This window comes from Hippopotamus amphibius, chromosome 2 (genome assembly GCF_030028045.1).
Source record: "Hippopotamus amphibius kiboko isolate mHipAmp2 chromosome 2, mHipAmp2.hap2, whole genome shotgun sequence".
Classification (NCBI taxonomy): domain Eukaryota; kingdom Metazoa; phylum Chordata; class Mammalia; order Artiodactyla; family Hippopotamidae; genus Hippopotamus; species Hippopotamus amphibius.
The window spans coordinates 14,408,304-14,611,154 of record NC_080187.1 but is presented as its reverse complement, the minus strand read 5'-3'; the positions used below and the strand labels follow the sequence as shown (position 1 = coordinate 14,611,154).

Sequence of the window (202,851 nt, the reverse complement as noted above, 5' to 3'; positions counted from 1 at the left end):
AACATTAAAGAAGAATATTTTATGTGGATCAAATTATCATCGACTAAAAAGAAGAGACAGTCAAAAACCTCTATGCACTTAAAAACATAGCTTTGAGATACATATAGCAAAAACTGTAAGAAACACAAGGAGACATCTTAACTAACAATTTCATATTGAAAATAAGTGTAATTAACTTAAAAATTTAGATAAAGAACAACAACATAAACTTAAAATAGAAGTAAGAGATTAATGGACTATATAGGGAAAAAGCAATAAAATAGAAAACAATTATAGATGTGATCAACAAAACTAAAAATTGTTTCTTTGAAAAGACAAACAGGGAAAACTCTGGAGAGTTTGATCAAGAAGAGAAGACACAAATTAACAACAATATAGGGAAATATTTTTGTAACCTTGGGATAAGGAAAGCTTTTCTAATCAAGACACCAACCCTAGAAGCTCTAGGCAGATTTGACTACCTAATTATTAAATATTCCTGAGGCCATAAACAAAGGTTAAAAGACCAATGGATTGGGAGAAAATGCTTGCAACATATTTATCATAGTTTATTATGTGTGTTTGCATAATGTGTGTATATATGTTGTATTTGCAACTTATATAACAGACAGGGATTGATTTCCATGATGTATAATGATGCCTATAAAATGATAAGCAAAAGATAGATAAGCCAAAACACAAATTGACAAATATATAAAAGGTTAATTTGTAGGAAGAATATTGCTAGCCAATAAACATATGTAAATATATGGAATGACTGTCAATTTACATGAAATCAATTTGCTAAATAAAATGAGATATCACTTTTGCCTCAACAGATTGACAAAAATTATAGGTGGATAATATTCCATTTTGGCAAGGGGACTGAGGAATGGGCTTTAAACACAGTTGGTGGGAGTGGAAACCAGTACCATTTCCTCAGGGGGCAATTTTTAAGTATATGCCAAATTTGTAGATGTGCCTACTCTTTGACTCAGTGTCCTACCTATGACAGTGACATCTATCTTACAGGGAAAAAAGACACATATACACAGAGATGCAAAATGATGTTTTTCTTTGCAAGACTGTTCCTAATACTGAAAATCTGCAAAAAACATAAACACCCATTGTAGTTGGTTGAATAGTGGCCCCCAGAAGATATGTCCAAATCCTAATTCCTGGTACCTGTGATTGTGACCTAATTTGGGAATAGGGTCTTTGTAGATATAATTTAGTTAAGGATCAGAAGTGAGATTGTCCTGGATTAGGGTGAGCCCTAAATCCTTTTAAGTCACCATTACTACATACAAGGTAGAAAGTGTCCTTATAAGAGAAAGAGAAAAAGACACAGAAACACAGGGGAGATAGTCACATGAAGACAGAGGTGGAGATTGGAGTGATGCATCTACAAGCCAAGGAACACCAAGGAATACCAGGAGCCAAAAGAAGTTCAAAGAGCCAAGAAAGTATTCTTTCCTGAATGCTTTGGAGGGAGTGTGACCCTGCTGACACCTTGATTATGGACTTCTAGCATCCAGAACTGTGAGAGAATAAATTTCTGTTGTTTTAAGCCATGAAGTTTGTAGTAATTTGTTATGGCAGCCCTAGAAAACTAATACATTCTTTAATGTGTGAGTGGTTAAATAAATTGAGGCATATCAATACTATCAAATACTGGATAATCATTAAAAAGAATGAGGCAGCTTTCTCTGAACTAATGCGGAAGTAAGTTTGTGATATTTTGCTAACATTTTTTAAAAGCACATTGCAGAAGTATACGCACCACATTTATGTAACATGATCCCATCTAGAAATCTGTTCACAGTAGTTAACACTCTCGGGTAGGGTTAGTGTAAGATAGTTGACAGGTTGTTGTTTCTTTGTTTTTGTTTTTGTTTTTCAGGTTGTAATAAATATAACTAAATTTATTAAAGTCAAATGTTCAAGGAATTGCTAATTTACATATGCTACCTTTTTAATTGCATATTTTCTTGCATTTGCTTTTGTTTTTTTTTTTTTAAGCTCTTTATTGGAATATAATTGCTTTATACTTTTGTACCAGCTTTTGAGGTACACCAAAGCGAATCAGCTATATTTATACATATATCCCCATATCCCCTCCCTCCCATGACTCCCTCCCACCCTCCCTGTCCTGGCCCTCTAAGGCACCACCCATCATCGAGTTGATCTCCCTTTGTTATACAGCAACTTCCCACTAACTCTCTATTTTACAGTTGGTAGTGTACATATGTCTATGCTACTCTCTCACTTCATCCCAGCTTCCCCTTCGCCCCCCCGACGTCCCAACCCCGTGTCCTCCAGTCCATTCTCTACATCTGCATCCTTATTCTTGCTCTGTCACTGGGTTCATCAGTACCATTTTTTTTTTTTTTAGATTCCGTATATATGAGTTAGCACACAGTATTTGTTTTTCTCTTTCTGGCTTACTTCACTCTGTATGACAGACTCTAGGTCTATCCACTTCATTACATATAGCTCCATTTCATTCCTTTTTATGGCTGAGTAATATTCCATTGTATATATATGCCACATCTTCTTTATCCATTCATTTGTTGATGGGCATTTCGGTTGCTTCCATGTCCTGGCTATTGTAAATAGTGCTGCAATAAACATTATGGTACATGTTTCTTTTTGGATTATGGTTTTCTCTGGGTATATGCCCAGTAGTGGGATTACTGGATCATATGGTAGTTCTACTTTTAGTTTTTTAAGGAACCTCCAAACTGTTTTCCATAGTGGCTGTACCAACTTACATTCCCACCAACAGTGCAGGAGAGTTCCCTTTTCTCCACACCCTCTCCAACATTTGTTGTTTCTAGATTTTGTGATGATGGCCATTCTGACAGGTGTGAGGTGATACCTCATTGTGGCTTTGACTTGCATTTCTCTAGTGATTAGTGACGTTGAGCCTCTTTTCATGTGTTTGTTGGCCATCTGTATGTCTTCTTTGGAGAAAAGTCTATTTAGGTCTTCGGCCCATTTGTGGATTGGGTTATTTGCTTTTTTGGTATTAAGCTGCATGAGCTGCTTGTATATTTTGTGTCTATTGCTTCATTGGCAAGTATTTTCTCCCATTCTAAGGGTTGCCTTCTTGTCTTGTTTATGGTTTCTTTCGCTGTGCAAAATCTTTTAAGTCTCATTAGGTCCCGTTTGTTTATTCTTGATTTTATTTCCATGATTCTAGGAGGTGGGTCAAAAAGGATCTTGCTTTGATGTATGTCATAGAGTGTTCTGCCTATGTTTTCCTCCAGGAGTTTTATAGTGTCTGGCCTTACATTTAGATCTTTAATCCATTTTGAGTTTATTTTTGTGTATGGTGTTAGGAAGTGTTCTAATTTCATTCTTTTACATGTAGCTGTCCAATTTTCCCAGCACCACTTATTGAAGAGGCTGTCTTTTTTCCATTGTATATTCTTGCCTGCTTTCTCAAAGATAAGGTGCCCATATGTGTTTGGGCTTACCTCTGAGTTTTCTATTCTATTCCATTGATCTTCCTTTCTATTTTTGTGCCAGTACCGTACTGTCTTGATCACTGTGGCCTTGTAGTATAGTTTGAAGTCAGCAAGCCTGATTCCACCAACTCCATCTTTCCTTCTCAAGATTGCTTTGGCTATTTGGGGTCTCTTGCATTTCCATACAAATCATAAGATTTCTTGCTCTAGTTCTGTGAAAAATGCCGTTGGTAATTTGATAGGGATTGCGTTGAATCTGTAAATTGCTTTGGGTAGGACAGTCATTTTCACTATGTTGAGTCTTCCAATCCAGGCACATGGTATGTCCCTCCACCTGTTTGTGTCATCTTTGATTTCTTTCATCAGTGTCTTATAGTTTTCTGCATACAGGTCTTTTGCCTCCTTAGGCAGGTTTATTCCTAGGTATTTTATTCTTTTTGTTGCAATGGTGAATGGAAGAGTTTCCTTAATTTCTCTTTCTGCTCTTTCGTTGTTAGTGTATAGGAATGCAAGAGATTTCTGTGCATTAATTTTGTATCCTGCTACTTTACTAAACTCATCAATTAGCGCTAGCAGTTTTCTGGTAGAGTCTTTAGGGTTTTCTATGTATAATGTCATGTCATCTGCAAAGAGTGACAATTTTACTTCTTCTTTTCCAATTTGGATTCTTTTTATTTCTTTTTCTTCTCTGATTGCTGTGGCTAAAACTTCCAAAACCATGTTGAATAATAATGGTGAGAGTGGACACCCTTGTCTTGTTCCTGTTCTTAGAGGGAATTCTTTCAGTTTTTCCCCATTTAGAATGATGTTGGCTTTTGGTTTTTCATATATGGCTTTTATTATGTTGAGGTAATTTCCTTCTGTGCCCATTTTCTAGAGAGCTTTTATCATAAATGGATGTTGAACTTTGTCAAAAGCTTTTTCTGCATCTATTGAGATTATCATATGGTTTTTATCCTTCAATTTGTTGATATGATGTATCACATTGATTGATTTGCATATATTGAAGACTCCTTGCATCCCAGGGATAAACCCCACTTGATTATAGTGTATGATCTTTATAATGTGCTGTTGGATTCTGTTAGCTAGTATTTTGTTGAGGATTCTTGCATCTATATTCATCAGTGATATTGGCCTGTAATTTTCTTTTTTTGTGACATCTTTGCCTGGTTTTGGTATCAGGGTGATGGTGGCCTCGTAGAATGAGTTTGGGAGTGTTCCTCCTTTTGCAATATTTTGGAAGAGTTTGAGAAGGATAGGTGTCAGCTCTTCTCTAAATGCTTGATAGAATTTGCCCGTGAATCCATCTGGCCCTGGGCTTTTGTTTGTTGGGAGATTTTTAATCACTGCCTCAATTTCCGTATTTGTGATTGGTCTGTTCATAGTTTCTATTTCTTCCTGGTTCATTCTTGGAAGGTTGTATTTTTCTAAGAATTTATCCATTTCTTCCAGGTTATCCAATTTATTGGCATATAGTTGCTTGTCGTAGTCTCTCATAATCTTTTGTATTTCTGCAGTGTCAGTTGTTACTTCTCCTTTTTCATTTCTAATTCTGTTGATTTGCATCTTCTCCCTCTTTTTCCTGATGAGTCTGGCTAATGCTTTATCAATTTGGTTTATCTTCTCAAAGAACCAGCTTCTAGTTTCATTGATCTTTGCTATTGTTTCCTTCATTTCTTTTTCATTTGTTTCTGATCTGATCTTTATGATTTCTTTCCTTCTGCTCACTTTGGGGTTTTTTTGTTCTTCTTTCTCTGATTGTTTTAGGTGTAAGGTTAGGTTGTTTATTCAATATTTTTCTTGTTTCTTGAGGTAGGACTGTATTGCTATAAACTTAGAACTGCTTTTGCTGTGTCCCATAGGTTTTGGTTTGTTGTGTTTTCATTGTCATTTGTTTCTAGATTTTTTTGATTTCCTCTTTGATTTCTTTAGCGATTTCTTGGTTGTTTAATAGCATATTGTTTAGCTTCCATGTGTTTGTACTTTTTATAGCTTTTTTCCTGTCATTGATATCTAGTCTCATGGTGTTGTGGTCAGAGAAGAAGATGCTTGATATGATTTCAATTTTCTTGAATTTGCTGAGGTTTGATTTGTGACCCAAGATGTGATCTATCCTGGAAAATGTTCCGTGTGCACTTGAGAAGAAAGTGTATTCTGTAGTTTTTGGATGGAATATCCTATAAATATCAATTAAGTCAAGAGGGTCTAATGTGTCATTTAAAGCTTGTGTGTCCTTATTTATTTTCTGTTTGGATGATCTGTCCATTGAAGTAAGTGGGGTGTGAAAGTCTCCTACTATTATTGTGTTCCTGTAGATTTCCCCTTTTATGGCTGTTAGCATTTGCCTTATGTATTGAGGTGCTCCTATGTTGGGGGCATAGATATTTACCATTGTGATATGTTCTTCTTGGATGGATCCCTTGATCATTATGTAGTGTGCTTCCTTGTCTCTTTTAATAGTCTTTACTTTAAAGTCTAATTTGTCTGATATGAGTATTGCTACTCCAGCTTTCTTTTGACTTCCAATTCCATGGAATATCTCTTTCTATCCCTTTACTTTCAGTCTATACGTGTCCCTTGGTTTGAAGTGGGTTTCTTGTAGGCAGCATATAGAAGGGTCTTGTGTTTGTATCCATTCAGGCAGTCTGTGTTTTTTGGTTGGAGCATTTAATCCATTTACATTTAAGGTGATTATTGACATGTGTGTTTCTATTACCATTGTCTTAATTGTTTTGGGTTTGTTTTTGTAGGTGTTTTCCTTCTCTTCTGTTTCCGATTTAGAAAAGTTCCTTTAGCACTTGTTGAAAGGCTGGTTTGGTGACTGAATTCTCTTAACTTTTGCTTGTCTGGAAAGCTTTCGATTTCTCTGTCAAATCTGAATGAGATTCTTGCTGGGTAGAATATTTTTGGCTGTAGGTTTTTCTCTTTCAGGACTTTCAGTATATCCTGCCATTCCCTTCTGGCCTGCAGAGTTTCTGTAGAGAGGTCAGCTGTTATCCTTATGGGTTTTCCTTTATATGTTATTTGTTGCTTTTCTCTTGCTGCTTTTAATATTTTTTCTTTGTGTTTAATTGTTGTTAGTTTGATTAATATGTGCCTTGTTGTATTTCTCCTCAGGTTTATTCTGTATGGGATTCTCTGTGCTTCTTGGACTTGATTAATTATTTCCTTTCCCATGTTGGGGAAGTTTTCCACTATAACCTCTTCAAATATTTTCTCAGACCCTTTCTTTTTTTCTTCTTCTTCTGGGATGCCTATGATTTGAATGTTGGTGCACTTAATGTTATCACTGAGGTCTCTGAGACTGTCTTCCATTCTTTTTATTCTTTTTTCTTTTTCCTGCTCTGTGGCAGTTATTTCCCCCATTCTATCTTCCAACTCACTTATTCGTTCTTCTGCCTCAGTCATTCTGCTGGTTATAGCATCTGGAGTATTTTTAATTTCAGTTATTTTGTTGTCCATTACTGTTTGTTTTTCTGAGTTCTTATGAACTGTTTCTTGTACTTTCTCTATTTTGTTATCGAGATTTTGTATCATTTTTACTATCATTCCTCTGAATTCTTTTTCAGGCATTTTTCCTATTTCCTCTTCATTTATTTGGTCTTGTCGGGGTTTTTCCCGCTCCTTTGCCTGCATGGTGTTTCTTTGTTTCCTCATGGTAGTCCAAATATTTGAATAATTAATCAAGTCCAAGAAGCACAGAGAATCCCATACAGAATAAACCTGAGGAGAAATACAACAAGGCACATATTAATCAAACTAACAACAATTAAACACAAAGAAAAAATATTAAAAGCAGCAAGAGAAAAGCAACAAATAACATATAAAGGAAAACCCATAAGGATAACAGCTGACCTCTCTACAGAAACTCTGCAGGCCAGAAGGGAATGGCAGGATATACTGAAAGTCCTGAAAGAGAAAAACCTACAGCCAAAAATATTCTACCCAGCAAGAATCTCATTCAGATTTGACAGAGAAATCGAAAGCTTTCCAGACAAGCAAAAGTTAAGAGAATTCAGTCACCAAACCAGCCTTTCAACAAGTGCTAAAGGAACTTTTCTAAATCGGAAACAGAAGAGAAGGAAAACACCTACAAAAACAAACCCAAAACAATTAAGACAATGGTAATAGAAACACACATGTCAATAATCACCTTAAATGTAAATGGATTAAATGCTCCAACCAAAAAACACAGACTGCCTGAATGGATACAAACACAAGACCCTTCTATATGCTGCCTACAAGAAACCCACTTCAAACCAAGGGACACGTATAGACTGAAAGTAAAGGGATAGAAAGAGATATTCCATGGAATTGGAAGTCAAAAGAAAGCTGGAGTAGCAATACTCATATCAGACAAATTAGACTTTAAAGTAAAGACTATTAAAAGAGACAAGGAAGCACACTACATAATGATCAAGGGATCCATCCAAGAAGAACATATCACAATGGTAAATATCTATGCCCCCAACATAGGAGCACCTCAATACATAAGGCAAATGCTAACAGCCATAAAAGGGGAAATCTACAGGAACACAATAATAGTAGGAGACTTTCACACCCCACTTACTTCAATGGACAGATCATCCAAACAGAAAATAAATAAGGACACACAAGCTTTAAATGACACATTAGACCCTCTTGACTTAATTGATATTTATAGGATATTCCATCCAAAAACTACAGAATACACTTTCTTCTCAAGTGCACACGGAACATTTTCCAGGATAGATCACATCTTGGGTCACAAATCAAACCTCAGCAAATTCAAGAAAATTGAAATCATATCAAGCATCTTCTTCTCTGACCACAACACCATGAGACTAGATATCAATGACAGGAAAAAAGCTATAAAAAGTACAAACACATGGAAGCTAAACAATATGCTATTAAACAACCAAGAAATCGCTAAAGAAATCAAAGAGGAAATCAAAAAAATCTAGAAACAAATGACAATGAAAACACAACAAACCAAAACCTATGGGACACAGCAAAAGCAGTTCTAAGTTTATAGCAATACAGTCCTACCTCAAGAAACAAGAAAAATATTGAATAAACAACCTAACCTTACACCTAAAACAATCAGAGAAAGAAGAACAAAAAAACCCCAAAGTGAGCAGAAGGAAAGAAATCATAAAGATCAGATCAGAAACAAATGAAAAAGAAATGAAGGAAACAATAGCAAAGATCAATGAAACTAGAAGCTGGTTCTTTGAGAAGATAAACCAAATTGATAAAGCATTAGCCAGACTCATCAGGAAAAAGAGGGAGAAGATGCAAATCAACAGAATTAGAAATGAAAAAGGAGAAGTAACAACTGACACTGCAGAAATACAAAAGATTATGAGAGACTACGACAAGCAACTATATGCCAATAAATTGGATAACCTGGAAGAAATGGATAAATTCTTAGAAAAATACAACCTTCCAAGAATGAACCAGGAAGAAATAGAAACTATGAACAGACCAATCACAAATACGGAAATTGAGGCAGTGATTAAAAATCTCCCAACAAACAAAAGCCCAGGGCCAGATGGATTCACGGGCAAATTCTATCAAGCATTTAGAGAAGAGCTGACACCTATCCTTCTCAAACTCTTCCAAAATATTGCAAAAGGAGGAACACTCCCAAACTCATTCTACGAGGCCACCATCACCCTGATACCAAAACCAGGCAAAGATGTCACAAAAAAAGAAAATTACAGGCCAATATCACTGATGAATATAGATGCAAGAATCCTCAACAAAATACTAGCTAACAGAATCCAACAGCACATTATAAAGATCATACACTATAATCAAGTGGGGTTTATCCCTGGGATGCAAGGAGTCTTCAATATATGCAAATCAATCAATGTGATACATCATATCAACAAATTGAAGGATAAAAACCATATGATAATCTCAATAGATGCAGAAAAAGCTTTTGACAAAGTTCAACATCCATTTATGATAAAAGCTCTCTAGAAAATGGGCACAGAAGGAAATTACCTCAACATAATAAAAGCCATATATGAAAAACCAAAAGCCAACATCATTCTAAATGGGGAAAAACTGAAAGAATTCCCTCTAAGAACAGGAACAAGACAAGGGTGTCCACTCTCACCATTATTATTCAACATGGTTTTGGAAGTTTTAGCCACAGCAATCAGAGAAGAAAAAGAAATAAAAAGAATCCAAATTGGAAAAGAAGAAGTAAAATTGTCACTCTTTGCAGATGACATGACATTATACATAGAAAACCCTAAAGACTCTACCAGAAAACTGCTAGCGCTAATTGATGAGTTTAGTAAAGTAGCAGGATACAAAATTAATGCACAGAAATCTCTTGCATTCCTATACACTAACAACGAAAGAGCAGAAAGAGAAATTAAGGAAACTCTTCCATTCACCATTGCAACAAAAAGAATAAAATACCTAGGAATAAACCTGCCTAAGGAGGCAAAAGACCTGTATGCAGAAAACTATAAGACACTGATGAAAGAAATCAAAGATGACACAAACAGGTGGAGGGACATACCATGTGCCTGGATTGGAAGACTCAACATAGTGAAAATGACTGTCCTACCCAAAGCAATTTACAGATTCAACGCAATCCCTATCAAATTACCAACGGCATTTTTCACAGAACTAGAGCAAGAAATCTTATGATTTGTATGGAAATGCAAGAGACCCCAAATAGCCAAAGCAATCTTGAGAAGGAAAGATGGAGTTGGTGGAATCAGGCTTGCTGACTTCAAACTATACTACAAGGCCACAGTGATCAAGACAGTACGGTACTGGCACAAAAATAGAAAGGAAGATCAATGGAATAGAATAGAAAACTCAGAGGTAAGCCCAAACACATATGGGCACCTTATCTTTGAGAAAGCAGGCAAGAATATACAATGGAAAAAAGACAGCCTCTTCAATAAGTGGTGCTGGGAAAATTGGACAGCTACATGTAAAAGAATGAAATTAGAACACTTCCTAACACCATACACAAAAATAAACTCAAAATGGATTAAAGATCTAAATGTAAGGCCAGACACTATAAAACTCCTGGAGGAAAACATAGGCAGAACACTCTATGACATACATCAAAGCAAGATCCTTTTTGACCCACCTCCTAGAATCATGGAAATAAAATCAAGAATAAACAAACGGGACCTAATGAGACTTAAAAGATTTTGCACAGCGAAAGAAACCATAAACAAGACAAGAAGGCAACCCTTAGAATGGGAGAAAATACTTGCCAATGAAGCAATAGACACAAAATATACAAGCAGCTCATGCAGCTTAATACCAAAAAAGCAAATAACCCAATCCACAAATGGGCCGAAGACCTAAATAGACTTTTCTCCAAAGAAGACATACAGATGGCCAACAAACACATGAAAAGAGGCTCAACGTCACTAATCACTAGAGAAATGCAAGTCAAAGCCACAATGAGGTATCACCTCACACCTGTCAGAATGGCCATCATCACAAAATCTAGAAACAACAAATGTTGGAGAGGGTGTGGAGAAAAGGGAACTCTCCTGCACTGTTGGTGGGAATGTAAGTTGGTACAGCCACTATGGAAAACAGTTTGGAGGTTCCTTAAAAAACTAAAAGTAGAACTACCATATGATCCAGTAATCCCACTACTGGGCATATACCCAGAGAAAACCATAATCCAAAAAGAAACATGTACCATAATGTTTATTGCAGCACTATTTACAATAGCCAGGACATGGAAGCAACCGAAATGCCCATCAACAAATGAATGGATAAAGAAGATGTGGCATATATATACAATGGAATATTACTCAGCCATAAAAAGGAATGAAATGGAGCTATATGTAATGAAGTGGATAGACCTAGAGTCTGTCATACAGAGTGAAGTAAGCCAGAAAGAGAAAAACAAATACTGTGTGCTAACTCATATATACGGAATCTAAAAAAAAAAAAAATGGTACTGATGAACCCAGTGACAGAGCAAGAATAAGGATGCAGATGTAGAGAATGGACTGGAGGACACGGGGTTGGGACGTCGGGGGGCGAAGGGGAAGCTGGGATGAAGTGAGAGAGTAGCATAGACATATGTACACTACCAACTGTAAAATAGAGAGTTAGTGGGAAGTTGCTGTATAACAAAGGGAGATCAACTCGATGATGGGTGGTGCCTTAGAGGGCCAGGACAGGGAGGGTGGGAGGGAGTCATGGGAGGGAGGGGATATGGGGATATATGTATAAATATAGCTGATTCGCTTTGGTGTACCTCAAAAGCTGGTACAAAAGTATAAAGCAATTATATTCCAATAAAGAGCTTAAAAAAAAGTTATTTAAACTAGGAAGAAAAATTTCTAATTATAAGAGGTAGTGAAAAAAAAAAGAGGTAATGTATCTTAAACACATTGTGGTAATCATTTCACAATATACACACAATTCAAATTATTATGTTGTACATCTGAAATGTATACAATGTTATATGTTAATTATATTTCAATAAAACTGGATAAAAATTATAATAAAAGATTTTTTAAATAATAAAAAATGTAAGTCATTGACTTTTTAAAGTACAAAGTTAAACTAAAATTGCAATATTTTTCTTAGTTATTCTCTGCCTTAACTTGCATGATCTTCATGGTAGTATAGTTAGAATTCAGAGGAAACCAAAGAAAATAGGCTAAAATGTAGTCAGTAAAGTTAAACAACATTTTAATAAATTGTATTCATCACTATTTCCCACAAAAACCACGTGAAACTGAACTAACGGAAATTCTTTTCTATATACGCTTATTGGGATTCCTTCTACTTCTAATAGTTCTTGTTGGCTATGCTTTGTGGCAAAATAAAGATTAACATTTTGTTTCTTCAAACTATACTATTGTCTTCATACAAGATTTTAAATATTGTGCATGGCCAGTGATGTATGCACAAAATGAATATCACAGAATCATTTAGCCAAATATTTTCATTTTACAAATTAGCTCTTAGAGAATAAAAAGTGATCTGCAGCTGCTACACAGTGAGTTAGTGGCAAAGCTGGGATTAGTGGCATCCATACTAGTATAACTGCCACTGCCCGCTCTGCTTTTTAGAGCTGAACTGAAGGAGTTAATACTTCATTTTTTCTACATTAAACCAGGTTTAGAAGTGCTTCTTCCCATGGCTGCATAAACTCTATCTGGCTCCCTCTTACTGCACTGCACATGGGGTAGGAGTTTTGACATGTACCTTGCTTTCCCAGCAGTCTAGGAATGTAAGAATTCTCCTTCCGCAGTTTAGTTGCCAGGTTGCAACACTCAGTGAAAGCTCTGACACAATTCGGGCCGATGGTAATGCTTGCAGCTCTCTCCTCACAGGTCCTCTCTTCCTGCAGATGGGCTCCATCACAACAGCACTTCCGGATCAAGGGATGTTTGAATGTAGATGCTGAGATGATAATACAACTGCTCTTAGCCAAGTATAGATTCAAAGTCTCAGGTCTGGAATCAGAAGCTCTGGTCCAACTTCCTGATGCCCTTGCCCCACCCCATCTAGTACCAGTGGTGGACCAGCCAGTGCTGGAACAGCTCCCGGCATGGGAAATTGCTTTCTCCCCAGACAGCCTGTTCCATAACAGAGAGCTCTAATGGCTGGAAAACTCTTCCTGACATCTTCTAAACCAAAATCTAACTCCTGTTACTGATACCCTTATTGGTACTCAGAGTTAATCCTCTTATGAAGAAAAAGCCACATAATCACCAGTTCCTTGAATACTTGAAGACAGTCATCATGACCACCTAAGTCTTACCCTTTCTCTCATAAACATCCCCAGGGCTTTTTAAATTAGACTGTGTTTCCATGGGATATGATTGGTTTCAAAATCTTCGAACATTCACTGTCAATTTGGACTTGGTCAAGACAGTCATGCCACAGTCAACATGAAGCCTAAGTGGTGAGTAGAATAACCTTTTGGCCAACCCCATACCTGCTAAAATGGGGGGACACTTTGTTGTTGTTACTACTGTTTTTATGGTACAGTATCTGTAACTCCAACAATTAACATTATTGATAGTGTACCTGAAATTTAAACGGTATATAAAATTTATTTTTTTCAGACCCATCTTCCAAATAATCTGGATAGGTCTTGAATATTAATACACCAAAGAAAAGAAGTAGTGCGCAGTAGAGCACAGTGGTCGCCATTGCAGTGGGATCTACTATCAGTCTGATCTGGGTTTAAATTCTGCCTGTGCCACATACTGCCCCATGACATTGGGCATATTAATTATGATTAACTTCTCTATGCCTTGATGTCTTCATCTGGAAAATGGGACTATTGAGAATACCTACTGCATGTGATTGGGATGAGTGTTCCATGAGAAAATCTGATTATAAGTCTTAAAAACATCTGGCACATAGTAAGTGCCAATTAATGTTAGCTATTATTATTTCATCCTAAAGTCCATCAGACCTAGCTTTTGTGAAAATTTAGTGGAAGCCATGCATTTAATTGGGTACCGGCTACTCTGAAAGAAAGTAAAATCTATGAGACAATTACAAACTGACTCTAACTATAGACAATGGCCATGATGGTAACCTATTGCCTTTAGGTCAAGACTATGCTAAATAAATACGGGTTAATTTACCCAGTTTGCTTTACCCCTATGAAAAGTAAAAGCTGGAAGTGCCCACAGATCTTTTTCACCCACTGTACATTAACTAGCTAGAATGAAAAAATGTAGCAGATCCTGGATTATTCCATTATAACTCTGAAAACAACATGAAACTTTGAATCACCTAGATTTTCTATTTCCTCTTTCAAGTTTCTTCTTGATCTGCGAATTTTCTTAAATAATCCATCTGTTAAAAATCAGAGAGAACATCCCTCAGAACAAATGCTTCCATCAAATTACCTAAATTATCAATTCAGAGAATTAGACTGAGCACATTTTATCAGAGATCATGTTCCAGTTCCCACAGCAATTCTGATCTATATATTCCTTCAGTACAGGGTGTGCATGAGCAGAGTGAGCACAGTTCTTGGTAGCAGTCATTATTTGCTCTTTGCAGAAGCATTACCTCAAGAATTTCAAGTACAAGACAAAAAGCAATGAACGCATACATTTTTAAGGTGGTTTTGTTCAGCTCTTTAAAACATAATTTAATAAGTGCCTCCTCTCTTCCAGTTAGGCAACACAAGGACTGGTAAAACCCAGTCCCTATCTACAGAAAGACATACAAATGGCCAACAGTTATATGAAGAAACATTCCAAGTCACTAATTATCAAATCAAAACCACAATGAGATATCACCTAATACCTGTCCAAATGGCTCTTACCAAAAAAAAGAAAAAAAGAAAAAAAGGACAAGTGTTGGAGAGGATGTGGAGAAAAAGGAACACTTGTACACTATTGGTGGGAATGCAAAATGGTGCAGCCATTTGAAAAACAGTATGGAAGTTCCTCAGAAAATTAAAAATAGAATGACCACATGACCCAGTAATCCTACTTCTGGGTAATTATCTAAAAAAAAATGAAATCTGGGTCTCAAAGAGATATTAGTACTCGTGTTCATTGTAGCACTATTCAAAATAGCCAAGATGTATAAGCAAACTAAATGTCCATTAACAGATAAATGAATAAAGAAAATGCACATAAATGTATATACACATATACATATATAGTATCACATTATGTGTGTATATATACATACAAATTTCCTTTATTATATATAATACATCTAATAGATAGATAGATAGATAGATACACAATGAAATTCTATTCACCTTAAAAGAGAGAGAAAATTCTGCATTATGCAACCACATGTATGAACCTTAAGGATATTATGCTAAGTGACATAAGCCAGACAGAAAAAGACAAATAGTGTGATTCCTCTTACATGAGGTATCTAAACAATAAATTTCATAGAATCAAAGAGTGAAATGGTAGCTGCCAGGTGCTAGGGGTGGGGAAAATAGGGAGTTACTAATCAATGGGCATAAAGTTTCAGTTAAGCACGATGAATAAACTCTAGAGATCTGCTATACAACATTGTGTCAACAGTCAACAATAATGTATTGTATACTTAAAAGTCTATTATTAGGGTAAATCTCATGAATCTTATGTTAAATGTTCTTAGCACAGTAAAATTTTTAAATTTTAATTTAAAAAAATCATGCTGTAGGAGCAGTGAGGATTTAGTGGGTCCAGGAAAAGCAGTGTATTTTTACAACAAGAATATTCAGGTTAGTTGATTGAAAACAATTACTTACCATCTTGTTGAGAGTCATCTGTATTTACATTGGTGAGGACAGTGAGTCCTGCTAAGTAGAACACTTCAGCATTATTCCTCCCACCACCTGCTCCACAGCCTTGGCCACTTTTATCTAAAGACTGAAGTACCTGTTCAGAAAGAAAACCATTCCCCCCCAAAGCAATATTCAGTGGCTGTTATGGGGAATAACTGACTAGTGGATATTGTTAGTTTCAAGTGATTCACTTATTGTTAGTTTCCAATTCTCCAGTTTTCCCAAACCTTTCTTGATTTCCCTAGTTTTCACCTAATAAGTCTAATCAAAATTCACCCAAGAGCTAAGTTTTAAGCATATAACATAGACACGGAAATTCTTAGAAAACAATTTACGCTCTCCTTTCTTGAAGCTTTGTACAATGAATTAACTAATAAAATATACTTTGAGTGTTGAATAAATAAATGAATAAGTAAATTAAATACTCATTACCCCTCATGGTCCTTACCAGCTCTAGTTTCTAAATTCTGAATCAGATGAGACCCTGTGTTCTATTGTTCCACCCAAGATAGAGCAGAGCACAGAATACGTAAAGATGCTCAAAGGATTATTTTTGATGAGGAGGGTTGACTCCTCATCAAAGTTTGTGACCATGACCTGTGGCACCCAAAAAAGTTATTATGGGTTATTGAGGGGTGGGAGGGGGAAAGGGCAGAAGAGGGAAGGGAGATAGCTATTCATGGCTGCAGTTTTCATGGGTAGCCATATAGTTGCCAAACCATGCCCCTATTTTCTGCTGCCCTCTCTATCATCTTTCCAATGAATTAATACACTCAACTCACAGGAACCCCAGTATTTTCAGTCATATACCTTCCCTGGAGTGAGCAAGAAATTTAAATTTAATTTTATGCATTAGCCTAAAAGTCACCCTTTCTCAAAGTCAATAAGGTTATTGCTTATTTCAACGAATGGCTTAATAAACAAGATGGTGTCATCAGTCCCTGAAAGGAAGATAGTTTTGAATTGGCTGTGCCTGAAAGTTTGTTTCCGAATGTAGATTGAATTATGTTTTAATTGATTCCCAGACAAAACGTCATTTTAGCATTTCATTGAGGCTATTCCCCAAGATGTGTTCATATAATGCAAAATAATTAGAGAGTAATTTAACTGGATAGTTACCCTTTATATACCTAAAAAGATAACTAAAAAGGGTAACTCAGACCAACCAAGTTCACTTGATTCTGCTCTGTGCTGAGATTCCACTCAGGCCTTAAGTCACGTAATATCTCTTAGTTTTCCTCATCAATAACGTGGGAACTCCACCAGTAAATGCTTTATGCATTTTAAATATCTTTATTATTGATATGTGTCTCATAGGATTGTTGTGAATACTCAATAAGATAATAGATTTAAAGGTCTTACAATAATATTCAGCAATTAGTAAGTTCAATAAAATGTCAGCTGTTAGTGTTATTATCCTTAGACCTAGCTTAGAACATAGACATTGGTGTAATTGAATCTTTTTCCTGTATTCTTCTTTCCTTTATTCTTCTCCCATTCCTAACCCATAGAACTCCGAGAGAACCATGATGGCCATTTGGCCCCAAGCTGTGCCAAGCATCAGTAACCACAGAATTTACCCTACTTAACTCTTTCCATGGGATTTTTGCTTCCTTCTTGGATTCCATAGGCAGCTCTTCTCACTGATGACAATGCTACCCATGATTCTGACTGTGTTTCCATAATAAGAGATACAGTTTCGCCTGGAGAATGTACATCTTTATTTGGAGACAGATGGATCTAAAATTAATTGAAAAAGAAAGTATCCTAGTGTGAGATTAAACAGTCATTCAAGAGGAACTCGGGCTGGGGAGAGTATTTGTGCCTCACCTGGAGCTGGTTGCCACACTTTTCTTCAATATTTAGGCAGACCGAGTCAGACACTAATTCTGCTGTCTGCTCCCCTGTGACAATGTAATAGACCAGGAGACGAGCTGTAGGAACCATGTGCTGAGTCACAGAAAGGTTTAAAAGTTGGTAAGATGAACCTGGGAGTTTCTTCTCTGTGCCAAACTGTACAATTCTGCCCTTAGATGAAATCTAAAAATACACAGCAACAATTATGCATCAGACTGGGCCTAACGCTGGGCTAGTAATTAGGAAGGTGACAAAGAAGAAGAGAATTAAGGTTCATCAAGCATCTTCTATATGTTAGGCACATATACTTGAACATACTCAGTCCTCACAATTGTATATTGTGGTTTTATTAACCCCACTTAGTAGTTATAGACATTGAAGCCTCATAGCTGTAAACTGTCCCATTAGTTTAAAAGGTACCTCTCTCAGAATCAATAAGGTCATTGCTTATTCCAACAAATGGCTTAGTAAACAAGATGTTATCAGTCACTGAAAGAAAGATAGTCTGGAATTGTTTGTATTCAGAGGTTTGCTTCTAAACATGGATTTATCAAGGAAGGAACCCTGACCTTGTTGACTCAAAGCCCATGCCTTTTCCAATATATCATGATGCCATCGTGCTAGTCTGTATTTTGAACAGCTATGAAAAAATGCCTGGAATCGCTATATCCGTTCTTGAGCACAGGACTTAAATTCTTCCCTTTGTAAATAAGGTATGTCCTTTTTTTTTTTTAACAAATTTATTTTATTTTTGGCTGCGTTGTGTCTTTGTTGCTGTGCGCGGGCTTCCTCTAGTTGCCGCTAGCGGGGGCTACTCTTCATTGCGGTGCTTGGGCTTCTCATTGCAGTGGCTTCCCTTGTTGCAGAGCATCGGCTCTAGGCATGCGGACTTCAGCAGTTGTGGCTTGTGGGCTCTAGAGCACAGGCTCAGTAGTTGTGGCACACAGGCTTAGTTGCTCAGCAGCACGTGGGATCTTCTCAGACCAGGGATTGAACCCATGTCTCCTGCATTGGCAGGCGGATTCTCAACCACTGTGCCACCAGAGAAGTATCTAAGGAATGTCCTTAAGGAATGTTGACAAGGCCTAGCAGTCCAATGCTTGGTAATACTCTGGTTGGCCATAAAATATTGCTGAGGTCACTGACTAGTCTGGGGACTGAGTGGAGGCTCTGATCAAACCCTTGGTATTGTGCCATGGGAGGAATATCTGTCTAGGAGTCAGAAGACCTCGAATGAAATCCTAAACCTACTACAACTACTTGTGAACACAGTGGTCACTCAGCCTCTCTGGTCTGTTCCATTGCCTGCTGAGCTCAAACACATGTTATGAGGCTCTGTTGAGAGGATGTTTGTGAATGTGCTTTATGGACTATAAAGTGCTATGTAAGTTCATCCATTCATTTACTAAATATTCCTTGGGTACTGCTTTGTGTCAGGTAAGGAATCATTTAAAGGATTATTTGCATAAGTAAAGAAAATGTTGCAAGTAGGGGACTAGATGCAAGTAAGATATTGAACTTACCAAGTAATTGTAGTGTGTAATCTTGTCAACATGTGGACTTTTAGGGGTAACAGTTATGCTCAGATGTTCTCCCACAAGCAAACTCTTGTAACTGTCTGTCCAGCTAAGGGAAAGGAAACTTTGGCTGCGTGATGAGTAGGCTACTGCTTGATAGTCATTGCTGCCCTGATAATCTTCTGGAAGGTCTGGGTCATCAGTTCTGACCTAAGGAAGATAATGTCAAAAAAATGTAAAACCTGACACTTAACTTTGCATTACTGATAATGATGGTGGTGGTGGTAATTATTAGCGCTTTTCTAGTATTTGCTTAGTGCCAGGTCTGGTTCTATGAAAATATCTTATGAAAGAGCAAATTAGCATTCCACTGCCTTAACATCATGATAAGCTATGTTATCAAGTGACTACAGAAAGGCTATTGATTTTAAAAAATAATAAAATTAACTATGAAAATCTAGGTTAATTGTGGAAGAGTCCAGCGAAGTAAAAAAGAGAAAAGATCCTAGATCTAGGGTTGGCCTCCTTTCTTAAGTGACATGTCAACTTATTGACACATTTCCTTCTGCCATAGGCTAGTGGGAACTAGGAATTTGAGGAGAGGGAAAATGTGGGGAGGAATGTGGCAACTGTTCTTAAGAGTTAATAGAAATGTTGGTTGCAAGCAGAAATAGTGGTGAGTAATATCACTACTTCTTAGGAAAGGCACAGGGAGAAGAATCTAGGAGAGTAAATATCTGTTCCTGATAGTAAAGTACAGGGTCATAGGGAACTCATATATATATGTGTCATGATGTACCAGTTCTTGAACAAGAGGCTGGAACCATCTATGTTTTCCTTCAAGTGGAAGAATTGGATATTACATGTTGGTGGAGGTAATAGGAAAACAAAGGAACAAAAGAACAAAGAAAACACGGTTCATGCTAGGAGAGAAAAGGGAGACTATGACACTTGGCCCTTGTATAGGTTTGGAAAGAGATATATGCATTTAGCCAGTCAATATTTTATGCTCCCTATATGTGCCAGCGACTATGCTAGTTGCTGGGGACACAAAGGTAAACAAGATAGACACAGCTCTTGCCCTCAAGAAACTTGAAATCCATGAGACTTTAATGGGGTAAGGGATTCCTCCCCGCTTGGCAGAGGGTAGTTAGAGAAGGCTCCTTGGAGGATGTGATTTAATAGCTGACCCCCAAATACACAGGAGTTACAGAATCAAAGACCTGGGGAAGAAGAGTCTGAGGTGGGTTAAAAGGCCTTGTGGCAACAGAGAGCAGAATATTAGGGAGCTGCAAACTGTTCGGTGTAGCTGGGGTTTGAGGTGTGATAGAAAGACTGGTGAGCAATGAGTCTGAGAAGATGTGTGAGGAGGAGAAATAGAATGTAGGCTATTCTTTAGTGGAGTTAGCATGTGAATTGTGAATTGAAGGAGAAACGATAATAGCTGGAAATAATGGACAAGAGAAGACTCTGTGTGTATGCTTATATTCCACTGGCAATTCTTATTCTAAATTTTCCAGATTTGAATAGCACTGTTTAGCATAAGAAGAAAATATTATTTCCAAAATACAAAATTGACAAACACATACCCTTTATGTGATGTTCAGTATATTAAGTTGTATTTCTTGTCCCCACAATCAAAAGTTTCAGAGAAATTCACTAGAGTTACACATAAAATCTCCCTCACCTTTCTTGCATATTAGCTTTCACACAGACTGAGAGGCTATTAGAAAATACAACAAATGAGAATTTGGCTCACGTGAAACTCCAGCGCTGTCACATCAGAGGGAATATTAACCACAAATGAAGCTACTCCATCATTATAACTTGTTGTACTTTTTCTTGGACTCAGATCTCTCTTCTCCTGAGTTTTATCAACTGTTTTTGCCTTCAAGGTTACTGCAATCCCTCCTACGAAATGGGCAAGGGCATTCCTCACCTGAACCTATTGGACCAAATTCATTTCAATAGTTATTGTTGATTCCTTTAACATAGGAAACCTCTAGAATAAATGCCAAGCAAAAACTTGGTAGGATTTAATTCAGTAGTCAAATGTGGTTCTTTTAAGGTGGCACTTTAACCACTCCAGGCATATATGATATGAATTACATTCAATTCAATGTATAGCTATTGTACGTTTAAGAAGAGCAGGGCACTGTGCTTGTATGTAAGCCATGGACTGGGTGATCTAGATCCAGTCTAGATCCAGGCCTGGTGATTGACTTGTCCTATTCCTCACCCCCTCAGTTTATTCACCATCTAAGTGTCTACACTAAAGGTCTCACAGGAGCAAGACCTATCTTTTCCTCTGTCCTTCCACAGACTAAAAATTCCCCATATTAGATTTTATAATCATCTAACCTTTATGGAATATGGAATCCCAGGTTTCAGGAAAAGAGAAGTAGCAACCAAATCCAGTGTATACGGAGAGAGGACATATTTGACATCAGTTACTTTGGTTTCTTGGAAGAGTCTGCCTAATGGAATAACAGGTTGGTCAATTTGAGCATCTGACAAGTACAATGTAGTGCATTAATCTGTACAGGATCCCACTCTCTCCTTCTGTATTTCTTTATTTGGATAAAGACAAGCCATTCATCCATTCCTCAGTCATTTCACACGTAATTATTAATCCAAATTTGGATTATTGCTATGGTTACTCTGAAAGAGACTGGCCACTCCATGAACCAGTAAAGTGCAATCTGCAGGAGGTTGGTAAGATGCCCATTCATCAGTTTCAACTATAGTGTCCTATTCCAGACTATTTATCAGATCATTTATCCCCCCACCTTTTTTTCAAATAACTGAACAGAGCTTCATGCCCTCAAGGAGTCAATAATCCTGTGAGAAGAGCCACTCACTTGTGAAATAGCTGGTTATCATTTCCAAGGCAAATTCAAAATTTTACCAGGTAGCATGGTAGAACATATGTGTTAAATATTTAATAATATGTAAGCAAACAATCAAATGACTCAGGGATGCTTTCATAGTGTGAATAATTTTAGCACATCATTTGTTTGTTGCAAGCAAAATTGTCAGGTACCAGCATTATCTGTTCTTTTTGATAACATAAAAGGCTATCCTTTGCATGTAGGAGTAAGGAGTCAGCACTACAGAAAGATGCTTTCATGAGCATTTCCCCTGAAGGGAGCTGGTGGACAGTACTTTGGTGGAGCATATCTGGCAACTGTATTTGCCCAACATTGCACCAATAATAAGCTGCAGATTTCTATCGGATCTTTGGAATAAGACAGGGCCGTGAGAAATGAATTTATAGATTATTTTGGAACTCACCTGTACTTTCTTGGACTTCCACAAAAATATTAAGATACTTGTTATTTAAATCTTTTAGACTTCTATACGACAGTTTTTCAATTGCCTTTAACGTATTAAAATTGATTTGTGCAACTCCATCAATCAGCTGTTTTTTGAAAGGAGAACAAAAAGGTAGAAGATATAGTATTAGAGAAGAATTCACTGAGACAGAAAAACAAACCTGTTTTCATCAGCCTGCAAAATCTTCACTTGATATTGCAGTTACAGTTAGTGGTGATACAATGCATAAGCTTGATTCTATGAAGTATATTTTTTTTCAGATATTTATTGGAGTATAATTGCTTTACAATTTGTGTTAGTTTCTGCTGTACAACAAAGTGAATCAGCAATATGTATACATATATCCCCATCTCCCCTCCCTCTTGAGACTCACTCCTACCCTCCCGATCCCACCCCTCTAGGTCATTACCAAGCATCAAGTTGATCTCCCTAAGCTATGCAGCAGCTTCCCACTGGCCATCCATTTTACATTTGGTAGTGTATATACATCAATGCTACTCTCTCACTTTGTCCCAGCCATGGGTATACTTTAATTGATTAATATTTAGGTCATTTCTTTTAAGCTTGAAGCCTTAGCTCATGGAGAAATAACTCTGGGTGGGGCTGAAAATCTCTGACTCAAAATCATGTCTCATCCTGTTCAGAAACTGAGGCTATAATTTGGGTACCACTATCTATCCTTTTTTAAAATTTATTTATTTATTTTATTTATTTATTGGTTGGTTGGTTGCATTGGATCTTTGTTGCTGCACGTGGGCTTTCGCTAGTTACTGAGAGTGGGGGGCGGCCTACTCTTCGTTGCAGTGCCGGGCTTCTCATTGTGGTGGCTTCTCCTGTTGCTGAGCATGAGCACGGGCTCTAGATGTGCGGACTTCAGTAGTTGTGGCACATGGGCTCAATAGTTGTGGCTTGCGGGCTCTAGAGTGCAGGCTCAGTACTTGCGGCACACAGGCTTAGTTGCTCCATGGCATGTGGGATCTTCCAAGACCAGGGATTGAACCCATGTCCCCTGCATTGGCAGGCGGATTCTTAACCACTGCACTACCAGGGAAGTCCCCCACTATCTACCTGATGAAGTCTTATCTCAAGTCCAGGAAAGCATATCCATAAAGGGATAAAACTGCCCCTGGGAGCAGATTTTTGCAAACTCAAGCCTCAAAATTGAAGACAAATATCACTGTAACTTTTCTGCTTTCAACAGAGGAACTTTCCAAAGTCCAGAGTATTATTGGTTTTGTTTTGTTCTGTTTAGTTCTATGAACTCTTAGGGGTGAGAGTCCATTTTTAATCTCTGTACTGTGGTGAATTGCCCCCTAATTCTCCATTTCTATGAAGGTAGCTTGATTTCTTCTTACCTTTGTTTTCTGCGTTGCTTCAAGCATCATTTCTTTTCTACTGTCATTTAAATTTTCTCTTATCCCAAAAGAGACAGAAACTTTAGCTTCAGTTACATTCTTATTATAAGAATACCTGTTTAAAAAGAATACAATTACCCCCTTTTTTGAGAAAGCAATTATTGTAATGAGATATAAATAAAAATATAACCATGTAAAATTTGCTTTTTACTTTGAAACAGTGTTCACATCCAGGATTGCATTTCCTCCTTACAGTCAGTCTGCAGATGCAGAGGTAAGGTAGGTATTTTTATTCCTATGACAAAAAAGGAAATTGAATCCCAGGGAGATTAAAAAAACTAACTCAAACTTCCCACGGTTTTTAAATTCATGGTGAGTTAGTGGAGAAATGAACTTAGCACCCAGGTCTCTTATTTGTGAGGGGCCACACTTCTTCTATGACTGTAGCATGGTATATCTCTCCAATGCTCCTTTTAGCAAAAGGGGCAATATCACATCCTCCTCACATGTACTGGAGGTAAGTTATTTTCAATTTAGCCTCATATTTTCCTTTTGAGTCAAAGAAAAACATGAACTTTCCTTGTTTAAATATTAAACAGGCAAGCCAGTGTTCCCGTTAGCTTGTCTGCCAAGTGTGATTTCTGGGCCTGTTCAGTCAATTCTGCAATTGCTTTTGATAATTAAGTTGTATGATTAATTAATACTAACAAATAAGAAGTGAACGCTTTCATATCATATTTTTAATACCTAAACAGTTGTAGTCGCCTGAGCAGGATGACTCCAATCTTCAGGATTCTTTGCTTATAAGATAGTAAAACAACAGTAAGACTGGAATCAGCAAATACACTTCAGGCAAATCTCCTTGAACCCACTTCCCACAGCTATGGCAGATACTATTAATCACAGTATTTTTTACATTGAGCCTCAGAGTCTTTCTCAACATAGGACCCCAGGTAAGCACTACCAATAAGTCATTTTTCACTCTTGAATGGAACCTGTTCGCCATTAGGGGCTAGATGAATCTGAAAATAATGACTTTCTTACCTAGCTTTTATAGTAATCTTGAAGTCCTCAAAGTTTTTATGGCTAATGAAGAAATTTTCTGGTTCTACTAAGATAAAGAAGTGCGGTTCCACCAAATGTAAACCTAAGAAAAAAAAATTATGCAGTTTATAACTGTAACTATCTTTCAAGCAAGAAACTTTTTAGTACAATGAGCTAGAGCAACATCAGTAACAGATACCCTTCCCCCTCATCATGAGGATCATCAGTATCCCTGGGAAGCCTCTGTATCCTCCAATAAGGGATCAATCTCATCTCTCTGCTCCAGCACTCGTGTCCTTATTAAAGCATGTGTGTTACTGTCACATTATGAACTCCATAAGGATAAGTCCTGATCTTGTTTATCTGTGTAAAGACTTTCATATAGTGTTTGATAAATATTTATTAAATTGAAGATTTCTTGCTTCTTTAGCATCTTGTGTTTAGCAATTCTCTTCCATTCACTGTCCAAAATATGAGCAGAAGTCTCCGACTCTCATATAGAAGAGACGTCTTCTAGTTATTAGCTGTAGAAAACAGCTTTCTTAAAAACATGAGAATTAGAACAAAGGGAAGTTTTAGACTTTTCATCTCTTTGAAACTATAATTCACAAATAATACTTTTGACTGCTTACAGGGCTATGTCTTTTCCTTACGCCTGTCTAAGAAGTGATTCTAGGTTTCACAGCCCTATTTATTGATTTCATGCACTGCTCTGCAGGCTGATTACCCAATGGGAGAAGGCTGACCTTCAGGGGGAAGACAGACTTGGCTCCACGGTGACCAGGGCAGGTGGTGCGGGGCTGAGTATACAAAGGCAAAGTGAGTGTTTCACTGTTCTGGCTGCTTCTCTCTGTGTCTGAGAAAAATGCCCTCCAGTATACTGGCGAAAAGACAGAGCAAGGCCTTTGTTACTATGACCAGCATCCTGGGGTGTTAATAAGCAACTCCAAAGTTGAATTGCATTGCTTCAGAGGGTATTGTGTTGCTGTGGTTTTAGCATGTTAAGTGTTTCAAATTTTTACATAGGCTTGCTCTTCCCTTTTCATTATAAACACTTCTCTGCCTCCCATCAATCCGATGGGCAGAAAACATGGTTTAAAGAGCTTTAACATAAGAACATACAAATTAATATTCCAGTAGGCGCCTATGAGAAGTAAACAGAAGGAACTATTTATAAGTTAACTATTAGTACAATTAATATGAATAGTTCCAAAATAAGTATATTTTGTAATTTTCCAAACACATTATCAATTTTTAGGGCTTATGGGAAGGAGCACCGGCTTGGGGTTCAGGGGGAGGGTTCTGCATTCTCATTCTCAGCCTGGACAAAGAGGATGTGAGAACCTACACCAGTCCCCCCCTTTCTCTGGGTCTGACTCTTTTTACCTGGACTCGTCTTTAGATGAGGGGCTCAGACTAGATGATCCCTAAGAGAGGCAGAGAACCATGGATCTTGCAAGGACATTATCTAATCCTAGCTTCTTATAGGACTTGACCTTTGCAGAACTATGATGAGGAAACAAGACCCAGAGCCTTCAGTGACTGAATTGAGGTGAGCCAAACCAAGAATCCCAGGTCTTTGGCCTTCTGTCCCCCAGTCCACCTCTGTCCCCACTCCTCACTGCCCCTTCTTTATTTCTTAATGAGTTTTTAGTCCACAAAGTTATTAAGGACAATTTTTTTAAAATATACATTGGAAATCTCAGTAATTTATGGGACATTACCATGGCTTTTAAGCTCAAAATATGCAGTTCCTGTTGTTGTGAAGTCCTCTTTGTATTTAGCTTTAATTGTCCATAAACCATACCTGTGAACACAACACATTTAAAATTTTAGATATCATCAAATAATATATCTGTAACTCACCCAGTGATTGTAGCTAATATTCAAATAAGCACTAATATGACCCAGGCACTATTCTAAGTGCTTTACATGTGTTAACTCATTCAATTCTCGCAAAATTACTAGAGAATAAGCTTATGTTATTATCATCATTTTATTATCAGAAAAAATGAGGCCCAGAGAGGTAAAGTAACTTGCCCAGGAACACACAGCTAATAGGTGGTGGAGACAGGATTTAAACTTGGTCATTCTGGTTCCAAAGTCCTTGACCACAACTCCATGCTTAGATGACCCTGACAGCAGCTTCAGATTTTATCTAATTAATATACCATATTTGAAAGACGTTTTAAAATTATAAACAAAAATATTCATCTTAAGAAGAGTTGTTATAAATACACTGAAATTTATTTTCATGTTATTAATTCATTTTCTAGTATATAATATTACATACTGAGCTAGAAAATATTTTTCATTTAACAGCATTGATTATGCAGTTGATGAAGCAATCTTGAGGTTTAATCATATTAAGAGATACACTATATAGTATACCAGAAAATCAAGATGTCACTTCTAGGACCATTTTATCAGGTTAAATTTATCAAAATACTACAAATATATAGTTTTGGAAATTTTACAGCTCAAGGCCAGTTTTTGAGGGGCAGTGTGGTAGAAGGAAAGAGCAAGGATGAGTCTGGTCATCAGTGAGATCTGGGTTCCCATTTCAGCTCTACCTTTTATAAATTTACTTATTTATTTATTTATTTATTTATTTATTTATTTATTTATTTATTGTCTGCATTGGGTCTTCATTGCTGCACACAGGCTTTCTCTAGCTGCAGTGAGCGGGGGCTGCTCTTCATTGTGGTGCGCGGGTTCCTCATTGCCGCGGCTTCTCTTGTTGCGGAGCATGGGCTCTACGTGCGTGAGCTTCAGTAGTTGCAGCACGTGGGCTCAATAGTTGTGGCTCACGGACTCTAAAGCGCAGTCTCAATAGTTGTGGAACGCGCACTTAGTTGCTCCACGGCATGTGGGATCTTCCCAGAGCAGGCATCAAACCCGTGTCCCCTGCATTGGTAGGCAGATTTTTAACCACTGAGCCACCTAGGAAGTCCCTCTACCTTTTAAAGGCTGTATGGTTGAACAAGCTTATGCATTTCTCTGAGCCTTAATTTTTTTATCTTGAAAATGGGAACAATATAGGACCTAGCAGAGTGCTTGGCACATAGCAGGAGATCCATAAATGTCACTTCCCTACTGCTTTGAGGTGTTACATTTCCAAGGCATTATGCAATATAAGAGCCTCAAATCATATCTCAAAATATCTTCCAAGCTCTAGGAATAAATGTCAGAGAAAATTCCAAAGCCTCTATGGAATATTAAACACTGCTAGTGGACACCTTCCATTTGCACATCATTTTTTCTCTCTCCTCTATTGTACTCTCAGCATTTTAGGAGCATGGTCTGTCTCCCACAGTGTCTGCTACCTGGGCTTTGCTGTGGAAGGTGCTCACTAAGTTGAATAAACAGTCTAGCATGGTGCTCACAGCCAGCAGAATTATATCGGGTCCCCCATCTCAATGCAGAAGAGCCCCAGCAGGTGACACCTTCCTTTAGGTAGGAAAGACATTCACTGGGCATGAGAAGATTAGCCGGAACCAAACTTTCGTTACATCAGCACCTTTCAGTCACATGTTGATGACTCCATCAGACTGCTCAATAACCCCAGTTACCTCCACTGCTTTTAAGAAAAACAACTGTACCAACAAATCATTTAAAATACTTAGGATTAGATGGAATCTCGAAGTCAGGAAAATTGATAATTCCGGTAAAATTTTTTCTTCCTATCATGGCAGCTTCTGACCCTTCTGGATCCTTTGAATGAAAAAAAAAGCAAGTTTCATTTGTTAAAAATAATCTATAAGTACAGAAGTCACACTTAAGCATAATATGTAATTGATAGTTCTTATAGGAATATTCCCTATGTTTTAAGAAACTTCGTTGAAACTAAACACATATGATGTTGATGTGGATTTGAGGTGATAGCTGTCAACTGGTCAGGCTTGTTAACAAAGACTAATTTCTAAGGCACAAAGGCACATTTTCAATAGACATAAGTAGTATGGTAAATATTTAGAATATGTTAAATAAACTCCCAACAGGCTCTTCTCCACCTTACTTCTTCCTGAACAGGACCTCCAGGATAATCTTCCTCAAACACTGTTTACATGACGTCATGCCATGCCCAAAAGACATCCTTGGCTCCCTATGTTTCAAAATCAAACCTGAATACCTTGGGACTTGCCACAGCAATGGCCTCTGATCTGTTCAATGTCTTCTCTCCATGGGGAACTCTAACAAGGGAATAATGGGGTCTGTGGGGCTATTCACCTCTATGACAGGTTCACCTAAACCTGCCATCCCCCCAAGAACTCCCCCAATGTCAAATAATCCATCAAAGCTGGTAGTTATTCTCCCAGAAATGTTTCTAGGCCAGGCTGCTGCTGCCAAGTCACTGTCCTGGTCATCTCCATGCCTCACTTCTTCCTGGCTCCAGACCTCTGCTCCTTCTGCATTTCACCCAAGATATGGTCCAGCTTCTCTCTATCAAACCATCTCCATGGTTTCCTTTAAGACCTAGTTCAGGATCTGCCCTCCTCCTTTCATGATTCCCTCCAGAGGAATTTAATAGTCATCTCCAGCGCTGCCTTCCCTTCGAGCTGATCTGCTATTGGTCCTACATCATCCCCTACTTGGCTTACTGTACTATGTGTGCTTGTTTGCCTTTCTGAGTTCAAATGCTTATGAGGGACACATACCATAATCCCCCAAATAAATAGAGAGGCCAAGTGTGGAAGCTCTAGAGAAAGACACCCCAGGGTTTGAATCCTGATTCAGCTAATAATTACCAGTATGATCTCAGTGGTTACTTAGTTTCTCTAACCCTCTGTATTTTCATCTATAAAAAGGAGATAATAGTTAAATTGATCCTATAAGTTGTCATGATGATATAATGCATGACAGGCACTTCTCACTGATACCACAATTATACTTCTACAACCCTCACCACACCTATCCATGCTTCACAAAGAGCTAGAGGATATGAACTAATATGACCCACTTTAGAGATGGACCCACCAAAAGGTGTTCTTTAAATGGGGCCATCAAAATATATTTCAACTAACATTAAATTTACACACAAAAAATGTTAGAATAACAGAAGTATAAAATTACCAGATTGTATCCACAATAGATGCTAAATAAATACTTGCTGCTATTTAGTAATGAATAATTTAATGCCACACTTGACTAGTATTATAACAATGAAAACTCTTTATTCATATAATAAAAATGCCATGGTTAAATTTTGATTTAAATTAGTTGTATACTCACTATAAAAGTTAAGGTAACTTCTCTTTGCAATGGCATCAGGTTTTCATCCAATGAGTAAACTCTAACTTTTACTGTAAAGAGAAAATTGTCATTATTAGAAACTCTGTTGAACTCTAAATGATCTGACCACATTATTAATAACCCTATAATATGAGGGCCATGAAATTAAAAGAAAAGAAAGCCCAAAACATTAAATCCAAGTTTAAAGGGAAAGATGAATTAGAATGTTGAACATGAACTTTAAAGTAGAAAAAAATATCCTTTTCACAAAAAATTTCCTGAATGGGGTTCTTTTAAATGTTTTTCTTTATGCATTTAAAATATGATTCAACTTATTAAGAAGTATTTTTACACAACCGTTTGTATTTTTAAACCACTGATAGATAAGAAAGACTAGTATCTGAATTTATTATGGAGTAGAGGAGGAAGAACACACGCAGTAAGTTGTGTCAACAGAACCCAGTGAAGCATTCTCTAATAGAAGGAAGATGCAGCCAAAAATCTGCGTGTCTCAGGGTATAATTAAGTACTGGAGTGCATAGAAGGGTGGAAACTTCACAGGCACCACCACTCTCCTTATACACACAGTCATCTTCTGATAAGGTGGCCAAGAAACAGTTCTGTCTAAGGCCAGGTTAATGTGTACTGGCAGGGAATTTGATCTGTTGCTAAAATTATGGCTGTGATCTCCATCTTATCTTATTAGATGAGGCTTATCTAATTTAGCGTCATCACCGTCATCTTCAACGGTCATGTGCAAAGTGCAGCTGCATCCAGTACACCCCATTAGCTCAATCTTCCTCCCCACTCTTGAGACTTGTAAGATGGAATTTCCTGAAAGAAGACAAATCATTTCCAACTGGAAACATAAGGAAGCAGACATAGCTAGGTGAACTTTGCAATTTAGTTCACAATTTTCAATGGTAATATGAAATTGAAATGTTTTTTATAAAAGGAGATGATATTGAGAATTAAAAATTAGATTTTTTAAAGTTAAAATTCAGCCTGTGTTAAGTTGTATAATACATCACTTCAAGGTTTTTTTTAAAACCATTTTGAAAGGAGCCTTGGCATCATTCTAAGAAAGGTCTTTCTACCTCCAAATTATACTCATATTTTGCTGATTCTTTGTTTTTATAATTTACAATTTAACCTTCAGTTTGTCAGATCTTTACTTACGTGTATGGTATAAAGTTGGGAATTAATTTCATTTTCCACCCCAAAATAAGCCACTTGTCCCAATACCATTAATCAGGCCATCCCACTTTTCCCCCAGAAATTACAATTCCCTCTTTATTGTACCTGACTGATCTGAATTGTAAATAGATTTGTCTGTCTGAATGAAGAGAAATCCATTGTCATAGCGTAGTGGAATTTTTGTTGCTTTTGAAAAATGAGCAGATACAACTTCTAAATATACATGTGAAACTGCATTTGGTCCTCCAGATAAATCCTTTGGTTGTATCTGTTTAAAAAAATTAATGGGTGAATATTGTATAATTAAGATATTAAAATAATATTAATACATCAACAAATGAATGGATACAGAAGATGTGGCATATATATACAATGGAATATTACTCAGCTATAAAAAGGGATGAGATGGAGCTATATGTAATGAGGTGGATAGAACTACAATCTGTCATACAGAGTGAAGTAAGTCAGAAAGAGAAAGACAAATATTGTATGCTAACTCACATATACGGAATCTAAAAATGGTACTGATGAACTCAGTGACAAGAACAGGGAAGCAAATACAGGGAATGGACTGGAGAACTCGAGGTATGGGAGGGGGCGGGGGGTGAAGGGGAAACTGAGAAGAAGCGGGAGAGTAGTACAGACATATATATACTACCAACTGTAAAATAGTCAGTGGGAAGTTGTTGTATAACAAAGGGAGTCCAACTCGAGGATGGAAGATGCCTTAGAGGACTGGGGCAGGGAGGGTGGGGGGGAATCGAGGGGGGGGCGTCAAGGAAGGGAGGGAATATGGGGATATGTGTATAAAAACAGTTGATTGAACCTGGTGTACCCCCCAAAAAAATAAAATAAAATAAAAAAAAAAAAAACAAAAAACAAAAAAAAAAAAACAAAAAAAAAAAACAAAATTAAAATAATATTAATATAATTAACTTATATTAATTATGATATATGATTATATTAATTAATTATATATTATTAAATAACTATATCTTAATGTAAATATATTAATATAATAAAAGCATTTGTCTTTTAGGTATCTATGAAAATGATTTGAATAATTGTTTACATGCAACAAATATAAAAATTTTGTAAAATAAAATAGTAAATATGTTTTTTTCAGGAACACCTCTGTCTTTTCTTCTTATCAAATTTAGTTTGAAACAATTACTTTTAAAAGTTGATCCAGAGCATATGTCTATTAAAGATGACAATCACTGAAAAAATTCAATTTTAAATAGATAAAATAACCAAAAGTCATTAAGACAGATAAAAAGCTCAAAAGCTTACCAGCAGTGGGGCATGGAATAATGGGGATCATTCAGATGTCAGGTGGAGAATGGAGTAAATGACTTCTCACGGTAGTATAAAATATCTCAAATTTATTTATGTCTGGACTTACGCTGAAAGTCAAAATCTTTCTTTTGCTAATGTTTTTCATGTCTGTTGGTCGTTATATAATTAGTATGTAGCCCTCTTCAAATATATTGCATATGCTCAGTACATTTTATAATAATAGAGTTTGTGGACACATCTCTCATTTTTCCTGGCCATTTTTCACAAATTTGTTTGAAAGAAAATTTGTTTGATTCAAATCCAAACGGAAAGTACCAAAAGCCTATGATAGATACACATTTTAGAGAAAAATTTAATTTTTTGAGAGAGCCATGGCATTAGAATGTTGAATATAGTCTAGGAAAACAAGTGTTCAAAATGTTCTCCATTCACTTCTCTGAATTTTTTAAATCAAGAGTCAAACCTATTTTTATGTTTCTCTCTATGTATTAATATTTTTGTTCCTCCTAGTAAATAAAATTTAAGTATCTAAATTGTCTCTTTCTAGTATTTATCATGTTAATTCTGAAACAGGTACATGTGTTCGTTAATTTAGTTTTCAACTCATGTCACCAAATCTTTTTACCTTAAAAACCTTTATCTGCTTCATTCAAAAATTTATATTTCCTGACATTGTCCCCAAATCAGAAACGGATTCTCTACCAAACATTTCCCACTTACTTACATGTTTAAACATATGCCACTTATCTTTCACCAACTAGTGAACTCAATAGTGTGATGTATCACATTTTTATCCACATATGTTAAAAAGTATCAATGCACCATCTACATGCATGTTTTACAAAGAAGCATTGGCATATAAAAGAAACTGCAAGATGAATACGTACAGTTAAGTTTGCAGAGCTTTGGAATTTATTTTCTGGAGATAAATTAACCCAATCAGAAGAATACGTAAAACTTTTGTCAGGATAACTTTTAATAGCAATGGTCACTGGAAATGATTCTGTGTAACCATGAACTTGAATTACTACATTTTCAGAGGCTCCAACATAGAATACTTTAGGTGCTGAGACAACATATCTGTTGAAACAGTGAAATTATAGAGTCAATTTTTAATACAACACAATTTTTTAATGTTTTTCACTTAGTTCAAATTAGCAATTTTTCTTACATTTAAAAATACATGTTTTATTTCTCAAAAATTTATTATCTATGATAAAGCCAGGATAGTGTCCTGAAAAGCATCCTAAGGATGAAATTTCAAAGAGACAGACTGAAATGATTTTGATCAATTGCAGCCAGGGCAATGTTTAATAGAATCCTTTATAAGAAGTGCAAATAGGTTCTGTCTTTTGAATTTTTAATCAAAATTCCAGTCGGTAAATTACTCTTCCCCACGGCAGTGGTAACAGCCTGGGAAAATACAGAGTATTAGGATACAAGTCAAGAGAGCTCACAAAGTACTCATATTAAAAAACAGGGAAATGGCATTAGACAAGTGAGAAAAGAAGAAATTCACTTGGAGTTTTCAGAACTAGAAAGTTAATTTCATGTGGCATTGAATGAATTCTGCTTTCTATAAAACTACAACCAAAATATGTTGCAAATGAAAATGGGATCCTTCACTTACATTTGCTCCTGTCCCCAACTTCTTCCCAAGTAGAAAAAAATACACGCTATGCTTAAAATGTCCATGGCTGGGTTCGGACTAAACTGTTGATACAATCTTTCTTGAAACTGCCCTTCTTTTTTGTGAACTCAGCTTGAATAATTTGGTTAAATAAGTCTTCAGGTTAATTATTAACGTCAGATAGTGGGATCACTGAGAAGGAAACTTAAGAATTTAAATGATAACCTTTTAATGTCTACAGATAATTTTGGAATTCAAAGCAAAGAAACTTGATTTTGGTGACTAAAGCAGAAAAGACACCCAAATGGGAGTCTCTAGGAAAATTTTTCAAAGCTGGACACAGATACAAAATATTTGGAGACTGCTCAGGTCTTGAATATTTTCCAGGTATAGTAGATGCAGCTGATGCCTTGACCAGATCCCCTTTTCTGGGCCAGGTATACCCATCCTACAGATGCTGTGAGAGTTGGCTGCTAAAGTTTCCTAATTGCTCCCTTCTCCAGGTAATTCACCTCAGCCACAGGAGACAGCTTGCTCATAAGTGCCAGCTATACCCTCTCCCTGGGATTGGTCCATAGTCAATAATTCACTGATTCTGGGGGTACAGCAGACTAGCTCTCTTGTCTTAAGGTAGGAAAACCTTGTGGTACCATTCAAGCTACAGAGCCCCTCATGGGATCAGGTTGAGGTTAGACCTTGATTGAAAACACATCTGTGCTTATCTTCTTCTCTCCTACCCTGTCCTGCTTCCCTCACTGCTTACAAGAGTCTCTCAAGAAAAGTCTCACAATAAACCACTTGCATGAGAGTATCTCCCAGTCTCAGGCTCTGCTTCTAGGAAGCCATTCTAAACTTAAGGAGCATAAGAGGGGACTATCATCCTGGATTCTCTGTAGAATGTCTCAGATACAGAAATGGTTCTGAGGCTTCCTTGGAATGAGTCTGGTTTGAATTGTGCCCCTGAGGCCTATACTGATCCACTTTAGAGCAGATCTGAAATCCCAAGGCAGACTCCCAAATGCTGAGGTATTCCCAGGAACTCTGGGATTAGAAATGACCCATCAATGACCAGGACATGGACAAGGAAACTATAAAGCCATTGTTGTCTTAGTTTCCTCAAGTCTGCATTCAATCACAGGCACAGACCCATCCTGAACTACAAGTCTCTAGGTAGATTCAGGATGGCTTGTGGTTAGGATGATGGGTTGTATAATTGCCTCTTCACTTGTCTGTTTTCCCCTCTAAACAACAGTTCCACAAGGATGGTTACTGGGTCTAACATACACAATGCGGATACACACGAACTTATCACAGCACCTAAAAGACACTTAGACATTTAACAAACTGTTGCTAAATGAATGAATAAATGAATGCATCATCCGGTGGGCCAAAGAAGATGATGTTGAAAGGTAGGTTGAGGGCCAGATTATATATGGCCTTGAATGCCATGCTAAGGAGTCTAAAAGGGAAATTATGGACATTTTGACCTTTCTGCTCTGAGCCTGAGGATGATGCCATCTATTCATAACATACTAGTATTCTTTATTCCATGAAAAGAATATACAGGAAGTACATGCTATGCAAAGAATTAAGAAAATTGTTCTCTACGGTAAAATGCAAGCAGAAATTGTTGAAAGTCTGAGATGTCAAACATTCATTCGCAACAGCAACTTTAAAAGATGATCTACCATAAAAGCATTAGATTTTGATAGTGTTTGTTAAGCAGGAGTCTCATAACTGCAAAGCTAGATTTCATCATTTTCTTGGGACTAATGGAATTGTATGAGTTGTGAATGAACATTCTCATGGAAGTGATGTTGCTGACATATATGCTGTTGCAAGACCTTCTTCTGAACTGGGGCCCGTAGGCTTATATTTAAACCACGGTCTGAGTTCTGAACCCTATCAAGCAGGAGCAATGATGGGAAAATTACTAAGCAAAAATGTGCTAAAAAGGATAATTTAATGTAAAAGGATCTTTAGATTGCAGCTGGTGCAACTGATAAGCCTGGCATCAATTCAGTCCAGAACATTTTCACATCAAGAGTGTCAGGAACACTCTCATCTCTGGTGAGAGTGATTGTAGCCGTGTTTAATTTTGGGCCAATTGTCTTAATAACTGAAGCCATCTGAAGGGAAAAACATTTTATTTCAAGGTCATATTTAACATGCCAACTCTTCTCACACAAGCTTCAAAATTTTGGCCACAAGAAGACAATTTGTGTTTCTTGTTTTGAACCCAGTCCCATGCATGGACTTAAATTACCACTAAGAAGGAACAAACACAGTGACAAAGAGTTGGAGCCAAAAGAGTGTCTGGTCAAATTTCACACTATTAGCAGTACTATGTAACTTAAACAGGCCACAGACATTTGACATTCCCTAATAGTGAAACTTTTAGAGATTTCCCTCCTCCCTCTGCCTTGTGACAAATGGGAGCAAAAAATTGTACAACTGAGGTTATTTCAAGGTTCCTCAACCATAGCACTACTGACATTTGGGGCTGAATAATGTTTTGGGTGGTTGCCCTGTGCACTGTAGGCTACTTAGCAGCATGCCTGGCCTCCACCCATTAGGTGTCAGTAGAACCTCCCAGTCATGAAAACAAAATGTCCCTGACATTGCCAATGTCCCCTGGGGGGAGGGGGGTGGCGGGCAGGGCAAAATGGTCCTTGGTTAAGAATCAGTGGATTGCTGTACGGTTTAGCATTTAAAGGGAGAATGAGGAAAGTACTTACTTGTGTTCCTATCAAAGATGCAGAATTCAGCAGGCTCTTTGCTTGAGCTATTTCACTATTTTTTAAGTTACCATCGCAAACTGTAATTTCCTCAGTTTCCCTCATAAGGAAGAAAGTCATTACCTCAAACACCATCTCTTTAATGATGACTCCCAAATTTATATCTCCAATGGGAACCTCTCCCTCTAAATGTTGGCATACTCCAGGGTTCAAACCTTCTTTCTATCTTTTTCTACATACACTTACTCATAGACAATCTCATCTAATTGTATGAATTTGAATACAATCTCTATACACCAACACACCTAAATTTCATTCCCTGGAGCTCTCTCCTAACTGCCTTACTCAAAACTTCCACTTGAATATCTAATTAGCATCTTAAACTTAATACATCCCAAACTAAACTTCTAAAGCTCTCCTCCCCCATAACAGAGCAAACATCAAAGAAATGTCAGACATCTGAAAAAAGCCTCTAACGTAAAAGGACCAAATATTCAGGGAAGAAAAAAACTTGGAGGAAATGTAAAAATGAAGAAGACTACTCCCCTTTCCCACAAAACAAATAAACAAAATGTAATATTCTTGTAAAGATATATTGCATCCATGAAGCAAGAAAAGGATACCATTAAAAGGAACATTCAGAGAACAAAACGAGCTCTTGGATATTAAAAACATGACAGTATAAATAAAAAACTTTGGAAGATAAACTAGAGTAAATCTTCAAAAAATTAAAGCAAAAAGACAAAGGGATGGTAAGTAGGAGAAACAAGGATAAGATGATTAGAGGACAAGGCCAGGAGGTCTAGCAGTTGAATAATGGGAGATCCAGAAAGAGAGAACAGAGAAGAATGGAGGAACTTTCATCAATGAAATAAGAAAAATTTTCAGAACTGAAGGATGTGAGTTGTTAGATTGGAAGAATCTTCCAAGTGCCAAGCAGAAAGATGAAAATATATTGATACCAAGGCACATCATTTGAAACTTTTGAGACACTAAGGACCAAAAAAATAGATCCTACTATCTTCCAGAGAAAGAGAGAAGAAGAGAGGTGACATATATAGGAGTAGGAGTTGAAAGGATTAGGAGTTTGAATGGAGAATGGTTTGGGCTTTTCAACAGCTATATGAGAAGTAAGAAGACAATGAAGTTATATTTTTAAAGTTCTAAAAGAAAATTATTTCTAATGTAGAATTCCATATTCAACCAAACAATCCATCAACTGTAAGAGTAGAATAAAGACATTTTCAAAAATGCAAAATTAAAAAAATTTTTTTTCCTCCTATATACCCCATGTCAATGTGCCACCAGAGAATGTGCTCTACCAGAATAAGAGAATAAACCAAGAAAATAAAGATACCAGATACCCGTAATAGGAGACCCAGTGCAAGAGGGAGGCTAAAGGATTTCTCAATGGGATAATGAAGGGAAAATCCTTGATGACACCTGGGCACAAGATTTACAGGAAAATCCAAACACTTGGAGCAGTTGAGACTCAAGGGACCCAGATTCATGCTGCTCTTATATCATCTTTCCAACTTGAAGTCAGAATGCCCACATGAGCCTGACCTAGATTCTTATTTGTATTTGGCTTTTTGTAATCATGTTCTGATGAAATTCTGGCTCTTTGTTCCTGATGTGCACTACCTCCTACCAGACACCCAACTGCAGTGATTTCTATGCTTACTCACCACATGACCGTGTACACTGACACCTTCAGAAGCGGCTCTTGTACACTCTCAGTAGATAAAAGCAGGTTGTGATCCAGAAACTACTCACCTATCTCCTCCAGGGATCCTAACAATGGCAATCTTGGCCCTTCCTTAAGTAGCTAGGTTTAGCTTTCTACTCAGTTGTTCAAAACTAAACACTATATTAATTAAGGATAAATATATACTTGGAAAACTATAGAGAAAAGCAAGGAAATTATTAAAATAAAAGTCAGAATTAATAATATAAAAGTCATTCTCCTTTGGGAAAGAGGGTGGGAAATGGTATAGGGGATGGGTACACTGGAGGAACATATAGGGCATCTGTTTCTTAACCTGGGTGGTAGATATGCATGTATTCATTATGTTATTATTCCTTAATCTATAGTATATATTTTATAGCCTCTCCTGTATATATGATAAATGAAATAATAAATAAATACCATGTAAAAGAAAATTAAATAATGCATTTCAAGAGTGATGAGGACTTTTTACAGAAAAATCAAATCTAAATGGAAAGTAAACAATATACTCTACAAATATTTACTTGCTCTCCTTTCTTCCATCAGCTTCTTTAATAAACTTAAATTATATAAGGTAATAATTGTAACAAAGCACTGGTGTGTTTGCAACACATATGCAGGTAGTAAGTATAACAATAATAGCACAAAAAAGGGGAAAGAGGAAATAAAGCTATTTCCATGGGTGACATTTCTATGTTTCACTGGAATTAGTATAAATATGGATAAGTTAAGGTGTATATGGTAAGCCATAGAGCAACCATTATAATAAGTTTTTAAAAAAGGGTTAATTAGGGCTTCCCTGATGGCACAGTGGTTAAGAATCTGCCTGCCAATGCAGGGGACAAGAGTTCAATCCCTCGTCTGGGAAGATCTCACATGCCGTGGAGCAACTAAGCCAGTGAGCCACAACTATTGAGCCTATGTGCCACAACTACTGAAGCCCATGCACCTAGAGCCTGTGCTCTGCAACAAGAGAAGCCACCACAATGAGAAGCCTGCACACTGCAATGAAGAGTAGCCCCTGCTCTCTGCAACCAGAGAAAGCCCACGCAGCAACAAATACCCAATGCAGCCAATAAATAAAAATAAATAAATAAAAAATTTAAAAAAAGAGTTAATTAAAATGCTAACACTAGAAAATATTCAAAGTAAAAGAAAGCTGAAGGAGGAATAGAGAAAAAAAAATACATGAAACATATAAAAACCAAAAAATAAAATGGCAACTATAAATTGAGGTATATCAATTATAACATTAAATGTGTTATAAATTGTACAATCAAAAGCTAGAGACAGGCTGGATTAAAAAAAAAAACAAGTTCCAACTACATGCTATCTACAGGATATACACTTTTGGTTCAAAGATAAAAATAGGTTGAAAGTAAAAGAATGGGAAAATATATGCATATATCATGCAAACAGCAACTACAAGAAAACTGGATTGGCTATACTATGTCAGACAAAACAGACTGAAATTAAAAAATGTTACTAGAGATAAAGAGGGATTTTTACATATATACTAATATAAGGGTCAATCCATCAGGAAGATATAATAATTATAAACATACATATACCTACCACCAGAGACCCAAAATATGTGAAGCAAAAATGGACAACTGAAGGGAGAAACAGAAAATTCAACAATAATAGTTTCAAATATGGCTAGAACAGCTATGCAGAAGATCAACAAGGAAACAGAAGACTAGAACAACACCATAAATCAACTAGACCTAGTGGACATCTGTAGAAAACTCTACCCAATGAGAGCAGAATACATATTTTTCTCAAGTGCAAATGAAACATTCTCTAGAATAGATCATATGCTAGGCTATAAAACAAGCCTCAATTAGTTTAAATGGATTGAAATCACACATTTCTCTGATCACAATGCAGCAAAATTAAACATTAATGACAAAAGAAATTTGGGGAATTTCCAAATCTGTGGAAATTTAACAATACATTCCTAAGTAACCAATGGGTCAAAGAAGAAATCACAGGGAAATTAGCAAATAGTTTTAGATGACTGACAATGAAAACACAACATATCAAAACATATGGAATACAGCTAAAGCAGCACTTAGCAGAAAATTTTTTGCTATAAATACCTGCATTTACAGATCTCAGATCAGCAACCTAATCTCCACTTTAAGACAGTGAGAAGAGCAAACTAAGTACAAAGCAAGCAGAAGGAAATAAATAATAACGATTACAGTAGAAATTCATGAACTAAAGACAAGAAAAACAACAGAGAAAATCAACCTAACCAAAAGTTGGTTCTTTGAAAAGATCAACAAAATTAACAAAGCTTTAGTTAAGCCCTTTATGAAAAGAGAGAGGACTCAAATTGCTAAAATCACAAATGAAAGAGGAGACACTACTTCCAATATTCTATAAGTGGAAAGGATTATAGGGGAATGGTAAGGGACCATTTCCTAAAGATTCACTTTGGTCTCTCTCACTTTACGCTTTCAAGGTACCAGATGGAACCTAAGTGTCACCTTAAGTGAAAACCACCAAAGACCTAATTACTAAGGAGGTCTTCAGAAATCATTATAGGAGAGAGAGGAATTCAAGCTCCTGCATTGAGCTACATGGAGCTGGGAAGATGATTCTGATAATAGCTCATTGTCTGCCATTCTGACTTTCCTTGGGCTCAGTTTCAGTAGACATATGCTTGAGTCCAAGGAAACCCTAATAACAGCCTGGCTAAAAATGCTTAAAACTCCATGGGGGCATTGAGAGACAAGACCTCAGTAGTATGGTTTTGATTGGGTTCAGTGGTTATTAGCATTAATGACAAGAGAGTCAATTATATTTTGTAAAACTGGAAAAGGAAAAAAACAAAACAAGCAATGACAAGGGCCAGGATCTCCTGGTTCAGGAGACTCCTCCCTCAGTACAACAAAAGCACCCTGGCCATCAGGCACTTACACCCTCAGCATATACCTCATGTACTTTGGCAAAAGAATGGTGTCTTTGGTGGTCAAAGCAGTGTGGCAACCATGGAGACGGGCTGCTCAGGTTTCCCTTGATTAAAGAACTTGCCATCAGTTGCAAGGGGCATATTAGCTGACAGCCTCCAGCTGTTAATGCCTTCAAGCCCTACCTTAGCTTTCAAGCTGAGGCCATGGTCTTTCTAAGAAGCCCTCATCCAACTAAACACTAGAGCCTGACCATTTCTATGGAAGAAAGTAACTTTATATTTTAGGACTGAAAAATAATGCAAACTGTAAATTGAAGGAGTTTAGCTAGGTGATATAACAGAACCAGAGATTCTCTACAGTTCTTACATTCCATAAATATGCTGAAAAGAATCTGGGAAAGTTTTATACAGACTATAAATACTTTGGTTTGTGACACTGTTATTCCTGGGGATTCACGTGATCTTAGCTTTTTAGTTCATGAATTACTCAAGGTCTTAGTGGCCCTGTCTCTGATTACTAAATTCCAGCTTTGTACTATCTTGTTATTTTCCAAGAAATTATTCTGATAAATAAGAGGAAATTCCATTAATATTAAATGATATTACGAAGCTTCAAGGTTGAAGGATTTCTACTGGGTACCATATGAAATATAAGACATATTTCCTGTCAGGAAGCTGCATGACAACTTAGTCTGATTCTCCTCTGAAGCAAATTTGCAAAATGATTAAACTGGATTGTGAAACATGATGCAAGTTAAAACAAACAGAACGGCTTTGCTATCATTTGGAGAAAAAGAACTAGGGATAGCTAGGTCACTCTGCTATGGTTACTATTTACATTGTAAATGCAACTCAGAAGAGTAACAACTTCATATTATCAGATAAATACAAATTAGTGTGGAATCAAAGAGTTGCCCTCACTTCTTTCCTGTCCTCACTCCTGCTTTGGGGAGAAAGGTTTCTTAGCATGCTAAGAGAGGCAGTTAATATTCAAATTAGCTAAAGAAAGGTCTCACCTTTGACAGCTCTAAGACCTGAGGTCTATCCAAGGCCTTCATCATGCTGGACACCAGCAGAGGGTCTGGATGAAGGAGGAAAACTGGCCAAGAAGGGACTGGCGAGTACCCCCCCACGGTTAACTGGATAGGGACTGAGAGACTACTCAAGGGAAAAATAAGTGTTTCGCACCATCCTCTGGATTTTGTGTATATTTTTGACAGTTACGTATCAGATTGATAATGAACTACACCAGAATACCATGGGTTGATAATGGCTCCCACGTGAATATGATTACAGACTTTGAGGGGCATAGCAGTGAGGTGACACAATAAATCCAATCCTCTGTTGGAAAAGAGAAAAAGAAATGAGTGTCAAAACAAAAAACAGAAAATAATAGAACTGAAATTCAGCAATGTATACATTCCAAACTAATAAATATCATCTGAACTTAGATTTTTTTTAAAAAAAAAGATACATCTTCCTCTCAATTTAAAATGGGGGAGCTTTGGGGGCTTCCCTGGTGGTGCAGTGGTTAAAAATCTGCCTGCCAATGCAGGGGACACGGGTTGGGGAAGATCCCACATGCTGTGGAGCAACTGAGCCCATGCACCACAACTACTGAGCCCACGCACTGCAACTGTTGAAGCCACGTGTGCCTAGTGCCTGTGCTCCACAACAAGAGAAGCCACAGCAATAAGAAATCTGCACACTGAAATGAAGAGTAGCCCCTCCCAACTACAGAAAGCCCACGTGCAGCAACGAAGACCCAATGCAGACAATAAATAAAAGTAAATACATAACTTAATTTTAAAAAATAAAATAAAATGTGGAGCTTTTAATGAATTTTGACTTTTCTACTACTCCAAGGGCCTCCTTCTGTGTTGCATAAATAGTGGGGAAGGGGGAAGCCATCATTCACATAAATGTGAATGTGAATGGCGCCCCCTATTGGAAGCCACCTGAACTTCCTATTTCTGAATCCATCTCTGCCTTTAGGAAGAATTACAGGTGCCTAATATGGTTTATAATAAGGTCCTTCTTTCTGCTTTAGCTTTCACACTGCAGATTGTTGGCTGCATCCTGATTTACTTAACGTCCAGCTCCCTGCCAAGCTCTTTTTCCCCTCTCCTCCTGGGGTTTGCAGAAGTTGTTCCCTTTGCCAAGCAAATTCTTTCCCACTCCCATACTCCTTGAACTAAGTTCTTTGCTTCTTCCAGGACTTAGGATGAGGTGTCACTTCTTCTGGGAGACCTTTGCCTAATGTTAAAATAACTAAAATATATTGAGAACATATTATAGGGCATGTGAGAACTTAGAACTGTTATTTCACATGCATTAACTTTTATAATTATCAGGATAACTGGGGGAAGTAGGTAGGATTATCCCAGTTCATAGATGAGGAAACAGGCACAGATAGAGGAAATTCCTAAAATAGTGTTACACAGATGGGCCATGAACTCTCTGATCAAGGAACTGACTGTGAGACAACGGTAAGAACAAGGAACTGGAGGTCATAATGAAGTGAACTGTGCTAGGACGGGGGTCTTTCCAGCAAGCAAGCTGTTAAGATTGGAGAATTACGGCAAAGGGGAGGTAGTGCCTGCCTTAGCGATTTCTGGAGCTGGTGCGACCTCTGATGGTGACACTGTCCAGGGTACCAGCTTGGAAACGGGAGGCTGGCGTGGAGGAACTGGTATCTTCAGAGACAACGTTTTTTAAAAGAATTCACTGTATTTCCCTGGCATCCAGCACAGTGTGTGCTAAACTCTCTTAAACTGTCTGTTGAATATATGTGGTGAAATGCAGCCCTTTCAGGCAAGCCCCAACCGAAGTTTCTTCAACTGCTCCTTCCGTTGGCCTCCCTGTCACAACCAGAAGCCTCTTCCCTGCCAGGACGCCCAAGCTGCTCTCACTCCCTTAACCTCGGGTGCAGATGGAGCCCAACTGCATTCCCTCAGCGGTTCAGTCACGTCTGGCCTGCCTGGCCCCTGAAGAAGAGAATTCGCCTCAGAAATGGGCCGTGCGAGGGAGGAGCGTGCTGAGAGGCACTCTAGTTCAAGCCCACACGCCCAGCATTGGAAGTGCGGGAGCCTGGCGACAAGCGCTACATCGGTCCCTCAGGTTATCTTGAGGCCCAGCCCACACGGAGCGTGCCGAGGCCTGGGCGCGAAGCGTCTGCCGCTTCGCCTCAGAGAAAAGAGCTGGCCGCTTGCCAGCCGCCGCAGGAAATCTCGCCTCGCGCGAGCTCCCGCGAGCCTTCGCGCGCCCGCGGCCCTGGCCCTCTAATAGGCGGGACGCCCAGCCCCGGTTTCCGGCCCCGGGGAGGGCGTGGCCGCGTCAGGCCCCACCCACGTCGCGCGCAATGCCCCCTCGGCAACCGGCACAACACAACAAAATGGCCGCCGTGGCGCTGGGCGCGTGAGGGGGACGACCGGCTCCTCTCCGCCCGGCCTCGTCCCGGGGCTCGCTCGGCCCGGCTCCTTCGTGGTGAGTGGCCCTGGTCGAGGCCGTCTCCGGCGTCCGGAAGGAGCGGTGGGGGTGAGCGGAGGAGGCGGGGAGGCCTGGACCGAGCGTGGGATGGAGTCGGGGCGGGGGCGTGTGCCTGAGAATTGGGATTGGATGGGAAGGAGGGGAGGGCCCGGAACGGGCGTGGGGAGGAGGAGGATGGAGGGAGGTTTGGATGAGAAGTGAGGAGGTCGGGGCGGGGGTGCGGCGCGGAGAAGGGTGCGGCGCGGAGAAAGGTGCGGTCCAGTCACCCAGCGAAGGAGGGAGGAGGTGTGCCGGGTGTCTGCGGGCCATGACAGGGGCACAGGATGCTTTGGGTATCCTGATCGGGCGGAATACAGTACACGGAGAAAAATGAGAGCTAGGATATTGGGAAGAAATATTTGGGGGGGGGGGGAGAGCAAATACTTCGTTGTATAATGGTTAAGGGGCAGGTGCATTTTGAAGTCAGAACTTGGCTTCAGGCCTTGATTCTGCCACCTGTGCTACTTACCGGCTCCGAGATTTGGGCGTGGTCCTTAACCTTCCTGAGCAAATATTTTCTCGTTTGTGAAAATAATCGCTAATTACTTTTGAGTGTACACTATGTGCCAGATTCAGTTCTAAGTCCTTTAGTCCTTTGCATTAACTGATTTAGAATTTAAAATAACTCGTAGGAGGTTTTTATCCCCATTTTAAAATCGATGTAATTGTGGATCAGAGAGGTTAATCTGCCTTATGTCACACAGAAAGTGGAAAATTAGCATTTGAACTCAGGCTGCTTAGTTCCAGAGTCCAAGCTCTTAATTGTTAATGATACCTGGTCACTTATAAATGAGGTTAATAATTCTGATCTTACAAACCATCTGTGAGAATTTAAACTTGGTAGTGTCTTTAGAGTGCTTAGCACAGTCCTTTCTTCACTCATTCAACAAATATTTATTGTGCACCAAACAATAGAGTCCCTACTGTAGCGTAAACTCTAGAAGGAGGAACAAGCAATAATCAAATCGTTTCGCAAATAATCATTTAATTCTAATGGTAAGATGTTGTAAAGGATGCTATTTGGTGCAGAGACCTAATCCTGTTGTGTGTCTTGCGTGTAGAAACCCTGCCTTCTCAGCCCTGTATTCTTAGAGCCTAGTACAGTTTTTGGTGTATAAAAGTTGAATAAAATTGAATGACTGAATAAATAAAATAATGGAAAGGGATGGGGATCTTGGTTTTTTGGGTACCTAAGTAGAATGGAGAGAGATGTGAGAGGAGAGTTCAGGATGTTAATAGCATGCAGAGAGACACAGATGTCAGGGTGTTGGAAGGAAGAGGCAAGTAGATAGGCAGTTGGGTTGAGATGAAGAGGAATGGGTGGAGGTTTGAGTATTTTGTTTGAGGAGGGGATAGTTAGAAGTCAGAGTATTGGATTGGATTTGGATGTTAGAATATTTGCTGTGATGAGCAGTTTGGGAAATGAAGATGGATATAGAAGTGTTGAGGCAGGGTACTGGAAAGAACTATAGGGAAATGGAGGAGAATTTGTGGGAGAATTGGAACAGAATTTGTGGGAGAACTTGGCAATCAGATTGGGAGGAAGGATGGGTGGTAAAGGTTGACGAGCACAGGATGGGAGAATTGCCATTGGAAGGGAATAAGAGTCAGGATGTTTGAAAGGACTAGTTAGAGAGTAAGAGTTTAGATGGGTCAGAGGATATGGGATGAAGTTGAGTTGTACGTGAAGTACTGAGATGTGATTAAAGGGCTGAGGGATATGGAGGTCAAGAAATGGGGATGCATATTTGCATATTGGAGTGGCTGGGAAGAGAGATGAAAGTTTTGGGGATTATTGAAGTCTGCCTCATTTGGAAAAGATCAGAGAAGAAGATAGAAAGTTAGGAATGTTAGAAAAGGCTGGATAGAGGTAGAGGTGGAGGTGGAAGTCTCTACTAAGCTGTGATGGAGGGGATTGTTAGATAAAGGCAAGTATCTGAGTCTGAGAATGACAGGATGCCTGGTCATATGTTCTAATGATCACATCATTCCAATGGCTTTCTATTACTCTGCAGACTACCTTCTGGGCCTTCAAAATGTGTCTCCAGCTCTGGACTTGTTTTGCTTGTTTTGTTTTTTCTTTATCCTGCCCCTTCACACAGTCTGGTCCTACCTCTCAGCTCTGTCTTCTCTTTTCTATTGCTTGGTCTTTGTTTATATGATTGCAAACTACAGCCTAGGTCAAACAACATGCCTATCTCTCTTAAAATTGCGGTTCAAGGTTTTACTACCACCAGGTGGTAGTCTCTGAAATGATGCTGGTCTTTCTCAAGCACAGTAAATCCCTAAGCCCATTTCACTGTTAACTATTCTATGAGATCATATGTCCAGGCTTTACAGGAGCTATGGCAATCCATGAGAGGATCTGGGAATGCACTGTGACTTTGGAACCATCATTTAATCTTTCAGGTTACAATTCATTAAAAGGAAGGAATTGATTTCAATTTCTGGAATCCATTCTCATATATTTCTTTAACTCTATAAGTGAGTAAGGCAGAGTTTTTCTAATCAGGTGAGGTAACAAAGGACTTCATGATATTCTAGTGAGACCCAAAGACTCTTGGTCATTAGGATGTTCTGAGAGGAATTCAGGATGGTTCAGTATTTTAAGAATTTAGAGATAAGACTAAGGTGCAGGGTACAAAATAATTGCGTTGCATAAAAATATAGGATGTGTGTTTTTTAAACCAAGAAACTAAAAAGATATGTAAATCATATCTCTAGCATGTAGCACACTATCATTCTTTTTTTCTATCATTCTAATTTTATAATTTTCTGTCATGCTGTGGGATAGAGAAAGACATAATGAAGTGGGAACTGGGCCCTGTACCTCTCCTCTTTTGTTTTTTAAATCTCTTGCTTTTATGAAAACTATATTTAATTCAGGAATGAATAAAATTGTACTGTTAAAGCACATGCCTCTTAGCTCTTCTCAAGCTTGGGTATATTATTATTTAGAAACTTAACACAGAATGAGGAGTATTACTAAGAGACTTTTTGCCTTGGCAGAATGGTGAGACAAAAACTGTTTATCACATTCTGAAATTAGGACCAAAAACTTTGTGGCTATGGCATAAATAGCAGTTATGTGAGCTGGGGGGAAGCTTTTCTGAGCTATGTGATTTGACATGAGAAAAATGAGAGAGAAAGTGAAGACATAGATTTGCAGTTTAAAGTGACCTAGGCTATTGGAACAAGGCACTTGGCCGTGTTGAACTGTATACCTGTGAAATAATAATCCCTTTTTAAAAATTTTAACAGCTTTTTGTTACCTTCAAGCTAGTCACCTTAAGAAGCTAGATCATGAGTTCAGTGATGCTATTGTTGCATTAAATGTTCTGTTTTTACTTCAGGAATAGTTTTTATAGTCTATGTCACCCATTAATCAGGGTCATTTAGAGGCACTTGTTTATGATCTTTTTCGTGTAAGGCACTATCCTACCCCCTGCGAAGTGAATCGAATATGATCTGGCCTCCAGAAAACTCAGTCAGCAGTATGACTTGGTAATGAAGTCATGGGCTTTGGAATCAGGTCAGGATTCAAGTGTTGGCTTAACCAGTTAGTTATGGGACTTTGAACAAATTATTTAACCTCTTAATCTTTAAAATGGGAGATAACACCTATTTCTTCGAGTTGTTGTGTTTAATCCTTCTAATGTGATGATACATGTAAGAGCTTATCACAGTATTTGGCACATGGTAAAGTTAATAATCAAACTGGGAAAATAAAAACAAAGTATAGTTGAAGTGATGGATCTAGTTTTCTTGTGAGACTTATAAATTAATTCTGAAAGCGGGACCCAAAGAGGAATTCCAGAAATGTTTTGGGCAAGATCAGCATTCCTAGAATGACTACATAGTAATTGAAAGGTATTAACATCTATTAAATGTTGATTAATTGATTCGATATATTAATGGCAGCTCTCCTTTACATATGTTGTATGAGTTCCAACCGTTTAAAAAACAAGTTTCTTTAAAATCCCAGCCTGTGTAATAATGCTGATGTATATACCTAGGAAGGTGTATTTATTATATAGGAAGATGTTCACACATCTAAGCATTATAATATCTCTTTCTAATACCAATTTATATGGTATTAAGAAGTTTTCTTAGACTTCCCTGGCAGTCCAGTGGTTAAGACTCGGCGCTTCCATTGCAGGGGGTGTGGGTTCGATCCCTGGTCAGCGAACTAAGATCCACATGCTGGATGGCTTAGCCAAAAAAATTTTTTTTTAATTAAAATAAGATTTTTTTAAAGCTGTCATTTATTATTATTGTTATTTCTCTCTGTCTCTCTCTTTTTTGGCCATGCCTTGCACAGCATCTTAGTTCCCCAACTAGGGACCAGACCCATGTCCCCTGCACTGGAAGTGCAGAGTCTTAACCACTGGACCACAGGGAATTCCCTGGCATTAAGATTTGAGCTATCCAAAAACTTTGGATTGCAAGCTACTTTTCTAAAAAATAATTTGTGTTTTGTCTTCACATTTTAAGTAGTGAGAATAGGGGAGATTATGACTATTGAACAAAAATAGAGTCATTGTTATTGCAGCCTTGTACAAGATCTATACATCTTATAAGATTTTTTGGTCTAAAAGTTTGCCAAATTTATAATTTTTGCAATGTACTTATAAGAGCATTTGTATATCATGAACATCTTTTTTGCATAAACCTGTCTGGAAAGTTAGGACTCTTAGCATTGAGGACTAATACTGCTCATGAAAATATCCTTTTGTTGAAGTACTAAATAGCATTTTATTGGTTCCATGTTCTTTATGAATAATTCATTCAATAAATAGCAATCATCTGGTATCTTCTAGGCTCTGTTCTAGGCCTGGAATACATCAATGAACAATATCCCTACTTTCATGAATTTATATTCTACTAGATTAATTTTGTGATTGGACTTACAAATTAATTTGAGAGGAGATCTGATTCTCATCATTACTCCAGCTAGCATTGTGTCTGACCAGGTCATTTACCAATCTGGGCCTTAATTTTCTTACATAAAAAGTAAAGGAATTTGGTCAAATGATTTTTGACAAGGGTACCAAGATCATTCAATGGGGAAAGGGGAGTCCTTTCAAAAATCGTGCTGGGAAAACTGGATATCTACATGCAAAAGAATGAATTTGGACCTTTAACTAATACCAAATGCAAAAATTAACTCAAAATGGATCAAAGATCTAAATATAAGGGCTAAAATTATAAATCTCTTAGAAGAAAACGTAGGGCAACAGCTTCATGGCATTGGATTTGGCAATGATTTCTTGGATATGACACCAAAGGCACAGGCAACAAAAGAAAAAATAGACAAATTAGACTTCTTAAAAAAATTTAAATGAGCATCAAAAGACGATATCACAGAGGAAAAAGGAAACCACAGAATGGGAGAAAGTTTTGCAAATCATATATCTGAATAGGGTTAATATCCAGATTGTATAGCAAGAACTCCTGAAAAGATTAAAAAAAAAAAAAAGAAGGGGGGGGCAAGACTGAGGACAAGCATTTGCAGCAGAAGAAATTAGATGTAGAGGCCTGTGTGGCTAGAGCCACAGAGTTGAGGGAACCAGTGACAGATGTGAGGCTAGAGACAGGACTATATCATGGGGGACCTCATAGGTCATGGTAAATATTTCATTTGTTACAGACAGATAGATTAAACTTTGTAAATAGATCAGTCTGCCTACAATGTAGTGATGGAGGAGGAAGGCAAGAGAGCTTGTAGACAGATCAGTTAGAAGCTATTATAGTAGTTTGATAAGGGCGTGGATTAGAGTAGATGAGAGTGGAGACGGAAAGAAGTAGACTAATTTGAGAGATATTTAGGGGTAGCATTGACAAAACTTGGTGATTGATTGGTTATAGGAAAAAGGGAATGACTCTGAGGTCTCTGGCTTATTCCCAAGAGCATTGTTCATAGGGAACACTGGAGGAGGAACAGGGTGGGAGGAAAATGGGGGAGGAGTGAGAGAATAATAAATTCAGTTCGGACATGTTGATTCAGGATGCTAATAAGATATCAGGTAGGCAGTGGGGAATAGGTGTCTGGAACTCAGAGAAAGATTGGACTGAAAATATAAATATCAGTATACAGGTGATATTGGGAACCATGGGTGTGCATTAGATTGTCTAAATTAAAATTACAGAGAGACCAGAAGAGACCTGAGGAGCTCTGACATTTAAAGATTGAATAGGAGAGCCTTGGCCAGCAAAGGAGGCCAAGGGCTGGCCAGGGAGACAGGAGGATACCAGGAGAGTGTGGTGTCCCAGAAGCCAAAGGAAGAAACTTTTAGGAAGGAGAGACTACTTGTCAGTATGAAATACTGCTGGTTGCCAAATATTTCCAGCTTCCTGGATTCTAGGACCCCTTGTGGGTAGAAGAGCCATTGTGACCAGTTTGGTCCAATAAACTGAGAACCATAATGACAGGTAAGGCTTCTGGCTGGAGTATGTGTCAGTACAAGACCCTCTGGAGGTCTCTTTTCCCTCTGATAAGGTAATCAGCAATGTCTGAAATAATTTCTGCTCCCATCAGCTTGGAGTAGTTTGGGTTTTAGCATCTATAACTTCTGAGTTTATAACTTTGTAGTTTTGAAAATTCTAGAAATAGATTAATAGTTTTGATAATTCTAAAAATTAACCTTGTTAAATATACTGGAAGCTTTTACAGGTTTTGATGGATACCTAGCTTTATTCTTGCAATGAAGAAAGGTCCTCAACAAAAAATTTCCAAAGCAAAGGTGCCACCATCATCTCACTCTCCTAGTCCATCATCTCTTACGTCCAATATGAGATCTAGGTCACTTTCACCTTTAAGTGGATCTGAGACTCTGCCTTTTCATTCTGGGAGACAGTGGTGTGAGCAGGTCGAGATTATAGGTGAAAACACTATGCTTTTGGACTACCAAGACCATCAAGGTATTGCTTTTAATCTAAGAATTTCACTAAATACTCTTAAGTACAGATGGAAAATATTGAACTTATATTTTTGGCCCAAATGTAACATATATATCCTACTGCTAACTTGACCCATTGTTTTTATTGACAGAAATTGTGTAAGGACAGAGGAGGATGGAGGCTTCTGGGTGAGGGTGAAGATGTGTGAAACGGTTAGGAGAAGGGAGTTTCCAGAAAGAGGAAGCATTATTTCCTGTGGTGGGAGAGTGCCTTAAAGCTCATATGCCAAATTTACCATCATCCTTGCTTGGGGGGAGGGCATGGCTGTTCACTTCGGAATGAAGTGCCTTAATTCATTATAAAAATGTTATCCACTGCTGGGCTTTTCCAGTCTGCTTATTGGCAAGTTGCTAATCTATGAATGAACTGATTTCCACATAAGGGACATATATATGTTCCACCAAGGTTTTCATTTTTTTCTTAAAAGCATTCTGTTAGTCTAGAAATCTATTTTAAAAAATAGATTCTTTTTGCAGGGGGCGGGGTGGGTTGGGGTGGGATGAATTGGGAGATTGGGGTTGCCATATATGCATTACTAATAAGAAAAAAAATCAAATTGTACACTTTAAATATATGCAGTTTATTGTATATCAATTATATCTAATAAAAGTTCTTAAAAAAACAGAACAAAAACAAATAGATTCTTCTTTTTAAGGAATTTTCTTAATGTGGTTAAACGTGAAAGAAAACTTTTCGTGATTTTTTCACTAAGTCATGAAATCATGGTCGTCAAAATCTGTTGACCTGAACACTGCTTATTAATAAACATTATTAGCATTGAGTTTAGACTATACCCTTGCTGCTGGTTGGTACGTTGTTATTTCTAATTTGATTAACATTTTAGAATACTTTCTTCCCTAGAATGGCCCAAATTTTTAAAATTATTTTGAACCAAAATAAATGTAATATTAACTTATTATAAGTAATCATAGGGGAACTTTGGCCCACAGTCTGGATCTAAACCCAGAATTAATTTGATTCATAAAGAAAGAACCAAGAGGCAATTTTCTTTTTATGGATGCTTTTGTAGAATTTAACATGGCTTTTTTAAAAATAATTTTTTATTGGAATATAGTTGATTTACAATGTTGTGTTAGTTTCACATGCACAGCAAAGTTAAACATATACATATATCCACTCTTTTTTAGATTCTTTTCCCATATAGATCATTACAGAGTATAGTTCCCTGTGCTATACTAAGCATGGCTTTAGCAAGCTTTGACTGCAATATCCAGGAGGCTCTTAAGATAGGTTAGTTAGTTAGTACTTAAGTTAGTATTTTATCTCTATAAAATATATTGTGATCCTCAGTATTTAAAAGAGCAACTAATTTGAGTTTCCTACCTAAAAAAAATAGGAAAAGAAGATTTTTAAGAATTTCAGTGTTTTTGAACTTTGGAATTTTAAAAAACAAACAACTAAATAATGCCAATATAGTAAAAAAATGAAACTAACATTAAAATATTGCTAAAAATATCAGTGCTGCATATAATTAAAAGTATAAGTTTTAAATTCATCTTCCTAGGTCCAAGCACATTTCTAGCTGCAAGATCTTGAACAAATTATAATTTTTTTTATGAAGGGGAACAGTAATTTCTATCCCAAATGTTTGTTGTACAAATTAAATTTTTAAAATGTAAAGCATTTAGCACAAAGCTTGCACACAGTTGATATTTGTAGAGTATAACTGTTATTGTCATTATTATGAAATTCTACATAAAGTAAAATATTATTATTAAAACATTGCAATTAGAACTAGCTGACTATTTTTACATTTGCATGGCTTTAAATTTTTTGTTGTTATATAACATTGACAATTTGTTTTTCAAAGTATTCATGTCTTCCCCTACTGATAATGATCTATTTGTGTAATTTCAGAAGCTGATTCACATGAAGGAGTTCGATATATTACAGAGGCCCTTGTTAAAAAACTTGCTAAACAGGACAATTTGGCCTTGGTAAAATCTCTGAACCTTTCACTTTCTAAAGATGGTGGCAAGAAATTTAAGGTAAGTTACCAACATTTCTGATTACAGACATCGTTTTTAATTTTTATGTGCTTTAAAATTTAAAAAAAAAGCTTATATTAGATTTACAGTACCATCTCACTCTAATGTCGCCAGATTTGTTGCAGATCTTTTATCGTTTCTAGTGAAAATTCTCCATCAGAAGTATGACATCTTCAAATTCATAAGCTCCTATTACTCTTTATGTTACTGATTCTCTCTAGAAGGGGTCAGCAAACTACAGCCTGTAGACCAAATTGGGACTACTACCTATTTTTGTTAATAAAGTTGTATTGGAGCACAGCTACACTCATTTGTTTACATATTATCTGTGGTTGTTTCTGCACTACAGTAGCAGAGAGAAGTGATTGTCAAAGAGACTATATGCCTCACAAAGCCAAAAATATTTACTGTTTGGCCTTTTACAAAAAAAGTTTGCCGATCCCTGCTCTAGACTGTTTACTACTTTATTCATAAACTATACAACATGAGCACATTGTAATAGACAATTAATTTTTTAATTGGAAAAAAGTAAACTTACATGCCTACTGCATTAGTCACAAAAATTAATTCCAGAAGATTGAAAATCTTAATGAAAACGGAACAATGGGTATTCTCATATGGTCTTAGTCGGTGTTATAGCATTTTAGGAAAACAGTTTAATAGTATTTATCAAAATTTCAAATGTGCTTATTTGATCCAGCAATTGAGTTTATCCTTACCGAGTTTATCCTCACCAAAACAACAGTTCTACTCCTTGAAATCTGTTAATACTTGCACACGTATCCAAAAGTTTCTGAATAGTCATGCTTATTAAGCATTATTAAAGTAGAAAAATTGGAAATAACCAAATGTGTATCAATAGGGGATTGCTTAAAAAAATTATGGTGTAATATACCGTGAATACTGTCAAGTTTCTTAAAAAACAGCAACAAAAACAAAAAAAACCCCTGAACTCTATGTATTAATGCGGGAAAATATTCCAGTATATTTAATGGAAAAAACAAATCATAAAATATTTTGTATAGCAAGGTCTCAAAATATTTTTTAAAAATTCTGTTTTTCTATATATGTATATATAGATGTAAATGAATAGAAAGGCCTAGATGTATATACACCAGTCTCTTAACAATGGTTAATTACCTCTGACCAGTGAGATTTTTTATGGGGGCCTGGAGACCTGATGAAGAGAGCTTTTTATGTTTTGTTTGAAATTTTTATTAGAATATATTTATGTCTTGTGTAATTAAAAGGGAAAAAAGGAGACATCCTGGAGTTTAAAGGTTGTGAAAATGAAATATCAAGTTAGTAAATCTTTACTGTGTGGTTATTATATGCGAGGCATTATGTTAGGCTGTGGGAGTAGATACAGAAGTGAATAAGCTTAATTTCTGATCTCTGGGAAGTTAGAGCTTAGTGTGAAGAATGCCTGGGATTAAGAGGAGAAATAGTGAGGGGGAATCAGAGAGAGAGGGAGAGAGTGAGCACATGGGAGACACAGACCCAGTGAAGAAGTCCTAAGGGGCTGTTCGAACAGAAGACCCAAGCGTATGTTGAATGGGGGCCAAAGAAGGGAGAACTTCAGGCAGGAAAGGATGTGCTATAAAATGTCACAGAGTCATCAAATAGGATGAAAACTTGGAAGAAATTATTTGATTTGGCAGTTAAAAAAGCTCTTCCTTCTATTTCTCAAACCCACCAGGTTCATTCTTTTAGGGTCTTCACATTTTTTTTCTCTGCCTGGTATTCTCTGTCCTCAGATGTTCATACAACTGGCTTATGATTAGCATCTCAACTCAGTGCACTTCCTCTCTCTGTGAGGCCTTCTCTTACCAACCCAGTTGCAATTAGTGACCTTCTCCTGTCACTCCCTCTCATTTTTTCACTCAGTAGATATTTATTTAGCACCCACCATGTGCCAGGCACTATTACTGTAGTAGTGAACACAGCAGAGAGAATCTGCCCTCTGGGTGCCTTGCATTCTGTCACATCATGTTATCTTTATTTTCTTGTTTGTATGCTTCAGTGCCTGAAATTGTTCTGTTTATCAGCTTTCCCTGTGAATGAAATCAAGAACCTTGTTGTCCTTATTCACCACTGTTTTTCCGTATTTCCACTACCTAGAATAGCTCCTGCCATGTAATCAGTCCATGTTTGATAAATATTTATTGGAATGGATGAATGAATGGTGATCTTGGAGAGAACATTTTGAATACATAGTAAGGGTGGAAGATACATTGCCTTGCCAATGGAATAATAGCGAATGGAAGGCAGCAGAGTGAGCAGATGTACACAATGTTTATGAGAACATGGTGGAAAATAAGGTTGATAAAGTGAAACCTTGATAGGAAGCAAGTTGGGTGTGAGGTAATTTGTATTGTATGGAGGAGAGAGAGCATGTTGAACGTAGGCTCCTGCAACAGCGAGATTGTCTGGCTCACTGGTATGTCACCATTGCCTGGTGTCATATCTGCATGTAAGAAGCGGGAAGTGAATATCTGTTGAAAAGTGACTGTCTTTAAACTTGAGGGGAAGATCCAGGAGAGAGAAGGAGATTGAAGACACGGGAACACAACGAGAGGAGATGGGTAAGGTTATGTAAGAGCATGAGTACCTAGTTGAACCTTGAAGAAAAGCGGGGAGAAAGGGAGAGGCATAGAAAAGTCAAGATGGAGGAAAGGATCGATGGGGAAATTCTCATTGGATAGTCTTCAGTTTCTTAGAACACAGGAAGTGTCGTCTGCTGAGGGGCAAGGAGAGTTTGGAGACGTGGGGAGAATGGCCACTCCTGGCCAAGGAAAGCCACACTGGGGGTTTTCTGGGAGAGCAGTGAGGGCTTAGTCTCTGGTGACTGATCAGAACAGCCCCTGATGCACATGCTTACATGTCATGCTTATGTCGAGGCATCTGTTGTATAAAAATATTTATTCATTTGTTTCCAATTAGTATATCGAAAATTTGGAAAAATGTGTTAAACTTGAAACACTGAATCTCAGCCATAATCTAATAGGGAAGATTGAGAAGGTGGACAAGCTGCTAAAATTACGTGAACTCAACCTATCATATAACAAGATCTGGTAAGTAAATACTTCTGGGTGGCACTGCAGGGTTGTCATCTTTGTTAAAGAGGTAGATTAATGCTGCCCATGTTACTATAAGAATCCTTTGAAAGAGCAGGCACTTTGATCATTATTCATTTGTAGTCTAGCCCTTCACGTATGATAACTGTCATACTTTGGCATTACTAAAGTACAGAATAATATCTGTCATTATCAAAGGAGATACACTTTTGAGTACCAAATTTTATCTTAATTCCATTTTTGACAGGAAGTTTTCCCAGATATAGTCTATGATTAACTGCCTTATTACATTAAGAAGGTGGCATGAAGCAGAGTGTTTTAACCTTGCCATTTTGATCCTAAAGATATTTCAGCCTGTTTTGAGCCTGTGTATTTATCCTGATCTTCTTTGCTCATTGCTTTAATAAATACACACTCAGTCTTGTTTCCACTTCATAATACGTACTACTCTGAGAAATGAACATAATAAAACTGACAGTGGCTAAGAATGCACATGGAAAACTTGTTATAGGAAAATGATACAGTTATCAAATCTTGAAAATCTTTATATCTATGTACTTTCCCTCCACATAAGACTTGGTATATATGATGGCCAGAGGACAAAACAACTAACAGTAGCGGAACCTCTAATATGCAAAAATGAAATGGGAAAAAAAAGTGATTAATGAATCAGATCTTTAATGTAAAGTTTGTATTAAAAAAAATTGATCCTGGTGAAAATAATTTCAACAAAATAAAACTGAAAATAAAAGAAGCTTGGAAATATTTGCCCAGTATAGATAATTGACCAAGGAATTAAATTGGAATCAACTTGGGAAAATATTTCATCAATAAAAATTCATCAATACGGGTAATAAATGTTTTATTTATTTAAATATTCTGATTAAAGTGTTTTTGTTCATAAATACAGTATCATTCTGGGGGTCCACCAGCTCAAAATGGCAGTCATATCCTGCTGGCATAGCTCATCTTTTGGTGATGACTCAGGGTAATTAAGGACGTCTTGTCTTGTGCAGGGCTGAAGCACATAGCACAGTGTGTGCTGTTGAACTTTCCAGCTCTCCGCTTTCTGTCCACTAGTAGTCTTCACAGTGGTTAGTGAGAATGCCACAGACAGACTCTTCTGTGTGTGGGACCCTAGAGTCTGATAGGAAGATTGGTAGGATTCCTGGGCACAGACAGTAATGAAGAGTTCACCAGAGCTGTTCTGGTAAACTTGTTTTTAGCCACTATTTTTAAATTCTCATTTATAAATTATAATTATGAAAAGTAACTCCACATAAAACCAAGCTTGTTTATTTTTAAAATACAATGGAGGGACACTATCATTGTACTTACTAAGTGTGATTTTACCCTTTGGTTTCCAGCAAAATTGAAGGCATAGAAAATATGCATAATCTGCAAAAGCTAAACCTTGCAGGAAATGAAATTGAACATATTCCAGTATGGTTAGGGAAGAAGTTAAAATGTTTGCGAGTCCTCAATCTGAAACGCAACAAGATATCATCGGTAAGTTATTCAAAGTAGCAAGAATATTTAAAAATTTTTCGGACTTGTTGAAGCAAAAATATTAAAATCTAAGTTTTTTTTTAAATGGGACTTCTTCTAATGTCCTTGGTCCTTTGACCAAACATCAAATTCAGACGTAACGCAGTATTCTGTATGGTAATTAAATATTGGCAGTACTGGTTTTGCGTGGTTCCATGGTAACTAAAAGTTGACCTCTTAGCCTTTTCCCATCTTTCATTTCATTTGAGCCTAAAAATACTCTTGTTAAGGAGACAGTGCAGGGATTATTTTTAAATTCTGTGAGTGAGGTACCATTGTTTTATTCCCATTTTCAAGTAGTCTCAGAGAGGTTAACTCTCTTACCCAAAGTCATTCAACTTGTGCCAGAATCCATGTCACTGAATGCCTAGAGCAGAGTTCTTTTCTTTCAAACTTATGAATTAATCTGAATTAATCTTGATTATAGTGTTAGGTGTTCCAGGATGTGTTAATCACTAGCTTTTTATAGTAGGGCAACTTTGTTATCATGGTTCACATAAGCTGATAATGATGTGTATTTTTCTCTGGAGTATATTGTATGATTTCCTTGTGATATTTATACAGATATTCAATAAGCATTGCAATGTAAAAGTATTAATTTATTTAAATCTGTATTAAAATTGGCACAATCCTGCCCTAATTTAAAGAACTTAAATCTTAGAATAGAAAATAAAAGATGTGACTTCCAATATGGGTCTAGACTTGCCTTCTGTGACCTTTAGAGAATCTTTCATCTCTCTAAAACTCACTGTTTAAATTGGAGAAAACAGTCTCTACCCTGCCTTCTTTACAGAAGTGATATGGGACTCAGATGAAATGATAAATGTGAAAATACTTTAAAAACTTTAAGGAATAAAGCCTTAGAGTTATTTAGTATTTTATGCTTTCACCAGTAGGAGCCAGTAATAATAACATTTGTTTAATGCTGTGCAATGTTTATACTCTCTTATTTCTTTTTTATAAAGATCTGGTAAAGTGACTCTACCGTTTCACTGCGACAGCCCAAGAGCCTCAGAGCCCAAGCCCCAGGCCATGTTACGCAGCATCACCTTGGAGCTCTTGGAACTTATGAGATGATGGGAGGAGATAGCCGTGAATCTATTTAAAATTTGTCACACATGTTCCTAAAGTAGTTGACCACTAGATAGTACTGTTTACAGGAAAATTATTCGATGAATATTTATTATTCTTTCAAATTTTGTAAGACTTTCTCATCCCAGTTCATATTTGACGTTGGCTTCAGTAAGAGTGCACACCCACCTGGGAGAGATTTATTTATACTAGCTAGCAGTAGTAGTGTTTCTCAGCTTTTTAAAATCCCTCTTTGGATAAATGTAAAAATCTCACTTCAGAACCATGAGTGTCTCCACGTATCCTTATTTCTTTTAATTATCAATTATAACTGTTACCTGAAGATTTACCAGACTCCTTTTTTATAGCCATTTATATTTTTTATTTGTTCAATCAGCATAATGAAAAGATAATAGGATTAGAGTTATGCAGTCTTGAATTCAAATCTTATTTCATTCACATATAACCTCTGAGCTTTGAGCAAGTCACCTAAATTCTTTGAACCTCAGTTTCATCATCTATAAAATTAAGATGAGGGCTTCCTAGGTGGCGCAGTGGTTAAGAATCCGCCTGACAATGCAGAGGTCACGGGTTCGATCCCAGCTCCAGGAAGATCCCACATGCCACGGAGCAACTAAGCCCGTGTGCCAAAAAAAAAAAAAAAAAAAAAAAAAAAATTAAGATGATTCTTATATCATAGGTTTTTGTGAGGAGTCACAGTGAAATGGTATATGAAAAATGCCTAATATTGCCCTTGATACATTATAGATTCTCATATACTCCTTTCTGTTCCTCCCTTTAAACCACTACTTTTGGTTAATGGGTTTCATGAATAGGTTCCTTGCCATGTTAATAGCAATTTCCTTTATTACTTCCCTTAGGTATGCTTATGATTTTTAAATTCAGGTATACCAATAATAATGTTACATATCTTTTCAGCTCCAAGACGTAAGCAAATTGAAACCACTTCAAGATTTGACTTCTCTGATCCTAGCTGAAAATCCACTTGTGACCCTTCCTCATTACCTCCAGTTCACCATTTTTCACCTCCGTTCACTGGAAAGTTTGGAAGGTCAGCCAGTAACCACTCAGGACAGACAGGAAGCTTTTGAGAGATTCAGTTTAGGTGAGGTGACATATTTTTAAAAAATAACTTTGGGTGGGAGAGGAATTTATTTTCAGAAATTATCCAGAAAAAATATATTTACTATGAACTTTATAATGCTACTAAAATTTTCATAGAAAGTGGCACCATAAGTCATTAGGCATGTGCTGTGAGCCAGGTGTACATCACCAGATGTAATGGTGAGTAAAACATAAGGAACTGGCCTTCATGCAGCTTGTGTTTTAGTGGAAGAAGACAGACAAAAAACAAGTATACCCAGATAAAGTAACAGAGGAGAACCCCCTTTTTGGAAAGTGGTATAAAGGAATAGCTCTCTGAGGAAGTGACATATTAACTGAAGGCAAAGGCAGGATTGGATTAGTCATGTGAAGAAAGGCATGAGGGAGAGGGAGCAGCTTGTACTTTGAAATTGGGAAGACCCTAGTGAGTTAAGAGACAGAAAGATTAGTGTGACTGGAGGGTAGCTCAGGTACAAGTTTGGAGAGATGGGGAGGGGCGGCGAGATGTCACAGGGCCCTGGGGTTTGGATTTTATTCCAAGTGCAGCAGAAAGCCACTGACAACTTGTAAGCAGGGTTTTATATATTAAGAAGATTATTTTTGATGCAGGATGGAGAATGATTCGAAGCAGGGCAAAATGGAGATAAAGAGACATGTTAGAAGGCTATTGCCTTAGAAATGCTAGTGGCCTGTATTTAGGTGGTAGATGTGGGATAGACAGATCAGCTTTGGGAGTAGAATCAGCAGCACTTTCTAATGGATTGGATAATCCCCAAGCTTCTGGCTTGAGTAAATGACTGGATGGTAATACTGTTTTGAAAAATGGGAGAACTCAGAATGCTGAGTTGGAATGTCTGTAAGACAACCAAGAGGAGAATCAGAAATATGAGTCTGGAGTTCAAGAGATTGGTCCTAGAGATATGTCATCAGCATAAAAATGATATTTAATTCCACCAGAATCAACTAGCTCACTCAGGGGTTTGGAAGAGCAAGAAGAGGAGCCAGTGAAGAAAACTGAGAAAGATAAGCCAGTAAAGTAGGAGAAGACCAAGAAATAGTGGTTTGCAGAAGCCAAGAAGATTTCAAAAGAGGAAGTGGTTGGCTATGCTGAGTGTCGCTGAGACATGAAGAAGAAAGATGAGCACAGAGAAGTGCTTTAGATTGGCAACATGATGATGAGCTTGACAAGAGCAGTGAAGGAGTGGCTGGGATAGATGCTAGATTATAGATTGAAGACTGAGTGGGTGGGAGACATTTGGGTAAAGATTTGAGATTGCCTCCCACAGTTTCCTCCCATAGTACCTAATAAATGAATTTTTTAAAAAAGTTTTTAAAAACTTCACCAGTAGCTTCCAAACCAGGAAATGGGCAGAAGCAAGTGCAATAAATCTCAAAGCTAGTAATCAAAGAAACAAAATATTCAAGAGCGTAGTGGAGAGACAAATTTTGGCTTAGTTCTTTTGGTCCTTGAGAAGACAAGGAGATGAGATCAGAAAAAAGGGGAAAGATTGTCTCTTGAGAAGAGGGATGGGACACTTTGTCCATCAGAAGGGAGAGAAGATGTATGTAGGTATGGGTGGTTTTGTTGCTTTGGTGGTAGGAAAATGAGAAAGTTCCTAGTGGTGAGATCTGTTTTCTCAATAAAATGAGAGCATCGGCTGAGAAAGAAAATAGAAGGAGTACAACATTGTAAAGCAACTATACTCCAACAAAAATTAATTTTAAAAAAGATTGGAAAAAAAAGAAAATAGAAGGAGTATGGGAGGTTTGAAGGGAGGAGGAAGGTATGAAATAGCCAAACACAATAATGTTAGGGTATGAGCCTTTTTGTTCAACCATTTGAAATTGATGTTAGTCCATTTTGACTTATAAAAAGAGCAATTTCGTATGGTTTGATTCAATACTTGGAAAATGTGGTAGATTTTTATTAATTTTGGATCCCCCTAACTCAACATTTGTTACCCAGAAGTTGATGTTTTGGAATCCTTAAAAAATACAAATAATGCAAAGTGAAATCATTATATACATATACTGTTGGGGGAAATGTTTAAAGTACTTATGACTCATTCACAACTTTGAATGTTAATTAAGAGCTTTTAGTGATGCTGAGCTCTTGGGATCCAGTGGTAATACAGATAGATGCAGTTTCTGCTTTTGCAAAACTTAAGTGGGGAAGGCAGACAGCTAAGCTATTTGATCACATTTTCCGACTCCCTCTTTGATGAGGACTGCGGCAGAGGTGCAGAGTGTCATCATAGCATCCCTGAGAAGCGTCTAACCCGGGGAGGGTAGAGTCAGGGCAGGCTTCTCAGAATGTTTTTTAAAACAAGACCTGAAGGATGAAAAAATAAGCCAGTAGGAGAGAGAGGAAGACAGTTCCAGGGAGAAGATGTGAATAAAAGCCTGCAGGTGAGAATAGGCATCACAGATCTGAAGAAGAGGAATCATTTCAGAAATGGGTGCTTGAAATGTGACTGGAAAGGGAGTTTGGGACCAAATTGTGAAAAGCCTTGTCAGTTCTCTATGTAAGCTTTTTGGATCCTATCCCAAGCATCATAGGAAGCCTTTGAAGGATTTTTAAGATAACATAGTATTTTATTTTGCAAACATCCTTGCAGCATACTTCAAAGTGTAATTACTAATATCAAATAAAGTATTGCATTTTTTTTTCTAGGAGACCTGGAAAAAAACATCCTTTATCAACACACTAATTGAATTAAATACTTTTGGAATTAAAGTGTTATCTTTTAATGTTATCCAAATGATAATACCTTCTTACCTCTTAATATAAATCACTTTCTAGCTCAAAATTGTCTTTTTTCCAAAACCATCGTGAATAATTTTAAAAGTAGAATTGTATTTATACTATTCTAAGATTTCTTTTGCTATTATTCGAGTAGTCATCTTACCTTTCTTCAAATAGAAAATATAATGATCAATAAACTCTTCAATTTGAACTGGCAGAAGAGGTAGAAAGACTGGAAAGAGACCTGGAAAAGAAGATGATGGAAACTGAAGAGCTTAAAAGCAAACAAACAAGATTCCTCGAGGAAATTAAAAATCAAGATAAATTGAACAAATCATTAAAAGAGGAGGCCATGTTACAAAAACAGAGCTGTGAGGAGCTAGAGAGTAACCTAAACACGAAAAGTGAGCTGGTAAGTCCGTATCTAACATTGCCTTGACTATATTCTCTTAAAATAGAAAATTCTTTGTTCTTAGGTCTGAATACACAACTTCCTGACCATAAAATGGGGAAGATGTGGTTTAACAGAAATACGTGCAACAGGTTTGACAGGTTGTAGTTGACTGTGCGCTGTACGGTATGGCTGCCCTAAAGGTGCGTGCTATCTTGAGCCACATTATGTGAAAGTATGATACCCAGCACAAAGGAGGAGAATGAAGCCCGACACCATGAGGAATTGGTCAGACTGCCCTTAGATGTCTCTATTTTTTTTTAAACAACAGCACTGTTGTTAAGACTGTATATTGGCAAAAACTTTTAGAAAGCAATTTGGCAAAATTATCCAAATTGATAGGGACATACCCTATGTCCTATATATTGGAAATATTGTATATAATATTTATATTATTTATTATATTAATATTTATTTATTATTATGTAATAGGTTTAGTATAATAATAATATATATTTCTAATATATTCTGTAGAAATGGTAGCAAGAATATATAAAGAGATTATATATGTACATACACGCATATATGTATATAAATACACATATATATACAAGGAGATTTACTACATTATTGTTTATATTAGCAGAATATTGCTAATAACTAAAATGTCCCTCAGTGAATATCCATGTGGTAGAATAATAGTGTTTCTATCAGAGTAAGGTAGAGCTGTATATCCTCATATGGAAAAACGTCTAACGCATATTGCTGTCTAACACATATGCAAGCTGTAAAACAGTATATCAATCTAGTCCTATATATAAAGGCAGTATATAATAGTATAAGTATATGTAAGTCAACTGGTGGAATGTATACCAAATTCTTGACAGCATTTATTTTGGAGGAGTGAAATTATAGAGCACTTTCAAATTGCCATATGTGCATATCTGTAATGTTTAAATTTTAAATAATTTGGCTTTACGGTTGAAACAGGTAGAAAAGATATTTTAAAAGAGAAAGATTTAGGCAGACTAGATAGCATATCTTCAGAAGGTACCTGACCCAGAGACTTCAAAGGTCTTGAGACCATGTCTGAGGAGTGGCCAAAGCAACAGGGGTGTCCAGGCTGAAGAAGAGGAGACCCAGCGAGCTATGACGATTGCCTTCAGATAGTCAAAGAGCTGTTTCATGGAAGACAGACTGAAGTTATTGATGGAGGTCCCAAAAGGTGAAATTAAGAAATGGCAAACAGAATTATAGGAAAACAGTTTTTTATTTAGTAATGAAGAAGAGATCTGTATAACAGCTGTCTTGAGATAGAATGTAATGACTCTGGAATGTGTTTGCTGTCACTGAAACAGGCCACATGCTCAGGGTTTAGGGGAAAGATTAAAAAAAAATTAGTCAGGGAGATGGATTAAATTACCTTAAAAGCTCTTTTCAACCTAGATAATTTGACTCTAAAATTATTAGACATTTTCCTTGAAGGAAAAAATAGCTATTGGTACTCTCTCTTTTTTTTTTTTTTTCTTTTGACAATTCTTTTTCTCATCTGTGCATAACTTAGAGAATTGTATTTCTCACATTATTAATAGAATCCTTGATACAGTGTTTTTGTTTTCTTTTTTTTTTGCATCCCCTTTTCAAAATTGGCATTCTGGCTTAATTCCTTGATTTGTTGACAAAGAATTCTGCCTAAGAACTTACATTTTGAAGCAAGAAAACAAAAGCATTCCCTCCTCTGTGTAGAGAGGGAAGTTGTTACTTGAAATCCAAATACTACTTAATTACCTCTTTCTTGAACTGTTCTTTGTCAGGGGGACATGATAGAAGACAGGCCAGCTTTCCTATCTTTGTTAGTCGAACATTCAGAGCATTTGTGGCTTCCTTCATGTGCCTCTTATTTGAAGGTAGTTTTCAAATATGTCTGCTATATTCTGAAGGCATATTATATATGATGTTAATAATCCAATGATTATTAATCGTCTTATAATATACATAGATCTATTGCACTCCATTCCATAATAGAGTGGATTGATGAGTAATTAAATCATTGAAGACATATTACAATCAATTTCATTTTAGCAGTGAACTCTTTGTGCCATCACTTAACATCTGTATTTAAAATACAAAAATAAAACAGTACTTAAAAGAAAAACAGTACTTACTATGGTATCACTTGATGTTTGTGAACGTTTAATAAATTTTCCTGAGTTATTGATCTTTTTTGTAGTATAGAATTCATCTTGCATTACTAAGACAAAAGAACATGATGATTTTCATATGCCAACTCCCTGGTGCACATTGTCAACCCATTGAAAATCTTGGCAACATATTGTATTTTATATTTGTGTGCTACCCCCAAATTATGGGTTATTATAGTTGCCTAGTTTTCTCAAATTATAGTTTGTTTGCTTATAATGTTGATATGTTTGTGCTGTAAATAAATGTTTTGTCAATGGTTTTTGCTGGGTTTTTTTTTTTTCTGTAACTATTTTTGGTTAGGAGACAGACTCTGCTCTTCTTTGAGTCATTATGTTACTTTTATCATTAACTATTAAAACCACTTTTATATACAAAGTTACTATATGATTATTATAACAAATGCAGACAACACAAATGTATACAGTAGAAAATGAAGGCTTCACCCTTCCCCTGCCCTGTGTCTTGGAGAGTAATGTATCCTTTTTGTTTTCTATGCTTATACAATATATATGTCACTACATAATATATATGTAATTGCATATATATAATCTTTGAATGTTTTGTAATTAAAAAAAATCTTACTATGTATTTTTTAAAATTCTGCATTTTATTTTTTTACAGAAGAGTCTATCATTGGACAGCACTCCAAGTTAAAAAAATACATACACATGTGCATGTGTTCACACATACACACACACACACGAATTCTTTTTTATTCTTTTCAAAGTCTGTACTATGTTCCATTATATGGGTTTTCCATAATTTATTTAACCTACTCTTATTGATGAATATTTAGGTTGCTTCCACTTTTTTGTTATTAGAAACAATACTATAGAGAAAATCCATATATATATATATACACACACACCTTATGCATTCATACTAGTAATTCCTTAGCATAATCACTATAAGTTTTAAATTTTTAAACTTTGATAAATATTAATGTTACCCCTCAGAAAGCTTATAACTGCTTCACACTTCTATAGCAGTGGGTGAAAGAGCCCAGTCCCCCACTTGATAGTATTATTTTGAACTTGTAAATAGGATAGAAAAAAATGGAATTGCATTGCTTTAATTTCTCATTTCTTTAGGTATTGGACAGCTGAGTACTGCATATGTATTTATTAGCTATTTTGTATTTCTTTGTTAAATTCATATTGTTTTTGCCTGTTCTTTTATTATTCCAAAGGACTATTTTATGTTAAAAAAAAAAATTCTGTCTTAGTCTAAGAGCCTACATTTGAAAACCATTTCCATTATCTTATGCAGAATATCTGGTAATAATATCATCTAATATATCATTAGATATATATTATGTCATGATATATATTATATATCATCTAATATCATTATAGTTGTATAATGTTTTCTAGTTTCATAAAGTAATTCCTCATGTAGTAAGTCAATTAACTTATAAATGAAACATAGTAACATTAAAGGAAAGCTTCTGGTGGCCATTTAACCTGCAATAGCCCCCCTCTCCTGCCACCAACAAACATTAACTTTAATATTAATACTACTCACTGTCTTTTTGCAAGTTATTTCACTCCTGTTCTTGTTTTCCTCATTTTTAAAATGAGGATGATTTACCTGTTCTGCCAGCCCCACAGAGTTGTGAGGACTAAGTGAGGTTATGAATGTCAAAATGACTTGAAATGAATCAAGCTAAGTAATCGAAGGTGGTAAATACGAAACTCAGAATGATGATAAAATGTGTCCATGTAGGAATAATGCAGGTATTAATAACCATATCTTCCTAAGGTAAGTTGTCAGTAAAGAGCAGCTTATGTTGTTACAGCCTCACTCTCCAGAATTCTCCAGATGATGGTATCTGTTCACTTCTTTCTCCTTTTAGCCCTTGTCTTGGTTTCTTGCAGACCCTTTTCTGCCGATTCTTTATTCTTCCTTAAAGGTAGTTTGTTCAGGGCTGAATTGTATACTATATTTTTCATGGTTTGCATGAAAACTTGTATTAATATGCTTATGTACATTTTAAGTTTTGAAACTGGCTTGCCTTTTGAGAAATGTGCTTGTGTGTGTATGTATAACTTTTAATTTATTTATTTATTTATTTATTTATTTTTTTGGGGGGGGTACACCAGGTTCAATCATCTGTTTTTATACACATATCCCCGTATTCCCTCCCTTCCTTGACTCCCCCCCCTCGAGTCCCCCCCACCCTCCCTGCCCCAGTCCTCTAAGGCATCTTCCATCCTCGAGTTGGACTCCCTTTGTTATGTATAACTTTTTTAATGAGTGTTTACATAGGAAAGTGAATTTGAATGTGGGGGAAAGAATTTGTATCATTTTTCCTGTTGGTAAATATGTTAACTGCAGTCAGCTCTTGATTATCTACAGCTAATACTGTATCTAGCTTACTTTCCAAGGCCTTTGACTCCCAATTTGCTCTTTTATGCATTTCTTCAATGGACATTTATTGAATGCTTACTATATGCTAAGCCTACTGCTGTAAAAGACAGTATTTATTATTAAAGTTAAACTTTGAACAACACAGGGGTTAATCCACATATAACTTACAGTGGGCCCTCAGTATCCTTAGTTCCTCAGCATCTGTGGGTTCAACCAACCACTGACTGTCTGGTACTACAGTATTTACTATTGAAAAATATATGTAAATGGACCTGCTCAGTTCAGAGCCACACTGTTCAAGGGTCGACTGTATTTTGCCTGCAGAGACCAGTCCATATATCCTCCATGGTGCAATCACATTTGCCTTTGTTTGTCCCCACTGCTACTGATCTTTGAGGAGAGAAGCCCAAGGTTAGTTGACATTGTTAGTTGTAAATTGCTCTTTTGAGACTTGGGGACTTGTGAGCGTTAGTAAAAGCATCAGTGTGATAATGGGCTTGACAGCCTGCAGCAGGACATCGAAAGCAGTGTAGTGTAATAGAGTATTGGATTTGAAATCAGGAAACTTGAAATTGAACTCTGCCTCTTCTGCTACCGGCTATGCAATTGGGCAAGTTATTTAACCTCTCCGTACAGCTTTTGTCATCTCATAGGGTAATTGTGAAGATTCAGTGGGATAGCACGTCAAGTGCTTAGCACAGTGTCTGGCATACAGTGAGTCAGAAATCTCTGTTATCCAGGTTGGCCTTACTTCCACTTGGATGGATAATCAGGAGGTGACTGAAAGCTAAATCATGCACGACTTTGATTTCACGGGCCTTGTAAAATATTCATGTTTGTTTATGTTTTCTTCTTTTCAGCTTGCATTTTTATATTAATGGAATTTTTCTGCATGCATGTTTTTTGTCTGGTATCTACTATCAGACTCCTGGGGGAATGAAAAAGCAGAAATCACTTAGTGGACCTTTGAAATGAACTCAAAGATTGGTTTAGCAGAAAGGGGGCTGGTACTGGTAGTTAATAAAATATTTAACTGCTGCCACTCATCTAATTATGTAACTTTTGACAAGTCAGTTCACCAATCTGGGACTCAGTTTCTTATTTATAAACTCAGAGGGTTAGATTAGACAATTTGTTTTCTTCTAGCTCCTAAAATTTCTAAGAATAACTGAAAAGTTGTAATTACAGTAGGATTACTGTATTAAAAATTTAGTATCCCATATTTGGATCTGATTGAGCTTATTTATCCACATTCTTTATCCTCTATTACAAAGAATAATGTTCTGAACACTTAAAACTGAGATGCCATTAGCCAAACTACTACAGCAACATCGGTACGACAATTAAAACCAATTTCCTAATTTCATCCTTCTAATTTGCTAGTAATAAAGGTCAATTATTTCTGTCCATGATTTGAAGCTATCATGAGTCAGTTAAATAAATTAGTACCAATTATTGGGAAATCAGGAAGCAGGTACTTAGCAGACTAGTTAATTAAAAGCAGTTCATACAGAGTTATTTTCATGTTTGGATAAAGCAAATTTAAATGATTTTTAAAACTTTATTCATTGTACCTTGAAATAACATAAACTTCAAAGGTCTTTTATGTGATCTCTTATGAAATGATAATTTTGTATTCCATACTTTGTAATACTTTAGAATTAAGATAAAGTGCTCTTAATGTTGTTCTATTTGCTGTGGGATTTTTAAAAAGTCTAATTATCAGTTATGGCTAGAACTTGCCACACCACTGTACCTTTATACTAACTTACTGAATCTGTGTGTTGTTTCATATCAAATTGGGCCAATAGCTAAGACAGAAGACCATGGAACTAACACGAGCATGTCAGAAACAGTATGAACTGGAACAGGAATTGGCTTTTTATAAAATTGATGCTAAATTTGAGCCACTAAATTACTATCCATCAGAGGTGAGTTATTTTGATTTTGCAGTAATCCAAAGTTAAAGCCAGCATAGAATGGGGCAGGGGAGGTCAGGGTGGTGGAGATGTTCACAGGATTTTATCAATAACCACTCCATATTCTTGTTAAAAGGATATCAGCAGAATAAATGTATTTTGGTTGAATCTGTGAATTATTTGGCTCAGTGAGGTAGAGCAGTGTCCAAAAGAGGTTAAAAGCCCCAAGAGGATATTTGCCCACATCCGTATTTATAACCATAAGCAGCGCTTCTAATCCTCAGTTACCTCACTCAAGAGTGCGGTTGGTCCGCTTCCTTAAATCCACACTTCCAGGAAAAGTGCACTGCCTGCTTCAGTGACCATGGAATAGATACCTCCCTACAGTGTTTGTTCAGTAATCACTGAGTTCGCTACTAGTCAACCATTATTTGTATAAATACCATAAATGCCACTGCAGCAGGGAACCGTTTAGCTTCCAGGATCCAGTGATTCCAATCAATATCATATATTATTTAGTATAAATTCAATAGTTAAAATTTATTAGACTGAGAAACACGTACTGTAGGTACTTCCTTAATCAGTCAGTCCAGCTCACTCTTCAGAGATAGGAGGAGGAGTCCTTTTGAGAGTATCTTTTGCTGTAGTTCTTTTTTAGTATATTAAGAATAAGATAAAAGAATTTTATATATATATATAAACTTCTGTGTATGTAGGATTACTATTTAGGCAATTCTGTGATATATTCTTCACTAATAAAATGAGTAATGTCACTTGACTGCATAGTAGTTACTTATTAAATCATAAGATCTATTTATTTTGTTTTTAGTATGTTGACATTGATAAAGCCCCAGATGAAAGCCCTTACATTGGCAAATCCAGATACAAGAGAAATATGTTCGCCACCGAGAGTTACATTACTGATAATGCCCAGCCAGTAGAGATCAAGAGGTTGGATCCAGATGAAGGGGAACAACTTAGAAATGAACATGTGACCTTGAGAGCCCCCACACCACTGGACACGCAACTGGCAGACAAAGATGACAAAATAAGTGCAGGTTAAAAAAGTTACTTTAAATTCTTTAAAAATATAAAAAGATTGAATATATAAGCAAATTTTATTTTTTAATTCTTCTAGTTAAACATGCTGAAGTTATTTATTATACTGTTTACATGAGACATCTAAAACAAAAGTAATGAGTCATTGAGCGGATTCCTTGTTAATGGTGCCTGTTATGATGAAGAATGGGGGCTTTTGACTGTTATTTGATGGCAGCATACCCAGGGGATCCAAGAAGGCTTAAATCTTGTCCTGCCAATGGGTGCTTCTCACCATGGGACTTACATATTCAAAAGCATAATTAGTAATAATTGAAGCAAGTAAAGTTATTGATTCTTCTACGTGTCGCCAAAACCTAAAGCAGCGCTTTGGATAAGCTGGATCAGTGCACTCTCCTTAGGCTTGGGCCTGAGGCTGGCCTCTGACTCTTCCTAACCTGTCCCACATTCCACCTCCTCAACTACACCCCCCCACCACCCCCAAATCATCTAATTCAAGGAATGTTACCACTTCCTGGCAAGTCACAAAGAGGAAGAAATCAGTCCAAGCGGACACTTGGAGACCTTCCAAATGGCAAACTTTGAACACACTTCCCCACTTAGTTGAGTGCATATGGAGGAAGGAGAAAGCAGACCTGAGTTCATTCATCTCACTAGTAATCGTGGCCCGTTGTAGGGATCTCAAGCAATGAGATTAGTAGCCCATCTTCTCTTGGTCGGCAGCAAAATGGAAACCATGGAAGGCCAATAGAGGTTGACTTGGAGAGGAGAGAAAAGAGACAGAGTTGTCTGTGTCTGCATATACTATATGCAAGGCTCTGGACAGGGAAAGCAAAACTGAATCAGATATATGTACAGACTAGCTTCAAGGGACTCATAGTTTTATGGCAGGCAGGGAGGGAGAGAAAAATCAGAAATTTGAGATGGAAAGTCCTTGATTTGGGATTACCTGCAGCTGGGAGAGACTGTACAGTAGTGAATTTCTTGATATTGAGTCCCATCATAAAGCATTTGCCTCTAACACAGGTTTTTGTTTAATACTCTAAACCTAATTATAACTTAGTGACATGTAAGTGCATATTTCCAATTAAAATCCTTATTCTCTCAAGAGAGTTCTTTAATGTTGCGAGTATCAAGTAAAGCACCTTTTATGTTAAGAATTTTACACATAAATAGATAAATTATAGCTCTATAGCATATTGTAAAACTATTCTAAGAGGTTAATAGAGAGAAAAACCATCATAGGAAATTACTGTTTTTTTATTCCTGTGTTGTATAATCTTAATTGGGGAGAGGAAGTTACTGCTAAGAAAAAGGTAGAATTTGAGAATTCAAGATTTTTCTTGTGTGTGTCTGTGTGCATGGTTTTTAAATTTGCAGCACAAGCTCGACTATCAGTACTGCATGATGAAATAGAAAAGGCAGAACAACAGATTTTAAGAGCTACTGAAGAATTTAAACAACTGGAAGAAGCTATACAACTTAAAAAAGTAAGTAAAAGTAAAGCTGCATTGCTAAGCAGAAATGCCAGAAATGAAATGTATTTCCCTCTTCATAACTGCATAAAACAATCTTTGAATCAGTGCCTAAGTAATTACAGAATAACAAATTTCAGAGTCAGATATGGTTCTAGCATTTTCCAACTTCATTTCCTTCCATTCAGGATGACATCCTATTAGTATTTTATAGAGTGTGGAGATAAACATTACTTAATGATTTATGTAAAAAGGTATATTCCATCTACTCTGTTATGAAAGTGTCTAACTTACCCAGGGAAGCTGCTTCCTAATATATCTCTTCTAATTTAATTAAACACTCACCACCTTTAAGATCCTGGGACCTAGATTAAGAGCCAGAAAACATCTCTGTGATGAACATTATTAAACACAAGCAGCAAAAATATAAATGATATAAGATATGGTATACAAAAAGATAATGTCATGAAGAAGTAAGCAGCTCAAACCCATGATGTAGTTGCGTAGGGAGAAAGTTCAAAAAAGGAAGTATTTTGACATTTTAGTTTTTAAGTATGTAAAAAGTTTTAGTTATTTGCAACTTTTAAAAATCAGTATTTCAAAATTGTGATGGTAACTGTATTCATACCATAGTAGGTGGTAAAAAAGGTGAGGTCCAAATTATATATTCTTTTAAAAAGATACCCTGTGTTGTTACCTTCAAATTATTTACTAACTAGAAATTGATTCACATTTATATGGCAGTTGCTGACTGGGCTAGGCCCTGAGTCATGAACAGAACAGATGTGTTGCTCCCTCATGGGCAGGAAGTGGGCAAAAAATAAGTAAAAGTAAGTTTCAAAGAAATGTATAGTTAAACAATATAAGTTGTGGAGAGAAAAAAGGGAAAATTAGGAGAGACAATAAAAAGGATGTAGCAACCCAGAAAGGCCTCACTGAGGAGGTGACGTTTAGGCTGAGACCCAAAGGATGAAAAGGAGCCAGTGAGGCAGAATTAAGGGAAAGCATATTCCAGGCAGAGGTGACTGTGTGTGCAAAAGACTTAAAACTAAAGATTCCTCTGCAGAGTGAGGGAGAGTGTAGTGGAAGATGAGGTTAAAGTTCATGCCAGGCATCACAGGCCACTTTAAGGGGTTTGAATTTTATTCTGAATGTAATGGGAAACCTTTGAAGGACTCTAGGTGGTAGAGGTGGTGATCCTATTTGTATATTTATAAGGTCACTCTGGCAACTTGATGAGAGTGAAATGGGTTGAGAGAGATGGAAAAAATGAAGATGTGTACATCTGTTAGGAGGCTGTTGTTTAGTACAGGCAAGACATGATAATGGCTTGGACTACAAAGGTGATGGTGAACATGGAGAGAAAGAAGACTAGGTAAAATCTAGCAGTTGAATTGACAGGACTTAAAGCGGGATTGAAAATGGGAGATAAGGTGGATGGAGCTATCAAGAAAGATTTTGATAATAGGAATGTTTTATAACAGTATTGGCCAAAGCTTTATATAGATAAATTGGTAGAAGTAAATAACATACAAAATTTTTTAAGTAAATGGATGCTTACAAAATGTGCTTGGAAAAAGATAGTTATTTTAAATGAGTAAATATAATATAACCTAAATTTTTCATTACACATCAATTGGCTTGATATTCTAATACAAGGGTATTAGAATATATACAAGGGTAAGTGCTGTATAAAGTCAGCTACCATTAATATTGTGGTTATTTTTATTAATAATTTATAAGTTATTTATACGAGGATGACAACTTCATTTCTACCTGCTATTATGTTTTCATAAGCTTTTATAAAAAAAATTTCTACATATAATAAGGATAAAAGTATAAGATATGAATGGAGTGCCTAGGTAACTCCTTCATTTTACTTTTATTTAAAAAGAAACTGATAGAGCATGGAATACCTTTCTAAATTGTACTAGTTGTTTTCTGTAAATTTGTAAATCAGTGTTGCTGTCCTCTGTTAATTGTGTGTTGGGGTGTGGGGGGAATTAGATTTCAGAAGCAGAGAAAGACTTTCTTTTCAAGCAGTTGAGTGGTAGGATACAACTTCTAAATAAATTACGTCAAGAAGCTCTGGATCTAGAAATGCAGATGGAAAAGCAAAGAGGAGAAATTGCTGAAAAGCAGAAGGATATCAAGGACCTGCAAATAGGTATTGATAGTCTGGATTCCAAAGATCCAAAACATGTAAGTAAATGAAGAGATCTTTGGCTTGTTCTGTGGGGGTCAGCATATCGTTCTTTCTAGATATCATGTCTCATCATTTTTAGCCTCAGAGTCTTTTCTGAAAATCTCTTTTAGTTTGATGCATAGATTTGAGCCATATATATGTTTATGTGTGTGTGTGTTTGTGTGTATATATAATATGTGTATGTATGTGTATTATATATATACGTGTGTATATATACACACACACATATATATAAAGTGTGTGGGTGTTTAAAACAAAACAACCTATGGCTTGAAGGAGGTAGCTTTCAGTAGAATGATTGATGCATAATATACTTATTTTTTTTTAAGTGGTTGAATTTCATTATATTTCAAATCAAGAAAAACCTGCTCTAAGGTGCTCTCCAAACCTCTTACTCTTTCTCCTTGTTTTCTTTTCTTCTTTCTTAAGAGCAAGGTTGTGAGATGGGAGAGCTGAGGGGGTTCAGGATCCTTTTTCTACCTCTTCTTTAATCCTTTATGCAAATGTTCCACTAAAGTTATTTGTTGTTTCATATTGTTTTATTTTGTCCTTAAAAAGAAAACATTTCTCTAGAGTATGTCTTCCTAAAATGTGGCCAGAGATGGTCAGGTGGCTAGATGATGGAGTTAGGTTCTTGTCTCTTTCTGTCTCTACTCCAAAAAGTCTTACTAATGGCTTATATTTTAGCCAATATTTGTAAAATGGAAATAAGAATATTTTATGCATATTTTACTGGTATACTTTGAATAACAAGGTTATTTTCTTTAAAAACTTTAAAATCTCTGGATTATGAGAAATCATAGAATTTAACATGGTAAAGAAAATGCACTATAATTGCTAAGTACTTGACAAGTTATTTAATTATCCCTTTAAACATTTTAGTAAAATATAGATATTTTTTGGTGGCCAGCTAATTTTCACAAAGGGTGACCATATCATCACAGACGTAAGGTCTATTCTAACAAAAGCCTGAGAGTTAGTATTAAAATTGAAACCAAAGGTAGTCTTGATTATCTTGAAGAATTTTCATTACATGAAAAATTAGAGATTTTAAATAATATGTAATATGGTCTATAATATGTTCCCTTATTGCATTTTTTTGTTCAGAAGTCCACCACCCCATGTAAGGCCCCTGAGGACAGGAACTGTATCCCCAGGGGCCAGCGCTATGTTTATGAATGTTTGCATCAAGGAAAGTAGAAAAGAACTGGCCTACAGGCACTACCCAAAGCTCCTTTACTTCCTCTTTTAGTTCTGTGATCTCTGAGTGTAATTAGAACCTGAATTGTCTGTTTGCTTGCAAGAAGCGACTGTGATAGTCTTGGCATACAGAGAGTCTAATGCACACTGGATTTCTGTAAAGAATTACATATAGAAAGGAGTTAAATGAGAAGTAGGAAAGGCATCCAAGTTTTGAAGGTAGTCAACATCAATCTGTAATAGTGGAGATGAAACATACAAGCCAGGTTTTAAGGTTCCTTTTTTGGTATTGTTAAAACTCCTAAAGGTTAGTTCTTAGGGTTACAGCCTTAGTCTGACCGAGCCCCAGAGGATGTCTCTTTTTAATTTGCACACCCAGAAGGAGCATCTTTTTCTAATTTGCACAAAGTCACCTTATTGGTTAGTGTTAAGCATCCCATTTTAGGCTTCAAAACGTGAACATTTTAGCAAGAGGGAAAGAATGAAGAATGGTATTCTGCGTATTTTTCTGCAGATACAGACTTTTAATTAACTTTTATTATCTAATCAGATGAAGTATCTTTCTGAATAGCAAATAGAATTTAAGAGTAAAACTTGAGAGATTAGAAAACAGTAAATGACTGAGATATGATGGAAGTGATGTGTCTTGCATTGCACTTGGTTTTAGGCATATATGGTGAGGAACTTTATTTTATTACAGCATCCAAATGAGATTGGTGACTTTTTAAATTTGCATAAGATGAAAATATGATTTAGAAAGATTAATGATTTACCAAAGTCCCCCTTTTAGGAAGAGGCAGAGCCCATGCTTATGCTACTACAGTGATTCTCTCCTCACAAAGGAGTTACAGGTCTAAAGAGATTAATTATTTTTAAAATTAGCTCAGAGCCAAACCTAGTCAAGTTTTCAACAAACATAAGCATTTAACTAGTTTTCAAAAGGAAAAGGTACTATATAAAAATCAAATCCCATTTTAATTCTATTTAACGTTTACAGCTAGAAGGAGAAATTTCACAGGAGCAAACATAATAAAGGAAGATTTGTATCCCTGTTCCTTATCTAGCAGTGCTCTGTAGAAGCAAAAGGTAACTGTAGGCTAGAGGGAATTTGCCTGTAGTAATCTGTTGCAAAGATTGTGCGTGATTGGCCTGTGGGAGCTTCCTGTGTTGTGATTCAAAGCGCGGAGGGTGGGACCTGCCTGCAGAGGCTGCTTGTGATTGGACGGGCTGGGCTGCCGCTCAGTCTCCGCCAGGAATGTGGTTTGAAGCACTGGGAGGGGTAGAGGCTCGGAGGCGCTTACAAAAATGTGGCTGTCAGAGAGGGAAGTGCACATGAATTTCAAGACAGCATTAGAAAGCATTCCACCCACAGTTCCACTGTTCTGAACGGCTCAGTTTTAACAGGACAAATTGTAAGTTAAGGTATGATCATTTTCTCTCTCTCTGTACAAAGGACTTAGAAAGGAGGAGGAGTCAGAGATGTAAGTTCCTGTTTTTACAATACCTCTATTGTGAGCTCCACAGTAGTGAAAATCGCTGAATCTACTTTTGCTCACATGTGTTCAATGTGAATCATTGGCGTGTTGAACTGATTTTTTTGTCCTGCAAGTAGAGATTTCAGTGAAAGTCTTAATGGTGAATTTTTAAGATTTATTGATACAGATATGAGTGCAGAAATTTTTAAAAATTCTTTTTTGAGCCATAAAAATCCTGTTTACTTAGAATTTAAGGTTTTATCTGCAATTACCTTTTCAGAAAGATTTCAGATGGGTGTTTTGGGAGAGCAGGAGAAGAGTTTTGAAAATCCCATCGAGTTTTACCAGTAGTAAAATTTAAACTTTCCAGTCAAGCTGCCACTCATTTATTCTTCAGAAATGAAGGGACTTTCTTTCTTGTCTTTAGAGGCAACAAATGTGTAAAATTGAGAAATGTTCTTTTATAATCAAATTATAGTCTTAGACTTGCGAAGCGTGGAGTTTTTGGTTCAGACTAACATAGTTCTTTCTCCTGATAACTTTCTCTAGAGTTATTACTGTTCTGTTCCTCTGATCCTGCCGGGGGGCAAACTAGAGCTGTGAGGGTGTGAGTAGGAGGGCACAGGTTCCTTGGGGAACTATTTTGTCTCCATATGAACAGTTGCCTAAGGAGACAAGTCATTGGATGGATCCAAGATTCTGTTTTCTCACTTGTAAAGGAAGAGTTAGACTAAATCACAGGTTCTCAGTTTTTTCCCCCAGCACAACTGAGAAATGCAGTCTATTCCTTTCAGTTAACAGTAGCTCCTGAAAGCGATGACTGTCAGTGTGTGTGGGTGTGTGAAAGCTCTTTTCCTCCAGGAGCACATGTAGTAGTTGGGGCGGGGTGTGTCTCTGTAGGGCCCTCCATCTTGAGAATCACTGGGCTAAATGGTCTTTGAGGTCTCTGTCAACTCCCAGTTTACGGAGCTTAAAGGCAGAATGTTTCTTTGCATAAGGAATTGAAAATAAACTTGAATTCTAAGGAAGTATTTATTTCATGTCTCTATTTCCCCAAAAAACTCTTTTTAAAAATTATACTTAATGTTTTTTAATAAAAAGTTATTAGTTGTCTTTTATAAAATTTTTTAGCTAAAAAAACTCATTAAAAATCTCCTGTAATCTTTCCACCCAGATATAACCTTTGTTAACATTTCAGAATATAGCCTTTTTCTGTGGATATATGTATATATAATCAGTTAACTTTCTGGAAACCTTTTTAGAAAGATACATTTTCAGTGCAAAGAACACTGAAATTGGCTACATTACCTAACTAGCTGTTACCTGGGAAAAATCACTTAACCTTCCTGAGCTTCCGTTTGCTCATCTCTAAAATGGAGATGATTTCCTCATCAAGTTATTGTGAGGTTTAAATGAAAACTACTCATGTGAAACAACACAGTGTCTGACACAAAACAGGTGCAAATTGTTACATTTTCTTTCCCATTCTTCCTTAGAAATGTTATTAAGGATTATTAGTTTTATAAGAGTTTAAAGAATTTGGGATTTTGATTTTTTTTTTTTCTTCAATTCAGTGCCATATGAAGGCTCAGAAAAGGGGTAAAGAACAACAGCTTGACATCATGAACAAGCAGTACAAACAACTTGAAAGCCGTTTGGATGAGATACTTTCTAGAATTGCTAAGGAAACTGAAGAGATTAAGGACCTTGAGCAACAGCTTACTGAAGGTGAGAATTTAAATATGATTTAAGGTAAATCAGTTTCAGTGTTAATAAAAGACAAATGATAGGCGTTAATCCAGATATTAGCTGAATATGCTTTAGCTGTTAGTACTAGTATTTGATAAGGAAATGTTTGCAGAGTACTCAAAAATGTTTGATAAAATTTAAAATTTTTATTTTAGTTTTCTTGGGTTGATGTCCTAGTGAGTCAGGTCACTGTGGCAAGAAATCTATACAAGCTCATGATAAACTCTGCCATGTGATCATCTTCTTCTAAGGCATAAAATCCTTGCAGGAGTGAAAGGTCATTGATAAGAGGCATTCAGTGTCTGGTTATAAGGAGAGTATAGAAAGAATTTTAGGATCTATTTTTGCAATGCAAATCTAAATTGTGACATTGCCATAACAGTGGAAGAGGAAGATAATAGACCATAGCGGTGAGAGCCTTGGCTTATGGTAAAAGGATCCCAGTCCTTGTTTTGCCATTATCAGTAGCGCGACCTGGGACAAGTTATTTCTATCGTGATCATTAGTTTGGGGGAAGATTAAATGACATAGTTTTCATAAAGTGCCTGGACATAGTAGGTACCCAATGTATGGCTTGTTTGCTTTCTTAAGTCTTCAGGTTACAGGTTTATGCTGCCAGTCTTGGATTTGACTTGGTTTTGTTTTGTGTGTCTAGCAGCAAGAACTCAGTTTTTTGCACATTTTTCATTATTTTATTTGGAAATTACTGCTTGAAACTTCTTACAGCATGAATTAAGCATTTCATAAGCAATGCCAATGGATATACTATTTTTGTTGTGTACCTACTTAACACTCCTTTACCATGGGTGATGGGGGAAAAGCTATTATTATATCTTGAAAATGAAAACTAAGATAGTAGGAAATAATTGGAAGCTTATAATTTCATTCTTAGCTAGTAATAAGTAGCTAAGGAGACTAAAACACAGTAATTATGTATCTTGAAAGCATCTTCTTGTATACATTATCACCTTCCCTTTCTCCGTCTTGATTAGGCCAGATAGCAGCAAATGAAGCCTTGAAGAAGGACTTAGAAGGTGTCATCAGTGGGTTGCAAGAATACCTGGGGACTGTCAAAGGCCAGGCTACTCAGGCCCAGAATGAGTGCAGAAGGCTACAGGATGAGAAGGAGACATTGCTGCAGAGGCTGACTGAGGTCGAGCAGGAAAGGGACCAACTGGAAATAGTTGCCTTAGATGCAGAAAATATGAGGAAGGTATGATTTGTTTCTTCTTGTCTGTTTTCCTTAGCCTCAGAAGTAGATGATGTCCAATTTAACTTAGTTAAGGAATTAGCAACAGTGCAGTTATAAGTGGCTAAAGTGTTAGTGGCTATTTAGTGTTTTGGGGGTTTTTTTCCTTTACTAAAAAAAGGGGTTTTCCTTGGAACCATTATTTTTCCTTTACTAAAAAAAGAGAGATTATTTTAGCTGAATTTCTATCACTGAAAGGTATTGTGATCAAATAACTCTGAAGAATAAGAAATTGTAGGGCTTCCTAGGTGGCGCAGTGGTTGAGAATCCGCCTGCCAATGCAGGGAACACGGGTTCGATCCCTGCTCCAGGAAGATCCCACATGCCACAGAGCAGCTAAGCCTGTGCGCCACAACTACTGAGCCTATGCTCTTAAAAAAAAAAAAAAAGAAAGAAATTGTAGCTATTACAAATACTGTATTAGATCTTCATATTTTATTTTTTGTGTAGCAAAATTAAGCACAACATAACTTTTCTTATTCTTGTTGCTATTATTTCATAATTTTACTGATATTTTACAGATCACAAGACAGACACAGCATTGTAAATTATATCCTTCCATACTTGATTTGTTGATATTCATTTGGAGATTTCACTTGCTCTGTTTTAGTTGTTTGGCAAACTTTACATTGCAGGAGAACCCAGATTTCCAAACCTCATCCTCAGTAGGGCTGGCTTTGGAAATTTGAATATGTTTTAATGTTATGAAATTTATCAGGCATGTAAGAATGTCAAAAATATTTAACACCATGTACTCACAACTCAGTTTAAAAAATAAAACATACAAATATATTTGAAACCCTCTGTGTATCCCTTCCAGAGCTAGCAAAATCCTGAATATGGTTATTATTTCTCTGTATATGTGTATTCATCTATAAACAATATGTAGTATTGTTTTGCATAATTTTAGGATTTATATAAAAAGTACATAGTGTATTTGGCCACTTGCTTCCTTCACGTTTATGTTGTTGAGAATTATGCATGTTGATACATGTAGCTCTGCTTTGTTTATTTTTATTGATGTATACAGCATCCCATTGTGTGTGCATACCACAGATGTATTGCTTATTCACGCCCCTCTTGGGGGATATTAAGGTGGTTTCCAGTCTTTTGCTGTTACAGTATTGCGAGTGATATTCTTACACACATCTTGAGCACAGGGACTGTGTTCACAGTGGAATTGTGAGTCAGAGTGTATGTGCCTCCTCAACTTCACTAGATATTGTCAAATTACTGTCCATAGTGATTCTGTGAATTTCTGTTCCCACCAGCAAGGGGAGGGCTACCATTGTAGGGCATCCTTGCCATCACCTTAGTGTTAGCTAACTTTTCTTTTGTAAGCCTTAATTTTGAAATAATTTCAAGCTTGCAAGAGAGTTGCAAGACTAACTCACTGTACCCTCCATTCAGAAGTCACCAATTAATATTTTGCCACATTTGCTTTATCTCTTTCTCATGTATAATTTTACATGATTTTATATACATTTTTATATAAATTTTTTCCTAATTTTAGGAAATGATTAGACATCATGCTCTTCAGTTTCTAAATATTTCAGTATGTGTTTCCTAAGTACAAGGACATTTTCTAACATAAACACAGAATAAAGATCAATTTCAGGAAATTAATGTTTTGTCAGACTTACTGTTTGCCAGTCTGCTGAGTTTGAAATGATGTCTTTTTATTATGAAAATTTTTACATTTACAGGAAAGTTGAAAGAATAGTTCATTGAACATCTGTGTGCTCTCCTAGATTCAACAAATATTTTGCTATATTTGTTTTGCTTTTTGCTGGGTCATTTGAAAGTTGCAGATGTTATGACATCTCTTGAGTACACATCTCTTAAAAATGAAAATATTTTCCTATATCACTATAATATCATTATTATACTTAGGAAAATTAACAGCAATTCCCTAATATTGTCTAATATCTGAGCCATTTTCACTTTTTCCCAAATGTGTTCCTCTATGCTCTATGCAAAATAATGTCTTGTTTTAACTGCATTTTCCCCTAGTTACTGGAGAGGTTAAGTACTTTTCATGTGTTTGCCATTCAGTTTTTCTCTTCAGTGAATTTCCTATTTGTGTTTTTTGCCCATTTTTTCTATTGGATTGTCTGTCTTTTTCTTAATGATTCGTAAGAACTCTTTATATATTCTGGATATTAGTTCTCTGTTGGTTATATGTAGAATCTGCATTTTGGACGAACAACCCATATGATTCAGATGCCAGGTGGTCTTTGGGTCACCCACTGAGAAACTCTTCTATAGAAGTTCTCATCACAGAATTCTCCTCCAATCTAATTCTTCAAGATCCCAAATAAATAGTTGAAAGCTATAATGTTTAATCATAAAAAACATACAGGCTAAAACGAATCAGAACTGTGGTATGCTGATCAATATGTACTTATGTTTTTATTAACACTCGTTTAAGTATCTCTATCATCCTTAATATTAGAGAGTGCTAGTCTGATTTTGTTCTTCTGATAAGTGAACATACTGTGGTTTAATGGAGAGAATGTGGGCTTTGGAGTCAGAAATCTCGGTTCATATTCTGACTCTATCCTTTTTTTAGCTGCACAGCCCTGTGCTGTTTACTTAGATGTTCATTCTCCATATCCCTCTGTAAAACGGGCATAATACCTTGCCTTACACAGTTACTGTGAGGATGTAATGAGATAATGAATGTGAAAAATGTCTGAAGGAAAATAGGCCTTACATTTTATCCTCTTCTCTTTTTTTATCTTCTTATGAATACATAAGACATGTCTAAAATATCACAGCTGGTTACTTTGGAAAACATGTTGTAGCTTACTGATTTTTCTGATTACATTTAGTCGGAGTTTTGTTTTCCGACCTGGATTCACATGGCCTGCAGCTTCATTGTATTGCCAATGAATACTCTCTGTCTGGCCAGCACTGGCTGGCCAGCATTTGGTTTAAGTGCTCAGTTTACTTATAACGACTTGCAGATGCTTAAGCAGCACAGTGTGGGTTCTGTACTTAAACATACACTGAATCCTTGCAGGAGCTTGCAGAGCTGGAAAGCGCCCTCCAAGAGCAGCATGAGGTGAATGCATCCCTGCAGCAGACCCAAGGAGATCTCAGTGCCTATGAGGCTGAGCTAGAGACCCAGTTAAAAATAAGGGATGCCGAAGCCAACCAGCTCAGAGAAGAGTTGGAAAAACTAACGAGGCTCAGCCAGGTAAGTAAGAGCACAAAACCATCCAGAAACCAAGTAGCCTGGGCCTTAACGTAGCAGCTTTCCTTTAATTTAATCTAAGATTAAACACTTTTTAATATAATGTATGTGGAATGATGGGAAGAGCACATTTTTGGAGTCAGACATTCTGAGCTTAAATACCACCCCAATGTGAATATAGACAAGTCACTTCATGGCTCCGAGCCTCTGACAAATGCCTCCTCATCTGTAATGCGGATTATAGTGAGGGTAAGTGAGACAATGGGCCTGAAAGCACCTAGCAGTTGGTAATCAATACATTCTAGTTTTTCTTTCTCAAAACAGCTTTAAGAGACCTCTTTTAAATTGATGTTAAATTTTACTTTGCTACTTCCTGTTTTGGTTGGATGAAATATCCACCAGTTTAAATTATACTTGCAAATTAGTGAAATAGTTATTCATCCAATAAATACTTAATTGATTGGCCATTAAGGGCCAGGTGCCATGGATGCTATAGGGAACAGCACAGACATGGTTATGTCCTTGTGAAGCTGACAGTCTGGTAGGTGCAACAAGTGTCGGAGAAAGAAAGGGATAGGGTTCTGTGCTAGGGGAGTGGTGGTCAGGGGAGACTGCCCTGTGGAAATGATGTTTCAGCTGAGACCTGAAGGGTGACTAGGATTTGGCTCTGCAGAGGGAGCAGGGGTTAAAGGGGTAGAGGTAAGGGATGTATTCTAGGCAGAGAGGCAAGAAGAGAGAGCGTAATGCATCTGAAGTGCTGAAAGTATGCCTCCGATATGCCAGCAGCGAGGAGAAGAGTAGGGAATGAGAGTGAGAGATAAGGGCAGAGAGGAAGACAGAGGCCAGTTACAATATATTCTTAATCACATTAAAACACAGTTTTGTTTAGTTGTTAGCTAAATGGGTTGCACCTTCCTCCAGGAAGCCCACCCTGTCCTTCCATCATGCCTGCTAAAAATCTGGATTCAGGACTCTACTTTGATTTTCCTTTAACCTGTGCTCAGTCAAAGCATTTTATCCTGTGTATGAAATCATCTGTTTAAATTGTCTGTCTCTCCTGCTAGACTCAGAGCACAGTGAATGCCCAGATTGTAGATGCCTGTGTCAGTGCCTGGCACGTGAGACGGGTCAATAGGTTCTAACTGGATGAAAGTTAAATAAAATAAGATAGTTGGAAACAGGCACAGGAAAAGATGCTCAACATTGCTAATTATTAGAGAAATGCACATCAAAACTACCACTTCACATTGGTCAGACTGGCCATCGTCTACACATCATAAATGCTGGAAAGGGTGTGGAGAAAAGGAAACCCTCCTACACTGTTGGGGGAATGTAAATTGGTGCAGCCACTGTGGAGAGATGGAGGTTCCTTAAAAAGCTAAAAACAGAGTTACCATATGATCCAGCAGTCCCACTCCTGGGCATGTATCTGGAAAAGACCAAAACTAATTCGAAAAGGTACATGCACCCCCATGTTCTTAGCAGCCAAGACATGGAGCAAACCTAAATGTCTGTTGACAGATGTATGGATAAAGAAGATGTGGTATTTATGTACAGTGGAGTACTACTCAGCCATAAAAAATGAAATAATGCCATTTGTAGCAACATAGATGGGCCAGGAGATTATCATACTAAGTGAAGTAAGTCAGACAGAGAAAGACAAATATCATATGATATCACTTATGTGTGGCATCTTAAAAAATGATACAAATGAACTTATTTACAAAACAAAAATAGACTCACAGACATAGAAAACAAACTTATGGTTACCGAAGGGGGAAAGAGGGGAGGAGGGATAAGTTGGGAATTTGGGATTAACATATACACACTACTATGTATAAAATAGGTAAACAACAAGGACCTACTATATAGCACAGGGAACTATATGCAGTATCTCATATTGATAATAACCTATAATGGAAAAGAATCTGAAAAAGAATAGGTATATATTTGTATAACTGAATCACTGTGCTGTCCACTGAAACGTAAATCAACTATACTTAAAAATTATTTATTTTTTAAAAATAAGATAGTTTGAATCCCAGGAATTCATGTAAAATGGCATTCATATGATTAGAAAAGGAAATAAAAACAGGTCTGGCTTATTATTAGTAATTTTGTTACTTTGCGTTGCTTTACTTATTACATATCAAATGACCATTTGCCAGTTGTCAGCATTATATTTCTTAAGAGCTATATAATTGACCTGATCAGAATGTGGAAAATAGGAGGTTGGGAAGAAAACAATTAAAATAACAATAAATACATATTTTTAAATAATAGTAAATACAGTTTCTGGACGGCATCTTCTTTGAAATAAATTTTCTTCTTTTAAAAGTTTGTAAGCCAATCCTTACTAGCTTAAAATCCATTGTCTTTTGTACTTCCATTGTCCTTTTTTTTTTTTTTTTTCTTATAAGTCTTGACAAAAATATTATAGCAGCCTGGCCTTTTCACAAATTCATGTGGTATTGAAAGGGACATGCCCTTCCTTGCATTAGGACTACCAGGATTGGTCTTCAAACCACACATTCAGAGTACGGAGCATAACAGACCTCTCTCTTCTCTATCTGATTTACACATCTCTGATTGGTACCCTTTAGTTATAGGAAATCACTTGTGATGCTTGTTAAATGCAGATTCCTGGGCCTCGCTGTAGAAATTCTGGCGCATCAAGTCTGAGAGGGAGTCGAGGCATCTGCGTTTTTAACAGGTGCACCAAGTGATTTTGATGCAGGTATTTAGGACCACAGTGTGAGAAATGTTGGTCTGAGGGAAAGGAGAGCAGTAATTGTTGAATCACTCAGAGAGCTTTTAAAGGTAGGTATTTGGGCTCACTCCTGGAGATTCTGAATTGGTGTATCTGGGCTTAGCTGATTCTGATGCTTACTCTTCCTTATGTATTAATAGTTTAAGGAGGCATGTGAAAAACTTACCTTGGGCTTTTAAATTTGGGGATATACATGTAAAACTGAGGAGTTATAAAACCATAGCTCCCAAGGGATTGCATATGTATATAAACTTATGCCTTATTAGATCATAAATTATTGTTATTTTTACTTTTTTGTATCATTGCTTCACTATGGAATAGTTAGAACAATCAGCTCTTCAGACAGAACTTGAGAAAGAAAAACAAGCCCTCAAGAATGCCCTCGGAAAAGCCCAGCTCTCAGCAGAAAAGGAACAAGAGAATAGTGAGCTCCGCACCCAACTTAAACAGCTACAGGTAGACTTTTTGGCTCCAAATACATTCTTATATGGGACACCCAGAGATGTTGCCATCTTTATGTCAGACACTTCACAACCTGCTCTTACATGTCATAAGCTACTTGAGTTATTAGAATAAAGGAATTCTGGGTGGGATGGTACCGTAGCCTCTGTTCCCTTGTGAGCCCATCGTTTTAAGATTATTAATATGCGTATCTTTTGTGTTGTTATGATGGTGCTAAGAGATGGAAGCACTGTTGATAGTAAACAGAGAACACGATGTAAACTCATGGGCAACAGCAATAGCTTGCATTTCTTCTAGAAGTGGCTTTGTTATCAGACTGAGCTAAAATGATCAGATTGATGCATTCTTCTTCCACGGAAATATCTTTGTAATTATCCAGGAATTTAACTAGAATGGGTTGTGGTAGAACTTCTTAATCGTAAAGTTTTCACAGTCCCCTTCTCAGAAGGAATGTCATTAAAAATGCAGTCATTGTACATTTTTGAGAGTTTTCTTTGCAGACGATTTTTATAGCTATTGTCACAATAATCTGCCCAACAAACTGCAGGAGAAGCAGGTGGACAGGATTTTCCAGGTAATTAAATGCTCTCAAAGGGGACAGATGTCTGAACAAACAAGTACCTGGATCAACACACCGGTTTTCCAGATCTTTGAGGTCAGAGGCCACGTAGCTGACTGAGGTGGCAGCTGTTGTACTTCACCAGAAATCAGCGGGCAGAGTTATTGTGGTTTGGGGGAAGGCTCCAAAAATTCATGTAGGGGGTTTGTGACGAGTAAGAGTAAAGCTCTCCCAAATTCTCTCTCTCTTCTAACAATGCCTTGAATATTTTTTTCCTCAAAGTTTAAGGAAATCTAGTTACCCAGAATTTAATTTTTACTGCTATCATTTCAGCTTCTGAAGCAGATACCATAAAAGATATACATATTTTCCATTCTTGTGTGAGTTGTGTGTGCATGTTGGGTATTATTATTTTTTACTTTTACTATGGAAATTCTCAAATAATCACAAAATCAGAGAGAAGGTAGCCTTATGCCGTTTTGTTTACTCAGCTTAAACAATTGTCAGCATTCCACCATTCTTGTTTCAGTTACTCCACATTTTTTTTTTTTTTTTGCTGGAATATTTTAAAGAAAATCTCATACATCTTTGTTTCAACCATAAATTCTTCAGTATACATCTCTGAAAGAAAAGGACTTCAGGGGCCTTCTCTCCAAGGTAGCAACTGAGGTCAGCTTTCCAGAATGCTGGTCCATGCTGTGAGACTCTTAGTTGGAAACAGGTCCTTTGGTTACTTGGCCTGCTATCCTCCTGACAAGTTAAACTCACTCTACATTTCTCTTTGTCAGAAATCATTAGATTGCAATGAAGCGAAACCTACTAACACTAGCTCAAGGAAGGAAACACTTTGTTGTACAGCAAAAACTGGCACAACAGTGTAAAGCAATTATATTCCATTAAAGAGCTTTAAAAATATATATATTTAAAAAATAAAATAAAATAGATAGCTAATAAGGACCTACTGTATAGCACAGGGAACTCTACTCAGTACTCTATAATGACCTATATGGGAAAAGAATCTAAAAAAGAGTGGCTATATGTATATGTATAACTGATTCACTTTGCTGTACAGCAGAAACACAACACTGTAAATCAACTATACTCTAATAAAATTTTTTTTAAAAAGAAAAAAAAAAAAAAGGAGACAGACAGCTTGCTAGTGACCAGAGCTGCTCCATCAACCTTTCAGGGCTTATGCAGCTCTCATTTCTCCTTCCCTGTCTCCCAGGGCATTGTATTTGGCCCAGCATCAACCCCAATCCTGAGATGACATAACTTTACAGGTCTAGCCCTCATTCAGGCTTGCTGGACTGGATCTTGGTTCAGATTTTGAAGAGAGTGAGAACTTGTTTTCTGGCTAGTCAGTGGATTGGCTGTCCGGGGGTCAGATCACCTGTGGCCAAGGTTAGACAGTAGTGCACATGTGGGTGCCTCAGGGCAAAGGGCAGGGACAGTTTACAGAGGCGACTCCAGGTGGAGAGGCACCTTCATTGCAGTGCTGAATTCTCCATTTTAGTTAATCGGTTAAGACAAAACAAAACAAAAGCCCAGTGTTATACCAAGTTTGAAGAAAATTAATCACTTAAGTAATAGAATATAATAGAATATAGGTATTCAGAGGACTACAGTCAGTAGCTTAGGCCATAGAACTATTTTTCTGTATAATTTAGGGAAATTTTAGCAGTTTCTTTTTACTTGAAAGAGGCATTGTCTGGATTTAATTCTGGAGTCTAGATATGTTCATTAGTTTGTTAGTGGAAATATGCTAGCATATAACAAGTACTCCCACAGAGAATGGTAAGCTATTAGAGAAGCTTCAGTATTAGACGTTCCATTTTTCAGTTGATTGGCAGATAAAGCTGAGTATTACAGAAGGTGATTTTTGTTTTTGTTTTCCTGACGTTGAATTATGTACATTCTCAAGCATATACAAAAATAGAATACTAAAATGAAATCTTATGTATGTATCACTCATCTTCAACAATTTCAGCACGTGGCCTTTCTTACTTCATCCATAACACATGGCCAGTCTTATTTCATCTGTAATACCCTCCACACCCCACCCTTCACACCTGTTCACACATTGAATTATTTTGAAGTAAATCCAAAACTTCTGATTTTATCTGATACTATTGTATGTATCTCTAAAAAAAATAAGAGCTTTTTTTTTTTTTTTTTCTGCTTTGTTGGGTCTTTGTTGCAGTGCATGGGCTTCTCATTACAGTGGCTTGTCTTGTTGTAGAGCACGGGCTCCAAGTGTGTGGGCTTCAGTAGTTGTGGCACACAGGCTCTGTAGTTGTGGCTCGTGGGTTTAGTTGCTCCAAGGCATGTGGGATCTTCCAAGACCAGGACTCAAACTCATGTCCCTTGCATTGGCAGGCAGATTCTTAACCACTGTGCCACCAGGGAAGTCTCAATAAGGGCTTTAAAAAAGAAGCATAGGGGAGTTCCCTGGTGGCCTAGTGGTTATTAGCATTCAGGGCTTTCATAGCTGTGGCCCGGGTTCAATCTCGGGTTGGGGAACTGAGATCCTGCAAGCCGTGCTACATGGCTGGGGTAGAAAAAGCATAAACATGGGTGCCATTGTTACACCTTAAAATTGTAGTAACTCCCTAATATCATCAAATGCCTTAAGTATACAAAATGTTCACATTGTCTCATAAATTTTTTAGAGAAGTTTTATTGGAATCAGAATCCAAATAAGGTGCACACAATGCATTTGGTTGACTCAGTTCTTAAGTCTCTTGTAATCTCTAGGTTTGCTCTTTTTTTTTCCCCTTTGTTACGTACTAAAGAAAACCAGGTGTTTGTCCGTAGAGTTTCCCATAGTCTAGATTTTGCTGGCTGCATCCCTGTGGCATTGATTAACATGTTCTTATGTCACATATGGGGGCTTATTTAGATTCAGGTTATTTACTTTTTGGCAAGAAGACATTCATAGGTAGTGTTCATAGGCACTTTCACATCAGGACAGATGATAATGCTTGTTTGTGTCTTTTGTGACTTTGGATTAATCAATAGATTCAGATGTTGTCAGCCATAGTGGAAAGGGTTTTTAAAAAATCGATAGGGAGGGTTGACTGAAACTATTATATGGTAAGTGATACGGGCTGTGTGTGTTTATGTGTGTATTTTCATTTTGTTTTGGTAATTTTTACCCCTCTCCATTTTACCCCCTCCACAGGATGATAATAACCTGTTAAAACAGCAACTAAAAGATTTCCAGAATCACCTTAACCATGTAGTGGATGGCTTGATTCGTCCGGAAGAAGTGGCAGCTCGTGTAGATGAGCTAAGGAGAAAACTGAAATCAGGAGCTGGGGAGATGAGGTAATGGAAGATCAAGGCCTCCAGGTAGAGAGTGGGCTGAGTTGAGAATGTGGGGTTCAGTGATAAAATCACCTTTCCAGCTGCTGTTAAAGGCTGAGTTCTTTTGTAAGGCTTCTCCTTATAGTGCCATGATTGAGACACAGATTGCTTAATTCAAGTTGTCTGTCACTGATTTTTTTAATCTTTTATACTTTTTGGTATTATTTAAAGAAACACAAAGATTTTACGAGTAACTCATTCTTGAAAGCTCATTGCAGATGGTCAGGAAGTAGAGTCACATTATGCATTTTAAATAGAAAACAAATATCAAAAGAAAACTGAGGCTAATTTGAATACATGAAATGGGCATTTATTCTTTGAACACACATTGTTAGCCTGTTAGGAGCCTGTGCTTTCAGAGTGGCAACAGTCATTTAATAAAACAATGATTGCTAGGATTGACACAGTCCCATTCCTCACAACTCTTTACTCCTGCACTAGTGTTACCAATATGTTTGCTTCCAGCATCAAAAATAAAATGTCACACTTCTACCATCTTTTTTTTCCCCCTTCACCAGAATCCATAATCCTTCAGATGTCTTAGGGAAGAGTCTTGCTGATTTGCAGAAACAATTCAGTGAAATCCTTACACATTCCCAGTGGGAAAGAGAGGAAGCCCAAGTGAGAGAGAGAAAACTCCAAGAAGAAATGGCTCTGCATCAGGAGAAGCTGGCCAGCGGACAAGAAGAGTTCAGGCAGGCCTGTGAGAGAGCCCTGGAAGCACGAGTAAGAGGAGGGCAAGAGGCAGCCGGAGGGAGGTGTTCAGAAAACATTCATATCTTTCAGCAAATTACAGTGCTTCCTTTCTCATGTAAATGCAGTGTAGGGAATTCCCTGGTGATCCAGTGGTTAAGACTCCTCATTTTCACTGCCCTGGTCAGGGAACTAAGATCCCATAAGCCGTGCAGTGCAGCCAAAAAAGAAAGGGGGGCGGGGGGGATGATTGTGTAAATTATATCTTAATAAAGGTAATTATAAAGGTATAAATAAAGGTATACTTTAAAAAAAAAATACCATGTAATTGTTGTTAGTTTCACTCCTAATAAGTCAAACTAGGTGTGACTAAAATTCAACCCTAAATGAGATCACTGATGTCAAAGTCTGGCTTCTTTGTGACACTGTGTTTTCCTTGTTTTGGAAGCAAGCGAGAGATGCTTCTTAACGTGCAGGTAAATAACACCACATTGCTAGAGTGTGGTGTAGTGCCAGAATCTGAGTTTGGGATGTCATTATTTTAATGATGAGGCAAGCATTAAAATGGATCCTAGAGCCCAGTTGTGATAAAGCCATCCCCAGTAACTCGTCAGTACACCACTTCAGATAACTCTTTAGTAAAATGAAATATAATTCTCTAGAAGGTTTTTATTTTGCTCAAAACATATTTTGCTTAAAAATCATCTTTGAAACTTGATTTCCTAACAGATTAATTTCGACAAGAGGCAACACGAAGCAAGAATTCAGCAGTTAGAGAATGAAATTCACTATTTACAAGAAAATCTAAAGAGTATGGAGGAAATCCAAGGCCTTACAGATCTCCAGCTTCAGGAAGCTGATGAAGAGAAGGAGAGAATTCTGGCCCAACTCCAAGAGTTAGAGAAGAAGGTGGGCAAGACTAGGAAAGAGACACATGAGTCCCCGATGCCAGGGTCCTACTCCCAGCAGTGGGGCAACTGAGAGGGCGTGATCCATGGTCACCTCTGGCTGCACTGCTGGTCCAGAGGTGGACCTGACCTAGAGAAACCTGGATGCATGTCATCGAATCCAGGGCCTGAGACAAGGGTGTCATGATAGATGGAAATAAGAGAATTGGGATGTAAGGAGCGACTTGAGAGTCACTTAGGTGGTACTTAAACGCTATTGGGATGAGTTTGCCTCCTTTAAAACCCCTTGCCAAACAGAACATATCTGTGCGAAATTGCTATTAAACTCCTCATTTTTCTTTCTAATACCCTGGCCTCTCTTTGAACTTCTCCAAAGCCACCTCAGCCACCTACTCCCATTGTCACACCCCAGACCTTATCCAGCTCAGAAGTGGCACCCAGCACCTCCGAAGTCACGAGCTGAAACATCACACTCTGATCATAACCTCTTTTCCTGTCAGCACCCTCACATGGATGGTTTTTAACCTTCTTGATAATCCCAGTGCATTAGCCCCACCTTTTCTGTGTGTTAGGCTTTCCTGGCTTTACTTTCTTCCTTGTCCAACTTAAATTCCATGGTCTTCCACTATCACCATTGTTTGCAAATATCCTCGAATCCCTTGCTCTTTTATCTTCTATGACAAAACTGCCACTATCTGCTTTCTTTAGCCCTGCAACCATGGTTAAGTATTCCTGAAGAAAAAAATCACTCATCCAGGCATAGTGGTAACACTGTAAAAGTTGGCCAACCTCAGATGGCCATGTTACCCTTTTCTCTGGTAAGCTCACTCCTGTGCTGCACTGTTTTGTACCTTCTCACACCTCACACCTACCCTCTCCCTTCTCCCAGCCCCAGTGAATGACCTGCTTCATGCTTCACTGAGAACCCATCAGTCCTGCCTCCGGAATCTCTCTGGAATATTTGCACTTTGGCCTTCTCCAGTGCCACCACCCTCATCCAGCCATCACCTCACTTCTGAACAACTACTGTGGCCACCTGACAGTCCCCTACTTCCACTCATGACCTGTTGTGCAGAGCAGCCAACACCCTCTTCCAAAAACATGAATAGGCTCTTATTAGTCCCTCCCCATCGCCCTTTCTCTCCAGCAGCTTCTGTTGTGTTTAGGATAAAGACAAAAATTCTTCAGCCTCTGAGGCCCTGCGTGACTCCCCTCTGTTGTGCTCTCTCCTTTTCTCACCGTGCCGCGTCTCTCGGTTCCTGAGAATTCCCAAGTTGTCTTCCCTCCTCGCCATTCCATCTCCTGGACCACTTCCCTCCACTGTTCTCCCCGACTGCCCTCTCCCACCAATCTAGGTCTTCCCTGCTGGCCTCTCACATAGTACCTTGTTCTGTCCCTTGACAGCAGTAATCGCACTGTCAGTCACACGCTTGTCTGAGTGTTTGTTTAATATGTGTCTCTCATAAGCTCCTTGAGGGCAGCGGCCAAGTCTGTTTTGTTCGCTACCATACGCCCAGAGCTTGACTCAGCAGTCACAAGGGGCAGATCCATCGCTTGCTGATGGTGCCAAGAAATGTTCCAACAAATGAATGGATTCATGATCACAAAGATTCTTGACTAAGTGTACTGATTTCATTCTAAGTTATCATACAGATTTCAGATGTTATTTATTTTCTCAGGGGCATTTGCTGTGTACCAGCTGTTGTTCTAGGCCTGGGGTGTGTGAACAGAGTCCCTGCCCTCATGAGGCTTATGTCTTAATTCATTGCTAACAAATGATTCATTTCTTTAACTAATGTTTCTTTTATTTTAGAAGAAACTTGAAGATGCCAAATCTCAGGCGCAGTTTCTTGGTTTAGATAAAGAATTGAAGAAACTAAAGAAAGCTGTGGCCACCTCTGATAAGTTGGCCGCAGCCGAGCTCACCATTGCCAAAGACCAACTCAAGTCCCTTCATGGAACCGTTATGAAAATTAACAAGGAGCGCGCAGAGGTGAGTCCCCACGGACAGAACCAGTTTCCACCAGGGCTGCCCCTGTCAAAAAACATAGCAACTTGTATTATTGCTCTCTTGTTATAGACTTTGGCTCTTTTATAAACCACCAGAAAGTTGTCTGTTTCTCTTCAGACCTGAAGATTATATCTCCCCCATCACAGCCCTGCCGTGGGTCCTGTACTCTGTTGAGTCCCAAAGGCACCATCAGATGAAACATACCATCCTTACCCCACAGTGTAGGGGTCTGCTTAGGGAGGTAGCTGTCAATACACATCTGAACAGAGGTCTTCAAGGCCCGCCGTGTGATCCTTCTGAACCTCAACCTTTTGTCTTTGTCATCTTGTACAGTCAGATGATAATACGTCACTTCACAGGGTTATTATGACTCCTGACTGAGATAAGTCTGTTACAGTCTTTATAAGATGCAAATGCTTATGAGATTAAGACAGTAGATCATAGGAGGGAAAATCTAACCATGGGAGTCCACAGAGACACCCGTCATGGAAGACTGTAGAACAGAGAAGAAAAAATTAGTCCTTGCTCTTTCTGACACAGCACCCTGCCCACTTGGCCCCCACAGAGTGCCAGAGTGGGCCGCCAAGTGATGGGAATAGCACAGATAAGGTGGGAATTGGCACTGCATATGCGTGGGGTAGCCAGGCAGGCGATCTGATGAGAGCAGAGGACTCAGAGGAAGAAAGAAGACAGCCTGCAATAGCAGTGGTGCCTTTCTCACACCTCCGTCCCAGTAGGAGCTGCAGGAAACAGAGAGGTTCAGCAGAAAGGCAGCGCAAGCCGCCAGGGATCTGACCCGAGCAGAAGCAGAGATCGAACTCCTGCAGAATCTCCTCAGGGATAAAGAGGAGCAGGTCAGTGCTGGTACCCCCTTGAGACTGCCTCCTTATTGGGTACTTACCGGTTCCTAAAAGATTAAACTCCTGTAGGTGACATCTCAAAGAATTTTGAGGTACAGCTAGTAGTCAATCAGTACTTGATCCTCTGCTGCGTGCCAGGCATTGCCTGGTTTAAATGTAAGGAGTAATGCAGTTCCTCATTAATAAAGTATAAGATCAAGGAATGAGATGGAGCTATATGTAATGAGGTGAATAGACCTAGAGTCTGTCATACAGAGTGAAGTAAGTCAGAAAGAGAAAGGCAAATATTGTATGCTAACTCATATATACGGAATCTAAAAATGGTACTGATGAACTCAGTGACAAGACAAGAACAAGGACGCAGATGCAGAGAATGGACTGGTGAACTCGAGGATTGGGGGGGCGGGGGTGAAGGGGAAGCTGAGACGAAGTGAGAGAGTAGCACAGACATATACATACTACCAACTGTAAAATAGATAGCCAGTGGGAAGTTGCTGTATAACAAAAGGAGTTCAACTCGAGGATGGATGATGCCTTAGAGGACTGGGACGGGGAGGGTGGGGGGAGTTGAGGGAGGGAGGGAATACAGGGATATGTGTATAAAAACAGGTGATTGAACTTGGTGTACCCCCAAAAAATATAATAAATAAATTAAATTAAAAAAATAAAGTATAAGATCATAGAATTATAATCATATTGCACGGAGACGTGCATCTGGGAAAGAATATTCACTGGCAGCTTTGATTATGTGATTTTTTAATAGTTTCGAACCGAAATGGAGAAAGTAGAGGTAGGCACCAGAGAAACAAACTCACAGGTGCTAGAAATCGAGAAACTGAATGAGACCATGGAGAGACAAAGGAAAGAGATTGCAAGGCTGCGGAATTTGCTAGACCTCAGCGGGGCTGGTAAAGTATTGGGCTTTGATTTTGGTAGTAGTTTTGTAATTGTAAAGTTAAATCATCGTGTTTGTTTTTTACCTTTAGCAAATTTAACTGTTACAGGTCAATTCCATCCTTGATTTTTAGAACTATGATAATTAATAAAGAACTTTTAAAAATGTATGTAAGTGTAGTATCAAGGGACTTGATTACAAAGAGAGAAGAGATTTATTTTTGTATTTTCAAAAGAAATAATGTTTATAAATCCGTTTCTTTCTCTGAGTCACTTTGTAAGTGAACAGCAGCAGGATATGTCTGTTCTCTTTAAACGTCAGCGAAAACTTACTACCAAAGGACAGGTTGAACGGCAGCTTTGAGGAACTGATAAAAGTCATGGGAATATGGGGATATGTGTATAAAAACAGTTGATTGAACCTGGTGTACCCCCAAAAAAAATAAAATAAAATAATAATAAAAAAAAAAAAAAAAAAAAGTCATGGGCTCTCATGGAATCACTTTTGTATTTTGAGAGAGAAAAGAAGTAGATGATTTCGTAACCAGCTTCACAGAATGGCTTTCCTTTCACAGATAACAGAGGAGGCTTTGAAGATGTTTTGGAAGAAATCGCTGAACTCCGACGTGAAGTTTCTTACCAGAGTGATTACATCAGCAGCATGGCAGATCCTTTCAGAAGACGAGGCTACTGGTTCTTTATGCCACCACCATCATCGTCAAAGGTAGGAAGTCTGTGTTGCTGGGGATATGTACTAAATGCTCTTTAAGAAAATATGACAAAGTTGCCGTCCCTAGATCTGTGCTCAGGTGTCAAGAACAACATTTCTAGGCTAAGCCATATATTGAGGTTTGTAAGTGTTGTGCTATGTGAGATGGAAGTAGGGCGTTCCCAGGGAATGTGGCAATTGCCCATCCATGCTCAGGTGGTATGTTGTGGGGTCCCTGAACGAGGATCCTATAAGGGTAGATAAAGTGACTTGAGCCCAGAGAGCCTGTTGAAAATGGCAGTAGAATTATATACAGTCTCAGACAGAAAAATACGCACTTGGATTTCATCTTCTTTTAACAGACATTCATTAGGTACTGAGGTCTAGGTCAAGTGTGAGGCTTCTGTGGGGAACCATGATGAACATATAGCCCCTGCTCTCAAAGAGCTCGTGGGCTGGTGGGGAAGACAAGCACCCCAGTGTAATTACAAAAGAGTGACACTCATGTGACAACAGACTAGACTTCTGTGCCCCAGTTGCAGAGAAATGTTTGAGATTCATCTCATGGGGATGTTTAGGAAAGAAGACTTCACAAGCAGGGGCGTGAAGTGAGCACTTAGCACCACTCAAAGGATGGGCTTTCAGGAGGGAGGGAACAGCTTGTAAGGAAGAGGAGAGTTGGTTTAGGCATAGCAAGTAGCCCTGTGGGGCTGGAGGGCTGGATGGGAACAGTGAAAGGTGAAGCTGCGAAAGCTAGATTGGGGTCATGCTTTTTTTGAAAAAGGGCCTCAAGGGACTTCCCTGGTGGTCCAGTGCGTAAGACCCTGAGCTCCCAGTGCAGGAGGCCCGGGTTTGATCCCTGGTCGAGGAACTAGATCCTGCATGCATGCTACAGCTGAGTTCGCATGCTACAGCTGAGTTCACATGCTACAACTAGGAGTCCACATGCCGAAACTAAGAACCCATCAGCCTCAGCGAAGATCCCACATGCCACAACTAAGACCTGGAACAGCCCAAATAAATAAATACATAAGCCTCAGAATCCCTTGCACTTAATCATGTAGGCTTTGGGAAACTGCAGTTGTGTATACTATCATCAGAGCTGTAGTTTAGGAAGAATAATCAGATGGAGTATGGAGGCTAGACTTGCATTGGGTGAGCTCTGTGTGTGGCTGTTTGAACTCATTCAGGTGAAGGATGGAAGAAGCCTGAGCCAGAGCAGTGGAGCTGGATCGAGGGGTGTTCAGGGGACAAAATGTCAGGGTTTGCGGCTGAATGTGGGAAGGAAAAGATCATAAGTGGCTCTCATCCAAAGCAGTGGGATTGGGTGACATCCTGGTAGAATCAGCTGACGGCAGTAGTCAGGAGAAGAAGCTCCCACACACTCATATCCCCGGGGCTGTGTAGACTTACTCAGAACCTCAAAGAGCAGAATCTAAGATCCACCTCCCAGAAATCTAAAGGAAGCCAGACATCCTTGGCACAACCAGGGCTGCAGGTGGAAGCAGTGTAGGTTAGAGCAAAACATTGTAAGCCCGAGCTGGATGAGGGTTTGAAGGGTCGACCTACAACTGGGAAGGAGAGGGAGGGTGACAGTGGAGCTCTAAAGCCACGCCATACTCCTGGCACAGCAGGAGACTGATATCCCAGATTGCCTTGAAAGCTCCTGGTTTCCTTGGTCGTAGTTGCTGGGCCATCGAGAACTAGGCAGAAGAAGAGAAACCACCAGGAAAGATGAGTATGGGAGACTCATATGACTCATGCAGGTCATATAACCTGCATGACACCCATGCAGGTTATATGACCACATAATCATGTCTTATTTCTGCCTGTGAAAAATGAGAATTATAATATATGAAAAGAAACCAGATCTTTTTCAGCTTTGCTCTAGACTTTGACATTTCTCCACATTGGCCTTTTTATTTGTTGAGAGATAGTGTGTTCTGCTGTCATTTATCTTAGGTTTCCAGCCACAGTTCCCAGGCCACCAAGGACTCTGGTGTCGGCCTGAAGTACGCAGCCTCAACTCCTGTTAGAAAACCATGGCAGGATGGGAAGGAAGCCAGTGCACCTCCACCTGCTTCAGGATACTGGGTTTATTCTCCCATCAGGAGTGGGTTATATAAATCATTTTCAAATAGAGGTAAGTTAAATCACATCAAGGAAGTTGCATTTCTCTTGCCTGTTTAATAACCTTTTATTGGTTACCTGAAATGCATAAGACACAGTCCAAACTCCTTAGCTTGCTGTGCAAGGCCCTCTGTGACCTGGTCTTGGCCAATGACCTCTTGGCTCTCCTCCCATCACTCTCCCACGTCAGCCATACCCAGCTGCATGCCGTGTTTCTCACACCTACGTGTTTTAAACCCTCTGTTCAGAATGTCCTGCTTCTTCCTTTCTCTCCCAAACCTATTCCTACTCATCCTTCAGCAAGACCCACGTTCTCAAACAACACTCCTTTTCTGGAGCCTTCCTCCTCCCTGCCTTACCCAGGCAGACTGAGCGGCATCCTCACCTGCGCCCCTGGAATGTGGCAGTCTACATCCTTGTGTCATGGCACTAGTTGGCTCGACTGAAAGGAAATGGTACAGGTCTGTCTTCCAGAGCTCCAGCAGGAAGAGACAGACCTGGGATAAATCTTGGCTTTTTCACTAAGTAGCTGTGTCATCCTAGGCACATTATTTAGCTGCTCTAAGACTGTTAATCTGTAAAATGGAAATGTTACCCTCTGAGAATTTGTTCAGTCTGAAACTATTTATTGAGTGCCTGCTGTCTGCTAGGTTCTCTGTCATCAGTGATAAACCAACCTAGTTCCTGCTTATAGGGGAGCTAAGTAAGCGAACCAGCACCTGAGAGGCTGTGTGTCCTGATAGTGGTAAAGCTGGGAGCTGTGGGTTCTCACAGCACTTCTCTGCTGGTCTTTTATGTAGCGTGAAGCAGGCACCCAAATGTTGCTGAATGAATGAATGAATGAATGAATGAAGATGGAAAAAACCCAACAGACAGGTATAAGTTCACCTGGTGAAAATAATTTGAATCCCTGTTTTGATCTACCTTTCAAAACTGCTTTTGACCTTTTTTTACAGAATTTTATCTTCGCATCTCTGGTATCTTGGCCTAAATGCTGCTGTTCTCTACTGAACATGTTTACCTAGTAAACCATGGGAATAAAACTCTCTTCTGTTTTTTTGTTTCAAGATGCAGACAGTGGAGGAGATAGCCAGGAAGAGAGTGAGCTGGATGACCAAGAGGACCACCCATTTGTGCCTCCTGCTGGATACATGATGTACACTGTGTTTCCCGATGGCTCTCCTGTACCCCAGGGCATGGCCCTGTACGCACCACCTCCTCCCTTGCCCAACAATAGCCGACCTCTTACCCCTGGCACTGTTGTTTATGGCCCGCCTCCTGCTGGGGCCCCCATCGTATATGGGCCTCCACCCCCCAGCTTCTCCGTCCCCCTCATCCCAATGGGCGTTCTGCACTGCAACGTCCCAGAGCACCATAACTTAGTAAGTGGAAAGCACAAGACCCCCTGTCCACACTGCTTCCATGGGAGACAGGGTTATGTACTTAATGAGTCGACCTACTTATGCCTGGATTATATTCCCAAAGTGTGTTTGTAAAGCTGATGTTTAAAACTGAGCAAGCATTCTCTTATTAAAATACTCTTCTGGACAGGAGCTAGGGTACCAGGCCATTCTACAAACCTGGTTTAACCGTTTTATAACAAAAATGCTTTCAGTCCAGATATTAGCAATTTTTAGGAAGCTTATTATATATTTTTCTATTGGCAAGTACTATATTAATATGTATGTATAAGTATATTCACATACTATTGCTTATACTTGTACACACACATATATATGTGTGCTTGTGTATAAACACATAAGAGCAGAATAAAGTAAAGTTTTGGTGGGGATTAGCTTTGGGTGGTGAGGTTAATGATTGTTCTTTCTTTCTTTTCATAGTTCTTATCTTATTGTGCACATAATTTTTTGTTCTGTTTTTCCCACTTAATGTTACGAGCGTTTTCCCATGGTTTTACAAGTGTTTTTAAGCAGTATTTTAATGGCTACCTAACATTTCTTTATTTGTAGGCAGTGTAGTTCATTTAACTATATATAAATTTTTACTGTATTTCATATTTTTCCTCTAGGCTAAATTCCAAGAAATGATTACTTCCTAATCACTAGCTTACTTTATAACTTTTCGGTTCTGAAGAAACAAAATGCATTACAAGTACCTCCTTCAAACTTAAGACACCTGGAGCTCTTTATTTTTTCCTTTTCCTCAGCAGATGAAGAGGAAGATAAAGGACTAGGATACCTGGGTGCCTACAGTCAGAGAGACTGTGGTTATTTACATGGTTAGAAATGGTAGTTACTCATGTTATCCTGCAGTTTTTCATTGAAGACTGTTTTTGTATCAATTCTGTTTGTTCTTTTACCCTCCACCAGTACCCAGCTGTTCCCATAGTTCCCCAGGTGGGCCTTTATACCTCCCCACCGTTGCACATTATTGCTTCCACTTAGTCGTTTCCTGTTTCATTTATTCTTCAAAACCAGGCAGAACACCCCTTCCTCTAGGCAGCCTTCTCAGCCAACTCCCCTCCCGTGTGCCCAGAGGAGGGAGAGACTTCTGTGTCTGTGTCTTCTGCTAGATGCTGAACTCTGGAGCCAGACGTTATCCACAGGAGGTACTTGGTGACTGTTTCTCAGCCATAGCTGGACTGATGGAAGAGTCCTAAGAGCAGTTGGTCCATCAGTTTCATCTGTGGCACATGAAGAAATTGGCTTGACTTAATTTTTCTTTTCATGCTGAAGTCTTAGAGGCTATCACTATTTTCAGGTCATAGATACCACTTTAACCACCATTATTTTCAGCTTTTGGCAGGAAAAAGGGGAAAGATCCTGTGCTATTTCAGTATTGCATTTTTTTCTCTGTTCAGGAGAATGAAGTTTCTAGATTGGAAGACATAATACAGCATTTAAAGTCAAAGAAACAGGAACGGTGGATGAGAGTATCCAAGCGGCAGTCTGAGAAAGAAATAGAAGAACTGCATCATAATATTGATGATCTTTTGCAAGAGAAGAAAGACTTAGAGCATGAAGTAGAAGAATTACACAGAACCATCCAGAAACATCAACAGCGAAAGTAATTACTAGCCATTTTATTTTTATAATTCAGATGAATATGATATTAGTTCATTAAGGTAACCTAAATCAGTGTTGCCCAGTAGAACTCTCTGTGATCTTGGGAATGTTGTAGATCAGTACTATCCAAAAGAGTAGCCTTAGCTACATGTGGCTGTTGAGCACTGGAAATGTGGCTAATAGAACTGAGGAACAGAATTTAATTTAAATTCATAGGCACATGGCGATTAGCACGTTGGGCACTGCGAGTCTAAGTTCTCTTGGGCAATAATCCAAATCAGCTCCTCTTGTAATCGCTCTTGGAGAATGGCGCAACCCCACCCCTCCCCAGTTACCCCAGCTGAAAACATGCTGGGTGTCCTCAGCACCTCCCTTTCCCTCACCAGCCACCGCCCCCCGCCCCCACCCCTGCCCCGGCATCCAGCTGCCCTCAAACTGGTCCCCTTCTTTGGTCTCCACTGCCCTAGTGTTTAGTCATCCTTGTCCTAGGTCAGGCCTTCAGGTCTGGTTTCTTTCTCTCCATCCCACCCTCAACATGGCTGCAGACCTGACCGTGCACGCTCCCATGTGAGTCTCATCCCCACCACCATACATGCTGCCCTCCAGGATCTGAACCCTGCCTCACTTTTTTATCCTTCTCTCCCAAGCCGTGTTTATTTTGGCCGTCTGTACTTTGCTGTGGTTTCCCTGAGTACCACGTCTTCTCCTACCTCCCCACCTTTGCACACACTGTGCTTTGCCTGAAATGGCTTCCTCATCTGCTTCCACCTAACTCCGATGTGTCTTTCCAGATAAAGGTCAGGGATCCCCTCTGACACAAAAGCTTTCTCATCTCAGGCTCACACAATTTGGAGTTGGCAACCTTGGGCGTAGTGCTGTTCATACCATGTTGTAAGATGTCCAGGAAGGCAGTAGCAGGGCCTCCCTCTCTTGCCCCAGTGTCTGGCATAGGGTCCACTAGCTAATGCAGTATCTGCTGCTTGGGTCAGCTGTGTAGAAGCCCATCTTCTGTACTAGACCATGGATTATGACAGTTCCCCAGTTTTTGTCCTTTAAGCCAGACTGGCCCAGGTACCAGGGTTGGGGGGAGACCTGTGGAGGACATAGAGGTGGATGAGATATGGTCTCTGCCTTCTAGGAGCAAATGCAAGAGTGATAGACCTTGGCAGGGAAAACCAAGGGCCATACCGAGAGAAGGTTGGAACTAAATGTTTGAGGGTTTGGGGGATGGTTATTTCATCTTTGTAGGTGTATATGGGGACGGTGAAATTTTTTGCAGTGGGATAACCACTTCTTTTCCTAGTTATAAAAGTATAATAAGTGATCATTTTAGGGAATTTGGAGAATAAAAATGTTCAAAGAAGAAAAGTAAAAATTGTCTGTTTGCCTTCAAAGACAAAGAATCTGTTAATACGTTGATGAATTTATTTTCATGCTTTTCTGTCATAAATAGTCATGCTTTCCAGTAATTTTGACTTTAGCCTTAAATTGCCAGGTCCTGTGTTATGCTTTCTAATTTGTCAAATATCATCACCATAATTTTACTCTAGGAGAAACTTTGGATGGTTTTGAGGGAATGGATGATTATTGAGGCAGTGGTTTGTTTTATTTTTATACCACAGAAGAATTGACATATCAGCATTGTCTTGACCAAGTGCTGACGATAAAGTAATCTTTATATTTAAAAGGACAAAACTGCATCATACATTATACATATTATCCACTTAATAGTCAACAGTATGCCATAGACCTTGAACTTAATCAGATGTAGCTGTCTGTCCCATCCCTTCTCATATAAAATTAGAAAATCGTTGTGCGTCTTTTTATCATTAGGCTACAAGTATCTGTATTGTCACATTTAAAATCTCTTGATGAGTGTGTATGTATGATTTTTTTAGCGACTTCATTGATGGAAATGTTGAGAGGCTTATGAATGAACTAGAAATGGAAAAATCACTGAGGCACCATGAAGATATTGTAGATGAAATTGAGTGCATCGAGAAGACCCTCCTGAGACGGCGAGCAGAGCTCAGGGAGGCTGACCGACTGCTGGCGGAAGCCGAGAGTGAACTTTCATGCACGACGGAGAAAGTATGTGCTTTTCATGCTTGGGGTGGGCGGCTTGCTCTCCCCGGCGGCAGCAGGAAGGGTTAGAAAGAGAACGTGGAGAGCACAGTCATCCAGGTCAGGCTGCACTCTGCTTTAAGGAGCTGTGAGGGTTTGAGCAAGTCACTAAAGTCCCCGAGCTTTGCTTTCCTCATCTGTAAATTCAGGCTAAGAAAACCTAGGCCGTTCAGTGTGAATTAAATGAAGTAGCATATTTAAAGCTCCTAAAAGTCATTTAGTTCCTAACATAACCCACCTCCTTATCCTATGAATGTCTTTAAAAAATTATTTGGGCTGTGATATCTGTTTTTATTAAATAGGTCTATCTTATATTCCTTTTTTTTTTAAATAAATTTATTTGTTTATTTATTTATTTATTAGCTGTGTTGGGTCTTCTTTGCTGCACACGGGCTTTCTCTTGTTGCTGCGAGCGGGGGCTACTCTTCATATAGGTGCACAGGCTCCTCATTGTAGTGGCTTCTCTTGTTGTGGAGCACGAGCCCTAGGCGCATGGGCTTCAATAGTTGCAGCACATGGGCTCAGTAGTTGTGGCTCCCAGGCTCTAGAGCACAGGCTCAATAGTTGTGGTGCACGGGCTTAGTTGCTCCATGGCATGTGGAATCTTCCCAGGGCAGGGCCCTAACCTGTGTCCCCTGCATTGGCAAGCAGATTCTCAACCACTGCGCCACCTAGGAAGTCCTATCTTATATTCTTATAAAATAATGACGGACCTTATAAGACTTAGTCTTACTTTGTTCTCCAAGTTGATAGTGATATAAAATCAAATATTTTGGGGCCTCAGGTAGTATTCTTGAGACTTAAACACAGAAGAAGCTGGGGACGAAAAGAAACTGCCTTTTATTGAGCTCCTGCTGTGGCCACATGTTGGCTGTTTTGTAAATACCACTTCACTTAACCTTCCTGGCAACCTTGTAAGATGATTGTTTGCCCAGTTCACACGTGTAGCTCAGGGAGGCTAGTCTAGCCCAGGGTCACACAGCTCAAGTTCTGCCTCACCAGGAGAGGTTTTTTTTAGCTAGATGGGAATTCCAGGATGAAAAAAAAGTCCCGTATCCACATGGAGCACATCAGGAACTACTATCTTTATATTATTTCAACATAGATTGATTTAAATGGATAGAAAGCTATTACCCGGGAACTGAAATGAAATATTTATTAAAGAAATTCTGTGAGTGATGGCTTTAATAAGAATGGAAAAGTGTCCTCATCTCTTTTCAGATGATCAGTTCTCTCTTCTGTCACATGTTAGATTACTGTGAGAGAAAATAGGTGTGGGCAGGACCAGAGAAAGATGTATCACTGGTGTATAAAAGAAAATTGCTGAGACTGGTAGTTGGCGGAGATAGTAAGTGATCCGAAGCTAATAAGCTCTTCCTTCTTCATCCTCCCAAAATGACTCAGGGAGGGAGCTTGCTAAAAAGGAAGAGGAAAGAATAAAGTGCTGCATTTTGTAAGGAATGTGCCAGACTTGTTAAAACCTGACATACAAGGAGATAAAAAACTACTTAGAGACCTGGCTGGCTTTCTGTAGTGTGTAGTGAGTTTTGTCCAATGCTTTGCTGATGAATCTGGTAGAAACCAGCTATCCAAAGTGGAAAGAAGTGTGGTGGAATATCTAGCTCTTTGGGAGCTGGCCAAACCCTCTTGCATCCACACGGAGTATTTACTAGATGAGCTTCACATACAGACGCCTCTGACTTGAGTGTAACTGCAACACTGAGTGTTTTGGCTGAAAAGTGAGTCACTGCTCAACCAAGTGCAAATCATATGCTATTTTTGGACCTCTCATGACATTGTTTTAAGCCTCTAATTTTAGACAGAAAAAGAAACCAAGCTGATTAAAAAAAAAATGATGTTTTTGCCAAATCTTGAATAGGAAGATTTTGAAATACTTCAAAAGTATTAAATAGTTGTGTTTCTCAGCTATAATTAAATCATCCTTAGATTAAGGGGGTTTTACTTAAGATAATATCTAGAGTAAAGGAAGAATCTCTATGTGGAGGGAATATCGGTAAAGTCACTTCCTTGCCACTTAATTGGGTAGATATTTGTTTTTTCACTTTTTTCTTCTCTCTTAATTTCTTTTTTTCCTTTTTTTGGGGGTGTCATTGTTGTTTTGGGGTAGATATTTTTTAATGAAAATATAACATATAACAATATTGCAGATTATTATTATTTTTTTTATAAATCTATTTATTTATTTTATTGGTTGTGTTGGGTCTTTGTTGCTGTGCACGGGCTTTCTTTTAGTTGCGGTGAGTGGGGGCTACTCTTTGTTGTGGTGCGCAAGCTTCTCATTGCCATGGCTTCTCTTGTTGCAGAGCATGGGCTCTAGGCGCATGGGCTTCAGTAGTTGCAGCACATGGGCTCAATAGTCATGGCTCACAGGCTCTAAAGCGCAGGCTCAGTAGTTGTGGCGCACGGGCTTAGTTGCTCTGCGGCATGTGGGATCTTCCTGGAGCAGGGATTGAACCCCTGTCCCCTGTATTGGGGGATTCTTAACCGCTGCGCCACCTAGGAAGCCCAGATTATTTTTAAATAAAAGATCGTCTACCATCTCACCATCCTCAAATGACTGTTTTTATTTTTGCATAGCCTTTCTGTATTTGTTAACAAGGTACAGTTTTATATAGCTGCTCTTACAATGCTTGCACCATTTTAAATTTATTTTTTCAGACAACTTTTCATCATTAACATTCCTCTGTGTTACTGCATTGTCATCTTATTTTAAAGGCTACACAGTATTCCATTGTGTTGTTACATTATCACTTGCCCAATCAATTATTTGTCCTCTTAATATTATTTCAGTATACAGTGAGCATTTTTGTGTAGCAGTTCTTCTGTATATTTTCTTGCAAATTGGAGAGTCAAAGTGAATGAACATTTTTTATCAGTCTTTCAGTATTTTGTTGTTTTCCAAGAGTTGTGCCAATTTACAATTCCAGTAGCTGTGAGAGAGTATTGTGACTGAATTGCTTTTAATGACAGTTTCTTTTCTAGACAAAAAATGCTGTTGAAAAGTTCACTGAAGCCAAGAGAAATTTATTGCAAACTGAGAAGGACGCCGAGGAGTTAGAAAGGAGAGCTCAGGAAACTGCTGTTAACCTTGTCAAAGCTGACCAGCAGCTGAGGTAGGTGACTCCCTCAGCCATCGATGTGCTTGGTGAGATGAATGAGAAGGTTGGTTCTAAGAGGATAACAATTGCCTTATGATAAATAAAGCATGTCAAGTCTAAGGAGCCTGGGGGAAATAAAGCGATGTGTTTTAGATTGCTCCAGGCTGACGCAAAGGATTTGGAGCAGCACAAAATCGAGCAAGAAGAAATCTTGAAAGAGATAAACAAAGTTGTTGCAGCAAAAGACTCAGACTTCCAGTGTCTAAACAAGAAGAAGGAAAAACTGACAGAAGAGTAAGTAGGTCTCTGCAGGGCTTCAGAGGGCTGGTGCTGTAAGGTGGCTCTTGGGGCTCTGTCTCCCTTCCCGTTTGCTCTAGTACTGCTGGTGCTTTGTAGGCTGCAGAAGCTACAGAAAGATATCGAGACCGCAGAACGCACTGAGGATCATCACCTGCAGGTCCTTGAAGAGTCAGAGACCCTCCTGCAGGCCAAGAGAGCAGAGCTGGAAAAGCTGAAGAGCCAGGTATGGCAGCAGACGCCTTGAAAAACCAGTTCATGCTGCTTTGAAACCTGCATTCGTGTTATGATTATAAAAAGTAATGCATGTTTGATTGTAGAGAAGACTGGAAGATACATAATAAAGTATAAAGCATAAATGAGGCTATATATCCTGGTGGTTAAGAATAGAGTCCAACCCAATTTGGATCTCAACTCACTTATTGAATAATATGTAAGTGAGACTCAAAACACAATATGCTCTGACATCATTTATGTTAAATGTGTTTACAAATACTTGTGTTTGAATTTTTAGTCTATACCAAAGTACAAACACGGTCATCTGATAAAGGGGGATTGTGAATATTTTCTATTTTCTTCCTTTTGCATGTCTGCATTTTCTACTTTTCTGTAACCGAATATGTACTGCTCTTAAAGTTGTAAGTTTTAAATTTACGAAATGAATTCATTTTTAAAATCCCTGCCTAACTTCCATTGCCAAGGTGGTTGTCAATTGGAATAAAGTATAGACATGAAAGCTCTTTGAAAACCGTAACCTGAGAGGTAATCGTTATTATGGTATTGTTTTCGCGGTGATGTGAGTGTTTGTACCAATGTGAGCTCAAGGCCCTTATTAGGCATTTTAGGCCTACACCCCCAGCCTAAGCTTCCTGACTCTTACAGCTAGGATAACTAGAATTAGACTGCCTCCTTACTTCCCCACACAACCTTTAGCTGGACTAAATATTCTCCATCTCAGCACTTTGTCAAGCTTTGCATTCTTTCCTTGTCTTTAATGCAGGTAACAGGTCAGCAGCAGGAGATTGCTGTCTTGGACAGACAGCTGGGGCATAAAAAGGAGGAGCTGCATCTACTCCAGGGAAGCATGGTCCAGGCCAGAGCTGACCTCCAGGAAGCGCTGAGACTGGGAGAAACTGAAGTAGCTGAGAAGTGCAATCACATCAGGGTATGTTTTTCAATAGTTTTTCTTAAGAGTCCTAGTATAGTGCTGTAGATTTATTTTGAAATATTTTCATTTGTTCTCCCCAAAATGCAAATATAAATTCCTGAATCCTGATGCCTCTATAACAAGCTTGGTGTTATGTTGTCTCTCCATGCTGCGGCTCTCGTGGGTAGCTCTCCCCACATGTTGTTCTCTGGACATGGCCAAGGTTTTCTGCCTCTGTGCCTTTCTCATACTATTTCTTCTCCAGGGATTCCCTTTCTTTGAATGTCCAGATCCGACCCAGTTTTCATGGTCCAGCTTCATGCCACTAAGAAGACTTCTTCAACTTTTCCTTTAACCTGGAGGGGAGTATCTCTTGATTCTGAGTTTGGTAGCACTCTGCACATTTCCTAGGGCACCTTAGCCTTTCGTGGTCATGTTTCTGTTCCCTGCCTTACTTTCCCAAAAGGTGCTGAGCCCCTTGAGGGCAGGAGATATATCTGAATCAGCCTTTTTTCTCTGGAACACATTGCCTTGCTCATAGTATATATTGCATATACATTTTAAGTGTATGAGGGTGAGTCAAAAATTATCCACACACTGGCTGTAGAATTTATAGGAGTTTTAGTATACCCGGAGCAAGGATAATTTTTGACTCACCCTCATAGACAGTGTATTACTTTTTTACTTCTATTATACTGAACTATGTTAGTGTAAAATATAGTGCTGTTCTTGACATAAAACACAAATATGAGCTTGTTTCCAAATGGGAATTTCTATGAAATGAGACAGTTAATAACAGAACTGATTTTAAAGTAATTTCTATTCATAACTTGGTAGAGGTGGGTTACCTTTTTTTTCTTTTGCACAGGAACTAAAATCTCTTCTGGAAGAACTGAGTTTTCAGAAAGGAGAATTGAATGTCCAGATTAGTGAGAAAAAAAATCAACTTTCACTTATAAAGCAGGAAATTGAAAAAGAGGAAGAAAACCTGCAGGTGGTTTTAGGGCAAATGTCTAAGCATAAAACGGGTAAGTTCAAAGTTTAACCTTATTTCTAATCAAAGAAAAGCAGATTGTAAAAGGAATGTGATGTTTTCTGCCATTCAAATTTATTGAAAGCAAAACAGTCGTCTTCATTGCTGACCAGGGTGTGATGGAAGAGGAACACTTACAGGCTGTTGATTGACTTATAACATGGAACAACCTCCCAGTGTCTTAAGACTCTTAAAATTCACACCTGTTAAACCAGGTAGCCCATTTCTAGTTATCTAGAGAGGGCAAGCATGTGTGCACATTGCAGCAATACTTGTTTTATTTCTCTTTTTTTTAAAAAAGAAGTAAGCCTGTGTTTCCTTGTTTTACAAATTAAGCTGACTCAGTTACTTGCAACAGAATTTATAGTGACAAAATTTGGAAACAAATAACTAATTTAAAAAACATATTTTAGTGTGTAATGACATGGAAAAATGCTGATGAAAGAAGAGTGAAAAAATAGATAAAAACTGAATATTGAATGTAGTCCCAGTTTATGTTAAAGTATGCATGTGTGTGTGTCTCTGTGTGCATGCATGCTCCTGGTAGGAAAAACATCAAAATGCTATTGCAGTAGTGATTGTCTTTGGATGGTAGAATAATGATGGGTTTTCATTTTCTTCTTTTATATGTTTTTTCAAATTTTCTGTAGTGAACAAATATTTTTATAATCAGAAAAAAGTAGTTAATATTTTAAAATCTGTATTTCAAGGGACAAAAGAATTATTATATAAATCTCAGATGATATATTTTAAAGATTTTCCTATTTATTTTCATAAATTTATTTATTATTATTTATTGGCTGTGTTGGGTCTTCATTGCTGCGCGTGGGCTTTCTCTAATTGTGGCGAGCAGGGGCTACTCTTTGTTGTGGTGCGCAGGCTCTTCATTGCCGTGGCTTCTCTTGCTGCGGAGCATGAGCTCTAGGCACGTGGGCTTCAGTAGTTGTGGCACATGGGCTCAATAGTTGTGGCTCACGGGCTCTAGCGCACAGGCTCAATAGTTGTGGCACACAGGCTTAGTTGCTCTGCAACATGTGGGATCTTCCTGGAGCAGGGCTTGGACCCATGTCCCCTGCATTGGCAGGCGGATTCTCAGCCACTGCGCCACCTAAAGTCCCAAGATTTTCCTATTTATTTTTGATTTAAATTTTAGGTAGCGTAAGTATTTTTAAAACTAGATCTTTGTTAAATGTTTTTATTTAAGTGTTTTTCTTTTTTTTAATTTTGTTTATTTATTTATTTATTTATTGGCTGTGCTGGGTCTTCATTACTGAGCTGGGCTTTCTCTAGTTATGGCGAGCGGGGGCTACTCTTCGCTGTGTTGCAAGGGCTTCTCATTGTGGTGGCTTCTCTTGTTTCAGAGCACAGGCCCTAGAACACACAGGCTTCAATAGTTGCGGTGTGTGGGGCACAGGCTTAGTTGCTCTGCAGTATGTGGGATCTTCCCGGACCAGGGCTCAAACCCGTGTCGCCTGCATTGGCAGGTGGATTCTTAACCACTGAGCAACCAGGGAAGTCCCTATTTAAATGTTTTTAGCAAATTAATGTTTAGCAATATTTTTAAAGGCTTTTTACATTCAAAATACAATTAATTACCTCCATTAATTCAGCAACTCGAGGATGGAAGATACCTTAGAGGACTGGGACGGGGAGGGTGGGGGGGACTCGAGGGAGGGTGGGGGGGAGTCAAGAGAGGGAGGGAATACGGGGATATGTGTATAAAAACAGATGATTGAACTTGGTGTACCCCCCAAAAAATAATAAAGAAAGAAAGAAAGAAAGAAAGAAAGAAAAAAGAAAAAAAGAAAAAATATTTTTATTATCTTTTATTATTATAATTATATTTTATTATTCTTTTATTATCTTTTGTTTCAATAGCATTATTTTCTGTTTCATTTTATAAATGTTTCCACGTTCATTTAATAACCTGGACCATGCCTTGTTTCTGTTAGAACTAAAGAATATTCTGGACATGTTGCAACTTGAAAACAATGAGCTGCAAGGTTTGAAGCTACAACATGACCAAAAGGTGTCTGAATTAGAGAAGACTCAGGTTGAAGTGTTAGAGGTAATAAACAAAGCTCTTTTACCGGTAGTGAACCTCGGTCTTTCTCGTTTTGCATGGTTGAGTCCTCTTTTATAAACTGCTTTAGGAGAAACTGGAGTTGGACAATTTGCAGCAGACAGCCCTGCGACAGAAAGGGGAAATAGAGTGGCAGAAGCAGCTCTTGGAGAGGGACAAACGAGAAATTGAGCGAATAAGTGCTGAGACCCGAGCATTACAGTTGTGTGTTGAGTCTTTGTGCAAACAAAAGGAAGATCTCGAAGAGAAATGTGATGACTGGGAGAAGAAATTGGCACAAACCAAACGGTGAGAGCAGGAACAAATAAGCTTGCAAGATCCCTTCTGGAAGGCTAAAGCATTATAACACACTATTTAAAAAATTGGAAATTTGAGAAAGGGCAAAAAAATACAAAACACGCACAGACTCGGTATCACAATACAGTTCACCAGTTGCATTTTTGGGTGAATTTTCCTTTTCGGTTTTTTCTCCCCCCAAGCATTTTTTAAAATAACTTGTGATTTTTTTTTTTTTTAAGTAAAATAATGTATGCTTGTTTGTGGGTAGGAAGACCCAGTCTTAACCCATTGTTAAGATTCAGTTCTCCTCAAATTGAGCAGTAGATTCAACACAATCACAATCAAAATCCCAACAGGTTTTTTAAGTAGAAATTGGCTTTCTGATTCTAAAATTCATATTGAAATGAAGAGGACCTAGAATAGAATCTAAAACTTTTTAGATATGACACCAAAACAGCTTTGAAAAAGAACAAAAGTTTAGGGCTGACACTGTGATTTTGAGACAGTATACAGCTATGGTAATCAAAACACTGTGGTACTGGTATAAAGATAGACAAATAGGTCAATGGAACAGAACAGAAAGTCTACAAGTAAACTCACAAATATATGCACAACTGATTTTGACAAAGATATGCAAAGTAGAGAAAAGGTGGTGTTTTCAAAAACTGTTGCTGAAAGCACTGCATGTCCAAAACCAAAAAAAAATGAAGTTTGATCTATACCTCACACTACATATAAAAATTAACTCAAAATGGATCATAAACATAAATGTAAAACCAAAATATAAAACTTGTAGGAGAAAACACAGGGGAAAACAATCTTTGTGGCCTTGGGTTAGGCAAAAATTCCTTAGATAAGACACTGAAAGCATGACCCGTAGAAGAGTAAATTGATAAAATTGGACCTCATCAAAATTTAAAGCTCTGTTTCTCAAAGACACTGTTGAGATAATGAAAAGACACCTCACAGACTGGGAGAGAAATCTTTGCAACCATGTATCTGATAAAGGACTTGTACCTAGGATATAATGAACTCTGAAAATTTAGTAATTAGAAAATGAAGAACCCAGTTTTCCAAATGGGCAATGGATTTGAACATTATATTTATAAAGATATGTGGATGGCACATAAGCACATGAAAAGATGCTTGGTATCATTAACCATTAGGAAAATGCAAATTAAAACCACAATTAAATATCATTACACACCTATTAGAATAGCTAAGATTAAACACTGACCATACCAAATGCTAGTGAGGAACTTAAACCCACAGTTGGTGGGAGTAGAAAATGTTAGTAAGACCACTTTGGAAAATAGTTTGGTAGTTACTTAAAAATGCAGACATATACCTGCCAGAAGATCTAGCTTTTCCACATCTAAGAGGTGAAAGCATATGTCCATACAAAAACTGTACACTGATGTTCATAGAGGCTTTATTTGCAGTAGCCAAAAACTGGAAACGACCTAAATGCCCACCAGCTGGTGAATGGATTGGCAAATTACAGTATATCCATGCCATAGAATACTACTCAGCAATAAAAAGCAATGAAGTATTGATACACACAACTTCATGGATGAATCTCAAAATAGTTATTCTCAGTGAAAGCAGCCAGACAAAAACCAGTCCACAGAGTATGATTCCATTTCATGTAAAGGAATGTGTGCTCATACATCTCTGTTTTTTGGACAAATCCTATTATACATGCAGTGTATTTCCTGTATTTTCACTTAATCGGAAGTTAGTGATCTGTCTCAGTCACATTTTTTGGAATTATAAGTGCTATCCATGTTATCCCTGATTTTTATAAAACTTCAGTTTAGTCAGTCACTTTTTGAAGTGACAAACATTTCCAAATGTTCTATTTGGAAAGCTGAAAAGAAGATTTCTTTTGAAAATGAGTTGAAGAGCCTTACACTTTGTTAATATTTAATAACATGTAATAATTTGGTCAAGTATTAATATTTATTAGTTTATTAATATCATCCAGACTCCACAACTACATTGTGAGCATGCCTTGTTCCTTAGCTGTCTAGGGTGTGTGTGGACATTTTGTATTTGACAGTCTAACTTATCCTCTGCTTGTATTGTAGGCTTTTAGCAGCTACAGAAGAGAATAGCAAAACAAAGCAATCAGACTTAGAAAAGTTGGAATTGGATGTCAGAAAACTGCAACAGGAACTAGACCAACTAAACAGAAACAAACTCTCACTGCACAAAGACATCACAGCCATGCAGCAGCAACTCCAGGGTAGGAGGCAACACAGCAGAAGAGATGTGACTTTCTTCCTTTTGCTGGATTCTTTTTTTAATTGTTTGCTTTCTTATTATAGAAATAATTCATGCTACAGGGCATGGGGCTTCTTTTAGAAGTGAGAAAAATGTTCTAAAATTAGATATGGTGATGGTGGCACAACTCTGAATTTACTGAAAGCTATGAAAATGTATACTTTAAATGGGTGAAATGCATGGTATGTGAATTACATCTCAGTAAAGCTATTTAAAAAAAAAAGTAAATTCATATTCCTTAGAGAAGAATTTAAAAACATAGCAAAACAACAAAATAAAAATTACTATTCACCTCACTCCTCAGAGATAATTTCTATTATGAATTTAGCAGATATCTTTCCAGATTTTTCCTTGGGGTGTGTATATGTGTATAGATTTAAAAACAAAAACAGAGATTGAAATAACCTCTTTATTACCCACTCTTTGTAAATCCTCATGATTGTTTATAAATTACTAAGTAATTCTAGCCAACAATATACTTGTTGAGCACTTACTATGTCATAGACATGATGCAGATGTTTCATATGCATTTTGTCATTTAATCCTTGTAACATTTTTATGAGGTAGAAACTATTATTTCACCCACTTACAGATAAAGCAGCTTGAGCCTAGTTTTCCTGTGACTTGCTTAAGTGAGAAGTGACTTGCTCAAGCTCATACAGCTAGTAAGTGATAAAACCAATATAGATATAAAATTTATTCCCAAATTGTCTTCCTGAAAAGTTGTACCAAATTTACATCTTTATCAGCAGTGTGGAAGATACCTGTTTTTAAACCATGCACCTCATCAACACTAGATATCATATGTAAGTGTTTTTAACATGTAAGTGTTTTTAACATGTAAGTCTTTAAAAATGTGGGCTCCGCGCCCAGATCTGGATTGCACAGGTACCTCTCCTTTGGCCTTTAATAAGATCAGGTGGCACAGTCAGACATTTAACAGAAGAAAGTGTAAATTCACTGCCACTGTACTTTTTTGAGGCGGCTGATGGGTATCTGGAAGATGTATAGATATTTCTTATTTTATGTAAATATTATTTCTGTAGAAAAACGAGAAGCAGTAAACTCATTACAGGAGGAACTAGCTGATGTCCAGGACCACTTGAACCTAGCAAAACAGGTAAGCCTAAGAAATGTAATCTTCTAGTAGTGTCCTGAAGGCGTGCAGACAGTTGGTTGAAATAACAAATCAAGTAGGCTGGTTCTCTTTCACAGAAGCAAGTCGCATAGAGCCATTTATATAACACAAATACAATATATACAAACATTTTGAAACAGAGCTGTGATTTTCTAGTTTATTTTAGCCCTAGAATTCTTTACTCAAACAATATTTTACTCAAACGCTAATAAGTCAGGTGGTGGCTAGAAGAACTCGTCAGCCCCTCAGCACTGCTCTGGGGGCTTTGGGGAGCAGACGGACCATCTCTTACCCGTGGAACGGATGAGGCCTCCAAAGGCTGAGCTTAGATTTGATCACTCGTTGAGCTGCAGAACAGCGGCCAGATCCAGGCCTCCGTCTTGTCAGATTTTGAATAGAGCAGATTCTTTACCTTTGTACTTCTGATCATCTTCTTAAGGTAATTCAGTGTTGTCCTGTGAGGTTATTGCCATAATTTGAGTTTCAAAGAACCTCAAGCAAGTTTTGGGCCTCAGTTTCCACTCTGTAAATTATAAGGTTAGATTAGACATCTAAATTCTCTTCCTTCTACCTTTAAGATTCTGTGTTTCTAAGATATATAAAACTTAAAGTATTCTGTCTTTTAAAAAACCTTACACAGGTTCTTATGAATATTTTCTGTGTTATTAGAAATATGGTAATTTTTTCAAAAGTGCTTAATTTGGGTTCCTTGAAGAAAGAAGTATTTATTGTTTTCTGAGTTTTTTAACCTGTGTCAATATTTCAGGTAGTAACAGAACCATGACTTTAGGCTCATTTTCAATTAGAGTTAAGTCTTATTCGCAGCTTTTCTTAATCTTAGCTATCCTGTGAGGTGTGTGTTGTTTTTTCCCACCTCAGTGACAAGACAGCTGAAGCTCAGAGGAGCTGAGTCTCTTGCTGAGGTTCTGACATCTCTGACATCTAAGGTCCTAATGAGAGGGAAGCCGGTGATTGAATTCTGGGTACCTTTGTATGTTTGTTGAAATAATAAAGGATATGGAACTTTTATGCTTTCATTTTGTCAGACTTAGTGGATAGATGCAGGTGTGGCACTAGCCAAATGTAGCGAAGGAAGCTTTGTCCGTCGTTTCAATTCGTTCTTTCACCTGAAGGACCTGCTCCACACCACCACGCGTCAGGATGTCCTGCTCGGTGAGCAGACCAGGCTCCAGGAGGACATCAGAGAACAAGCAAAGAAGTTGGAAGTCTGCCGAAAAGATGAGGAAACAAAACAACAACAACTGCAAGTGCTTCAGAATGAGGTTGAAGAAAACAAGGCCAAACTAGCCCAACAGGAAATGGTACCGCACATCTATGATGTTATATAAGAGGAAGCACTTTATCACTTGTGTGAGCCTTTTTCCCTTGGCAGAAAGCTGCTGAGAAGTATCTCCCCTGGGACTAGCTTCCCTTACCTGCTGGTGTGAGCAGGGGGGATTTTACACCAACTCTTTAACTCCCTCAGTATTAATATTATGGACCATTAGGACCATAGAAGCCCCGTAAGGAATCTTGGTGGCCACGTGCCAGTTCCTGCTTGAATCCCCTCCTCACATGCTGGCCAAATGGTTTTCCAGTCCCTACTTGATCACCTTTGTAAAGAGAATTCACTGTCTGTCACCATGGGCTGTTTTCTACTTTCTGTTGAGCTGGAATCTATCTAGTGTCTATGAAGATTCCCTCAGGACACTAAGTATTTGTTATTTCATGACTAACTAAGGTTTTTCTCTATTAAGACGTTTCAGAGACTCCAGAAAGAGAGAGAGAGTGAAGGGAAAAAATTAGAAACCAGTAGAGTGACACTGAAGGAGCAGCAGCACCAGCTGGAAAAGGAAATAACAGACCAGAAGAGCAAACTGGACCAGGTGCTCACCAAGGTGTTGGTGGCTGAGGAACGTGTCAGGACTCTGCAGGAAGAGGAAAGGTGGGGTGAGACCCTGGAGAAGACGCTCTCCCAAACCCGTATGTATTCTGGAATATTGCACTGAGGGCGGGGAAATCTGCTGATTGTCTTATAAAGTGTGTAAAGGAGTCACAGGCTCCCGCTGTAGCCCAGACAGGAGGCAAGACAAGCACAGTGGGAAGAATGGTCCCTCATTTGACCCTCCCAGCTCTGTGAGAGATGAGGAGACAGGCTCAGAGGGACAGAGGGAATTTGTCTTTATGGAGATGGGATTGGATCCCGAGACTATCAGGTCTTTTACTTTTACTGTATTGCTTGCTTTGAGAGTGCTCTCTCAAGGAAGGGGAACATTAAGGCAAAGAAGTGCCAAAAGGTGCTCTAAAGGCTTTCTGTAAAGCATATTAATTCTGAGCTTTGGAGCAATGATCCATTGCATCTCCACATGTTTAAAAAAAAAAAAATATTAACAATTCTACTTCTATCTAAATTTGACATAGTGAATGGTACCAAGATACAGGTGTTGGCCTTTGGGTCTGTTTACTCTCTGGAGCCATACATACATAAGGACATGGGAATCCAGGGTTAATGATTGTTCTCACATCAATAAATGAGTTTTCTTTTTCCCAGGCTTCAGGTTTTAATAATGTTGAGAAAATGTCGTTCTCCCCTGAGTGAACTCAGTGGACTTGGGATCTGAAAGGGTTATTATTGCTTTTCCCCTGGGAGCTCTTGTTGCATCCAGACCCAACCATTTCATTTGAAACTGAAACTTAACAGTACGCTGAATCTGACCATGCCAGAGGTGTGAGAAGTGAAATCTGGGCAGGGTGTTGCTTTATAGAGGGTGATTAGAAAAATCTGTTTTAAATATCACTGTTGCATATAAGCATTATTTATTGAGTACTCACTATGTACTAGGTGTTTGCATACATGATTCCCATTAAATGCCAGGAAGTGGGTTCCTTCTGTAGAAAATAAGACTTGCGCCATTCCAAATCCTGTGTTCTTTGCCGTGTGCTGCCTCTTATGAAGGAAGAAATACCGCGTGCCTCCCTTTATTAAAACTAAGTTTATAAAAACAATTCAGCAGTCTGTTCCATGTTCCCTGCACCTCAGGATTGGTGCTCTCTGGTCTCAAAGACTCAAAAGGGAAGGCAGTAGCTTTATGTCACTTTGGAACCAGGTCCTCTGGGAACAAATTACATCAAGAGGCACCCTTCTCTGGGCCTCTGGTGCGGGTCAGGGGAGACTCGGATGACTGAGTGGTGGAGAAATGTGCCTGAGTAGGTGGCATGTCGTTGTGCAGTCTGCCCACGAGGAAAAGAAAGTTCTGCGCACAGCCAGCCCAGGGCCTTGAGCTAAACTACCTAAAAATGCTCATTTCAGAACGACAGCTTTCAGAACGGGAGCAGCAGTTACTGGAAAAGTCAGGTGAGCTTCTGGCTCTCCAGAAAGAGACGGACTCTATGAGGGCAGACTTCAGCCTCTTGCGGAACCAGTTCTTGACAGAGAGGAAGAAAGCTGAGAAGCAGGTTGCCAGCCTCAAGGAAGCACTTAAGATCCAGCGGAGCCAGCTGGAGAAGAACCTTCTCGTGAGTACCCCCTGCCCTGGCAGTTTATAAGGAAATGATGCATTTAGATTTTTAACTAAAATACTGCTTCAATGTAGAGAAAATAAATTACCTGTCAACCCAGTCCCTAACCTAACTATTGCTTTTGGTGCATTTACACATAATTTGTTCCTGAAGCTCATGGTAGATTTTGCCAGAGTCTGGGCTCAGCCCTGGGGGGCTGTCTGTCTGGCTGGAGCGATGGTCATGTGCACAGTGTCAGCACCAAGCAGAGAGCACTCAGCCAGCCAGCCTCTGCTCACACCGCCCCGACAGGGGTGGAGGGGTGTGGGGGAAGGAACGCTTCTGAAGACATTCTTATCCAGCTGTGGTCTGTGCTCACAGGTGTTTCTCATCACGCCCTTGTAGGTCAGCATTAGTTTTAATTAATCATTATCCTAAAACCGGGAAGCTCAACCTACCATGCTTTTATCCCTGAGATAAATTGCGGGAAGTGACACTCAGATGAGTTCAAAACAAAGTGTGGTGGATGGAGGCCAATGATGGGCTGCAGGAGGGTCTGTCACAGGAATGGATTTTTCTGACACCCTCTGGAGAGACTCATGTAGCCCTGTTGTGTGAATGGTACTTTCCAACCAGGTGTGTTTCCTGGGTGATACGCTTATAACCAGCGATGGGCAACATGAGTGTGAAGATAGGATGTCGATGTCTAGACTGTAACCCTCCCAGGAACCCTCTGATGGGGGGTGTTAACATCTCACAGACAAGGGAAAGTAACCTAATATCGATGGTAATGTGGCAGACCTAGGATTCAGACTCTGGGCTGCCAGACTGACCACATGTTTACTCCCAGCTCTACCACAGCTGCTAAAGAAGGCAGGTGGATTATCCCCAGCTTACAGCCGGAGCCTAGACAGGACATGAAGTCACAGAGCTAGCGAGTGTGTAAGCCAGCATCGCACACCTCCAGAGTCATTGCCCTCCTCCTGTGCAGGAGCAGAAGCAGGAGAACAGCTGCATGCAGAAGGAAATGGCCAGCATCGAGCAGGTGGCCCAGGACAACCACGAGCGGGCCCGGCGCCTAATGAAGGAGCTCGGCCAGATGCAGCAGGAGTACTCGGAGCTCAAGAAGCAGGTGCGCCGCAGCCCTGTTGGGCACAGGCAGAGCTGTTTCTTCACTAGCTCTTTTAAAAGTATTTCTTTGTGAAAATTGTGAAAAGCTAATTAATCAAATCTCTGTTTTTCTGGTTTTGAAATTTAGGAATGTACCGCCACAAGAAAAAAGTATTTGTTCAAAATATACTTTTTAAAAAATTTTTATTGGAGTATATTTGCTTTACAATGTTGTGTTAGCTAATGAATCAGTTATACATAATACATAGACATGTATCCCCTCTTTTTTGGATTTCCTTCCCATTTAGGTCACCATAGTGCATTAAGTAAAGTTCCCTGTGCTATACAGTATGTTCTCATTAGTTATCTATTTTATACACGGTTATCAGTAGTGTCCAGATATACTTTTAAAATGCCCCTAAGTTCAACGAGCTTTTTATGTTAGTGTTTGAAAGAAAAATGGCAGTTCTTCAGCATAAAATTTTATCATGTCTCAAAGCACTGTGTTGAAATGTTAGATTTTATGCCAGAAACTAGTCTATAAGAGCCAAACCCCCGGGGAAGGAAAAAATGACCCTCGGAGAAACCTTTGATCACCTGTAATGTAGCCAGGTGGAGGGTGGGAGAGCAGTTCACACTAGATGGAGAGTCTAACCCTAGACGCCCCTGGTGTCCTTTAGCCAGTGTCAGCGGCTGGGCCACCCCAGAACTCTAGTCGGGCTGTTGGGGCCACTCGGTTGACCCTGCTACACCTTGTCCTTTGGATGACCTCGTGTGGCCATTTAGTTTCATCTGTGCCTATAACCACACCCCGCTTTGGCTCAAGAAAAAACAACTGTTTTATTTAAAGGCCGCTCACCTTCCCCAGCATCTGCAAACTTGGAAGAGCAGTTAGAAGTGGGTATGACTGAGATCTTCACTAAGCTCCTTATGGAGAGAGCCACATAGGGTAGTTTCAGGTGTTAAACACAATCTGTAACACCTGAGGAGACCTCCAGACTGCCCAAACCACTAGATTCTTCACCTATAAGATGAAAACATTTGACCAGATCTTTTCTAAGGCCCATTCCAGCACTAACGTTTATAATCTAAGTCACTTATGGTTTGCTTCAGTAAATGGCCCTTTTCTCATTTGGGGTGCCACTAAGGTGCTTCATATAAATTCTCACCCAGTTCTCACATTTCGGAATACAAGATATTATCTTTGTGTATAAATGAGATGACAGAGGTTCAGAAGTAAGCTAACTTGCCCTAAGTTGTACTGGTAATGTTTACTGGAAACGAGATTGGAATCCAGCTCTGTCTAGCTGCAGAGAGACTGACTTCTATAGAGTAATCCACCTTCAAGGAACATGGCACTCATGCTTTTCTAAATGAAAGTTGCTAAATTTAAATCATTAATAATATAACAGTTCAATTCCAAGTAAGTCCTGAACTTTACTTAGTGGTATTTGACTCTCACTCACTCTTTAGATGGCAAACCAAAAAGATTTGGAAAGAAGACAAATGGAAATCAGTGAAGCAATGAGGTCACTTAAGTCTGAAGTGAAAGATGAAATCAGAACCAGCCTGAAGAATCTTAACCAGTTTCTTCCAGAACTACCAGGAGATCTGGAAGCTATTTTAGAAAGGAACGAAAACCTAGAAGGAGGGTTAGAAAGCTTGAAAGAGAACTTTCCATTCACTGTGAGTGAGAGACCATCACCTTTTGAAGAAAAACTGAATTTTTCTCATGTTCACATAATGGTAAGGGTTTATCCTGCTATTCTCTGGACTTCGTAAAAGGACAGTTTGGTTCCCACCTCCCCCAGATAAGCTCAAGCATAGACTTGAGGCTGGAGATGGGGAGGAGGAGGGAAAGGTGGGTTGTTTACTGGGAGTGGTACTTAGAGACTCTTTGTTTCCCTTTCCCTCTGAAAAAGGATGAACACTGGCGTGGAGAAGCACTCCGAGAGAAACTGCGTCACCGTGAGGATCGACTCAAGGTTGCCCTTTTAAAAGAAAAAGACAGTATAAGATACTTGCGTGTTGAGGAGAGTGGGGGAAATTGCTCTGTTGCAGCTCTCACAGCAGTTTTATAGATTATACGTTCCAAGCTCAGAGACGTTTGCATCCCAGTTAGTAAATGGCAGGGTCAGTGTTCAAACCCATGAGTTCTGGTGTTGAGCCCAGGGCTCTTTACCCATGTGATGCTGCTTGGCCTCAACTAAAACTGACAAGACCTAAGTATTAGGGACAGAAAATAGAGACACAGTGATAAACAAGAAGCAGCTCACAGGTCAGGGGTGGGGGTTAGGATTGGAAACACTGGAAAAGTAGGCTTGGGTGTCAGATAGGAAGCTGCTTGGCTCAGAACGTGTGGAGTTTCAAGGCCTTGTGAGATGTCCAGGGAAGGATACCTATCTGTAGACAGCCGAAAATAGGTGTCTAGAATTTAGTGGTAACTGTTGACCTAAAAATTGGGGGGTTAAGAGCATAAGTGGGAGCTGAAAAATGAGGGGGAGGTAGATGCAACAGGAGAGGACAGAATGCACCGTTGGAGAACGGCCACTTACAGCGAGCGCTGAGGGGAGCCATGTGCAGTGCCGGGGAGTGGAGGCCCCCCGACATCAGATAGCCTCCAGCCACATGTGGCTGCTTAAATGTAAATTCATTGTAATTAAGTCAGGTTAAAAATTCAGCTCTTCAGTTACCACAGGTCAAGGCTCAGTAGCCACACCTGAATAGTGGCTACTGTGGTTGGCAGCACAGATACAGGACATTCTCGTCATCACAGAAAGTGCTGTAGGACAGCGCTTGCTGTTGACTTTAGTAAGAGGATCATTTCAGAGGGGCGGTGGGGAAGCCAGAAAGTAGTGTGGGGTTGAGGATTACATACATTGTGAGAGACTCTGAAGATATCAGGTATAAACCGATCTTCTCAGTCTGGGCAGTAAAGCGAGAGAGATGAGGCAGTCATTTCATGGGAAGGCCAGGGATGCTGAAATCCTAAGTGTTTTGACAGCGGAGAGAACAGGCTGAGTTAAAGACCCAGCTAATGACAACACACAGAGTAGCCATCTGGCATCTCCTACGTATGGAGGTTTTTGTTTGTTTTTAATTTTAAGGACAAGAGGATTTTCAGTAGCCATTCCTATTTTGTGATAGTCAGATTTGTCTATCCAATGTTAAACGTGGGGAAGGTACTGAGTATTGATTCTGATACATTTCTTCTACGTAAAACCCTAAATTTGACCGTAACGCTTTCAGGCCCAACTTCGACACTGTATGTCCAAGCAGGCAGAAGTGTTAAGCAAAGGGAAGCGGCAGACAGAGGGCACTTTACACAGCTTGAGGAGACAGGTCGATGCCTTAGGGGAACTGGTCACCAGCACGTCTGTAGATTCCACATCATCACCCAGTCTGTCTCAGCTGGAATCTTCCCTTGCAGAGGACTCCCATCTTGGACCAAGCCAGGTAGGAGGAAGCTCTTTACAAGGGGTGTGACTTACACGTAGAAAGTACCTGAAAGCTTTGAGGTCCACAATGTAGAGGAAGGACGTGAATGCCACCTTCAGCTCTCTAGAAAACTTGTCTTAGGGAAGACTTGCTTTTTTCATGGTCCCTGGGGAAACTGGAATCAATTGGTTGGTAGGTGTATAAAGAAGATAAGCTGATGATTTAGGAAATAGACTAGGAAACCAGGTGACCTGTCAGGGACCTGGTTAATTCTACTATAAATGCCTTCCACCTCTGAATTTCCTTATCATCTACTTGGTCAATATAAAGAGTTTAGGGAACTTCCTGGTGGTCCAGTGGTTAGGACTCTGTGCTCTTACTGCCCAGGGCCTGGGTTCGATCCCTGGTCGGGGAACTAAAATCCTATAAGGTGTGTGGCATGGCCAAAAGAAAAAGAGCTTAGACCTCTGAAGCCAACTTGAGTCCCAGTTTAGTCTGTCCATTTGGGAAAGATGGCTGTGCCAACCTCAGCAAAGTTTGAACAGAGTTTGAACTCTTAACTCAGAGTCTACTAGAAAAAAAAAAACCCTGGATTTCACAAGTTTTCTGTGGGTGACTTAGATAAGGTTAATAATTATTTAGGAGAAACATAAACTATACTCATGGAATTGGCAAGTAGTTAACATTATTGTCCGAGACCGATAATAGCTACCATTTTGTGTGCCTACTGTGTGCGTACTAAACACTTTACATATATTATCTCATTTACAACCTGGGAAGTAGGATTTATCCCTCCTTATAGATAAGGAAATTATATAAAATGAAAAATGATGTCAAGGTCACAGCAAAAGACAAAACTGGGACTTAGAGGCTAATCTGTCTTTACCACAGAGCGGTGTATTTTAAGGTTGAGCCACAAGAACATTCAAGGCCAATTGCATCTTTAATCAGCAGCAGAGCCAAGATTTGAATATGATTACTTTAAAACCTTCCATGGTAGGACCCAAGTCAGATACAGGCCAAAACCATCATGGGCCTCAGGGCAGGCCTTGAGGAAGAGCATGTCAGAGGCACAGAGCACTGAAGAGTAGATGACTCTGGAAGTAAGCGAGCCCAGAATAGTGGGAGATGAGTACACAGGGGTTTGGGGGCCAGGTTAAATTTTCAGCTCATGGGGGCAGCCAGAAGAGTTCAGGTGCTCTAAATCCAAGACAGCAACCGAGGAGGTGTTAGAGGCACAATGAGTAGAGGTGAGTTTGTTAAGAATTATTTTGGATCCTGGAGTTGTAATCTAGGTCTGTGTGGGATAAAAGTCTGAACTAGGTTGGAGTTAGAGGGGTGGCTTCTGAGCCTAATGTTTTATCTTCCTTCTTTTCAGAGCTCCTTCCAACAAGTTCTACAAGGTCCCTCACAATCACTAGACAGTTACCGACACTGACGCCATTGCCAGCTTCCTGCTCACAGGGTACATGTTACAAAGAGCTCTTTTAACTAGTACTTTCATACAGCCTTAAGAAAAGTAAACTTCTAACTTTTCTCTTGGATAATTTTGTACAGTGGTTCACCTTAAAAACATTTTCCAAAGAGGTACTCAAGTATATATCATATCTGTTAGCCATGGCAATCGTTTGCTTGTTAATTTAGTTAAAACCTGTTTTTACTGTTGCAAGAATTCATCCTTACTTTCTCATCTTGTTGTAGGAAGAGTGGCTCAGCCAGATGGAGGAAGACTGTCTTGCTTAAGTATGAGGAAATATCTTCTCCACTACCTCACTAACTTCTTAATTAGAATGCCACGTGGTTTTCATCATGATCCAGTGAATTCAGATGCTAAAACTCCACTGCAGTTTTTTCCACTTGTACAATTACTGTCAGGGTTTTTGTAAGTCACTTGTACATATGGGAGTAATTGTGTACAATTTAAACCAGGGTTCTAGATGGCTGAGGGTTTTTGTATCTTTGAAATGCATTATTATAAAACCAATGCTGATTTGAATCTATAAAGTGGTAAAGTCTATAGTTAGAAAGCCTGTCTTCATTTACAGTGCCAAAGGTTATTTTTGGATTTTGTTTAAAATCTATTTTCATATGAAAATAAATGATAAAATAAATTTGGGTCTGACATCTGACTACACTTCACATATCTATAGTAAAGCCATAAAACCTTTACCTTAATTCCAAGAAAATGTCAATCTTTCAAGTGGCTTTCTGTCTCTGCCTACAGGTTGAAGTACATTGTACCTATCAATGAATGTATTTTTATCACTTGGAAATATCTATTATAAAACTATTACATATACTTCAGGTGCTTTTCCTCAACCAAAATATTCTTTGGTGGAAAATTAGAACTCTGGACTTTGGAGAATCTGACCCAGTGGTAAATTCAAATTGTGTTCAGACTTTAAGATTGTTTTAAAATATTCCCAGGTACTCTTTTCTAGGCCCCTAGACAGCCTTGAACTTTAACAGGTGTTATATACCATGTTACTCTATACAGCGTAGCACAGCGTGTTCTCTCCCACCACCTACTAAGGCTTACATTCCTAAAAAGCTGTTTGGCTAGAGCTGGACCACTGAGATATGGGATAGGGGCTTCCCTGGCGGTCCAGTGGTTAAGACGCCACACCTCCACTGCAGGCGGCACGGGTTCAATCCCTGGTCATGGAACTAAGACCCCATGTGCCATGTGGTGTAGCCAAAGAAACAAAACGATCAGGTAAATGTGATTAAAGACAATGAAAATGACATAAAGTTATTAACACCTTAAGTTCCAGAAAACATCAACGTCCAAAATAGAACTGATTTGGCAGTGTATTTTGTACTTACATTGTTTCATTTTCACAAGTCTTAGCAAAATGCTTAAGAGCCTGGCCTGTTCACAATTACTGAAATCCTTCAAGGACACAGTTTTCTGGTCTGTCCCTGTGCTGAATGAGGGTAAAATATTTTCTTCCTAAATTGCCACATGAACCCTTCTCTATATTCCCACGAGTAGGAATCATTTGGCCTTCTGTTAAGGGATGTGAACTGAGCCACATAAGAAACGAGCACACTTAAAACAATAGATGTGTGGGCAAAAAAGTTCCCAAAACTATAGTGTTCTGGAATTAGAGGGGAGATAATGTGTGAAGCCAAACACCTGGTTCCAAAAGACATCTTCCCAAAGAAACTTCACTACCTCTATCTAGTATTATGTAAACACCAACAACGCCCCCCCCCCCCCCAAAAAAAATCAGTCACTGCATCAAACACTTTACTTTCCACGAAAAATACTTGAACGTCATACTGGAATGTCTAACGCAGAGTACTGAGCACCAATTACTTACTAATCAGGAGGGCCTCATAGGTGCAAGGGCAACGAGTAACCCAGAAAAGCAGGTGACCACACAAGTAGTAAGCTCTTCGTGGATTAAAAATTAAAAGAATTTCACATTCTCTCCAAAGTGTACTTGCCCAGTGTCTGGCACACACGTTACAACATGACAATTTGCTTCTCTGTTTTTGAGCACCCAAGTTTATTATAGGGGATTACACATGCAAGTAACAGAATCTGGCCCCAAGTACAGTCAAGGGAGAACACTATCAGCCACCAAATGTGCTGATCTCACACTGAAAAAGGTCGGAAGAACACTGCAAGTGTGATCTGAACACAAGGCCAAGACTATAGCTCAATTACTGAGTGATGTGGATTTATACACTACTTACACAGACTTCTCTTTTTAAACAACAAATAAGGACAATTCTGCAATAAAAATGGGCAACTTATGCCAAATAACTGTTTGCCTGAAAAAAATATGAAATTCTGTTATAATTCAGAAAATAATGCAAACAATTTTAATTTAATCTAGATACAGGTACTTTATTTACAAATATTTAGATTAATAGCATTTTGTTACATCAAATGAAGAGTACAGCAGTCTGAATAAATCCTGTCACAAAAACAATTAAGACCCACTGTAACTAACTTTGGGCATCAGGGTATTGCACCTAAACAAGCCGCAGTCTTTAGGTTGTGATTGCTACCTTATATCCCAATGGGTGGTCTGTTTGTTTTTGTAAATATATACACACACCAGCAGGTCATGGTCCCTGGGCGAGTCCCTTGTGATGCAACAGTGTAAGCAAAATGGATCCCTCTAAGTCTTTAACAGAATACACCAATCTACTCCATGTATCTTGTTTTTTAAAAAAGTTAAACAAAGACAAAGATGAGTCCACAAATTAACCAAATCCTATTTTCTGCACATTCCAGTTTTGGCTTTTATTTAACATTGACTATACAATACTCTGGTACTACCACATGTCTACAACCCAGAAAGCTGTATTTTTTACTTTAGTGTCTGTAAATAGGGATTTAAAATGTGTATTTTAAACACAGCAGTTGAGCTGAGAGTGCATTTTATATGATATACTGAGGTTTACCGATCTTACTTATAACTTCTCAATTCCCAGCCTGAACCATAAACTCAATTAGAAATCAATCAACAGAAGTAAAAGAACATGGTAAAACATAAGTTTGTTGTCTAAAGAAATAAGATTGTTTCCCTTGCAACAGAGTATTCTGTCAGTGGCCAAACCACCTTTGTATCAACACAAACACTGAAACACTGTTAGAAACACTTTCCCTTTTACAAAACAATTTATGCCAACATGACATAAAACAGCCCCTCATACTAAGAACACAAGGGATATCTTAAATTATTATTTCATTGTAGTGTTAAAAATGCACAATTTAAAATCCCTTAACAGCAGACCTGCGGTTCTGGCTGTCTGGTTCAGAATCTTACCATTCCAAGAAGATACAGGTATAAAAGCTTAAAATGTGCAATAATAAACCCAGCCTTTTTTCCTTTTCTATACAGTAAGGCAAGAAATGCAGCCTGTAATGCAAAACGTTTACAAAAAGAGAAAAGCAGGTTAGCACATTGTTGATTGCACAAGAACAGTTAAGAAAATCAGCAGGTAAGCCACAGTGCAAAGATGGAACAGAATCCGCTAGTGTTAATCCTCTCACGCCAGGAGCTCTTTCCAGCACAACTTCCCCAAACACTGCCAGCACCAAAGGGTGGAGCCAGCATATTGTGTGAACTGCAGTTGTGTCTATTTCCTTGTGTGAAATGGAAGGGAATAACATGGTCACATATAGGTCATACTGTACAAACTGGTATTTTATACTGTTCCAATGCCAGTAATCAATTTATTTTCTTCATTAAAATAATATACACAGAATGTATTGTTAGTTCAGTTCCTTCAAATTTTATACATATTTACTTTCTGCTAAAGAGAAAAAGATAAAATGGTGTAAAAAAAAAGGATAAAGCTATTAATTAAGCACAAGAGAAAAGATAAATGGATACTTTCCCTGTGCAAGGCTAAGACAGAAGCAAACCGCCTCAAGAAAAATGCCACCCACACAACAGGGAATTTATCCGACAAAAACAAAACAAAAGGCTTTAAAGAACCCCTTCTCTATCATCAGAAGTCATTTCACAGCAATAAACCTATGGGTTACAACAGACATACCTGAACAGTTAAAGATGGGAAGAAAGGCTTAAGATATCATCAAATTAAACCGTACAATGAGACAAAGCCTTGCCAAAAAGAGGGAGGGGTAAAAATCAAGTCCAGCATCAGTGCTCAGTTTAAATCATGTATTGGTGACATACCCATCACGAGGACAACAATCAAGGGGGAAAAAAAGTCTAGATTTACCATGCAGGAGAGATTTATTACTCTACTTGCCTCTGATAACCTGATTACATCTAGTTGTTTAGCAGTTTAGTACTGTGTTAAACTGTTTTTACAACAGAGTTGTTTTTTTCTTTTTAATTAAACCCAGTAAGATGTACAGAAGACAATGAGGCAGTAAAAAGTACTGCTTCCAAAAGACAGAGGTGAAAGGTCAAATGAGAGCCACGGCAAAGAGCTCACTAGCAGCCACAGCCTTCTCTCTGGGGCTGGGGTTCACTGGTTAGCCGGCCTCCCTGTGGGGCTGAAGGTTTGTGTTGTACACCAGACTCAGCAGCATTCAGATCCAAGCTTCCATCCTGAATGTTCTGATAGATTTTCTTGGCAGCCTCAAGGAAAGCATCTTCTACGTTCTCTCCCCTAAGAAGCAATCAACAACTTTATTGGCGAATGATAGTTTTCTACAAAAGATAAAGCATTACACACTGACCTTTTGCTAACCTTTAGTCAACTGCCATGATGTCTTCAACTTAGCCACTGTCATCTAATAAGGGATTACCAGAAGACTGAGCTAAGAGAACAACATGGGAAAATATTTTCTGTGGAAAACATATAGACAGTACCATAGAGCTCTTTCTACAAACCCTATTTGAAACCATACGTGCTCTAATCATTAAAATGCGATATTCTAATACATAACAAAATGTAAGACGGGCCGTAACAGAGGGTATTCCAAACAAGTTAAATTATCTCCAAACATGCAGAATAGTATTGCAGGATTTGTATGATCTGATTAGCCAAGCATCAACTATACTGTTCTTTTATCATGCTTAGCCATGTTTACACTGGAGTTCAGTTCTCTTAGGACTAACAGTACCGATGAGGCTAAACAAAAAGGGGCTAGCTTCTCACCTCTGCAAGGCATTTTTGGCTTAATAAATGAAGAACTACAATAGGAGTCCTGGGGTTCAATAATGAACACAGAATAGCAATTAGGAAATGTTAATTATGCTTCTAATTATTCTTAGACATTGAGTATTTCCGTAAGTCAGGCTTTTTACTGTAATGAGAAGTATTAAATCAAAACAGGTTGACCAACCTTGAGTCCAGGATGCCACATACAACCTTGGTTGTAAAAGTCAAACATTTTTGAAATGTTAACAGTTTCATTTATTAACCTGGATTACCAATGGGTATAATCAAGGTATAATACAGGGAAAGTAACAAAAAAGCATTATTTTGAAATGTGAAACAGGAAGCAAAGGGATGTTTGCTGCCTTTCCCCTGCCATAAGCATTAGACATTTATATACTATATATTATATGTACATATACATTATACATTTATATATTTATGATTCTACTTTGAGAAATTTAAATGTAGTTAAAAATGATCGACTAAGTTTAGCCATACTTACGTTTTTGCACTTGCTTCAAGGAACAATAAGCCTAAAAATAAATTCAGACTGTGAAGGACATTTCAAATTAACTCACAAGGACATTCTCTTCAGTAACATCTGAATCAAAGCTTCCCATTAGCTTTCAGCGCTCCTCCCATATTATTTTATGAAAGGACTACATGAGCTTGAGACAGAGGGACTCTTTATATTTGTCATTAAATAACTCTACTGCCCTCAAAATGAATATCAAACAGAAACACATTTTGTTATTTCCTCATTCTTAGATATCAGCAGTTTGCGTTTAAAAAAAAACAAATAATCTGCATTGTCAAATCCCACCTATCCTTAGAAATTCTCCCATGTGTGACCCAAAAAAGCCATTAAAAGTCTTAAAAGAAACCCACCATTTTCTTCAGCAAACTGTTTGGCTTCTTCATATGTAACATCTCTCTGTGCCTCCAAATCTGCTTTATTTCCTATGAGAATTATTACCTAGTTTGTGACCAAAAGAAAGGCATCTTAAAACAAAAGAAACCATTTAAACTTGAAAATTCTGAAATCCAAAAATCCTGAAGAAAAAACATGTGGGTCTAAAAAGGAAACTAAATACTAGCAATTATTCATCAGACAGGACTCCAGAATCATGAGGTATTACTACAAAGATGGATGTCAGCAATTACCTAGGCCAAGGGTTGACAAACTTTCTGTAAAGGGCAAAAAGTATTTGTGGTTGCTTCGTATATACTTCTTTGACTTTTTTTTAAACAACCTTATAAACACGTAAAAACCATTCTCAGTTCTCAAGCCATTTAAAAACAAAACAGTCCTGTTTTGTTTTTGTGTGCCTGAGACACATCTGGTCTAGGCCAAAGATTATGATTTATCTTTCTAAGACTACTAAGGGTCCACAGACAAGCTCCAGGATTATCTGTGAATAAACCGAAATTAAGCTCTAACCGAAATTAAGCACTAAATGCGGTAAACAAGGACATTCCCTGGAAGAGAAAGTTTGTGGCTTTTATCAGATTTTCAGAAGTCCTGGAACCCTCAAAAATTTTAAAACTAATAGTTCAGTTTCTCAGGCTACAGGTAAGGAAATTAATACTCAAATAAAACAAATAAGGACTTGTCAAAGGTCACTGAGTCAGTGGTAGGCAGGCATTAGAACTCAGGTAGAAACCCAAACTGTGACCTTCAAATACTGTCCTCCCCTACAGCATCCCTAGGCTGGACTAAATTTGTAACAACTGAAAACAAATGATTGTGTATCCATGAGAGGGGGCAATGGGAGTGGGAGGACATATAAGCAGGTTCAAATTCAAGGCAAAATTTATTTTATTTTTTTGAAATGCAATTTTTTGTTAGTTCTCTATTTTACACATATTAGCGTATATATGTCAACCTCAATCTCCCAATTCATCTCCCCACTCCCCCACCCTCCACCCCCACCCACAGCTTTCCCTCCTTGGTGTCCACACATTTGTTCTCTACATCCGTCTCTGTTTCTGTGCAGCCTTGGGAAACAGGGCTTTGGCCTTCACTGGCATGAGCCAGGGTATAAACTGTCTCCGCCTATATATTTTTTGACAAAAACTGGCAAACCCCACCCCCACCCCCTCTTTTCCCCTTCAACACAGATATGATAATCCAGATACAGATAACTTCAGAAATGGATGGTTTCAACTAAAAGGGATCTCCACCATTTACTTTTCCTCATGTGAAATTTCAGTCCCTGGCTGTCCTACTTTCAAAAAATGGTGTCCATGAACTATAATCATTTTGACCTGAATGTAAATCTTTAGCAAGTGAGCATTCTTCAATCAGTGTGGACAAGTGCCCACTGAGGAGGGAAAGAAGTTTTCACATACAGTCCGCTAGTCTTTTAAAGAATAAGGGGACTTCCCTGGTGGTCCAGTGGTTAAGACTCCAAGCTCCGAATGCAGAGGGCACAAGTTTGATCCCTGGTCAGGGAACTAAGATCCCGCATGCCACACAGCATGACAGGAAAAAAACGAAGAAAAGAAAAAGAAAAACACTTAAAAAAGGAAATCAATTTTCTGGACTTCCCTGGTGGCGCAGTGGTTAAGAATCTGTCTGCTGAATGAACTGGGAGATTGGGATTGCCATATATACATTACTAATAAGAAAAAAAATACCAAATTGTACACTCTAAATATATGCAGTTTATTGTCTATTAACTGTAGCTCAATAAAAGTTCTTAAAAACTAAAAGAAAAAAAAAAAGAATCTGTCTGCCAATGCAGAGGACACGGGTTTGGTCCCTGGTATGGGAAGATCCCACATGCCACGGAGCAGCTGAGCCCGTGCACCACAACTACTGAGCCTGCGCTCTAGAGCCTGCGAGCCACAACTACTGAAGTCCATGCACCCAGGGCCCGTGCTCCACAAGAGAACCTGCTGCAATGAGAAGCCCGCACACTGCAACAAAGAGCAGCCCCCACTCACCGCAACTAGAGAAAGCCCATGAGCAGCAACAAAGACCCAACGCGGCCAATAAATAAATGAAAAAATAAATTTTTAAAAATTTTTTAAAAATTTAAAAAGTCAAAAAAAAAGGAAATCAATTTTCAAAAAAAAATCAAAGTTGGTAAGGTCACAATGGCTTAGTAATACAGAGCCATTATAAGACAGGTACTCAAAGCAAGAAATGTTTGCTTAATGTAAACACTGCCTGCTCTCCATTCCTTAAGAATTTCCAAACCATGCTTCCCATCACCATGAAAGGTGAGGCATAAAGTGGCATGCTAACAAGACAGAGATACAAAATATACACCATCAACAAAATGAGAACGTATGTAACTTCCACACAGAAATCAAAGTCAACATTACAGAAAATGGAACATTTGTGCTGGACTTTAAAGAGATTTTCTTTCTTCTAAAGAGCTGGTAAGATTTTAAGAGGCATAAATGAGGCAGGAAAGACATGGCTAATTTTTTATTATAGTCCTCTAAGGACCCTCTACAGTGAGTTTTCTTGCTGTTTTAAATATTTTACTTGAATATGACTACAGAATCACAAAAGCTTACAGAAGAGTAGAGACATCCTATATACCCTTCATCCAGCTTCCCCAATAGCAGCAGCATCTTACATACTTATCCTACACTCTTAAAACCAGGAAATTGACATTGATACAATCTATACCCCTTACTCAGTTTTCACCAGTTTCACAGGCTCTGGAGTGTATATACAGTTCTATGCAATTTTCATTGTGTGTATAGATTTGTGTCAGTACCATCAGGATACAGAACTGCTCCACTGCTACAAAGGAATTGCTTTGTGCTGCCCTCTTTATAGTCAACTCACGCTAACACCTTTCACCCCACCACTAACCCCTGGCAACCACAGATCTACTCTTCATCTCAATATTTTGTCTTTCTGAGAATGTTTTATATAAATGGAATCATACAGTATGTAATCTTTTGAGACTGACTTTTTTTCACTCAGTATAATGCCCTTGAGATCTAAGTTGCTGCATTTATCTACGGTTCATTCCTTTGTATGGCTGGGAGTATTGCATAGTATGGATGTACCAGATTGTTTCACCATTTACCTAGATACAATCTATGTTGTTTCCAGTTTTGGGCTACTGCAAATAAAGCTGCTATGAACATTCATCTATAGATCTGTATGTATACCTACAGTGGGTTTGATGTGATAATAGATAGGAAAGTTCCAGACACAGTCCCTGGCATAACAGGCAAACCATGTTAACTGACTCAATATAATTAAATTGTTGTTCCCTGATGAAAGCCAATCTTACCACTGATTATATATTTACTAAACCAGGCCACTGCCAGGTGCTGGGGGTACAAAGCTAAGTGAGACATAGGCCTTACTCTCGAAAAGCTCAGAGTCAGTCACAACTCAGTGCCTTTCTTCGCTTGTTCCTGGAATACTCTCAACAGCATCTACTGAAACCTTTTTACCCCTCAAGTCCCTGCTCAAACAATACCTCCTCTGTAAAGCTGGTTTCTCCAGATGGCACTGCTCATACTGCGCCCCCCACCCACCCCCAAGCACTACACCAGTCAGTCTAGTTCTAACCCGTATTTCACTCTGCTTTTCAGCAATAGTTATCTGCATACACACAGGTAAGCTCCCTGCTAGACTATAACCTTTTACGGGCCAAGGACTCACATTCATTTTTGTATACTGCAGAGTCTAGCATGGTGGCTAGCCTTTAAAATCTCAATAAAAAACTGTCTTAGACTGACTAATTTTTAAAGCATGCAGAACTCTTTTTATTTTTAACTGAAATTTTATTGAGACTCACATGCAGTTGTAAGAAATAATAGAGATCCCCAGTACATTTTGCCCAGTTTCCTCTGATGGTAACATTTTATGAAACTAATGCAGATTAAAGTGATAGTTTCAGATTTCATAGTCTCCACTTGACATGAGATCACCACCCTACTCAGAACTTTCATTTTTTTTAACCAAAAACACCAACAAAAACCAAGTTTAAAATGTGAAACCTGGAGTAATCCATATTTGAAAAAAAGGTTTTACGTTTTCTTCAATTAATTCAAGAATAAAATAAAGATTCTCTCATTGTTAGTACCCAAATACAAAAAAAGTCCACTTAGCAAACGGCTTTCCTTTCTGCATCAACTTAGGTCTTAAGTTTTCTGTGTAATAGATGGCATTTAACTTACAGTATTTGGATTGGTGAGATTTCTTGCATCTGTCAACCAGCTGCTTAAGTGATTATATGTACTTCTTCTGCAAAAAATTAAAGTTTACATTTGTGACTGCCACATACAGTTGCCATTTCAACAGAAAAAAAGAAATATTTTAAATATACACCGTAATCAACAGATCCTAAAAAAGTATTTTTGATTTGACTAGATTGTTAACTCTAAAACACAACTGTGGAATAGCAAACACATACTTTTCAAAAACTCTAGCCAAACCTATTACTTTAAATAAAAAACTCAAGAGCCAACAACTTTGCTAACGTACTTACATGTCAGGAGTAAACTGTTTACATTTAAAAGGACATCCATAAACAGACCAATAAGCAAACAAGGAACAACATAAAAAAAATGATGGATAACAATTCTAAACTCAAAATTTTAAAAATTGGCTTTAAAAAGACATTTAATACATTTGACTGGAAACTGAAGTGCACAGGTATATTAGAGAGTGAGTTTATCCTAACTCTGTACTATTATTTACTAGCAGCTAAATCATTTGGGGATTCAGACTGCCTTATTTCTCCATTTTCTCCAATCCAAGAGTTTAAAAACTCATAGGCTTCTTTGCACTAGCCAAGTAGGGCCTAAGATAGCAAACAAATCCAAATAATTTACAATAATATACAGAGTATACTACTAACATTAATTAGGCTTTATACCAAAAAGGTCAAATTTTTAAAAAAAATTTGAAGGTTAAAAACATTTGATTTATACAGACTTACGAACATTAATCCATCTTACTCATTTACCAGGTGAAGCAACAGAGGTCCATAAAGGCTTACATGATTTCAAAGCCAGGTATAGAACCCTTTACATACACTGTGTCCTTGAAGTGTTTCTTTTGAGTTCAGCCTTGCAAATATATTCCATAATCTCCAGCTGCCAGTACTCATATAAAATCTGATATTCCAAACACTTAATCCTTCCCCAGTGAGAACTGAAAAGAATTCCTTACTCAGATTCTCTTTTTACTGTGCTATATCATATTATACACAAATTACCACTTAAATGTCAAAAAAAAGTCACATAAAAATTTTTTCCCAATGTTTTAAAATTTTCTAAGTAAACAATGGTCAAATATAATTGTTAAAAAGCACAAGCCTTATCACTCTTTAATACCTGTAGTACTAGCATATTTTGCTTTTACCCAACAAATCTATCTTGCTTTGTGCACAAAACCTTATACAACACAAGTTCAAAAACATTTACACTGATTTTGATGAATTTTAAAATGTCAAAGCTGGCAGCAAGAGCGAATTACAAACTGCCAACACTTTGGTAAACAGAAAAATCCACACATCCTTTGTAAGTAGTATCGAGATTATGTAAATTGTATTATTTACATGTACCATAACTTTGTTAATGCTTTTCATAATTGTTTCATTATTAATTTAAAATTCACTAAATAATTTCAAATCTATAAATATATATATATATATATAAGATCCAAATATTCATTAACTGGTGTTACTAGTGGGAAAAAAAAAGGCACTAAATTATCCCTAAATTTGGTGTGGATGTTAGAGATGATGTATCAAACAACTGCTACAGCCAAACAAACTACCATGATAAACTATGATGTCAATTTAGGCAAGTACCCTGTGACAATCAAGAGTTAATGCTGAGAATAAAAAGTATTACTAAAGCAGGGACTTTTAAGTTTGCAAAATGTTAATGATTAATAACAGAAAAAGCAGGGGAAAAAATCTGTCATGGCTGTCACATCAATGTCACTATGAAGTATCACTTTATCAAGTATCACTTTACCTGTCTAAAGTCTGAAGTACTTTTTTTCCAGTAACAGTTTTATTGGGATATAAGAAATATACCATAAAGTTCACCCTGTTAATGTACACAATGTAGTGGTTTTTAATATATTCACAAAATTGTGGCATGATCAGTCTAATTCTATCAATAGAACACTTCATCACCCCCCAAAAGAAACTCCGTACCCATTAGCACTTACTCATCCCCTGGCAATCCACTTTCTGTCTTTACGAATCAGCCTACTCCAGATATTTCATATAAATGGAATCATATAACATGTGACTGTTATGTGTCTGGCTTCTTTCACTTAGTAAAATGTTTTCTAGGTTCATCTACCTTGTAGCATGAATCAGTGTTTCCTTCCTTTTAATGGCTGAATTATATTCCACTGTATGGATATACCACATTTGTTTATCCACTCATCAGCTGATGGGCATTTGGGCTGTTTCCAGCAGACTACTTTTGATGACTTGAATAGACACAAATTTTATCAAGTTACTATGCTTAAAAGGTATGTTTAAAAGCAAAATACATACAGGTATCAAATTATCTTAAACTTATACAATGTTCTACATCAATTATATCTCAATAGGCTGGAATTAAAAAAAAGAAGACATAGAAAAAACAAAACAAACTACAACACTCTACATAGATACACTTAAGCACACAGCCACCATTTAGATTTTATTAATAATGAATGCAGTTTTCAATTATGCAAAGTCTTCAGGGATGCACCCCTCATAAAAAGATGTCTGTACAGATGGCCAGGTTCTTTAATAGTCTTTCCACAAAACTATTTACCAATTATCTGGCTCTAGTGAAGAGCATTAAGGATGTTTCATTCTGCTTTGCCCTGAGACCACCCAATTTTAGAATTTAGTAAAACTTCAAGCACTATAATTATAATCATCCACTATCTTTATTCTAAGGCAGCATTTTCCAGTGTATTCCTCAATAAAATAACCTTAGGAAATACCAAATTAAACAAACCGAAAGAGTTCCTTTAACACAGACCTTTTCAAGGTCCTAATATGCTAATGTGCATTGTGACTCTTCAAAAGCAAACAAAGCAAAGCATTTTCCTAAAGGAAATACACTTGAAAGTGTATCACTTAGTCCCATTCACCAATTCCTACCCTCAAAAGTGAGACAAGAGTCATGTTTATTTATACTGGCACTTTGCATTAACACGAAAGGTGATCCAGTTCATTTTCTAGCTTACAGTAGACAAACAACACAGTTTAATGAAGTGGCACAATTTTCCAAAGTCAAACACTTAGGGCCCAATTCTGTTATTTCGTATCAATGCTTTGAATTTCCAGAAATAGCAAAGTTTAAACTTAATCTTGCTGCATGAAGTATCATGAGCTACTTCAATCCACTTTAGGACAAAAAAGAATTTAAGTAAATAAACAATTAAATACTTCAGATGCAAGTATGAGAACTTTTTGTAATCTACCATGTTGGATTAGCAAAACTATTTAATTCCTTGTTCAGCTTTACTTTGAAAAGGTGTGAACTTTAACACCAGAAGCTGAATAGAGTTAACTCCTCAAGATTTGCTTGCTTTCTACTGAAGTGAAAATGTATGGTGTAAAACATTATTTCACCTCAAATAATTCAACTGATACTTGCTTTCAGAATAGTATTCTTTCACTAGCTCCACCAGCATCTTCTAGAGTTTTTCTTCAGTCATACCCACTTTCAGAAAAGGAAATTAACATGTTATATCAAGCCTCACACACAGCAGTGTAGAGAAAAAAACATAAAACCCAAATAAGCCCATTTACAGACATACAATTACAAACTATAGAATGCCTAAATCAATAAAAAAAAGAAACCACACTGCCTAAAGCAGATTTTTTTCAAGTATGAAGATTAAAAATTATGAATCTCTTACCTAGTGATATCATACACCATAAGTGCTCCCGCAGCTCCTCTGTAGTAGCTTCGTGTGACAGCCCTAAACCTCTCCTGTCCTGCTGTATCCCAAATCTGCAGTTTGATTTTTTGGCCACTAACTTCAATTATTCTTGTACCAAATTCAACACCAATTGTGTGAGGACAGTCAGCCATAACTGTTAGGGAGGAAAAGAAATATAATATTCCAACTAGCAGAAAAATTCAAATTAAGACCAGCGGGAAAATAATTCACTAGAAAATCAAATGACTTATTAATGCTTGCAGGCTATAAACAGACTAAAGTTTGCACTTAAAAAGAAAAAAATTAGCAAAAACGCAGAAGTAAGGAGTCACAGGGATATGACTGGAACAAGGGTCAGCATGTTATCTGGTAAAGAACCAAATAATAAATATTTTAAGTTTTGTAGATCAAAAGATTTCTGTCACAAGGACTCCACTTTGCTTAAGCACAGGAGCAGCCATAGACAATACGTAAAATGGGCATGGTTGCATTCCAATAAAACTTTATTTCTAAAAACAGGCAGTAACTGGATTTGGCCCACAGGTTGTTGTTCACTGACCTCTGGACTAAAAGAATCTGCTAATTAAAAATAAAGATTTTAATAAACTCTTCATAATACCAACATTATACTATTTAGCCTTCTGACAATTCTCACCTATAACAAATCAATCGATGGTTTCAGGACTCTAGGAGTTTTTGGTCAAACAAATATTTATCCTATAAAATGTTATCAATATCTCCAAGAGTCACCTCATTTAATATATATTTATAATCATATACTGGCAAATTATACATGTCTAACCCAATAGGACGAGTTTATTAGTCCACTCCTTATTAGGCCACTGACAAACCTAAACCCACTATTATTCCCATCTACAGTACACACAGACTGCTAGACACTTCATAAAATGTTACATTAAGCCAAAAAGTGCCAAATAAATAATTTCAACTATTTAGCCTATAAATAAAATAAAATGGCCCCTTCCCCTACCACCCAAGATAGAGTAGTACACTTTGAATCTCAACTGACAAATCATGAATGTAGAAAGAATTCCATTTTAAATATTTCCAATCTATTATTAGTTATTAGCAAATGATATATGAGCAAATTTCCCCAATACAATTATTTCTATAATGGAATGTCTGAGAACAAGAAAAAGATTACTTAAATTTAACATTATATTATATACATTTTTTATAGCATACATTTTTAAAATTTAAGTTTATATCATCAAAAAACCTAAATAAGTCAATCAAATTATACATGGCATAAAAAAATCAACACTCTATACATACAGCTATATTTCACCTGCACCTATTTTAAAAAAAACACTTCCTAAAGACAAAAGTGCATATGTAGGGAAAGGTTATATTTAACTGCATAAAGTCCACTGAAAATGACACTTTTTAAAAGGTAGAAAAGTGACAATAAAGAATTTTCTAATGTTTTATCTTACATATTGAACTTACACTTTTTTTCTGTAAACTGATGAAGCAAGCAAGATTTTCCTACTCCCATGTCCCCTGTTTAAAGAAAAAGTTTCAAGTGGTAATTATATTTCTCAATTTTATACTCATATGCAATGATTGCTATACCTTTTATCATACCACATCACAAATTTCTGAGGCACTTAAAAAAGTTTTATTTCCATAATTTATAATGAGTTCAAAAGATCCTAAAGGTTACTTTTCTCTGTGATATATAAACTGACTACTCCCAGTCTTCACCAGTGATAGAATTTAGTTATGAATTATTTTAATAAATAGACACCAGCTGGGAAAAGCTGTTTAACAGAGAAACTGTTGTAACAGTATTTTCTACTTTGAACTATTTCAACTTTTTAAAAATTGTTTTTCCTTTAACCCATGCATAAAAGCCAAAAACTCCTAGTAGTGACCAGTAGGGCAGCATATAACAAGCAGAAATAAGTTTTGGAAGTTTGATTCACTAGATCTCATCTTATCTCATATTTCTTTTAGAATTCCACAAAAGAATGTACATCACATGAAAACCATAACTGAATAGATATCATCTCTGACTGTACTAACAGCAATTTAAGCTTTGGTGAAAGAAGCATTACAATATAATCATATAAGCTCAACATTAAATCAAACTAATTCTAATATGAAGAATTAACAGAAAAATATGTACACTTTCGACTGCGTTCTTACAACTATATCTGGATAAAGAGCACTGTCTTAATTTGAGCTAAATCTTCTTGAAACTTATTAAGAGAAAAACCACCATTATATTTTACAATTATTCTGAATCCTTATCAATTTTTGGAATCCAGGGGGCTCTGAGAGCTTTCATGATATTTTTGGAATGTATCAGCACTCCTAGGAAATTAATCTCATTCTCAGTATTAACAAACTTTCACGTAGCCCTCAAGAAAAACCAACATCACTTCAAAGGTACCCAACTGTGTACTACAGAAGTAACCAGGGTCACAAAGCAAAAGGTACATCGTTGATGCAAAAATAAATCTTATCAAAGGAGCTTTAATTTTGCAGTGAGAAAGAAAATCAGTCACTTCTTCTGGAATACTGTGTTAAATAAGTATTGGTATATAAATATTTTGCATTTTAACCTTTGGAGAACAAGAGTGTAAGTTAAACTTACCAATAATAATATATTTAAAGATGTAAGAGTAGTTGTATGGTGCAGTTGCCATGGTGGCACTAAAAACAAAGAAAACTGTGTTACTTCAGAAAAAAAGTACATAAGTTATTCAAGCTGTGTATCCATTAAAGATATATAAAATAAAGCACAGTGATTATAAACAAAATATTGGTTACCATATCAGAGCAAAACTACATTTCCCAAATTGATCAAATACACAAATTCTCTTGGATGAACACCGCTTTAACATTCTCATGTATTATCCGCAGAAATACAAGACTACATATCAAAACAATTCAAATATTTCGCTTTAGGAAATACCCAATAAAAACTGCTACTCTGGAAAATTTCAAACAAGGAAATCTTTATAAATTTACATTAAATAGTATCATTATAAATAGTCCTCCTCCCCTATTAAGGTCCCCATCCCTGTTAACTGATCAAGTGAATACTGATTACCTATTTGTTTGGAACTCTTTGATTTTACAACAGAATGTTATAAATAGTAATCACCAACTTATAAATACAAAATGACCTTTTTACTCTACTTGAAATCATCAATTGGCACAGCATCCAAAGAAAGGGTAATCATATTACTTCTAAACCAAATAAATGCCAGAATTAGAACATGAAACTGTTGTTCTTATAGTTCAAAAAAAAAAAGTCAGTTATTGACAACCTAATATAGGATACTCTCAACCTAATATAGGATTTGAAGATCAAAAATATACCAAACACCTGCTATACATTATTCTAGGAACTAAGAGAAATAATGGCATACTGCGGTTGTAAAATTTAGAAGTTTATGTATCAGAAAATATTTTTAAAGATCACAGCCTATTTCTTACCCTTAGAGAAGACTTAACCTAAAGAATTCTAATTTCTCTCCTACTTTTAGTAACTTAAAAAAAAAAAAACCTCTCCAGTTTATTCAAATGAATGCCTTGAATGTGTCAGACACTGTGCTAGGTGCTAGAGAAATAAGAGGTGAATTCTAATACTGGTAATAACTTACAAGAAATATTATTCCCCAATAAAAATGAAAGAAAAAAATTATTCTCAAAGCAGTTTTCAGCTTAAGATAAAAATTCTTTATAAATATGAAGGTTTAACCCCATTTTTAAAAAAACTGATTTCTAGTATTTTTTTAATCTGGTTTTTACTGTTCTGGCCAACTGTCACATACACAAGCCAGACATTTAATATGATTGGGGAAGCTCATCTACTGAAACTAACCTTACTATATGTCATATTTCAAATAAAATTTCTAAGTAACTAGTAAGATTTAACCTGTAGAAAAAGTATGTACTTAAAATAAGTGAATTATTGTTATCAAGGAAGAGGAAGTTGTTGATTACAGTAAATAATTAGACGATCATTTCACATAATATAGTCTTCCCACTTAGCTGTATGAATTACATTCAACAAAAGCAAGACACTCTGTAACAAATTTATGATGTCACATGACAGAAAACTCCCTTCACCAGTTCTTTCAGGAAAGAAAGTGTTTCTAGTTAAAGTAACTCTGATTCTGAACATCATACTAATTTGATTTTCTTTTTCCAGAAACAAGAATGAACTTGGTCCTGAGGCTCAAACTGGTCTGTATTATTCACCAGATCTCTGAACCAGATCCTAAAGACAAGGAAAAAATAATCTCTCACAATAAAAATTATATTTAAAGGTTATTAATTTCTTCTTGGGCTGCATTCTTCTCATGTTCTTTTCTTCTAATTCATTTTTAACTTCTTTTTTAAACTTCTTTCAAAAACTTGGGGGAAAGTAATTAGTCACCTTTAAATTATCGTTACTCTCATGTTCTCCCTCTTCCAATTTTCCTATTTCTTTTCTCTCTTCTAACTGAAACTTGTAGCTGTATATACTTCTGCTTCCTTTCATTTTATTATGTTAAAACTATGGCCTCTAACAATCCCAGTTTCTACTTGAAATGCTCTAAATATTTGAAATGCTCTAAAGGCTAATCATGAAATCATAAACCAATTCTAGTTGTACTAATTTGCGTACTTGCTAATTGTCATACAAGCATTCATAAATTAAATATCTATTGAGATGACTAATTTTGAAAATTTTTTAAATTTACAAGCATTAATTAGTACAAACTATTTCCAAATAAAAGAGAATGATCACTATTTCAGATTGAATACCAGCACCCTGTCTCCACCTCATACACAATTTTTTGGTTAAGTTTCTCAAAAATGACAATAAAAATCCTAAAAGCAGAGTTAAAGGAGATCTACTCAAACTTAACTAATTTCAGTGGACAGGAAGGCAAAAATATCTAGCACTGTAGCCACTAACACAACACTTACCTTCTTAGTCTAAGGTAAGATACTGGCTAGGTTTAAATCGTCCCCCATAGTTTATTGATAGCATTCACTCAAAATTATGTATTTGCAGTAGAACCATGTTCATGTGGCCCCTTTTAACTATTAACTATGCTTAATACTGCTTTAACAAAGGATTTCTCAACCTCATTTCTTGAACATGAAACATACCAACGTTAAGGTGAGGAATATATTTTTAACTAACTGGAAGGGAGAAAGAAGTTTTTCCTATTACTGAAGTGTACTTCTGCTTTATTTACTTTGAGAACTCAAAAAGTGAAAAAAAAAGGGGGGGGGTAGGAGAAGCAAGAAATGTTGGTCTAGTTCAAACACTGAAAACAAGAATCCGCTCAATACTACAATAGCCACTAATTGTAAAATCTTCGTAATATTCTGCAATTTTTGCGATGTATGATTAGTATGATTAACATGCACTTTCTTACAAAAATCATTTGAATAAAATTCACATATAAATAAGATCTCCTTTAACATCTTTTTCTTAAAGACAAGAAGCAGACAACAAGCATCATTAAATATATGATGAACAATGTGTAAACTAATAACAAACACAATTGTTATAGTTACCATTTATTGGGCACTTAACATATGCCAGGCAATGTGCTAAATACTTTACATGCTATTTCATTTAATCCTCACTACTACCCTTATAAAATAGTGACTATTATCCTTATTTTACAGATAAGGAAAGACTCACCAGGTAAGTAATAAGTTCACATCACAAAGCTAAGTGGTCAAGTCTATACTGAACCCACAACTGTTCTGACTGCAGAAAACCCTCTCAATCACTATGTTATCTGGCCTCCTCTGCAGCTGAGAAGCACCATAAAACCCTGGTACTTTGGGACAGAAATCTTTCTCAGTTCACTTGGTTCTAAGTTAATATTCTGAATAAGCAGTATCAAATAACTACATTCAGAGGATGCACTCTGATCAGGACTTGTAGATATGGATAAATATTAATACTAGTAACAACGATTCATCTTATATCTATTTACAAAAAAGTTTCTGAAGGGAACTAACATTTGTCGAGAGTAAACCATGTGAGGATGTGCACTACTTTTCCCTATACTGTCTTAATATGCGGATGAGTCAAAAATTACCTCCATTCTGGCTGTAGAATTTAATTAACTTTTAGAAAAGACACTTATCATCATTTTTTTGACATAATCCCCTTGCTTTTCAATACACTTTGTCCATCTGTCAACAAGCTTTCGTATTCCCTCATTAAAAACTGTTTTAGGCTGAGCTGTGAGCCACGAATGCACCACTGTCTTCACTTCTTCATTAGAAGTGAATCCAGCTCCTTCCTGACGGTTAACACTTGTGCAACCTTCTTTGAACTTCTCTATCCATTCATCCACACTTCTTCATGACAAAACACTTTCTCCATACTGCACACAAAGTCTTCGATAAATAACAGCACCAGGTACACCCTCAGACCACAAAAAACGAATCACTGCACGCTGCTCTTCTTCCACGCAAATCACAAGTGGGGCACCCATTTTTGCTCGCACTGCAGTTACAAATGAACTGATGTAACATGTTCACATCTGCACAGCAGTGGCTGGGGAGACAGTAGCCTTGAACAGAAAGCGCTAAGACAGTGCGGCAACAGAAGTTTTAATAATAACCAGTGTGCGGAAAATTTTTGACTCACCCTCATACAATTCTTACTCGATTCTTACAATTCTGCAGTCATTACCATTATGTCCGTGTAAATACTGAAGAAATTGAGGTTTAAGGAAATTCACTGATTTGGTTGGTTTACAAAGTTAGCAAACGGCAGAGTTGGAACTTGAATCCAAGTCTGACTCCGAAGAACATGATTTTCTCTATCTAAAGTAGCTCATTAAAGGCATATATATGTAGGTTGATAAAATATTTAAAAGCAAAAAATCAAAATCAGAGAAAAACGGAAGGTAATTAATACTAAAAGTTAAGGTAATAGTTTTACTATCAGTCCATGTAAAATTTAGTCCTAACCTTCCTGGCTATCAAAAGCAAAGTTTACTAACTTCATATTAAACACTAATAATTGTTGTGTGGCCCCATTTAAATATTAACTTTGCTTAATGATGTTTTAACAAAGGATTTCTCAACTTCATCTCATGAACATGAAATATACCACTGTTAATGTGAGAAATATATTTAAAATGGGCTATGCTACTGAATGAAACTCTGCAACGTGCTTTTTTTCACTTAAGAATATCATGGATCGATTTCCAGGCCAAAACATATAGATCTCAATGGCTACTAAACACACACTAAACACTAATCATTGTTGTGCCAACACAGAATCACACTATCTCCATACACTGAATCAGACACCTTTCCAAATAAAACTATACATATAAATGACTAGTTTTGAAATGTGCAGATACAGATGTGAAGGTAGGCACTTTCATATGTTCTGCTTGTGGGAATCTGAAGTGCCACAACATTTTGGAAAAGTAATCAGTGTATTTTAATACCTCAAAAACAACTCAAATCACCCACTGGCCAAGAAACCCACTTAGAAGTAGTCTACAGAAACAAAAGCATCAGTCCATAAGGTTACAGGTGCAAGTGCATTTAATGCAGCATTTTTACAGCAAAAAAATGGAAACAATCTACACATTCATCAACAGAGAAATGACTAAAATACATCTGTACTATGAAATAATATACATCTAGTTTAAAAACCATTTAGATATATGTATTAACCTGGAAATATATCCACGATTTTAACTGAAAAAAGCATGCTGCAGAGTTTTATGAGATAGCATATCCCATTTTTAAACCTATACACACACTCAATCCTGTATGCATATAATATGGAAGAGTACACACCAAACTGTGAAATACATATAGACCGTCTGAGAGAGAAAAATGGAAGGGGAAAACTATTAACTTTCTTTATATATCCCTGTGAGGACACTATAAGCAAGTATGCAATACTATATTCATTAGTAATATTCTAAGATAATAAAAGTAGAGAAAAAAAGGACTGTTAAATATTTTTAAAGCATTTTTACATATAATTCTAATATAAAACAAGAACAAAAAAAGCCAGTCATAATATTCCCAACATTACTTCCACATTTACCAATAATATGGGGAACATCATATGAAGTGACTCGTGATCAGACTCAGAAAACAAACAAAAGGGGAATTCCCTGGCAGTCCCGTGGTTAGGTCTCTTTGCTTTCTCTGCTGAGGGCCCAGGTTCAATCCCTGGTCAGAGAACTAAGATCTCACAAGCCCCACAGTGCAGCCAGGGAAACAAAACAAATAAACAAAAAAACACCCCAATAACGGAGGATATTTTTTCATTTTCTTATGGTTTGACTCCTTGCTGTGTTAACTTATGCACGTGTCTGACTAATCTTTTCACAACTGTTACACAGCTATTTTATTCCACTCTTAGAACAAACGATGTTACTGTGTAATTTTTACCTGATTCAAGACAACACAGGAAAAAAGCAACCCCCTAAATAAAAATATTCCAGGTGATTTAAATTCCGAACCCTATTGTTAAAATTGTGTTTTTTTTCACGTGAAAAACACTTTGAAAAACACCTGAGCCAACACAAACTGCTTTTGTGATGCCAACATAAAAATATTTTTAAACTACCTACTAAGCACAAAGCCTTACGCTAGACTTTGACAATACAGTAATGATACATATATATGTACATGTTGTCCCTGCGTGGAACTCAAGAAGAGAAGCATTTTGGTGTGCTTACAAGTCCACTAAAGTGGAATGCTACTTGATGTGTCAGTTAAGTGACACAAAACTTTGGGAGTTATCTACTAAACTAAACTAATCAAAATGCTGGTAAGTCTCCTTTCCTCAACAGTAATGCAACCTCTGAAAATAACCCACTCATTTCTGAGATCCACTTTAAAAAAATCACCTCACTTTTGATGAGATAGTTAATGTCACACTTCTATATAAATTAATAATGTGATAAGACAAAAATCGATTTATGTGTCAAGAAAAAGACAAAACTTTACAGCTAATTATGATGGCATGATGTTAGGAAATAAAGTACTCTAATACTGCACCTGTGTCTACAGAAGGAAACTACTTAGGAGGAAAACAAAACTAAAACCCTGCACTTACTATTAGAGTTAAAAGGATTAGCAATAGTGAAAATTTTACTGATGAAATGATGTCTGAGATTTGCTTCAAAATAATTTGGTTGATGGAAAAGAATCTAAAAAAGAGTGGATACGTGTATATGGATAACTGACTCACTTTGTTGTACAGCAGAAACTAACACAACACTGTAAATCAAGTATACTCCAATAAAAATTTAAAAAATAATTTTTGGTGGAGAGGATACAGGTGTATATAGATGAAAAAAGACTGATCGCTGTTGACACTGGCTGATGGGTATATGAAGGCTCAATATACTACTCTGTTTTGTGTATGTTTAAAATTGTCTAGAATAAAAAGTTTCTCAAAAGTGTAGTATCTTTGAAACCTCTATTTGTATATTGCTGTCTCCAGGCATGTCCAGCATTTTTAATCACATAAAGATGTTTCAAGCTTTAAAAAAAAAAAAAAAAAACTCTCAATAGCCCTAGTTTTAAAATATCTTATTTGTCTTAACCCAAAGTTCCCTCTAATTGTACAATATCTTACTAAGATCACGCAAAGATATTTAATAGTGATAAAAATCAGTTGTAAAAACACTCCACATTCTGTTGCATGCTTAAAGTATGCAACAACTATAAAGTTTAACATGAAATATATATAAAAAAAACTTTTTTAAAGTATAGCTTTAACTTCAGGGAATTTTTTAGGTTATTAAAAATCTAAGGGTTTTATATCTTTACAGTAACTGCCATTTATTGAGTACCTAATACATGCCAGCTACTTTATAAGCAATCTCTAAGTCTAAAAACTAACTCATTTTACAGATAAGGAAACCAGCTCAGAGAGGATATACATCCATGTTCACATACTACTAAAGGGAAAGCTAAGATTAAGGCCGAGGTCTAACTCTACAGCTCTCCAAAGCCATGCTCCCCTCACTCAACAAATATTAAACACCCACTACATGCCTGGCATTGTTAGAGGCAATGGGCACTTACCATATTCCAAGCAATGTGCCCCATTTAATCTTCACAACAACTCCAAAACATAGCTACAGTTATCCCTTGCACAGCTAAGGACACTTAGTCTAAAATGTTAAAGTAATTTGCTTAAGATCACTTAACCAAGAAGTGGCAGTACTGCAGTTGGAACCCTCCAAAACCCCTAACCACTACGTCTCAAAGGCATGACCAAGAAAATGGGTGTAAACAGAAATCTGCAGAAAAATTTTGGAAAGTCTTAGGGCAGGGCTGAGTGGGAGCTGGGTTACTGCAAGGTCAAATCTGTCCTGGATAACCACACCTAAACAAAAGGCAGTGGTGACAGTAAAGAAGGGAGCAGTAAATTTTGCAAGAGTTCAAATCTGGACTCTGACACCTGCTGTAGGAACACCAGAAAAGCATTTGCTCTCTGGGAACCCCAGTTTCTTCTTCAAATACAAAATGGAAATCTTGCCATCTCTCCTCTGGGGCTGTGAGAATGAGAACTCGCAGTGTAGTAGCCGACCCGACAGACTCTGGGTTATAAAAGAGTAATCATCAGCTGTTACCCAAATGCAAACATAAGGAAAAAGGAATTAAGCTGTAGCTACATTTTAAATGGTCATGTCTGCAACCCTGGCCTAACCTGAGTTTGCATGTACCATCATTAACCAGACACACCACACCTTCAAGCCTGTCTCCTCACTTGGGAGATGGAGATACTCTACTTACCACCCAGGCCTACGTGAAGCAAGACAAACCTGCAGGAAGACACCTAAATCCGTGTCCGGCACACAGTAAAGTGCAAACCACCGAAACACGCTAGTTCCGCCTTCTTTTCTTAAATTCTAGAAAGGCCGAAACTTTTTGTCTTCGTTATTTCCAGATACGACCTAGGATCGGGGCCTTACAGGATGCCACAGACCTTACAGGGCTTCACGCAAACCAGAAGCTCGCCGGCACGGACCCCCGGACCCTGCCCAGCCCGAGTCCAGGACAGTCTACCCACATCGACGAGGACGCCGGAGCCGGTCCAAGAAGCCGGCAGGGCGGCGGGCTACTGCCTCTTGTGCACGGGGCCAGACGCGGCCTCTGGGCCGGGGAACGCCACGTCCGGGGCTCGTGGGCTGCTGGGCGGCGCGGCCCGCGTGAACGGACCCGGCGGGGGAGGCCGGCGGCCGCGGAGAGCGGCGGCAAGGAGACGGGGCCCGCGGGAGGCGCGAGTCGGCCCAGGCCGGCCAAGGAGGCGGGCAGGGCGACGCCGAACACACCCTTCCCCACGCCGCGCCCCGGAGCCCTCGGCTGGGCGGGCGAGACCGGGGCTTCTGCGGGCGCCGCGAGGGGATACCCTCGCCCCCGCACGGACCCCTGTCAGGCCCGGCGCCGCGGCGCCCACCGCCACCCCCGAGCTCGCCGCGGCCCGACCGGCCCGCGCTGCGGCGCCCCCCTCCCACCGTCGTCCCCACACCCGGCCCCGGGAGAGCCCGGCGAGGAGGCCCCGGCCGGCCGGACACTGCGGAAGGCCTGTGGTACCTGGGGGGGTGCTGGTGGCTGGGCAGCTTTCCGGGCGGGAGGGGGGCGTCAGGACGAGGAAGAGGAGGGCGGGCGCAGCGGGAGAGGGGCGGGGGCGGTCGGCCGAGGCGCCGGCAAGCAGCGGGCAGGCAGAGGAGCTGCAGACGCGCTGGCGGCAGTGGCGCTGGCGGCAGCGACTGCTCCTGCGGCTCCCTCAGGATCTTCCACGGGCAGGTCCAAGATGGCGGCGCTCCCTGCACAGGGTTTCCTGTCACCCTCGCAATGGGCCGGACCACAAAAGAAGGGGGGAGGTGGATGCGCGCGCAGCTGGAGGAGCCCGGAAGAGGGTGGCCGGGGCCCGGCCCGCTGGCCACGCCCCTTCCTCAGTCCTCCCGTCTGGACTCGTCGCGACGCTGCCGAGCCCGCCCAGCTGGTCCTCGCGCCCGAAGGGGCGGAGGAAAGCTTTTATGCGCACGCGCAGTCGCGTGTCCTCGCCGCCCGGGGAAGTTACTGCGCAAGTTCGCGTAGGACTTGCTGAGGTACGTTTGGTTCTTGCAGCGATAGAGTTGTAGCTGTGGGGACTTTTGACTATTTTTAATGCCAGCAGCTACCACTTACTGGAGGCTTACCGTACAGCGGCCACTGTGCTAAGCACACATTTACTGCATTTATTCAACATGTATGTATTAAGCTATTCGTACCTAGCGGTGAACACGGCACACTAGGTACCCTGTCCAACAACCTCATGAGGTACATATCCCCATTTTATTGATGGTGAAACTGTGTCTCAGATTGATCAAGTCACTTGTCCAAGCTCATGCAGCTAGGAAGTGGCACCTTCTGCGCTGTGTTTCACCTCTGGCCCTTACAACCTCACTTTTGGGGGTTGCCTTTGATGGGAGGAGAGAAATTGTGACATTTTTCAGAATTTGGCCACCACCTACCCTCTTCCAATGTAGTCTGATGTATCACCTCCCCAGACAGTTTAGCGCACCTGGGTACGAGGCTGCATTCTGACTTTCGTGGGCCCCAGGCACTTTTGCTTTGTGCTTGCGAATATATAATATATATATTATATGTTTATGCAGTAGATAATATCTAATATATATTTCATATTTTACAACTGCATTGATATACAGATGAATATCTTAATGTTATATAGCAAATCATTTTCTTCAACCTAAAAGTTAGTTTTTCTCTTCTAATTTTGAAAGAACTTAAAACATTCTTACAGACCCCTAAAAGTATTGTGGACCCTAGGCACTGTGCCTGCTGTACCTAACGGATAAGACAGTCTTGCCTCAATCCACCAAAATGAAGTTCAAGCTTGCTTTGGGCATTCAAGACCTTTCATAAGCCGGTTCTGCCAAGGGCAAGTGAGATTTCCTTGGAAAAATGTATGGGAATTTACAAATATCTTTTTTTCAGAAAGACTTGAGAGTGAATCCCTGCTCTACAACTTACTAATGATATCTTCGGGCATGTCACTTGATTTCTCAGTTCTTCAGTCTCTTCAAAATAAGAATAATAATATCTATCTCACATGAGTCTGTGTGAAAATTAAATGAGATACGCAAAATGCTTGGCATCTGAGAATTTAATACATAGGATGTTTATTACATGATAATGTAATATAAGGTAATATTGAAATCCATTCCAGGGACTTCCCTGGTGGCACAGTGGTTAAGAATCCGCCTGCCAGGGCTTCCTAGGTGGTGCAGTGGTTAAGAATCTGCCTGCCAATGCAGAGGACACGGGTTTGATCCCTGCTCCAGGAAGATCCCACATGCCGCAGAACAACTAAGCCCGAGTGCCCCCCCCCCCCAAAAAAAAGAAAAGAAAAAAAAAAAAAGAATCCGCCTGCCAATGCAGGGGACAGGGATTCAAGCCCTGGTCCAGGAAAATCCCACATGCCCAGAGCAATTAAGCCTGTGTGCCACAACTGCTGAGCCTGTGCTCCAGAGCCTGCAAGCCAGCGAGCCACAGCTACTGAAGCCCACGGGCCTAGAGCCTGTGCTCCACAACAACAGAAGCCACTGCAATGAGAAGCCTGCACATCACAACAAAGAGTAGCCTCTGCTTGCCACAACTAGAGGTAAAAAGCCCATGCACAACAACAGAGACCCAACGCAGCCAAAAATAAATAAATCAATTAATAATAATAAAAAAAGGAGAAATCCATTCCAGCTCTATAGGTCTGTGCTTCTGTTCCTATATTCTTTAATTCCAATAAGTATAGTTTGTCACAATTTAACATCTCTGAAATCAAAAAGTTTGCCTGTACTAAATAAAGGAGAAAGCTGTGAACCAACTGACACTACTTGTCCAGCTATGAACTTATGTCTGGCTAGAAAGTTTCTACATATACCATTGTCACCTGAACTGAAACCTTTATGTATAGCTAATGCTTATTGAACACGTGCTCCAGGAACTGTCCTAAGAATCATGCATGTTTTCCTATTTAATCCCTATGATTTGCTATATAACATCCTCATGAAGTCAGTACTCTATTCACCCCATTTTATGAACAAGAAAACTGTGTCATACAGGTCTAAAGTCGTAAAGGTAAAAATTGGTACTGGGATTTGAACTCTAGCACATATGATTTCAGATCTCCCATCCTAAGCATTACTTTGTACTTCATTCTTTATTTGCACTTGTAGCAGCTTAAACGTAGATCGGTAGATCCGGAAGGTTGCTTAAGTCTGTGTCTAAGGCATTACACTTTGATGCTGCACTGAAGAGAAACATTGTTGTGAATGCAGATTGCCTATCAAATGCTAAGCAATGCAATTAAAGATAGTAGAAATTGTCAATTCTTGTAATCATTCACAGAATTTTCAGAGTAGAAAGAGGTTGTACATCACTAATTGCAGCATAATTGAGATGGACTGTCCTTTGGATGACAAACATCTGTCAGGGTTTCTAGTTAACTTTTTTTTAAAAGCTGTTTGTATGAAAAGAGTATGCACAGAATATTCATTGCAGCACTGTACTAGCAAAAGACTAGAGACTAACTATCACTAGGGAGCTGTTGTAATGAATTTTAGTACATCCATGTTGTGGAATATATGAAGCAATAAAAAAGAATGAGGCACATGCACATGTCCTGATATGGAACAATGTGTGGGAAATACTTCAAGGGAAAAAAACAAGATATGGGAAAGTAAATAGTATGCCAACATTTATCAGTTTATGAAAGGAGAGGATAATAGACATAAATTCTTATGTTATTGGACATTGAGAGAGCTTTTTCCTGTTGTCCTGAAACTGCTGCTGAAACCCAAATCTGAACCAAGAAGTCCATAAGGAGCCCACATTCTATATTTAAAGAACTGCCAGTGGTTGGAACCAGCTATCTTCCAGCAGGGAATTTGAAGAGCCATTATTGTTCTCCTCCCAGCCCTTCAACCAATTCCTACTCTACTACTCCCCACCTATTCCCCACTTCCACTCCTCTCCCCACAGGCAAACCATCGCCATTAATCAGTGGAAAGAAAGAATGGAGAGAAGGGAGGGAAGCCAGCCTTGAGGGCAAATGCAGTTTTCTGAAAAGAGACCCATCCCTTCCTCTTAGAGGCAAGGGAGGAGGGCTCCAAGAGAACCACTAGTAAAGACTGGGCATGCTGGCAGTGAGAGGAGACTGGCACCTCTGATATCTGTTACTAATCTGCTCTGCCTATTGCTTCTTAAGCAAAGGAAAACACAAATGGAGAGAGACCACATAGAAGGGGACTTTGGGTGGCATGGTGGAGGGCCTGAGATGGGAGGGGACTGAAACTGCCCCCACCATGCTCACACACACCTTAACTTCGCAGTCCTAGATTGAATAACACAAGCTGGCAGTCAGCTGGAAGATACAGCAAATGTATAAGGGGGTCACACATTCCTGGAAGAGATGCGTGGTATCACTCCAGGTACTGATTCTTTGTCCTATCTACTTGTTCATGTCTCATTTATACCTGTTTGTATTTTTATAATTTCTTTTGTAAAAATAGATGTTATTCTATTCTTTTTTTTTTTCCGGAGCCTAAACATTTAAATTCGTTTTCAGATCTCTCTATTGTGTTTATTTAAACCAAATTGATTCATCTCCTTGTTGGTTTTATAGGCTTAATTTTATTTGTTAATTTTCCTCATATGTTTTAGAATTTTGGTTCATAGACTTATCTTGGATTGTACATTCTTTTTCCTATATCTCTCTCTATGCTCACCCCATTTTTATGTAGTGGTTTTGGAGTTGCCATCAATCTAGAACCAGATATTAAAATGTTGATGTCCCAATCCCTGAGGTGATATTGAATATACAGCAGAACCAATACAATTTGTACTCTGATATTTATTACCATGTGTTACCTAATTTAAAAAACTAATATATGTTCAAATGTAGTTGATTAACTTCCAGTGATACATAATTCAATTGAGGAAAAACAAACAATAATAAAAAAAAATACTAGTTGAATCAAAAAAGAAATGGCAATTGATATACTGTACTTCAAAATTTAGCAGACTGACCAAGAAATGAAAATTAAAATCCATGGGACTCTTTAGTCTCTGGATATGGAAAACAATTAGACTCAGATTTATGGTACTAAAGAAGAAAGTGATATATAAATGCAAGGATGAGCCCATGCTATACTCAGTTTCTATTGTAGAAGAAATTTTGTGGGGACTTCCCTGGCGATCCGTGGTTAAGACTCTGAGTTTCCACTGCAGGCGGCATGGGTTCAACCCCTGGTCAGGGAACTAAGATTCCGCATACTGCATGACGTGGCCAGAAAAAAGAAAAAACATTTTGTGACCGTTAAACCCCTCCCACTTTATACTGACCCCACCCCAACAATATAATCCTCTGGAGTCATAGCTTATGAGGGTGTAACATTCTAAAATTGATCCATAACAACAACAAAAATCACATGAGGTGGAAGATGTACTTGAAAACTTCTTAGGAGAGCTTTGCACTGGAGATTGATTTATTGTCTCTGAATTTTCCTCCAGCATTTCATCTGATAGCCTTCTCTTTTTATTGGAGTATAATTGCTTTACACTGTTGTGCCAGTTTTTGCTGTGTTATGCAGCAGCTTCCCATGAGCTATCTATTTTACATTTGGTAGTGTATATATGTCACTGCTACTCTCTCACTGCATCCCAGCTTCCCCTCGCCCCCCACCCTGTGTCCTCAAGTCCATTCTCTACATATGCATCTTTATTCTTGCCCTGTCACTGGGTTCATCAGTACCATTTTTTTAGATTCCATATATATGAGTTAGCATATGGTATTTGTTTTTCTCTTTCTATGATAGCCTTCTCTTTGGCTGACCACCCGAAATGGGGTGATTTAGATTTAGAAGCCATGTTACGTGAAAAAAGAAAAATATGTCTTTGAATCACACTCAGTATGGCAAAATGACTATGCCATGAAATCCACATGAAAACTAAGATCTACTAAGACAATAGCAGATTCAACTCTTTTCATCACATGCTTCCTCCATGGCATGCACTTAAATTTTCTTTATTGCTTTGTTGACCTTGCGCATTTAGTTGAAATGATGTATTTATAAGAGCATGGGTGATGTGACACAACTGGGTTAGACATGGCAACTCTTCCCGTGGCATAAATATGGCAGGTGCTGTCAGGAACTAAGATCTTACCCTAGTTGCAAGCCAACAACTTAGTGTAATACAGTTTCATGGATATGAGCAGAGGACATGAGACCTCCGGGTCAGAGACAAAGGACTTTATTATTCACAGCACCACATGCAGCATGAGCTGTTCACATCAGTTCCTGCATGTCAGCAACCCTGAGCCTAGGGAAGCCAAATCTTTTATACTGGGGAGTAAACATTTCTGTCCTTTGCTCTTATCTTTGAAGGCTGTTTGCTCTACAAACATCCTTGTTAAGATAGTCTGGGACAAATGATAGTCAGTGCCTCTACTCACAAGATGTGCAGAAATTCGAGATCCATGGAAGGACAAGATTTTATGTTGTATTTGGTGGAAGGTGACAGTGAGTAAATGGTTTGCTATGGAGGAAAGAATATAGTTTTGAGAGTCACACTAACCCTAACTCCATTTCTCGCATAACTTTCTATTAGCTATGTGACCTTAGTCAAAGCACTTAACTTCCCTGAGCCTCAGTCACATAACAGGATAATAGATCTTCCCCCATAGAACTGTTGTTTAGATCAAGTAATAAAGTGTAACAGAAAGAATCAATCACACTACCTGGAATACTCTAAGCATTAAAACAGATGCCCAATCCTTCTATCCTTCCCTCATTCACTGATTCCCTCATACATGTGAATCAGATGCACAGTTAGGCCTCTGCCAGAGCCCTCAACCCATCCCTCAAATTGAGAAGCAACTTTTGGGGTCCCTACTTGGCTTAGTTAAGATACATGGATTCAGATGTTGTATCTAAGAGACGGCAAAATGATAATGGCTTTCACAAGTAAGAAGTTCACTCCTCTCTCACATAGAAGTCTGGACAGGTTGTCAAGGGTGGATATGGCAGCTTGAAGGTGGCAATTTTTTTATTTTTACTTTTTAAAAACATTTTTATTGGAGTATCGTTGATTTACAATGTTGTGTTCGTTTCAGGTGTACAGCAAAGTGAATCAGTTATACATATACATATATCCACTCTTTTTTAGATTCTCTTCCCATATAGGCCATAACAGAATATTGAGTAGAGTTCCCTGTGCTATATGGTAGGTCCTAATTAGTTATCTATTTTATATACAGTAGTATGTATATGTCAATCCCAATCTCCCAATTTATCCCTCCCCCCCAAAGGTGACAATTTTTAAGCTCTTCCTTGGTTGTTGCACTGCCAACCAAATACATAGCTTCTATCTCATGGTTCAAAATACTCACACCAGCTGCTGTGTCATGTCTCCATCCAGCCAGCAGAGGGGAAAGAAAGAAGTGGGTAGCACGCGCCTTCCCTTTAACATATGATCCGGAAGTTGTGCTCATCATTTCTGCTCACCTGTCATTGGTGAGTCACGTTGGCCACACATAGCTGCAACGGAGGTGGGGAAATGTAGTCTTTATGCTGGGGAGGATTGTTATTAATAGCAGGGAAAAAAAGAATGGTATTGAGAAACAACTGGCCATTTCTGCCACACCACCCTTCCTTGCTTAGGAGGGGGCAGGCTTTAGAGCTCAAAGGCCTAGGGAAGCTGGGTTTACACTCTGAAGCCACCTAGGCAAAGACTGGAACCAGCAACAGACCATGAAACTTTCCCATTAGCATAATTCCCTCAGGGAGACTCTGGGAGGCTCTGAGTAAATAGCATCACATTTGCCTTGCCTGAGCTCTAAACAAATTGAGGAATACAACAAAAAGAAGAGGGAGTCCAAAAGATCACCTTTATCACTGATGTAAGCCTGTTTGGAGAAGGGGCTTGTAGACTGGTAGCTAATAGTGAATCCCAGAGCTGGGCTGCAAAGACTAGGGCAGGCCATCTGCTGTCGGGGGGTGGAGCTCCAGGAGCAGCTCCTTCCCAATAAGAAGAAGGACTATGCTGAGTTGAGCATGACCGGGTATTCTCAAGTTTACCAAACAGATCAGTCCCTCATCTACTCTGGAATGGATAAAGTGAGAGGCGAGCCAGGAACATGCTCAGAAAAAAAACCAAACCAAGACAAAACACACACACACACACACACACACACACACCCCTTCCTCACTGAATCCAGGACTAGGGAAAAGGGATCCTGCTCTTCCATCCATGGTGAGCAAAGACTAAAGCTTAGAAATAGCGGGGGAGACAAGTATAGTAGAGTCTGCAAGCACAAGAAGGACCCAAACTGACAAGTCGGAAATTACCCAATCTTGTAATTGGATTTGAGTCCCAGCCTTGCCTCTTAGTAGCTGTGTGGCTTTGAATAGGTTCCTTAAGGTCTCTATGTCTTCATTTCTTTGCCTCTAACATGAGGAAATAGTAGGATCCAATTCCTCCGGTAGTTGTGAAGAGAAAATGAGGTAAAGCATGAAAAGCTTTCAATGAGTGCCTGATCGTCAGCAAGTCCTCGGAAAACAGTAGCTCCAATTATTATTTCTGAGAGCCAATCAATAATTCCTGAAGCGGTTTCTCCATATAAATTGGGAAAGGAAAAAAACCTTTATCCGCTATCATGGAATTCAACAGAGATATGAAGTTTTCTGGAGAATAATAAAAATAATGAGAGAGAGAGAGAGAGGAGAGGAGAAGAATGGGAAACAGGCTCCTGCAGGCATAGCTGGCTTGAAAGACTAACTAGAATAGGGTCCAGAGTAAACTTGGCTAGGGCTTTCCTTCCCTGTACCCACTGTGCCACCCCAGACACACACACACACACACACACACACACACACACACACAACCATAGACCAGTTGATACTCTTCCAGGATCTGACATTACTATTCCCAGGAGAGAATATTGTCTTTATATGGATAGATGTATTAGTGAGGACAAACTAGGTTTTGCTGCATAACAAATGACCCCCCCAAAATCTCAGTGGTGTACAACCACAAAGGTTTATTTCTTGCTCACCCCTATGTCCATGATGGGTCAAATACTTTCCTGTTCCATATTATCTTTACTCCAGGACCCAGGCTGAAGGAGCTCGCTCGCTCTCTCTCTCTCTCTCTCTCTCTCTCTCTCTCTCTGGAACATAGCCAGATTTCATGGCAGAAGGAAAAGAGACATGGTGAACAGCATGCTGGGTCTTGAAGCTTCTGTTCACATCACTTTTTCTCACATTTCATTGGCCAGAGCAAGTCTTATGGCCTCATGATGACAGAGTTGGGGCACAAAATTCTCCTCCAGGGAGGTCATACAGGTGAAGAGTAATCCAATCTACCACAGTGAACTACCTCCCCACCCAAACACACTCAATTGCCAGAGGGACAGACAGCCACTGAGAGCTGTTTGTTAGCTGACTCTGGGCCTTCTCTTAGCCTCAGTTTATCCTCTGTGAAATGGAGATACCAATACTTGTCCTGTGAACCGCACAGAAAAGGCGTAAGAATCAAATGAGACCACAGGTGTGAATGTGATTTGTAAACTATAAAGCCCTGCACTTCCATGAGGAGGTTTCATTACTAGTATGAGTCTAACAGGAGAGATAATAAAGCTTTTAAAAAATCAGCTGGAGGGACTTTGCTGGTGGTCCAGTGGGTAAGACTCTGTGCTCCCATTGCAGGGGACCCAGGTTTGATCCCTAGTCAGGGAACTAGATCTCGCATGCATGCCACAACTAAGAGTACACATGCTGCAACTAAGAAGTCTGCATGCCGAAATGAAGATCCTGTGTGCCACAACTAAGACCTGGCACAGCCTAAATAAATAAATGAATGTTATTTTAAAAAATCATGTAAATTATATTTTCAAAAAAATCACTGCTGGCACAGTGGTTAAGAATCCACCTGCCAACACAGGGGACATGGGTCCAATCCCTGGTCCAAGAAGATCCCACATGCCACGGAGCAACTAAGCCTGGGTGCCACAGCTACTGAGCCTGCACTCTAGAGCCCATGAGCCACAACTACTGAGCCCACATGCTGCAACTATTGAAGCCTCTGTGCTCTAGGGCTGTGCTCCACAACAAGAGAAGCCACCCCAATGAAAAGCCAGTGAAGAGTAGCCCCTGCTCACCACAACTAGAGAAAGCCCACTTGCAGCAATGAAGACCCAATGCAGCCAATAAATAAATACATACATAAAATAAAAATCAGCCGGATAAGAGATCTGAGATCTCTGGTGTTCAGTGTTGTCTTACTGAGAAAGCTGTAGGATCCACTCAGGAGAGGCTGCCAGGCGACCACACATCACAGGTAACCAGGCATTCACTCATGAGTAACTGATGTTTGCACTTGGACTGGGGCTCCTGTCTCCTCCTGTCCACTGGAACTCCTCAATGGCCCCTTCCTATTTTTCTGCTTAGGCCCTTAAGAGGAAAGGTCAGTGGATGCCTTTCTAACCAAGCCCCCATTTATGCAAAAGAGAAAATAGAGATCCAAGATGTTAACTGACTTGCCCAACTCAGCAAGTGTGTTCAGAGCTAGGACTAGAAACCAGATTTTGGATTCCTAATCTATTGCTTTTCCAAGACTTAGATTCCAACACTACAGCCTATTAGCTCTGAGATTTGGGAAAGCTTCTTAATCTCTCTGGGCCTCAGTTTCCATATCTATAAAATGGGTATGGTGGCCCTGATTTTATTGGATTGTTGTGAAGGCTAGACATGTATATAAAATCCCTCTCCACCAAAACCCCCAACTCCACCCCCCATTTCCATCCCTCTGCTCTCCCTGTCAGGTGTCAGCTCCATCCTGGAAGAGGCCCCTGCAGCCTTCTAGGTTGAGTCTGGGCACTGCTCCTGGCTGCAGTGGGGGTAGGGGGACATTCCCTTCCTCGTGGTGCCTCAGTACAGGTGAAGGTTTAGTTATCTTAGAATTCCCAGAGCATAGTATCTGTGAAACAAATGAAACTTTTGAGAGCGGATAGACATTTTAATGAGTCTGTATTCTTTTTTTTAATTAATTAATTAATTAATTTTATTGGCTGTGTTGGGTCTTTTTTGCTGTGCACGGGCTTTCTTTTAGTTGCGGTGAGTGGGGGCTACTCTTCGTTGTGGTGCGTGGGCTCCTCATTGCTGTAGCTTCTCTTGTTGCGGAGCACGGGCTCTAGGCACGTGGGCTTCAGTAGTTGCAGCACATGGGCTCAATAGTTGTGGCTCACGGGCTCTAGAGCGCAGGCTCAATAGATGTGACACATGGGCTTAGTTGCTCTGCAGCATGTGGGATCTTCCTGGAGCAGGGCTCAAACCCGTGTCCCCTGCATTGGCAGGCGGGTTCTTAACCACTGTGTCACCTAGGAAGCCCCAATGAATCAGTATTCTTAAAAGGCTTTATCTCTCTTCTTTGGTCTTGCCAAAGATCCTTTTCCCCTCCAGATATTGGAGGGAAAGCTAAGGAAAAAAAGGGAGCTTGAAGGAAGAAGGATTCTTTCCTGCCTATATATTTATTCTGGGTTTTACATGATTAATGTCTGACCTCCCCCACTCAGTGCAGAGTAAAGGTGCCATTTTTGTTGGGTTCACTGCTTTATACCTGGTACAAGTGTGTACAAGATGTGAAGACAGAAGCAAAAATAATTTGTTTCATCAGTAAATGAACACAAGGCTTCTCTAAGTGACCCATGCCTTCCAGCAGTCTCCATTTTAGGACAATAGCTGGGGTCACCGGTTTTCAAAAACTTTTGAGAAAACTGCTTCCCGCCTCCCCAAACCCTACATCTATTCTGCTATCAAAATGAAAAAGCTGGCAGAGCAGAGCATTTCAGATGCGGTCCACAAGAGGGTGTCACAGGCCCACGCCAGGCCAGCTCCTGGCCTTTGATCCCACTTGTGTAGCTCACACAAATCTGTTTCAGCAGTACTTCCTCAGTCCCTTTTATAGGTCCTTCTCTTTTCCTGGCCCAGGAGGAGGTGGAGAAGCTTTTGGAGTCAGGTGAACTTGGATTAAAATCCTGGCTCTGTCATTTGGTGAGACATTGTCAAATGAGTTAGCATTCTGAGCTGTTTTATTATTAATACTTGCTAAATTCTTCCCAAGGTTGGGGAATCACTGAATTATAGTGCAAGAAGGGACCTTCAAGATTGGCCAACAAAACCCCCACGTTTCACAGATGGGGACACTGAGGCCCATGCTACATCAGAGCCCAGCTGCCTCCTTCAAAAATACATAAGATAAGGACTTCCCTGGTGTTCCAGTGGTTCAGAATCCACCTTCCAACAGAGGGGACATAGGTTTGATCTCTGGTCAGGGAACGAAGATCCCACATGCCACGGGGCAACTAAGCCTTCCTGCTGCAACTACTGAGCCCATGTGCTCTGGAGCCCAAGCACCACAGCTAGAGAGAAACCCACATGCCACAATGCAGAGCCCACATGCCACAATGAAAGATCCCACATGCTGCAACGAAAGATCCCACACGCTGCAATGAAGATCCTGCATGCCGCAACTAAGACCTGACGCAGCCAAATAAATAAATAAATGTATATTTTTTAATGCATAAGACATAAGAGCATTCATCCATGAACGAATGAATGAAAAGATAAGCCAGCAGGGACTTTGGATCCAGACAAAAACACAGACTCTTGTATTTGTCATCTAGCTTCACTGGTGACCAACTTGATCAAGTTGCTTGACCTCTTCTGCCTCGGTTTCCTCATCTCATTAGGGGAAATAACAGTACCCACTTCATAAGGTGTTGTGAGGTTTCAGTGAGCTCAGACATAAAGTGCTCAGCTAGGTGCCCGGCACCTAGTAGGTGTTTCATATTTATAATCTAGGTCTAGGTCATGTAACCTTTCTGAGCCTCAGGGTTCTCATCTATAGAGCAGGGATTTTACATCGCATTGTGGGGAGGGATAAATGGCTCAACACAAAAAAAGCCTTCAACATGGGACCTGGCTCATGGTAATGATATAAAATACAGTTTATAATAAATATTACTGTATCCCCTTCCATGAAGTAAAGAATGATTGTTTCTAAGAACAAAGCTTTTCACATACACGTACACCCTTGTTACTGCCTTCACTGAGATCTCTTTTCTCCCTTGTACTTTTGCTACAGAGTCTGCACCTTGAAAGGAATGACGGATGCCGCCTGGCTGGAGGCTCACCTCCAGGGGGTGCCCTTCCTCAGCTCCAGCCAATTGTTGCCAGGAGGACATATAGTTTCCTTGTTGTATTAGTTTCCTACAGCTGCTGTAACAAAGTGCCATAAGCTGGTACTTATAACAACAGAAATGTATTCTCCTACAGTGTTGGAAGTTAGAAACCTGAAATCAAGGTGTCAGCACAGCCCTGCACCCTCTGAGGTTGGGTCGAACCCTTTCTGGCCTCTTCTGGCTTCTGGTGGCCAATCATTGCCGTTCCTTGGCTGAAAGCTGCATCACTTCAATCTCTGCCTCCATTGTCAGCCACATGGCATTCTCCCTCTTGTGTATCTGCCTCCCTTCTCTTCTTATAAGGACACCAGTCACATTGGATTAAGGGCCCATCCTATTCCAACAAGACCTTATCTTAATTTACATCTTAATTGCATCTGCAAAGACCCTATTTTCAAATAAGGTTGAAGTCACAGGCACCAAGGGTTAGGACTTCAACATATCTTGTGGGGAGAAACAGTTCAACCCACAACATTTGTTAAAAGATTTTTCAAAGAATTTGAAATTTTATGAGCTCTTCCAACTTATTTATATTTATATATAAAGTATATCAACATAATTATAATGCATTGGTTTTATTTTATTAATTTATGTAAAATTCATACATATATATTATAAACAATATTATCTAGATTCAAATTATATCACTAAATTATTAATTAAATAATTAATATATCTAAAGTATAATTTATGAACTGTTAGGATAGTTAATTAATTTTTCAAAAATAGCTAGATGAGTCAAAGAAAATATTTCTGTGGACATGAAAGGCCCTTGGGCCATCACTTTTCAACCCTGGCCTCATGGACTTCAGGGTGGTCTTCCTACTAAGCAAATATGATGATGTTACTCCCTCCATGATGGCTAATAGCTGTCAATGAGAGCTGACAAATGGATACTTCAAGAATACTTCCAGCTACATCTCCCCCACATCCCCTGGTGAAGCCTGTGCTCACATATAGCTCCCCAGTCTTAATCTGACCCAAAACAGACCTTCACTGCCAGCTTCTGTGTTTCCTCCAGGAACAGTCCCCAGCTCCTTCACTTCCCACCCCACCAACCCACCCCCCATGTTCTCTGTTAGTCATCATTCAAGGCCCAGCTCAAAGGCTACTTCCTCTATGAAACCTGCCAGGCATAACAGTGTCTGTCACCCCCGATTCCTTTAGTATCTTGCTTCTGCATTTTGCAGCACTTCTCCCACTTTCCCTGGTATCACAGTGAGGTTGTAGTGTTACCTGCTTCTCCCACTAAGCTAGGAGCTCCCAGTAGTCAGTAGCATCACCTTGGTCACTGTCTTAGTTTACCAGGGCTGTGTCAAAGATTCTTTGCCTGACCAAACTTGCCAGACTTTTCCTAGCCACATCTCTGCACTTTCTTGTAAAATCTAGTTTTAGCAAGAACCCTGCAATGTCAGTTTAACCCAAACCCCAGACCCTTGATACCTGATCAGGTTCCTTATCCTTTACCATCTCTCAAGTGATGTCTGATTATCCTGGCATGCCTTCAGCAAAAATCCTGTTAGGTTGATGTAGCCAGAATTCTTCTTACCCCTGATATTTCCTCCCAGTCATTTTCCATCCACTGACCCCATGCTGCTTCCTGGTTATGAATTCCCACTTGCGAGTGCTGTGTTTGGAGTTTAGCCCCATCTCTCTCCCACGTTGTAAAATGCCATCACAGTCCTTGTACCTGTCGCTATGGTCCTGAATAAAGTCTGCCTTCCTACCTTCGGCAAGCATCATTGGATTTTTTTTTTTCCTTTAACATCTTCCATAACAAATATCACGGACTGGGTAGCTTAAAGAACAGAAATTTATTTTCTCACAATTCTAGAGGCTAGAAGTCTCAAATCAAGGGTTGATTTCTTCTGAGGACTCTCTCCTTGGCTAGTAGATGGACGCCTTCACATGGTCTTCTCTCTGTGTCTGTCTGTGTCCTCAGTTTCCTCTTCCTATAATGACACCAGTCATGTTGGATTAGGGCCCACCGTCATGACCTCATTTTAACTTAATTACCTCTTTAAAGACTCTGTCTCCAAATATAATCACTCTCTGAGATCCAGGAGGTGGGGGTGGGGGGGTGATTAGGACTTCAATATATGAATTTGTGGAGGATACAATTCAGCCTGTAACAGCCATTTACTTAAAATTTTAAAAATCTAAAGAATATAGAAATTTATTATTATTATTATTATTATTATTAATCTCAAACAATACAGGTAAATCTAAAGTCTTCCTCTCCCCACTCACTCCACCCAACTGTGAACACTGCTACCAGATCTGTTGGTAAGCTTTAATGAATATGGGTGCACGTACATAAAGATATAGCTTTGCTGTTTTTTTATTCACATAAATAAGATCATATTGTCCATATTGTTTTGCAAATCTTCATCTTATTTTTTAAAGTGTATATAGCCACACCACCTCCTGCCCAGATCCAGAGATTAGCTATGGTTAAGCATGTTCAGAACATTTGTTGAAATACTGGAAAGAATGAAAGCATGGAGAATAGGTCTGCTCTGAGTTTTCTGGCAGTCATCTGCTATTATAATCTCATTTTCCTTGCATGTAAAATGGAAAACAGTAATTATAATACTCATCTCCTCAGGTCCACAATACCACATATAACCATCAAGATACCTCGGTTAGAGTTTATAAGACTAGAATGACAGATTCAAATCACTTATCACATTTTTTAAGTTTTGTGAAAAACTTCGCCAATAAAAATTTTCCCCACTAATAAGGTTGAAATGATTTTTTTAAATGACTTTTGGTTATCTGCCAATGAAGCAAAGTATATTTCACAAAATTCTTTAGGCACAGTCTGGTAAGATAGCTGCCAGAAATAACAGAATGAATTGTCATTTGTCTCTTGTGAGCACAATTTCCAAAAATTGTGTGAGGGCATCTCTTTGTGGTGATGATTCAAGTTTACTGACCCTCTCTTACTGCTTCATGGTAGTACCGCTGGGTGAGGCAGGTTGTTTGTTGCACACCAGGTCTGTCATTTAGAGGTTACCTTTCACTTTAATGCTCAACCAGTCCTGTCTGAGCATCCGTCCTGCATGACCATGGAAGTCCGATATCTTTCATCAATTTCACTTCCTTGATAATTCTGAGAGTCCAGGGAATGCTTCGGTTTTCCACAAATCCACCCCAGTGGAAGCTGACTTTTGTTGACCATGTAGCCTTCTGCTGGTCTCTCTCCCCCTCTTAACTCAAGCAAAGACCCAAACTCTTCATTCAGTTCCTGAAAGCACACCTAATACCTGAAGGTTCAGCTTAAAGAATTTGACCAAAGCCTTCCTAATAGCATCACTATCTTTATCCCCATTATTACCTCTCAGAGGAGCCTAGGAGGTAAGTCCTGTCAATATATCCCTTTTGTGAGTGAGGTGCAGAGAGGTTGAGGAACTTTAGGTTTTCAGCTAATGGGTGGGGGAGCAGGGCCCAAAGCATCCTCCCACGTTCGGCAGGGATCACTGGTAGAACCATAGCACATTTAAGACGTTTCGCACAAAGGCATTAAGTAACTGAACCATGTAGTGAGATAGTTATTCTATTTTCAATTACCTTTCATTCCTTGTGATTAAATCGAGGAAACCTTCAGCTTGCTTCTAATATCCTTTTAAAAGTTCTCTAACGTGTGCCAATGTCCCTTTATAACAGAGCTCTGGCAACAGTATCTAGCTGGAATTTTATGATGCTGTTTTGTTTTCCTTGTATTTATTTTTAGGAACATAATATTGATTTCCCATTGAGGTAGCAATATAAATGCTCTTTAAATATATACTTAAATTATTAAAAGTGAGTCAATTTACAGAAAAATATTAAGTTAACCACAGTGTAGTTAATTCATGGAAATGGCAAAACTTGTGAAATTGGCGGCCTCAAGGCTGGGGGAACAGCACAGGTAATAAGGAGGAACTTAAGACCAGCCTGGTCTTTTCAGTCTCAAGGGGCCTCCTCCGTTTCTGGCTGGGACCCCAGAAGAGGCCCCTCGACTCAGCCCAGCTCCAGCCGCAAGAAAAGCCAGTTAACATGAAAATACTCCAAACCCACCTGATGTGCTGCTTTCCGAGTCTGCCGCCTTAGGGTCCCAACTTCTCCATTTCGAGGGGGATTTCCAGCTCTCTTTGCATAACAAAAGTCCCCTGACATTGTTTTTCCTCACATGTAAAAGAGCAGCCAGTTTTCCCCTCCAATGCAATTAGACGGTAATGGTAGTATTATAAAGGCCTGGTAGAGCGTTGGGTCCCGAGAACAGACCCTTTTCCTGGCCTGGCCCCCAGATCAGGGGGTGGTTATGCTCCCCTCTGCTCTGAGTGAACATTCTTCCTAAACACAGCTCTGACCTTGGCCCTGGCAGGTGCTGTTCAAACGTGCCTTTTTCTCTCGGGCCGATCTTTTTGACCTGGTGCTTGAGGCCCTTTGCACTCAGCCCAATATTACTGGGGAGGTAAAAGCGCTTCAGGCCAGGACTCTGGATACCTGGATTCTAGTGTGAGGGTGACCCCTAATTTGCTGGGTGACCTCAGTGTGTTCCTGCCCCTCTCTACGCCTCAGTTTTCCCACAGGTAGAAAGAAGGGATCGGAGTAGGTGAGTCTTCCCTCCCCCGCCCCAGCTGACCTTCTAAGGGCCACGGCCTGAGGCTGAATTAGTTGACCCGCTCCAGATCGGAGAGGCTGAAAGAGACAAGAGCTGAGGTCCAGCTCTCAGCTTTGACCACCCCCAGATGGTCACTTGACCACTTCAGATCATTTTATGCCTGAGTGCCCTATGTCAGGAAGAACAGGTCTTCTGGGAATTGAGCTGGCCTCCCTGTTTTCCACAGGGTCTCCTTATCTTAATACTCAACCACAAAGCCCTGTAGATTAAGGAAGCTCTTTACACTTGACCCCTCAGAACACTCTCTTCTCCCATCCCAAATGACTTGTTCCAACAGGAGAGTTTTCAGTTATGTCTTTTAAAAAGGAAAATAGGATGTGTTTTTTTTTTTAACTTGCCATAAAATGTTCAGCATAAAAATGTTTGGACACTATAGTTATGTATAGAGAAGAGAGTAAAAGTCAGCTGAAATGTTCTCTACCTCACCCTGCCTGAGACATCCTTCATAAACATTTTTGTGTTCATCCTTCTAGACTTTCTCTAAGAAATATATATATTATAAATATAAGTATATATATATATAAAATCTTTACAATGAAGATAAGATCACACTAGAAATACTGTTATAATTTTTAAAGGTAAAATTGTGACTCATGTAAACACAAAATGAACACATCAAAGATTTTATTTAACTCAATAATTAATGAACACACACATATATATGCTAATCAGCTTCTCCTTTGAACTAGTTTTAATATATAGATTAAATATATTATATATTAATATATTAATTTGTGCATGTATTAGTATACAGTATATGTACTATATATTATATAGTATAGTATTATATATAGTATATATATCAATAGGCAATCAGTAATGCACAAATAAATTTGCTAATAGATGCAAAGTTGGTTATTATCTTTAGTGCGATAACATGATGTTTGGAATTATCTTTTAATTTGTACATTTACAGGACAAAATCAATTTGCATTTCTATAAGCAAGAATAATTTGCATTATTATTGTTTTTGTATAATTTACAGGTTGTGAAATAGCCTAGTCCAAGACAGTGAAAGACTCAGGCCCCTATAGTATCAGGGAACCCCCAATGATAACACCCAACATTCCATTGAAAGGATAGTCAATAAACTTTCACAGTTTTTCATCTGAACATATATTGTGGTTATAATAGGTAATGTTACGAGAGTGGTTACTGTGTGCCAGGAACTGTTGTAGGTATTTTATGAGTATTATCTAATTTAATCCTCACAACAAACCTGTGAGGTAGACCCTATTATCATTCCTTTTTTACCAATGAGAAAACTCAGATACAAAGAGGTGAAGTAACTTGCTGGACATCACATAGGAAGTGGGAAGCTAGGAATTCAAACCCCTAACTACTACATTGTATCACTGGTGGACATTTGGGTTGTTTCCAGTTTTTTCTATGATGAATGTTCAGTGAATATTATTATATCATTATACCAAAGATGTATCATTCTTCACATCTCAGAATTCCTCGAAGTGAAATGTCTGGGGCCAAGAATATGTACATTTTACATCCGAATTGCCCTTCAAAAAGCAGAATCAATTTATAGTCGCATCAGCAGCCAGCTTAAGAGAGTTTATTTCCCTACATCTTTGCCAACAATAAGTATTATCAATCTTTTCAATATTTGCCAGCCTGATAGGTGAAAAAAATTTCTTGGTGTTATGTAAATTTACATTTCTTTTTATCGCAAGAATCCTTCAGAACGCCGCTTCTAGGACAATTATCAGTCCCAGAGATCACCTTGCCCCACTTCCCCGTGCCATCCCCAACCCCCATGGTAGAGCTGTAAACTTAGAGCAAGTTGCCTAGAGGGAAAGGGACCTGTCTAAGGCCATCCTGTGACTTAAGGGCAGACCTGGGACTCTCCTCAGGGTTCTGACTTCTTTCTGGAACAAATAGAATCTTTCCAATGAGCCTCCCTGCCATTAGTGTTGCTTTTAATCTGAATACCAGTGGGTATTCTGACCCATCAGAAGTAAGCTCTTCTTGGAATTCCCTGGCAGTCCAGTGGTTAGGACTCTGAGCTTCCACTGCAAGGGGCATGGGTTCCATCCCTCATGGGGGATCTAAGATCCTGCATGCCACGTGGCGCGGCAAAAAAAAAAAAAAAGTAAGGTCTTCTTTGGATTAGCCAATCAATGGAGATGATTAGATAATTAGCTAGGCCATTTAAAAAAAATAAAATTGAATTCCTACCTCATCACCAATGTACCAGATACTTTAAATAAATTAATGTTAAAAAATAGATTACAAGAAAAATATGAGTAAATTAGTTCTGTGATTTATAAAACAAATCATGAAAAATTTAACAAGTTTGACAAATTTGACTAAACTGTCTACATGGCAAAAACAAACCACTACAAATGAGTCTGAGAGATAAAAAGAGAATTTACACAAGATCCCACTCTTCCAAACAAACAAAAAACCCACATAGCAGAAATTACTTAGGCATTCACCAACTGTTAGATCAATTATTGGATTAAAAGAGATAATGCCGGGAATTCCCTGTTGGTCCAGAGGTTAGGACTCCGAGCTTTCACCACCATGGCCAGGGGTTCAATCCCTGGTCGGGGAACTAAGATCCCACAAGCTGCATGGTGCAGCCAAAAAACAAAACAAGCAAACAAAAAAGATAATGCCTGAGAATATGGTCCACTCAACGGCATTTTTCATCAATGTAGGCATGGTTCTTGGTTGTTACGGCTGTCATAATGATCTTTCCGATTTCCAGTGATGCAGCCAAAATCTGTGTGGAAAATCTCAGACACAGGTGCAGGTGTGAAGGGGGCTGTGGGGGCGGCAGTCAGTCACTTGTCCTCGGTGTCCAGCCTTTGAAACTAACCACGCTGGATTTGAATCCTGGCTCTGCTGGCATTTGCCAGTCCATGGACAAGATGTGTAACCGTTCAAATCCTTAACTTCTCATTTGTACAATGGGGCTAATGATACCCACAGCTCAGAAAGTTTTTAAGGAATTAACAAGATGATGAATTTGGTCTGCCCGGCACAAAGCCTGACACTTATTAGGCAATTTTATTAGCTTTTTTTTTTTTTTTTTTTTTTTGCCACGCAGAGCAGCAGGTGGGATCTTCGTTCCCCCACCAGGGATCAAACCCATGCACCCCACAGTGGAAGGGTGGAGTCTTAACTACTGGACCTCCAGGGAAGTCCCATTAGCCAATTTTTAAAATGTGTGTTTTCTTTCCATTCTTTGAGAACTCACAGATTTCCTGGGCTCTCCAGTTCATGCATTCAACAATGTTTATTTTGTATCTATGTATGCTGGGCACCCTGCAGGTTCTGGGGAAGCCAGTATGAATATGAGAGAGGCAGGTAATTTTCTGGGAGAGAGGAATGTTTTGGTCTAATGAGGCAACTCTGGGTGGGCTCCTGGGTGGCTCCTGGATGAGGGCTGGTCAACACAAAGACCAAGCCATGATTAGAAGATTGGAATATTCAGCCCTGCCTCTCGTTCTCCTGAGTAGGGAGAAGGGCTAAAAATGGAGTTAATATTCAATCATGCCTACAGGATGAAGCCTCCATAAAAATCTCCAGAGTTTGGGAAATTTACGGGTAGGTGAACGTCTACTGGAAAGGTGGTGCATCTCAACTCCACTGGGACAGAAGTCCTTGGGCTCAGGACCCTTCCAGACCTCACCCTATGTATCTCTTCGTCTGGCTGTTCAGCGATATTCTTTATCTATCCTTTAAAAAACTGGTAAATGCGTTTCGCTGAGTTCCGTGAGCCCCTTTAAGAAGTTAATCAAACCTGAGGAGGGGGTCATGGGAACCTCTGACTTGTAGCCAAGTCGGACAGGGTTGTGGGAAACCTGGTGACCTAGTAATTGTGATTGGCATTTGAAGTAGGGTGAGAGCAGTCTTGTGGGACTGAGACCTTAACCTGTGGTATCTGACACTATCTCCAGGTAGACAGTGTCAGAATTGAGTTAAATTATAGGACACCCAGCTGGTGTTGCAGAGAATTACTTGGAAAACACAAGTTAAAAGACAGTAATGGGGACTTCCCTGGTGGTGCTGTGGTTAAGAATCTGCCTGCCAATGCAGGGGACCCAGGTTCAAGCCCTGGTCTGGGAAGATCCCACATGCCATGGAGCAACTAAGCCTGTGTGCCACAACTACTGAAGCCCGAGCGCACCTAGTAGAGCCCGTGCTCTGCAACAAAAGAAGCCACCACAATGAGAAGCCCGAGCACTGCAATGAAGAGTAGCCCCCGCTCTCTGCAACTAGAGAAAGCCTGCACGCAGCAACGAAGACCCAGTGCAGCCAATAAATAAATAAATTTTAGAAAATAAAAATAAAATAAAAAATAAAAACAAAGCATCTTAAAAAAAAAAAAAAGCCAGTAATGGGAATTTCCTGGTGGTCCAGTGGTTAGGGCTCCATGCTTTCACTGCCGTGGCCCAGGTTCAGTCCCTGGTTGGAGAACTAAGATCCCACAAGCCGCTCAGCACAGCCAAAAAAAAAAGCCAGTAATATTTCAGACAAAAACCATAAAAAGTATAACCATATTCACTAGTTCACCACTCAGTCCTATGTGACCAATCCTTGATTTTAATCTTCTGTTAATAGTTTTATGAAGCCATGAGATTTTCCATTAGAATTAATTTCTTACCCAATTCAGCGGTATTGAAACCGTGCACCACAAATTGGGACTTGAACCCATGTTCCGGGACTTGAAGCTGGCCAAAACCCTGATTGGGACATGAACCCATTCTCTTTTAATTTAGAATCACTCCTCTGGTGTCTGGACTTACTGAGGCTCAGGTTCTTTGTGTCTCCTCACAGAAAGAATTCAGTGAGAGACACAGTGATAGGTAAGAAGTGGATTTACTTAGAAACACGCTCCACATCAGAGTGTGGGCCATCTCAGAAGGTGACACCAGGGGTGGGGAATGTCATAGGTTAATGAGTGGGAGGAGCATTCCAGCTATTTCAGGAAGGGGCGGGGATTTCCACGAATTGGGCCACCACCCACTTTTTGATGCTTATGGTCAGCCTTGGGTGTGTCATTTAGCTTGCTGATGTGATACAGTACACTGAGGTTCAAGGTCTTGTGGCAGTCGACTTGTCCGCTATCTTGGACCCATTTGGTTCTAATCAGTTTATGTCATGTCCTTGGGCTCTGTCATTCTTTCAAAGGTTGTGCCCTGCCCCCTTCCCTCCTGTTTCAGTATCATCTGAAAATTATCAGAAATATGTACTTGTCAGAAAGTCCTTTTTGAGAATCTTCTTTTTTATTTGACTGCATGGTGTCTTCGTTGCTGCACACGGGCTTCTCAGTGCAGTGGCTTCTCTTGTTGCCGAGCACAGGCTCTAGGCTGTCTGGCTTCAGTAGTCGAAGCATGCGGGCTCAGTAGTTGTGGCATGTGGGCCCTAGAGCACTCAGGCTTCAGTAGTTGTGGGGCATGGGCTTAGTTGCTCCGCGCAGATGTGGGATCTTCCAGGACCAAGGCTAGAACCCTTGTTCCCTGTATCAGCAGGCAGAGTCTTAACCACTGCGCCACCAGGGAACTCCCTATGAATCTTCTTGAAGATGAGCATTTTTTGCAAAAGCATCAAACAATAACTGTTTATGGATGACAAAAGACTTAAAAATCATGGTCAAGGACCTGATTACAATGCAATTGACAAAGAAATGTGGTTACTGTTGTGACATACAACATTTTAAGATAATAACTAGAATTACAACTGATAACATTTTTATCAAGACATACTCAACTTTTATAAATTTCATATAATTTTGAAACATTAATATTAATGACAAACCTTCTACAGCTTTCTACATCCATATTAATTTGTCCTTTATTTTCTTTCCCATTTAGAAATAACCAGCTTTAGGACAAAATTGCTTTCTTTTCCCTTAACAAAACACATTTCCATTGTTTGTACCTTCTTTTTCCTTGCATACCAAGATGTTTTCCTTCTTAATTTTCAGTACATATTTTATATATTTTAATTAGAATTCATAACCTTAAAACCTTAGTTTCTACCAAAAACTAAGAAGTAATTATGAACTGTTTGTCATACCAGCATTTCCTATTTGGCAAACTTATTAACATATTCTATTACCTGATTTCTTTCTTCAGTTGGATACAAGATATGCCCAACGAACCCAAACATCTTTAGTTTTTCTCTAATAAGAAGGCAAAAGTAGGTAAACTTAGACTTGTTTAGCAATTAATTTTCTAATATCTTATTTGGAAATGACCTGGGTATTCAATCAGTTCCTATCATTTAACTTAGTTTAGCAGTTTCAAGTTACCAAAATATGGAGAAACTATTTTAAAGTGGACAGCCCTAAAATATAATTATTTCTAAAGAGTTCACCTAAAAATTCTACTCGTTTACATTTAATTTACTTAAAAGTTTGACCATATCACTAAATCACTTTACTGTACCCCTGAAACTAGCACAATATTGTAAATCAACTATACTCCAATATAAAATAAAAATTTTTAAAAAGTTTGACCACATCAAGTTATTTTTCATGCTGACAAATTTTATAACAGGAATAATAAGATTGTATTTGATTTCTAGTAAACGTAGGTACAATAAAAATTTTATACTTAATGTTGACGACCCAGAAAATATGACTGTATTCATTAAACCAACAAACTTAAACTTGCTTTATTTCATTAAAAATTTTTTAAAATAAATTTATTTATTTGTTTATTTATTTACTTAGGCTGCATTGGGTCTTCATTGCCGCGTGCGGGCTTTCTCTAGATGCAGCGAGCAGCGGCTACTCTTCGCTGCAGTGCGCTGGGTTTTCATTGCGCTGGGTTTTCATTGCGCTGGCTTCTCGAGCTGTGGAGCATGGGCTCTAGGGGCATGGGCGTCAGTAATTGCGGTGTGTGGGCTCAGTCGTTGTGGCTCGTGGACTTTGTTGTTCTACAACATGTGGGATCTTCCTGGACCAGGAATCGAACCTGTGTCCCCTGCATTGGCAGGTGGATTCGTAACCACTGTACCACCAGGGAAGTCCCTAATTCATTAAAAATTAATCCTAGATCATGTTATCCTTAAATTTATTTGTGTTATGTTCTTTTATATTTCTAAGTATTTATATAAGCACTTAATCTCCTTTAAGTCAGAGTTCTTTTACAATTGATTTCAGCAATACAACAATTTTACAACACACATATGTAGATACATACAAACATTCAAACATGCAAACAGACACAGACAGAGACTGCGTAGTTCTCATTCCCAAATTTTAGCCATGAATCAGATCCCCCACGCCATGGTGCTACTGAGCCCGTGCAACACAACTAAGACCCTACACAGTCAAATAAATATTTTTTTTTAAATAACAACAACAAAAAAGGACTATATTTGTAAAACAAGTACAACTGATTTTAATTCCTCAAAGAATTGGATGGCCACCTCAATGATATCAAAGGACTGACATACCCATTCACCTATGTTGGAATGTTTTTCTTTACCTCATTTAGCTTAGGGGAGAAGGCAAAAAATTCTGAATATCAGTTATGGTCAGTTTAGTCAGGCAGGTAGCCTCCTATCTTGATAACTCACTTACAAAAACTTTTGAGGATCCTCCCTGGATTTAAGAAATTCTTTAACTATGGCCCTCAGTTCAGCCTTTGCTCGGAAGAGACTCACTTACAGCCTCAGGCAGTCCCATTTCTAAAGGTAACCACTTAATAGTCTCTTCAGAGTGGAAAGGCAATTCAGACAGAGGATTACTACAATGAGTACTCAAATAAGGGAAGATAAAGGGGAGCAGTAATTACATCAGTCTTAGGGTTTGTTTGTTTGTTTGTTTGTTCGTTCATTTTAGGTACCTTTTATATCATTAATCTTTCATTAGCCTTCTACAACCAATCCTTCAGTGAGGCTGTTTTGGAATCTTGAAGGCCTTTGGAGCTTCTACATACAAATTAAAATAGGTCAATATTTTAAGATGCGAGCTCTCTTTAGAACTCTTTCCAGTTCAAAGGATCCAAGGAGCTAGCCCTACAAATATTTTCTACTAATCTAATTTTAGAAAAGAGAAAAACTCTTGCCACTCTTATTTTCAATAGACCCTGCAGACAAGGCTCCAGGAGGCTGACTAACATGGTAAGAACTTTCCTTCTGCTGGCTTTACTTGCACACACAAAAATCGGTTTTGGAATGCCAAAAAAGAACTCCATCCTTGCCATTTCAGGGTAGGATTTCCTTTAATTTCCAGGTAAGCACTTGCAAGTATACATAAACCCAGTTGGTATCCCCATAGGTGACTCTCCACTGAGGCACAATTTCCCGTTATTAATTTGGTAGTCTAATTCAGATATGAGATATGATCCGAACAACTTTTTTTTTTTTTTTTTGGCCCCGCCACGTGGCTTGTGGGATCTTAGAGTCTCCCACTAGGAAATGAACCCATGAACAACTTTCTGAGGACAGTGTGCTGGATTGAAGGTGTGCTGCTTCTGGATCTAGCTTCCCAAGGTGTTACCCTTGGGTATGTTCAACTCTTTTATATATCTTTGTTTCTCCCTCTGACAGTCGAAAACCACCATGGGTACTCAGAGCACTGGATGATCAGTCCTTATCTCGTGCATCTGCGGAAGAGCACTGTTGAGTTAATGGCTGTATGGGGTTTCTCTGTAGCACCATGATACATCACAAGGATTAATCCCCAGGCACTTCCACTAGGTCCTCAGTTCCCTGAGGACACCTTGTGGTCAGAAGGAGCAAATACCCCTTGTTTTTTGGAGTTGAATAATACTCTCGTTTCAGTAGCAAAAGTTTTGTTTAGGCCATATATTAACTTGTATTTTTCCATTTAAACCAAATTTAACAAAAATCCAGCCACCCGTGTTTCTCTGGGCCTCCTGCCCATATCCCCCCAGGTCCCTGCCTAGGAAATGCACTGGTGCCCTTTAAGAGTCTTAAGTAAAAACAGCTTGAATAAAATTTTTAGGATCATCAGGGACTTCCCTGGTGGTCCAGTGGGTAAGACTCCGAGCTTCAAGTCAGGGGGCCTGGGTTTGATCCCTGGTTGGAGAACTAGATCCTACATGCATGCTGCAACTAAGAATTCACATGCCATAACTAAAAGTTTGCATGCCACAACTAAAGACCTCACAAGGCTCAGCAAAGATCCCACATGCTGCAACTAAGACCCGGTGCAGACTAAATAAATAAATAATATAGAAAGAAATATTTTTAAACACTTAAAAATAAAATTTTTAGAATCATTACTTAAAAGCAATGAAATCCAGATATCTGGAGAACTCACTGGAATACCTGAGGAGTACCAAGAAGCTAGCGGGGCTTAATGGGCCTCTGCTGCTACCAAGCCCTGAGTCAGGGTAGACTCCAGGTGTCCTCTGGTGGGTATCTCTGAAATCTTGCTGACCACACCATTCATATGTCAATAAAAAAATTAATCAATAGTTGACCTAAGAAAGAAATGGAGAATTTTATTTGAGCCAACCTGAGGATTATAACCTGGGAAACAGTCTTTCAGAAAGTGCTGAGGACTGTTCCACTTGTTAGAGGTCAAAGCACAGGTATTTAAGATTTTGAGACCAAGGGTCATACATCAAGTGATGTATTGACAGTTTTACACAATCCAGATCTGCATGTACAAAGTGACTAGCGGGTCATCGTGACCCCTTAGAAAATTAAGAAAGAAGATTATCTCCTAAGGAGGCCTAACGCAGATGCACAATACACTCTAAAGGGGAGGGAGGAGACCCAAACAAGCAGAGAAAAATTTTATGTTTAATCTTTTCTTGTCTTGCCATAAAATACGAATTTTCTTTCATCACTGACTACAAGTCCACTTGTAGGCAAACAAAGGGGAGAGGGGATTTGGTGGGCAGCTAGCAATCTCTTCCACTCATCATTCCAACAGCCCACACTTCCTTGAGGGTCTATGTTAGCTTCCTAGTGCCGCCATCACAAAGTACCACAAACTGGGTGGCTTAACACAGCAGAAAGGTATTGTCTCACATTCTGGAGGCGAGGACTCTGAAATTAAGGCGTCAGCAGGGCCATGCTCTCTCTGAACTCTCTAGGGAAGGAACGGTTCTCCATGTCTCTTTTCTAGCTTCTGTTTGCTTCTGCGTTTGTAGATGTGTGATTCCAGTTCTCCATCTTAATATGGGCTTCTCCCCATGAGTCTCCACATTGTCCTCCTCTTGTGTGTGTCTGTCTCTGTGTCCAGATATCTTCTTTTTAAGAACACCAATCATATTGGATTAGGGTTCACCCTACTGACCTCATTTTAACTGTATCTTTGTGAAGATCCTATTTCCAAATAAGGTCACGTTCAGAGATATTAGGGATTAGGAATTCAAGTTATCTTTTCGGGAGGGAGACACAATTAAACCCATAACAAGATATATGGTCTGCAACCAACTGTTGGGCACTGATATCTGTATCATTTGCAACAAAAGCAAACCTAAACAATGAGTGTATTGGAAAGATATTGGGTAGCTCCTGGCATCAAAGGAGCATTTAAGCAGGCTTTGGTGGAGAAAAGTCTGGGCAGAATCAGAAATCAGGGCATCCCCGGGCAAAAACTCATGGACATCTCCTTAGGGTCTGCCTTCTGCAGGACTCAGCTCTAACATCCTTCTGGCCAAGTGTTCCTTCTCTCAAGACACGAATTCTCAGAAGAGTCATTTGGGTCAGCCTGTGGTGGAACCAGGGCCTTTTTAGGGGTTTGTGGATGGGACATCTTATCTTTCTGGGAGCTCATGGGGGTGGGAGGGGGCAGCTCCTCAAAAGAAACAGGGGGCTGCTACCGAAAGATGGGGAAGGAATGTGTTTTGCAGGCAAAAACCACAGCTGTTTGCTACACATTGTAATTCATTTGAGAAAGATTTTCAGCTCAGGCAGTTGTATTTCTAAATATTTTGGCACTTAAAGGAGCCATTTAGTCATCTGGAAAATGCAGAGTTGTGGAAAAATGCCGTGTCATGTGGTAAAAGGAGCACTCATGGTGGAATCAGGAGAGCAGGTTTTATTTTTTTTTTAAATATTTGCAGATGGTATAATTCTATCCTGGAAACTGAAGAGCTCTTGGAAACAACAGGAATGTTCAACCAAGCATCAAGTTACTAACTGGAAATAAAAATAATGCATTATAAATCAATTAGAAGAAAAGCGTAACGGAACCAAAGATGTTATTCAAATTAGCTATCAAGGCAATTTGTAAAGGAATAAATTCAGCAAAAAATGCAAAGCGCCTTTATTAAGAAAAAAACATCAGAATTGCGTTGGAGGCATAAAAGAGGAAGGATGGGCAGACTTGAGATTAAAAAGATGTCATCTCTCATTCAGTTGATTCATTCAGTGAAAAAGTCAGCCAAAAAAAAAAAAAGAAAATCACCTCAGCCAAGCAAAGTCTTAATTAAGTCGTTTAAACTTGAAAATACGAGTCTAAAATTCACAGGAAAATCCCTGTCTTTAGACATCAGGCCCTCATAGTAAGCAAGTTTCCTTGCAAGGGACAGGGTCTAGGTTTTGATTCTGGCTCTGCCACTTACTGATCTGTTAGATCTTGAGCAATTAATGTACCCTTTTGGGGCCTTGCTTTCTCCATCTGTGAAGTGGGATAATCATATCTTCCTGCTTCAAGAGCTGTCGTAAGGGTCATGTAAGAAAGTATTTGAAAGTGTTTTATAAACTATAAAGCATACTTCATGTTATAATTACAATTTTTTAAATCCCCCAATGATGCCAGGTAAATGTGACAAATCATAATGAGAAAAGTCTCCATTTTGCTCTCATTTGGCAAAAAGAAACTTTTTCTCTTATTAAACTCAGTTACAAGATGATCTGTAACGATTTGATTCCTATGAAAGAGAGAGAAGCTCTGTGAGCTGCTTGCTGCACTGGAGGGGCAGACATTTACTTGACAGCTCACTGGTCACGTGACCTGAGCAGGATGCTTATTCCTCCCAGTGCTCCTCTCTACTCCACCTCCCCCCACCCCCGCACCCCCTGCCCCAGCCCAAGTTACAATTTTCCATCTGTAGGACAGAAGGTTTTGGACTTCATGGGGTTTGAGGGCAAAACCTCTGGAGTTTTCACAGATCTCAGTTTGAACCCTGGTGCCATCACTTACCTTGGCTAACTCATTCTTTCCTTTCCTGCATTTCAAAATCTATTAGATGGGGATGATAATAATATCCACCTCATCAGGAAGACTTGAGGGTTAAATGTGATAATAAACACAAAGTGCCCGGAATATAATAAATGCTCAATAAACGGTAGCTGTTGTAATTACCAAAATCATAATAAACATTATCATATACTAGTTTTATTATTATCATCTTTCAGGGCCTTTGCAGCTCTGACATTGTAGGATAGTATATCAGAGAAAAGCCAAAACAGAGAGAAAACGGAAAAAATTCCCTTAATAGGACTTTAGTCAGCAAGTGGGACATTTTTCTGGAAGGGAGGCCTATGTGTTCACAGGGCTTTATTTAACCTTGGTGACTCACGAATAGAGCTCAGCTAGACCCTGCCTCCTGTGGAAAAAGGGAGAGAGAGGAGGGCAAAGCCAGACGGACATGGGAAAGCCCTGGCCTGGGAGGCTACAATTGATGACCCCTAAGAGAGTTTAGTCCAAGGGTTTTTAACTTTTATAAAATCTATATTGAATTGAGGGTTTTTCTTTTCCTGCAAATAATTTTTGAGGTAGGCGCCATTGGTAGCCAACCGAAAGCTATGCCCTTCTCCTTCCGTGAGGGCAGAACCCTGATGTGGTCAGGAACAGGCAGCTGTGTGGGTCATGAGAGAATAATGCAGCCTCAGGGCCGGCCGTAGGAGGAAGTCTGATTTTTGGTTTAGAAAAGGCCACGTGACACAATTCTGGCCAATGAGATATGAGAAGATGTCTGCTCTGGGGCTTCTGGGAAATTTTTCCTCATTCTTGAAGAGGGACATACCCTGCACTTTTGGTGAGACTGGGAAAACAGTACAACTCCTATGGAGGGCACATTAGTTTCCAATTGCTGTGATAACAAATTACCAGCTTGGTGACTTAAAGTAACAAATTATTCTCTTAAAGTGCTGGAGGTCAGAAGTCTCACGGGGCTGTAACCAAGGTGGTTGGCAGGGCTGTGCTTCCCCTGGAGGCTCCAGGGGAGAACCTATTTCCTCACTTTGTCCATTTTCTAGAGCTTCATCCCTTCTATTCCTTGGCACATAGTTCCTTTCTCCATCTTCAAGGCCGGCAAAGCAGCATCCTCACAACTATCTCTGCTCAGTTCTCACACAGCCTTCTCCTCCACAGTAAAACCTCCTTCTGCCTCCCTTTTATAAGGACACTTATGATGTCCTTATAAACATCATAAGTTTACCTGGATAAACTCATAGGTTTACCTGGATAATCTCCCTATCTCAGGGTTCCTAATTTAATCTCATCTGCAAAATCCCTTTTGCCATAAAAGGTAATATCCACAGGTTCCAGGAATTAGGACCTGAGTATCTGTGGGAGCCATTAACCACAGAGGGGATTTGACACTAATTAGCAAAATTACCTGTGCATTTATCATTTTGGGGGGGGTCAGGTTTATTGACGTATAATTTACATATAGTAAAATTCACTCTTTTTAGTGTACAATTCTGTGAGTTTCAACAAGCACATACAGTTGCATAGTTACCACCACAATTCCATCACCCCCCAAAATTCCAACATGCAGCCCCTTAGGCATCAAACTATCCTCTCACCTCAGCCCTTGGAAACCACTGATGTGTTCTCTGTCCCTGTGGTACTGCCTTTTGGAGAATATAAATGTATGCATGTGGAGTATGTAGCATTTTAAATCTGACTTCTTTCTCTTAGAAGAATGCATTTGAAATTCAACCATGTTGTGGTGTATCAGTAGCTTGTTCCTTTGTATTGCTGGGTAGCATTTGATTAGAGAAATGTGTCACAATTTATCGATCAGTTGAAGGACACTTGAGCTGTTTCCAATTTTTGGCAAATATGAGTAAAGCCACTCTAAATGTTCAGGTACAGACAATTTTTATGTGAATATAAGTTTTCATTTCTCTTGAGTAAATATAGGAAAGGGATTGCTGGGTCATATTGTAAATGTGTGTTAAACTTTATAAGGGACTGCCAAACTGTTTTCCAAAGTGCTGTACCATTTCGCTTTCTCACTAATAATGTACGAGAGTTCCAGTTGCTCCACATCCTCATCACCATTTGGTATCATCATTTTTTTCTCTCTTAATTTTAGCATTGTGATAGGTGTGCGGTGATGCAGCAATCCCACTTCTAGAGATCTATCACAGGGGTGCAGTGGCAAAAAGGTGAAAAGATGCATGTACAAGCCTATCCAGAATAGCTTTGTAATCTCAAGAGACTGGAAATAACCCAAATGCACATCAATAGAAGACTGATTGAATAAACTATGGTACATCCCCCAAATGGCATATAGCGAGGAATAAGAAAATTCTCTATTACTATGGTATGATCTCCAGGATACATTTTGAAAGTAAAAAAATAAACGTGAGAGAAAAATGTGTAGAGTATGTAATCATTTATCTGCAAATAAAAGAAGCTATAAAGGTTTAATAAATATTACTATGGCAGAGGGAGGGACTAGAGAGGAAAGGAATAGGGTAGAACCTACACTTAAAAAATATCTTCGGGCTTCCCTGATGGCGCCATGTTAAGAATCTGCCTGCCAATGCAGGGGATGTGGGTTCAATCCCTGCATGGGGAAGATCCCACATGACTCGGAGCAACAAATCCCTGTGAGCCACAACTACTGAGCCCATGTGACACAACTACTGAAGCCCGTGCACCTAGAGCCCATGCTCTGCAGCAAGAGAAGCCACTGCAATGAAAAGCCTGTGCACCACAAAGAAGAGTAGCCCCCGCTCACTGCAACTAGAGAAAGCCCATGTGCAGCAATGAAGACCCAACGCAGCCAATAAATAAATAAATAAATAAATAAATAAACCTTGTTTTGTAGATTTAACTTTGGAGCCAGGTAAGTATTTTGTATAATTGCCCTCCAAAATTTATATAATTACCAAAAAAAAATTAAAAAGTAATCCTTAGAAATTGAAAGTAAACTAAAATGCAGATGTTCATAACTATTGATTCCGTGGATGACGTAACCATACAGAGAAGGCCTTGAGTGACTTTAAGTCACCGCCATTTGACTCTATATCCCTGGAGGGACATATCCAAAGACAAAAGAGCTGTGTATTATAGGATAAAAATATATAATCATGTTAGTGTCCTTGAGAACTGAGATATTTGGCATAGAGATACAGATTAGGATTGATGAGGTTAACTGAAAACTGTAATCCTCCATTTCAATTGGAATTATTTGTGTGAACATATTATACCTTTTATCTTTAGAAAATAATGTATATTTCCTTGATATAACCACTAAAAAGAATTCAAATTCAAGTAAACAGTAAAAAGGGAAACACATTTTTAAGAAGAGTGGGGAAAAGTGAACCATTTTGCAGATTTGATGACAGTAGGAAATTGTGGGCAATATTTTAGCTGTGATCATGATATTGTGGAGATTTTTAAAAGAATTTGTATCTTTTAGAGGTATATTATGAAAGATTTACAAAAGAAATAAATGCTTAGGATTTGCCTCAAAAATAATGTGACAGGTCCCTGGTGTGATTCCGTCCTGCGCAGCTGTTCTTTGGGACAGTAGTCGTTTATCTCCATCCACCTTCTCTCCCACCTAAGTGCATGCCACCAACCCATGGAAGATTTGATGGACATGGACACGAGTGCCCTGAGGCCCCAGAACTATCTTCTCGGTTGTGAACTAAAGGCCGACCAAGATGATCACTTTAAGGTGGGTAGTGGTGAAAATAAGCACCAGTCATCTTTAAGAACGGTCAGTTTAGGGGCTGGCGCAAATGGTAAATTGCGCACTGTTGAAGCAGAGGTAATGAATTATGTTGGCAGTCCAATTAAAGTAACACCGGCAACTTTGAAAACGTCTGTGCAGCCAACGGTTTCTCTTGGGGGCTTTGAAATAACACCACCTGTTGTCTCATGGTTGAAGTGTGGTTCAGGGCCTGTGCATATTAGTGGACAGCACTTAGTAGCTGTGGAGGAGGATGCAGAGTCAGAAGATGAAGAGGAGGAGGATGTGAAACTCCTAAGTATATCTGGAAAGCATTCTGCCCCTGGAAGTGGTAGTGAGTTTCCACAGGAAAAAGTAAAACTTGCTGCTGATGAAGATGAAGATGTTGAGGAGGAAGCTGAAGAAAAAGCTCCAGTAAAGAAATCTGTATGAGATCCTCCAGCCAAAAATGCACAAAAATCACACCAGAATGGAAACGTCTCAAAACCATCAACACCAAGATCAAAAGGTCAAGAATTCTTCAAAAAACAGGAAAAAAACTCCCAAAATGCCGAAAGGACCTAGCTCTGTAGAAGACATTAAAGCAAAAATGCAAGCAAGTATAGAAAAAGGTGGTTCCCTTCCCAAAGTGGAAGCCAAGTCCATCAATTATGTGAAGAATTGTTTCTGGATGACTGACCAGGAAGCTATTCAAGATCTCTGGCAGTGGAGGAAGTCTCTTTAAGAAAATAGTTTAAACAGTTTGTTAAAATTTTCCATCTTATTTCATTTCTGTAACAGTTGATATCTGGCTATCCTTTTTATAATGCAGAGTGAGAACTTTCCCTACCATGTCTGATAAATGTTGTCCAGGTGCCATCACCAAGAATGTGTTGTCCAAAATGCCTGTTTAGTTTTTAAAGATGGAACGCCACCCTTTGCTTGGTTTTAAGTATGTATGGAATGTTATGATAGGACATAGTAGGTAGTGGTGGTCAGACAAATGGAAATAGTGGGGAAACAAAAATATACATGTGAAATAAACTCAGTATTTAAAAAATAATAATAATCTGACAGAAGGGGAAATGTGTGTGAAAGTGTAGATGATACAGGATGATTGTTTAGTGATAGTTGTGAAAGCTGGGTTGTGAGTATATTGGAACTACTATCCTATTCTATTTTTAAATGATTTAAAAATTCTTCAGAAGAAAGACCAGTGTTTTTCTGAAGAAAAATTTATATGAAAAATTTTGTGGATATTGTGTGAGGATGTGATACTTGGAGCTACTGCAGCCACCTTGTGACCATGAGTGTGCAAGCCTGAAGTCAGAAGCATCCAAATTGATAAGTACTTAATTTGTATAAATTCAAGTTTATTAAACTGACTAATTATGAAGCTAGTTAATGAGAAAATGAGACAATCTAGGTGGATAAAAATATTGAAATTGGAGTTTCTCAATGTACGTTCATGAAAATTCTCTGATTATAATTAATAAACTTAGCTTAGTTTAGGCAAGATTTGGAGATGTATTATGGGCCTCCAGGGCAATCTCATAGAATTCTGGCACAGAAATGCCACTGAGACTCATGAAGAACATAGTTCAAGATGTAAAGTCTGTCATTATTCTTTCTTCATTTCTCATCTCCACTGCTCAACTTAATTATAACTATCACTGATCTATCTTTTGTAGACCAACTTTCTTCATTTCCTGGTCCACATCACGGAAAACATGCACATCCATAGTCTGGTTGTATACACTCAAGTCCAGACATTCAGATAGTGACTGATATTCCGCCCTCCCTCCCCACCCCCCCCACCCCACCCCCCCCCGCCCCGGACCCAGTTCCAAAAATTCTGGAAGAATGGGTTGATTGGTCCAGGAACTGGCATTGTCCTATCCAAGGGGAAGGCCTCACTTAGGTCGGTCGTGGCCGGGGTTCAAGTCATGTGCAAGATGGCTGACCCTGTGGTTCCAGTGGTGTTCGTGTGAATGGAGAGGGTGAAAAGAACAGTTTCCAGAGATGAGGGGAATTGTCTGTAGCTGGGCAGACGGACAGTAGATGTCTAGTTGAGTCAGCCCAGATCACGAAGTTTAGACTGGCTACAAAGATTGGTGAGAAGGATGACTTGGATGAGTTTTATTTTGTTTGACTTGGGAAAGCAAACAAGCAGCGCACAATATATGCATGGGACAAGGATACGAATGAGGAGACTCGGCTCCCAGCTGCACCTGGATCGTCACCCAAGAAAGTTCAGTGGGTAGTGAAGCCCCCCGCCCCCAGAGCTTAGGAACCAGCCAGGCCAGAGGTGCTCAGGCCACGGCACTGGGGGAAGCCTGTGCCAGTGCTCAAGAGTCCACTTACTCCCATAAAAGGGACCCTTTGCCACACTGCTGTCCCACATCAGTCCCAGGTCGTTCTATGTCTTATCACACCATCAGGCCTAAACAGGCCCCACCTGGTCTGCCAGACATGTGCAACGTGACAATTGTACGCTTCCATCTGTGCAGCTTCTAACTTCCTTCTGCTTTCTCTTTTGGTTGCATAGTATTGAGAAAACCCTGATTCACACAAATAAGTAGTTGCAAACCGAAGCAGTTTTTCATCTTCTCCCATTGCAATGTCAGGCCTGAGCTACTGTCTAATTAAACTGATCCAGAAGCTTGGGAGCAAAGCGTGTAAAAAATGTTCAATTTGAGTTTAAATCATTAGCAATAGCCAATGGTTGTGGGTATTCCTTATTAGTCATTTAACTCAGGAGAAAAAAGAGCACCCAAGATTTAAAATCAGTACAAAAAGTATGCAAAATTGAACAATGTCATCAAATTTACACTCTTGTTACACAGTGATCCTAATGATCCCCAATGTCAAACCCACCAGCTCACAAGGTTCTGGGAAGGAGTCACTGATGAGACATCTTTAACTAAAGCTACTCGCCCAGCTTGACTCCGACCCCCTGCAAGGGAGTCCTGACAGAAGAAGGTGGTCCACCAAGACTACAGACTTCAGTTAATTAGGGGAATAAATGCTACACAAAGGCCAATTAATAATAACTGGTGTTTCCATGGAAATGAATAAAGTGCTTCCACATTCCTTTCTTTATTTGATCTCCAATAAGCCTGTGAGTTATTTGGACCGGTTATTTTATGAAGGAGGAGACCGAGTCTCAAAGAAGTGCCATAACCTTCCAAGTTAATGATAAATAGAGGAGAAAACAAGTGTTGTAACTTCAAGACCTAGGTCTTTCCTTTATCTTTTCTTCCTTCCTTCCTCCCTCCCTTCATTCCTTCCTCCCTTCCCCTTCCTTTACTTCCTTCTCTTCCCTTCTCCTTCATCCCTTCTTCGTTTTTCTCTCCCTCCCTCCTTTGCACTCTCCCTCCCTTCTTACATCCATCCTTCCATAAGCATTTGTAGATTCCTACTGTGGGTCAGGCCCTAGGCTTGGAACTGGAGATTTAAAGATAAATGAGACATGGTTACTGCTCTGAAAAAAACAGGGCAGGAGAGACAGATGTAATCAGAGCTAAAAGTGAACACAATGTGGAGGTACCACAGATGGAGGGAGGACATTTAGCTAGACCTTGAAGGGTACGTAGCATCTCCAGACAGAGATCATGGAAATGGGAAAGGCATCCTGGGCAGAGGAAACAGAGAGAGGAAATGTTAAGAAGGGAGGGTGTGGGGGAAAGTCCTGGAAAGAAGAAGAGCAAACATCGTTTAGATCAAAAAGGACCTTGAAGGCTGTGCTAAGAAGTTTAGGAGGTGATGGGGGCCATCAAAGAGTTTTCAGCAGGGAAATGGTAGGATTATACGTTTGTAAGAAAGATCATTTGGAGGCCAGCTTGTGGTGGATGATTAGAATAAGGTTAGACAGGAGGCATTCCAACCGGGTTGAGAGACTGTTGCAACACTCCAGACCAAAGATGATAAGATCTGAGGCACTGGAGGTGGTGAGGAAGGAGATATTTCACAAGAGATTTAAGAGATAGAATTGATAGGACTTGGCAGTGGAGGTCCATGCAGGATGATGTACAGGGAGCTGCAAGAAAGTAACAACGAAGTGGCTCTTGCCATCTTAATTCCGTCCCAAATATTGTGTCCTTATCCTCCATTCTTTTCAGAGGATATATTTGTGTTTATATATTATCTCTCTCAGAAGCTACGTTCCCAAAAATGGTTCTCTTTTCCCGATTTTAGTAGGCAGCAATTGCTTTTCCTTCCCAGCCCCAGTTTTCTAGTGCCTGGTTCCTCCATAAAGAAGGTCATGGTGAGAAATAGCCATGTGTACACCTGGGGACTTTCCTCTCTGGTCAGTCACCTGTGATTGGACCAGGTGGGCACGTGAACAAGCTGGGCCAATCAGAGGTCTTGAAATTGGGTCAAAGACTACGGCTGCTGCTCTCTGGAAAGGAGATGGAAACTGGGTCGCTGTTGGTTGATGGTTTGAGTGGCTGTTTCCTGAGAAGGAAAAAGAGCTGGATTTTAGTGAGTGAGAATAATGATGTATGTGCTCAGAGAGAAACTGAGATGAAAGAAGTTAAAAGGGCTGCGTGTGTTCCCCAGAGCACTTGGGTCCTGATTCCACCCAATCATGAAGCAGGATGTTTGTGTTCTTGGGCTCTCTTGCTTTAGCTAGCTGGGCGGATGTTACTGCACCCAAAAAACCTTTAATATTTTGTCTACAGATTGCATCTTCTAGAAATGCCTTTGTTTTCGTGAAGTTTACTCTCCAAATACTTCCCTTTTTGGCTTGTAATTCTTTTAAAAAATATATTTATTTATTTATGCTGCGCTGGGTCTTAGCTGCAGCATGAAGGATCCTTAGTTGCAGCATTCGGGATCTTTTAGTTGCATCATGCTGACTTCTTAGTTGTGGCATGCATGCAGGATCTAGCTTCCTGACCAGGGGCTGAACCCTGGCCCCCTACATTGGGAGCACAGAGTCCTATACACTGGACCACAAGGGGTTTTTAGAGTAAACTTTTTAATTGAAGTGTAACATACACACAGCCAATGTTCATTTTTAAAAGACCATTCACAATTACTTTAAATTCATTATTCAAAATTAAACATAAGGCAAATTAGTCAATTCTCCCCAAAATATTTACTGAATATTTTTTCAGTGTCAGTAGATAATGGGGAAATCCAGAGTTCACAGCCTATTGGGGATGGGTGGATGGGTGTGGGGAAAGACATACAAACAAAGTGTTATTTGAAAAATTCTAAAGCAGAAGCATTTCTTTGACAAATATTTATTTAGTGCCCAGTATATGCCAGGAACTGTGAGAGATGCCAGGAATTCAGTCCCATGGACTCTAAGTGTTAAAGGAGGTGTATAAAAAGAGATGTGGCAGAACTGAAAAGAGTCAATTTTTTTTACCCAGAGGCATCAGGAGCAGAGAAGATAGTATTTGAATTGGGTTTTAAAAAACTAGAATTTTGGCAGATGGTGAAGGTAGAAAAAAGGCATTTTATTGTTCAGGAATCAGCATGAGCAAAGGTATGGGGGGATGATGGTTCAAGGATGTGTCTGGGGAGCTGGGAGAAGATGCTTGTGACCAGAGGTGGATTATGAGTTGGGAAGGGGGGCAGTGGCGGGAAAGGAAGCTGGGGGGAGTCCTGGGGGCAGAGCACAAAAGGTCTCGAATGCTATATATGAAGAGATATTTACTGCTCACCAAACATCCTTCTCCTCCCCACATTTCCCAGTCTCCTCGCAGTTAAAGGGAATCACCTGCCTGCTTTCACCAACGGCTGTCAATGGGAGTTACACAGGTCAGCTCCGGATTAAATATAAAAAAGCAAGTTCTCCCTTAGCTTTCCCTCCTTGACTAGTGGCCAAGGAGCCCACATGTTCCAAGAGGGGCAGCCCCACCTTGGTGGCCCCTCCACCAGCCTGGGTCCATGAGTGATTACGTGGAGCACATGCATGGGGTATGTGCCCTGAACAAGAAGTAAATGTGTGTTGTGTGAAGTCATTAGGATTTGGGGATTACTTCATTACAGCAGCATAATTGAGCCTACACTGACTAACACACCAGGCTGAGAAATTTGGAATTTACCCTGGAGGTGGAGTATAGCCCTTGAAAGTAACACTGTCAGATTTGCTGGACACTGCTACCCAGACTGTCCCTGTCCGTGTGTAACAGTGGCATCATTAACCACTGTCCCATTTCAGGAGGATTTGAGCTTGCTCAGTTCAAATCCCACTTTTCTCCTTCCCCCTCCCCCACCGAGTACAGATGCCCAGAGCTTCCTGGTCACCATCCCACTGGGTGCGGGTGCCCATTCCCTTGCTTTGGGTTTATAGGTTCTGTCCTGGGGCATGATGGGACCTGGAGTAACGGGGCAGGTTCATGTTCAAGTTGTGTGGTATGGATGGCCATCCGTCCAGCTGGGCAGGCATCCCAGGAGTTATCAATGCTGTTAGAGTGACCTGTTCACCAGCTGCCCACAGAGGAACAATGTGTGTGGTGAGCTTGGGGCCGACGACAGGAGGTTTTCTGGTCATGGCTGAGAGACCTGTGACAATGACTCAGCTCTTGCCTTGCTCCTTGTTGCTCAAACAATGTCCTTTGAAGCTTTGTTTACTAATTGCAATCACCTGGCTCAACTGTGCTTTGGGTCTTGTTCTTTTTTGATAAATTGCCCTAGATAAGCTCCCAGGCCAGGGTTGTCCTTGTGTCAACCCCTCCCTGTCACTTTCCTCTCCTCCTCATATCCTGTGACTTCCTTCTACTTTTGGGGAAATCTTCCTTGCTCCTTCTGGCCACCTCCGTGGTAACCCCATCTTTCTCTCTTCTAGTTCCTCCGTTCTTCTCTAGTCCGTTAACAGGAGACTTGATGATCTAGTAGATCTAGGACCTGGATCACTGGCAATTAATACAAACAAACCAAAAAAAGAAAAAGAAAACAGTTTCTCTTTTCTTAAGTGTAGGGAGGACCCACCATTCAAACCGCGCAATAAATAAGGGAGAATAATTGTGGTAAGTAGGTAAAGAAAGGGAGGTGACTGCAGACTGTTTTGATATTGAAGTGCTTTGAGCCCTCACATCCTGCCACACTCATAATGGCAAGATTTGGCTCTACCTAAAGCGAGAGTCACTCTCTCTAAAGGCCTCCAGCCTTACACCATTATGGGGAGCAATCTCGGCCCTGGAGATGTATTCCTATTTCTTGTTCTTCCTTAGTTCCTTCTCTTTCCGCTTCTCTTTTCCCAGTTCTCAGTGCCCCAAACTCCTGGCTCTTGGATCCACCGCAGAGGAGGTAAAGAACTACTTAAAATCAGAATTACCTCTCACCCAGAGAGGTCACCCTTTACTTTCTGTTGGTTTAGCTGGGCTTTGGCTTTGCACACCCAAAAGGCCCTTAGAAGGTTTGCTCCCCAACAGGAGAGGAATTTTCTCCAGAATATGAATTCTTCTGCTATCTCTTTAGCAACAAGCACATATAGCAGTATTTTTGTGTCTCTGCAGCAAGTGTTTTCTGTCTATTATTGTTGCTATTTTGAATAAATGATACATTCAGATGAGTTAAAATTCAAAGGCAGCAAAGGGTACACACAGAAAAATCTCCTTTCTGCCCCCAGATTCTCCCCAGAGATGAGCAATGTTACTAGTTTCTTATGTATCCTTTCAAAGTACTTTATGCAAGTACAAACACACACATATATCTATTCGTTCTCTCTCTCTCTTTTTTTTTCAGTCTTCTCACATATGCTTGCATTGCATACATGCTGCTTTGCACCTTGTTGTTTTCACTGACAAATATACATATAGTTTGGAAATGCCCCCATTTTATTACACAGAGCATCACTAATCTACGCTGTTCTAGTGTATGCACATTACATAACTTATTTAAATCATCCCCTATTGATGGACATTTAAGTGACTTCCAATTTTTTGCTACTATAAGCATTGCTGCCCTAATCACCTTGCAGATGTGCCCTTTTGCACATTTTTGAGTACATCTGTAGAAAAAAATTCCTGGAGGTGGAATCGTTGGATCAAATAATATGTATTCCAATTGACCATCTTTGGGCTTGTACCAATTTACACTCTCACTAACCACTAATAGATTCTGTTTTCCCACAAAGTGCTTTACATGTATTTCTAGAAAAATCCTTCTGGAGCCATGTGGAAATTGGCTGGAAGGAGAAAACCTAACAGTACCCGTGAGAGAGATGGTGTGTTCTAGGTAAAGTGGGGCAGGGGAGATTAGCTCTTTGGAGGTCGGAGAAGGCTTTCTGAAAGTGAGGCTCTTGAAGAATCAGGTGCTTGCCAGAAAGAGAGAGGAGAAGCCTGTGTGGCCATGTTGGTTCTTCCTGGTAGTTTAATCTGAAGAGATAATTGTTGGGAGATAAAAAGTTTGTATGCCTGAGGATGTACTTTTCAGAATTACCTGTAAGAATAAGGAATAAGCAATCATTTGGTAAGGGTTAAGTAATGATGATACATGAATTTTATGAAAAAGCAAAGTATAATAATAATAACAATAATAGCAATATAATAGCAACTATTGTTTTTATATTTGCTAAGATATTTATTATTTTCTGATGTAAAGATTAGCAATTACATGATAAAATTGTATCTGAAAAATATACACATGCATATCAGCTTTAAGTTTAGGACCATATCTTGGTAAAACTAGCATGATATATGAAAATAAGACAAGGAAAAAGAGAATTATCTTGGGCTAGGCAATTTAAGATATTTGATTCTGCATTAATAGCATTTATTGTTTATCAAGAGCTACTCTGTGTCAGGCACTGGATTACATATTACAGATGCATTTCTTAAAACCCATTTAATCCTTATTTCAACTCTCTGCATAAGGCACAACTATTTCCAATCTACAGATGAGAAAACTGAGGATCAAAGATGACAAGTAACTTGCCAAAGGTAACATAACAAGGAAGTGGCAGAACCAGGATTCCACAAAGTTGTGTGACCCCAAAGCCTGCCCTCTTAACCCACTAGAATAGCCTCCTCCCGTTAGCTTGCCAAACTCTCCAGAGCTCTGGGGAAGGTGTCAGTGGAGATGAAGTGAGTACGGGTGAGAAAGCGGAGGCTCAGGAAGTTATGACTTTTTCAGAGGAAATATAAAGCACATATTGCAATAGGAAAAAAATGTTTGCTATATCATATAGCGAGGCGAAAAAAGCTGTGTGCCTAATTTTTTAAATGAGATGATCACAGCTATGCAAAAATAGAAATACCTGTGGGTTTGCTGACTACCCATCCAGAATAGTCTAGGGCAGCCCTGGGTTTAAGTTTCTGATTGTTTGTTAGCCATCCTGTATCAGATGCTATGCTCTGACTTTAGGGAAGTTGGGGGAATTTGCCTTATTGTACTTAAAACTGAAGACTGTATTGAAGACGTTTAAGTAGTTACACTGAACATTTAAATATGTAAGTATAATGTGACAGAGCAAACAGAGCTCCTAAAACCTCTGTAATTTCCTAAGTGATAAAGGTGCTAGGAGCATCTTTTGTACTAAAGTTTGGTCTTTGATCCTGGTTCCTGACACAGAGCTCCTAAATCCCTTGAATGTCCTAGGTGATAGGAGTGTCTATTGTTCTGATGAGGAGAATTTTGGTGGGGAGGAGTGTCTATTGTTCTCATGAGCAGACTCTCGGGTGAGCTTTAGCATGGGGGCTGGTCACCAGAAAAAACTAAGCTCTGATTAGAAGTTTGGAACTTTCAGCCCCATTCCTCCATCCTCCGAGAAGGGGAGAAGAGTTGAGGTTGAGTTAATACTTGATCATGCCTGTATGACGAAGTCTCCATAAAAATCCCTCAACGATGGGATTCAGAGAGCTTCCGGGTTCCTGAACACACAGCTGCTGGGAGAGTGGTGCCCCCAGAGAGGGCATGGAAGCTCCACACGACTTCCTCCACATCTTGCCCTGTGCGTCTCTTCTATCTGGCTGTTCCTCACTTGTATCGCTTATTGTAAACCAGTCACCTAGTAAGTAAATTGTCTTCCTGAGTTCTGTGAGCCATTCTAGTGAATTATCAAACCTGAGGAGAGGGTCATGAGAACCCTGGACTTATAACTGTTTGGTTAGAAGTACCGGAGGCTCGGGCTTACATTTGGCATCTGAAGTGGGGGTGGGGGGCAGTCTTGTGGGACTGAGCCCTTAATCTGTGGGATCTGATGCTAACTCCAAGTAGATAATGTCAGAATTGAATTGGATTGTAGGACACCCAGCTGGTGTCACAGAATTGGTCAGTGTGGGGGAAAAGCCTACACATTAGGTGCCAAAGTGAAGTTCTGTGTGAGCAGTAGAAAAGAAACAGTAGTTTCCCCTCCACACACACACACACACACACACACACACACACACACACACAGTTCAGGGTTGTTACAGTGACTCAAACTTTTTTAAAATATGAAACTTGAAAAAAAACAAGGGGGTGATATTTGATACAAATCTAGAAGGTTAAGGAAGCAGACATTTTGAGAGGGTATCTTAGCCTTACTAATTAATGTAAATTGATATCAATGTCTTGCCTATTCATTACTCCAGTCATTGGATTTCTGTGGTGATTGTTTTTTAAAGGTTAGCCTTGACCAACTCCATTATAATTTTTTTTCCAGTAGTACAAGCAGATAGGATCAAGAGAAGAGGCGTATGTTTATTTCAAATAGTGAAAGTAACAGCTATCAACTGGTTGTGTCAGAAAGGTTATTTGTAATTCCTTTATTTGATCTTTTGTTCATCCTGCCTTCATGTTAGTTCTGCTCTTTATTCATTAAAAAATTTTTTTAAAATTTATTTTTGGCTGTGCCATGTGGCATGCAGGGTCTTACTTCTCTGACCTGGGATGGAAACTGTGCCCCCTGCAGTGGAAGCACGGAGTCTTAACCACTGGACCACCAAGGAAGACCCTATTCAATTTAATTAATCCATTCATTTATTCATGCCACATTTAGGAGTCTCCTATTATATGCCATGTTCTGTGCTGGGCACCAGGAGCATAATAGTGAATGAGACTTGGTCCCTGCCCATGGTAGAGCTAGAAACATAAACAGATGATTATAACACAGTGCGATCAGTGCCATTTCAATTCAATGTAGTAAGTGTGTTCCGAGGGTCTGCTGTCTCCAGGATGCTACGCCAGCCACGTTCACAGGCAGTAGAGGGTAAGCTATCTGGCCTTGCCCTCAGGGAGCTCATAGTCTAGTGAGGGAGACAGTAAACAAACCAGTAACTAAATCATTACAAACAACCATCATTTGTAAGGGAATTAAGCAGGGTTCTGGGATGAAGAATAACAGGACAGGGGAAACTATTTTGGTAGAATGGTGCAGGAGGTGCTATAATGGAGGCATCCCAGGGGACTGCTGGAGCATGGAGGGGCAGCTAGTATCATATACCCTGGAGGAGTCAGGGAAGACTGTGCCAAGGAAGTTCCCCCCAAGCTAAATCTGAAAAGATAGGAAAGAGTTAAACAGGAGGAAAATGTCAAGATGGGCAATCCTAAGAGAGAGAACTGGGGTACAAAGGTTTGGAGGTGTCGAGTGACAGAAACAGGGTCTGCTGGAAGATCACCAGGTGATTCAGTGGCAGACGGGTACAGGATTCAGGTGGGAGGGGATGAGACAGAGCTGCAAAGATAAAGCAAGGCCAGATCATGTGTGGCCACCAATACCAGGCTACAAAAGCTTCGAATTTCTCTGGATCATGATAAAATATAGAGCTTACCAACCCATGGCCCTCAGCACATAAGGTTCCCACAGCTTTCCACGGATTCTGTAAAAGCAGACTGTATTGATTGCATTTTATGTCATGATTAAGTTGTATACTTTAAAAGAGTGTTACAGGTTGCCCGTTGAAGATTGATCTGTTTTTCTTTTTCATCTCTAGGGAAAGATAAGCTTAAAGGTCCTCTTTGGGTAATTCACCTTTAACTGCTTAAAGGTTGCTCCTTCATCTGTGAAGGGGGACATGTAGGATCCCTGGAGACCAAAATTAAAAAAAAAAAAGAGAGAGAGAGAGAGGTCTGGAGTCCCTAAGGGCAGAAATGCACACAAATTTTTATACGGACTCCTGGCAGGATGGGACCCTGGAGGATGGCTGTGTGAGAAACCAAGCAACAGGTCTGGGCTAAGCAGTGAAGGAGCTGGACAGCTCCTGGAGACCCCTGGCACCTGCCCATGGACCTGAATCTGCAGGGTCATCTGTTCAAGGTCAGGGTCAATACAGCACCACTGTATGCCAGGGAGAAAGCAAAATTCCAGATTGCCTGCTTGGTGTGGGCGTGGGCAGACCCTCTCCCTGTTGGGGCTGCTTTAGCCTTAGAGTTTCTTGTTAATCAGGTTCCTCAAGTCAGTGGTTTTGATTTGAGAAAAAAAAAAAGGTACTGAAGTGATTATATTCGCACTGTGAGTTTTTGAAGACATTCTTACAAATCACAGCTGTAAAATAAGACAGCCTAGAGTGACTTGACCTGAGGTCTAACATTTTGAAGGACAATTTACTAGATCTTACAAGACAGAGGCCCTCTGGCTCTCCTTGGGGCCAGAGCAGTAGAAGCAGGGGCTGGAAAAGCTCCTGAGTTTATGAGCCAGGTATAACCTTTCTCAGAGATGGTTACTTCTATTGTCCCAATTTGCAGATGAGACAATGCAGGATCAGAGGAGTGAGTGCCTTGCCCAGGATCATCCTGCAAGAAAGAGGCGGGGCAGGGAGTGAACGCGGGTATTCTAATTCTCCAGGCAAGGCTATTTGGATTCCAGCAAAGAGCTGCTATTGCTGAAACAGCAGTGAGAAAGGAGAAAGAGGAGAAGGAGGAAGAGGGGAAAAAAGAAAGACAGAAGCACAAAAGAATCGGGGGAAGGGAAAGGAGCAGGAGAAAGCAGAGAGCGAGATCAGCTTTTGATGAAAACCTTACCCAATCAGCTGACTTTTTGTTTGCTTGCTTTTTTAGTTCCTCAGTCCCAAAGAGGGTCATGCATTGCTGGGCTGATTGTGTTTCTACCACAACTTGCAGCCCAAGATGCAGCACAACCTCTGAAAAGCCCATTGTTCCGCGGAGCGATACTATAACTCTCTGTAAATGGTGCAGTGAGCCCAGCGCTGCCCACTCCCACCACACTGGTGACCTGCAGGGACAGCTGAATGCCTTCTGGTCCGCTGAGCCCAGAAGAGTGGGGCTGGGCTTTCAGAAACAGCTGGGCTGATTCATCTAGAACAAAAGCCAGCTCTTTCTGCTAAATCCCTGGCAGGCAAGGGCTGGAGGCCGGCAGGCCCCTGTGCCCCTCCGCAGAAGCTTCTTCTTGGTGGGGCTACAACAGTTGGTCTGCTGCGTGAGAACCAGCTTCCTGCTGCCCCATACCTTCAGCCTGGGCTGCTTTCAGCCCCTCCCAGGAGATAGCGGCTTTGAAGTGAAATCTGGGTTCTTGTCCCAGTCCTGCCATTTCCCAGCTGTGCAATGTAAACAAGGGACTTCACTTCTCTGAGCCTCAGCTTCTCCATCTGTGAACTGGGAGGGAGAGTAGTTCCAATCTGAGGAACCACTGTCAGATTTGAAGGAGATAACGCCCGGGGCAGGTACCTATGACTAGTTGTCCTCTTGCTGTCTTGTCATCTTGCTGTCTGGCCTCATCTTTCATAACTCAGTCCCGTACCTTGCATTCCAGACATGTTGGCACAAGCTCGCCCATCTTAAACTCCTCTGTGCCTTTACCTATAGGCTTCCCATACTGATACCAGCTTCTGTTTACAGAGCCCCTGCTATGCCCAAGGCCTTGTAGCAAGCAATTGACATGGATAATTTCACTTCATTTTCCCACAACTCTTTGAGGTGGACACAGTAATCAGATGAAGAAATTGAGGCATAGAGAGGCATCTTCCAAGGCCCGGCTCATCTCCTTCTTTGCAGTCTTCTTGGAGTCTGTTCCCCAGCCTCTCCTCCCTTCTCAACCTGAGCTTCCTCTTTCTTACTTCCGATAACACCCTATTGTAATTGTCTGTTTCCTTAGCCACAGGCCCTGCAAAGATTGAGTCTATGGCTGATTCATCTCTATGCCCTTCACCCCACGCACAGGGCTTGTACTCAGAAAAGCAGTAAGTAAATAATATATAAGGAAAAAACAAAAAAACATGAGCTTCCTCTGTGGGTACAGAATAAAAGAATACAAAAATAGCATTGTGTCAGAGGCTTCCTAGATGGCTCAGTGGTTAAGAATCCGCCTGCCAATGCAGGGGACACGGTCCGATCCCTGCTCCAGGAAGATCCCACATGCCTCGGAGCAACTAAGCCCGTGTACCACAACTATTGAGCCTGTGAGTCACAACTGTTGAGCCCATGTGCTGCAACTACTGAAGCCCACGCACCTAGAGCCCATGCTCCGCAACAAGAGAAGCCACGGAAATGAGGAGCCCGCACACCACAATGAGGAGTAGCCCTCACCACAACTAAAGAAAGCCTGCACACAGCAACAAAGACCCAACACAGCCAATAAAATAAATAAATTAATTAATTTAAAAAAAAAGGAAGTCAAGTTTGGCAATTATTATAAAGAAAAATAGCATTGTGTCAAAGGTTTTCTTGGTGTATGTGTTTAAGGGGTTTCATGAATTACTTTTTATTTGTAAAGCACAGCAGTGTACCATCTTTATTAAAACAGGCTTACATTTCTTAAACAACTCCAGATACTTCCCACATAAAGAAATAGTGAGTTTTCATAAAACATTATATGAAATGTACAGGGAAGGGTCCAACCTCAGGCCCTAACATTGTCAAGATGAAGAGAAATAATTCCTGATCGTGACTAGGAGGCATGGAAAAGCCTTTATCTTCCCCTTGACTTTCACTTTGGCTGTAGAAAGAGCCTGGACTTTGGAAACAGACCTGCGTTCAAATCCCAGGCTACCACTCACCTAGCTGTGACACCTTAATCACGTTACTTACTTTTCTGAGCCTGTTTATTTATTTGTAAAATTGAAGATTATACCTAACTTGGAGGTAGTTATAACACTTAATTGAAATAATAAAGTGGCCAATAAGCATCCTCAAAGTGGTAGTTATCATTACAATTTTAGTTTTTCTTATTTAAAGTGCCACTGTCATAGGCCAGGTGTGTGTAGCTGCAGACAGCATGACAGGCATGGCAGAAGGAAGAAAGGTGTCTGGGTTCTTTTGCAATTTCCTTGAAAATCTAACCTGGGAGGCTGGATGGAGGGGAAGTCAGAATCAGGACCCTCTCCAAAGCTCATGCTGTCCAGCATCTTACTAGCATATTGGGGGCACATTTATAGAACTGGGCCTTCTAGGAAGTCCAAAGATGTGGAAATAGATAAACAGTGGGTTAGGACTGAGTTGATAGCGACTGTATGGCACACATACTTCTAAGTTCTCATTAAAACAGTGGGACAAGGGCTTCCCTGGTGGTGCAGTGGTTAAGAATCCGCCTGCCAATGCAGGGGACATGGGTTCAAGCCCTGGTCTGGGAAGATCCCACATGCCGCAGAGCAACTAAGCCTGTGTGCCACAACTGCTGACCCTGTGCTCTAGAGCCCGTGAGCCACAACTACTGAGCCTGTGTGCTGCAACTACTGAAGCCCATGCACCTAGAGCCTGTGCTCCTGCAACAAGAGAAGCCACGGCATTGAGAAGCCCGCGTACCACAATGAAGAGTAGCCCCTGCTCCCCGCAACTAGAGAAAGCCTGCGTGCAGCAACAAAAGCCCAAAGCAGCCAAATAAATAAATTAATCAATTAATTTAAAAAAATAAAATAAAAATAAAAAATAAAACAGTGGGACACACGCACTCCTGCTCGGGGCATTCAGAAGATGCCAGGATTGGCAGCTCTGGAAATTCAAAGTGCAGGCCTCTCCTGAGTCCTTCTGAGGCATCCCAACTCACTCTGTCTGACCAAACATCTCTCGTTTCCCTCACTTACTGATTAATTAAATTCGGTAAAAATTTGCTAAGCACCGGCTCTGTGCCAGGTACTACTTGACACCGGGGATATATTGGAAAACCAAGCAAACACACTTCCTCCTTCTATTGAGTACCCAGTCAAACAGGTGAGCTCAATGCAGAGACTTGAATGGGGAAACCCACCTCCACTCCGACTCAAATCAGTTGGATAAAGGGCAGGTATCTGCCCAAGTTAGCATGTGGGCCATGGACAATGAGTTCATCTCACTGCTGCTAAAAGCCATTTTGTGGAAAGCAGAGATGCTTTTCTCATGTGAGATAGAGCAATGAAGCAGACAGGCAGAGATGAACGATGGAGTGAGAGTACTTCCTGGGTTTCCTTAGTACTCCAACCCTGTTTCTAGTCTGACCCTGAGGCCGAGCTGCAATCCTGTCCTGGGGCTCCTTGAGATATTCCAAGATTTCTCCTGAGAGCACTTCTTCAATTACTCCTTTGCACAAAATCTCCACTTGGGCTCTGCTTCTATAAGGCATTTACTACTCAAAAAATTCTTGTCCTCAACTTTTCTGAAGCTAGCTCCAGGAGAGGTCTGCATCCAAAAGAGCCTCACAGATCCAGAAGTCTTTCCTGGTCAGCTCAGCCTTTTCCTCTCTGAGTTTCTTCACACCCATCTAGTCATTTAATGAGAGTTTCATTGGCTTTCTCTGTGGAAGAGAGTGACCTCACATTGGTGGCACTGGCCTTCAGAGATGACCAGTCCTCACATGCTCAGTTGATTAATCTCAATTGTTATGTCCCAAACTCTAATTCCAAATTCTGATAGTCCAGTTTGGTTGTGGTGTCCACTCCAAATGGTGTCAACTGTGTTTGTGGTGGGGTGAGAGTTATAGTACCAACTTGGATACCAAGTGAGGGCCACCCTTTTGGATGGGGAAAGCATTCTCAGAAGAGAGAGCAGATGCCCCCAAATTGTCTACTGCATGGCCTGGGTGTGGCCTTTGTTTTCCCCATCCTCACTCCTGGGAAAAAGGTGGTCTTCTGGCAAAAGACGTCAAAGTTCTTCCATGAGAGGAAGTTCATATCAGCAAGAACAAGAAGACATTCACTCTGAAGGTGAGATTCAGGGAAAACAGTCCTTCCTGATCCCTAGACCGCCGGGGAGAGGAGTACAAAAAGGAGACTAGAGGGAATTCCTTGGCCTGCTGTAGCCTGGGGTTCAATCCCTGATCAGGGAACTAAGATCCTGCAAGACACACGGCATGTCTGGAGGAAAAAAAAAAAAAGGGAGTCTGGAAAGAAATAAGAATAAGACACAAAGGCAGAGGGGACCTCTATGCATCCATGCAAAGCAGACTTGATCCTGACTGAAAGGTCAGGTCAAGATATACCCTGATGAGCTGTGAAGCACACGTTGTCCTGTTGATGAATGCCGAGCAAGGCGTTAAGAATTTGCCTGACCCTCCGATGTCCTATTGGTTGTCGTTACTGTTGTTATAATCATTATTTTGAATTACTTCTGGTGACAGCCTAGAGGATTCTGTGGGCAAGCCTCTCTGCTCTCTTGGCCTCAGTTTCCCCATTTCTAAAATGAAGGGTTGGGCTAGATGTTCCCCAATGTTTCCTCCATCTCAATATCTATTCTCCAGTTCTCTGGAGACACAGCTTCAGAGGTTTCCCTCTCTCTGCCTGAGAGAAGTTGCTGGGGTTGGAAATGATATGTTAGATAATTCCAGGTCATGTGTGTGCCGGGGACTGTAATCAGAGAGCTTAGAACCAAATAGTCTATGTTTATGCCTTTCTCCCCACCTGTCCCACAGTGAGCCACAGACAGCCTCTGGATAAAAAGCAGGGAGTGGCAGAGAGGGGTTGGGAGCCTCCTGAGGGTGAGGGGAGGCACCCTGCTTCAGTTCTCAGAGAAAGTGAAACTGCACAGACTTTCCCAAGCCAGGAAGAGTGGCAGATGATGACAGAGGACACTGAGCAAAGGAGAGGGGCCCAAAGACTCAGACTCGTACAGTGTCACTTGTGTGAACCCAGAAGAGTTACTTAACCCTCTCTTTGCCTGGGTCTCCTCATCTGAAAACTGTACATGGTCATGCCTACCTTGGGGGGGCAGCAGCAGGTAAGGTGAGGATGAAGGTTGCTAGCGTATGGGAAGCCTAGTGCATGGCACAAGGTGTTCAAGAAATGGTTCCTGTAATTACTAGAGCTGTAGAAAGGGATGGCAGCGGGAGGAGGAGCCAGGCTGGGATTTCCCCAGACCCCATGGCATCCCTGGATGCTACTCAATGGAAACACTAGGTGAAACCAGGAAGTGAGTGCTGTGCTCTTAGCTTCTCTGCTACTTACACAACATCAGCTTTTCTGTCTCTGATTCCCAGCATCCAGCAATTACTGACCTGGTACATTTTACCTTGTATTGGAGGGAGATTTACCCGTCTGAACATGAGATTGCTGCCAGCACCTAAGCTGGGAATGGACAACTCAGTCAGATGGTCTAGTCTCCTGTAGCGTGAGTCCTCCCAACTTGGAGTCACAGAGCAGCTGCAAGAGGCCAGGAACTCATATTTGCGCCAGGACTGCTGGGAGGTTGTCCTATGCCCTGCTCCATCGT

At 39.2% G+C, this 202,851-nt stretch overlaps 4 protein-coding genes across 12 annotated transcripts; 2 read left to right on the top strand and 2 right to left on the bottom strand.

The window, feature by feature from the left end:
* Nucleotides 1-12,614: 12,614 nt before the first annotated feature.
* LOC130844284 (complement C5-like) lies at nt 12,615-34,251 on the bottom strand. Its single transcript, XM_057720605.1, is given in 18 exon segments — nt 12,615-12,659; nt 12,661-12,851; nt 14,202-14,264; nt 15,676-15,805; nt 17,302-17,451; nt 17,542-17,751; nt 19,092-19,295; nt 20,845-21,030; nt 21,447-21,562; nt 22,380-22,506; nt 23,777-23,891; nt 24,821-24,923; nt 26,545-26,627; nt 28,443-28,534; nt 30,053-30,123; nt 31,355-31,517; nt 33,436-33,628; nt 34,179-34,251. Coding segments are annotated over 18 exon segments (2,307 nt in total). The 5' UTR covers nt 34,244-34,251.
* A 10,691-nt stretch (nt 34,252-44,942) lies between these two features.
* On the top strand, nt 44,943-126,177 carry CNTRL (centriolin). 8 transcript variants are annotated; one of them, XM_057722175.1, is made up of 44 exons: nt 44,943-45,051; nt 51,767-52,014; nt 53,932-54,062; nt 57,006-57,136; nt 58,507-58,648; nt 60,698-60,884; nt 63,848-64,041; nt 70,404-70,523; nt 71,341-71,569; nt 72,951-73,060; nt 75,053-75,247; nt 79,501-79,654; nt 80,668-80,888; nt 83,950-84,126; nt 87,215-87,349; nt 91,099-91,244; nt 91,802-92,009; nt 92,706-92,885; nt 94,698-94,877; nt 95,633-95,749; nt 96,519-96,663; nt 97,225-97,373; nt 99,321-99,501; nt 100,557-100,870; nt 102,310-102,515; nt 104,413-104,605; nt 107,642-107,772; nt 107,911-108,051; nt 108,154-108,280; nt 109,055-109,219; nt 110,070-110,229; nt 112,187-112,302; nt 112,388-112,605; nt 114,687-114,844; nt 115,929-116,002; nt 117,154-117,342; nt 117,778-118,003; nt 119,331-119,536; nt 120,510-120,650; nt 122,102-122,374; nt 122,551-122,613; nt 123,878-124,084; nt 125,445-125,531; nt 125,768-126,177. In XM_057722175.1, the coding sequence occupies exons 2-43, from the start codon at nt 51,798-51,800 to the stop codon at nt 125,502-125,504; spliced, it is 7,017 nt and encodes a 2,338-aa protein (XP_057578158.1). In that variant the 5' UTR covers nt 44,943-45,051; nt 51,767-51,797; the 3' UTR covers nt 125,505-125,531; nt 125,768-126,177. The 8 variants fall into 8 exon arrangements, with proteins under 8 accessions (XP_057578158.1, XP_057578157.1, XP_057578159.1 ...); XM_057722174.1 differs by having other exon boundaries at nt 44,963-45,102; XM_057722176.1 differs by lacking the exons at nt 120,510-120,650; nt 122,102-122,374; nt 122,551-122,613; ... (1 more) ...; nt 125,445-125,531; nt 125,768-126,177 and adding an exon at nt 120,369-120,466 and having other exon boundaries at nt 44,963-45,102.
* Nucleotides 126,178-127,909: 1,732 nt separating this feature from the next.
* RAB14 (RAB14, member RAS oncogene family) lies at nt 127,910-151,278 on the bottom strand. Its single transcript, XM_057721005.1, has 8 exons — nt 151,149-151,278; nt 142,186-142,244; nt 141,033-141,086; nt 139,539-139,716; nt 135,830-135,896; nt 131,558-131,645; nt 131,172-131,202; nt 127,910-130,174 (listed from the first exon to the last, which is right to left on the bottom strand). The coding sequence occupies exons 2-8, from the start codon at nt 142,235-142,237 to the stop codon at nt 129,997-129,999; spliced, it is 648 nt and encodes a 215-aa protein (XP_057576988.1). The 5' UTR covers nt 142,238-142,244; nt 151,149-151,278; the 3' UTR covers nt 127,910-129,996.
* A 32,973-nt stretch (nt 151,279-184,251) lies between these two features.
* Nucleotides 184,252-185,196, top strand: LOC130845682 (nucleophosmin-like). 2 transcript variants are annotated; one of them, XM_057723242.1, is made up of 3 exons: nt 184,252-184,309; nt 184,604-184,788; nt 184,877-185,196. In XM_057723242.1, the coding sequence occupies exons 1-3, from the start codon at nt 184,252-184,254 to the stop codon at nt 185,084-185,086; spliced, it is 453 nt and encodes a 150-aa protein (XP_057579225.1). In that variant the 3' UTR covers nt 185,087-185,196. The 2 variants fall into 2 exon arrangements, with proteins under 2 accessions (XP_057579225.1, XP_057579224.1); XM_057723241.1 differs by having other exon boundaries at nt 184,252-184,788.
* Nucleotides 185,197-202,851: the final 17,655 nt, after the last annotated feature.

Bases quoted from the DNA above. Each gene is read 5' to 3' on its own strand.
- CNTRL (XM_057722175.1), top strand. From the start codon at position 51,798: ATGAAGAAAGGTCCTCAACAAAAAATTTCCAAAGCAAAGGTGCCACCA. The intron at 94,878-95,632 runs GTGAGTCCCCAC...CCGTCCCAGTAG, and splicing joins TTAACAAGGAGCGCGCAGAG to GAGCTGCAGGAAACAGAGAG. The intron at 109,220-110,069 runs GTATGTTTTTCA...TCTTTTGCACAG, and splicing joins AGAAGTGCAATCACATCAGG to GAACTAAAATCTCTTCTGGA.
- RAB14 (XM_057721005.1), bottom strand. From the start codon at position 142,237: ATGGCAACTGCACCATACAACTACTCTTACATCTTTAAATATATTATT. The intron at 135,897-139,538 runs GTAAGAGATTCA...AATTTTTTGCAG, and splicing joins ATGGTGTATGATATCACTAG to AAGAAGTACATATAATCACT. The intron at 130,175-131,171 runs GTAAGTATGGCT...ATTGCTTCTTAG, and splicing joins CTTGAAGCAAGTGCAAAAAC to GGGAGAGAACGTAGAAGATG.
- LOC130845682 (XM_057723241.1), top strand. From the start codon at position 184,252: ATGGAAGATTTGATGGACATGGACACGAGTGCCCTGAGGCCCCAGAAC. The intron at 184,789-184,876 runs GTATGAGATCCT...CAAAAGGTCAAG, and splicing joins AAGCTCCAGTAAAGAAATCT to AATTCTTCAAAAAACAGGAA.